General features: G+C 34.5%; 2 protein-coding genes across 2 annotated transcripts in view; both read right to left on the bottom strand.

The window, feature by feature from the left end:
- Positions 1 to 2,852, bottom strand: part of LOC148940733 (uncharacterized) — a 73,549-nt gene extending 70,697 nt beyond the window's left edge. Inside the window, exon 1 of the mRNA XM_089105057.1 lies at positions 2,735 to 2,852. Within this exon, the coding sequence (XP_088961183.1) occupies positions 2,735 to 2,852 (118 nt within the window). The remainder of the gene's footprint in view (positions 1 to 2,734) is intronic.
- Positions 2,853 to 67,902: 65,050 nt separating this feature from the next.
- On the bottom strand, positions 67,903 to 214,591 carry LOC148940732 (uncharacterized). Its single transcript, XM_089105056.1, is given in 11 exon segments — positions 67,903 to 67,942; positions 71,177 to 71,275; positions 74,484 to 74,702; positions 76,472 to 76,593; positions 78,185 to 78,205; positions 78,207 to 78,316; positions 79,112 to 79,264; positions 97,077 to 97,874; positions 106,733 to 106,774; positions 176,126 to 176,243; positions 214,517 to 214,591. Coding segments are annotated over 11 exon segments (1,725 nt in total). The 5' UTR covers positions 214,520 to 214,591.
- Between the last annotated feature and the right edge of the window lie 38,047 nt (positions 214,592 to 252,638).

Genomic DNA, 252,638 nt, shown 5'->3' with positions numbered 1-252,638 from the left:
TCCAAGATACAGACCAAAGAGATCTGTCCAAAGGCCTTCAAGCCCAACCGTTGGAGGAAACTGTTCTTCATATGTACCTGCAGGTTCTTGTATAGCAATCACTGCAAATGACCAGCATGCACTGTGTGGTGAACCAACCCTGCTTGACCAGCTTTCAATGCCCCATCAACTTATACTTGAGGATTCAGATCAAGCGAGGTCTGGACCAACGGTTGAAGAACCAACCCTGACTAGACAGTCGGTCCTTCCTTATTTATTGACTTATTCTGATCCTATGTCTATAGCAAAATCGATTTTTAATAAATGCATTTCGTAGAATAAGAAGAAAATATTTGAGAAAAATAAAGAAAAATTTCCCTTTATTTAGGTAGTTTGTGACATCCACAAATGCAAAAGATCTTGCAAGTCACTAAAACTCGAGCAGCGGCGTTTAGTATACAAAATTTACATAGCTCTTGGCTATGCCGAGCGCACAGCCTATATGAGATCGTTTATTACGACAATTCAACCAAACCGGAGAAAAGAAAAACTCTGAAGGGATGAAAAAACGAAAAGTAACACTTCTGTACAGGCTACCTACCAATGATGGACAAGATATGATCCCTGTGTGTCAAAAACATATGTAGCCACCTTTGGCTTTAAGCACACCCAGGTTCTCGAAGTTGTTGTTGAAGGAATTCTTCGAGACGGTGTGTCATAATTTCCAAAAGAAAGAAGGCGTTGTAACCAGCGCAAAGAAGTGGATAAAGAGTCTTTAAGGATACACATCGAGTCCTATAGGATAGCGAAGGCTCCGCAACAGATTTAGAAAAACAGGAGTATCAGTTTCATCGGCAGATGGCTGGAAAGGCACGATTTCAGCTCCAGAGAGACGTGAAGGATAGCTTTGCACCAAAAACTTTGGTTTTCACTGTCGATATGCAAAAAGTTCTAACACTCCCAATAATGCCTGCTGTTAAGGAGTCTTTTTTCATGAGCCGCCTGGTATGTTTCAACAAAACGTTTGTGCCTGCAAATAGTTGAAGTTGTGTTAAAAAAAGGTGAATCCTCTATGTTTTATCGTGAGGATTTTTATCATAAGTATGTCAGTTATGATTTCATTACAGTTGCCGCAAAAAGAAAGAACTTGGTAAAGGATTGCCAAAGTCTCTGTAACAACCGAGGGGAATAAATACCTCGAAAAAAGGTGAGATCATGACACAGCTGGTACCACACATAAGAGACCAGAGATCCAGATAATTCTGGAAAAAGATACCAACGGAAGACAAAGCATCAGTTGATCTCCCTTTTGAGAGATGTGAAGAACAAGATGGACTATAATGATGTTTGCTTTTGTGAGTTCCTAAAAGCTTAATTGAAGTCGAAAGTTGTTCCTGTTTTCTTGTCAGTTTCTAAATAACCGAACAATACTTTTATACGTTATTTTACATTAAAATCGTTGAAGTTATGTTTATGAGAATGCGATACATAGGAGAAGTTTCTGCACGATTTTGACCCTTGCTTTCTGCGTTTCACAGGTGTGGGTGAAATCAGAGAGGGTATTTTTCAACAAGATCTATTCAGTGAGTAAGAAAAAAATGTCGGAAAAAAGTTTAATAAATGAAAACATTGTTAAAATTTTAATTTTTTCACATTTAAATTTAAACGGCAAAATGGCACAAACCTCATTTTGGTCTGCCGAAAAACACGACACAAGAAGATAAGTGACAAAAGTGCCAAAAGTAAATGGAAAGTTGGATTTTTGAAAGCACCACGTGATTCAGCACAAAAAATTACGTCTGCTCATGTTCAGAAATGATAGCCAGCAGCTTATTTTCCTAGTTTTAATGTGGGTAAGTTCTTTAAAAGTTTTTATGTCTCCTGTCAAATATGCAAAATGTCACTTACCGCCATTTGGTTCGCCACAGCCCAGCCTTAGAAGTGTTTGTGCATCTGGCCTTCAGGGTGTAGTATCTCCAGAGGTATGGCTCTTAAGGCCTGTTGAATAGTTTGAACAAAATTGCTATTTCAAAATTATGATCTGTATCGAAGGTAGTGGCATCTAGAATTGCAAGGGGGCCATTTGCCATCTGATCTGTGTTGCCACTTATACCGCATTTTGCGGTATAATACCGTAGTTTTGGAGAGAAATAGCACACTTTTTTCTGATTATACCGCATACCGCAATTGTACCGCGAAATGACTTTGATCAGCGTATTTATACCGTGAAATAACTTTCATCACTTAATTTATTCTAAGTAATGTCACCTTACGGGAAAAGGGACAAATGTTTGCTCTCTTCTTCTAATGACATATGGCTGGATAGGTTACTGCGGAAATCGCGAGAATTCAAACTAGTAATTAACGTGCTTCCAAGAGTAAATATTTTACATATCAGTCAGATGCCTGAATGAAAGTAATTTTCAACCATTAATATGGTAAAGGTGTACAGACACTACAAAACAGAGTGACTACTATACTAGAATTAAGTAAATAGGTAGTCTCGGGCTGTACTATATTGCTTTTTTTGGGCATTATTTTTCCACTTGTAAAGCCGAATTGACTAAATAATCTGAAAAAGGTAAAAAACTTTATTATAAGTATGTGTGAAATTCAGAATGCAGAACTTTGATTAAGAAATAAAAATGCTATTTCATTTAGAACTTAATACTGTATTTAAATATAGGCTAACATTCATTTCCTGTAGAACATGCATTCCAAAATTTAGAAAAATTATATATTTTTTAATTTTTACCTGATTTCTTATTGCATATCATTGCAATTGGTGCCATATTGGTGTATTTTTTGTATTGGTGTATTTGGTGTATTGGTGCAATTGGTGCCATATTGGTGTATTGGTGTATTGGTGCCATATCCTTGCACTAAAATCTGCCACTGGAGCAGTATTGTTTCCAAACGTTTCAAAATTGATGCAATACTTTTTTTTATTGCCAATATCAAATGTCATTGCTGAGCGTCTTTTTTGTTTTTTAGAAGAAGTCAAAACTGACACGTAAAATCGATCTTAGTTGAATAAAACGTCAACAAAATCATCTTAGTTCAATAAAATGTCAACAAAATCATCTTAGTTCATTAAAACGTCAGCAGATTTATTTGCTAACTATTTCTATGACATTAAACGCGGAAGGGGGTCTAAAACGTCAGCAAAAAGGAAGGTCACGCCATGACAAGGGGGGGGGGCGGGAAACGAGAAGTGTTAAACCTGTAATTAAATTGAACAGGAAAGCACCGTCAAGTGACAGCACGCCTGTGAATAAAAATATGTTGCAGAGTACGACCAATCTAAGTCTTGACGAGTATTACCACATTGTCTGATACCGCGTGACTTGTTTATGCCTCTGCGAATGAGTCCTTTTCACATTTCAGTATCCTTAATATGATAATTGTCATTGATATTTAGTTGTGATCATAGTAGCGCTCTTCTGCTAGCCATTTTGTTTTCTATTTTTCTCTTTTTTCAGACAATGCCACATCTCTGGGTCATTATACATTATTTCTCACATAAAAGCTGCAAGAGTTACTTTTTGTATAAAAAAAAATGGCTTTAAGGTAACCACAAACCCCGTAAGGGCGCATGAAGCTAGATGCAATCTTTTCGAGCCTAGTTCTCATGTCTCCAAATATCTTCAATAATTGATTTCGATCAGTTATTTTAACTAGGGTTTGTCCCGGGGATGAAGTCAAGCTTGGTTAAAGAAAGGAGGGGGGTGTCAAGAAAGAGGTTGTGAACAATTATATCTTGGGCACTTATGTACACAAAGGTGTCACTACCTTTTTTGCTTTGGGGCGAGGGAAGGAATAGAAACATGCTGACCAATCAAAAACCAAACCATACTGAGGAATTTTTAAAGCAAGTAAATAATTTTTATCATTTTGTTATATAATAGTTAATATTAATCATAGTGAATATTAATAATAGTAAATAATAATTTTATTATGCTTTACACTAATTTTTTGAAATATATTTAAGGAAGTAAGTTGTGTAAAAACTGCTTCTGTTATGCAAAGCGTCTAGAATTAAAAAGGAGAAAAATAAGTATCCGGTTCGAGAATGTCGTCTTGCATATTTACAGAGCCAGTAAATATTTTTCAATCCAGTATTCTCGTCTTTTGGAATGCATCAAACAGTCTACTTTCTTAAAAAAAATTTGGTGTAAGACTGTATGTTTAGACTGCAACTTGTGTCTTTTTTTTGCTTTTACAAAAACATTATATAAAATAATCAAAAAATTGAAAAATGGTACAGAAAACGACAATATACACAGTTTTTCTGGAGAAAGCGCCGAAAATGAAATTTATATTGATAAATAAACTTTTAATCTAGTTAAAAACAGAAAAGAGTAGATTATCTAGTTCAGGACTGAACTAGCGCTTGTCAAGGCAAGACATCTCTTGTACCTTGTGATAGTTCTCTCCACTGCGAAATCCAGTTTTATTTCAATTATTGCACTGTTGAGTCTGGAGCCCCTCTTAGTTTGATTTTGTAAAGAATGGGGCCCATGCCCGTAAGTTTCTTTGAAATGTCATTTTGATGAGTTGAGGAAAGAAGCGTTCTGTATATTGAGCGATATATTAATTACCGATACAATATAATTAGCGATGTCTCTCACGAAAAAGTATTTCGATGAGCGTATGGAAAACTTAAAACAACTGGTTGAAAATCTTTGTACGGAGAATGTAGCGTTGAAACAAGAGAACACTGGCTTGAAATCTGCTCTTGTGGCAGTTAAAAACCAGGTTTTAAGAACTGAATTGTATGTTAAACGCAATAATCTTCTTATCCATGGAATTCCTAAAAAGGAAAATGAAAATATTGAAGAAACCGTTAATGATTTTTTATCAGAAATGTCGGTACGGAACTACAGGGATATTAAGTTCACTGCCATCTATAGACTTAGAAGCAAGGCTAAAAGTTCCAGGAAACAAAACTCGCGTCTGGCATCGGACCCTACTTTTGTATCGGTTCTAAATCTTCAACATAAGGAAAATATTATGGCTTGTGTTGGTAATCTAAGAAATACGGGGAAAAGTGTCAGTATTGACCTTCCATTCGAGCTGGCTAAACGTCGGAAAAAACTTTTGAGTACGGCTTATAATTTAAGAAATTGTAAAGTTGCCTCCGATAAAGTGTCTCATACCAAAGTGGTTCATTATGGCTAGAATCTAAAAAGACTTCTAGTTCTAACCGGATCAAAGTTGATGACGCATTCTACGACCCGCTTACCCTAGTTTTCCCCTCGGCCAATACTGATTTTGATTCTGACGCATGATTATTAGTGAGTGCTCGTTTCCGCTCAATATTTATATCTTCCAAAAATTTGCTATTCGTTAATGCTCTTTGTCATCTTGTATTTACTCCTTTTCTTTGTCTTTCTCTAACCTCAGTACTTACACCTTTCTGTGCTATTTTACTTGTCATTTTTTTTTGTTTCGGAGCAAAATAATCAAGTTCGTGTCATAGCCTTTTTTCTTCGGATTAAGAGGTTGACGTCACTGGCTCTCAGTCACATGCATAGGTAAGTAATTATAGTTGAGATTTATTCTCTGTTGGGTATTAACGCTAGCAAAACACTAGTAAAATTAAATGATTATGAATTTGGAAGAGTTAATTTTAGTGAAATTACACATAACCCGGTTTGTAAAGCTCCCAATATGAATTTCTATGAAAATTTTGAGAATTTTATTGATAGTGTTTTTGGAGGAACTAAGGTTTTGGGACTCCGGAGCTCGGTGGGGTGATGCATTCCCGGATGTGCATCTAAACGTTCAGGGCCTAAATTCCTCGTTTGATGATATCCAATGATTATGTAGGAATTCGTGCCCTGCAATTATCGGTCTCTATGAAACATTTTGAGCGAGAAAAATCAGGTACTTTTGGATATTCCCGGTTATATGTCGATATATCTTAACCGCAAGACGGCCCAAAAACGTGAACTCGGATTTTACATCTGAAATAATTTTCAGGCTATACTAAGACATGATTTATGTACAAATAATGAAAAAGTATTTGAGTCACTTTTTATAGAAGTCCCAATCAACGCTAACAAAAGGGTAATAATATATGAAGTACATCGTTCTCCTAGTTGATTTAAAACTCAGTATCTGGAAACATTTGAAGATATTCTTGGAAAATTTTTTGCTGAAAAATCCAAAGTTGTATTGATGGGTGACTTTAACCTTGACCTTGCAAAACCGTCATCTAGACAGGCTTCCAATCTTTTGTCTTTACTAATTTCGTATGGATTGGCTCGTTAAATAAACATACCAACAAGGATTTTCAATCAGACAGCAACATTAATTGACAATACTTTTTCATCACTACACTTCCTTAAGAACGAAGTACTGCTTTCTGATACTTCCGACCATTTGCCAGTTGCAGCCTTGTTTCCCATCCTCCGAAAATCCACAAAGATTAGTCCCCCAGGATACACCGAAATTCTGTTGCTCACCAGTGGAGCTGGAAAAACTGAAAAAAGATCTGAGCACATCTTAATGGGACTTTACTTTACCAGAAAATATTAATTTGGGCAATTATAACGATATATTTGGCCAGTTTTATGACACTATTAAGGAAAAATTCACGTCTTATTGTCTAAAAGCTTCTTTAAGGAATCCTCGATCAAAAAGATCAACACCCATAGCTCCTTGGTTAACATCGGGAGTCCTCAAGTCAATAAATAAGAAGCAGAACATTTGAAAAGAGCATAAAAACAGACCAAGTGAAGTTAAAGTAGAAGCATTTAAGTTGTACCGTAATATGCTGAAATCAATTATTCGGAGAGCTAAAACTGTATATTCTACTAAAGAGATTTGTTGATTGCGGTAAAATATAAAGAACACGTGGGACATGATTAAGGGAGTTAGTCGGCCATCCAGAAAACTAGAAGGTCTCCCTAAGTCTCTTATAGCAGACAATCAACTTATCACAGAAAAAAGCCAAGTACGTCAAATTTTTCGTGGAGTTAGGGAATAAAACTGCTAATAGTATTTCCTACTGCTCTGTGTCACAAACTTGGAAGCAGTTCCTAGGCCCCCGTGATTGAAATCAATTAAGATATTGCGTTGAGTTCTCAAAGTTCTTGAGGATATTACGGTGCAGAAAATTAAAAATATTGTTTTGTCTTTAAAGAATCCTTCGGCAGGTTTTGACAAAATTTCTGCTAAATTAATTAAACATATCCTTCCATCGATTATGACCCCACTTTGCCATTTGATTAATAGGTTATTTCAATTAGGAGTATTTCCCCAGTGTCTTAAATTGGCGCGTGTAATAGCTCTCTTTAAAGGAGGTCACAGTGAGGATCCTGGGAACTACTGGCCGATCTCTGTTTTGTCAGTGTTCTCTAAGATATTTGAAAGGTCAATGCCTTTTATGGCATTGTTTTATGGTTTCAAATTTTTTTTTTGGGGGGGGGGATAGTTGTTTTGCTTTGTTGGCCAGTTTGAACCGAGTCAAACTCAAAACGAGCAGAAATTAACATAAGTTGGGCTCAAAACCCCTATGCCTTCCCAAGGCTAGAACATGTTTTTACTTTTATCACTTTAATAAATCAAATAATATTAACATTTTGAATGCTAAACATCATTATATGTATATAAAACTGGCATTGAACATTCATTTGTATTTTTTTCAGTATAATGCACTTTATTTTCTGGCCTTGGAAAGGCATAGTAATTTTATGCCCAACTCATGTTATTTTCTGGTCGTTTTGAATTTTACTCTGTTATTTATAGTAACTTCTGTTTGTTTTGGGTTCCATTTATTTATCAATGCTGATTTGTGGTAGTTTCACGCTTGGTAGATTATTTGATTTTATTTTTTCTCATTTTTTGTTGAATGGAGTTTTTTCTTTTCTTTGAAAAACTTATTTTGTGGAAAGATTTTTTTCATTAATAGCTGTTCGTTTTATATTGACATAGTTTTTTTTCAGGGAAAAAGAAAATAAAGCTTAAAATCTTTTTTTTTCTTAAGAATTTATAGTTTGGCCTGCTAGTTGTATTCTGGAGAAAAATTTTCAGCAATTATTAACAGCAAACACACTCTTAAAAATCTGGACACAAATAGGAGTGTTTAATTTAGTTTTATATATCTTTTAGTTGACCTGAAATAGAAAACTTGATACCACTCGCAAAAAAAAATCTTTTAACTTTCTTTGATAGCTTGGCTACATTTACGCTATTTTAATTTGGTTAAATTTTAAGAGCAGAAGCAGCCCCGAAAGTTTGAACATAATACCATCTGTCGTTCTTGGGATAATGCTGAGATGCCTTATTGGGAATTAGAATTAACACAGTGAATTTTTATTTAATCTTATGGAAACATTTAGTTTTTAAAAATAATGTCAAATTGTGGTGGGCGTGGAAGGGGGATTAGTTTCCCTCCAATCAATTTCGACTATTAAAAAGGGCATCAGCCCTTTCTATTTTCAATCAAATGAGCCCCTTTAGAAGTTCCTACGACAACTGCTTCGATACAAAGTGCCCTGGTCGAAACAACAACAACAACAACAAAATAATAATACATTATACCCACATCGATCTTTACTATAAAAATGTCAAGCCTTCCAATCACTTTCGACTATTAAAATGGGCACTAGGCCTTTCAATTTCCAATTGAATGAGCCCATTTTGAGTTTCTACGACAACACTTCCTATAAACACCTTATATTCCCCAGGGCATAAATTACAACCCTTACCCTAAGGGCTGTGAGGGTGGTTGTCATCCTCTAAGACCTAATTTCGAGAACTTTCAACTACGTTAAACAAAATGGCTATCTCAAAATTTTGATTGGATGTGTCTGGGAAAATGGTGGGTTTGAGAGGGGTGTTAGTCTTTCTCCAATCACTTTCAACTATTAAAAAGGCAAAAGCCCTTCCAATTTCTAATCAAATTGGCCCGTTTGAAGTTTATACGACAACTCTTTCAATAAAAACATTACATACCCTTCGGGGAGAACTTACAACCCTCACCCTAAGGGCTGGGGGGGTTGTAAAACTCAAATACCAAATGCCCATAAATTTATAATGCGTTGAACAAAATGGCTAACTTAAAATTTTTATTGGGTGTGGATGGGGGACTGGTGGTTGTGACAGGGGGGTTAGTTACCCTCCAATTACTTTCAACTATTAAACAGGGCATTATCCCTCTCAATTTACGATTGAATGAGCCCCTCTTGAAGTTTTTATGACAACAACTCTATCATTAAAAATCTTATATGCCGCAATGGCACAACTTACAACCTTTGCCCTGGGGACTCAGGGGGGTTTGTCATCCTTAAATACATAATTTTCAGAACTTTCAAATATGTTGAACGAAATGGCTATCTCTAAACTTTGATTGAATGTGTTTGGGGAAATGGTGGGCGTGAGAGGGGGGTTAATTACTTTTCACTCACTTTTGACTATTAGACAATTTCAATTTCCAATCAAATGAGCCCCTTTTGAAATTTCTACAACAACCTTTCTATATAAACCCTATATCCCCCCAGGGCATAACTTAAAGCACTTGCACTAAGGGCTCTGATGGGGTTATCATCCTAAAAGACCTAATTTCCAAAACTTTTGACAACGTTTAACATAATTTATATCTCAAAATGTTGATTGGATGTGTTTGGGGAAATGGTGGGCGTGAGAGGGGGTTAGCTGCCCTTAAATCACTTTCGAAAATTAAAAGGGCACTAGCCCTTTCAATTTTCAATTGAATGAGCTCTTTTTGATTTTTTTATAACGTCGCTTTCTATAAAAAACCTTACATGCTCCCAGAGCATAAATTACAACCAATGCCCTGAGGGTTGTGTGGGGGATGGGTTGTCATCCTTAAAGACCTAATTTCCAAAACTTTCAACTACGCTGAAAAAAATGGCTATCTACAAATTTTTATTTTATGTGTTTGGGGGGGGGGAAGGGCGTGAGAGGGGGGTTAGTTGCCCTCAAATCACTTTTGACTATTAAAAAGGGCAGTAGCCCTTTGAATTTCCAAACAAATGAGCCTCTTTTCAAGTTTTGATGACAAAGATTTCAAGAACAACCTTATATAATCCCACGGCATAACTTATAACCCTTGCCCTAATGACTGTGGGGGGAGTGTCCTGCTCAAAAGTATAATTTCCTGAACTTTGAACTGCGTGGAACAAAATGGCTATCTAAAAATTTTGATTGGATATTTTTGGGGAAATGGTGGGGTTGGAAGAGGTGTTAGTTGCCTTCCAATCACTTTAGACTATTTAAAAGGTCACTAGCCATTTCAATTTCTAATCGAATGAGCCCCTTTTTGAGTTTCTACGACGACACGTTCTAAAAAAACCTTATATGCCCCAAGGGCATAACTTACAACCCTTGCCCTGAAGGCTGTGGGGGAGTGTTCTTCTCAAAAACATAATTTCTATCTGGAAATCCAAATCACTGAACAAAATGGCTATCTAAAAATTTTGATTGGATGTGTTTGGGGAAAAGGTTGCCGAGAGAGGGGGGCTAGTTGCCCTCAAATCACTTTCGACTATTAAAAAGTTGCACTAGACCTTTGAAGTTCCGATCGAATGAGACCTTTTTCAATTTTCTACGTCAAAGATTTCAACAAAAACTTATATGCCCCTAGGGCATAACTTATAAAACTTGCCCTGAAGAGCTTTAACTGACGTGGAACAAAATGGCTATCTCAAAATTTTGATTGGATGTGTTTGGGGGAATGGTGGGCGTGGAAGGGGTGTTAATTGCCTTCCAATTACTTTCGACTATTAAAAAGAGCACTAGCCATTTCAATTTCTAATCGAATGAACCCTTTTTGAAGTTTCTTCGACAACACGCTCTATAAAAACTTTATATGCCCCCAGGGCATAACTTACAACCCTTGTCCTGAGGGCTGTCAGGGGGTTGTCACCCCCAAAGAAAAAATTTACAGAATTTAAGATAACGTTGATTAAAATGACTATCTCCAAATTTTGATTGGATTTGTTTGGGGAAAAGGTGGGCGAGAGAGGGGGGCTAGTTGCCCTCTAATCGTTTTCAACTATCAAAAATGGCACTATCACTTTCAATTTCCAAACGAATGATCCTTTTTTTATGTTTCTACGACAATACCCTCTATAAAAACCTTATATGCCCCCAGGATATAACTTACAGCCTCTGCCCTGGAGGCTGTGGGGGAATATCCTCCTCAAACAGTAATTTTTATCTGGAAATTAACTAGGCTGAACAAAATGGATATCTCAAAATTCTGCTTGGATGTGTTTCGGGGAATGATGGGCGTGGGGGGGGGAGGGGTAGGCTCCAACCAATCACTTTCGACTGTTAAAAAGGGAACTAGCTCTTTTAATTTCAAATCGAATCAGCATTTTTTTAAGATTATACGACAAAGCCTACTATACAAGACTTATTTGTCCCCAGAGATTAACTTACAGCCCTTGCTCTGAAGGCTGTGGGGGAGTGTCATCGTCAGAAACATAATTTTTATCTGGAATTCAACTAGGCTGAGCAAAATGGCTATCTCAAAGTTTTGATTGCATGTGTTTCGCGAAATGATGGGCGTGGAAAGGGTGTTAGTTGCTTTCCATTTACCTTCGATGCCCGTCCAATTTCTGGTTGAATGAGCCCTTGTCGAAGTTTCCATGAAAGATTCCTCGATACGAAGGGCCTGCTCTCACGGAACATAATAATAACTGATATACTGTGTCAACATCGCTCTTATATTCCCTCAGGACCTAACTTAAAACCAGTGCCCTGACGATTGTGGGGGGTTGTCCTTCTCAAAAACATAATTTCTCTTTGAAAAAGAACTGTGAAAAACAACTTAGCTCTCTTAAAATATTGGGAGAATGATGGGCTTGGGGGGACTAGCTGCTCTCCAATCACTTTAACCATTTAAAAATGGCACTAGCCATTTCAATTTGAAATCGAAAGAGTGTTTTTTGAAGTTTCTACGACAACTTCTTATGTATAAAACATATCTGCCCTCAAGGCAGAGCTTAACACCCGTGCCTTGAGGATTCTTAGAGTCTATCCTCCTCAAAAATAAATTGTCTATATTGAAATTAGCGACGCTTAAATAAATGTCTATCTTTAATTTCTGTGTGGTTGGGTGTGGGAGTCTGACGGGTGTGGGGGATCTAATTGACATCCTCAAATTTTAAAAAGTACACAAGCTTATTGAGGTTTCACGTGAATGAGCCTTATTTGAAGTTTCTATGACAACCGCCTTCCATAAATACCTTATATGCCCTCAGGGAATAACTTAAAATCGGTGCCCCGAGGGTTGTGGGTGAGTGTCCTCCTCAAAAACCTGCTTTCTATCTGGAAATAATCTTTGCTGAACAAATTAGCTATCTCAAAATTTTGATGGGAGGCGGGGAGGGGAATGATGGGCGCGGGGGGCTATTTGCCCTCTAATTAATTTCGACTATCAAAAAGGGCACTAGCCAGTCCAATTTCCAATTGAATTAGCCCTTTTAGAAGCTTCCGCCATAATTCCTTCGATATGTCGTGCCTGTGTCGGGAGTAAAAATAAAAAAACAGTGGGCCCATGTCGTTGTTTACTTAAGTAGCTTTATCGTGCTGCCTATAATAAATAGAATTTTAGCTTCATATCGTGCGCACAACTTTCTAGAGAACGTATGGTCTGGACGAGCTACTAGTGATGAAGATCGGGTGAGAGTGCCAGAAAGTGGGGAAAAGATATGAGTTGATCATTGGGGATTATTTTTCCGTTTTTTATATGGGGTGGATATTTGGGGGATGTCTCTTTTCATTTTATTCTACCTTTCTTGTTTAAAGTCTATGGCGAAATCCACCATCAAAAAAAACTTATAAATAATAGTATCCATTTGCTAGAAAAGTAGCAAGGAAATAATTGCTTTTTAAAAATAAGTTTTTTAATTAAACTAGTAACGACGCATTTGCATTATGAGAATCAAAATATACCATAACTTATATCGTGTTTCGGTTCAGAGGATACCGCAAAAACATCGCTTTTTTCATCGACAAGCACCGCTCTTTGGTGTTGACCAAGTGGCAACACTGATTCATTTCACTGTTCAAGTTTAATATCCCGCTCGCGTCATACACGGTGGGACCAGTTGGGATTTTTTTCCACTCCGCCGGATTGTTTTAACCTTCAGGGGCGGGCATAATTCTGGAATGGGCGTGGGGCCGTGGGGCGAGAAAGTGGGCATTTTTTGTACAAAATGAGCTTATATTGGGTTTTTTTTGACTGAAAGTTTGGAACCAAACGAATATTTCCAAAATCACGGTGGCTCAGCCGTGGTTATTCACCAAAAAGACAAAAAGCCCTCCTTTTGGGCGTAGAATGCTGTCTATTCTGAAACGCTTCTCCATTATGAATTTATTTCTGCATGGCTGAGATGGTTCTGCGTTAGGAGTCTTAAAAGTTACAAGGAATTTTACTACTGCTCAGATTAAGGCAAGACTTGAATTTTATTAAAATCTATCCTTTTTTATATATTTGACAGATCTGACCCAATCTTTTTGTGGCCTTGTCTTATGCTAGAATTGGAGTTGCTGCTGAACAATCATGTCATGAAAAGAATGTATACTTTGTAATATGCATATGTCCCTAATTATAATAGTATATAACTTGAGAAGGACACATGTTAAGAAAAAAATTCATACTTGATAGTTAATATACAGAAATTATTGTTGCTGATATCTTTCTTGTAGCTCTGCTTTACATTATCCCCAGGTCATTCCCCTTCATTTGTAAAAATATTGCTCAAAGTCATCCCTTATACCAGTCAATTTAAGCAACTATGACAAAGCCAAACAAGTAAAACAAGTTGCTGATAGGAGGAAGAATGCATTAGTAATATCTAATTTGGGTTTTATATTTGCACATTAGGGGAAGGAGTTGGGGATAAATTATAGCTGAGATACATGCAATATGTGTTATCTACAATTATTCTGCATATTATGAATTTTTTTCTTAACATGTTTCCTTCTCTACATGTCTTTCTCTAGACTGTTGTAATTAACACTTTTTAACTGCAAGTTTATTATACTTTACCCCCCCCCCTTATTGTGCCTATATACCTGGTGACTCTGTGGCTGATGTATAGGGGGGGCTTACCTGACCGAATTATCACTTATAGTGAGTGATAAATAAAATATCAAGTCAGACTATCAGAGGCAGCACAATAGTGCTGGCTAAGTAAGAAGCACTGTGGGCACAATATATTGTTTTGTTTTTTAGGCCAGGGTACTTCTTAAAGAACGAAATGTTATAGGAACTTCAAAAAGATACTTATGGAGGGCAACCAGGTCTCCATCCGCCCAATCAATCACGTTTTCCTCCACCGCACAAAACGAGTTTGAGTTAGGCAGTTCGTTAATAGTAGTTTAAAGGTGCCTAAATTATTACTTTCAGAATGCCCCCCCCCCACCACCCTCAGAGCACTATTACAAAGAGCATGAAACAACATCCTCAGTAATCAAATACAAGAAATATTTAGGGAGACATTGAACTAAATCAAAACAATATGAGCATGTGGACTTTCAAAAAGGTGACAAAGCAATATCTCAAGAACAACTTATATTAATAAGTTAGATCTTTAAGAGTACATTGTGGGGGATTTTGAACTAGCCAGAAGGCACTATGTGTATACGTTTAGTACTACAACTATATCTACTTTAACTAACGATGCTACGAGTACTACGATGAAGGTGCCCCCCTCTTGTTCCCACGTTTGGGTACCAATGCAAATATGTAGTCTTAATTACATGTTGTAAAATTCTAAAAAAGTTATTATCTTGGGAAAGGGTTAGGTTACAAAATTAAGCTTTGTGGGATGTGTTCAAAGATTAAAGTGTATCCTTGAAAGATATTTTTAAGTAGCCAATCCTTCTCTACTCCTATTCCCAAGAGAGTGCACTGACCTTTGATTACATCTAAACACATTTATTTTGTGAATTCGAAGACATTCATAATAAGTAGTCTTATTTAAAAAAGTACAGAAAAAGTGTTTTAAGCTTTGAAAATCTTCTAAATACAAATTTTTGAATTTTACAAGATATGTAAATACACTTTATTAATGTAGGATAATGCCTTTGATGTGGATTAAAATTTTGCTCTAACAACAGGAATTGCATTTAAAAACTAAAACCAGAGAAAAAGAAACACAAAATTAAGACATAATGTTCTTTTGTCAAAATTCCATGAGTTAGAAATAAGAAGGAGTTTAACATAGTAGAATAGTACTACCTTCCCCAAGCATGTTTTTGGCCCTGTATTCATCACTGAAAGTTTTGTTTGACTAACTTAATTCTTCCGTGATATCACAAAGTAGCTTGTGTTGAATTATACCTTGCATATTTCAAGATCATTTTTACGATAGCTTTTGTCTTAATAATCTGCCCGAACATTTAATTAATAATGACAAAATCTAAAAACAGAAAACATACTGGAAATATAGATTTTAGGCTACGCGAGCCTATAGTTTGGCGCAGTGGGGGTGGGGAGAGGGAGTGCATATGAATTACAATCAAAATTTTCTATCTATAATTATTTAATTTGGATGATTTCAGAAGGATTGTTCAAGGTCATCAATCATCAGTACCTTCAAAAGAGAGGAGAAAGCGGAGGTATGTATTTAAAAATATTTTTATAAGAGATTATTTTTTATTATCTTGATGCATTTTTGTAAGAGTCATTCATCTGACTCGAATATTTTCCAAAACAGCAAAAAGCCACTAAACTAGAAATTTACCAAAACAGAAATCAAGGTTTATTAGTCTTATATTAGAGCTATTGAATTAGAAACATATAAAGAAAACAATTCTCACTTAAAAATATGGAGAAAAATTGTAGTTAAGGTATTTTGAAGGCACTTCCAATATAATTTACCCCTTCCCCTAATCTGCAAGTATATAGCCCTACTCATATATTTCTCATGTATTTTACCATGCATCACTCTTGTTTAAACACTTGTTTTCTTTAAATTAAATGAATATTGATGAAGTCAAGAAACAGAAAAACAGATGAAAAATATACAATTTTGGCAATACATTTGCACATTAGAGGGATGGGATAAAGTATAGTGGAAGCACCTTCAAAATTTTTAACTACTTTTTTGTTTCATATTGTAAAGGAACAATTGCTGTTTCCTTCTCAATAGCCCCAACTATAGGCTAATATCACATCAAGTAGTGTGTTCACCCATCCCTGTATCAACTATTGAATTGTATACATCTTTTACCTAAGTTTATTGACCTGCCAAAACCATTTGATCAATATCTGATTGTAGAAGACTTTCAGATATAGGGTGTATCAAACTTTATTTAAACAGATTTTTAATTCTAGATAACCATGAAAATGAACTTGATAATATGATTAATAAAAACATGTTGTATGTTGTAAAGAAATAATTATGTGGTTTAAGTGTTTTTGGTGTCCTGCAGAAACATATGTCCTAGGCCTATATATGGGACTATGAGAGTTAAAGGACACATTTTTTAGTGAAACAAGTATTACAATTAGAAAGAGTAAAAGGTATTTATTAGTGTTCCCCTTGTCCCTAGTTCTGATATAGAATCTTATATGTATTTACCAAATGTACCATTAAATTCTTTCCAGTGGTATTTCCAAGTATAGAAATTGCATCCCAACCTTCTAATTTTCTGTCAGGTAGTGGTTGCATTCTATGGTGCTCTCATAATTAATGATGATCAATTTTGGCTAGAATGTCTTCCATATTGCCTCAGCCCTTCCCATCACTAATTTCTGTTCTTCATTTGTAAAATAATTAGTTATTTTAGTTCTAGTCAAGAGTTGGATCATAAATGGGCTTAACACAATAAGCCATAACCAAATTACCAATATAGTCGATCTAGATAAAACCTTAGCCTCCTTTAAGTCTTAAATCTTTTAGTGCCTTAAGGATCTAAGTGCTTTTTTTTTTTTTTATTTGTACGTATTATTTCATCTTGGGATTACAATGGTTTCTGTATAAACCCCGTTCTCACGTTATTTTGTTTTTTTTTAAGCCTGACTTTAATAATAAAGTTATCTTTAAATATCTTCTTACAGCTCTACCAAATAACTTGTAACAAAAATTTGTATGCAATACTAGACAAAAGACATTGTATGTCTGTGGTTTATGACTGTTGCTAGTTCTTTCAGGGGGATAAGTCAAATCGAATTATGAAAGTTAATAAAAAGAGTTAACTGCTGTTTAATAAATCTGATGCATTATGCTGCAGCTAAAAACGGATGTATTTTTGCATATCACATAAATCGTTGTTCTTCCGTGAAAGTGGAGGAGGATAAACAAAAGGCAAGCAGCCAAAGTAAAAGTAGAGTTGGATCAGGAGTACAGCTTTTTCTGATTTTAGCACAAAAGAAATAATTTAGAACTATTTCATCATGTGTAGCTCTGCAGCATGTGCTGTAATTTCTAGCACTTCGTAATACAATTTTTTAATTTTGTAATTGACGAAACGATGAGGATTTTGAAAAATCTTAAGGAATTAAAAAAAGTTTGGACCGCATTTTTCCGTATTTGTTTTGAGATATTTGTGCAAAGTTTTATTTAATCAGGACCACCTTTTTGCCGTGTTTGTATCGATTGGTGCTAAGTTTGAAATAACCGGACAAAAAAACTGATCTAGAACTAATCTAACTACACTTATGGGGCCATGCGCGTGTCGCGGCGCAAGCCGCGACACGTGCAATATTTTTTTTTTACTTTAGCACCAAAAATTGTTGTGAAACACACAAATTTGGGCAATTTTAGATCTTTATAAACTGACCATGATGGCAGTCTTGGTTTTCAAAGGCTCGGGCGTATTTTGGCTTGTTTTTCAAAGGCTCGGGATTGTTTTTTGTTTGACTTTCTGGCAACACATCCCCCTATAGCTATGCATACATTACATAGCCTATCTTGTGAGTTTGAACATAATACCCTAAAGTATTCCTTAGATATTGTTGAGATGCTCCTTCTGACAACCAGCATCCACATTAAGTTTTTATTCAGTAAAATTCTACTTTTGGCTATTTTGGAAAGGGGTTAGGTTAGGAAAATGAAACTTTCAGCGATGGGTCTACAGGTTAAAGTATGTCCTGGGGGTATTTACTTAGCCTTGTGTCATCTCATAAGGAGACATTTTTAGAAAACAATTCTTACTTTAAAATATGTATAATTAGACCCCGGCGACACGCCAACGGAGTACACCAAAGCCCCCGCCACAGGGTCCGGGCAAAAGACACTGAAGAGTCGTACCGCCCTCGGCGCGCCACAGGCACGCCGCCACCCAACGCGTCGGCGGCGGGTGGTCGACTTTAAATTATTTTTACGGCAATTCTTTATTGCATCAACCGCAAAGTCGAGCTTTTCCTTCTCGTGTGGTTTAGTATTTCGATTTTCCTTATTAGAAATCAAGCAGAGCTTGCACTATCCCCGAATTTTCGGGTATTTCCCCGAAAATCTATGCGTCACCCCGAAAAATAATTTGGTTCCCCGAATCCCCGAAAATGACGCAATCACGGTGCCACCCCTAGTGATTTATCACCAGTGACTTTCCCTGCCAAATATTACTTTGTTTACCATAATTCTTCACTGCTCTCTTGTTCATTAATTTCCCTCTCTTTTGTTACTTTGCATAAAAACCAGACAGATGTAATATGTAATTACAAATATTGCAATATACATATTTATTCATTTGTTGACAAAAAAAAAGTATCGTCTCTGTGAAATGAGTTTATATCATTTTAAATGCAGTTTCCCATTCGCTATTTCTTACATCATTCAAAGCCAATAATTTTGTTTTCAAGTTAAATAGAATAATATAACGCATTCACTACTATACAGCTTCAGCCTTTTGTTGGATTTTGAAATTGACAGCCGACAGATTGTTTCTACAGCTGAATTGTAAGGGAGTTATTGAATTTAAGCAATAGTACCTTGATTTTTTTTTTTTTTTATTGAAACTAGGAAAGCCCAAAAGCAGAAAAGTTGACAAAATTTAAAAGACTTTTATTAGTTATACTTAAAACAGCACTTGAATAGTTTTATCGTCCAAAAGGAAACGGACACATGTGTCTCCGGTTTTTTCCTATTGATGAAACGGGTTTACTTTGAAAACATTCATTTATATGTACCAGGTAGATTCACACTAAAACGAATTGGTGTGACGAAAGCGATATTGACATCACCACCTAACATTGCACTCGAGTGACAATGGCGCCCTTGGTCCAGTGCCCAAGTTACATTAAAATGCCAGGTCATAATAAAAGCTTTCAATTTGGGAGGTTCAAGGAGGAGTCTTTAACAGTCTTATGACCTCAGGGTACTAGATCTTTGCAACGTTCTTACGTATCTACATTGGTTTAGAAAATTCAATCACCCCACAAATGATTACCAAAAATATGCACAAATTTAACATTTGAAATATTTTAACACTGTTTTCAAAGCTTTGAAGAAAAGCAAAAAAGTCTGAATACCCCTAACTACGCTTGAAAGCTATTTTAAAAAGAAACTCTTTGGAGATTTCCATGGAAATGACCATAGCAGAAGCTTTGAGCCTGGGTGGGGATCAAAAAGAAGTCTAAGTATTTTGACCACAGGTGACTTATTGTTGCGACTTTCTAAAATTTGGTAATTCTTTTGAGCATTTGGAAATCAAAGCTTAAACTCAATAACTGATACTAAGTGTCCTAACATTTTGCTTGGATTAAAAGTAACGAACTAGGATGAACATTTAAACATCTTCCTGGAGCTACTTCAGTCTGCATATTATTTCATTTATTTACACTTAAAACGGATGAGCTTTTCATTTTTTACCTAAGAAAATAGCTGGCACTTCATTTTTCTTCATAGCGAATAAACTATTAAGTGTTTTTTGTGTCATTGTAATTGAAGTGTTCTCATGTGAAGTGTTCATCATGTATTTTTCAATTTGATAAACTTACTCCTTTTAGATACAGTTAATAATTTGACTGATATTAGGTATTTATCAGTTTATAATTTGGAATGAATCCCCAAAAGAAAAAAATGAATAATATCCAAAAGAGCAGCCAAAAGCGATAAAAAACAGCAGTTCAGCCTTAGCATATATGACGTATATTCTATAAAGAAGCAAAAAAAAACACTTTAAAATGTATTTTTTTTTAATTGTAATTAAAACCAGTTTTTAATAAAAGAAGTCTTCTTAGGAATCCAAAAGAGCAAAAAAAAAAAAAAAACAATTAAACTGAAATTCGCCCAATTAAACTGTTTTAAATGTGACAAAACAGATATAGGCAAAGGGTATTATGAAAAATTATGCTTCTAAGTTCAAAGTTATATTCAAAATTTGTACCCAGATAATTGAGGAATTTTGTGATACGGTATTTGAAGTTTTATATGCAGTAATGCTCAATTAAAAAAACTTTTAATTTTGATAATTATTTATGTTAAGAATACATAGCTAATAGATACTTCAACTACTCGTATTATGCAAGGGTTCTGAAACGCCACAGCCATTTCGTTTCTACCAGATTTCTACTTCTCTTGATGAATAACGAAGACCAGTTTCCGCCAGCGACTAGTGAATTTTTGAACTCATGAATAGGCTCGAATCTGTTGTAAATTGGAGCTGTGATTTTAGAAAGACTGATGAAAACATTAATGTTTACGGTCAACATTGATCGCGCCGGCGGCGCGCCGCCGACATCTTACCGGCGACGTGCCGCCGACATCTTACTGGCGACGCACCGCCGGCGTCTTACCAGCGGCGCGGCACGGCGTGCTGTTTTTTGCCCCGCCGACGCCGGTCTTCCCTCATCGGCGCGGTGCCAGGGTCTATGTATAATGATCCTAGTTCTTATATTATCTAACGGGAGAACCTTTATCATCAAGTCTTTCCTCTAAAAATCCTCAAAAGAGAAAAAGTTTCCAAACATCACCACGTTGAAAATTCAATGCTTAAGTCTTTTGAAATTGCCGCTGTAAACTGCCGCCAAATAAGTTGTTTTATAGATAGCATTTAGCACGTGTTTAGCACGTGTGTCAAAAAAACGTATTTAAAGAAAAAGTAGTGGTATATAAAAAGGTTAGATTAGGTTGATTTTCCCCACTGCTATTAATATTTTGTATTTGCCCCACTGCTATTCGCCCTTCGCCACTGCTCTTTAAAAAAAAATATTAAAAAGACCGGCATGAAGGCTATCTATAAAAGAACTTATTAGGCTAATTTAAAGCCGCAATTTAAAAAGACTTAAGCATTGAATTTTCAACGTGGTGATTTTTGGAAACTTTTTCTCTTTTGAGGATTTTTAGAGGAAAGACTTGATGATAAAGGTTCTCCCGTTGGATAATATAAGAACTAGGATCATTATACATATTTTAAAGTAAGAATTGTTTTCTTAACATGTCTCCTTATGAGATGACACAAGGCTAAATATTAAAATTTTAATACCTAAAAATAGGTATCAAAACTTTAATAGCCTACCTAGCCTATTTAAATTTTGACAAAACAACATTTGGAAAATTTTAGGGAGGGGTGGGGTTAAACACAACATTAGGGAGGGGGGGGGGTAAAGTTTAAACTTACCTCCCATTTACCTTAAATTTACCTTAAATCGCATTGTCCAGTGAAATAAGGAAAGATCCTGTAGAGTCGCTGGTCAGTGATAATGGGGAGTCACTGGTTCGGCGGCGTCCCACTCTGTTTTCCATGGTTTGGTGAACCAATTCTTATCAATGGCAATCTTGAATGCATTGACAGAGGGAGCGGTGACAGCTGCACTGGGAAGACTGTTCCAGGGGCCCACCACTATTGCGGAGTCTGCTGTGAGCTCTCTTCCTGAGCAGCTTCTTACTATGCCCTCTTGTCCTGAATGATTCGTCAAGTTGTAAAGGACTCTGAGAAGAGGAATCAGCATGCAGTAGCTTGTAAGCCATAATGACATCGCCCCTCCGCCGTCTGTAGACGAGTGTTGGGAGCTGTAGTTTGTTCAGGTGGGATGGATAGTCGAGATTCTTGCATCCATCAATAGCTTTGGTTGCGCGCCTTTGAACAGACTCTATTTTCTGTTGGTCACTCTTATTCAGAGGCATGGCAACACGTATCCCAAACTCCAGCAATGGTCACACGAAACCCTTGTACAGCTTCGTCATGACTTTAGATGATCTGCTACATACTGTATGCTTAATTATTCCAAGGGCCTGAGATGTTTTGGCAACCGCTGTTTTGGTGTGTTTGTTGAATTTAAATTCTTCATTGACGACTATTCCCAAATCTCTATCAGCTACCGAGGAACCAATCGATTGTCTCGAGCCATCCCCCCCACTCATATGGTACTGCCACTTCTCATTCTTTTTCCCAAAATATACCGCCTTGCACTTCTGGATGTTAAACTCAAGCTTCCATTGGCGGGCCCAAAGGGAAAGTGCATCCAGGTCTTCCTGTATGGTGGCATAGAAGCTCATCTTATTTCTTACAGCCCGTGGAGCATCATTAATTTAAATATTGAAAAGTGTTGGGCCCAAGATCGTTCCCTGGGGCACGCCACTATCAGCTCCAGCAACTTCTGAGAAAAACTCTTGCCAGTTATCCCCAAACACTCTAACTCTCTGCTTTCTTCCTGAGAGGAACTGCATAACCCATTCAACACCCTCCACATGTATCCAGGTTGCTAGAAGTATAGCCTTAAAATGACGATGGCAAACTTTGTCAAAAGCTTTTGCAAAGTCTAATAGAATCATATCAACAGGGATACCCTGGTCTAGCAGTTCGGTGACACATTCATATGCGTCAATAAGATTTGTCTCGACCGAGCGTCCAGATCTGAATCCATGTTGGCTATCGGTAAGTAGTTTATTGTCAATCAGGTGTTTCATAACAGCGGTGTTTGCAATTCCTTCGAGGATTTTACTGACTGTCGAGGTGATGCTAATTGGTCGGTAATTGGCAGCACAGTTCCTGCTTCCACCCTTGTGAACAGGTGTAATATTCGCATTTCTCCAATCTTGAGGGACTTGTTTCGTGTCAAGAGACTTCCGGAACAGTTTTGCTAGGGGGAGGGTAAGCTCCGCATGAGCCTCTTTCAAAGTTCGAGGGTGTACCCCATCAGGGCCAACTGACTTATTTGGGTTCAATCTTTTGAGCTGAGATTCAACATCCAAAGTGCCAATAGTAATAATTTGCATCGGTTTCTGAATATCATATTCCAGAATTTTAGGCAAGAGGTCATTATCTGGAGGTGTAAAAACTGACTTGAACTGCTGGTTCAGAGCTTCAGCTATATTTCCAGGGTTGCTTATGGTATTCCCATTAACTGATAGTTCGGTTACTGAGTGTCTTCCGGGCTTTTGAGTTTGTTTTCGACGCTGAAGCTAAAGACTCCTCATACTTGCTAGTAACTTCTCTTGTAAGGTAGCGGACTTTGTTTCGTATTTGTTTGAATTTGTCATGATTAGCCTGTGTTGGGACGTCCTTGTACCATCTCTAGAACTTCTTCTTCTTCTAGACTGCTAGTTTGATTTCTTATGTGATGAAAGGGAGCATTCTTGGTCTTTGTTTGCAAGTGGCTGTTGGGTGTTTTGTAATTGTCTCACTGAGGACCCTTTTCATCTTAAGCCAAGTTCCCTGTACATTATTCTTTTAGACAAAAGACCAATCTTGGTTAGCCAAATCTTGCCTGACCTTGTTGTAATTTGTAAACACATGTTTTCTAAAATTATTTGTCTGCGGGTACAACTTTAGTCGACAAGTTATGGCTATATGGTCGCTTGCGCCAAAAGGTGGCTCTGAGTCTATACTTTGGATTGCTTCCTCATCTTTGACAAATAGGAGATCTAAGAGAGATGAGTTCTGACCCTCTCTCTACCTAGTCGGGAAATCGATTGTCTGGTACAATGAATGTTCTTGCAGGCATTTAAGGAGTGTGCTAATCTGGTCATTATTATCTCCTGTGGCGGCATAACCACTAATCCATTGGATCTGAGGCAGATTGAAATCTACAACAGTTACAATATTATGGCAAGGATAACTCATCACTGAACTTATAGAATTTGCAATCGCAAGGTGAGAACTTTTATGACAGGGAGAGCTTGGGCTTCTATAAATACAGCCTATAATTAAGGGGTGACCCTTTAGCTCAATTTTTATCCAGATCTGCTCCACCCACAGCTCACTGAGAACCAAGATTAAGGTCTCCTACCTTCAGTGATGATTTGACGTACAGGACAATTCCTCTTCCTTCTGGTTTCGACAGATTTGAAATTATTCTGAATCCGGTAATCTCGATTTGCACATCAGTCAGTGGCACTGAAGTATACTTTGGTTTAACTTCAGTGAAGGCAAACACACTCACTTCAGGTCTTGCCGAAACTACAGCTTTTATTTCGTCCATTTTTGTGGTGATGCAATCCACGTTACTGTAAAGCATTAATAGTCCATCTTCATTTTCAATATGGGTATCACCAGTATCACTAAATTCCGACTCACAAGATTCGAAAGTGGAACTGTCCAAAGGTTCTCCGCTATGAATACTTGATAATGCACTTGCAAACGATTCATCATTATTGATCTCAAATGTGGGGCTTGCATTTGAATCACTCACACTAAAGTTTCTATGTACAGTACTATTTACATTGTTTTGACAGGCATTATCTCCTAGATCTCCATCACCTGCAACCCCAGCGTAGCTGGAGGCTGCTGGAAGTTTTTTGGGACAATCTTGTTGCCTTTAATCACAATATTTGATTCACCACCTGCCCGCCTTCTGTATAGTTCTTCATATAACTTCTGCCTTTTGTCATGGTCTGTTTTTAATGCATCATTTCTGAACTGAACTGCCCCTTTTTTTCTCAAAAGATTTCTGGAGAATCAGCTTCTTGATCTTGAAGTTGGGGACAGCAAACATGATTGGGGGTGGACGTAGTGGATTTTGGGTTACGGAGACAGTGGGATTCACTAGGCGGCGGATGTTTGAAATAGGGACACCAGGTAAGCCGTATTCGTTAGCTAGGTGCTCGCGGACAAACTGGGCATCATCAGTTTGAGTAGCAACTCCAAAGGCCACTATATTCAATTTTCTCTTCTGTCCGTCGCGGTCTTCGAAGATTAGCGCCTTCAGCCTGTTTTCAAATTGTTCGTTTAGGGCTTCCTTTAGAGCAGTTGTTTCAGCAGTCACAAGGTCTTTTAACACTTTTTGGTCTGTAGCAGCTCCCGAGTGCTGCTCCAGGGAGCGTACTCTATCTTCAAGGCAGGTGAACTTATTGTCTACTTCAGCTTTCAGTTCATCTTTAAAGCTCTAAAAGGAGTCTTAAACTGCTTCTTTGATTTTCACATCCAGGTTCTTTATTGTTTCATCAAGATAACCTAGTGACCTTTTTGTGCTATTGTCCACAATTTTTACTATTTCTGAGGCATTAACACTGCCTTTTGGATTGCCTTTGCACATGGGACATTTCCACTCACAGCCCATGTGGCAAGTCATCTTCGTTAATAAAATATATTCTGGTTCCGAAAGATCAAGGAATTCTGCACACAGCCATCGCTCACAATCATCACAGTTCATAGCATTAGAACCTTCATTCAAATTGTCTTCACAGGCTGCACACTTGTCCGTACCCTTCACCGGGCTAACACGCATCCGTTTGCTTACCATTTCTGGTTCGGGATAAATAGTGGAAATTTATTAGTTCTCTTGGACAAATAACTCTCGGCAGATACCACTAGAGCACTTGCCACAGGTACTTTTGCCTCTTCTGCTAGCTTTTCCTCTCCTGGCGCTCAAATGAAAGTATTGTATCTTGTTGATGCTCAACACTAAATTTATTGCCTTGACAATTTTCGAGGTAGACAGAATGTGGGAAGTGCAATATTCAAATCACCTATTCCCAGCAGTTTAAGGATTAAAATCCCGCTGGTACCAATTCGGCCTCTAGTTTGTTTGCTATTGCTCCCTTCTTGACAAATTATCCACCAAAAATACGCAAAAACGGACAAGCCAACGTAATCAATGGTGTTTTTAATATTTAGCGTCGCAACTGCGCTTTATTGCTGTCTGCAAATTCGGAAGAAGGAGAAGGACAATGAATTCAGCTTGGCCTTATTTAAAATCAAACAAACAGCTGTTTATTAGCAGACAAAGGACAAGTCCCTTGGGAATAGAAAATAAAAATTTTCTAACATCAAAATTCTGGTAAATACAGTGAAACACCAGGGAAAACCTTTTAAAATGAAACTTAATATCAAATATAAGCAGATATGGTAAAATATGGGTAGAAATAAATGTTCTTTCTCACAAATTTGGTCAACAATCCTTTATTCACTTTCACACCTCCCAGTTGCTGTTGTAGTTTTTGAGTTTTTACATCAGAAATAAAGTTTGCCCCCACCCCCCTAATGTAGAAATATATAGCCTACCCTGAATTAGCATATAGGCTACCCTATAGGGGGAGGGGGCTAAAATTCATTTCCGATAGAAATGCTTATGATATTCGTAATCAGCATAAAAAAAGACGGTAAAATTCTACTTTAGTTACTTTTGGCTATCTTGGAAAAGGGTTGGGTTAGGAAAATGAAACTTTCAGGGATGGATGTACATGCTAAGGTATGTCCCGGGAAGGTCCTGTGAAGTACCTACCTCCACTCATCCCCCCTCTATATAATTGTAAATTACTGCACATTACTAGTTGTTTTTAACTCATATTTCATCCTATATTACTATCATAAATATAAATCACTGCTTACCTTACACAACTTCTGCTTTTAACCTTGTTCATTAAAATATATTAAAAAATAATATTTAAATCATAAGCCATTTAATTTTCAACCCATGCTGACTTTCTTTATGGTATATGAAACCAGGTTTGTTATGATGTCACGCTTTCCTTATCAGAAACCCTTACCTTTAAGGGTAGCAGGCACATGCCAAACAACTCTGTTGATAAGACCATTTAAACTGTATTAATTAGGGAAAGGATTTGAAAACACCAGAATCGACTTCAGAGGAAACGTTATATCACGGGAAGATGTTTTTGAAATCCCCCTTCCCCCCAAACTCCAAATTTTCCAAAATTCTACTTTAGAAGCTTTTTAAATATTTCTAAAGCACTAATAGATAGAGTGCTAAAAACATCAGAATCGACTTCAGAGGACACGTTATATCACGGGAAGAGGTTTTTGAAATCACCCTTCCCCCCAAACTCAAAAATTTCAAAAATTCTACTTTAGAAGATGTTTAAATATTTATAAAGCACTAATAGATAGAGTGCTAAAAACATCAGAATCAACTTCAGAGGACACGTTATATCACAGGAAGAGGTTTTTAAAAAATCCCCCTTCCCCCCAAACTCAAAATTTTCCAAAATTCTACTTTAGAAGCTCTTTAAATATTTCTAAAGCATTAATAGATAGAGTACTAAAAACATCAGAATCAACTTCAGAGGACACGTTATATCACGTGAAGAGGTTTTTAAAATCCCCCTTCCCCCCAAACTCAAAAATTTCCAAAATTTTACTTTAGAAGTTTTTTTTAAATATTTCTAAAGCATTAATAGATAGAGCGCTACAAGTTTCAGAATCAACTTCGGAGGACACGTTATATCATGGGAAGAGGGTTTTAAAATCCCCCTTTCCCCCTAACTCAAAATTTTCCAAAATTTTATTTTAAAAGCTTTTTAAATATTTCTAAAGCACTAATAGATAGTGCTAAAAACATCAGAATCGACTTCAGAGGACATGTTATATCACGGGAAGAGGTTATTGAAATCCTTCCCCCCAAACTCAAAATTGTCCAAAATTCAACTTTAGAAGCTTTTTAAATATTTCTAAAGTGCTAAGACATAGAACGCTACAAACAGCAGAATCAACTTTAGAGGACAATTTGTGTCATGGGAAGATGTTTTTGAAATCCCCCTTCCCCCCAAACTCAAAATTTTCCAAAATTCTACTTTAGAAGCTTTTCAAATATTTCTAAGGCTCTAAGAGATAGAGTGCAAAAAACATTAGAATCGACTTGAGAGGACAATTTTTCTTACGGGAAGATATTTATTAAACACCCCTTCCCCCCAAACTAAAAAATTTAAAAAGTTATACGTTATAAGACTTTTAAATATTTATAAAGCCCTAATAGATATATCTCGAATAATATCAAAATATACTTCAGAGGACAAATTTTGTTACAGGAAGATGTTTTTGGAATCCCCATTCCCCCCAAACTCAAAATTTTCCAAAATTCTACTTCAGAAGCTTTTTAAATATTTCTAAAGTGCTAAGACATAGAAAGCTACAAACAGCAGAATCAACTTTAGAGGACAATTTTTGTCATGGGAAGATGTTTTTGAAATCCCCCTTCCCCCCAAACTCAAAATTTTCCAAAATTCTACTTTAGAAGCTTTTTAAATGTTTCTAAAACACTAATAGATAGAGCACTACAAATATCAGAATCAACTTCAGAGGACAAATTTTGTTACAGGAAGATGTTTTTGGAATCCCCCCTCCCCCCCACCTCAAAATTTTCCAAAATTGTACTTTGGAAGCTTTTTAAATATTTCTAAAGCATTAATAGATAGAGTGCTAAAAACATCAGAATCGACTTCAGATGACACTTTATATCACGGGAAGATGTTTTTAAAATCCCCCGTCCCCCCAAACTCAAAATTATCCCAAATTGTACTTAATAATCTTTTTTAAAAATTTATAAAGCACTAACAGATAGAGCGCTAAAAGTTTCAGAATCGACTTCAGAGGACACGTTATATCACGGGAAGAGGGTTTTAAAATCCCCCTTCCCCCCTAACTCAAAATTTTATTTTAAAAGTTTTTTAAATATTTCTAAAGCACTAATAGATAGAGTGCTAAAAACATCAGAATCGACTTCAGAGGACACGTTATATCACGGGAAGAGGTTTTTAAAAAATCCCCCCAAACTCAAAATTTTCCAAAATTCTACTTTAGAAGCTTTTTAAATATTTCTAAAGCATTAATAGATAGAGTGCTAAAACCATGAGAATCAACTTCAGAGGACACATTATATCACGGGAAGAGGTTTTTAAAATCCCCCTTCCCCCCAAACTCAAAAATTTCCAAAATTTTAATTTAGAAGCTTATTTAATTATTTATAAAGCAATAATAGATAGAGAGCTACAAGTTTCAGAATCGACTTCAGAGGACACGTTATATCACGGGAAGAGGTTTTTAAAATCCTCCTTCCCCCCTAACTAAAAATTTTCCAAAATTTTATTTTAAAAGCTTTTTAAATATTTCTAAAGCAGTAATAGATAGTGCTAAAAACCTCAGAATCGACTTCAGAGGACACGTTATATCTCGGGAAGAGGTTTTTAAAACCACCCGTCCCCCCAAACTCAAAATTTTCAAAAATTTTACTTCAGAAGCTTTTTTAAATATTTCTAAAGCGCTAAGACATAGAACGCTACAAACAGCAGAATCAACTTAAGAGGACAAATAGTATTAGGTGAATAGGTTATTGTAATCCCCCTTCCCCCAACACTAAAGATATCCCAATATTATTATTGGGAAAATTTTCACACATTTGCAAGGCACTGTTTTATATAGTCAAAAGAAAATCAGATTAATCTTCTAAGTACACGGGTTGTCATAGGCCTAGATTTTTACAACCCCCCTTCCCCCCACAATAAAAAATTCCCAAAATTCTGCTTTAGAAGCTTTTTTAAATGTTTCTAAAGCAATAATAAATAGAGCGCTACAATTATAAGAATCGACTTCAGAGGACAAATTATGTTATGGGAAGATGTTTTTGGAATCCCTCGTCCCCCCTAATTAAAAATTTTACTAAATTCTACTTTATAAGCTTTTTGAACATTTCAAAAGCATTATTACATAGAGATATAAAAAAATCAGAATCAACTTGAGATGACACATTATATAATTGGACGAGGTATTTAAAATCCACCTTTCCCCCAAACTCAAAATTTTCCAAAATTTTAATTTATAAGCTTTTTTAAATATTTCTAAAGCAATAACAGATAGAGAGCTAAAAGTTTCAGAATCTACTTCAGAGGACACGTTATATCACGGGAAGAGGGTTTTAAAATCCCCCTTCCCCCCTAACTCAAAATTTTCCAAAATTTTATTTTAAAAGCTTTTTAAATATTTCTAAAGCACTAATAGATAGAGTGCTAAAAACATCAGAATCGACTTCAGAGGACACGTTATATCACGGGAAGAGGTTTTTAAAAAATCCCCCTTCCCCCCAAACTCAAATTTTCCAAAATTCTACTTTAGAAGCTTTTTAAATATTTCTAAAGCATTAATAGATAGAGTGCTAAAAACATCAGAATCAACTTCATAGGACACGTTATATCACGGGAAGACGTTTTTAAAATCCATCTTCCCCCCAAACTCAAAAATTTCCAAAATTTTACTTTAGAAGCTTTTTTAAATATTTCTAAAGCACTAATAGATAGAGCGCTACAAGTTTCAGAATCGACTTCAGAGGACACGTTATATCACGGGAAGAGGGTTTTAAAATCCCCCTTCCCCCTAACTCAAAATTTCCCAAAATTTTATTTTAAAAGCTTTTTAAATATTTCTAAAGCACTAATAGATAGTGCTAAAAATATCAGAATCGACTTCAGAGGACACGTTATATCACGGGAAGAGGTTTTTAAAACCCCCCTTCCCCCCAAACTCAAAGTTTTTCAAAATTCTATTTTAGAAACTTTTTAAATATTTCTAAAGCACGAATAGATAGAGTGCTAAAAAAATCAGAATTGACTCCAGAGGACACGTTATATTTTAGGAAGAGGTTCTTAAAATCCGCCTTTCCCCAAAACTCAAAATTTTCCAAAATCTTACTTTAGAAGCTTTTCAAATCTTTGTAAAACGCTACGACATAGAGCGTTACAAACATCAGAATCGACTTTAGAGGACAATTTATGTCATGGGAAGATCTTTTTTAAATCCCCCTTCCCCCCAAACTCAAATTTTCCAAAATTGTTACTTTAGAAACTTGTTTAAATATTTCTAAAGCGCTAAGACATAGAGCGTTACAAACATCAGAATCAACTTTAGAAGACAATTTATGTCATGGGAAGATGTTTTTGAAATCCCCCTTCCCCCCAAACTCAAAATTTTCCAAAATTGTTACTGTAGAAACTTTTTTAAATATTTCTAAAGCGCTAAGACATAGAGCGTTACAAACATCAGAATCAACTTGACAATTTATGTCATGGGAAGATGTTTTTGAAATCCCCCTTCCCCCCAAACACAAAATTGTACAAAATTTTAATTATATAAACTCTTTTAAATATTTCTAAAGAACTAAGACATAGAGAGTTACAAACAACAGACTCCCCTATAGAAGACACTTCTAGTCATGGGAAGATGTTTTTGAAATCCCCCTTCCCCCCAAACTCAGAATTTTCCAAAATTCTACTTCAGAAGCTTTTAAAATATTTAGAGTGCTAAAAACATTAGAATCGACTTCAGAGGACAAATTATGTTATGGGAAGATGGTTTTTAAATCCACCTTCCCCCCAAACTCAAAATTTTCAAAATTCTACTTTAGAAGCTTTTTAAATATTTCTAAATCACTAATAGAGATATAGCTACAAAAATCAGAATTGACTTCAGAGGACAAATTATGCTATGGGAAGATGTTTTTGAAATCCCCCTTCCCCCCAAACTCAAAATTTTCCAAAATTCTACTTTAGAAGCTTTTTAAATATTTCTAGAGCACTAATAGATAGAGCGCTACAAAAATCAGAATCGACTTCAGAGGAGAAATTATATTATGGGAAGATGTTTTTTAAATCCTCTTTTCCCCAAAACTCAAAATTTTCCAAAATTTTATTTTATAAGATTTTTAAATATTTACAAAGCAAAAATAGATAGAGAGCTAAAAATATCAGAATTGACTTTAGAGTACATTTTTTGTCGGGGTAAGATTTTTTTTAAATCCCCCTTCACCCCAAACTCATAATTTTCTAACATTCTACTTTAGTAGTTTTTAAATATTTATAAGTCACTAATAGATAGAGCACTACAAATATCAGAATCTACTTCAGAGGACAAATTATGTTACGGGAAGATGTTTTTGGAATCCCCCTTCCCCCCAAACTCAAAATTTTCCAAAATTTTACTTTAGAAGCTTCTTAAATATTTCTAAAGCATTAATAGATAGAGTGCTAAAAACATCAGAATCGACTTCAGAGGACACGTTATATCGCGGGAAGAGGCATTTAAAATCCCCCTTCCCCCCAAACTCAAAAATTTCCAAAATTTTTCTTTAGAAGCTTTTTTAAATATTTGTAAAGCACTAATAGATAGAGTGCTAAAAGGTTCAGAAGTGACTTCAGAGGACACGTTATATCACGGGAAGAGGTTTTTAAAATCCCCCTTCCCCCCAAACTCAAAATTTTCCAAAATTTTATTTAAGAAGAATTTTAAATATTTCTAAAGCACTAATAGTTAGAGTGCTAAAAACATCAGAATCGACTTCAGAGTACACGTTATATCACGGGAAGATGTTTTTAAAATTCCTCTGCCCCCCAAACTCAAAATTGTCCAAAATTCTACTTCAGAAGCTTTTTTAAATATTTCTAAACCGCTAAGACATAGAACGCTACAAACAGCAGAATCGACTTTAGAGGACAATTTGTGTCATGGGAAGATGTTTTTGAAATCCCCCTTCCCCCCAAACTCAAAATTTTCCAAAATTCTACTTTAGAAGCTTTTCAAATATTTCTAAGGCACTAATAGATAGAGTGCTAAAAACATTAGAATCGACTTCAGAGGACAAATTATGTAATGGGAAGATGTTTTTTAAATCCTCCTTCCCCCCAAACTCAAAATTTTCAAAAATTCTACTTTAGAAGCTTTTTAAATATTGCTAAAGCACTAATAGATAGAGAGCTACAAAAATCAGAATCGACTTCAGAGGACAAATTATTTCATGGTTAGATGTTTTTGAAATCCCCCTTCGCCCCAAACTCAAAATTTTCCAAAATTCTACTTTATAATTTTTTAAATATTTATAAAGCACTAATAGATAGAGCGCTACAAATATCAGAATCAACTTTAGATGACAAATTATGTTATGGGAAGATGTTTTTGGAATCCCCCTTCCCCCCAAACTCAAAATTTTCCAAAATTCTAATTTATAAGCTTTTTAAATATTTATAAAGCAGTAATAGATAGAGTGCTAAAAACATCAGAATCGACTTCAGAGGACACGTTATATCGCGGGAAGAGGCATTTAAAATCCCCCTTCCCCCTAAACTCAAAAATTTCCAAAATTTTAATTTAGAAGCTTTTTTAAATATTTCTAAAGCACTAATAGATAGAGCGCTACAAGTTTCAGAATCGACTTTAGAGGACACGTTATATCACGGGAAGATGTTTTTTAAATCCCCCTTCCCCCCTAACTCAAAATTTTCCAAAATTTTATTTTAGAAGCTTTTAAAATATTTCTAAAGAATAATTAGATAAAGCGATACAGCTCTAAGACTTAACGTCAGAGGACAATTTTCGTCAGTGGGAAATTTTTCTTAGATCCTCCTCCCCCCCAAACTCCAAAATTTCCAACATTCTACATTAGAAGCTATTTCAACATTTCTAGAGCAATAATATATAGAGCGCTAAAAATATCAGAATCGACTTTAGAGGACAAATTATGTTATGGGAAGATGTTTTTGAAATCCCCCTTCCCCCTAAACTAGAAATTTTCAAAAATTCTACTTTAGAAGCTTTTTTAAATCTTTATACAGCAATAAGACACAAAACGTGCAGAAACTATTTGAAAAAAAACTACGTTTTTAAAGAGTTTAACAGGCTGAGTCACACATTCAAACAATAAAATGGACAGGGGGTAGGAGGTACAGTTGGGGGGCCAGCCGCCCCCCAAACTCCCGCTTTTGCAGCCTTTAGATAAAAAAAACAAGTTTTTTAAACTGAAAGTAAGGAGCGACATTAAAAATTAAAACGAACAGAAATTATTTCGTATATGAAAGGGGCTGTCCCTTCTTCAACGCCTCGCTCTTTACGCTAAAGTTTTTTATTGTTTAACAAAAATTGAGTTGTGAGAAAGTTAAACGTTAGCGTAAAGAGCCAGGCGTGGAGGAGGGGAAAGACCCTTTCATATATGGAATAATTTCTGTTCGTTTTAAGTTTTATTGTCGCTCCTTACTTTCATTTTAAAAAAATTTTTTTTTGTTAAAGGCTGAAAATGGGGGGTTTGGGGGGGTGGCAGCCCCCCAACTGTACCTCATAACCCCTGTATGTTTTAAGGTTCGAACTTGTGACTCAACCTATTTAGTCCCCGCCCTCCCCCTCCCCCAGCTATCAAATACCCTTGCAGCTAACCTTTCCACCCTCGAAAGAAAATTTTTATACAAGTTCCAGCATTTTCTACATATTTTTAATCGCGAATGTAAAAAAGAAAAGCAAAATTTTTCAACATTATAGGATTAAGCTATTTGAATATGTTTTATGTGGTTACCCAACTCAAAATGTTAAGGGGTTTCCAAAAAAAATAATCAAAACGAATATAGATTATTCGGTACTTGTGCATTATAAATAACCCACCACTATAGACCGTACAAGGAAACCAGACAAATGGATCAAAAAGCGTGATTTCTTATTGTGTTTACAATATTTAAACTGTTGTTTTTTTTGGGTTTAGGGAGGGAAAAGGGAACCTAGGTTAGGTTACGTATTTAAAATATGCTATAATTTACCCCCACTCCCTAATGTGCAAATATATAGCCCAAATTTGTTTCTAAACTATTATATTCGTACTATTTTATTTTATTTCATTATCAGTAACCAAACTTAACTTCTTTTGTGTATGGTGGTGGGTTATTTATAATCCACAAGTACCGATTATTCTATAGTTAAATATTTACTTCCGCCCCCTCTCTCCCCCTCCCTATTTACACTTCAATAACGTCTCGTAGCTTCAAGAATGAAGATTTCTAAACTAAACTATTTGGAAAAAAACATTTTGATTGATTTAATAACAAATAGGGTTAGATATAGTAAATTTACATATTTTCTGTTACAACGTTTTAAAAATTAACTAGTAAATAATACCCATAAAAAACAAATTAGTTGGGGTTATAAAGCTCCTATATATGTTTCATGAAATGGTGCATTCTTGACGAGATGGAATATTTTTTTTTGAAATAGTGCTCTGCTAGATATCCTTCCATATGTTCTTCTCGTCTATAGTATTTGGGTGTATTTTCTCGAACTTCAAGCCAGTGTCTTTCGATGTTTTGTGTGTGAACACCTGTTGTAGCGTCAACAAAAATTATGCTGTGGTTGACGTGTAAAGCTAATAGCCCTGGCTAGCCAGGCAATTGTAGGCCCTCCAACAGTCACTGATAATTGTTGTCTCTGGCAGGATTTGGTTTTGGATAATTCCCAACAACTTGGCACTACTTCTATCTGGCACAGAAACCAAGAATGAATTACCAGTTCCTTGCTCTATTCCACCAAATACCCAAGCTATCTGCAACAATCCGACCACGGTTATATTTACGCTTTGACTCCTTCTCCTTCCAAAGGAGCAGAGTTTGAATGACTATGTACCTACAAACCTCTGTGTAGAACTGGCTCCAATCCACAAAGGTTTTTTTTACAACAAATAACATTTTTGATCATGAAATTCTCCCTTGGAGGCGGTATTTGAAGCCAAATCATCAAAAAACAGAAATTTTCTAGCAGAGAAAGGTGTGAACCAGCCATCCATGTTTTGTCATAGACCGATTTTGAAAAATTACACTTTACCTGAGAATATTCGCGGCCACCTCGGATAGGTATAAGCCTATACTTCTGGCAACAAAACGAATTTCTATATTTTACGCAAATCTGGCCACAGATATCACAATTCCTGCTTCTCAATAACATGCTATGGTTATAATACGCCTCTAAGACAGCCTCGACAGTAGAAAATTGAATCATTCGGCTTGTTTAGTCCCAGGTTGCGGAAATTTAACATTGGCAGAAACCGTAATGCTTTCGTGACGGCACTTATGTTTGTTAAAAAAAAAATAAAACTTAAATGAAAGATTGCATTTAATTTATGCAAGGATGTTCTTTTTTTCTTTTTTTTTTTTGAGTTAACAACATTTCCAGATACCACGCTATTCTTCTGTAATTTTTTAGTGGCCCTCTTACCTAGAAATAATTATTTTCTGACTTCAAACTGTCCAAATACTTTACCCCCGGGGGAAATACCCCCCCCCCCCATGGAAAAGAAGGCTAGACTTTTACAAAATTTTGAGTTTGGGGTGAAGGGGGATTTCAAAAACATCTTCCCATGACAAATTGTCCTCTAAAGTTGATTCTGATGTCTGTAGCGCACTATGTCGTAGCGCTTTAGAAATATTTAAACAAGTTTATAAAGTAACAATTTGGGAAAATTTTGAGTTTGGGGGGAAGGGGGATTTCAAAAACATCTTCCCATGACATTAATTGTCTTCTAAAGTAGATTCTGATGTTTGTAACGCTCTATGTCTTAGCGCTTTAGAAATATTTAAAAAATTTTATAAAGCAAAAATTTTGTAAAATTTTTAGTTTGGGGGATGGGGGATTCTAAAAATATCGTCCCTTGACATAATTTGTCCTCTGAAGTCAAGTCTGATTTGTGTAGTTCTAGATATATTAGTTATTTAGAAATATTTAAAAAGGTTCGTAAGTATAATTTTAGAAAGTTTTGAGTTTGGGTGGAAGAGGGATTTCAAGAAAATCTACCCATGACATAACGTGTCCTCTGAAGACGTTTCTGAAGTTTTGATCGCTCTATATATTATTTCTTTAGAAATATTTTAAAAGCTTCTAAAATATAATTTTGGAAAATTTTTAGTTTGGGGGGAAGGGGGATTTTAAAAACCTCTTCCCGTGATATAACGTGTACTCTGAAGACGAATCTGAAAATTGTAGCGCTCTATCTATTAGTGCTTTAGAAATATTTAAAAAAGCTTCTAAAGTAAAATTTAGGAAATTTTTGAGTTTGGAGGGAAGGGGGATTTTAAAAACCTCTTCCCGTGATATAACGTGTTCTCTGAAGTCGAATCTGATGTTTTTAGCACTCTATCTCTTAATGCTTTAGAAATATTTAAAAAGCTTCTAAAGTAGAATTTTGGAAAATTTTGAGTTTGGGGGGAAGGGGGATTCCAAAAACATCTTACCGTAACATAATTTGTCCTCTGAAGTCGATTCTGATATTTGTAGTGCTCTATCTATTCGTGCTTTAGAAATATTTAAAAAGCTTCTAAAGTAGAATTTTGGAAAATTTTGAGTTTGGGGGGAAAGGGGATTTCAAGAACATCTTCCCATGACAAAAATTGTCCTGTAAAGTCGTTTCTGCTGTTTGTAGCGGTCCATGTCTTATCTCTTTAGAAATAGTTAAAAAAGCTTCTGAAGTATAATTTTGGAAAATTTTGAGTTTTGGGGGAAGGGGGATTTTCAAAACCTCTTCCCGTGATATAACGTGTCCTCTGAAGTTGATTCTGATGTTTTTAGCACTATCTATTAGAGCTTTAGAAATATTTAAAAAAGCTTCTAAAGTAAAATTTTGGAAAATTTTGAGTTTCGGGGGAAGGGGAATTTTAAAAACCTCTTCCCGTGATATAACGTGTCCTCTGAAGTGGATTCTGATGTTTTTAGCACTCTATCTATTAATGCTTTTTAGATATTTAAAAAGCTTCTAAAGTAGAATTTTGGAAAATTTTGAGTTTGGGGGGAAGGGGGATTTTTTAAAAACCTCTTCCCGTGATATAACGTGTCCTCTGAAGTCGATTCTGATGTTTTTAGCACTCTTTCTATTAGTGCTTTAGAAATATTTAAAAAGCTTATAAAGTAGAATTTTGGAAAATTTTGAGTTTGGGGGGAAGGGGGATTTCAAAAACATCTTCCCATGACACAAATTGTCCTCTAAAGTCGATTCTGATGTTTGTATCGTTCTATGTCTTATCGCTTTATAAATATTTAAAAAAGCTTCTGAAGTAGAATTTTGTAAAATTTTGAGTTTGGGGGGAAGGGGGATTTTAAAAACCTCTTCCCGTGATATAACGTGTACTCTGAAGTCGATTATGATGTTTTTAGCAGTATCTATTAGTGCTTTAGAATTATTTAAAAAGCTTTTAAAATAAAATTTTGGAAAATTTTGAGTTAGGGGGAAAGGGGGATTTTAAAACACTCTTCCCGTGATATAACGTGTCCTCTGAAGTCGATTCTGAAACTTGTAGCGCTCTATCTATTAGTGCTTTAGAAATATTTAAAAAAGCTTCTAAAGTAAAATTTAGGAAATTTTTGAGTTTGGAGGGAAGGGGGATTTAAAAAACATCTTCCCGTGATATAACGTGTTCTCTGAAGTCGAATCTGATGTTTTTAGCACTCTATCTATTAATGCTTTAGAAATATTTAAAAAGCTTCTAAAGTAGAATTTGGGAAAATTTTGAGTTTGGGGGGAAGGGGATTCCAAAAACATCTTCCCGTAACATAATTTGTCCTCTGAAGTCGATTCTGATATTTGTAGTGCTCTATATATTAGTGCTTTAGAAATATTTAAAAATCTTCTAAAGTAGAATTTAGGAAAATTTTGAGTTTGGGGCGAAGGGAGATTTCAAAAACATCTTCCCATGACACAAATTGTCCTCTAAAGTCGATTCTGCTGGTTTTAGCGTTCTATGTCTTAGCGCTTTATAAATATTTAAAAAAGCTTCTGAAGTTGAATTTTGGACAATTTTGAGTTTGGGGGGACGGGGGATTTTAAAAACCTCTTCCCGTGATATAAGGTGTCCTCTGAAGTTGATTCTGATGTTTTTAGCACTATCTATTAGTTCTTTAGAAATATTTAAAAAAGCTTCTAAAGTAAAATTTTGGAAATTTTTGAGTTTCGGGGGAAGGGGGATTTTAAAAACCTCTTCCCGTGATATAACGTGTCCTCTGAAGTTGATTCTGTTGTTTTTAGCACTCTATCTATTAGTGCTTTTGATATAATTAAAAAGCTTCTATAGTATAATTTTGGAAAATTTTGAGTTTGTGGGGAAGGGGGATTTTTTAAAAAACTCATCCCGTGATATAAAGTCTCCTCTGAAGTGGAGTCTGATTTTTTTAGCACTCTTTCTATTAGTGCTTTAGAAATATTTAAAAAGCTTATAAAGTATAATTTTGGAAAATTTTGAGTTTGGGGGGAAGGGGGATTTCAAAAACATCTTCCCATGACACAAATTGTCCTCTAAAGTCGATTCTGCTGTTTGTAGCGTTATATGTCTAAGCGCTTTATAAATATTTAAAAAATATTCTGAACTATAATTTTTTAAAATTTTGAGTTTGGGGGGAAGGGGGATTTTAAAAACCTCTTCCCGTGATATAACGTGTCCTCTGAAGTAGATTCTGATGTTTTTAGCACTATCTATTAGTGCTTTATAAATATTTAAAAAGCTTTTAAAATAAAATTTTGGAAAATTTTGAGTTAGGGGGAAAGGGGGATTTTGAAACCCTCTTCCCGTGATATAACGTGTCCTCTGAAGTCGATTCTAAACTTGTAGCGCTCTATCTATTAGTGCTTTAGAAATATTTAAAAAAGCTTCTAAAGTAAAATTTTGGAAATTTTTGAGTTTGGGGGGAAGGGGGATATTAAAACCCTCTTCCCGTGATATAACGTGTTCTCTGAAGTTGATTCTGATGTTTTTAGCACTATATCTATTAATGCTTTATAAATATTTAAAAAGATTATAAATTATAATTTTTGAAAATTTTGAGTGTGGGGGGTAGGGGAATATTTTAAAAACCTCATCCAGTGATATAACGTGTACTCTGAAGTAGAGTCTGATGTTTATAGCTCTCTATCTATTAGTGCTTTTGAGATATTTAAAAAGCTTCTAAAGTATAATTTTGGAAAATTTTGAGTTTGGGGGGAAGGAGGATTTTAAAAACCTCTTCACGTGATATAACGTGTCCTCTGAAGTCGATTCTGATGTTTTCAGCACTCTATCTATTAGTGCTTTAGAAATATTTAAAAAGGTTTTAAAGTAGAATTTTGGAAAATTTTGAGTTTGGGGGGAAGGGGGATTTCAAAAACATCTTACCGTGATATAACGTGTCCTCTGAAGTCGATTCTGATGTTTTCAAATCCTTTCCCTAATTAATACAGTTTAAATGGTCTTATCAACAGAGTTGTTTGGCATGTGCCTGCTACCCTTAAAGGTAAGGGTTTCTGATAAGGAAAGTGTGACATCATAACAAATCTGGTTTCATATACCATAAAGAAAGTCAGCATGGGTTGAAAATTAAATGGATTAGGATTTAAATAGGATTTTGGAATATATTTTAATGAACAATGTTAAAAGCAGAAGTTGTGTAAGGTAATCAGTTATTTATATTTATGATAGCAATATAGTATGAAATATGATTTAAAAACAACTAGTAATGTGCATTAATTTACCATTATATAGAGGGGGGGATGAGTGGAGGGAGGTACTTCAAAGTACCTTCCCGGGGCAAACCTTAGCATGTACATCCATCCCTGAAAGTTTCATTTTCCTAACCCAACCCCTTTCCAAGATAGCCAAAGGTATTTTGAAGGTCCTACCTCTACTCAGTCTCTCTCGAGAGGGTCCTAAAATTTACATAAATAGAAGGTATATACATAATTAAAATTTTAAAAAAAAACATTTGTAAATTTTGAGGGTGGTGGGAGGTTACATTTTAAACGAACCTCCAATTCATTTAATAAAAAAAGTTTGCCCCCCCCTTAATTGTAAATATATAAAGTTAATTTGAATAGATAGGGGGGGGGGGGCTAAAATTAAATTACAACATAAAGTTATTTTTTATTGTTAATAAGAAAATAAAAAAACCAATCAAGTTTACATTTCACTTTATTTGAAACTAAATAATATGATTTGGTAAATAGGCCTATTGACCCAAATAGTTACCCTAAATTCTTCTCAAAGCAGAGAAGGTTGTGATTAAAGTGCATATCCAAAAAAATGATTATTATATTTGGACAGAGCATAAAAAAAGCATCAGGTGGTTCTGTTAATTTATATGTAGGTCAATAATATGAATAACAAAAAATTTACCCAAAATTTTACCTTAATGATCAGTTATCAGTTTCTTTTTCTCTGGCTCTTGTTCTGAAAAATTCACTTACTGTTATATGAGTAGATTTTTAAACCATATCAATGATTTTTTTAAAAATTAATTAAAGTTATTTGAATGTCTTTAAAATATTATAAACTAGGATTAAAAAAGTTAAAAATCTGATAATAATTTTTTTGTACTTCATTTAAGCAGATCTATTTTGCATAGTTTAAATTATATAACACACAGGTTTATGAAGGTCAGGATCCTCTAGAGAGAGAAGGAGTAGTTTTAAGTTATTCCAACTAGGCTTACCTTCACAGTACACACTTCAGTCTTTAATCCCACCCCTGAAAGTTTTAATCTCCTAAACTAGCCCCTTTCCCAGATAGCCAAAAGTAGAATTTTACCTTTTATTCTGTTTGACATCCCACTCAAAATTTCCTTGAAGTTTCACCTTAAAGCCTTAAGACTTTGTGGCAGCCTAGGTTCAAACATATCCCCTTTTCCCAGTAAAAAAAACACCTTAGTCTTTATGTAAAAATATGGCATCTTTCATAACTCACAGCCCTTATACTAGGGGATGTTCAAGTAGTTTGTAAGTGCTTCTAGGCAGTTTTTAAATACAAAGTTAATGTTTTATGTATTTACTGTAATTTTACAGACCCCCATAAAATTGGGATTTTATTGATATATTTTATGGTACCTTTTAGTTGATAGCACAAAACTACCCACAGACTTGGAGAAACAAGTTCCAACAAGATATTATAGTTGCAATTTTTACTGTATTCTCAGCAATGAAAATGAACGTATATATTTGTTAATAGCACTGAATAATTCTGTTATGAATGGATTATAATTGGTATTTGGCTTGGTTATTTTAAGCACTTCTGTGGCAATAATTTTTTGCCAAAAGGTTTTTAAACACTACATTGGTCCAAATGGACCAGCTAAATAAATGAAATGTTGTAAAACATGAAAAGTGTTGTAAGTAGTATGTTCTATCTACTACTATAAAATCAGTTCAAAAATTGTTATTTCCCTTTTACTTTGTTATTTGAAAGCTGGGAGCTTTTTCTAGAAAGTAAAGATTTTCATTATATTTGATTGGATAGACAAACAAAATACAATCTATTAACAACAAGACTATTATTATTGCAGCTGGTTGCTATAAGAATTGAAATGTCTATAAATTGTCCTTGAATGCTGGATTTTCCATGCTTTTTATGCTTGTATCTTCTAATTATTTTGTAGGTTTTCTTCTCCTTCATGTCCTTTTGAAGATGTGATATTGTAATTATTTATTATTTAGATTCTAGAGATTTCCGATTGTGTGAGAGAGCCAAGAGGGATAGACTTTGTTTTTGACTCAACTGGTTAAACATGGAAACATCCAAGCTTTTTGGCATCACTGCTGTTAAGCAAGGTAATTTGTAACATGGGTAGTTGAACTCATTTGCTGTTTAGTTGTGCTACTTTTTCTCCGAAATCGGATATTCATTGACTGCTTTAATTATTTTTTATATTTTAATTGAAAAATAGTTTAAAAAAATAATAAAGATTTTTTTTTATAATTTAAAAAAAAATAACTTTCAACAAACAAAAAATTAAACAAGAAAAATGGGTTTTAAATTCTATAAAGCAGTGAATACAAACACTTAATTAAACAAAAATACTCCGAATATTTTGGCCCCACATCCGGGAGCCTTTCTCAACGAAAAAAAAAAAAATGAAACAAAAAAAGTTCTTTTTTTAAAAAACCTTAACTTACATCAACATAAAAACATACTAAACAAACAAAAGAAAAAATGTAAATAAATAGGAAAACAAAACTCACATTAAATAAACACTTCCAGACACTGGAGTACAAACAAAATCAAATGTTTATATTGATTGGAACACGCCTTCTCACAGTATATAAATCGAAAGCAATAAAAAAATGAAAATATATTTATACTTAAACTAAAACAATAAAGGTCAGCTAACTCCCAGCCCATAACCCCTAATTATATCTCACAAGTTCATCATCCAATGTTTGAATTATAAATTGAACAGACTCGTTTGCTTGCAAGACTAGCTGTAGTTTTTTTACGTTTACCAGCATTTAAAACAGTCTGAACTTTGTCTGCAAGGTAATCTCTTGTGTCAGAACTATTATTAAAACCAGTACTGGTTGAAAATTTTACGTGCTTTTTAATTAAGCTCTTATAAATCAAATGGATCCTAAAATCCCCTTCATCTCTATTGATACTAATAGTAGAAGGGGAGGTTCTACTCCCATGACTCACCCCTGCTGCCACCTATAACTTTTTTTTAACACCAAATATGGGCATAGCCTCCCTAGGGAGAGCACGTGGTTAATGGGGTCAATGACCTAAATTTCCAAAGGTGATGATGTTGTTGTTGTTGTAAGTGCATGCTCTAGGCAAATGTTATGAGTTTCCCGGAAATAGAAAACAGCATTTGTTGTTGTTTTGGACATGTACATGCTCGAGTATGGTATTGCTTTTTCTATCTTCCACCGAAAAATTTTGAATTGAACTTTAAATTTCTTTATGTCATTGTGAAATAAAGAACTTAAGTGGAAGATTTTTATTTTCTCTGGTGAAATTAGAATTGAATTGTGTTCTTTAGTAAAATTCAGAATCGAAGTTGAACTTTTCTTCTTCCTGGAAAATATTTGGAACAGAACTTTAAATTTGACTCTGAGAAAGGTCGGAATTGAATTTAAGAAAATTTAGAATTAAAGTGAAACTTTTTATCTCCATGGAAAATAATCACAATCATAGCATAACTTTTTCTATCTTCTACAGCAAAATTTAGAATTGAACTTTAGATTTCTTTATGTCTTTGTGAAATAAAGAACTTAAGTGGAAGATTTTTGTTTTCTATGGAGAAATTAGAATTGAAGCGTGTTCTTTGGTAAAATTCAGAAGAGATCTTGAACTTTTCTATCTTCTATGAAACATTGAGCCTGCTAGTAGTATCTTTATCTCTAAAAATTCTTTTTCTTTCATCTCTGACCTTTTTAATAGATATTCTGAACGTTTGACGTTCTAGCATACCCTAAAATAATGAACACTTAACAAAATAACGCATAAAATATTTTTAATGAAATAATGAGATGTAGAATATTAATATAAAAATACGTTAAATGCATTATTACACATTATTAGTACACTTGCGCTTCACTTTCCGTCAATTCATCTTTATATTCATTGATGATATTGTCTGCTAATGTCCTTTTTATTCTGCCTGTGATTTCACTGTCTATTCTCACATTATTTTTACATAGATGGCAGTTCTGGCAGGTAGACATGATATGATTTCTTACACTCGTGCAACAGTAGGCCTTTCTTTTCTTCTTTCTTTCATTTGAATAGTAATACCAGAACGATGGGAATATGATCTATCAATAGGTATCGTGCTACCAGAACTGTAAGCAAGGAGTTGTCCCCAATCATCGACAATATTTTTTAAGTTGGCATTCTCCTTTAGCACTATCATCTCTGGTGCTCTCACTCTCGCATATCCACCTTGAGCAATTTTGAATGATTTCGATAGTCCAAAGAAATCTAACTTCTCGCTGTCATGACAACGCATGCATACATTTCCAATAGTGTTACCGCTTGTACTCGTTTCATAGTTCAGGTATTTCTCCTTGTCAGCATTCAATACGACAATGATTTTATCATGTGCACATTCGTTCGTCGAATAATTCATCCTCACTTTTGTAAAGATATGAATTGTGTGTTTATCCTTCCACTGCATACAAAATACTGATTTAATGCATGCAATAAACTAGGTAGTGTCGATAACCTGCCATAGAGTACCAGTGGGAAAGCCGCGTCGTGTCCATGAACAAGCACAGAGTACGATTGGTAGAGCCGTAAGCATATTTCATGTCATTTCAGGATTTAAGAAATTAGAATTAAAGTGAAACTTTTCATCTTCATGGAAAATAATTACAAATCATAGTATAACTTTTCCTATCTTCTACCGAAAAATTTAGAATTGAACTTTAAATTTCTTTATGTCTGTGAAATAAAGAACTGACGTGGAAGATTTTTGTTTTCTCTGGTGAAATTAGAATTGAATTGTGTTCTTTGGTAAAATTCTGAAGAGAACTTGAACTTTTTTAACTTCTATGAAAAATTTGGAACAGTATTTTAAATTTTTTCATCTGTTTGAGAAAAATCTGAACTGAAGTGGAAAATTCTTATATTTATTTTGGGAAAATAGAAATGATCAATAACTTATTTTATTTTCATTGAGAAAATTCAGAATTGAAGTTGAACTTTTCTTCTCCCAGAAAAATATTTAGAACAGAACTTTAAATTTGACTCTTTGAGAAAGGTCGGAACTGAATTGAAGATAATTTAGAATTAAAGTGAAAATTTTTATCTCCATGGAAAATAATCACAATCTTAGGATAACTTTTCCTCTCTTCTACGGAAAAATTTAGAATTGAACTTAAAATTTTTTATGTCTTGGTGAACTTAAAACTGACGTGGAAGCTTTTTATTTTCTCTGGTGAAATTAGAATTGAATTGTGTTCTTTAGTAAAATTCCGAAGAGAACTTGAACTTTTCTATCTTCTATGAAAAATTTGGAACAGTATTTTAAATTTTTTCATCTGTTTGAGAAAAATCTGAACTGAAGTGGAAAATTTTTATAGTATTTGGGAAAATGGAAATGATCAATAGCTTATTTCATTTTCATTGAGAAATTTCCGAATCGAAGTTGAACTTTTCGTCTTCCGGGAAAATATTTGGAACAGAACTTTAAATTTGACTCTTTGAGAAAGGTCGGAGTTGAATTTAAGAAAATTTAGAATTAAAGTGAAACTTTTTATCTCCAGGGAAAATATTCACAAGTATGGTATTGCTTTTTCTATCTTCTACAGAAAAATTTAGAAGTGAACTTTAAATTTCTTTATGTCATTGTGAACTTAAAACTGACGTGGAAGCTTTTTATTTTCTCTGGTGAAATTAGAATTGAAGCGTGTTCTTTGATAGAATTCAGAAGAGAACTTGAACTTTTCTATCTTCTATGAAAAATTTGGAACAGTATTTTAAATTTTTTCATCTGTTTGAGAAAAATCTGAACTGAAGTGGAAAATTTTTATATTATTTTGGGAAAATAGAAATGATCAATAGCTTATTTCATTTTCGTTGAGAAAATTTCAGAATCGAAGTTGAACTTTTCGTCTTCCGGGACAATATTTGGAACAGAACTTAAAATTTGACTCTTTGAGAAAGGTCGGAATTGAATTTAAGAAAATTTGGAATTAAATTGAAACTTTTTATCTCCATGGAAAATAATCACAATCATAGGATAACTTTTCCTATCTTCTACAGAAAAATTTAGAAGTGAACTTTAAATTTTTTATGTCTTGGTGAACTTAAAACTGGCGCGGAAGCTTTTTATTTTCTCTGGTGAAATTTGAATTGAATTGTGTTCTTTGGTAAAATTCAGAAGAGATCTTGAACTTTTCTATCTTCTATAAAAAATTGAGCCTGCTAGTAGTATCTTTATCTCTAAAAATTCTTTTTCTTTCATCTCAGACCTTTTTAATAGATATTCTGAAAGTTTGACGTTCTAGCATACCCTAAAATAATGAACACTTAACAAAATAACGCATAAAATATTTTTAATGAAATAATGACATGTAGAATATTAATATAAAAATACGTTAAAGACATTATTACACATTATTAGTACACTTGCGCTTCACTTTCCGTCAATTCATCTTTATATTCATTGATGATATTGTCTGCTAATGTCCTTTTTATTCTGCCTGTGATTTCACTGTCTACTGTCACATTATTTTTACATATATGCCAGTTTTGGCATATTGACAAGATATGGTTAATGACATTATTGCAGGAGTATGCTTGTCTTCTCCTTCTTGTTCTCTTTAAAATGCTAATACTGGAAAGATGACGATAGGATTTATCAACAGGTAATGTGTTACCAGAAACTCTAGCAAAGACTTGTCCCCGATCATCGACAATTATTTTTAAGTTTGCATTCTCTTTGAGCACTAATATCTCTGGTAATGTTACTCTAGCATATCCACCGTTTACACGATTGAAATTCTTGGGTACTCCAAAGAAATCTAACTTCTCGCTGTCATGACAACGCATGCATACATTTCCAATGGTGTTACCGCTTGCACTTGTTTCATAGTTCAGGTATTTCTCCTTGTCTGCCTTCAACACGACGATAATTTTTTCATGTGCACAGACTTTCGTCGAATAATTCATTTTCACTTGTTTACAGATATGAATTGTGTGTTTATCCTTCCACTGCGTAAAAAATACTGATTTAATGCATGCAATAAACTAGGTAGTGTCGATAACCTGCCATAGAGTACCAGTGGGAAAGCCACGTCGTGTCCATGAACAAGCACATAGTACGATTGGTAGAGCCGTAAGCATATTTCATGTCATTTTAAGATACGTAAAAAAGTTAAAAAAAATATCATGTTAAAAAATTCAAGAAAGTATTTACGAATTGGGGAGGGGACTCTTTGAGGTTGGAAAATGGGTTTAGGAATGACATTACGAATGGAACTTGTTCAGAAAAGATATAATAAAGCCATAAAAAAGTATAAAAAAAAATGGAGAGAGGGCCCTTGGGAGGGCCCGGGGAGGGGGGTGGGGGGACCCTTGGGGGCCGGTTGGCCCTTTGGGAGCCCGGGGGACCTTTGAGGACCAGGGGAGGGCCTTTGGGGGTCTGAGGCGGGCGTTTGGGGGATAACATTTCGAAATTTTTACTTTTTAGTTTACTTTTTGCGGCGCATCCCTGCGGCGCCTCCCTGCGGCGCATCCCCTGCGGCGCTTCCCCCGACCCGCGACGAATCCCCCTTGCGGTGCATCCTGCGGCACTTTCCTGGCCCGCGGCGCATCCCTGCGGCGCTTTCCCCGACCCGCGGCGAATCCCCCTTGCTGCGCATCCCCTTGCGGTGCTTTCCTGACTCGCGGCGCTTCTCGGGCCCGGGGGACCTTTGGGGACCGGGGGGGGCCTTTGAGGCACGGGGAGGGCCTCTAGGGGTCTGGGGGGCACTTGAGGGCCGATTGGTCCTTTGGGAGCCCGGTGGACCTTTGGGGGCCGGGTGAGGGCCTCTGGGGTCCGGGGGGCCCTTTGGGGGTCCGGGGGTCCTTTGAGGACCAGGGGAGGGCCTTTGGGGGTCTGAGGAGGGCGTTTGGGGGACTGGGGCTCTTTGGGAGCTTGGGGGGACCTTTGAGTACCGGGGGCTTCCTTCGAGGTTGGGTAGGGGGATTGGAACCCTTTGGGCTTGGTAGAGGACCTCACAACACTGTTCAAATGGAACTTGTGTATTATAACGACCACAGAGTTTCACCCTCAAATTCTCTTCTAAAATCATCTTTTAAATCATCTTTTAAAATGTCTCTAACTGTTTCGCCGAAATAATCCCATAAAATGGCTAAAACGGTTTCGCCCAAATAATACCTAAACGTAATTTCAGCGTGTTCCTTTTGTTTGGCATCTCTGCGCTGAGGCATTTCAAATTAATAAGAAACCTGATTCCCGCGCTAAAACAATTCATCGCTAAGATGTTTCTTGGAGAATTGTTTCCATGGCAATGTTTATTAATATCTTTTGGAGTTCGACCAATAGAACTGTTTCCAAGGCAAAGACATTAATGACTTGGATCTATTCCTGGAGAATCGTTTCTAGGCGAAAATTTTTAAAGTCTGACAGATGATGTCATTGGTTGATTGATCTGTCAAGAAAGGGGAATTAATTTGTTGTTTCTATTGAAAAGGGGAATTATTGATTCACAATAGGGGAATTGAGGTCGACAGCACAGGTGTTCCAAATTTCTGGAAACTCATAACATTTGGCTCGAGCAACAACAACAAATACTATTTCTGGATCATAACATTTGCATCGAGCATGTACATGTCCAAAACAACAACAAATGCTGTTTCCTATTTCCGGGAAACTCATACCATTTGCCTAGAGCATGCACTTACAACAACAACAACATCATCACCTTTGGAAATTTAGGTCATTGACCCCATTAACCACGTGCTCTCCCTAGGGAGGCTATGCCCATATTTGGTGTTAAAAAAAAGTTATAGGTGGCAGCAGGGGTGAGTCCTGGGAGTAGAACCTCCCCTTCTACTACTAATACCCCCATATATTATCTTTTTTATTTCTATAATTTCCCTGAAGCTTTGTAAAAGTCCTACAGACGTATCTACTATTTTTGTTTGATCAAATAAAATACTGTGATGAGGAAAATTATAAAGATGTTCTGCAACAGCTGACTCAAACTTTTCTGGTGTTTTGTTTTGTTTTAGAGAGCAATCTATGGCATTCTATCCACGAAGATATTTTTTAAACTAATGTTGTACTAACCATGTGTTTTAGCACCTGTTTGCAATTTGATAAATTAAATAGTTATCATCAAATTAATTACTGAACTGTTTTATTAAGAATCAAAAGTTTTAAACAGCTTTTTTACTCTAACATGAAGAGGGGATATTGAAAAGAGGCATAAATTACACAAGTGATGAAACAAAGAACACGTGTTTGGGAATGTATTGGTCACATCTGCTTTGGTCAAATATTATATGTCTCTTTTTTATCAAATTTGGGTCTGAAATGTCGCTAGTTCCACAAGCGTCCCTACTGTTTGTTCTTAAGTATGAAGGTGTTGTAGATACTTTTTGCTGAAAAGATTATCTTTTACAAAAAAGGTCTGGATGATTTTTGATGATGGTACTCCCAATAGTATGCTTTTTATTTAAATTTGACATCAAAGAGTTCTCTTAAAATGAAAAAAAAAAAAATTTGAATAATTCTATCGTTAAATTCCATTCAGCATCAGCATAAAGGGGAATATGTTTTTAACCATCCATTTTTTTATACATTTAGCTTTCCATGTTTTAGTGTTTAAATTATCATCTAGTCTCAGATTTTCATTGGTAAAAATAAAAAAATAACGAAAAAAGGACTTTCAGTTTGTGGTAAGGAACTGTCATTAAGAAGCACCCTTGCTCAATAGTAAACAAACCTCTAAAAAAATTAAAGTTAGATACAATATATAGTTTAGAAGAATTAGATTTTTATGCTTATTTCAAATATATTAGTTACATTAAGTTTAGTTTTGCCCATCAACAGGATTTTTATGCTGATTTCAAATATATAAGTTTCATCAAGTTTAGTCTTACCTTCCAAATTTTACAAGCCTGAGAAGATTTTCCTCATTTTTGAAAAAGGGGGCAACGCCCTTTAAAAAGTCATAGAATCTTAATGAGAGTCATACCATAAGAATTAGTTAATTATGGAACTCAATTGTAGAGGTTTTAAGCTCGCATCTTTAAAAATGATGACTTTTGAATTTTTTTATCGAAGAAAGGTCACAGATGTCGGTTCATTTTTTTTTTCCATTGGTGATCGTATCAACCCAGTAGTCCTAGAATATTGCGAGAGGGCTCATTCGAACAGAAAGTAAAAGTTCTAATTCCCTTTTTAAGTGACCCAGAAAATTGGAGGGCACCTAGCCCCCCTTCAACGCTCATTTTTTCCCAAAGTCACCCAATCAACACTCTGAGAGAGGCATTTTGTTCAGGAGAGTCAAAATATCTCATAAATATATCTTTGAGGATTGCTTAATCCCCCCTAGTCGCCCCGGGCAAGGCTGTAAGCTGGGAACTTTGACCATTGTCATATCTGCAGCAGCAGCTGCAACCTAGAAAACAGGAAACCACAGCCCATAGTAATCAAAAGTTGAAAGATTTGTTTTTAAAAAAACTGTCTTGTGAGAAAAAAATGTCCTCAGACCCTAAATCTGGGGTGGTAACTACTATCTTTGGGAAGCCTGAAAGTTAATTTTAAGCGTGAATAGGAATTTATAACGGTTTCGAAAAAGAGCCTGAAATTGATTGAAAATGGAGTCAGATCACAATTAAAAGTACATCTATGCAATAATTATGGTTCAAAATTTTTTATAGGATAATTAAAGTCCCCCACCTGTGAACACCAAGAAAAATGACTTTTTTGTTTGGGTATCACTGATGTGTCTCCCTTTTTTTTTCTTTTTTTTTTTCCAGGGCTAGCGGTTTACCAGAACATAATATTGAGATGCTTAATTGCTCATTAGAAAGCTGTTTGTCACATCTACGTGCTTTTTATAAATTCCACTATGTAAGTGCCATATGGCACAAAAATGGCACATTTTGTGTCATTTCTCACGGGGGTGGGGGCTAACGGGCTACAAAAATATCGTATACAGAAGTAGTACCCTATCAGGAGGTCCGGGACGAACACATGTGCTGCCATCTACAATTTAGTTTAATGCTGACGGGACATAATTTATTCAAGGATTATTGATCGAGTCTAATGGGGGTGTCAAGGTCAATCGATCTGGTGTTGTTGTTGTTTGGCCACGTGTAATGGCATGAGGGGGTGATTTACATAATCGATGGTGGAATTATTGATTCACGTCTGGGTGGAATTATGAAACAATATGGTCATAGAGTCCCTAGGGAGAAAGATTACGTAATCGCTCAATGACCTCTTTTTCCAAGGTCGATTTATTTGATGTTTTTCTCGGATGTCAACATCAAATTATGGATGTTTTAAGGTTTTTGTCAGTGAGAATTTGAAAAACAGGAACATTTTCACATTTATGGATGTCAACAGCAATTCATGTCTGTTATATGGTTTTCTCAGTGAGAATGAAAAACAGGAATTTTCTCACTTGGATTTACATACTCGCTCGGGGAAATTATTGATTCCCGAAGGGGGGATGGGGGAGGGGTGGAGAGCTTTCTCTATTATAGAACAGAATCGAAAGAAACTTTCGAGGCTTTTCCTTATGTAACAAATAAAAGCAGTTGACTTCCATTTTGCAACCGCTTTCCCCTCCCCCACGCATCTTGCAAACCATAAGACACTATTATCATCGGAGGAATCCATAGGCTAGTTTTGAAATTTTATGTAGGTTAAAGATTTTTTTTTGCCTTAAATTTGGATGTAAAGAGAAAAAAATATCTTTTCCAATACCCCTTCGAATCCCGATCCGGACACTTTTTTTAAAAACTCCCACGAGAACCACGTGGTTAATGGTCCTAATATGGGCATAGCCTCCCTAGGGAGAAAGATTACGTAATCGCTCAATGACCTCTTTTTCCAAGGTCGATTTATTTGATGTTTTTCTCGGATGTCAACATCAAATTATGGATGTTTTATGGTTTTTGTCAGTGAGAATTTTAAAAAAAGGAACTTTGTCACATTTATGGATTTCAACAGCAATTCATGTCTGTTATATGGTTTTCTCAGTGAGAATGAAAAAACAGGAATTTTCTCACTTTGATTTACATAATCGCTAGGGGAAATTATTGATTCACGAAGGGGGGAATTAAGAAACAAACATGGCTTCATTGTTGTTTGGTTAGCTTAACCTGAGAAATTGATTTACATAATCGCTATGGTCATGTCACGAGTAGCACCAGTGAACTTGATTTACATAATCGCTAGGGGAAATTATTGATTCACGAAGGGGAGAATTAAGAAACATTAAGGCTTCTTTAATCTTAGGTCTGAGGGATAAACGTTCTTTAGGTCAGAGAGAAAAATTAATATTCTATTTTTAAATAGGGCTTCATTGATCTTTAGTGTCAGGAATTATAATTGACATCACTTGTTATCTTGGAATTATGCGGGAGTCTAAAGAGATAGAAATTCTATTTTTAAATACGGCTTCACGGAGCTTTAAGTCGGAGAGATAAATTGATATTCTAACGAAACCCTAATAGTTTAGCTAGGAAAATTTATGAGATGAAGAGATTAACGTAGGAAAGGGTTTCCTAGAAATTTGAAAATGCGTTAGCGCAGAGATGCCAAACAAAAGGAACACGCTGAAATTACGTTTAGGGGTTATTTGGGCGAAACGGTTTTAGATATTTTATGGGATTATTTCGGCGAAACAGTTAAAGACATTTTGAAAGAAGATTTTAGGAAAGGTTTTAGAGGAGAATTTGAGGGTGAAACTCTGTGGTCGTTATAATACACAAGTTCCATTTGATCAGTGTTGTGAGGTCTCCTACCACAACCCCAAAGGGTTCCGATCCCCCCACCCCAACCCCGAAGGAAGCCCCCGGTACTCAAAGGTCCCCCAAGCTCCCATAGAGCCCCAGCCCCCCAAACGCCCTCCTCAGACCCACCACTGGTCCTCAAAGGGCCACCGGACCCCCAAAGGGCACCCCGGACCCCAAAGGCCCTCCCCCCGGGCCGCAAAGGTCCCCCGGGCGCCCAAAGGCCAAACGAGCTCACAAGGGACCAACGGGGGTCCAAAGGCCCTACACCGGTCCCCAAATGTCCTCCAGGCCCCCAACTGTCCCCCCGGACCCCAAAGGCCCTCCCCCGGCCCCCCAAAGGGCCAACCGGCTCCCAAAGGACCAATCGGTCCTCAAGTGTCCCCCAGACTCCCAAGGGCCCCCCTGTGCCCCAAAGGCCCTCCCCCGGTCCTCAAAGGTCCCCCCGGGCTCCCAAAGAGCCACCGGCGCCCCCAAAGTTCTAGTTCAATTTAAAATTTTCTCAACGAAGTGAAGAAAAATTCAAGTTCTCTTCTGAACTTTACCAAAGAACACAATTCAATTCTAATTTCTCCAGAGAAAATAAAAATCTTCCACTTAAGTTCTTTATTTCACAATGACATAAAGAAATTTAAAGTTCAATTCTAATTTTTAGATGGAAGATAGAAAAAGTAATATCATACTTGTGAATATTTTCACGGAAGGTAAAAAGTTCTAGTTCAATTTAAAATTTTCTCAACGAAGTCAAGGAAAGTTAAAGTTCTCTTCTGAACTTTACCAAAGAACACACTTCAATTCTAATTTCTCCAGAGAAAACAAAAATCTTCCACTTCAGTTCTTTATTTCACAAAGACATAAAGAAATTTAAAGTTCAATTTTAAATTTTTCGGTGGGAGATAGAAAAATTAATACCATACTTGTGATTATTTTCACGGAAGATAAAAAGTTCTAGTTCAATTTTAAATTGTCTCAATGAAGTGAAGAAAAGTTCATGTTCTTTACTGAATTTTACTAAAGACCACAATTCATTTCTAATTTCTACAGAGAAAATAAAAATCTTCCACTTCAGCTCTTTATTTCACAAGGACAAAAAGAAATTTAAAGTTCAATTCTAAATTTTTTCGGTGGAAGATAGAAAAAGTAATACCATACTTGTGAATATTGTCCCGGAAGATAAAAAGTTCTAGTTCAACTTAAAATTTTCTCAACAAAGGGAAGAAAAGTTCAAGTTCTCTTCTGAATATTACTACAGAACACAAATCAATTCTAATTTCTCCAGAGAAAATAAAAATCTTCCGCTTCATTTATTTATTTCACAAAAGACATAAAGAAATTTAAAGTTCAATTCTAAATTTTTCGGTGGAAGATAGAAAAAGAAATATCATACTTGTGAATATTTTCCCGGAAGATAAAAAGTTCTAGTTCAATTTAAAATTTTATCAACGAAGTGAAGAAAAGTTCAAGTTCTCTTCTGAACTTTACCAAAGAACACACTTCAATTCTAATTTCTCCAGAACAAATAAAAATTTTCCACTACAGCTTTAAGGTCCCCAATGAAATAAAGACATTTAAAGTTATATTAGGAATTTTTAGGCTGAAGATAGAAAAAAGTAATGCTTTGACAATGATTTTTTTCCATTAAGATCAAAAGTTTCACATTATCTCTAATTTTTCTTAAATTCAGTTCTGATTTTCATCAAAGAGATGAAAAATTTTAAGTTCATTTCTAAATTTTTCTCTAGAAGATAAGAAAAGTTATACTACGATTGTGATTATTTTTCTGTGAAGATAAAAAGTTTCACTTTAATTCTAATTTTCTTAAGTTCCCTCTCCTATTTTTTGCAAAGAGATGAAAAATTTAAAGTTCTGTTCTATGATGATACAAAGTTTCACTTTAATTCTAAATTTTCTTAAATTCAGTTCCGACCTTTCTCAAAGAGATGAAAAAATTTAAATTTATGTTCAATATATTTTCTCGGAAGAAGAAAAGTTCAACTTCGATTCTGAATTTTCTCATTGAAAATGAAATAAGTTATTGATCAATTCTATTTTCCCTAAATAATATAAAAATTTTCCACTTCACTTCATATTTTTCTCGAAGAGATGAAAAATTTAAAATACTATTCCAAATTTTTCATAGAAGATACAAAAGTTCAAGTTCTCTTCTGAATTTTACCAACAAACACAATTCAATTCTAATTTCTCCAGACAAAATAAAAAGCTTCCACTTCAGTTTTATGTACACCAAGACATAAAAAATTTAAAGTTCTGTTCTAAATTTTTCTATATAAAATAGGAAAAGTTATACTATGTTAGTGATTATTTTCAATGAAGATAAAAAGTTTCACTTTAATTGTAAATTTTCTTAAATTCAGTTCCGACTTTTCACATAGAGATTAAAAAAATTTAAATTTATGTTACAAATTTTTCATAGAATATTGGAAAAGTTATACTTTGATCGTGAATATTCAAGTTCTCTTCTGAATTTTATCAAAGAACACACTTCAATTCTAATTTCTCCAGAGAAAACAAAAATATTCCACTTCACTTCATTATTTCACAAAGAAATAAATAAATTTAAAGTTCAATTCGAATTTTTCGGTGGAAGATGGAAAAAGTAATACCATACTTGTGAATATTTTCACGGAAGATAAAAAGTTCTAGTTCAATTTGAAACTTTCACAACGAAGTCAAGGAAAGTTCAAGTTCTCTTCTGAATTTTCTCAATGAAAAAGAAATTAGTCATTGATCATTTCTATTTTTTTACAAATAATATAAAAATTTCCCACTTTAGTTCAGATCTGTCTCGAAGAGATGAAAAATTTAAATACTGTTCCAAATTTTTCACAGAAGATAAAAAAGTTCAAATTCTCTTCGGAATTTTAACAAAGAACACACTTCAATTCGAATTTCTCCAGAGAAAATAAAAATCTTCCACTTCTGTTCTTTATTTCACAAAGACATAAAGAAATTTAAAGTTCAATTCTAATTTTTCAGTGGAAGATAGAAAAAGTAATAGCATACTTGTGAATATTTTCCTGGAAGATAAAAAGTTCTAGTTCAAATTTTAAATTTTCTCAACGAAGTGAAGAACAGCTCAAGTTCCCTTCTGAACTTTACCAAAGAACACACTTCAATTCGAATTTCTCCAGAGAAAACAAAAATCTTTCACTTCAGTTCTTTATTTCACCAAGACATAAAAAAATTTAAAGTTCAATTCTAATTTTTCGGTGGAAGATAGAAAAAGTAATATCATACCTGTGAATATTTTCACGGAAGATAAAAAGTTTCACTTTATTTGTAATTTTTCTTAAATTTGGTTCTGATTTTTCTCAAAGAAATAAAAAATTTAAAGTTCTGTTCCAAATTTTTCATAGAAGATAGAAAAAGTTATACATTGATTGTGAATATTCAACATGAAGATAAGGAACTCCACTTTAATTCAGAGTTTTCTAGAAGAAGTGCAAAATGTTCAAGTTCTCCTATCTATGGCTAAGTTTGCAAAGACAAGATGTTTTCTGGTGAAAACACAAAATCAGAAAAAATTATCAATGTTCCTCTAGTACCTACGCAATTAGACAATAAATGAAGATATTTATGCAGAGTTTCAACTAGCTATGGCTAAGTTTGCTAAAGACAAGATATTTTCTTGCGAAAACACGCAAAATAAGAAAAAATGTTCAATGTTCATTTAGTACCTACACAATTAGACTAAAAATGAAGATATTTATGCAGAGTTTCAACTATCTATGGCTAAGTTTGCTAAAGACAAGCTATTTTCTTGTGAAAACCCACAAACTCAGATAAAATGTTCAATGTTACATTAGCACCTACGCAATTAGACTAAAAATGAAGATATTTATGCAGAGTTTCAACTAGCTATGGCTAAATTTGCTAAAGACAAGCTATTTTCGTGCTAAAACCCATAAAATCAAAAAATTGTTCAATATTGCTTTAGTACCTACGGAATTATGCTTAAATGAAGATATTTATGCAGAGTTTCATCTAGCTATGGATAAGTTTGCTAAAGACAAGCTATTTTCTTACAAAAACACACAAAATCAGAAGTCAAATGTTCAATGTTGCTCTAGTACCTACACAATTAGACTAAAAATGAAGATATTTATGCAGAGTTTTAACTAGCTATGGCTAAGTTTACTATAGACAAGCTATTTTCTCGCGAAAACACACAAAATCAGAAAAAATGTTCAATGTTGATCTATTAACTACACAATTAGACTAAAAATGAAGGTATTTATGCAGAGTTTCAACTAGCTAGGGCTAAGTTTACTAAAGACAAGCTATTTTCTTGCGAAAACACACAAAATCAGAAAAAATGTTCAATATTGCTCTAGTACCTACACAATAAGACTAAAAATGAAGATATTTATGCAGAGTTTCAACTAGCTATGACTAAGTTTGCTAGAGACAAGCTATTTTCTTGCGAAAACACAAACAAAATCAGAAAAAATGTTCAATTTTCATTTAGTACCTACACAGTTAGACTAAAAATTAAGGTATTTATGCAGAGTTTCAACTAGCTATGGCTAAGTTTGCTAAAGACATGCTATTTTCTCACGAAAACACAAAAAATCAGAAAAAAATTTTCAATGTTCCTCTAGTACCTACGCAATTAGGCTGAAATGAAGATATTTATTATGAATTTCAACTATCTATGGCTAAGTTTGCTAAAGACAAGCTATTTTCTTGCGAAAACACACAAAATCACAAAAAATTTTCAATGTTCCTTTAGTACCTACGCAATTAGACAAAAAATGAAGATATTTATGCAGAATTTCAAGTAGCTATGGCTAAGTTTGCTAAAGACAAGATATTTTACTGAGAAAACACACAAAATAATAAAAAATGATAAATGTTCCTTTTGTACCAATGCAATTAGACTAAAATGAAGATATTTATGCAGAGTTTCAACTATCTATGGGTAAGTTTGATAAAGACAAAATATTTTCTTGCTAAAACACACAAAATCAGAAAAAATGTTCAATGTTCCTTTAGTACCTACACAATTAGACTAAAAATTAAGATATTTATGCAGAGTTTCAACTAGCTATGGCTAAGTTTGTTAAAGACAAGCTATTTTCTTGCGAAAACACACAAAATCAGAAAAAATGTTCAATGTTCCTTTAGTACCTACGCAATTAGGCTTAAATGAAGATATTTATGTAGAGTTTCAACTAGCTATGGCTAAGTTTGCTAAAGACAAGCTATTTTCTTGTGAAAACACACAAAATCAGAAAAAATGTTCAATGTTCCTTTAGTATCTACACAATTAGAGTAAAAATGAAGATATTTATGCACAGTTTCAACTAACTATTGTTAAGTTTTCTCAAGACAAGATATTTTCTTGCGAAAACATTCAAAATCAGAAAAAATGCTCAATGTTCCTTTAGTACCTACGCAATTAGACTTAAATGAAGATATTTATGCAGAGTTTCAACTAGCTATGGCTAAGTTTGCTAAAGACAAGCTGTTTTCTTGTGAAAACACACAAAATCAGAAAAAATGTTAAATTTTCCTTGAGTAACAACGCAATTATACTAAAAATGAAGATATTTATGCAGAGTTTCAACTAGCTATGGCTAAGTTTGCTAAAGACAAGCTATTTTCTTGTGAAAACACACAAAATCAGAAAAAATGATCAATGTTCCTTTAGTACCTACGCAATTAGACTAAAAATTAAGATATTTATCCAGAGTTTCAACTGGCTATGGCTAAGTTTGCTATAGACAATCTTTTTTTTTGTAAAAACACACAAAATCAGAAAAAAAATGATCAATGTTCCTTGAGAACTTACTCAATTAGACTAAAAATGAAGATATATATGCAGAGTTTCAACTAGCTATGGCTAAATTTGCTAAAGACAAGCTATTTTCTTGCGAAAACACACAAAATCAGAGAAAATGATCAATGTTCCTTTAGTACCTACGCATTAGACTAAAAATGAAGATATTTATGTAGAGTTTCAACTAGCTATGGCTAAGTTTGCTAAAGACAAGATATTTTCTTGCGAAAACACACAAAATCAGAAAAAATGTTCAATTTTCCTTTAGTATCTATTTCTTGCGAAAACACACAAAATCAGAAAAAATGTTCAATGTTCCTTTAGTACCTACACAATTAGGCTTAAATGAAGATATTTATGCAGAGTTTCAACTAGCTATGGCTAAGTTTGCTAAAGACAAGCTATTTTCTTGCGAAAACACACAAAATCAGAAAAAAAAATGTTCAATGTTCCTCTAGTACCTACGCAATTAGGCTGAAATGATGATATATATGCAGAGTTTCAACTAGCTATGGCTAATTTTGCTAAAGACGAGCTATTTTCTTGCAAAAACACACAAAATCAGAAAAAATATTGTTAGGTTAGGTTAAGTTAGATTAGGTTAGGTTAGCCTACGTACGCGCGCATATAGGTTAGGTTAGGTTGGATTAAGTTAGGTTAGGTTAAGTTAGGTTAGATTAAGTTAGGTTAGGTTAGGTTAGGCTAGGTTAGATTAAGTTAGGTTAGGCTAAGTTAGGTTAGGCTAGGTTAGCCTACGTACGCGCGCGGACGTAGGCTAACCTAGCCTACCCAACTTAGCCTAACCTAACTTAATCTAACCTATCCTAACCTAACTTAACCTAACCTAACTTAACCTAACCTAACCTAACTTAACCTTACTTAATCCAACCTAACCTATATGCGCGCGTACGTAGGCTAACCTAGCCTAATCTAACTTAATCTAACCTAACGATATTTTTTCTGATTTTGTGTGTTTTTGCAAGAAAATAGCTTGTCTTTAACAAACTTAACCATAGCTAGTTGAAACTCTGCATATACAGGGTATTCCAAAATGGTTGACTCCATTTTGTAGTACCATAACTTTGGCAATCTATGCTGGAATGACCTCAAATTCTCACAGCTTGTATAGAAACGTTTCACGTTTTTGTGTTTAATGTTTGGTATTTCTATCTCCTCAGATTAAGATATGCCGTTCAATTCAAAATAAAAAGCGTATTGCGTCTTAGAGTACGCTCGGACTGAGTCACCTAAGACACTGCAGCGTGCCTTCTTCACAAAATTTGAAAAGAAGACACCAACTAAAAAACAAATTAGGACTTGGCACCAAAAATTTCAAGAAAACGGCTGCTTATGCATACTTAAATCGCCAGGACAGCCATCAACATCAGCAGAGACAGTGGAGCACGTTCGTGAAGCCTTCCTGCGTAGTCCTCGGAAGAGTGTTAGAAGGGTAATTGTGGAAACCCACATTCCACAAACAGCAGTTTGGCGAATTCTGAGAAAACGATTGCGATTTAAACCTTAAAAGCTTCAGCTCGTTCAGGCCTTGAGGGAAAGTGATAAGCGAAAACGTAAAGAATTTTGTATTGAAATGCTAGATAAACTCAAACAAGACGATTTCGATGATCGGCTAGTCTTTAGTGATGAATCCACGTTTCACTCGAGTGGCAAAGTTAATAAACATAATGTTCGCATTTGGGGCGAAGAAAATCCTCAAGACACAGTTGAACACGAGAGGTACTCACCAAAAGTTAATGTGTTTTGTGCAATATCCAAGAAAAAAGTTTATAGGCCATTTTTCTTCGAAGAAATGTGAACGGAGATGTTTATCTTCAAATGCTTCAGAATTGGCTAATTGATCAACTCATAGAAAATGAAGACGAAAGTTTCATTTTTCAGCAGGATGGGGCTCCACCTCACTGGAAGCTCACTGTACGAGCCTACCTCAATGAGGTTCTGCCAGAGAGATGGATCGGTCGAGGTAGTGAAGAAGACGATTTGCTTCTGAAATGGCCACCACGATCACCCGACCTTTCGCCGTGTGATTTTTTCCTCTGGGGTTATGTGAAAGGACTAGTCTTCGTACCTCCTCTTCCAGCTAACATTGAAGAACTGAAACAGAGAATTAAAGCTGCACTAGAGACTGTTACCAAAGACATGCTAAAGCGAGTTTGGCAAGAGCTTGAATACCGACTCGACGTTTGCAGAGTCACAGGCGGCGCTCATATTGAACATTTATAAAAATCTGTCATAGAACCAACAAATATTTGTACTTTTCTTTGTAAATTTAACCAATAAAACATATGACCTTCAACATAAAGTGTATTTAGTTTCATTAAGATCCATCGAGTAGTTTCCGAGATATGGGCATTTAGAATAGGGTCAACCATTTTGGAACACCCTAAATATCATCCTTTAAGAATTAGTGTGTATTTACTAGATTAACATTGTACATTTTTTTTCTGTTTTTGTGTTTTTTCACAAGAAAATAGCTGGTCTTTAGTCAACATAACCATAGCAGTTAAAACTATACATAAATAACTTAATATATTGTATAATCGTGTAGGTACTAAAGGAACATTGATTATTTTTTATGATTTTTTGTGTTTTCGCAAGAAATAGGTACTAAGGGAACATTGAACATTTTTTCTGATTTTGCGTGTTTTCACAAGAAAATACATTGTCTTTAGCAAACTTAGCCATAGCCAGTTGAAACTCTGCATAAATATCTTCATTTTTAGTCTAATTGTGTAGGTACTAAAGGAAGATTGATCATTTTTTCTGATTTTGTGTGTTTTCACAAGAAAATAGCTTGTCTTTAGCAAACTTAGCCATAGCTAGTTGAAACTCTGCAAGGATATCTTCATTTTTAGTCTAATTGCGTAGGTACTAAAGGAACATTGAACATTTTTTCTGATTTTGTGTGTTTTCAAAAGAAAATAGCTTGTCTTTAGAAAACTTAGCCAAAGATAGTTGAAACTCTGCATAAATATATACATTATTAGTGCAATTGCGTAGGTACTAAAGGAACATTGATCATTTTTTCTGATTTTGTGTGTTTTCATAATAAAATAGTTTGTCTTTAGCAAACTTAGCCATAGCTAGTTGAAACTCTGCATAAATTTCTTCATTTAAGTCTAAGTGCGTAGGTACTAAAGGAACATTGAGCATTTTTTCTGATTTTGAATGTTTTCGCAAGAAAATATCTTGTCTTTAGTAAACTTAATAATAGGTAGTTTAAACTGTGCATAAATATCTTCCTTTTTAGTCTAATTGTGTAGATACTAAATGAACATTGAAAATTGTTTCTGATTTTGTGTTTTTTCACAAGAAAATAGATTGTCTTTAGAAAACATAGCCATAGCTAGTTGAAACTCTAAATAAATATCTTAATTTAAGCCTAATTGCGTAGGTACTAAAGGAACATTGAAAATTTTTTCTGATTTTGTGTGTTTTCGCAAGTAAATAGCTTGTCTTTAACAAACTTAGCCATGTTTAGTTGAAACTCGTCATAAATATAGTAATTTTTAGTATAATGACGTATGTACTCAATGAACATTGAACATTTCTTCTGATTTTGTGTGTTTTCTCAAGAAAATATTTTGTATTTATAAAACGTAGACAGAGATCGTTGAAACTCTGCAAAAATATCTTCATTTTAGACTAATTGAGTAGTTACAAAAGCAACATTGATCATTTTTTCTTATTTTGTGTGTTTTAACAGAAAAATATCTTGTCTTTAGCAAAGTTACCCATAGCTACTTGAAATTCTGCATAAATATCTTCATTTTTTGCATAAGTGCATAGGTACTAAAGGAACATTGAACATTTTTTCTGATGTTGTGTGTTTTCTCAAGAAAATATCTTGTCTTTAGCAAACTTAGCCATAGATAGTTGAAACTCTGCATAAATATCTTCATTTCAGACTAATTGCGTATGTACTAGATGAAAATTGAAAATTTTTTTCTGAGTTTGTGTGTTTTCGTGAGAAAATAGCTTGTCTTTAGAAAACTTAGCCATAGCTAGTTGAAACTCTGCATAAATAACTTCATTTTTAGTCTAAGTGCGTATGTACTAAATGAACATTGAACATTTTTTCTGATTTTTTTTGTGTTTTCTCAAGAAAATAGCATGTCTTTAGCAAACTCAGACATAGCTAGTTGAAACTGTGCATAAATATCTTTATTTTTAGTCTAATTGTTTAGGTACTAGAGCAATATTGAACATTTTTCTGATTTTGTGTGTTTTAGCAAGAAAATAGCTTGTCTTTAGTAAACTTAGACATAGCTAGTTGAAACTCTGCATAAATATCTTAATATTTAGTCTAATTGTGTAGGTACTAGAGGACCATTGAACATTTTTTCTGAGTTTGTGTGTTTTCGCAAGAAAATAGCTTGTCTTTAGTAAACTTAGCCATAGCTAGTTGAAACTCTGCATAAATATCTTCATTTTTAGTCTAATTGTGTAGGTAATAGAGGAACATTGAACATTTTACTTCTGATTTTGTGTGTTTTTGTAAGAAAATGGCTTGTCTTTAGCAAACTTAGCCATAGCTAGATGTAACTCTGCATAAATATCTTCATTTAAGCCTAAGTGCGTAGGTACTAAAGCAATATTGAACATTTTTTTGATTTTATGGGTTTTCGCACGAAAATATCTTGTCTTTAGCAAACTTAGCCATAGATAGTTGAAACTCTGCATAAATATCTTCATTTTTAGTCTAATTACGTAGGTACTAATGGAACATTGAACATTTTTTCTGAGTTTGTGGGTTTTCACAAGAAAATAGCTTGTCTTTAGCAAATTTAGCCATAGCTAGTTGAAACTCTGCATAAATATCTTCATTTTTAGTCTAATTGTGTAGGTACTAAAGGAACATTGAACGTATTTTCTTATTTTGCGTGTTTTCGCAAGAAAATAGCTTGGCTTTAGCAAACTTAGCCATAGCTTGTTGAAACTCTGCATAAATATCTTCATTTTTAGTCTAATTGCGTAGGTACTAGAGGAACATTGATCATTTTTTCGGATTTTGTGTGTTTTCACAAGAAAATAGCTTGTCTTTAGCAAACTTAGTCATAGATAGAAGAACTTGAACATTTTGCACTTCTTCGAGAAAACTCTGAATTAAAGTGGAGTTCCTTATCTTCATGTTGAATATTCACAATCAATGTATAACTTTTTCTATTTTCTATGAAAAATTTGAAACAGAACTTTAAATCTTATATTTCTTTCAGAAAAATCAGAACCAAATTTAAGAAAAATTATAAATAAAGTGAAAATTTTTATCTTCCGTGAAAATATTTACAAGTATGATATTACGTTTTCTATCTTTCACCGAAAAATTAGAATCGAACTTTAAATTTCTTTATTTCTTTGTGAAATAAAGAAATGAAGTGGAAGATTTTTGTTTTTTCGGGAGAAATTAGAATTGAAGTGTGTTCTTTGGTAAAGTTCAGAAGGGAACTTGAGCTTTTCTTCACTTCGTTGAGAAAATTTAAAATTTGAACTATAACTTTTTATCTTCCAGGAAAATATTCACAAGTATTCTATTACTTTTTCTATCTTCCACCGAAAAATTAGAATTGAACTTTAAATTTCTTTATGTCTTTGTGAAATAAAGAACTGAAGTGGAAGATTTCTATTTTCTCTGGAGAAATTAGAATTAAAGTGTGTTCTTTGCTAAAATTCCGAAGAGAACTTGAACTTTTTTATCTTCTGTGAAAAATTTGGAACAGTATTTAAATTTTTCATCTCTTCGAGACAGATCTGAACTAAAGTTGAAAATTTTTATATTATTTGGAAAAAAATAGAAATGATCAATGACTAATTTCTTTTTCATTGAGAAAATTCAGAAGAGAACTTGAACTTTCCTTGACTTCGTTGTGAAAATTTAAAATTGAACTAGAACTTTTTATCTTCCGTGAAAATATTCACAAGTATGATATTACTTTTTCCATCATCCACCGAAAAATTAGAATTGAACTTTAAATTTCTTTATGTCTTTGTGAAATAATGAAGTGAAGTGGAGGATTTTTGTTTTCTCTGGAGAAATTATAATTGAAGTGTGTTCTTTGATAAAATTCAGAAGAGAACTTGAATATTCACGATCAAAGTATAACTTTTCCAATATTCTATGAAAAATTTGGAACAGAACTTTAAATTTTTTTCATCTCTATGTGAAAAGTCGGAACTGAATTTAAGAAAATTTACAATTAAAGTGAAACTTTTTATCTTCATGGAAAATAATCACTAACATAGTATAACTTTTCCTATTTTCTACAGAAAAATTTAGAACAGAACTTTAAATTTTCTATGTCTTGGTGTACATAAAACTGAAGTGGAAGCTTTTTATTTTGTCTGGAGAAATTAGAATTGAATTGTGTTTGTTGGTAAAATTCAGAAGAGAACTTGAACTTTTCTATTTTCTATGAAAAATTTGGAATAGTATTTTAAATTTTTCATTTCTTCGAGAAAAATCTGAAGTGAAGTGGAAAATTTTTATATTATTTTGGGAAAATAGAATTGATCAATAACTTATTTCATTTTCAATGAGAAAATTCAGAATCGAAGTTGAACTTTTCTTCTTCCTAGAAAATATATTGAACATAACTTTAAATTTTTTCATCTCTTTGAGAAATGTCTGAACTTAGTTTAAGAAAATATATAAATAAATATAAAATTTTCATCATAATATAACAGAAATTTAAATTGTTCATCTCTGCAGAAATTCATAGAAGTAACTTGATAAAATTATAATTAAATTGAAACTTTTTATCTTCACAGAAACATAATAACACTAGAAGTATAGATTTTACTATCTTATAGAGAAAAATGTAGAAATAAACTTTAAATTTTTAATTTCTTTGATAAAAATCAGAACTTAATTTAAGAAAAATTATAAATAAAGTGAAACTTTTGATCTTCATGGAAAACAATCATTGTCATAGTATTACTTTTTCTATCTTCAATCTAAAAATTTAGAATAGAACTTTAAATTTCTTTATTTCATCGGGGAACTTAAAACTGAAGTGGAAGATTTTTATTTGCTCGGGAGAAATTAGAATTGAAGTGTGTTCTTTGGTAAAGTTCAGAAGAGAACTTGAACTTTTCTTCACTTCGTTGACAAAATTTAAAATTAAACTAGAACTTTTTATCTTCCGGGAAAATATTCACAAGTATGGTATTACTTTTTCTATCTTCCCCCGAAAAATTTAGACTTGAACTTTAAATTTCTTTATGTCTTTTTTGAAATAAAGAAATGAAGTGGAAGATTTTTATTTTCTCTGGAGAAATTAGAAATGAATTGTGTTCTTTAGTAAAATTCAGAAGAGAACTTGAACTTTTCTTCACTTCGTTGAGAAAATTTTAAGTTGAACTAGAACTTTTTATCTTCAGGGAAAATATTCACAAGTATGGTATTACTTTTTCTATCTTCCACCGAAAAAATTTAGAATTGAACTTTAAATTTCATTTTGTCTTTGTGAAATAAAGAACTTAAGTGGAAGATTTTTATTTTCTCTGTAGAAATTAGAAATGAATTGTGGTCTTTGGTAAAATTCAGTAAAGAACATGAACTTTTCTTCACTTCATTGAAAAAATTTAAAATTGGACTAGAACTTTTTATCTTCCGTGAAAATAATCACAAGTATGATATTACTTTTTCTATCTCCCACCGAAAAATTTAGAATTGATCTTTAAATTCCTTTATTTATTTTTGAAATATTTAAATTAATTTTGATATTTCTGTTTTATCTGTAGAAATTAGAATTGAAGTGTGTTCTATGTTAAAGTTCAGAAGAGAACTTGAACTTTTCTTAACTTCGTTGAGAAAATTTTAAATTGAACTAGAACTTTTTATCTTCCGTGAAAATATTCACAAGTATGATATTACTTTTTCTATCTTCCATCGAAAAATTAGAATTGAACTTTAAATTTCTTTATGTCTTTGTGAAATAAAGAACTGAAGTGGAAGATTTTTGTTTTCTCTGGAGAAATTAGAATTGAAGTGTGTTCTTTGGTAAACTTCAGAAGAGAACTTAAACTTTTCTTCACTTCGTTGAGAAAATTTTAAATTGAACTAGAACTTTGGGGGCGCCGGTGGCTCTTTGGGAGCCCGGGGGGACCTTTGAGGACCGGGGGAGGGCCTTTGGGGCACAGGGGGGCCTTTGAGAGTCTGGGGGACACTTGAGGACCGATTGGTTCTTTGGGAGCCGGTTGGCCCTTTGGGGGGCCGGGGGAGGGCCTGTGGGGTCCGGGGGACCGTTGGTGGCCGAGAGGACAGTTGGGGACCGGTGTATGGCCTTTGGAACCCCGTTGGTCCCTTGTGAGCTCGTTGGGCCTTTGGGCGCCCGGGGGACCTTTGAGGACCGGGGGGAGGGCCTTTGGGGTCCGGGGTGCCCTTTGGGGGTCCGGTGGCCCTTTGAGGACCAGAGGAGGGCCTTTGAGGGTCTGAGGAGGGCGTTTGGGGAGGGACATAGTTCCGAATCTTGTTTTCGGAAGAGTTTTTACTTGCACTTTCACTAATATATAATGCAAAAAAGAAAATCCACGAAACAGTCAAGCAAAAAGAAAAAAAAAACAAAATCCTTCCAGTTCTCAGCCAAGGTTCCTGTTTTAGCCCCACCTGCTGCCCCCTATACACATACACACACACACACACATATATATATATATATATATATATATATATATATATATATATATATATATATATATATATATATATATATATATATATATATATATATATATTGATTGAAAACGATTGATTGGCTAATCAGGTTAATTTCTGGTTTTAAGCTTTAAAAAAAATAGTAATAGGTTTATGCCCATTTGTAAAATAACAGTCTTGCTAAAAACATCAAACAGAAAACAGAGGGCACAAAACATACCAATAAGCAAAGCGAAAATAAATGAATAGCGACAAATAAGAAACTATTAGTAGAATGAGTAAATGCAAAAGAAATTGCATAAAAGGTAAAAACATGCTAAAATTTTAACTATTTTACCTCGCTAAGCCCCTTCATCGAGGTCTTTATTCACAACGTCAAACCTTTAAAATAATCATCATATGTATTATCATTAAGAGCAAATATCTAAAATAATTGCGTTGATTTTTAAATCACTAAATAAAAATTTCAAACAGAGTGTGTTCGAGTTTGTTTTTTTTGTATATTAGTATTTTAATGGCTTTTCTAATCAAGCAAAATGAGGATTTTTTTGGCAGTGTCAAATGCTTGTTTTTAAGATAGAGCTTAGGTGTATCCTGGGATTTGGAAAACGAGGGTGTACCTTTTCATTGGTATTGGAAATGAATTTAGCTATGGGGTTCTATTTTTAACTACATTATGTCAGGTCGACTACTTAAATCATTTTTTAAGTGGAACAATTCCAGAAATATATGGAAATTATTTTCAACCAGCTTTGAATTAAAAGCACATTTTATTTCAACGATTGGAATATATAACAAATGTATGAGAGCATCGGCCAGGTTAAAATTTGAAACTACAGTAAAATAAATTATTTTATGTCTTTTTTAGTTAAGTTTTTTTATGTCTTGTGTCAGTAACATTTTTTTACTTTACATTACTTATTACTTTTCCAGGCAAGCAGAATCTGAAAAATTTTGGGATTAGGGGGAGGGGGTATTTGGGACACAGGAAAGAGGGTGTTTATTAGGTTTATTACCCCCTTGTCTTCACCCATTGGTGATACACAACTGTGAGGAAGGCAAACATTCATCATTTTTGCAATTCTTAAGCGCTGAAAAATGCAATATTTTTTTTGGCTTTCTTGTCTAAGGACAAGAGCATCTAATTATGGACCGTTATGGTTTTAATAGTTTCGTAGGACATTAACCTGGCTATAGTAAGTTTTATTTTAATTGAAGATAACCCTTTCTCCAATCCTTCTTTTAAGACCCTAAAGAAGCGTTTCGAAAAAATTGACCTTTGAAACATGGAACGTAGTGTTACGTGTTTTTTTACAATTTACGTGGATTTTTTTTTTTTTAACCACTGAGCAAGAATTAGGAGGTTTTACTTTAGAAAGGTTTGATTTTGCTATTGCCTAAAGATCACTTCTCTCCACTTCTTCCTAAAAGAACTCCTCTTTTGCCTAAGCTGCATAGAAGGCAATATAGTCCAATCATCGCTTGTACCCACAATATTTGAACAGAATGTCGTTTATTCAAGTAGTTCGCAAAAAGAGAATCCTTGAAACATGCTTTGTCAGCCGAAAAATTTGTCGCAGTTTAAAATTCATCATATTTAGATCAATATTTGAGTAATGAAAGGTTTTTTGAAAGGACCTATGTAAATGACCTTACCATGTTACGTGTCAGTATATAAGGCAAAAACCCGGGTTACATATCCGAATTCAGCGCCATAGGGAGTAAAAAGACACTGTCTTGAACAAAAAATAAAAGCTCGCAAAATAATGGCTTCTAGAGCTGCTAAAAACACATCCACTAGTGAAAGTGGCTTAAAAACATTTCCCAATGAATTCAGAAGTTTCATAAGTTGTGTCATTACGAATCGCTTCATCAGTTTTTCTATAATATTCTATAAATTGCACAAGTTTCTAATTCGTCTTTCTATCCATTAAATAAAAAGAAAGTTTTTTTTCAAATGAAAACAAAAGTAACACTAAACTTTAAAGAGATAAAAATTATGCTTTAGCCTATGCGAGGAAGGCTGCCCTGTCCTCAATCCCCCGCTTTGTTTGCTAAAGTTTTTGTATGCTTTAAAATTATTTCTTATTCCAATTTGACGGCCCTTGTGTTTAATTTGTCGTCCTTAAGGAATCGGGCTCACAGTCCGGCTTCAACATAAACATCAGGTTGAGGAGGGTGTCGCCCCCCTCTCATACGGAATAATTTTTGTTCGTTTTAAGGTTTAATGTCCTTAACGTTAATTTCGTTAAAAAAAATATTTGATGACTGGTCGTTTTTAATAGAATCAAATGGGAGAGGGGTTACCGCCTCTCAAACCCAGCTCTTCGAATCAAAATTCAACATTTGCACAGCAATGCTTCGAGAAAATTAATTCTGTGACCACTTGAATATTCATTCAGTTCGTAAAAAAAATGCGGAATTTTATTTTTTATGGGTAGCGGCTTTAGGACTCAATCAAGTTAAATTTCTTTGCTCAATTTCGATGAAAATCCCACCCCTTTTTGGGAGAGTCTGCTTCTTGCTTTTAAAATAATAACAATTTTTGTGTGCTAATAATTCCTGCTTTTGAAATCAGAGCAATTTTTATATGCTAATATGAATGATGATAAAGTTTAAAATTAACACGTTTTGTATATTTAGAATCAGCTTACATTGTAGATTTTGCCGTTGCAGGAATTATAATCAAAACTTTGGTTTTGGAGTTTTGGTTTCCATTGACAAGGATGACTCTTCGCTTATAGTTTGCTACTACGAGGTGTTTGGTTCAAGGTTCTTTAAAATTGAAGGAGGCTACTACTCCCTCTTTTAGCCCTCTGTTTTACATACAAGTTTAATATTCATGTAACCATACATTACTCCATTATAGGTCATGGAGCCTTTGTGGGAATTTGTGGTAGTACTATTAGATAATCTTTGTTATCTTTTGCTTGAAATAAGTTTTATCTATCTTATCTATCCCTTAAAAAATCTACCCCTCCAAATATTCATTAGAAGGGGGGATCTGAAATTTCAAATTCTTCAGGTTCCCCCCCTTTCTGGAAATTTCCTGGTGGTGCTCATGATGCCCCGGGCTTTCCACATTTTGACCAATGAAACTTGCGAATGTAATCTTTTATGTTACACCGAAAAAGTAAGTTTGCAATATGAATGGGAACCATCATCCCCAGCACCCATTTTACATGTACAGCCGAAAAGTATTCCGGGAATCCGAATTGTAAAGCTTTTACTATAAGTGGTATTTCCTTTGAATTCAAGATTTTCGTCTTTAAACTATCATTATGTGCTGGCATTAAAATAGCAAATTTTAAATATAATGAAGCTTTTGCACTTATTGTTTTGATTATTTATATATATTCCCCACAAATTTAAATAATCCAAATTAATTTAAATAAAAATTCTTGGAGATTTTTCCAATGCAGTGTTAGCCCTTGGCCGTACCGCGACTGTGAACTAGGTTACTCATGACCCTATATTTGGATGTAAGCTGTTTTGGTGGCTTTTCTTATAGATTTTTTTTTCGTCCCCTTGTTGATTCACAATTATGATATGTTTCAAGTTTTCTTGTTAATCCCTCTTTCTTAAATTGACTATTCCAAAAAAAATGTGGCTTACTGCTTGACTTTGTCTGGTATACTTAGTGGGTCAATTGGTAGATATTTTTCCAATTCCACAAGATCTGTGATGAAAGTCAACTTCTTACTGAATTTTGAACTATAAGAAAAAAAAATTATTAAAATAAAACTAAGTTTGTATTAAAACATAAAGTAAGGTGTTTCACTTTCTAAAGCTCTCTCTCTCTCTCTCTCTCTCTCTCTCTCTCTCTCTCTCTCTCTCTCTCTCTCTCTCTCTCTCTCTCTCTCTCTCTCTCTCTCTCTCTCTCTCTCTCTCTCTCTTTCTCTCACGCAATGATCACAATGTGATGACCACAAGTGACCCAAATTCAAATAAATAGTTTATAACGGTTTTCTGCCAAATTTGGGTCAGGATCCTAAGTCTATGAATTAGTCGTATGATCCTAAGTCGTTGAAATACTTCTGTGAAGCTACAAGTGGAAGCTTCTTGAATGCTGCAAATGACTATTTCTATGGATAAAGGACTTGTCCTACAAAGAGCGACAATGTTTGCAAGGCTATACTGACGGTCGGGTAGTTTTGAAAGACTTTTATTACCACAATTTAAATGTGGAGCTGTTGTGATTGGTGGGGCTGGAACTACAAAAATGTGTTGCGGTGTTATTTTCAACCAACTAATTTAATGAGGCATGAGTAAACCGCGTTTGAATATCCGCCACGCTGAAAAGAATGGATCAATAAGGCCATGGAGGAAATAAGAGGCCCGTTCTTTTGCACTAAGATCTTACATCTAAAATCTCACATCTTTCTGCTAAGATTTCCATTCTTTTAACTCATCTTTGTTCTAAGATCTTACAGCTTACTGATGTTAGCAAAAAGTGTGAAACACACCATCTTTCTGCCATATAGAACAATTATGAAAAAAGTTTGATGATATACTTATAATTGTTCTTAGACTGCTGATCCGAGCAGAATGATGAAAGACGTTTGCTAAAAAACGCCATAAGATGTAAGATCTTAGTGCTAAGATTTCACTTTTAACCGTTCTTTGTCAAAAGATGTAAGATCTTAGCACATAGATGAGTAAAAGAACGGCCCTAATGACGCGTGGAGCAAGAATGTTAATAGTCAAGTTCTTTGCCTTTGATATGTAGTACTTACATTCTGAATAAGTTCATCCACAAAAATCTCTTGGATTATTACATTATGCCAAAGAAAGGTACAGCTGATTGAGCAGATACATTTTAGATCGTTACCACACATAATAAGTGCAAATAAGAAGCTTATCAAACTTTCATTGGAGAATTTCTTACGAAAAAACATTTACAGGAATTTTGGGAAAGGTCTGAAACCTATCAAAAATGACATCATATCGAAATGAAAAGTTTACCTTTGTAATTGCCATTGTCGAAAACCCTATGTAGGAAAATTTCAGCACCCCACCTTTAAGAACAAGAAAAATTTTCTTTTTTTCTCTTTTTTTTTTTTCTTACTTTATATATAATCGCTTTTTATTAATTCAACTTGATAACCTATCAGGAAGTGCAATATGACACCCAAAAACGGCATTTTGTACGCCATTTCTGTAATGGAAAAGCTGAGAAGAATGAAAAGGGTACTATCATAATCTTTATGGTCGAAAGCCTCAAGCCTGAGATGTATAATCCCCCCCCCGCCTTTGTATATTCCCCTCCAAGCCCCCTTAATATTTCCTGTAAAGTATCTACTCACTAACAAAACTAACTGGTTACTGCAACATCATAGAGAGCTGCTTAATGTTTCATTTAAAAGTTAATTTTTATATTTGCGGGTTTTTTATAAATCCCTCTTAATCACAACGTCATAAAGTGTCATATAGCACCAAAAATGACACCTCGCCTATTTTATTACCACACTAAATGTTAGACCCAAATATATAGAAGAGGTTGATCAGGGTTGATCAATTTTGAAGACTTCCTCAACGGAAGTCTTCATTTGTGCTCATCGTGTTTTTCCTGGGTCGGTTGTTTCTTTGAGGTTATCCCACAAAGTCTCAGCATTGATCATGGGAATCCCTCAGCAATGCCTCCTCCTCTGTCATCTCTGGCAGGTCCTTAACAGAGGAGGTATTGGATATAATGCTTTATTGATAAATGACTTTCACAAGCTAAACAAGCCGAATTCACATTTCAGGTCAAATAAGGTTAAAATAAAAACATGAATTACAGGCATAACGCAAATAAAAAATTAGTAAAAATAAAAAGAAATACTGGAAATAACTAGAATAAGAATCTTGGGCAAAAAACAACACTGAAAACTAGAACCAAAAGAACTAGAGTTCCAACTACGTCACAAAAGAATAAGTTAAGGAACAAGTAAAAAAAGGTGATAATGTAAAAACTCACAACAAATAAAACTAAAACGAAAAAACAGTGAACAGTGAACTTTCAAAGTGCTTTTTGACAGTGAAGACTTAATTATTTCTTCTTGTTTTATTTAAGTACCTTTGGACGGGATCGACGGGCTGGTCCTTTATGCCTCAGCATCGAGCTTCAGTGAATAGCATTAGACAATACGTCGTCCACATAGAACTGGCATATTTCTTGGGAAGGGCTAGACTTGGGTAATTACTTAATTTTACAGAGGAGATTTGAAAAGTTAAGATTTAATCCACAAGAAAAGATTAACGAATTAGGCTTACAAAGAAAAGAAAAGCAACTTTTTTCATGAGTTTGGGTGCTCAACATCCCAGAAACATGGCACCAGAATGAGGAACAAGAGAAGAGTGTCTGGGCTTGTGAGAATTCACGGTTCCGAAGAATTTTGAACAGTTACTGGTCACAGAAGATGAGAAACCCCTCCATCTGTGGAATGATGCAACAATCTTTAGTGATTGACGCGATAAGGTTTTCGACTGCAGAGATGTTTGGGACATGTTCTGCGCATGAACAACCATGTGCTCCCAAAAGCCACTTTGAGTTGGGAGCCACTACGAAGCTGCAGCCGAGAAGACCCATAAATACACTGCTCCGTACTCACCAAAGTGATCAACACAGCCTGCATATTTCTGTTGAACCATAATGGAAGGACATCATTACAGCAAGAAATCCAAATTATAGTTGGCGACTCATTCGTGAAGCCCTGGGTGCCTCTGGAGGCACAGGCGGTCCTAAAGTCAGAGTGGTTAATGTCTTTGGTTAATGTTTAAACCTTTTTGATCCAACCTAGAGCAAAACAAAGGATTTTTCTTACTTTGAGCGCAGAAATACCCTTAATTCGTAACATTTGTATATGTTACCTGATAATCAAAACACCCACCCTTGCAACTACTTGTCAAAACTTTTCATAAGCTCTACTCTCAAACTTACCTCACGAACGGTCTAGCCAGAGTCACTAAGGTCTTCAACCATATTGTGGGATGCACTATGTACAGTGTTCTTAAATTTTTTCGAAGTCTTCTGTCAACTAGCTGATAGCAACGTCTAATCCACCCCATTGTAGGCATGCAAGACCTTGGTGTAGCACCATGAAGATAGACCAAGATATAGTCTTCTGCCACTAAGGCATCAAGAGTGATAAGTACATATCTAAAAATTAGCTTAAGGTTATTACATATATACGATTTTTGCAAATCCCAAAGTTTGGGCTGGAACTGCTTAAAGGGACCCAGATTAGAATTGTCCAAATAACACTGCATTATCTAGAAAAAGATAATAACGGGACAGAATCTAATTGAACGCTCGATTTGTATACAAAACAGAACTTGTGAAAATTACAGAGCAACAGGTTGTTTACCCAAATTTACGCATGTTCTGTTATACAACTGATAGAAGCTACAGATGTTTAATATATTTACGGCTTATGTTGTAATGTTTTGAGGTCAAGAACCGTGATTACACATCTTTATTATGTAATATATTACTTATATGACAAGCGTTAGTTTCACGGGTTGTAGAAGATATATGAATTGAAAGCCAAAAACACTGTCAGGGACGTACTAATCAAACTTTTGGCTCAAGCAGACTCATTAAACGGCAAAAATCTTTCTTGTGCTTAAAACCTGTTTCACGCAGGACTCGCGGAAAGAAGTTTAACACTGTGAAATTTGCGTTTTTCAAAATTGTTCAGGCAGATTCACAACAGTAAATTTAACCGCCGGATTAAACGGTTTTGTAAGATGTTTTGACTAAACAATTGCCAAAATTGTTTGAAGCAATCATGATAAAGACATGATTTTAGCCGCATTTGGTGACTGGTAGGAGGCTGTTATGCCCCTTTGATGTTGCAGGAAACTTGAAATATATATTATACTTTCTTTTAGATCTAAACATTTATATTATGGCAGTTTTGTTAGTTCAACTATAAAAAGAAAAGTGCAACAAAATTAAATTGAATCATTTTAGCTGATCAATTTAAAAATCCTAGGCCCTATCTGTTGTTTCTTTTTTTTGACGTTACTTTAAAGCAGCTATCTAACAAAAATTGGTCCAACCTATAGCGAAAAGGCGGATGAGAAATTAATTTATTTTAATTGGGAAAAACAAAACATTGCTTTAGCCGATTTTTGTCCATTGGCTACATTGCAATTTCTATAATGTTTTAATATATAAACCCACGATCCAAAACTGGATTCATGGGTTACTACTTCCTGGATTAATTTCGAAAATCATTTACAGTATACTGTTTTTGAGGATGTTAAAAAAAAAAAAATACTTCGAAATTAGGAGTTGTTTGTCGAAATTAGTTTGGTCAGGCAAAGTTCACAACAGTAAATTTAACCGCCGGATTAAACGGTTTTGTAAGATGTTTTGACCTAAAAATTGCCAAAATTATTTGAAGCAATCATGATAAAGACATGATTATAGCCACATTTGATGAATGGTAGGAGGCTGTTATGCCCCTTTGATGTTGCAGGAAACTTGAATTATATATTATACTTTCTTTCAGATCTTAACATTTAGATTGTGGCAATTTTGTTAATTAAACTATAAAATGGAAAGTGCAACAAAATTGAATTGAATTATTTTAGCTGATCAATTAAAACTCATATGTCATTTCTTTTTTTTTGACGTTATTTTAAACCAGCTATCTAAACAAAAATTGATCAAACCTATAGCAAAAAGGCGGATGAGAAATTAATTTGTTTTAATTGGGAAAAACAAAATATTGCTTTAGCCGATCTTTGTCCATTGGCTACATTGTAATTTCCACAATGTTTTGATATATAAACCCACGATCCAAAACTGGATTCATGGGTTACTACTTCCTGGATTAATTTCGAAAATCATTTACAGTATACTGTTTTTGAGAATGTTTAAAAAAAATACTTCGAAATTAGGGGTATGAATCAACTTACAGAAATAAATTGTCCATTACGTATTCATAGTCTCTCCTGCTTTTGTCTGGTAGGTGGCATGCGCTAAACACAATTATTGCTGTTTGTCTGTTATCTCTTGCGTATCCTCCATGCGATAGTACCTAAATGAAGACATTTTGATTAAAGAAAAAGTAAATTCTTCTCTTATTATGTATTTAAATTGTCTTTGTTTTGTTTTTTATAGCTAGAATAGGGTTGAGAGTGCAACAGAAAGTCAAAGTGTTAAGATACCTGCCTCAGAAATAAAAACAAACATCATAAGGTTCATCATCTAGGTCACTATAACATTTAACTAACCGTCAAATTTTTACACATCAAACTTTAACTTACGTGTCTCCCTATAAATTCTTGCTCAAAATTAAATACAAATACTTCTAGATCCTTCTGTTTATTAAAGCAAAGTAACAGACAATTTTAAGTCATGTTAGTAGAGTTTCGAATCAAATTGACAAATATTAAAAAAAAGACGTTGACCACAAGCCAGTGAAGCAAATAGAACAGGCAAACAGAATCTAGGGAACACCAACAAAGGAGACTTTGAGAACTAAGATTTTAATCTGCAAGAAAAGATTAACAGATTGGCTTACAAAGAAAAGAAAAGCAACTATCGAAAGAGTTGACAATTAGTATTCTCAAGAGCAAGGAGATGCCAGAATGACTTCCAATTTACATAGACATTGTTGTGGATATTTATTACCTACGGTATTGGATTGGAGGAATGCTGCTTTTAATCGTAATCCTGAATTTTTAAGCACCATCTAATATTGAAAATTATGCTCTGAAACATGGACGCTCGGAAAAGCCAATGAATACTTGTTAGATGTTATCCAGAGAAATTGACTGCGGATAGTTCTGGGTGGCTGACTGACCGTATTTCAAACAGTAGGCTGTACGAACAATGTGGTAGAATCCCTCTTTTCAGGGCAATAATGAAAGAAAGATTGAGATGGCTAGGGCACGTTGTGCGGATGAAGGATGACAGATTGCAGAAGATTGTCCTTTTCGGCCAACCGTCTAGGGCTAAACGGAATACAGGTCTTCCTCATCTGGGGTGGGAAGACGCCATAAAGAAAGATTTAAAGGAAATGGGAACTTCCTGGGAGGGTGTAAAAAGGGAAGCTTTGAATAGATTGGGATGGAGGAGGAGTGTGCATAACTGTGTTGGCCTCAGGCTGCATGATGCTGGGGTGAGTTGTTAGTAGTAGTAGTAGTAGTAGTAGTAGAGGTATTCGCAGTATCTACTTCCGCTTCAACTTGAAAGAAGTTAATTGTCCAGTATTTCTTTGTGACAAAGAGAAACACTCAACAGGTTTCAGCACTGCATATTTGGCAATTCTAAGTGAGTGTACAACATTTTCCCTTTATTCTAAAAATAAATAAAAAAAAAACAAAGGAAAAAATAGTTCTTTCAATTCGTAAATTGTTTGGGTCTCAAATTGTTTGAACTTGTCATCATATCTAATGGCAGGGCCTGGTACGGAAGAGGGTATGGATTCGTGACACATGGCGAGAAGATTCGTAGCTACTGTCTATTATTGTATATTCTTACTCCTACTACTCGGTCGTGTTTAGAAAGAACTTCCAATAAGAGACTCAAAAGCATCAACCTAAATGCTCAGCCATATATTGGATTAATATTTCAACGCTAGTTTAACTGAGATAGGAATTGCCAATCTATTAGCAAATGTGTACCTTTTTATATGGGTCGATTACGTTTACATTCGAGTCGCTTTTCCAGACCAGAAATAACAACACTGCGCCATTTTCTTTCTTCCTCTCTCTCCTCGTAAGGGGCTTCAGGTATAACATCAGGCCGTATTGACCCTAGAGAATATGGCAAAATAAAATAGTTTGTATGAAAAAATAACACTATCTTTTGAACGTCATAACGTAACCAAATCTTTACCCTTTTGCGATGTGTATTACTTTTGCTTCAATTTTATTGAAAACTTAAAATGATTTATATGCTTTAGCTGCTGCATATCTATTCAAAATTAACCTCAAAAGAAAGGCTGTATAGAATTGAACATCAAAGGAAAACTGATTAGGACTAAGGCTTTTTAAAGGAGAGCCAGTGGGTCTTTGTGTACATGGAGGGAGTCTGCTTGAACCCTCAAAAATTCTGCCCCTATGCTCAAATTACCTAACTCTCCGGGAGCCTTCAGATAAATATATGAAGAGGTTTAGGGGGGGGGGGCCGGGGCGGTGGAAGTTACTATATAATCCTTTTTGATCTGATTATATAATCTTTTTTGATCTGATTGTTGCTGATGGGTAATAGAACACCTCTTATTACAGAATATACATATATATATATATATATATATATATATATATATATATATATATATATATATATATATATATATATATATATATATATATATATATATATATATATATATATATATATATATATATAAGGAATCATACAGGAAAGATTTAGGAGTTTGGTCTTGATCTTACTCGAGATTGTTAGGTGAAGTTTAAGGGGGAATATTTGTTTGGCGGTCCATCCCTTTGAAAAAAATCCTAGGTGATACCCCCGTGAAACATTCCGTCAATAACAAAGACCCAATAAAATAAAGAAAATTAGGACAAGGAAATAAAATAATTTACTTTCTAATACTGAACCATTTATGCTGGGTGATATAATAACATCATTCTGGTTTGAAGTTCGACTCGGCAGGCCTAAATTGTAGTCACGCTGTTCCGTGTAGTCTGCACTACGAAGTGGGTCTCTCTGAGTCAGTAATGTTTTTGGCCTAGAAACTAGAAAAAGGCAATCAATAAATATAACGGAGTATCTTTACCAGTTAATGTTATAACAATGTGAAATAACAATGTAGGCTAACCAAGATTGATCTTATGAACAATTTTTAAGGTTTCTTATATAGAATCATGCTATCTCAAATTCTATCTCAAAAATTTTGATTGGATGTGTTCGGGGAAATGGTGGGTGTCAGAGGGAGGTTAGTTGCCCTCCCATCACTATTGATAATTAAAAAAGGCACTAGCCCTTTGCCATCCTCAACGACCTAATTTCCAGAACTTTCAACTACGTTGAACAAGATGGCTATATCAAAATTTTGATTGGATGTATTTGGGGAAGGTGGGCGTGACAGCAAGTTTAGTTACCCTCAAATCACTTTCGACTATTAAAAAGGGCACTCGCCCTTTCAATTTCCAATCCAATGAGCCCTTTTTGAAGTTTCTACAACAATACTTTCTGTAAAAACCGTATATGCCCCCAGGGCATAACTTACAACCCTTACTCTGAGGGCTGTGGGGGGGGGGTTGTCATCCTCACAGATCGAATTTCCAGAACTTTCAACTACGTTGAACAAAATGACTATCTCAAAATTTTGATTGGATGTGTTTGGGGAAATGGTGGGCGTGAGAGGGGGCTCAGTTGCCCTTCAATCACTTTCAAATATTTAAAAGGGCACTAGCCCTTTCAATTTCCAATCGAATGAGCGCTTTTTGAAGTTTCCAAGACAACGCTTTCAATAAAAACCTTATATGTGCCAGGGCATAACATACAACTCTCGCCCTGAGGGCTTTTGGGGGGTGGGGGGGGTTGTCATCCTCAAAGGATGAAAGGATTTCAACTATGTTAAACAAAATGGCTATCTCAAAATTTTGATTGGATGTGTTTGGGGAAATGGTGGGCGTCAGAGGGGGATTAGTTGCTTTCCAAGTTGAGTATTAAGAAGGACGCTAGCCGTTTCAATTTCCAATTGAATGAGCCCTTTTTGAAGTTTTTCCGACACAACTTTCTATAAAAACCTTATATACCCCCAGGGAATAACTCACAACCCTTTCTCTGAGGGCTGTGGGCGGGTTATCATCCTCAAAGATCGAATTTCCAGAACTTTCAACTACGTTGAACATCTCAAAATTTTGATTGTATGTGTTTGGGGAAATGGTGGGTGTGAGAGGGAGGTCAGTTGCCCTACAATAACTTTCGACTGTTTAAAAGGGCATTAGCCCTTTCAATTTCCAATCGAATGAGCGCTTTTTGAAGTTTCTACGACAACACTTACTATAAAAAAAACTTATATACCCCAGGGCATAACTTACAGCTCTTGCCCTGAGGGCTTTGTTGGGGGGGGGGTAGTCATCCTCAAAGACCTAATATCCAGAACTTTCAAATACGTTGAACAAAATGGATATCTCAAAATTTTGATTGGATGTGTTTGGGGAAATAGTGGGTGTCAGAGGGGGGTAGTTGCCCTCCAATCGCTTTTGACTATTAAGAGGGGCACTAACCCTTTTAATTTCCAATCGAATGAACCCTTTTTGAAGGTTTTACGACAATGCTTTCCATAAAAAACCCTATATGCCCCCAGGTCATAACTTACAACCCTTGACCTGGGGGCTTTGGGAGGGTTGTCATACCTAATTTCCAGAACTTTCAACTACATTGAACAAAATGGCTATCTCATAATTTTGATTTCAATCCTTGACCTGGGGGGGGGGGTGTCATCCCTTGACCTTGGGAGGGTTGTCATCCTCAAAGACCTAATTTCTAGACTTTCAACCACGTTGAACAAAATGGCTATCCCAAAATGTTGATTAGATGTGTTTGGGGAAATGGTGGGCGTCAGAGGGGGGTTAGTTGCCCTCCAATCACTTTTGAACATTAAAAAGGACTCTAGCCCTTTCAATTTCCAATCGAATGAGCCCTTTTTGAAGTTTTTACAACATCGCTTTCTATAAAAACCTTATATGCCCCCAGGGCATAACTTACAACCCTTGCCCTGAGAGCTGTGAGGGAGTTGTCATCGTAAAATACCTAATTTCCAGAATTCAACTACGTTGAGCAAAATGGGTATCTCAAAATGTTGATTAGATGTTTTGGGGAAATGGTGGGCGTGAGAGGGGGGTTAGTTATCCTCCAATTACTTTAGACATTTAAAAAGGGCACTAGCCCTTTCAATTTACAATCGAATGAGCCCCTTTTGAAGTTTCTACGACAGCGCTTTCTATAAGAACCTTATATGCTCCCAGGGCATAACTTAAAACCGTTGCCCTGAGCGCTGTGGGGGGAGTGTCATCCTCAAAGACATAATTTCTGGACCTTTCAACTACATTGAACAAAATGACTGTCTCAAAATTCTGGTTGGATGTGTTTGGAGCAATGATGGGCGTGAGAGGGGTTTTCTTTGCCCTCCAATCACTTTCGACTATTAAAAACGGCACAAGCGCTTCCAATTTCCAATCGAATGAGCCCTTTTTGAAGTTTCTACGACAGCTCTTTCGATACGAAGTGCCGTGGTCTAAAAGATAAAACGAAAAATAATACATTGTGCCAACATCGTTCTTTACTTAGACAGCGCTATGGCACTGCCTCTGATCATCACAAGGAAAAAACTCAAGGTGAGCTGAAGGATATACCCCCTCGCCCAATAAAAAATGATAACACTAATAATAGTAAATTAATGTAACTATCAATGATCAAGATTTCCAAACCATTGCACCTTCAATAGCAAAGAAACTGTTGACGAAAATTTCACTGAAGCAAATTTTAATTGAAGCCTGATTGTAAGTCTTAACTTTACGAGGGAAGAATAGTTAAAGCACGGAAATAATTTTTCCGACCAGGCTCTTGTGCCTAAATTTTCCATTATTTCCTTAGAGGTTGAAACATTAAAACCCAAGTAAATTATCAGCAAATTCCTGCTTGATGCTGTCAGTTCTTTCTTCTTCTTTTTTGCTGTTCTTGATCACTTTTTTCTGCTGCTCTTGAGCGATTATGTACAGGATTTTGGTAAAACTGTAAAAGTCGAACTTTTACAGTTTTACAGGATTTTGGTAATACTGCGTCATTGGCACTTTACTCAAAACTGGTATGGCTCGAACAGTCTTGAAAAAAAACTAATTAAATTAATTTGAATATTTGATATTTAATAATTTTAAGTGCTGAAAGCTATTCAATTTAAAATTTCGTCTCACTGTCTCACATCAATGTTGTAATAAGTACAAAAAAATATTTGTAATATAATTCGTTTCCAGTAAAGAGCCAATGACAAGGCTTAAGAATTTTACAGTTAGGAAGGGGACAGTAGCCAAACACTTGTTTTTAGTAATTTTTGTTCTTTTTAAGCTTGGTTTGCATAGTCATTTTATGTTTTACTCCTTTTAAGATCTATTACTCGCTTTCAGAAATTAATATCAGTAGGGTTCTATACCCCAAGCTTTCTAAAAGCCAGAATATAATTTGCACTTTATTGAACAAATTCAAATGAATCTACTGAAAAAAAAAATCTGCATTGTCAGTTTAATGTACACAAGCTGATATTTATTCCTTGAAATCTTAATTGATTTTTAATTTCTTAAAGTTAGAAAGGTTAAAACATTTAAAAGAATTTTTTTCAGTAAAGTACTAATTATATTCTGGCTTTTAGAAAACTTGGGGTTTTAGGACTCATATTAATTTCTGCTCGTTTTGAGTTTTACTCTTATTTATTTCAATTTCTGTTTGTATTGGGTTTCATTTATTTATTGATACTGATTCGTGGTAGTTGTATTCTTGGCAGATTATTTGATTCTGTTTTTGTTCATTTTGGTTTAATGGAGTTCTTTTGATGGAGGGCTCATTTGCCCTTTGATCACTTTCTACTAATAAAAAGGTTAGTATTCTTTTCAATTTCCAATTAAATGAGCCCTTTTTGAAGCTTCTACGACAAAAATCTCTATAAAAAACCTTATATGCCCCAAGGGCATAACTTACGACCCTTGTCCTTAGGGCTATGGGGAGAGGGTTCTCATCCTCAAAGACATAATTTCCAGATCTTTCAACTACGTTGAACAAACTGGCGATAACAAAATATTGATGGGGAATGTTTGGGGAAATGATGGGCATGGGGGGGGGGGGTTCCCTCCGAATATTTTTGACTATTAAAAACGACAATAGCCCTTTCAATTTCCAATCGAATGAGCCCTTTTGGAAATTTTTACGACAACACTATCTATAAAAACATTTTATGGCCCCAGGGCACAACTTAAAAACTTAGCCCTGAGGGCTGTGGGGGGGGGGGGGGTTGTCATTCTTAAAGACCTAATTTCCAGAACTTTCAACTACGATCAAAAAAATGGCTATCTCAAAATTTTGATTGGATGTGTTTGGGGAAATGGTGGGTGTGAGAGGAGGTTAGTTACCCTCCAATCACTTTCGACTATTAAAAAGGGCACTAGCCCTCTCAATTTCCAATTGAATGGGCCGCTTTTGAAGTTTCTAAGACAACGCTATCTATAAAAACCTTATATGCCCCCAGGACACAACTTACAGCCTTTGCCCTGGGGGGGTCTGTCATACTTAAATACATAATTTCCGTAACTTTCAACTACGTTGAACAAATGGCTCTCAAAGCTGATTGAATGTGTTTAGGGAAAGGGTGGGCATGAGGGAGGGGGGGGGTTGTTGCTCTCCATTCACTTTCGACTATTAAAAAGTCACTAGCCCTTCCAACTTCCAATCAAATGAGCCCTTTTTGAAGTTTCTAAGACAACGCTTCCTATAAAAACCTTATATATCCCTAGGGCATAACCCTTGACCTGAGGGCTCTCAGGGGGCTATTATCCTCAAAGACCTGATTTCCAGAGCTTTCAGCTACATAAAGAAAGGAAAACGAGCAAAAATGGGGTTTTTAAAGGCCAAATGAAAATACTGAAAAAACACAACAAAGCGAATATTTCAAGGGGACAAACGAATCTCTTTTTCAGCGCGAAATGAAAACATATAATCAATGCGAGTGCCGAAGAACAAACCAACAAATAAAACGCGGAAAGTCAATGTGAATGTGAAAAAAAAAAACAATCAAAAAAAACCAAAACATTAAAAGATGAATAAAAATCAATAAAAGCCAAAAAATTTTAAGAATTAAAACGAAATACCTAACAACAATAAAAGTGAGTCTTTCACCAATATCCGTGATTTGCAAAGAAATTCAAAATTGAACCGCCATCGACGGATACTAGCGAATAACTGAGAAATAAAAGACAAACATTCATTCACTCAAACCAAAACGAAACAGCATTGAATGAGTTTGAGAGCTATGTCATCTGACTCCTGATTTTAATAAATGCATTCCTCGCACACATTCTTTGAGAGTTAAGGGGTTGTTGACGTATCTGATTAAGTGATTGGGAAAGTGTTACAAGGTTTATATCTGGGACTATTAAAGTATCGGCTTCTCTTTTGAGAAAACCGATTTATTCTTAAATCACCTGAACCCCTGTTCAAAGCTAGAGCTAAATGTTGGTATTTCTAAATTTTAACAGCGTCTCTGTAATGCTGGACAATACCTTTGTCATGCAAAATTAGGCTAGCTTGATTATACAAAATAGTATGGTCTGGGTTTTCAAAAATGTCCTCTGCAACGGCAGGGTCCAAATTTTCTGTTTTTTCCGCTTTTTAAATGTATTATTAATTGAACTAGAGTGCTGAGTTAATCTATCCGTAAGTCGCTGATCAGTTCTTCCGATATAACAAAGACCACACGAACAAGAAATTCTGTAGACATCGGAGTTTTCACCTATCGGGATAGGTTCTTTACCTTGATAAGTTTGGGAACTGATAAGTTTTTCTGGGTCTATAGTAAGTGTAAATGTTATTTTTTCTTAGATTTTTTGAAATGTGGTCTGAAACCCCTTTAACGTACGGGAGACCAAGATAAACTAAATTTTCCATTTGATTTGCGTTTTCTGTGTAACTATCTGATAATCTTTTAATGCGTTTTGCAATTACAGAATTTAGTAAACTAATTGGATAACCATTCCCAAATAAAGTACCTCTAAGGTGGTAAAGCTCTGAATCCAAGAAGCGTGTAAGTAACGGTCACTATGTGGGGGTTTCCTATACACACCACACTCGAAACACGTATCATTTCGGTGCACCAGAACATCTAAGAAAGGAAGACGCCTTTCTACCTCTGATTCCTGAGTAAATTTAAGTTTTGGATCCAAGGAGTTGAGCAAGTGAAGAAAAAACCCAGAGACTCGTCACCATGCTCCCACAAATAAAAAATATCATCTTTAAAACGAACCCAAAATTTGGGTTTAAAAAAACTTTGCAAAATAGCCGTTTCTTCAAGGTCTTCCCTGAAGATATCAGCCTGTATTGGTGAAAGGGTGGTGCCCATGGAAAGCCCATATTTCTGTCTATAGAAATGCCTCTATAATGGAAGTAAAAAGAAGTTCTGTTACAAAGGGCTGTAAGTGAAAGAAGTGTCTGATTCGAAAGAGTAGATTTATCTGATATAGATGGGCTAGAATTAAATTTATGCTCCCAAATCAGTTCAGCCTTTTGAGGATCACAATTGGTATACATTGAATATGCATCAAAACTGCCAATTCTTGTATTTGGTTTAACCGAAACTTGCTTTACCTTGGGAACAAAATCAGCGGAATTTTTAATATAGGATTTTTGAGCCTGAATTAGTGGACGAAATACTTCTGATAAGAATTTCCCTATTTTTGCTGTAGGAGAATTAAAAAAAGAAACAATGGGTCGAAGTGGATTACCGGGCTTATGAACTTTAGGAAGACCATAGAAGCGAGGGGATGTGCACCACGTGGGTAAAACCTTTTGTACAATTGATCTGTGATTTCACCTTTTCTTTTTAGATCAATAAAAAAAAACTTTCCGAAAAATAAGTTTTTCAAAGAAAAGTAAAGGCCATTTAAACTTTGGCTCAGCAGATACTAATACCTGTTAAAATTCAAACTCAAAACAACCAGAAATTACTATTAAATAATAGAGGAAACCCAAAACAAACAGATATGAAATAAACAATCATAGCAAAAAACATCCAACAAGTAATAATATAAATGAATAAATACATCTTAAAGGGAGTAATGCTTGGATTGAATATGAAAATCAAGCTTGAAACGAAAACAAATATTTTGCTATTAAAGTATAAATGAAACTTAAAACGAACAGAAATTAAATAAACAATCAATACGAACAATTATAAAATATATATTAATGTAAATGAATAAATAAATCTTAAAACGAGTGAAACTTAAATTGAATATGCAAATCAAGTTTGAATCGAATAAAAATAACTACAAGCAAGAGTTTGGGTATCGTATCACTGCAGAAGCCTAAAACCTACTGCGTCATTGGCGCTTTACTGAAAACAATTCTCTGAAATATTTTCACTTTTGTAACTTTAAGAAATCAAAAATTAATTAAGATTTGGGGAATAAATATCAGCATATGTATATTAAATTGACAATGCACATTTTTTTTCAGTAAACTCATTTGAATTTTTTTTCAGTAAAGTACAAATTATATTCTGTCTTTTAGAAAGCATAGGGGTTCTGAACCCTAATCACATTAATTTATGCTCGTTTTGAGTTTGACTCTAATATTTATTTAAATTTTTGTCCGTTTTGGGTTTTATTCATTTATTGATGCTGATTTGGGGTAGTTGTATTCTTGGTAGATTATATGATAGTCCGGACGCCAGGTGTTGAAAATGTGAACCATACCACGACGGAATGGGGCTGCTACAAGAATTAGCCTACCCTCCACCCCCTAAATTGACCATGCGGATTCAAAAATTCCAATGGCACTTGCTTGCGAGTGGTAGAACACTCCAAAACTTGACATTGTATCATATTTTGGTGTTTCATGCAAGAAAATGCATGTTCCTCAAAATTTGAGGTGCGGTTTTCCGCTCAATTAGAAATGCCTAGAAGCCGCAGAATGTTCTCATAACAAACTAATCCGATTAGTTACAAAAAATAGCAGTGTTAAAAAAAATGGCAAAACTATATCTTGAATAGTTTTGGAAAGTATAAACAAAATCAAATTGAATATTAGATATATAATCATATTAATTGTTGAAAGATCCATCAATTCAAGATTTTTTTTCACTGTAATTTTTATCTTTATTTTCAAAACTGTAAGAACTGGAAAATAATAAATTTTTAATATACGAGTAATTCGTTTTCAGTGGAGCACCAATGACGCAGAAGGCTTTAGGTTTTTACAGTTAAAGAAGGGGGCAGTATCCAAATTTTGCTTGTAGTGAAACTATATTTGACCAATCTTGAAAAGAACTGATAAATTAAACTGAATATTTGATGCATAATAATATTAATTGCTAAAAGCTCTCAGTTCAAAATTATACTGTAATTTTAACATTTATTTTGAAAATTAAGTACAAAAGAAAACATTTGTATTATAATTCGTTTTCAGTAAAGCGCCAATGACGCAGTAGGTTGTAGGCTTCTGCAGTGATACGATACCCAAACTCTTTTTTGTAGTTATTTTTATTCGATTCAAACTTGATTTGCATATTCAATTTAAGTTTCACTCGTTTTAAGATTTATTTATTCATTTACATTTATGTATATTGTATGTTTGTTCGCATTGATTGTTTATTTAATTTCTGTTCGTTTCAAGTTTCATTTATACTTTAATAGCAAAATATTTGTTTTCGTTTTAAGCTTGATTTTCATATTCAATCTAAGCAATTACTCGCTTTAAGATCTATTTATTCATTTATATTATTATGGTTTTTGCTATGACTGTTTATTTAATTTCTGTTCGTTTTGGGTTTCATTTATTCTTTAATAGTAATTTCTGGTCGTTTTGAGTTTGAATTTTAACAGGTATTTGTATCTGCTGAGCTTAATTTTAAAATGGCCTTTACTTTTTTTGAAAAACTTATTTTTCTCAAAGTTTTTTGTAATTAATTTTCGTTCGATTGCGATTGCAAAAAGTTTAAAGTTTTTTTTCGCATGGGGAGGGGGTGGGTGCTTACTGTCCGATTATTCTTGACTTTAAAAAACGGATCTAGAACTTTCAATTTAATTCGAATGAGGCTTTTTTCAAAGTCTATCCGATTACCTCTTTGATAAAAACCTTATATATGAACAATAGACAGCTTGCATAACTTGTGGACAGCGATTGACAACAATGAATGGATTGAAAAAATAGCTCCAATTAGGGGGTTTAGACTATTTCACTTGCTGACACAAAGGGATCACGACTATTTGGAATTGACCTTAATAGGAATTTGTGTGCCAAAGCAATTTTGCATCTATGACAGAGTATGTATTTTAACCTTATAATGGGATAATTATAATAGATTTCCTATGTGTTCTTCCCATACAAAACCCCTTCCCATAAGTTATAAACCCCCCTTAATAAGTTATCCCCCACGGCATAACTTACAACCCCTACCCCCGGGCCCTGGAGGGATGTGTCAACACCGGAGTTTTTTGTTACCAGAAATCTGAACTATTTTAAGAAAATATCCATCTAAAAATTCTTATCTTTTTAATTTAAGGCGTGGAGAAAGGAGAGGGGCTAGTTGCCCTTCAATCTCTTTTGACTCTTAAAAAGCGAACAGAAACTTTCAATTTTCAATCAAATGAGCCCTCTCTAAAGTTTATACGAGCATCCCTTCCATAAGAAATAATATGAAGAATTCGGAGAATCCTTAAATTACAACTCTTGCCCTGAGGGCTTTGGGGGAGTTGTAATCCTCAAAGACCTAATTTCCAGAACTTAAAACTACGTTTAATAAAATGGCTGTCTTAAAAGTTTGATTGGATGTGTTTGGGGAAATTGTGGGCGTGAGAAGGGGGGTTAGTTCCCTCAAATCATTTTTGACTATTACAAAGGGCACTAGCCCTCGGAGCTTCCAATCGAATGAGCCTTTTTTGAAGTTTCTACGACACAGCCTTCTATAAAAACCTTATATGCCCCAGGGCATAACTTAAAACCCTTGCCCTTAGGGTTGTGGGGGATTGTCCTCCTCAAAAACATATTTTCTATCTGGAAATCAACTACTCTGAACAAAATGGCAATCAAAATTTTGATTGGATGCGTTTGGGGGAATGATGGGCGTGGGGGGGGCTAGTTGCTGTCCAATCACTTTCGACAATTACAAAGGGCACTAGCACTTTGAATATCCAATCGAATATGCCTGTTTTGAAGTTTCTACGACAACACCTTCTATAAAAACCTTATATGCCCCCAGGGCATAACTTAAAACTCTTGCCCTGAGGGTTGTGGGGGAGTGTCCTCCTCAAAACATATTTTCTATTTGGAAATCAACTACACTGAAAAAATGCCTATCTAAAAAGTTTGATTGGATGTGTTTGGGGAGATGATGGGTATGGGGGGGGGCTAGTTGCCCTCCAATCACTCTCAACTATTAAAAAGGGCACTAGCCCTTTGAAAGTCCAATCGAATAAGCTTTTTTTGAAGTTTTTACGACAACGCCTTCTATAAAAAACTTATATGGCCCCAAGGCATAACTTAAAACCCTTGCCTTGAGCGTTGTGGGGGAGTTACCTCCTTAAAAATATATTTTCTATCTGGAAATCAACTACGCTGAACAAAATGGCTATCTCAAAATTTTGATTGGATGTGTTTGGGGGAATGATGGGCGTAAGGGGGGGAGAGTTGCCCTCCAATCACTTTTGACTATTAAAAAGGGCACTAGCCCTTTGAATTTCCAACCGAATGAGCATTTTTTGAAGTTTCTATGACAACACCTTGTATAAAAACCTTATATGCCCCCAGGACATAAATTAAAACCCTTGCCCTTAGGGTTTTGGGGCAGTGTCCTCCTCAAAAAAATGGTTTCTATCTGAAAATGAGCTAATCGGAAAAAAATTGCTATCTAAAATATTTGTTTGGATGTGTTTGGGAGAATTATGGGCGTGGGGGGGGGGGCTAGTTGCCCTCCAATCTATTTCGACTATTAAAAAGGGCACTATTCCTTTGAATTTCCAATCGAATGAGCCTTTTTTGAAGTTTCTACGACAAGACCTTCTATAAAAACCTTATATGCACCCAGGGCATATCTTAAAACCGTTCTGGGGGAGTGTCCTCCTAAAAAACATGTTTTCTATCTGGAAATCAACTACGCTGAACAAAATGGCTATCTCAAAGTTTTGATTGGATGTGTTTAGGGAAATGATGGGCGTGGGGGGGGGGCTAGCTGCATTCCAATCACTTTTGACTATTAAAAAGGGCACTAGCTCTTTAATTTCCAATCGAATGAGCCTGTTTTGAAGTTTCTACGACAACGCCTTCTATAAAAACCTTAATTGCCCCCAGGGCATAACTTAAAACCCTTGCCCTGAGGGTTGTGGGGGAGTATCCCCCTCAAAAATTTATTTTCAATCTGGAAATCAACTACACTGAACAAAATGGCTATCTTAAAAGTTTGATTGGATGTGTTTGGGGGAATGATGGGCGTAACGGGGGGGGGGGGCTAGTTGCCCTCCAATCACTTTTAACTATTAAAAAGGGCACTATCACTTTGAATTTCCAACCGAATGAGCATTTTTTGAAGTTTCTATGACAACGCCTTCTATAAAAACCTTATATGCCCCCAGGGCATAACTTAAGACCCTTGCCCTGTGGGTTGTGGTGGATTATCCTCTTCAAAAAAATTTTTTCTATCTGGAAATCAACTACGCTGAACAAAATCGCTATCTCAAAATTTTGATTGGATGTGTTCGGGGGAATGATGGGCGTGGGGGGGGGGGGCTAGTGACCCACCAATCTATTTTGACTATTAAAAAGGGCTCTAGTACTTTGAATTTCCAATAGAATGAGCCTTTTTTGAAGTTTCTACGACAAGGCCTCTTATAAAAACCTTATATGCCCCCAGGGCATATCTTAAAACCCTTGCCCTGAATGTTCCTGGGGGAGTGTCCTCCTAAAAAACATGTTTTCTATCTGGAAATCAACTGCGCTGAAAAAAATGGCTATCTCAAAGTTTTGATTGGATGTGTTTAGGGAAATGATGGGCGTGGGGGGGGGGGGCTAGCTGCACTCCAATCACTTTTGACTATTAAAAAGGGCACTAGCCCTTTAATTTTCAATCGAATGAGCCTGTTTTGAAGTTTCTACGACAACGCCTTCTATAAAAACCTTATATGCCCCCATGGCATAACTTAAGACCTTTGCCCTGAGGGTTGTGGGGGAGTATCCTCCTCAAAAATATATTTTCTATCTGGAAATCAACTACGCTGAACTAAATGGCTATCTCAAAATTTTGATTGGATGTTTTTGGGGGAATGATGGGCCGGGGGGGGCTAGTTGCCCTCCAATCATTTTGGACTATTAAAAAGGGCACTAGCCCTTTAATTTCCAATCGAAGTAGCCTGTTTTGAATTTTCTACGACAACGCCTTCTATAAAAACCTTATATGGCCCCAGGGCATAACTTAAAACCCTTGCCCTGAGGGTTGTGGGGGAGTTTCCTCCTCAAAAATATGTTTTCTGACGGAAATTAACTACGCTAAACAAAATGGCTATCTGAAAATGTGTAATTGATGTGTTTTGTGGAATTGATGGGCGTGGGGGGGCAGGGGGCTAGTTACACTCTAATCACTTTTGACTATTAAGAAGGGCACTAGCCTTTTAATTTCCAATCGAATGAGCCTGTTTTGAAGTTTCTACGACAACGCCTTCTATAAAAACCTTATATGCCCCCAGGGCATATCTTAAAACTCTTGCCATGTGGGTTGTGGGGTAGTATCCTCCTCAAAAATATAATTTCTATCTGGAAATCAACTACGCTTAACAAAATGGCTATTTCAAAATTTTGATTGGATGTGTTTGGAGGAATGATGGGTGTGGGGGGGGGGGGGGGCTAGTTGCCCTCCAATCATTTTCGACTATTAAAAAGGGCACTAAAACTCTCAATTTCAAATCGAATGAGCCCCCTATGAAGTTTCTACGATGACCCCTTCCATATGAAGTACCGCTGAGGAAAAAAAAAATAATAATAAAACATTGGAGCCGTATGGACTTTACTATAGGCAACGCTACAGCGTTGCCTCTGATAAGAAAGCTCTTTTCGGACTTCCTGGACAAATTTTTTTTTGTGGGATCTGTAGCTAATTGTTCGTATGTGTTATAATCATTTAAAATTTCTCCTACTTTTTTGTCGTAATCATCTAAATATAATACACTAATACTGAATATAATACTTTTAACCCTTACCCTGAAGACTGTGGGGGGAGTGTCCTGCTCAACATATAGATGGTGCTATATGCTAAAAACATATAGATGGTGCTGCTAGCGCTATTACAGCTGCTTTTGCGCCTTCTAGTTTAGCTTGTTTGTGTGGAGTTCTCAACTGTTTTTGATGGTGCTTTCTCTCAAAGAATTGGCCTCCCTAGCTTTGCTAAGTGCAATCTTAATGACTTTTACCTATCAAAAAGAATGTTTAAGAAGACTTAATTCATTTCAACTGACTACAACGCCATTTACATTTGTCAGTCTGTGGCTTTTTGGATTACTCAAACGGCCACCAGAGGACTCCCTGCTTGTGATGCTTAGAAAAAGCGTAAACGGCGTGGAAAGAGAGGCGGGCGGCGAAACAGACAGACGGCCATACCCATTCATGTTTCTGAGGAACGTCGTTCTGACCGGAGGACGGCTGTATGTGAACCAAGGAACCAAGTGAAAATAAGATGTTTGCAAAGGTATGAAATTCCTCCCATTCTTTCTCCATCACAGCTGCAGCCGATCTTACCGTGTTCCTCTGATGAATTTCCCTCGCTATTACGTCCTGAACAGTTATCAGCTCAGGCAAAGCTTCCGAATTTCATTCTGTGTAATGCCCGATCCTTAACAAATAAAGTTGACGAGATGGAGATACTGCTGAGAGAAGTGAGTGTTCTTATTGCCGCAGTTACCGAATGCTGGTATATCACTGATGAAATGGGTAGAATAAAAGGCTACACTAGCTATTTCAACACTCGCCGTGATAGAGGCTTGAATAGAAAAGTTGGTGGGGTTGGTATCTATATTCGTAATTACATTTCGTCTAAGCTGTTAAATATACCAATCGATTCGTGTCGCGAAGTTGTCTGGGTAGAGTGCAAGCCATCCAAACTATCAAAAAAGTTCTCATGTTTGATAATTGCATCTGTGTATTACCCAGAGAGTGCAAAAAATAGGAAAAAGCTTATCAGCTATTTACAGACCTACATCCATAAACTTCGTCGTGCCCATGCCTATCCTGGCTTCATAATAGCTGGCGATTTTAACCAGACGAACAGACAATGGGTATCTAGTGTCCTTGATCTGAAGCAGGTAGTTACCATTGCTACGCACCAGAGTGGCAGTACTCTAGACCTAATTTTTACAAACATGAGTGACAATTATTACTCCCCTCGGTCGTTAGGTCCTCTCCAGAGTTCAGATCATTATGTAATTCTCTGGCAAGCCAAAAATAGCCAACCGAAGCCAAAGAGAACCAAAGTGACTATTCGTCCGCTTAACTCTCAATTAATCTGTGATTTCGGTCGGTGGATTGGGACTTACTGCTTCGACGACCTGTGTTCTATAGTAAACCTGAATAGCAAAGTTCAGCAGTTTAACTCTCTTCTGTTAGAGATGTTTCACAAGTTTTTTCCCACTAAAGTTGTGGTGGTAAGTGAGTCCGATAAGCCATGGATCACAAGCGATCTCAAACAAATGATCAAGATGAGGTGCAAGCTGCACAGTTCCGGACAAATAGCCGCTGCGGTGAAACTTAGAAATCGACTCGTGGCAGTTAATCGTTTCAAGCGAAGAAATTATGTTCGGGAAAAGGTAGTACCCCTTCTCCAAAGTAGCAGTCGGAAGTGGCATTCCACAGTGAAACAAATGACTGGCAAGTCAGTTAACAGTGAGCTAAAAATACCGAAGCCTGACGGATCTCAAATGAGCGCTTCACACGTAAACGAGTTCTTTGCTGGCATTTGTACCACCTACCCCTCAATTACAGAGGCCGAACTGGTTGATCTCTTAGTCGATTGTGAAACTGACGAAATAAAACAGTTTACCGAATTTGCTGTTTTTAAAGAACTTAAAAAACTAAAACCAAATTGCTCTTCCTACCCTGGTGAGTTACCGGTCAAACTTATTCGCGAATATGCCTTGTTTTTAGCCAAACCATTGGCATCGATCATCAATCAGTGCTTCAGTGAACAAACTTTTCCTGATTCTTGGAAGCGATCCTATGTTCGCGTAATACCCAAAGTTAAAGGACCTAAGACATCTGATCAGTTAAGACCTATTTCGATCACGCCGAACTTTGCTAAAGTTGCAGAATCTTTCATATATCGTGAACTTCTCACGGACATTTTACAGTCACTTGACCCCTTCCAGTATGGTTCCTTGAAGGGATGCAGCACGTCTGTTTATTTAGTACGGCTTTATCACCTAGTAGTTGAATGGTTGGAGTTTTGAAGCTCGTTTGTATATTTACTTCTGGTAGACTACCGAAAGGCATTTGATTTGATTAAGAACCCTCTTGCCGCCCAGAATCTCAAGTCAATGGGTGCCCGTAAGCACATCCTCCAATTAGTAGTTGATTTCTTACGTCACAGGTATCAAAAAGTGTACGCCGTTTTTCCCGGGGATATTGAATCGGAATGGGTGGAAATTACATGTGGCGCCCCACAAGGTACCAAATTAGCAGCTCTTCTTTTCCTGGCTGTTATCAACTATGTACTTTCTGACTTTGACGATCGTTTTAAATTCGTCGATGATTTGTCTGCGCTTCTTAAATACCACGTAAAGGATTTGCAAGCTGTAGCCCAGTTCGACCCAAATTTTTTCGATCAGTTTAAATCACAGTGTACTGCGAACAGTCTTCAAATTGATGAGAATAAATCAAAGGTTTTGAGGTTCAACCCACTTAAACGCGATTTTACCTGCCCCGTGACTTTGTTCCCTTCTGCTTCGTGTGCGACTATCTTGGGCGTCACCTTTAATGTGCACTGTTCGTTCTCTATTCATGTACAAGAGCTGGTTAAGAAGAGACATTATGCTATGCGGACACTGGTGGCGATGCGCCGCCTAGGTTTTCCAGTGTATCAGCTGAAAACAGCGTACCTCACTTTTATTCGACCCATCCTTGAATATGCGTGTCCCGTCTGGGGCCCACACAAGTTCATCACATAGATTATTTAAGTGATGATTTGGAGGGGATCCAGAAACGAGCTGTAAAGATCATTCTTTGCGACAAATATGTAGATTACAGCTCCGCTCTGAAGTCACTTGATATACCAAGCCTTCATGATAGCCGTTTTCAGCTGATGATTCGTTTTGGCCAGTTTTTATTGTCTAGTCCTGTACTTAGGACAATTTTACCACCTAAAATGCCTGTCCGCGTAAATACCAGAAGCAAAAGCAAACTTATGCCCGTCTCGTGCCGTAAAAACAGACTTAGTAACTCCTTTGTTCCTTTTTTTACAAGTGCTTTTAATAAAATGTAGAGAAGTGTTTTCATGTAAAAAAGTTTTCATGTAAAAAACAGCGCCTTTTAGTTTTAATGTGTCTATGACAGCTGTTTTCATTAAAATGATTCTGATTCTGATTCAAAGATATAATTTCCATAAAAGTCATTTTGTTCAACTGCGTTGAATAAAATGGCTATCTCAAAATTTTGATTGGATGTGGTTCGATAAATGGTAGGTGTGGAAGGGGTGTTAGTTGTCTTCCAATCACTTTCAACTATTAAAAAGGGCACTAGCCATTTCAGGTTCCAATCGAATGAGCCCTTTTTGAAGTTTCTACAACAATTTTTTCTATAAGAAGCTTGTATGCCCCCTGGGCATAACTTACAACCCTTGGCCTGAGGGCTGTGGGGGGGGGGGGGGGGGTTGCCATCCACAAAGACCTAATTTCCAGAGCTTTCAACCAAGTTGAAAAAAATGGCTATCTCAAATTTTGATTGGATGTGTTTGAGGAAAAGATGGGCGTGAGAGGGGGTTAGTTGCCCTCCAATCACTTCCGACTATTACAAATGGCACTAGCCCTTTCAATTTCCAATCGAATGAGCCCTTTTGAAGTTTCTACGATAAAGGTTTCTGTAAAAAAAAATTATATGTCCCCAGGGTATAACTTACAACCTTTGCCCTGAGGGCTGTGGGGGGAGTGTCCTCCTCAAAAACATAATTTCCATTCGGAAATCAACTGCGTTGAACAAAATAGCTATCTCAAAATTTTGATTGGATGTGTTTGGGGAAATGGTGGACGTGGAAGGGGTGTTAGTTGCCTTCCAATCACTTTCGACTATTAAAAAGGGCGCTAGCCATTCCAATTTCCAATCGAACAAGCCCTTTTCGAAGTTTCTACGACAACTCCTTCGATGCGAAGTACCCTGGTCTAGAAAAAAAGTAAATAATACGTTATGCCAATATCGTTCTTTACTTAGGCAGCGCTACTGCACTGCCTATGATTTCTGGTTGTTTTGAGTTTGAATTATTATAGATTTTTATTTCTGCTCTTATTAAATTTAATATGGCTCTTTACTTTTCTTTGAAAAACTTCTTTTTCTGAAAGTCTTTTTAATTAATACGAATAAAGGACGAATAGTTAAGATTATACTTTAAGGTGTTTGTATTCAGTAAAAGCAAATATTCTTTTACAGTTTTTCAAAGAAAATTCAAAACCCTTGCATATATCGAGCTTTGGAACAATAAAATTTTAAAAGCAAAACGCTAATTGACACAAATCTTTGAAGTATCAATTGAAATGTTGAAGCAGGTATAATCAAAACAGTAAAATAAATTAATACTGAAATAGCAACTATACATACGCAGTATTTTGTTTGTTGGCATTCCTGACTGTACATGACTAGAAGCAAAACTTGGGGAATTGAAATCCGAAGGATTTCTATAGATTAGATCTGGTATTACATGCTTTTCCGAGTCGTCTTCATTTTTGTCGTTGATAGGAGGTAAGACTGAACCTTTTTCACTAAGTGTATCAGAAGGATTTAATTTCTTCTTTGGTTTGTCTTTAGTTGACTCGTGGAATTTTCCAACAGATTCGGTGAGAATTTTGACGATCTCTGGATCAATTACACTACAAAATTTGTCTTCATTATTGACAATATCTTCAATTTCAGAGGCTGTCAAGAGATCTTGAAGTCTTGAGCCTAGTTGATAAAGATCTTTAAATCGTTCAATATTTAGGCATTCTCTAATACGTGTCACTGTTTCGGCTTCAAGGGGGGTAAAGATGTGTTCACTTCCTTCAAACTTTAGGGAGTCAGGTCTTTCATTTAACATATCTTCAAGACGATTTATTTCAACAGTTAAACTTTCACTATTACCCTCTTCTCCAGACTCCTGTAATTGCAACAACCTAGAACGCATTTCTACATCCATAACATCTTCAGGCAGAGGAACGATTTTTCTTCGGATGGAATTATGTCGTTGCAGGTCACCTGATTTCACAACAAGTTCAATTCTATCTGCATCTGGATCATACGGAGCGGGCTCATCTTGTATCTTTCTCCTAAAACTTCGGCGGCTTGACATAACGTTCTGGTGAGTCGTTGGCAAAGTGTAGTCCTCGTAGTACTCTTCATCTTCATCAATTTCTTCATCCCCTGAAAGACATTATATTCTTAAAAAAGCAAAGATAAGTCGTAATTCCACAAACGGCTAATTTCCGTATCTCATCTTCCCAAATCTCAATTTTGACATTGTATAAAATGTTGTCAAAGTAGACAGCAAAACTAATGAGATTTGTGTCGAAATTATAAAGTTAATATGAATTCATTTTTTAAAAGGACGAGAGTCGGAATTGCTGAAAATTGGTAGTTGCGTTCCCCATTTGGGAGCACACTTAATGTCTGCGTTAGAAAGAGCGTCAATAGAAAGAGCTCAAATGCTTGAAAGCTCCCTTTAAACATATATGCAGTGCAAAAGAGTTTTGGGATCCTCCATTCCTCGAAATCAAAAATCATTTTATGATTTCTCCCGTATTGTTCTATATTCTTATAATTTTTGCTTGTTATTTGTACTACTTCTGACCCTATCCCTTTTTGCTCCCAATCCCCCATAAATCAAGCTTTTATTAAATACGTATCTCTCTTACGCTAAATAAACATGAAAAACCTTACTAGAAATAAAATGGTCAATAATGATAGAGTCCTAAAGAGATTATAAGAGATTAATTCACATTTAGAGTTATTTAGATTTAAAGTTATTAGGGGGGAGTTTTTTTATTTCAATCTTCTTGGGCTAGATTGACTCGTTGTTTTAACGATCTTTGAATTATAACAACTTTCAACTATTGGTACTTGACAACTTTGACTGTCAAGAAGTAAAGATAGATATATGCGTAACTTGTTAATTGGCTAAGTAGCATAAGAAGTTTCGGCTACGTAAATTTGAGGTCTTAAGGGGTTTGTGCCGAAATTTTGCGTAATTCACTAGATGTAGTAAGGTAAAAATTGATCTCCAAAGTATTTTTGGAGAAAATTTAAATTTTAGGCTTTTTTCGCAAAATTCGGCATCTACGTATTTATTAAGCGAAACTGAAGTCTAAAGAAATTTTAAAGCTTATTTTTCTATTCTGCTGGTCAGAATATAGGCTATAGTAAAATACCCTTAAAAACCGTTCGAAGAAAAAGAATCTATTTTTATTTCTTGGCTAAAATTTGGCCTCAAATGTGTTAAACTATGGCTTTTCTGGCAAAGTCGGCAGTCACCTCATTTCTGGCTGGGTAGGCTACTGTTACAATGCCGACAGGCGATATTAAGCCGCCTTCGATTTGCTACAATGCCGACTGGTGATATGAAGCCGCATTCGATTTGCTTTAGTCACGCTTCACGTTTCGCCATTTGGTCCAAAATTATGAATCTGTTTAGCGGTCACATTATCAGTAGTTCTTCAAGTTCAATGGGGGAACTTCGCAGAAAGAACGCAAATAAGCCTACAAGGGAGCAGGACGTAACTGAAACTACAGCAAATCGAACACGCCTTTAGCTTATTTGTGATCTGTCATGACACCCAAATCATTCATTCAAGGACTACTGCAACCTCTTTTTTGCGATTTGGGCTGCTATTGCATTAAGCCCAAAGTTTCAATTATTGTCTTTAATGGTAGATAAGGATAAAATTGTCACACCATGGAGGAGTTCTAGCACCATTTTTCCCGAACTGCTGTGCCGAAAGCGGAAACTGCAACTAGTCCAGGCGCCTGGAGTTGAAAATGTGAAACATACCACTACGGAATGGGGCTGGGACGAAAATTAGCCTACTCCCCCCCCCCAAAAAAATCGACCATGCTGATTCGAAAAATACCAACGGCACTTGCTTGTGAGGGGTGGAACACTCCAAAACGTGACATTTTGTTATATTTGGTGTTATATGCAAGATAATGCATCTTCCACAAAGTTTGAGGTGCAGTTTTCCGCTCAAATACGAGATAGAAAAAAGCCTAGAGGCCATAGCAAGTCTTCATAACAATTTAACACAATTAGTAAGAAAAAACGGCAGCAATCACGCAGGTAAACAAACTAAACAAAGTCAGAATTAACACTATTTATTTAATACTCACATTCCCAAATTCATTACGTTTTTTTCCTAGTATCTCTTCATCTATCCGTTTTTCAAGTGACTAAAAGTCAATGTCAGTATGCCACGAAGCAGCAGAATTTTTTAATTTGGCACTACGAAGTATCTTTTTCCCTTGGAGTTTTCTTTGTCATACTTTTTTTGTGATTACAAAAGCTTAAATTAGCCTGATTTTGCAAAATGATTAGCCAAATAAACATGTTAAATCACAACCAAAGTTGGCCTTTAATAGAAACCAAATCAACACACTAAATCACCAAATTTGGAAAAAAATAAATAAATAAATAAGAATTTGGCAACAAAATCACAAAATGGTCAAAAACTACTAATGGTCACTGTGGGAATGAAATTTCATTAGGGTAAAGGAAAGCCCTTGCAGGATTATATGCTGTATTTGTGGAATATCATCACATATAGCAATTTAGTTGTCAGATAGATTTTGGCCAAGAGAATGGGAAACTAGTGAGACTGTAAACTCTAAGCTGCATGAAAAAAAAATCTAGAAAGACATCTAACAACATCTAGATTAAACAGTGCCTTTGTATAGCTCTAAATAATTACTACCTGTGTTACCTGTGTTATCAAAGCTTAGATAAAAGATATTTGCAACATTGGGCATTATCACCAAATTACCCACAATTGCATTGTCTAATAGTATGTCTGCTCACAATTTGGTTAATTTGGAATATAGGACCATGTTGAGATAGCTAAGAAAAAAACATACCATTCAACTTCGAACTCAATACTGTATCTAAATATAACAATCATTTCCTTTGAAAATTCCTTTAAGAAATTGAGGATAAAGCTGCAGATTAGCTTCCCCTATATATTAGTGTATATTCTATTTCGTTTCGGGAGGGGTAATCTCGACTTGACTCTAGAAACCTAAGTATGATAAGCAGTGATGTAACTAGCTGATTTCCAGGGAGGTTAAAGGTCTATAACGTGCCGATAGAACGTACATGCCTTTCTCATTCAGGCAGACATAGTATTTTCTGCCGCGAAGCCCCGAAAATTTTAGAAATTTATCAATAAACAGTGTATTATTCCTTATATTTGCCTCTTAATACCGTTTTCTGAGAAGCAAACACCCTTAAAAATTTTATATTGTGTTTCAAAGGGCTATTACAAAAACGAGAGTTATTTGCTTAGATATTGTTTAGATATAATTATTTTATTTTTGTTCGTTTGCAGACACAAGAATTAAGTAAAGGTCTGAGACAGTAGTTTCTGACACGAAGCAGCGGGAAATTACGGGATCTGCCACTAGAACATACTAATGCTTTAGTTTTAATGCTTTCTTTAAAATTAATATATATAATATGAAATTAACCTCTGAAACATCCTTGCAAAGAAGGAAATAATCTTATAATCTTAGGATTTAGAATATTTCATCTCTCGCATTTTTTTTTTCTTTATTCCTTTCTTAGATATGATACCTCCTTTAGGGGTAAAAAAAGTCATTTTGTTTTTTTTTAGTTGTAGACAGAAGAACTGAGTGAATGTCCGAGACAGCATTTTTTGGCGCAAAGTGCCGAAAATTTAGGTATTTACCACTGGGACATCCATTTTCTTAAATTAGCCCCCAAAACATCCTTGCAAGGAAGTAAATAATCTTAAAATATTATTTGGCTCCTTAATGCTCAATTAAAAATAAGAACTGTAAATCTGTGTCGCTTACGTGACTACTTTCAAATGCGAGTATGCCGCGAAGCGGCAAACATTTTTGAGTTTAGAACTAAGAGGTTTCTCTTTCCCTTGCAATTTTTTTTTCTTTCTTACCGTCATTTCGGTGATTAAGACGAATTTGGTGACTAAGAAAATTTTCGATTTTATGTTTTTGGGGTTCCATCCCTGTTTCTTTTCCTTTCAGATAAATGACCTCTTTTCGTTCTAGTTAGATTTGTTTAGATTTGCATATATTAAAATTTGCAATGAAAACTTAAAAGTCTCGTTGCTAAGCTATAGTTGTGTTGCAGTAAGTAAGCTTTGAAGTAAATTCTATTTTTGTTCTTCCTGGTTTGAGTCATTGAATAATAGGCTGGGAAGGTAGAATTGGGTTTGAATGGGGATTGAGATGATTGGCTGGGCCAAGCGAAGATCCACCCGTATGAACAGTTGCTGTACCTATTATTATTATTTTTTTAGTCTGCGTTTCGACCCCGTTCGGGGAAACATATTTTTGTGTTATTATTGTGACCCTTTGGAAGAATACAAGTAAGGTATTTTCTACAAACTGTGTACTAGTTTCCGTAACCCAGGCAGGGTAGGAATAGAACTACGAGGTACCGTCATTATTATATTGAGAGGGAGGTTTGTTACTTCCAAGGAGAGAGTTAGAGATTTTCTAGCCGTAACCCAAGGCGGGTACACTTGGCTTTAGTTAGTCTGCGTTTAGACCCCGTTCGGGGAAACATATTTTTGTGTGATTATTGTGACCCTTATGAAGAAAACAAGTAAGGTATTTTCTACAAACTGTGTACTAGTTTCCGTAACCCAGGCAGTGTAGAAACAGAGCTACGTGATACTGTCATTACTATATTGACAAGGGGGTTTGTCACCGACAAGAAGAGAGCTAGGGCTTTCCTTGCCGCAACCCAAGGTAGGTACACCTGACTTTAGAAATTGGCCACTTGACCACTCGATCGCGTTATCATACCCTGGGACAGGGTATACTGTAAATCGAGTAGTACCAAACCCGATATTTATAGAACCGGTGTGGTAGACACGGGAATCGCATTATAATTTGGGGCCGGGGCTTTCCCCTCCAATAAGTGGTGACACCCGTATATTACCACGCCAGTGGCGTTATGGCCTACCGGTATAACACTGGTGGCTAAATACCACGAACATATGGCATTTCCCACAAACGATTTTATGGCCTTCTTGAAATAAGCGAGATAGCCAAGCGTGGCACCCTGACTATACGCAGTTTGGACTTAACATACTAAAGAGAAGCAACTGTTTAAATGTTAAAAATTAGTTCAATAGTGCCTCAAAGTACAAGGGTGGCTTTAACCTTTGGGTATATCTTTCAGGTGCCTGACTCAGCACCCGAACAATCCATTGCCATCACTTTGGACCTTTCTAAGGACGTGGTGGTTGGTCAGACCGATCTAGTAGAAAACGAGACAACTCAAGAGACACTGCGGCCTTTCATCGAGACCGGCGTTAGAAGATGGAAGGACATCTCAAGCGTTCTAGAAGAGCATATAAAAAGTGACCGCCACAGGGACAGTGCACTTTCGTGGACGAAGTTCAAAGCTATATAAGCCAAGGAGATGCAACCCATCGCATCTGTTTTGTCAACGGACATAAATAAGGAGATGAATGAAAACAGGGAACACGTAAAGGCTTTGCTGAAAGTAACGGCCCTACTGGGGCGATTAGGCACAGCCTTTTGCGGCCATGATGACACCTAATCTTCGGCAAACAAAGGGCATTTTGTCGAAACTTGCAATCGTCTCGCCGAGTATTCTCCCACGCTTTTTAACAAGCTAAAAAGACGATACGGCCACTATACGTCCCAAGGTCCCAACGATATAATTTCAGTTATCGGATCTAGGCTTCGGTCTACAATAGTACAAGAAGTTAAGCGTGCCAAATACTTTGCTGTTCTTGTCGACGAGACATAAGATAATTCTAAGAAAGAACAGCTCGCCATTCTTCTGAGGTACTTCGACGAGGGAAAAGACCAATAGGATGCTACCATATGAAAAGCCTGGATGCTGAGAGTTTAGCCAGCTTCATTCACGACACAGTGGCGAAACTTGGTCTCAACTGGAAAAATTGTGTTGCTCAGTGCTACGACGGAGCAAGCGTGATGAGTGGGCCCTTCTCTGGTGTTCAAGCGTGACTGAGAGTGAAAGCACCACAAGCAATAGACATTCATTGCCATGCGCATAGACTAAATTTGGTCATTGGAAACTGCGTTGAAGGTGTTGGAACTATTGGCTCATTTTTTTCGTTAGTCCAAAATCTGTGCACGTTCATTTCCAACAGCAACACCAGTTTTTTGTAGAGATCCAAAAGGCTACTCAACTGCCAGTCCTGGAATTATAAAGGAGTGCTGTGACAAGATGGTCATACTGGTATCGATCAATATCAAAGATAAGACTCCGATATGAATGTATTCTGGCTGTACTGTCTGCAGTCAGCGAGGGAGCAGAAGCAGCTGGGCTCCAGAGAAAAATGGAATCTTTCACAGTGATATTCCAGTTGCTCTATATGGAATCGATTCTGAGGACGACAAACTCCCTTTCTGAGCAGCTTTAGGCAGTTTATCTGGTAATATCTAGGTCCCGCACCTTGATTCAAGCAACAAGGAAGGAATAGCTGAACTGAGCTCTGACACTTCATTTGCATCGCTTATGGAGAAGGCAAAAGAGTTTGCTGAAGGTCTTGAAATTGAAGTACCTGATGTTAATGGACCCGCGACCGGGTCCTTCTCTGAGGGTCAGAAGGGGCGACCTAGAAGAGCCCAAAAGATTACCAAACACATGAAAGAATTCATGAACACTTCGACGTTAGGAAAAAACTCTCAGCTCTAGCGGAAGAAATAAAAAGAGAATACCTGGAGACTGTAGATCGTCTGATTGCGGAATTCGACAGACGGCTTACAGATAACCTTCCAGTGCTCAGTACGCTCGAAGCTCTGGACCCCAGCTCTACCAAGCTCATGGATGCAGGGCTCCTCAAGCAATTCTCTGAACTTCATTCTGAAATAGACATTGACCAGATTCTTCTTGAGGCCCAAGCTGGTATTACCAAGTGATTTTTGCTCGAGGAGGAGGCAAATTCGAAGAACTTCATGGACGTCATCGATAATATCCAGACACCTCCTGTGGTCTATTCAGAAATTATCAAAGTTCTTGCTATTACTGTCACACTTCCTGTCACGACAGCCAGCAATGAACGTTTGTTTTCTGGGCTGGAAATAGTCAAGAACTATCTGCGCTCGACCACAGGAGATAATCGTCTTAGTGACCTGCTTTTGATCTTTGCAGAGAAGGATTTAGTCTAAAACTTGGATTTCGACCAGCTTGTTGACAACTTTGCGAAGATGAAACCACGACGGGGCCCCTTGTTTCCTTGAGTGTTCACTGATCTGTTTCAAAATTTTGTTGTAGTTTTTGATTTTGTTAATATACTTGATTGAGCAAAGTTTTGAATCATCATAGCCGGAGCGTGACTCCGACTTAGACTAAAGTATTTACTGTAAGCAGCGAGTTGAAGAATTCGGCTACAGAATATGCTTTAGTTGAAGCTTGAGTTTTTACAGAGAGGCTTTCGTCAAGTTATAGATTTGGAAAAGTGGAAGAATCCCAAACGGCTGTTTTTTAACATCGCACATACCGTTACCGTTTTTTCAGATATCTGGCCTTTTCCGAACCTATGACAAAAGAGCGAAAGAAGGAAAGGCAAAGAAATTGAGACAATTTCCTTAATTTTTACGGTAACTCCCACGGAAGGCAGGTTTTTTTCGGATAAAAGCTAGAGGAATTTTTTTTATATACAAGCCTGCTCTGGGGCCCATGTCGATTGCTTTCCCACCCTAAGGTTTGGCTGAAATGGCGCCTCTGCACGGAAAGCGTCTAAATTATGAACTGTGGGGTATGTCCTAGCTACGTTCTCAAAAAAGTAAATAAAGAGGCAACTTTCCAAGACTTGATAAGATTGATATTTGTTATAGCTTTAGCTTCCCCACCCTGTATAAAAAAAAGTGGTTGGCTTTTTAGCCTAAAAAAAGAAGCAAATCTGATAAGTAGGCTACATAAAGATGTAGTTTCCAGCATGAATAATAACTTCAAGTCCAATAACTAATGATTTTCTATATATAGAAGGAGTTAACTGCCTCCTGTTCACTTCCTTCAGCTATACTGTAGGATTAGGCACAGCTTCTAAAATAATAGTACAAAAAAATTAACAGCATCCAAAGATATAAAGTCAGGGTAAACCTTTGACATAAGTCAAAGGTTTTTTCTACTCTGTGTGTGCTTGAGTCACCAGATGTTAGAAAGCATATACGTCGTGGCCGTCCCAAATTAATTCATTACTAGAAAGAGTGGGAATGCCTTACTTATGGAATAATGGTCTTGGTTTCCGTGATATTCCAACAGATTTAGCAATTCAGGTGCGATTGATCTTAGAGGATCAAGAAATTCAGTATTGGAAAGGGCTGATTTTAACTTCTACAACATTAAATCATTATAATCAGGCTAAACCTAGTTTTGGAGAGGAAGTTTATTTTAAATTTAATTTACTGGCTATGATTTTATGTCGATGGATTCACCTTGGGGCGAATTGCCTTCCAATCCAGAGCAGGCAAAAGGTGTTCGACAAAAAGATAGTTGATCCTGAAGGGCGGTATGTGTGTCCTCTTTGTAAAGATGAGGACGAAGATTTGGACCATTTTCTCTGGAAGTGCCCGGTGCTCTCCGATTTAAGGGGAGAATATTTACATGTGATCGTTTTGCTGCTTCCTGGTATTTTACAAAGTAGTAAGGCAACCACAATATCTCGTTTGTGTGTGTAGATAGATAAAAGCTTAGAAAGAAGGAAAAATTTATACAATTAACTATTATTTATTATATAGAATTACAATTACTTTCTCGCTAAATTACCATTAGGTATTTTTTTCGCTATGTATCATGTTTCTGTATGTTTTGTAATTTGTTCTGTTGTGATTTCTTTATTTTTCGTAAAATTTTGTGTGTATATGGCTCTTGGGCTTTTGAAATACACGATCTATCCATCTATCCATCTATACTTATTCAAAGCACCAAAGACTAAAGTGGAGCGTGCAATAGAAATTAGCCATTGACGTTGTAAGTTATGCAAACTCTGTATGCATGGCATGCAGCGTAAGCAGTTAAGGCTTACCTTTGGGCTCATCGTCTTCCGGACGTAAAGTTGGCACGATATCTAAAATCAAAAGAAAGGATGAGGATAAATATGCTGAGTAAAAATCAAATTAGGGATTATTTCATCCCAACACATTCGTCTCATAACGAATTCTCTTAGTTTTTTACGCTTTTAAAATAATAACATTATCATCACTCTCACTAAATTTATTGGTGAAGCTCCCTGATACAGATGGATACCCCCTCCCTCCTTTTGATTTGCCCTAATCTCAAATGCATTGTATACAGACAATCTTCCTTCTAATCTAGGGGGTATTTTTAAACATTTTATTCTATAAACCATGCAATGAAAATGCTTGTAGAAGTTCACAAGATCACAACATGCCTTTATTGGTTTTTTCTGTGCAAAAAAGCCTAATGGTCGTTTATATCGAAATCATTATTTTGCAGGGTATGCGCTATGAAACGCAAGTCCAAGATATGACAATGTCGTCATTCGACATATCCTGGAGCTAACAACAACCAGGTGAGCTTATATGAACGCAACGTAAGATGACTAGCTTAAACCATACATGTCCCGTTTGAAGGTCCTTGAAGCGGTTCTCACTAAAATCAGGTCTGCAGTACCCGGGCTAGTGCCCTTTGTGATTTAAAGTTTGAGCAATATTTGTTAATTTTGGGACCCGAACGCATCCAAAGTAGGTAGATCAGCTTGCTAGCTCTAGTACCCTAGTAAATCTCAAAAAGGAAGTTTCGTTTTCTGAATTTTTTTTTCTATTTCATTTTAAGTACTGTACTAATATCAAGGAGGGAGACTTCTTTTTAATGAAGATACAAAAACAGATATTTTCTCGAAATTTAGGACGGGCACATTTGAGATTTTTTCGAAAAAAAGAAAAAAATCTGTGAGGGAGGAGAAGTTTTAAGTCAACACTCTTCGTCCCAATTGGCATGGCTGAACCGAGGGCTGAGGTCTAGGGGAAATTTAGCTTGCAATTTTAGTGGTTCGAACAACCTCAGATACTTTCTAGCATACATAAATATTTCATTACTGATACTTTCTAGCAGAATAAATATTTCATTTTTGACTTGATTTAGATCCTAGGGGTAGGTGGTAGAGGCTTTAAATCAACGAATATTTGTTTCCTATTTTCTTCGATTCACATTATTGACTGTGTTTTCGCAGAAAAACGTTTTTGGAAAATGAGGATCCCGTCGATACCAATCATATACACTATCACTTACAGATCCAGGGGGGCTGGTAGGGCCTGGGCCCCCAAAGATTTTTCGGTGCCGTCATTCTTTGTTTTGTTCTGTTTTCCCCTTTTTTTTTAAAGTAAATTAGTCAATTTGGTCAATTATTGGCGCCCTTGTCACATTCGACCCCCCAAGATTTTGCTTATTGGCGTCCTTGTCACATTGAGCCTCCCAAGAGTAGATTGTATCTATTGAATTTGCTTAATGCCCTAGGAATTCCCATACTATTTGCTTGATGCTCTAAACCTTTTCAAAGAGAGTCAGTACTCCCTCACACCTGTTCCATTACTTTGAAGTATGTGCTATCAGGCTGGTTTTTATGATTTTTTGGACCATTGCCTTAACTCGAGAGTATTTTTTTATTAATGCGTCGTTGCTAATTAAAAAATTGGATGCTACAATCAGAATTAGTTGATTGACATTTGCAAAAAGGGATAAGGGATTCGCGAATTGGACTGTACGAACGATCTTATTTGGAACAATATCAACCTATTGAAATGGTTAACGATGATAAAATGGTCTTATGACTTGACTTAGTTTTACTTCTTCGATTTGTTCTGTATAATAAACAAGTGATGTTTGAACAGTGTTGTCAATTTAAAATAGAGTTTAACGTTATATTATACTAAAAAGTTGATACTAAGAGAGATATAGATGACAAGAAAAGAATCTTTATAATGGATAACTTTACTTCTTCGATTTGTTCTGTATAATACACAAGTGGCGTTTGAACAGTGTTGTCAGTTTAAAATAGAATCTAACGTTATAGTATACTAAAAAGTTGATACTAAGAGAGATGTAGATGGCAAGAAAAGAATTTTAGTAATGAAATTCAGAACAAACCTTAGAAATCCTTGCAAATCAAGTACTAAGGTGTATGTGAGTACGAACCATCAAGGATCATAAGCACCAACGAGCCTAAACAGCAGAGACATCAACCCCCCAAAGGTCCCCTATCCCCAAACTCGAAGGTCATCCCCCTCCCCTCCAACTTTTTAGCCCCCTCCCCCCATTTTTTTTATTTTTTTATTTTTTTTTTTAAATATTTTTTATTATTATTATTTTTTTTAACATGATATATTTTTTCAACTTTTTTTTTACATGTCTTCGAATGAGATGAAACATACTTAACCAAAAAAATCACATTTAATATTTTCCGAACTCAAAATGAGAATGGTATAGACTTGTTAGTCATGACCTTTACTATTAGAAAAATAATGTTTGTAGTAGCACTTTTTTTTATTGGACAAAAAAAATTTTTGGGACTTCGAAATTATTCAACTGTTTTTTTACGTATCTTAAAATGACATAAAATATACTTACGGCTCTAACAGTTGTACTCTATGCTTTCTCAGAGACACGATGCGGCTTTCCCACTGATACTTTATGGCGGGTTATCGACACTACCTAGTTTATTGCATGTATTAAATCATTATTTTTCTACGTGATGGAATAAAAACATAAGTCATATCTTTAAAAAAAAGTGAAGATAGAGCATTTTAATAAAGTGTGTTCACAAGACAATGTTATTGTAGCATTGAATGCCGACAAGAAGAAGTATTTAAACTATGAAACAAGGTAGCACTATTGGAAATGTATGCATGCATTGTCTTGACAGTAAGGAATTAAATTTCTTTGGAGTACCGAAAAAATTCAACTCTTATGTTGGTGGATTGGATTTCTTTCATTGACATGCAAGAGTTGGAATATTTCAGTAGTGTTTTGTCATGGTTTACCTTGTCACAGTTACATTCTCTTGATTTTTCAAAATTCATTTTGGATTTCTTTCGTTGAAATGCAAGAGTTTGAATATTTCAATTGTCTTTTGTTATGGTTTAACTTGTAACAGTTACATTCTATTGAATTTTCAAAGTTCATTTTTGGATTTCTTTCGTTGAGATGCATGAGTTGGAATATTTCAGTAGTGTTTTGTTATGGTTTACCTTGTCACAGTTACATTCTCTTGGTTTTTAAAAGTTCATTTAGGATTTCTTTCATTGTAATGCAAGAGTTGGAATATTCCAGTAGTGTTTTGGCGTGGTTTACCTTGTCACACTTACTTTCTCTTGATTTTTCAAAGTTCAATTTGGATTTCTTTCGTTGAAATGCAAGAGGTGGAATATTTCAGTATTGTTTTGTTGTGGTTTACCTTGTCACAGTTACATTCTCTTGATTTTTCAAAATTCATTTTGGATTTCTTTCATTGAAATGCAAGAGTTGGAATATTTCAGTAGTGTTTAGTTGTGCTTTACCTTGTCACACTTACATTCTCTGGATTATTCAAAGGTCATTTTGGATTTCTTTTGTTGAAATGCAAGAGCTGGAATATTTCAGTAGTTTTATGTTTTGGTTTACCTTGGAAAACTTACATTCTCTTGATTTTTAAAACTTCATTTTGGAATTTCTTTCGTTGAAATGCAAGAGCTGGAATATTTCAGTAGTGTTTTGGCATAGATTACCTTGTCACACTTACATTCTCTTGATTTTTCAAAGTTCATTTTGGATTTCTTTCGTTGAAATGCAAGAGTTGGAATATTTCAGTAGTGTTTTGTTGTTCTTTACCTTGTCACAGTTACATTCTCTTGATTTTTCAAAGTTCATTTTAGAATATCTTTCGTTGAAATGCAAGAGTTAGAATATTTCAGTAGTATTTTGTCGTGGTTTACCTTGTCACAGTTACATTCTCTTGATTTTTCAAAGTTCATTTTGGATTTCTTTCGTTGACATGCATGAGTTGGAATATTTCAGTAGTGGTTTGTCGTGGTTTACCTGGTCACAGTTACATTCTATTGATTTTTCAAAGTTCATTTTTGTATTTCTTTCGTTGAAATTCAAGAGTTGGAATATTTCAGTATTGTTTTGTAGTGGTTTACCTTGTCACAGTTACATTCTATTGATTTTTCAAAGTTTATTTTGGATTTCTTTCATTGAAATGCATGAGTTGGAAACATCATTTGTCGGATATGTCGCACAATTTTTTTTTATCAAGGAAATATCTGAATGCGTTTACGGTATAGTACGAATGGCTTGCAAATAACACGAAAATACTATCAGAATGAATAAATTCTTTATCAATATCCGTTGTTGGATATGTCATTATGAAAAAAAAATTGTAAGTAAGTAAGTATGTAAGTAACAAACTGTTTCTTGAATTCACCTCTTGGATACACAATACAGAAATTTAATTCAGGAAATTATGAAAAAAAAATTGAACAAATTCCTTATTAACATTCATTATCGATTGATGTCGCTTGCTAGACAGACAATACAGCAATTTCACAAAATCTAAGTATAGGAGTGATTAAATTCTATATCAACATTCATTTCTCGGATACATAGGAAAAAGTTGTCAAAATCTAAGCGTTAGAGTGAATAAATTTTTTTTATCAACATCTTTTGTCAGATACATAGGATAAAATTGCCAGAATCTAAGTTTCAGAGTGAACAATTTTTTTTTATCAACATCCTTTGTCAGATACATCAAATAAAATTGACAAAATCTAAATTTCAGAATAAATAAATGCTTTAACAACATCCTTTATCGGATATGTCGAATAAAATTGACAAAATGTAAGTATCAGAGTGATTAAATTCGATATAGACAACCCTTTCTCGAATACATGGAATAAAATTGAAAAACTCTAAGCGTCAGAGTGAATAAATTTTTTTATACCAACATCTATTGTCACATACATCGAATATAGTTGAAAAAATATAAGTATCAGAGTGAATAAATGCTTTATCAGCATCCTTTGTCGAATATATCGGATAAAAGTGACAAAATCTAAGTATCAGAGTGAATTTTTTTTTAACAACATCCTTTGCCAGATACATCGAATACAATTGAAAAAATTTAAGTGTCAGAGTGAATAAATTTTTTTATCAACATCCTTTGTCAAATACATCAAATAAAATCGATAAAATCTAAATTTCAGATGAATAAATGCTTTAATGACATCCTTTATCGGATATGTCGGATAAAATTGACAAAATCTAAGTATCAGAGAGACTGAATATCGACATCCTTTTCTTGGATACATAGGATCAAATTGACAGAATCTAAGTGTCAGAGTGAATAATTTTTTTTTATCAACATCCTTTGTCAGATACATCAAATAAAATGGACAAAATCTAAATTTAAGAATGTATAAATTAATTATCAACATCCCTTGTCGGATATGTCGGATAAAATTGATAAAATATAAGCATCAGAGTGATTAAATTCCATATCAACATCATTTTCTCGAATACATGGGATAAAATTGACAAAATCTAAGTATCAGAGTGAATAAATTCTTCATCAACATCCTTTAAATGCATTATCAACATCATTTGTCGGCTATATCGGATAAAATTGACAAAATCTAAGTATCAGCTTGATTAAATTCTACATCAACATCCCTTTCTCTGGTAAATGGGATAAAATTGACAAAATCTAAGTATCAGATTGATTAAATTTTATATCAACATCTCTTTCTCGGGTATATGGGATAAAATTGACAAAATATAAGTATCAGAGTGAATAAATTCTTTATCAACATTCTTTAAATGCAATATCAACATCATTTGTCTGCTATATCGGATAAAATTGACAAAATCTAAGTATCAGATTGATTAAATTCTATATCAACATCCCTTTCTTGGGTATATGGGATAAAATTGACAAAATCTAAATATCAGATTGATTAAATTCCATATCAACATCCCTTTCTCGGATACATGGGATAAAACTGTCAAAATCTAAGTATCAGAGTGAATAATTTATTTTTTATCAACATCTTTTATCAGTTACAACAATTATAATTAACAAAATCTAAATATTAGAGTGAATAAATGCTTTTTCAGCATGCTTTGTTGGATATGTTGAATAAAATTGACAAAATCTAAATTCATTATCAACATCCTTTGTCCGATATGTCGGATAAAACTGACAGAATCTAAGTATCAGAGTAATTAAATTCCATATCAACATCCCTTTCTCGGATACATGGGATAAAATTGACAAAATACAAGTATCAGAGTGAATAAATGCTTTATCAACATCCTTGAAATGCATTATCAACATCATTTGTCGGCTATATCGGATAAGATTGACAAAGTCTAAGTCTCAGATTGTTTAAATTCTAAATTAACATCCCTTTCTCGAATACTTGGGATAAACTTGACAAAATCTATGTATGAGAGTTATTAAATTCTATATCAACATCCCTTTCTCAGATACATGGGATAAAATCGATACATATGATACATGGGAATAAATGCTTTATCAACATCCTTGAAATGCATTATCAACATCATTTGTCGGCTATATCGGATAAAATTGACAAAATCTAAGTCTCAGATTGTTTAAATTCTATATCAACATCCCTTTCTCGAATACTTGGGATAAACTTGACAAAATTTATGTATCAGAGTTATTAAATTCTATATCAACATCCCTTTCTCAGATACATGGGATAAAATCGACAAAATCTAAGTGTCAGAGTGAATAAATGCTTGATCAATACCCCTTAAGTGCATTATTAACATCGCATGTCAGATACATCGGATTAAATTTACAAAATATAAGTACCAGAAAGGATAATTTCGTTTTTAAAGTTTTTGTTGGATACATCACATAAAAGTCATAAAATCCTAGTTCTATTCGTTTTGACTTCATGCGTCGTTACGTTGAAGTTAGGTTAGACCTCTTATAGATGGCAGCAGTGCCACTGGGAAAGCACCTCGGAAATAACAAAACCATAGGTTAGGTTAGGTTAGCTTATTTGCGCGCACGTAAGCTAACCTAACCTAACCCATCGTTTTGATATTTCAGAGGTGCTTTCCCAGTGGCACTGCTGCCATCTATAACCGGTCTAACCTAAATTCAACGTAACGACGCATGAAGTCAAAATGAATAGAACTTGGATTTTACGACTGTTATCTGATGTATCCGATAAAAACTTTGAAAACGAATTTATTCTTTCTGGTACTTAGATTTTGTCAATTTTATCCGATGTATCTGACATGTGATAACGATAATGCATTTAAGGGATATTGACAAAACATTTATTCACCTTGATACTTAGATTTTGTTGATTTTATCCCATGTATCTGAGAGAGGGATGTTGATATAGAATTGAATAAATCTGATACATAGATTTTGTCAAGTTTATCCCAAGTATTCGAGAAAGGGATGTTGATATAGAATTTAAACAATCTGAGACTTAGATTTTGTCAATTTTATCCGATATAGCCGACAAATGATGTTGATAATGCATTTCAAGGATGTTGATAAAGCATTTATTCACTCTGATACTTAGATTTTGTCAATTTTATCCCATGTATCCGAGAAAGGGATGTGGATATGGAATTTAATCACTCTGATACTTAGATTCTGTCGGTTTTATCCGACATATCCGACAAAGGATGTTGATAATGAATTTAGATTTTGTCAATTTTATTCAACATATCCATTAAAGGATGCTGAAAAAGCATTTATTCACTCTGATATTTAGATTTTTTAATTATAATTGTTGTAACTGATAAAAGATGTTGATAAAAATAAATTAATCACTCTGATACTTATATTTTGTCAATTTTATCTCAAGAAACCGTAAAAGGGATGTTGATGTATAATTTAATCAATATGATGCTTAAATTTTGTCAATTTTATCTAATATATCTGACAAATGACATTGATATTGCATTTAAAAGATGTTGATAAAGCATTTGTTCACTCTGATACTTAAAGTTTGGCAATTTTATCCCATGTAAACGAGAAAGAGATGTTGATATAGAATTTAATCAAACTGATACTTAGATTTTGTCAATTTTATCCCATGTACCCGAGAAAGGGATGTTGATATAGAATTTAATCAATCTGATACTTAGATTTTGTCAATTTCATCCGATATAGCCGACAAATGATGTTGATAATGCATTTAAAGGATGTTGATCAAGAATTTATTCACTCTGATACTTAGATTTTGTCAATTTTATCCCATGTATCCGAGAAAATGATTTTGGTATGGAATTTAATCACTCTGATACTTAGATTTTATAAATTTTATCCGACATATCCGACAAGGGATGTTGATAATTAATTTGTTCATTCTGAAATTTAGATTTTGTCAACTTTATTTGAGGTATCTGACAAAGGATGTTGATAAAAAAAATTATTCACTCTGACACTTAGATTCTGTCAATTTTATCCTATATATCCGAGAAAAGGATGTTGATATCGAATTTAGTCACTCTGATACTTAGATTCTGTCAATTTTATCCGACATATCCAATAAAGGATGTTTTTAAATCATTTATTCCTCGGAAATTTAGATTTTGTCAATTTTATTTGATGTATCTGACAAAAGATGTTGATAAAAAAAATTTATTCACTCTTACACTTATTTTTATCAATTTTATTCGATATATCTGGCAAAGGATGTTGATAAAAAAAAAAATTCACTCTGATATTTAGATTTTGTCACTTTTATCCGATATACTTGATAAAGGATGCTGATAAAGCATTTATTCACTCTGATACTTCGATTTTGTCAATTATATTCGATGTATCTGACAATAGATGTTGGTATAAAAAAATATATTCACTCTGATGCTTAGATTTTTTCAATTTTATCCCATGTATTCGAGAAAGAGTTGTTGATATAGAATTTAATCACTCTGATACTTAGATATTGTCAATTTTATCCGACATATCCGATAAAAGATGTTGTTAAAGCATTTATTCATTCTGAAATTTAATCACTATGATACTTAGATTCTGTCAGTTTTATCCGACATATCCGACAAAGGATGTTGATAATAAATTTAGATTTTGTCAATTATTCAACATATCCAACAAAGGATGCTGAAAAAGTATTTATTCACTCTGATATTTAGATTTTTTTAATTATAATTGTTGTAACTGATAAAAGATGTAGATAAAAAACAAATTATTCACATAAATAATAATTATTATAATTAATTATAATATAATTATAATATGATTATTCACATAAATTAGATTTTGTCAATTTTATCCCATGTATCCGAGAAAGGGATGTTGATATGGAATTTAATCAATCTGATACTTAGATTTTGTCAATTTTATCCCATGTACCCTAGAAAGGGATGTTGATATAGAATTTAATCAATCTAATACTTAGATTTTGTTAATTTTATCCGATATAGCCGACAAATGACGTTGATAATGCATTTAAAGGATGTTGATAAAGAATTTATTCACTCTGATACTTAGAGTTTTTCAATTTTATCCCATGTACCCGAGAAAGGGATGTTGATATAGAATTTAATCAAACTGATACTTAAATTTTGACAATTTTATCCCATGTACCCGAGAAAGGGATGTTGATATAGAATTTAATCAATCTGATACTTAGATTTTGTCAATTTCATCCGATATTGCCAACAAATGATGTCGATAATGCATTTAAAGGATGTTGATGAAGAATTTATTCACTTTGATACTTAGATTTTGTCAATTTTATCCCATGTATCCGAGAAAATGATGTTGGTATGGAATTTAATCACTCTGATACTTAGATTTTATCAATTTTATCCGACATATCTGACAAGGGATGTTGATAATTAATGTATTCATTCTGAAATTTAGATTTTGTCAATTTTATTTGATGTATCTGACAAAGGATGTTGATAAAAAAAAATTATTTACTCTGACACTTAGATTTGGTCAATTTTATCCTATGTATCCGAGATAAGGATGTCGATATAGAATTTAGACACTCTGATACTTAGATTTTGTGAATTTTATCCGACATATCCGATAAAGGATGTCATTAAAGCATTTATTCATTCTGATATTTAGATTTTGTCAATTTTATCCCATGTAGCCGAGAAAGGGATGTTGATATAGAATTTAATCAATCTGATAGTTAGATTTTGTCAATTTTATCCCATTTACCCTAGAAAGGGATGTTGATATAGAATTTAATCAATCTAATACTTAGATTTTGTTAATTTTATCCGATATAGCCGACAAATGACGTTGATAATGCATTTAAAGGATGTTGATAAAGAATTTATTCACTCTGATACTTAGAGTTTTTCAATTTTATCCCATGTACCCGAGAAAGGGATGTTGATATAGAATTTAATCAAACTGATACTTAAATTTTGACAATTTTATCCCATGTACCCGAGAAAGGGATGTTGATATAGAATTTAATCAATCTGATACTTAGATTTTGTCAATTTCATCCGATATTGCCAACAAATGATGTCGATAATGCATTTAAAGGATGTTGATGAAGAATTTATTCACTTTGATACTTAGATTTTGTCAATTTTATCCCATGTATCCGAGAAAATGATGTTGGTATGGAATTTAATCACTCTGATACTTAGATTTTATCAATTTTATCCGACATATCCGACAAGGGATGTTGATAATTAATTTGTTCATTCTGAAATTTAGATTTAGTCAATTTTATTTGATGTATCTGACAAAGGATGTTGATAAAAAAAATTATTTACTCTGACACTTAGATTTGGTCAATTTTATCCTATGTATCCGAGATAAGGATGTCGATATAGAATTTAGACGCTCTGATACTTAGATTTTGTCAATTTTATCCGACATATCCGATAAAGGATGTCATTAAAGCATTTATTCATCTGAAATTTAGATTTTGTCAATTTTATTTGATGTATTTGACAAAGGATGTTGATAAAAAAATTTATTAACTCTGACACTTATATTTTATCAATTGTATTCGATGTATCCGGCAAAGGATGTTGTTAAAAAGAAAAATTCGTTCTGATACTTAGATTTTGTCACTTTTATCCGATATGGATGCCGACAAAGGATGCTGATAAAGCATTTATTCACTCTGATACTTAGATTTTGTCAATTATATTCGATGTATCTGACAATAGATGTTGGTATAAGAAAATTTATTCACTCTGACACTTAGATTTTTCAATTTTATCCCATGTGTTCGAGAAAGGGTTGTTGATATAGAATTTAATCACTCTGATACTTAGATTTTGTCAATTTTATCTGACATATCCGACAAAGGATGTTGATAATGTATTTATTCATTCTGAAATTTATATTTTGTCAATTTTATTTGATGTATCTGACAAAGGGTGTTGATAAAACAAAATTATTCACTCTGACACTTAGATTCTGTCAATTTTATCCTATGTATCTGACAAAAGATATTGATAAAAAAAAATTTATTCATTCTAACACTTAGATTTTGTCAACTTTTTCCTAAATATCCGAGAAATGGATGTTGATATAGAATTTAATCACTCCTATACTTAGATTTTGTGAAATTGCTGTATTGTCTGTCTAGGAAGCGACATCAATCGATAATGAATGTTAATAAAGAATTTGTTTAATTTTTTTCATAATTTCCTGAATTAAATTTCTGTATTGTGTATCCAAGAAGTGAATTCAAGAAAGAGTTTGTTACTTACATACTTTTTCACATACTTACAATTTTTTTTTCATAATGACATATCCAACAACGGATGTTGATAAAAAAATTATTCATTCTGATAGTATTTTTGTGTTTTTTGCAAGCCATTCGTACTATACCTTAAACGCATTCAGACATTTCCTTGATAAAAAAAAATTGTCCGAAATATCCGACAAATGATGTTTCCAACTCATGCATTTCAACGAAAGAAATCCAAAATGAACTGTCAAAAATCAATAGAATGTAACTGTGACAAGGTAAACCACGACAAAACTCTACTGAAATATTCCAACTCTTGCATTTCAACGAAAGAAATTCAAAAATGAACTTTGAAAAATCAATATAATGTAAGTTTTACTTGGTAAAGCACAACATAACTCTACTGAAATATTCCAACTCTTTCTTTTCAAATATATAAATCCAAAATTAACAATTAAAATTTAATAGATTGTAATAGAATCTAGGAAAACCACAACAAAACACTACTGAAATATTCCAACTCTTGCATTTCAACGAAAGAAATTCCAAAATGGACTATGAAAAATCAAGAGAATGTAACTGTGACAAGGTAAAGCACAACAAAACACTACTGAAATATTCCAACTCATGGTTTTCAACAAAAGAAATCCAAAATGAACTTTGAAAAATCAAGAAAATGTAACTGTGACAAGGTAAACCACGACAAAACTCTACTTAAATATTCCAACTCTTGCATTTCAACGAAAGAAATCCAAAATGAACTTTGAAAAATCAAGAGAATGTAACTGACAAGGTAAACCCTGACAAAACACTACTGAAATATTCCAACTCTTGCATTTCAACGAAACAAATCCAAAATGAGCTTTGAAAAATCAAGAGAATGTAAGTGTGACAAGGTAAACCACGCCAAAACACAACTGAATTATTCCAATTCTTGCATTTCAACGAAAGAATTTGCAAAATGAACTTTGAAAAATCAAGAGAATGTAAGTGTGCCAAGGTAAACCACAACAAAACACTACTGAAATATTCCAACTCTTGCATTTCAACAAAAGAAATCCAAAATTAACTTTGGAAAATAAGGAGAATTTAATTGTGACAATGTAAAGCACAACAAAACACTACTGAAATATTCCAACTCTTGCATTTCAACTAAAGAAATCAAAAATCAACTTTGAAAAATCAAGAGAATGTATCTGTGACAAGGTAAACCACAACAAGACACTACTGAAATATATCAACTCTTGCATTTCAACGAAAGAAATCCAAAATGAACTTTGAAAAATCAAGAGAAAGTAAGTGTGACAAGGTAAACCACGCCAAAACACTACTGAAATATTCCAACTCTTGCATTTCAATGAAAGAAATCCAAAATGAACTTTGAAAAATCAAGAGAATGTAACTATGACAAGGTAAACCACAGCAAAGCACTACTGAAATATTCCAACTCTTCCGTTTCAACGAAAGAAATCCAAAAATGAACTTTGAAAAATCAAGAGAATGTAACTGTGACAAGGTAAACCATAACACAACACAACTGAAATATTCCAACTCATACATCTCAACGAAAGAAATTCAAAAGTGAACTTTGAAAATTCGAGAGAATGTACTTTTGACAAGGTAAACCACAACAAAACACTTCTGAAATATTCCAACTCTTGCATTTCAAGGAATGAAATACCAAATGAACTTTGAAAAATCAGGGGAATGTAAGTTTGACAATGTAAACCCCGACAAAACACTACTGAAATATTCCAACTCTTGCATTTCAACGAAAGAAATCCTAAAAATTAACTTTGAAAAATCAAGAGAATGTAACTGTGACAAGGTAAACCATAACAAAACACTACTGAAATATTCCAACTCATGCATTTCAACAAAAGAAATCCAAAAATGAACTTTGAAAAATCAATAGAATGTAACTGTGACAAGGTAAACCATAACAAAACACTTCTGAAATATTCCAACTCTTAAATTTCAACGGAAGAAATCCAAAATGAACTTTGAAAAATCAAGAGAATGTAAGTGTGACAATGTAAACCACGAAAAAACACTACTGAAATATTCCAACTCTTGCATTTCAACGAAAGAAATCCAAAATGAACTTTGAAAAATCAAGAGAATGTAAATGTGACAAGGTAAACCACGACAAAACTCTACTGAAATATTCCAACTCTTGCATTTCAACGAAAGAAATCCAAAATGAACTTTGAAAAATCAAGAGAATGTAACTGTGACAAGGTAAAGCACAACAAAACACTACTGGAATATTCCAACTCTTGCATTTCAACGAAACAAATCCAAAATGAGCTTTGAAAAATCAAGAGAATGTAAGTGTGACAAGGTAAACCGCGCCAAAACACTACTGAAATATTCAAATTCTTGCATTTCAACGAAAGAAATTCCAAAATGAACTTTGAAAAATCAAGAGAATGTAAGTGTGCGAAGGTAAACCACAACAAAACACTACTGAAATATTCCAACTCTTGCATTTCAACAAAAGAATTCCAAAATGAACTTTGAAATATCAAGAGAATGTAAGTGTGACAAGGTAAAGCACAACAAAACACTACTGAAATATTCCAACTCTTGCATTTCAATGAAAGAAATCCAAAATGAACTTTGAAAAATCAAGAGAATGTATCTGTGACAAGGTAAACCACAACAAAACACTACTGAAATATATCAACTCTTGCATTTCAACGAAAGAAATCCAAAATGAACTTTGAAAAATCAAGAGAAAGTAAGTGTGACAAGGTAAACCACGCCAAAACACTACTGAAATATTCCAACTCTTGCATTTCAATGAAAGAAATCCAAAATGAACTTTGAAAAATCAAGAGAATGTAACTATGACAACGTAAACCACAGCAAAACACTACTGAGATATTCCAACTCTTCCATATGAACGAAAGAAATCCAAAAATGAACTTTGAAAAATCAAGAGAGTGTAACTGTGACAAGGTAAACCATAACACAACACAACTGAAATATTCCAATTCATGCATTTCAACGAAAGAAATCCAAAAATTAACTTTGAAAAATCAATAGAATGTAACTGTGAGAAGGTAAACCATAACAAAACACTACTGAAATATTCCAACTCTTGCATTTCAACGAAAGAAATCCAAAATGAACTTTGAAAAATCAAGAGAGTGTAAGTGTGACAATGTAAACACGAAAAAACACTACTGAAATATTCCAACTCTTGCATTTCAACGAAAGAAATCCAAAATGAACTTTGAACTCATAACTCTTGCATTTCAACGAAATAAATCCAAAATAAACTTTGAAAAATCAAGAGAATGTAACTGTGACAAGTCAAACCACGACAAAACACTATTGAAGTATTCCAACTCTTGCATTTCAACGAAAGAAATCAAAAATGAACTTTGAAAAATCAAGAGAATGTAACTGTGACAAGGTAAACCATGACAAAACACTACTGAAATATTCTAACTCTTGCATTTCAATGAAAGAAATCCAATCCACCAACACAAGAGTTGAATTTTTTCGGTACTCCAAAGAAATTTAATTCCTTACTGTCATGACAATGCATGCATACATTTCCAATAGTGCTACCACTTGTACTTGTTTCATAGTTTAAATACTTCTCCTTGTCGGCACTCAATACTACGATAATATTGTCATGTGAACACTTTTTATTAAAATACTATATTTTCACTTTTTTTTAAAGATATGACTTATGTGTTTATCGTTCCATCGCGTAGAAAAATAATGATTTAATACATGCAATAAACTAGGTAGTGTCGATAACCCGCCATAAAGTATCAGTGGGAAAGCCGCTTCGTGTCTCTGAGCAAGCATAGAGTACAACTGTTAGAGCCGTAAGTATATTTTATGTCATTTTAAGATACGTAAAAAAAGTTGAATAATTTCGAAGTCCAAAAAAATTATAGTCCAATAAAAAAAAAGTGCTACTACAAACACTATTTTTCTAATAGTAAAGGTCATGACTAACATGTCTATACCGTTCTTATTTTGAGTTTGGAGAATATTAAATGTGATTTTTTTTTGTTTCAAGTATGTTTCATCTCATTCGAAGACATGTAAAAAAAATTGAAAAAATATATCATGTTAAAAAAATAATAATAAAAAAAAATTTTAATTCAAAAAAAAATTCAAAAAAATGGGGGGAGGGGGCCAAAAAGTTGGAGGGGAGGGGGACTCCCTTCAAGTTTGGGTTAGGGGACCTTTGGGGGGGGGGGGTTATGTCTCTGCTGTTTATGGTCGTTGGTGCTTATGATCCTTGATGGTTCGTATTCACATTCACCTTACTACTTGATTTGCAAGGATTTCTAAGGTTTGTTCTGAATTTCATTATTAAAATTCTTTTTTTGCCATCTACATCTCTCTTAGTATCAACTTTTTAGTATACTATAACGTTAGACTATTTTAAACTGACAACACTGTTCAAACACCATTTTTGTATTAAACAGAACACATCGAAGAAGTAAGGCTATCCATTATTAAAATTCTTTTCTTGCCATCTACATCTCTCTTAGTATCAACTTTTTAGTATACTATAACGTTAAACTCTATTTTAAATTGACAACACTGTTCAAACACCACTTGTGTATTATACAGAACACACCAAAGAAGTAAAGCTAGGTCAAGTCATAAGACCATTTTATCATCGTTAACCATTTCCATAGATTGATATTGTTCCAAATAAGATCGTTCGTACAGTCCAATTCGCGAATCCCTTATCCCTTTTTGCAAATGTTAATCAAACAATTCTGATTGTAGCATCCAATTTTTTAATTAGCAACGACGCATTAATAACAAACTACTCTCGAGTTAAGGCAATTGTCCACAAAATCAGAAAAACCAGTCGGATAGCACATACTTCAAAGAAATGGAACAGGTGTGAGGGAGTACTGACTCTCTTTGAAATGGTGTAGTTCATCAAGCAAATAGTATAGGAATTCCTAGGGCATCAAGCAAATTCAATAGATACAATATAATCCCAAGATTTTGTTCAAGATCCGCCCCTGTAAACTATCATGTGATCTACATTACTGTATTGATTTTCCTCAGCACCAAAATTAGCAATCGGCATACTCAATTTAAGATAGCTTCAAATTTCTTGGATACCAAAACTAATAAACTCGTACCTCAACCATAGGATCATAGACGGCCGACACAGGTCATATACATCATAGATGGCCGACACAGGTACTGAAGCCCCGACTTTAGTTTTCCAATCATCACTAAAATTGGATCTCCAATACTTGGGCCATTGCCTTGTTTTACCCAAAATCTGGGCAGCAGTTTGCTAATTTTGGAACCTAAATAAGCCTAAAGTCGAGGTAGTAGCTTTTTTAGTCCTGGTTTTCTAGGAAATAAAAAAACATAAAAACAGATGGCGTCTCCCTTTACGCGTGACAGAAGTTGAACCGTTGTAAGTTCCGGGACCTCAAGAGAATCACAGTTGGGGTAGTAGCTTGCTATTTCAAGTACTCTAAAAGAAGTACATCCCTCTTTGTGCAATGTAGCAGTTTGATTATTACTAACTTCATAAGCTAAAGGCGTTTGAAGTCCAAATAGTAATTTTCTAATTATAGTGCTTTACAAAAATAAACTAAAAAAAAAACTAAAATTCATTTGTATGCATTTTTGTTCCGTGTTTACGAGTCAGGCATAGATTTCGGGGAGAGGGAGGAGTGTTAAAACAGGGAACCCCCACTCCGTGGATACTGGATACAATATCATGCCCCTTACATTACCTTATTGTATTTCCTAAGCGCCAAAATTAGCGATCCGCATCCCAAATTTTAGAAACTTGGAAATTTGTTAGGTACCGAAATTAACAAGTACTGCCCTCATATTAAATAAAACCAGAACCGAATAAAACCAGGCACCGAAGACTCGACTTTATTTACACTACTGTTGATTTTGGAAATCTCTGCAATTCAAGATTAAGGGTTTTATTTAACAAAAATGTTTAATTTTTCAATATTAGAATTAGAGAGAAAAATGTTTAAAATGTGTTTAGTTATTATTATAGTGCAAATGATTGAAGAGCCTTTAGAAGGTTCACGGTAAAGAGTGGGTAGGGCAATAGCCAAGCTCTTGTTTGTAATGATTTTTGTTTTTTTAAAGTTTAACTTGAGTAATCATTTTCATTTCTACGCCTTTTATGACTTATTTATTCATCTAAATCACTATATGTTATTTTTATATTTGATGTGATTATTTATCTTACTTTCTATTCATTTTGGGTTTTATTTATTCTTCGAGAGTAATTTCTGGTCGTTTTAAGCTTGAATTAGATAATAAAAAAAACAAGATTTTTGAACTGAAAGTAATGAGTAACATTGGAACTTAAAACCTCGCTCTTTACGCTTAAGCTTAACTCTTTGTCACAACTCTGCGTCTTAAAGCAATAAAAAAATTTAGAGCAAAGAGTGAGGTATTGAGGAGAGGGCAGTTCCTTTCATATACAGAATGATTTGTGTTCGTTTTAAGTTTCAAAGTTGCTGCTAGCTTTAAGTTGTAAATGTTTTTTTTTTCAATTTCTGATTGTTTTTCAAATAATGCCGGGAAATCCTTGATACGCCACATGGTAGCAATACTGTATAATTTTATTCAACTTTTTTATGAGGGGATGGCAGCCTCCCTCATATGTGGAATAATTTCTATTCGTTTTGAAGTTTTAATGCTGCTCCTTACTTACAGTTGAATTTATGTAGTTTGGGATGGGTTTTCAAATAATGTCAGGAAATCCCTCCCCCCTCTCTAGTATAAAATTTCTCATGGAAAGCTCCTCCACATACTGTTCTTCCCACGTAAAGCTTTTCTCGTATAAAATCCCCTCCCCTGCAAAATCCCACCCTAAAAACCATAAAAAAAATCCACATCAATATCACAAAAATTTTGGCGGTTAATCATGATTTCCTGGCATAGTAGGAAAGCAGCATTGATTAAGAATTGCCATACCATAGTATTAGTTCGTTCTTTACTATAACTATACCAATCCTTTGTGTAATACGTAATCAAAGATAATTACAAACAGGAAAAAGCCTACGGCTTTTTCTTAGTTGGAATAGTTTCTTAGTTACGGCCAAGGTGATTCTAACGGTGTAGTTTGTGTTTCAATTTGACACCATTGCTAGGGGTTGGGGGCAATTTGTTTTTACTATGGGGCGTGTTCGTCTCTTATTAGCTATCATAACAGCTACCATTACATACATAATTTGTTCTTTACTAGATATTTTAGTTCTCATGTTACTATTGACTATAGTCCGTTCGTTAATATAATTCTTCTTTAATAGGGATTTCAAACAGGGGCGGTTCTAATGGTGTACTGTTTTAGGATCTGACGGCATTTTCAGGAGATATGGGCCATTGTTTTTGTTACAGTGGAAGGTGTTGGTCTCTTACTAAACCAATGATCCCCCTCCAAAGTTTATACGGCCACCCTTTCTATAAAAATCTTATGTGCCCCTGGGCATAACTTAAAAACCTTGCCCTGAGGGCAGGGAGGTATCATCCTCCAAGATATAATTTCTGGACTTTTCAACTACGTTGAACAAAATTGCTATCTAAAATTTTGGTTGGATGTGTTTGAGTTAATAATGGGCGTGGGAGGGGGGCTTTTCGCCCTCCCATCACTTTCGACTATTAAAAAGGGTGCTAGCCCTCTCAGTTTCCTATTGAATGAGCTCTTTTAGAAGTTTCTATGAAAAATCCTTCTATACCAAGTGCCCTGGTCTAAAAAAAAAAAAAAATAAATAATTCATTGTGCCAATATTGTTCTTTACTTAGGCAGTGCTATTGCGCTGCCTATGAAACATGTCCTTAATTATTATTAAAAAAGATATATTACAAATAGGAACAATCCTACGGATTTTTCTTAGTTCGAATAGAAAGAGACGAGCCTCAGAGAATCAAGCAGCTAAGTTTGGCAAATTTGCCACCATACCTACCCCCACCATAGCTAACATCATGATATTGCACACATTTTTTACGTCATGTGTGTTTAAAACCTATGATTATGACATCATTCATCAATTTTGTACATGAAAATGTACAAGACATCTTGTACATGAAAATATAATAACTCTCTATTATCTTCAAAAAAAATAAAAGAAAGAAAAAAAACAACGATACTATCCGTGCGAAAATATCAAACAGTTCGTGGTAACGAACTGTAAGTAAGGAGCGACCCAGCTCAATGGTAACCGAAACTCTAAAAAACGGAATTTTGGTACCAATAGATACATCAAAAGAATCAGATTTTAATTTTGATTTCAAATATATAAGTTTCATCAAGTTTAATCTTACCCATCAAAAGTTACGCGCCTGAGAAAATTTGGCTGATTTTCGTAAAAAGGGGGAAAGACCCCCTAAAAGTTATTGAACCTTAATGAAATTCACACCATCATATTCAGCATATCAGAGAACCCTACTGTAGAGGTTTCAAGCTCCTATCTACAAAAATGTGGAATTTTGTATTTTTTGCCAGAAGAAAGATCACGGGTGCGTGTTTATTGTTTTTTTTTCCCCAGGGGTAATCGTATTGACTCAGTGGTCCTAGAATATCGTAAGAGGGCTCATTGGAACGGAAATTAAAAGTTCTAGTGCCCTTTTTAAGTGACCAAAAAAAATGGAGGGCAACTAGGCCCCCTCCCATGTTCATTTTTTTCTCAAAGTCACCCAATTAAAATTTTGAGATAGCCATTTTGTTCAGCATAGTCGAAAATCTAATAAATATGTCTTTTACGATGACTTAATCCCCCACAGTTCCCAGGGGAAGGGCTGCAAATTATGAACTTTGCCCATTGCTTACATATTGTATTGGTTATTGGGAAGTATACAGACATTTTCAGGAAGAATTTGTTCTGGTGGGGGGGGCTGGAGGAGGGGGTTACGCGGGAGAATATGGCCGTGGAGCATTGTTCTTTGGGGCAAGGGACATTTCTATGAAGGGGACGCCAGATTTCCAAGCATTATTTAAAAAACGATCAGAAATTAAATTAAAAAAAAACAGTTTTTTCAACTGAAAGTAAGAAGCAACATTAGAACTTAAAACGAACAGAAATTATTATGTATATGAGGGGGTTCTCCCCCAAGTCAATACCTCGCTCTTTACGCCACAGTTTTTTTTAGTGCTTTCAAAAGAGCTATCTATTCTAGTTAAACGGCCTTTGTGATTCAGGGGTTTGTGAATTAAAAAATTTTTAACTTTTAACGTAAAGAGCGTGGTATTGACTAAGGGGAGAACCCCCTCATATACGTAATAACATACACGTAATAAAAAAAACAATAAAAAAAACAAGCGATACGGATCAATAGTAATCGAAACTTTTAAAAACGAAACTTTGATGTCAATAAATGTATCAAAAGAATGGGCTTATAATGCTGATTCTAAATATATGAATTTTATTAAGTTTAGTATTACTCATCAAAGGCTACGAGTCTGAGAAAATTTACCTGATTTTTTGAAGAGGGAGGAAACATCCCCTAAAAGTGAAAAAATTTTAATGAAAATCACACCGTCAGATCCAGCGTATCAGAAAACTCTATAACATAGGTTTCAAGCTCATATCTGCAAAAATCTGCAACTGTGTATTTTTTGCCAGAAGAAAAATATACGAATATAGAAGTTCGTTACGTAAGTTAATTTGTAAATTACGTCAGAACCAAATTTAGAGACAGCCATTTAGCAAAAGAAAAGTAAATTTTTTATGCAAATTTTGCTTACTTATTCAATGCCGGCGAGCCAAAATAAAAGCTGCATTAACTAAAAAACGATCAGAAATTAAATGAAAAAAAAAGTTTTTTAAACTGAAAGTATGGAGCGACATTAAAACTTAAAACGAACAGAAATTATTCCGTATATGAAAGGGGCTGTGCCCTCCTCAACGCCTCGCTCTTTACGCTAAAGTTTTTATTGTTTAAAAAAAGAGTTGTGAGAAAGTCAAACTTTAGCGTGAAGAGCGAGGCGTTGAGGAGGGCACAGCCCCTTTCATATACGGAATAATTTCTGTTCGTTTTAAGTTTTAATGTCGCTCCTTACTTTCAGTTTAAAAAACTTGTTTTTTTATTTAATCATGATAAAGAACAATTTCCTTGTTTTTCAAGTCGATGGAATTTCGTGGTTGTTCAAGCCAAGGGGCTGTAGGTTCTCTTTGTAGGGATTTTAGACAAAACAGTTCTAATATTGTTCTTGTAGTTCAATCTGACACTATTTTTAGGAGCTATGGGCTGTTTTGTTTCTTAATATGGGAGGTGGTCGTCTCTTAATAGGTTGCCGCTACCGCTGCAAACCCTGATGGGACGTGATCTCTTGCAAGGTTGCCGCTACCTCTTCAACCCGGACATAACAAAAAAGAAAAAAAAGATACTGTCGATGCAAAATATGGTGGTTCCAGTCACTTTCCTTGTTTTTCAATTCAGCAAATTTTCCTTGCTGTTAAACATCCTTGCCATTAAGCATCTCTCTATGATATTCTGATAGCCCACTAGCCCTGGTAGAAAAGAAAAAAAGAGACACACATCAGTGCTACAAATGCCAAAAGGGATTTTCTTTGTTTTTCAAGGTAGGGACTGTAATTCTCTTGTACATGGTTTTTGACTATGGTGATTCCAATGGTGCAGTTTTCGTTTCGATTAAACACCAATTATGAGTTTTTTTTTCAAAATCACCATAGTTTTCTTTTCGCTACAGATTTGTATTTTTAATCTGAACGGAAAAAATAGTTACCACTCCTGAATCCTTGTCAGATGGTTATTTTCTCTCATTATGCAGTTTTTCTTTCAAAATGCGTTTTTCAACTTTTTCTTACTATGGGCTGTGGTTCAACTCAATTGCTGCAACCATGACACAAAAAAACCTATAGCTTTTTCTTAGTCGGAATAGTAAAAGCCGAAACACAGGGAATCAGGCAGCGAGGTCAGTCAAAAAAGGCACCATATCTCAGAGAAGCAACTTTTCAAAAGATATTTACGTTACATTTGTCAAAAGATAAGTGTGTTGCACCGCCATGCGTAAGATTATTTATTTTGATATTCAGTTACTATTGGCTAGACTTTGTTTTTTTACTATAAAAATTAAAATAAATGCCTGTATTGTATTAAGTTTTAGTTACTATTAATACTATGTGGTTTGTTCTTTATTAGGTTTCACACATCTTTATAACCATGATACCGATGTCCACATTTACATTGAACTATATAGATGCTTGATATAATTTTATGATCATTTTAGAATAACTCTAGAGATTTTGAGCTGAGAACTAAAATAAAAGGAATTTTTAAACTTTTCAGGTGTTTTTCTAGTTTCAACTCAAAAGATAGAATTGTTGTTCAAACCATAAAATTTCATTGCATTTTATATAATGTCCTTTATACTTCGATCTGACACCATTTTTAGGGGTTTTGGGATATTTTGTTTGGTTACCGTTGACCGTTTTTGTCTTTTCTTTTTTATAATTCATAGACTTGCTAGAACCTGGGTCAATCCTATCTTTAAACTCCATAATTGTATGGGATGATGTTTCACATATTAATATCACACCATAGACATCATAAATTGAATGAGATATTTATTACAACAAGTTGCCACGGTACGGTGGAACAGGGATTCTCCTTTAGCTTTGAATGATTTGAGTTCAACGCACTCTGTGGTAACGATTGATCACCAGCTTTAACTTTAACAAATGTCCTAGCTCTTTTTTAGTTCACCATATAGTATTTTTACATAACTGTACATATTATTGTAAATATAACTACATACATACCTTAGTATGAAGTAAATTCTAGGTAATTTGAACAGAGAGAATGGCAAAATAAGGAATGGTGTTTCAATAGGTTAGGGCTTTCAAGACCTTTTTATCATTTTTCGAATTTAATTATTATTGATAAAAATCTTATATTTTAATAGAGTTTTTATGTGTAACTTCAAAGGAACACTTTATAAAAAGACGTTTTTATGACGTCATAAAAAAATCGTCGCTATTACGATTTTGATCATTTATTCTCAAGCTTTAGATATGTTGTTTTCATCAAAAATGTACTACGAGTAATATAAAGAAGTATTTGATAGGTTGTAATCAACAAATTAATTGATTATCAATTGTTTATATGTAACCTAAGTATGTCTTGGTAACACAATAAAAGCTATCACAGAGTTAAAAAGCCATATGCATTACACTGTCCCAAGAGAAGAAGAATGAGCTAATTTATCAAAACCATGGGGGAGCTGGCATTTGGATGTTCAAAATTTCCTCTGCTTCAAAGAAGGAAATTATGGAGTTTTCTTTTTATTTTTAATAAAATAAACATTTTTTTTTAGTACAAGGTGACATCAAATAGAGCATTATTAAAACTTATAGAATTTAGTGTTCTTCACTAAATTCGTGATTTTTCTTCTTTTTTCTTCAAAGAGAATTTCAAACAGGGAAAAGCCTATGGCTTTTTCTTAGAAGAAATAGTAAGATACGAACCTCAGAGAATCAGGCAGCTAATTAGGTCAAACATGCCAGTCATGGCACCATACTCCAGAAAAGCAACTTTTCAGAGATGCTTGTACTATCTTTACTTTTAGTTATTATATGCAGTGGTTTCTTCTCTACTAGGTTTCCAGCTATCTCTACAACTATGATACCGATGAAACTTAAATATTCCCCATTTATAACGAACTATGCTGATTTCTTATGTAAACTACACCGATCCTTTATGTAATGTAGACTAGAACTCTTTTTTTTACTTTTAGGAGTGTTTTCAGTTTCACTTTAAAAAGTTAAATTGTTACTAAGACACCCCAAATATTTTTTTGTAGTTTATATAATAACACAATATCTTATAGTTACAAAATTTTTGCAGTTTTTTACCTTCATAATCTAGTATAAATTCACAAGAGTTCGTTATTTCCTATGAATAAAGATATTCGTGTTCTATTATCTTGTCAAAAGACAAGTGTTTGTCGCATCATCATGTATGTAACCATTTATTTTAAGGTTAAAAAATGAAATCCTATTTTGATCTTCATGTGCAAGATGAAGTTAATAACATTCGTCACCCCACTTTTATACGAAAGTGCAGTTTTCATAAGAAAAAAATTATTTGATTTTATAAATAATCCTTGTTAGTTGCAAATGATTTCTAGATACAGCAATTTCCTTTAAAATGAGCCATTAAACAATTCTCCATGATGTTCCTGCGGCCCGGTAACTGCTAAGGAAAAAAACAGAAAAAAATGCCTTCGATGCAGAATATCGTGGTTGCAGCAACTTTTCTTGTTTTTCAAGTAAATAGGTTTTACTTGTTGACTAAGCCAAAGGACTAAGCCAAAAAAATACAAAATATTACAGATACACCCTCTGGCAGCCTAGATGCACATATTGTCCTATACATTTAGTCTTTTCTTATGGTCTACAATGTTTACATTAAATCTGTTCTTATGATGTTGTCCCATCTCATTTGGAGATGATGTCATTCTTGTATCATCCCGATGTCATTATTATTATAATCCGGATGTTATTATTATATCATTATTATAAATCCGGAAAGTCGCAGTCACTGGTATGAGCAGTCAACGAATTAGAAGTGATTTGGATTAATGATTTGATTTGTATGATACATTTTTTGAATTAATTTGTAGGTTATGTTTTGATTCTAAATACGGTAAATAATTTAAAACACTGGCGAACAAATGTAATCTTCAGGAAGAAATGAACAAATATGTAAACTTCAGGACGGGTTCGCTTCCTTTTATTCAAAATATTAAAATTCTACATTTTCTTCTTTTTCTAAAATCAAATGTTCCTCCTCAGAAATCACACCATATTTGTGTTTTGTGAATTAGATTTGATGTCTTAAAGCGGGATTCGCTTATAGGCAAAAGATAAATAATAATCAATCTTAACGAAGCATACTTCTTCCTAAACATTTTCATTAATCAGCGAAAGTTTTAACAGGAAAAAATCCGTTAATTTATTATCTTTTATTATAGTTCCAGGTGGCTGCCTCAACACTTTTTAATGCAATTATTATACCACAACAGGTTTCAAATAACGGAAAAATCAACAATAACGATTGGCGGACCTGCAATGATACCTTAATCTCCGCAGGACCTAGCGTATTTAAAAAACTTAAAACAATGAGGAAATAAAATGAATCATCAAATCAAACTATGTACCAACAAAAATTACTGTGTATGCCGATACGAACATGGTTATGAATCGCTCGTCAAAGAACAATAAATCATCTACTCAGACTTAAAACGAACTAACATTATCACCAAAATGGTGGGTCTTCAACCCCTTCAACCTCCATAGAGGCTAGAGCGCTATTTGCATTTTAATAAAACCAATATGTATTTTGCATTGTGCGTTTTCGCCATTATATAAAAAAAAAAAAAAAATTAAAAAAAAACTCCAGCAAAGAGCCATATTTCTTCAGTGTATTTTTTTTTCTTTTTTTCCCCACCACTTTGTATAGAAGAATCGGGAGCGTAGGAGCTTTGGATAGGACTCATAAAATCATAAACTGAAATTTGTAGAGAATTAATTAAGGTTCAAAAGTACCTGGGGGCAACCCACACCCATACCATGCACTGTTTTGTTACCAGGTCCCCAAGATATCTGCCATTTTATTCAGGGTGATCAAAAGATTAAAAAATATGCCTATGAAGGTGAAATAACCCCCAGAGCTCCTGGGCCCGGGTCGAAAAATATTTCAAATTATTAATTTCTTACACACAGGTTTATAATATAAAAATGTTTGATCTTGGGTGTTTGATTGACTCAGAACTTTCAGGGATCGTTCTCTGGGTCAAAAAGGTCAAAATTTTACTGTGGGGGATCAGGCCTGAAAAGGGCGAACAGCTTTTTGCGAATGATCAGCTTGAAACTTTTATCATTAAGTGCTTGGGCCAAGAAGAAACTAGTGCGTGAAAAACTTTCGGGGCGTTACCTTCCTATCCCCCTGCAGACGAATTGTATTTAAAAAGTGTCACACTATTTTCCCGATCAATTTGAACCCTAAACTAAGGGCTTAGGCTGAGAAGATCTTGCTGCAGAAGGGAAAAAATGTTGGTTCCCCTGAAAAAAGAGGTCCATCCTCTACCGTGTGGGTGGAAGATCAAAGATTCAATCGGTTAAAACCATGTTATCCGGTCAAAGGCGCAGCTAAGGGGGAGAGGGGTTGTTTTAAGGTGTGGAGGGGGAGTTCCAAGATGTCGCCGCCGCCTGTCAACACCATGGAAAATTTGCCTTGTGAATTCAGCTTGTGTGTCTGCCTTTGTCAGCATAATGGACGATTTTGTCAATACATTCTTGAAATCCCTCCTCCAAACTTAAAACACTAGCTAAACCCTTGTATCCAGTGTGCCTAGCATGGATTTGTTCGTAAGAGACCATAGACCATATCATATGAATGTAAAGTTTTCAGGTTTATATATGAATGATTAAAATTAAAAGTCGAGCTATTGAAACTTGGGTTTTGAATAATCAATTTCAATGAATATCTTATACTTTTTTCAATCAAATTTTCACGTATTTGTGTTTATTTAACTAAACCGGCTTCTTTTATTAATTTAAATTAAAAAAAAAACAAGTTTTTTTTAACTGAAAGCAAGGAGCGACATTAAAACTTAAAACAAACAGAAATTATTCCGTATATGAAAGGGACTGTCCCCTCCTCAACGTCTCGCTTTTTACACTAAAGTTTTTTATTGTAAAAAAAAAACAGAGTTGTCAGAAAGAGTCAAACTTTAGCGTAAAGAGCGAGACGTTGAGGAGGGGACAGCTCCTTTCATATACGGAATAATTTCTGTTTATTTTAAGTTTTAATGTCGCTCCTTACTTTCAGTTTAAAAAACTTGTTTTTTTATTTAATTTTTGAACGTTTTTGAATTATACAGGTTTTGATTTTGGCTCACCGTAGATAAATAATAAAACAAAATTCGCATATTAATTTTACTTTTATCTGGTTAAATGGCTTTCTCGAAATTTGTTTAATTTTATTTACGAACGTTTTTATTAGTAATAAATATACGTAACTTACGAAATAACATACGTAACGAACTTCTATATTCATGTATTTTTAATACGTATATTAGGGGGCTCGCCCCCTAGTCAATACCTCGCTTTTTACGCTAAAGTTCGAATTTTGTTCCAAATCTTTAAAAATAAACCCTTAATCACAGAGGTCCTTAATTAGAATATATAGATCTAATTAAAGTACTAAAAAAAAAATCTTTAGCTTAAAGAGCGAGGTATTGACTAGGAGGAGAACTCAATCATTTACGTAATAATTTCTGTTCGTTTTAAGTTTTGATGTTGCTCCTTACTTTCAGTTGAAAAACTGTTTTTTTTATTTAATTTCTGATCGTTTTTTAAATAATGCTGGAAAATCCGGCGGCGCAGTCTTAGCCATGTCCCTGCCCCCATGAAAACTTCTTCTATGGAAAGATCCTCCCACATAACCCCCGACCCCCCAATAACAGAAAAAATCCCCCCTGAAAACGTCTGTATATTTCCCAAAAACCTTTCAAAACTTTAAGCCCTCCCCCCGGGGACTTTGGGGGATTAAGTTATCCTAACAGACATAGTTATTATATTTTCGACCATGCTGGAAAAAATGGCTATTTCAAAATTTTGATTGGGTGACTTTGGGAAAAAATGAGGGTGGGAGGTGGCCTAGTTGCCCTCCATTTTTTGGTCACTTAAAAAGGGCACTAGAACTTTTAATTTTCGTTCGAATCTGCCCTCCCACGATATTCTGGGACCACTGGGTTGATACGATCACCCTTTGGGAAAAAAAAACAAAAAAAAAACAAATAAAGACGCACCCGTGATCTTTCTTCTGGCAAAAAAATGCAAAATTCCACATTTTGCAGATAGGAGCTTGAAACCTCTACAGTAGGGTTCTCTGATACGGTGAATCTGATGGTGTGATGATCATTAAGGTTATATAACTTTTAGGGGGCGTTTCACCCTTTTTTCGAAATCAGGTAAATTTTCTCAGGTGCTTAACTTTTGATGGATAGGACTAAAATTGATGAAACTTATATATTTGAAATCAGCATTGAAATCTGATTCTTTTGATGTATCTATTGGTATCAAAATTCTGGTTTTTAGAGTTTCGGTCACTATTGAGCTGGGTCGGTCCTTACTTACAGTTCGTTACCACGAACTGTTTGATTTTTTTCTTATTTGTCACTTCCACAAATATCCGCCATTTCGTTTTTGCTTTAGAAGCTGCTATCAGAAAAGGTAAAGAAAAACAAACAATTCTTGTAAATAGCCTAATTTTTGGAATCCATATTGAATTATTGAGGTTTTTTTTTGTATGTGTGTGTAATAGACCAGGGAGAAACATGTGAGTATTAATACAGGCAGATAATGAGGATTTTGAATTTAGGTAAGGTTTTTTTCCAAGCGAATTTATCGCCAAATTATATCAGTACGCTACCGATATATCGGTATCGGAACCAAAAAATCCATATCAGTCGGGCCCTAATAGGAAGTTGGAAGGGGGATCATTTGATTTGAAACTTGAAAGGTTCTAGTATCCTTCTTAAGGGTCAAAGTTGATAAGAAGGTGAAGAGCCTCCTTTCTTTCCGTTTCGGCAACCCGGCCACCAAGTCATCCCCATGATGTCAGATTAAAATTCTGGAGCAGCCATTTTCCTCCAATACATCAAAAGGTTTAATACGTATGCCAAGGTGTCTAGACCAAGATTTGTAGACTTTACCAACGGTATAGTCTAGATACAACACATATACCTGAGTAAATCAAAAGACTCTACGTGCACCCAAGCTATAAAATTATCAGCAATATCAGAGGCAACGCTGTAGCGTTGCCTATAGTAAAGGCCATACGGCTCCAATGTTTTATTATTGTTATTATTATTATATTTTTTCCCAGAGGCACTTCATATGGAAGGGGTCGTCGTAGATACCTCAAAATGGGCTCAATCAATTGGAAATCGAGAGTTCTAGTGCCTTTTAATAGTCGAAAGTGATTGGAGGGCAACTAGCCCCCCACGCCCATCATTTCCCCAAACACATCCAATCAAAATTTTGAGATAGCCATTTTGTTCAGCGCAGTTGATTTCCAGATAGAAAATATATTTTTGAGGAGGACACTCCCCCAGAACCCTCAGGGCAAGGGTTTTAAGTGATTCCCGGGGGGCATATAAGGTTTTTATAGAAGGCGTTGTCGTAGAAACTTCAAAACAGGCTCATTCGATTGGTAATTAAAGGGCTAGTGCCCTTTTTAATAGTCGAAAGTGATTGGAGTTCAACTAGCCCCACACGCCCATCATTTCCCCAAACACATCCAATCAAAATTTGGAGGGCAACTAGCCCCCCCCCGCCCATCATTCCCCCAATCACATCTTCTCGAAATTTTCAGATACCCCTTTTGTTGAGCATAGTTTATTTCCTCATACAAAATATATTTTTAACGAGGACACTCCCCAAAAACCCTCAGGGGCTAGGTTTTAAAGTTATGCACTGGGCGTATAAGAGGTTTTTGTATAAGGTGTTGTCGTAGAAACTTCAAAAGAGGCTAATTCCATTTGAAATTCAAAGGGATAGTGCCCTTTTTAATAGTCGAAAGTAATTGGAGGGCAACAAGCCCCCCCCCACCCATCATTTCCTCAAACACATCCAATCAAAATTATGAGATAGCCATTTTGTTCAGCGTAGTTGATTTCCAGATAGAAAATATGTTTTTGAGGTGGACAATCCCCCACAACCCTCAGTGCAAGCGTCTTAAGTTGTACCGTGGGTGCATGTTAGGCTTTTATAGAAGGCCTTGTCGTAGCAACGTCAAAAAAGGCTGATTCGATCAGAAACTTAAAGGGATAGTTGTCGTAGAAACTTCAAGAAAGGCTGATTCGATTGGAAATTCAAAGGGATAGTTGTCGTAGAAACTTCAAAAAAGGCTCATTCGATTGAAAATTCAAAGGGATAGTGCCCTTTTTAATAGTCGAAAGTGATTGGAGGGCAACTAGCCCCCCCACGCCCATCATTCCCCCAAACAGATCCAATCAAAATTTTGAGATAGCCATAATGTTCAGCGTAGTTGATTTCCTGATAGAAAATATTTTTTTGAGGAGGACAATCCTCCACAACCCTCAGGGCAAGGGTTTTAAGTTATGCCCTGGGGGGATATAAAGTTTTTGTAGAAGGTGTTGTCGTAGAAACTTCAAAAAAGGCTCATTGGATTTGAAATTCAAAAAGCTAGTGCCCTTTTTAATAGTCTACACTGATTGGGGGGCAACTACCCCCTCCACGCCCATCATTCCGTCAAACGCATCCAATCAAAATTTTGAGATAGCCATTTTGTTCAGCGTAGTTGATTTTCAGATAGAAAATAGGTTTTTGAGGAGGACAATCCCCCGTAACCCTTAGGGGAAGGGTTTTCAGTTATGCCCTGGGGGCAACGCTTTTGTAGAAAGCGTTGTCGTAGAGACTTCAAAAAAGGCTCATTCGATTGGAAATTCAAAGGGCTAGTACCCTTTTTTAAAGTTGAAAGTCATTGGAGGGAAACTAACCCCCCTCCCCACGCCTATCATTCCCCCAAACACATCCAATTGAAATTTTGAGATAGCCATTTTTTCAGTGTATTTGATTTTCAGATAGAAAATATGTTTTTGAGGAGGACACTCCCCCACAACCCTCAAGGCAAGGGTTTTAAGTTATACCCTGGGGGCATATAAGGTTTTTATAGAAGGCGGTGTCGTAGAAACTTCACAAAAAGGCTCATTCGATTCGAAATTCAAAGGGCTAGTGCTCTTTTTAATAGTCGAAAGTGATTTGAGGGCAACTAACCCCCCTCTCACGCCCACCTTTTCCCCAAACACATTCAATCAAAATTTTGACAAAGCTATTTTATTAAACGTAGTTTTAAGGTCTGGAAATTAGGTCTTTGAGGATGACAACTCTCCCACAGTCCTCAGGACAAGGGTTGTAATTTAAGGTTTCTCCGAATCCTTCATATTATTTTTTTATGGAAAAGATACTCGTATAAACTTTAGAGAGGGCTCATTTGATTGGAAGTTGAAAGTTCTTGTTCACTTTTTAAGAGTCAAAAGAGATTGGAGGGCAACTAGCCCCCCCCCTCCTCTACGCCCTTAATGCATCAGATAAAAATTTTGTTAAAAATAGTTGAAAGGTTAAGTAACAAAACTCGGGCGTCGACAAAACCCCAGGGCCCGGGGGCAGGAACTGATTCTCGTATAAACTTCAGAGAGGGCTCATTTGATTGGAAATTGGAAGTTCTAGTCCAGCTCTTACGAGTCAAAATCGATCGAAGGGCAGATACCCCCCACGCCCTTTTTCCCCACCCCATCCTTTGAACTAATTCTGTTTATACCTGAAGGCCCAATGAGAGTTAGAATATTTTGGTATTAACACACACCTATTAGGCATCTGCTCTCCTCCCTAACAAGGAAAGAAACAGAGAGTGTAAGGCAGTGGCGGATCCAGGGGAGGGGCGAGGAGGGCGCCTCCCCCTAACGTAATCTAGAGTAATGTAATTTACTTAATTAACGCAAGATTGCGTTAATTAAATGTGCTCCTAACTCAATTTTATCGGATAAACCTATTTCCCCCCCCTAAAAAATCCCGGATCTGCCCTTGGTGTAAGGGCAGTATAACTTTTATTTTGTAATTCAATGAACCCCGTTCCAAAGTTTATGCGACCACCTCTTCCGCATAAAGTACCCCTGGAAAAATAAATAAGTATTAATTCATTGAACCCTTATGGGTCTTTACTTAGGTAACGCTATAGCATTGCTTCTGACCTAAAAAGTTGAGTAGAAATTTCAGCTTCCATTTTTGTGAATATCCGAAATTATCTGAATGGACTAAGTTTGGGGGGTCATATTCCACGGCTGGGAAATTTCTGCTGGGTGGAATTTAGCGCGGGGGATTTATCAGCAGGAAAAGAAAATGTTCTTTGAAATGTGAATTATTCAGGGAGGGGACGACTAAATCCATTCGATAATATTCTAAATTTTACATCTGAAAGTAACGGGAATAAAGAATCAATGGAAATGTCAGAGATAGCACTTCAGGTTCCTTTAGACGATTTTGTTCGTGTCTTTTGAAAAAAGACATTTTCAAAAGACAGATTAATTTCATTTGTATTACTTTCTCTGTGGCTGCTCAATAATGCATATGAGGGGGAGACTTTCCTCCACCACTGTCTCCGTTAAGGTTTCAGTTTTTATCTCAAGCCTTAAAAATGAACGCAATGCGATAAAAGTATAAATCAAAATAACATATATAGAAAAATATATACACATAACACGGAACAATTAATCAAAATTGCATATTATGAGTTGAGCTTCACCCAAATTATGTGTCAGGGGGCTCACCATTCCACAATCTATGAAATCAATCCTGCAATAACTGAAAATATAAAGTATTTTTGAGTATTTTAACGTCTTACACAACTCAAACGGTCCAGCATTCTACAGCCCAATGAGTCTGTCTGATCTCCTAAATCAGGAACGGAGGAGATAAGTGAAGTTTCGGTTCATATTGGAGGAGTCTCCAACCTCACCCGCCCCCTCGCCGACTGTCTACGCTAAAGTTTTGCTCCATCTGCCAGCGACGCTCCCCCCCCCCCAAAGACTTTAATAAGGTAAAGTTTTGTATGGGAAGAACATATAGTAAATCTATTATAGTTATCCAATTATAAGGGTAAAATACATACTTTGTGATAGATGCAAAATTGCTTTGGCACACAAAATCCTATTAAAGTCAATTCCAAACAGTCATGATAGTAGAGAGGGGGGCGCTACTCCGAACGGGACTCCTTATATGGGCATAGAATACTGACGGGACTCCATATATGGGCATAGCCTCCCTAGGGAGAACACGTGGTTAATGGGGTCAATGACCTCTTTCTCCAGGTGTGTTTTTGGCACGCTCTCAGCGAATGTCATGGTGTCCAGAAATAGTATTTGTTGTTGTTTCTGAGGCAATTGTCAAGGTCAATGTTGTTGTAAGTGCACGCTCTCAGCGAATGTTATGCCGTCCAGGAATTTGGAACACCTGTGCTGTCGACCTCAATTCACCTATCGTGAGTCAATAATTCCCCTTAGAAACAACAAATTAATTCCCCTTTCTTGACAGATCAATCAACCAATGACATCAACTGTCAGACTTTAAAATTTTCGCCTAGAAACGATTCTCCAGGAATAGATCCAAGTCATTAATGTCATTGCCTCGGAAACAACTCTTTTGGTCGAACTCCAAAGGATATTAATAACCAAACGCCATGGAAACAATCCTCCAAGAAACATCTTAGCGAAGAATTGTTTTAGCGCGGGAATCAGGTTTCTTATTAATTTGAAATGCATTAGCGCAGAGATGCCAAAACAAAAGGAACACGCTGAATTACGTTTAGGGATTATTTGGGCGAAACTGTTTTAGACAGGTTATGGAATTATTTCGGCGAAACAGTTAGAGACATTTTAAAAGATGATTTTTGAAGATATTTTGGAAGAGGATTTGAGGATGAAACTCTGCTCTGTGGTCGTTATAATACACAAGTTTCATTTGAACAGTGTTGTGAGGTCCTCTACCCCAACCCCAAAGGGTTCCGATCCCCCTACCCCAACCCCGAAGGAAGCCCCCGGTCCTCAAAGGTCCCCCGGGCTCCCAAAGGACCACCCGGCCCTCAAGGGTCCCCCAGACCCCCCCCGGGGCCCAAAGGGCCCCTCCCCCCTTTGGCTCCCCAAAGGGGACCCTCTCCCTCCATCTCCTCCCTCCTCCTCCACTCCCCCTCCCATCCTCCCCACCCCTCCTCCTCCCCCTCCTCCTCCTCCTCCCTCCTCCTCCTCCTCCTCCTCCCACCTCCTCCTCCCCTCCCCTCCTCCCCTCCCCTTCCCTCCCCCATTTTTTATACTTTTTTTGTGCATTGAGACACAGAACGACCCCCTCCCCCGGCCCCTCCCCCCTCCAAAGGTCTGATTTTTCAAAGTTCATTTTGAATTTCCTTCGTTGAAATGCAAGAGTTGGAATGTTTCAGTAGTGTTTGGTTGTGGTTTACCTTGTCACAGTTATATTTTCTTGATTGTTCAAAGTTCATTTTGAGTTTCTTTCGTTTAAATGCAAGAGTTGGAATATTTCAGTAGTGTTTGGTTGTGGCTTACCTTGTCACAGTTACATTTTCTTGATTTTTCAAAGTTCATTTTGAATTTCTTTCGTTGAAATGCAAGAGTTGGAATATTTTAGTAGTGTTTGGTTTACCTTGTCACAGTTACATTTTCTTGATTTTTCAAAGTTCATTTTGAATTTCTTTCATTGAAATGCAAGAGTTGGAATATTTCAATAGTGTTTGGTTGTGGTTTACCTTGTCACTGTTACATTTTCTTGATTTTTCAAAGTTCATTTTGAATTTCCTTTGTTGAAAGGCAAGAGTCGGAATATTTCAGTAGTGTGTTGTTGTAGTTTACCTTGTCACAGTTACATTCTCTTGATTTTTCAAAGTTCATTTTGAATTTCTTTCGTTGAAATGCAAGAGTTGGAATATTTCAGTAGTGTTTGGTTGTGGTCTACCTTGTCACAGTTACATTTTCTTGATTTTTCAAAGTTCATTTTGAATTTCATTCGTTGAAATGCAAGAGTTGGAATATTTCAGTAGTGTTTGGTTGTGGTTTACCTTGTCATAGATACATTTTCTTGATTTTTCAAAGTTCATTTTGAATTTCTTTCGTTGAAATGCAAGAGTTGGAATATTTCAGTAGTGTTTGGTTGTGGTTTACCTTTTCACAGTTACATTTTCCTGATTTTTCAAAGTTCATTTCAAATTTCTTTCGTTGAAATGCAAGAGTTGGAATATTTCAGTAGTGTTTGGTTGTGGTTTACCATGTCACAGTTACATTTTCCTGATTTTTCAAAGTTCATTTCGAATTTCTTACATTGAAATGCAAGAGTTGGAATATTTCAGTTGTGTTTCGATATGGTTTACCTTGTCACTGTTACATTTTCTTGATTTTTCAAAGTTCATTTCGAATTTCTTTCGTTGAAATGCAAGAGTTGGAATATTTCAGTAGTGTTTGGTTGTGGTTTACCTTGTCACAGTTACATTTTCTTGATTTTTCAAAGTATATATTGAAGGTCTGACGTTGCAATGCAAGAGTTTGAATCTCAGAATAGTGATTGGTTATGGTTGACCGTGTCACAGTTCGATTTTCTTGAATTTTCAAAGTTCATTTTGAATTTCTTTTATTGAAATGCAAGAGTTGGAATATTTCAGTAGTGTGTTGTTGTAGTTTACCCTGTCACAGTGACATCTTCTTGATTTTTCAAAGTTCAATTTGAATTTCCTTCGTTGAAATGCAAGAGTTGGAATATTTCAGTAGTGTTTGGTTGTGGTTTACCGTGTCACAGTTACATTTTCTTGATTTTTCAAAGTTCATTTAGAATATCTTTATTTGAAATGCAAGAGTAGGAATATTTCAGTAGTGTTTTGTTGTGTTTTACCTTGTCACAGTTACATCTTCTTGATTTTTCAAAGTTCATTTTGAATTTCTTTCATTGAAATGCAAGAGTTGGAATATTTCAGTAGTGTTTGGTTGTGGTTTACCTTGTCACAGTTACATTTTCTTGATTTTTCAAAGTTGATTTTGAATTTCTTTCGTTGAAATGCAAGAGTTGGGATATTTCAGTAGTGTGTTGTTGTAGTTTACCTTGTCACAGTTACAGTCACTTAATTTTTCATTGTTCATTTTAAATTTCCTTCGTTGAAATGCAAGAGTTGGAATATTTCAGTTGTGTTTGTTTATGGTTTACCTTGTCACAGTTACATTTTCTTGATTTTTCAAATTTTATTTCGAATTTCTTTCATTGAAATACAAGAGTCGGAATATTTCAGTTGTGTTTCGATATGGTTTACCTTATCACAGTTAAATTTTCTTGATTTTTCAAAGTTCATTTTGATTTTCTTTCATTGAAATGCAAGAGTTGGAATATTTCAGTAGTGTTTGGTTGTGGTTTACCTTGTCACAGTTACATTTTCTTGATTTTTCAAAGTTCATTTTGAATTTCTTCCGTTGAAATGTAAGAGTTGGAATATTTCAGTTTTGTTTCGTTGTGGTTTACCTTGTCACAGTTACATTTTCTTGATTTTTCAAAGTTCATTTTGAATTTCTTTCGTTGAAATGAAAGAGTTGGAATATTTCAGTAGTGTTTGGTTGTGGTTTACCTTGTCACAGTTACATTTCCTTGATTTTTCAAAGTCCATTTTGAATTTCTTTCGTTGAAATGCAAGAGTTGGACTATTTCAGTAGTGTTTGGTTGTGGTTTACAGTGTCAGAGTTACATTTTCCAGATTTTTCAAAGTTCATTTTGAATTTCTTACATTGAAATGCAAGAGTTGGAATATTTCAGTAGTGTTTGGTTGTGGTTTACCATGTCACAGTTACATTTTCCTGATTTTTCAAAGTTCATTTTGAATTTCTTTCATTGAAATGCAAGAGTTGGAATATTTCAGTAATGTTTGGATGTGGTTTACATTGTCAAAGTTACATTTTCCTGATTTTTCAAAGTTTATTTTGAATTTTTTTCGTTGAAATTCAACAGTTGGAATATTTCAGTAGTGTTTGGTTGTGGTTTACAGTGTCACAGTTAAAATTTCTTGATTTTTAAAATTTAATATTGAATTTCTTTAGTTGAAATGCAAGAGTTGGAATATTTCAGTAGTGTTTGGTTGTGGTTCACCTTGTCACAGTTACATTTTCTTTATTTTTCAAAGTTTATTTTGAACTTCTTTCGTTGAAATTCAAGAGTTGGAGTAGTGTTTGGTTGTGGTTTACCTTGTCATGGATACATTTTCATAATTTTTCAAAGTTCATTTTGAATTTCTTTCGTTGAAATGCAAGAGTTGGAATATTTCAGTTGTGTTTCGTTGTGGTTTACCTTGTCACCGTTACATTTTCTTGATTTTTCAAAGTTCATTTTGGATTTCTTTCATTGAAATGCAAGAGTTGGAATATTTCAGTAGTGTTTTGTAGTGGTTTACCTTGTCGCAGTTACATTTTTTTGATTTTTCAAAGTTCATTTTGAATTTCTTTTATTGAAATGCATGAGTTGGAATATTTCAGTAGTGTTTGGTTGTGGTTTACCTTGTCACAGTTACATTTTCATGATTTTTCAAAGTTCATTTTGAATTTTTTTCATTGAAATGCAAGAGTTGGAATATATCAGTACTGTTTGGTCGTGTTTTACCTTGTCACAGTTACATTGTTTTGATTTTTCAAAGTTCATTTTGAATTTTTTTCGCTGAAATGCATGAGTTATAATATTTCAGTAGTTTTTGGTAGTGGTTCACTTGTAAAAGCTAATTTTTCTTGAGTTTTCAAAGTTGATTTTTATTTCTTTCGTTTAAATGAAAGAGTTGGTAAAGTTAAGTAGTGGTTGGTTGTGGTTTTCCGTGTCAGTGTTAAATTATCTTGATTTTTCATAGTTCTTTTTGAATTTCTTTCGTTGAAATGCAAGAGTTGGAATATTTCAGTAGTGTTTGGTTGTGGTTTACCTTGTCACAGTTACATTTTCCTGATTTTTCAAAGTTCATTTTGAATTTCTTTCGTTGAAATGCAAGAGTTGGAATATTTCAGTAGTGTTTGGGTGTGGTTTACCGTGTCACAGTTACATTTTCTTGATTTTTCAAAGCTCATTTCGAATTTCTTTCATTGAAATGCAAGAGTTGGAATATTTCAGTTGTGTTTCTATATGGTTTACCTTGTCACAGTTACATTTTACTGATTTTTCAAAGTTCAATTTGAATTTCTTTCTTTGAAATGCAAGAGTTGGAATATTTAAGTAGTGTTTGTTTGTGATTTGCCTTGTCACATTTATATTTTCTTGATTTTTCAAAGTTAATTTTGAATTTCTTTCGTTTAAATGCAAGAGTTGGTATATTTCAGTTGTGTTTGGTTGTGGTTTAACTTGTCAGAGTTACATTCTCTTGATTTTTCAAAGTTCATTTTGAATTTCTTTCGTTGAAATGCAAGAGTTGGAATATTTCAGTAGTGGTTGTTTGTGGTTTACCTTGTCACAGTTACATTTTCTTGATTTTTCAAAGCTCATCTTGAATTTTTTTCGTTGAAATGCAAGAGTTGGAATATTTCAGTAGGGTTTGGTTGTGGTTTACCTTGTCACAGTTACTTTTTCTTGATTTTTCAAATTTCATTTTGAATTTCTTTAGTTGAAATGCAAGAGTTGGAATATTTCAGTAGGGTCTGGATTGTGGTTACCGTGTCACAGTTACATTTTCTTGATTTTTCAAAGTTCATTTCGAATTTCTTTCGTTGAAATGCAAGAGTTGGAATATTTCAGTAGTATTTGGTTGTGGTTTACCTTGTCACAGTTACATTTTCTTGATTTTTCAAAGTTCATTTTGAATTTCTTTCATTGAAATGCAAGAGTTGTAATATTTTAATAGTGTTTGGTTGTGGTTTACCTTGTCACAGTTACATTTTCTTGATTTTTCAAAGTTCATTTTGAATTTCTTTCATTGAAATGCAAGAGTTGGAATATTTCAGTAGTGTTTAGTTGTGGTTTACCTTGTCAAAGTTACATTTTCTTGATTTTTCAAAGTCCATTTTGAATTTCATTCGATGAAATGCAAGAGTTGGAATATTTCAGTAGTGTGTTGTTGGAGTTGACCCTTTCACAGTTACATTACCTTAATTTTTCAATGTTCATTTGAATTTCTTTAGTTGAAATGCTAGAGTTGGAATATTTCAGTAGCGTTTGGTTGTGGTTTACCTTGTCACAGTTACATTTTCTTAATTTTTCAAAATTCTTTTTGAATTTCTTTCGTTGCAATGCAAGATTTGGAATATTTCAGTAGTGTTTGGTTGTGGTTTACCTTGTCACAGTTACACTTTCTTGATTTTTCAAAGTTAATTTCGAATTTCTTTCGTTTAAATGCAAGAGTTTGAATATTTCAGTAGTATTTGTTTGTAGTTTACCTTTTCACAGTTACATTTTCTTGATTTTTCAAAGTTCATTTTGAATTTCTTTCGTTGAAATGCAAGAGTTGGAATATTTCACTAGTGTTTGGTTGTCGTTTACCTTGTCACAGTTACATTTTCTTGATTTTCAATGTTCATTTTGAATTTCTTTCGTTGAAATGCAAGAGTTGGAATATTTCAGTAGTGTTTGGTTGTGGTTTACCTTGTCACAGTTACATTTTCTTGATTTTTCAAAGTTCATTTTGAATTTCTTTCGATGAAATGCAAGAGTTGGAATATTTCAGTAGTGTGTTGTTGTAGTTTACCTTGTCACAGTTACATTCCCTTAATTTTTCAAAGTTCATTTGAATTTCTTTCGTTGAAATGCAAGAGTTGGAATATTTCAGTAGTGTTTGGTTGTGGTTTACCTTGTCACAGTTACATTTTCTTAATTTTTCAAAATTCATTTTGGATTTCTTTCGTTGCAATGCAAGATTTGGAAATATTTCAATACTGTTTTGTCGTGGTTTTTCTTTTCACTTTTACTTTGTTTTGATTTTTCAAAGTTCATTTTGAATTTCCTTCCTTTAAATGCAAGAGTTGGAATATTTCAGTAGTGTTTGGTTATGGTTTACCTTGTCACACTTACATTTTCTTGATTTTTCATAGTTCATTTTGAATTTCTTTCGTTGAAATGCAAGAGTTGGAATATTTCAGAAGTGTTTGGTTGTGGTTTACCATGTCACACTTACATTTTCTTGATTATTCCAATATCATTTTGAATTTCTGTCTTTGAAATGCAAGAGTTGGAATATTTCAGTAGTGTTTGGGTGTGGTTTACCTTGTCAAAGTTAAATTTTCTTGATTTTTCAAAGTTCATTTTAATTTATTTTTTTGTAATTCAATATTTTGAATATTTAAGAAGTGTTTCGTTGTGGTTTAACTTGTAAAAGTTACATTTTCTTTATTTTTCAAAGTTCATTTTGAATTTCTTTCATTGAAATGCAAGAGTTGGAATATTTCAGAAGTGTTTGGTTGTGGTTTACCTTGTCACAGTTATATTTTCTTGATTTTTCAAAGATCTTTTCGAATTTCTTTAGTTGAAAAGCAAGAGTTGGAATAGTTCAGTAGTGTTTGATTGTGGTTTACCTTGTCACAGTTACATTTTCTTGATTTTTCAAAGTTCATTTTGAATTTCTTTCGTTGAAAAGCAAGAGTTGGAATATTTCAGTAGTGTTTGGTTGTGGTTTACCTTGTCGAAGTTACACTTTCATGTTTTTTAAAAGTTCATTTTGAATTTCCTTGGTTGAAATGCAAGAGTTTGAATATTTCAGTAGTGTTGGCTTGTGGTTGACCTTGTCAAAGTTAAATTTTCTTGTTTTTTCAAAGTTAATATGCATTTCCTTACTTGAAATTCAAGAGTTGGAATATTTCAGTAGTGTTGGGTTGTGGTTTACCTTGTCACAGTTACTTTTTCTTGATTTTTCAAAGTTCATTTGAATTTCTTTCGTTGAAATGCAAGAGTTGGAATACTTCAGTAGTGTTTGGTTGTGATTTACCTTGTTACAGTTACATTTTCTTTATTTTTCAAAGTTCATTTTGAATTTATTTCATTGAAATGCAAGAGTTGGAATATTTCAGAAGTTTGGTTGTGGTTTACCTTGTCACAGTTACATTTTCCTGATTTTTCAAAGATCTTTTTGAATTTATGTCGTTGAAATGCAAGAGTTGGACTATTTCAGTAGTGTTTGGTTGTGTTTTACCTTGTCACAGTTACATTTTCATGATTTTTAAAAGTTCATTTTGAATTTCTTTTGTTGAAATGCAAGAGTTGGAATATTTCAGTAGTGTTTGGTTTTGGTTTACCTTGTCACAGTTACTTTTTCTTGATTTTTCAAAGTTCATTTTGAATTTCTTTCGTTGAAATGCAAGAGTTGGAATATTTCAGTAGTGTTTGGTTGTGGTTTACCTAGTCTAAGTTACATTTTCTTGATTTTTCAAAGTTCATTTTGAATTTCTTTTGTTGAAATGCAAGAGTTGGAATATTTCAGTAGTGTTTGCTTGTGGTTTACCTTGTCACAGTTACATTTTCTTGATTTTTCAAAGTTCCTCTGAATTTCTTTCCTTGAAATGCGAGAGTTGGAATATTTCAGTAGTGTTTGGCTGTGGTTTACCTTGTCACAGTTACATTTTCTTGATTTTTCAAAGTTCATTTTGAATTTCTTTCGTTGAAATGCAAGAGTTGGAATATTTCAGTAGTGTTTCGTTGTTTTTTACTTTGTCAGAGTTACATTCTCTTGATTTTTCAAAGTTCATTATGGATTTCTTTAGTTGAAATATGTTTTGTCGTGCTTTACCTTGACACAGTTAAATTTCCTGATTTTTGTTAGGTTAGGTTAGGCTAGATCAAGTTAGATTAAGGTTAAGTTAGGTTATGTTAGGTTAGCCTACGCGCGCGCGTACGTAGGCTAACCTAACCTAACCTAACTTAACCTTAATCTAACTTGATCTAGCCTAACCTAACCTAACAAAAATCAGGAAATTTAACTGTGTCAAGGTAAAGCACGACAAAACATATTTCAACTAAAGAAATCCATAATGAACTTTGAAAAATCAAGAGAATGTAACTCTGACAAAGTAAACAACAACGAAACAATACTAAAATATTCCAACTCTTGCATTTCAACGATAGAAATTCAAAATAAAATTTGAAAAATCAAGAAAATGTAACTGTGACAAGGTAAACCACATCCAAACACTACTGAAATATTCCAACTCTTGCATTTCAACGAAAGAAATTCAGATGAACTTTGAAAAATAAAGAAAATGTAACGGTGACAAGGTAAACCACAAGCAAACACTACTGAAATATTCCAACTCTAGCATTTCAACAAAAGAAATTCAAAATGAACTTTGAAAAATCAACAAATTGTAACTGTGACAAGGTAAACCACAACCAAACACTACTGAAATAATCAAACTCTTGCATTTCAACTAAATAAAATAAAAATTAACTTAGAAAAATAAATAAAATGTAACTGTGACAAGATAAACCACAATCAAACACTACTGAAATATTCCAACTCTTGCATTTCAACGAAAGAAATTCAAAATGAACTTTGAAAAATCATGAAAATGTATCTGTGAAAAGGTAAACCACAACCAAACACTACTGAAATATTCCAACTCTTGCATTTCAACGAAGAAATTCAAAATGATCTTTGAAAAATCAAGAAAATGTAACTGTGACAAGGTAAACCACAACCAAACACTTCTGAAATATTCCAACTCTTGCATTTCAATGAAAGAAATTCAAAATGAGCTTTGAAAAATCAAGAAAATGTAACTGTGACAAGGTAAACCACAACGAAACACTACTGAAATATTCCAACTCTTGCATTTCAACGAAAGAAATTCAAAATGAAATTTGAAAAATAAAGAAAAAGTAACTGTGTCAATGTAAACCAAAACCAAACACTACTGAAATATTCCAACTTTTGAATTTCAACGACAGAAATTCAAAATGAACTTTGAAAAATCACGAAAATGTAACTGTGACAAGGTAAACCACAAACAAACACTACTGAAATATTCCAACTCTTGCATTTCAACGAAAGAAATTCAAAATGATCTTTGAAAAATCAAGAACATGTAACTGTGACAAGGTAAACCAAAACCAAACACTTCTGAAATATTCCAACTCTTGCATTTCAACGAAAGAATTCAAAATGAACTTTGAAAAATCAAGAGAATGTAACAGTGACAAGGTAAACCACAACCAAACACTACTGAAATATTCCAACTCTTGCATTTCAATGAAAGAAATTCAAAATGAACTTTGAAAAATCAAGAAAATGTAACTGTGACAAGTTAAACCACAACCAAACACTACTGAAATATACCAACTATTGCATTTCAACAAAAGAAATTCAAAATGAACTTTGAAAAATTAAGAAAATTTAACTGTGACAAGGTAAACCACAACCAAAAACTACTGAAATATTCCAACTCTTGCATTTCAACGAATGAAATTCAAAATGAACTTTGAAAAATCAAGAAAATGTAACTGTGACAAGGTAAACCACAACCAAACACTACTGAAATATTCCAACTCTTGCATTTCAATGAAAGAAATTCAAAATGATCTTTGAAAAATCAAGAAAATGTAACTGTGACAAGGTAAACCACAACCAAACACTATTGAAATATTCCAACTCTTGCATTTCAATTAAAGAAATTAAAAATGAACTTTGAAAAATCAGGAAAATGTAACTGTGACAAGGTAAACCACAACCAAATACTACTGAAATATTCCAACTCTTGCATTTCAACGAAAGAAATTCGAAATGAACTTTGAAAAATCAAGAAAATGTAACTTTGACAAGGTAAACCACAACCAAACACTACTTAAATATTCCAACTCGTGCATGTCAACGAAAGAAATTCAAAATGAACTTTGAAAAATCAAGAAAATGTAACTGTGACAAGGTAAACCACAACCAAACACTACTGAAATATTCCAACTCTTGCATTTCAACGGAAAAAATTCAAGATGAACTTTGAAAAATCAAGAAAATGTAACAGTGACAAGGTAAACCACTATCAAACACTACTGAAATATTCCAACTCTTGCATTTCAACGAAAGAAATTCAAAATGAACTTTGAAAAATTAAGAAAATGTAACTGTGACAAGGTAAACCACAACGAAACACAACTGAAATATTCTAACTCTTGCATTTCAACGAGAGAAATTCAAAATGAACTTTGAAAAATTAAGAAAATGTAACCGTGACAAGTTAAACCACAACAAAACAATACTGAAATATTCCAACTCTTGCATTTCAATGAAAGAAGTTCAAAATAAACTTTGAAAAATCAAGAAAATGTAACTGTGACAAGGTGAACCACAACCAAACACTACTGAAATATTCCAACTCTTGCATTTCAACGAAAGAAATTCAAAATGAACTTTGAAAAATCAAGAGAATGTAACTCTGACAAGGTAAACCACAACCAAACACTACTGAAATATTCTAACTCTTGCATTTAAACGAAAGAAATTCAAAATAAACTTTGAAAAATCAAGAAAATGTAACTGTGACAAGGTAAACCACAACCAAACACTACTGAAATATTCCAACTCTTGCATTTCAATGAAAGAAATTCAAAATGAACTTTGAAAAATCATGAAAATGTAACTGTGACAAGGTAAACCATATTGAAACACAACTGAAATATTCCAACTCTTACATTTCAATGAAAGAAATTCTAAATGAACTTTGAAAAATCAAGAAAATGTAACTTAGACACGGTAAACCACAACCAAACACTACTGAAATATTCCAACTCTTGCATTTCAACGAAAGAAATTCAAAAAGAACTTTGAAAAATAAAGAAAATGTAACTGTGAAAAGGTAAACCACAACCAAAAACTACTGAAATATTCAAACTCTTGCATTTCAACGAAAGAAATTCAAAATGAACTTTGAAAAATCAAGAAAATGTAACTGTGACAAGGTAAACCACAACCAAACACAACTGAAATATTCCAACTCTTGCATTACATCGAAAGAAATTGTAAATGAACTTTGAAAAATCAAGAGAATGTAACTCTGACAGGGTAAACCACAACCAAACACTACTGAAATATTCCAACTCTTGCATTTCAACGAAATAAACTCAAATCAACTTTGAAAAATCAAGAAAATGTAACTGTGACAAGGTGAACCACAACCAAACACTACTGAAATATTCCAACTCTTGCATTTCAACGAAAGAAATTCGAAATGAACTTTGAAAAATCAAGAAAATGTAACTGTGACACGGTAAACCACAACCAAACACTACTGATATATTCCAACTCTTGCATTTCAACGAAAAAAATTCAAAATGAACTTTGAAAAATCAAGAAAATGTAACTGTGACAAGGTAAACCACAACCAAACACTACTGAAATATTCCAACTCTTGCATTTCAATGAAAGAAATTCAAAATGAACTTTGAAAAATCAAGAAAATGTAACTGCGACAAGGTAAACCACTACCAAACACTACTGAAATATTCCAACTCTTGCATTTCAACGAAAGAAATTCAAAATGAACTTAGAAAAATCAAGAAAATGTAACTGTGACAAGGTAAACCACAACGAAACACAACTGAAATATTCCAACTCTTGCATTTCAACGAAAGAAATTCAAAATGAACTTTGAAAAATTATGAAAATTAAACCATGACAAGGTAAACCACAACCAAACACTACTGAAATATTCCAACTCTTGCATTTCAACGAAAGAAGTTCAAAATGAACTTTGAAAAATCAAGAAACTGTAACTGTGACAAGGTTAACCACAACCAAACACTACTGAAATATTCCAACTCTTGCATTTCAACGAAAGAAATTCAAAATGAACTTTGAAAAATCAATAAATTGTAACTGTGACACGGTAAACCACAACCAATCACTACTGAAATATTCCAACTCTTGCATTTCAAAGAAAAAAATTCAAAATAAACTTTGAAAAATCAAGAAAATGTAACTGTGACATCGTAAACCACATCCAAACATTACTTAAATATTCCAACTCTTGCATTTCAACTAAGGAAATTCAAAATAAACTATTTAAAATCAGGAAAATGTAACTGTGACATGGTAAGCCACAACCAAACACTACTGAAATATTCCAACTCTTGCATTTCAATGTAAGAAATTCAAAGCGAACTTTGAAAAATTAAGAAAATGTAACTGTGACACTGTAGACCACAACCAAACACTACTGAAATATTCCAACTCTTGCATTTCAACGAAAGAAATTCAAAATGAACTTTGAAAAATCAAGGAAATGTAACTGTGACAAGGTAAACCATAACCAAACACTACTGAAATATTTCAACTCTTGCATTTCAACGAAAGAAATTCAAATGAACTTTGAAAAATCAAGAAAATGTAACTGTGACAAGGTAAACCACAACGAAACATAACTGAAATATTCCAACTCTTACATTTCAAAGAAAGAAATTCAAATGAACTTTTCAAAATCAAAAAAATGTAACTGTGACAAGGTAAACCACAACCAAACACTACTGAAATATTCCAACTCTTGCATTACAACGAAATAAATTAAAAATGAACGATGAAAATACAAGACGATGTAACTGTGACAAAGTAAACCATATCGAAACACAACTGAAATATTCCAACTCTTGCATTTCAACGGAAGAAATCCAAAATGAACTTTGAAAAATCAAGAAAAGGTAACTGTGACAAGGTAAACTACAACAAAACACTACTGAAATATTCCAACTCTTGCATTTCAATGAAAGAAAATCAAAATGAACTTTGAAATATCAAGAAGATGTAACTGTGACAAGGTAAACCATATCGAAACACAACTGAAATATTCCAACTCTTTCATTTCAATGTAAGAAATTCAAAATGAACTTTGAAAAATCAGGAAGATGTAACTGTGACAAGGTAAACCACAACCAAACACTACTGAAATATTCCAACTCTTTCATTTCAACGAAATAAATTCAAAATGAACTTTGAAAAATCAAGATAATTTAAGTTTTACAATGTAAACCACAACCATACACTACTGAAATATTCCAACTCTTGCATTTCAAAGAAAGAAATTCAAAATGAACTTTGAAAGATCAAGAAAATGTAACTGTGACAAGGTAAACAACAACTAAACACTACTGAAATATTCCAACTCTTGCATTTCAACGAAAGAAATTCAAAATGAACTTTGAAAAATAAAGAAAATTTAACTGTGACAAGGTAAACCACAACCAAACACTACTTAAATATTCCAAATATTGAATTTCATTGAAATAAATTAAAAATGAACTTTGAATAATTATGGTACTGTAACTGTGACATGGTAAACTACAACCAGACACAACTGAAATATTCCAACTCTTGCATTTCAACGAAAGAAATTCAAAATGAACTTCGAAAAATCAAGACAATGTAACTATGACAAGGTAAACCACAACAAAACACTACTGAAATATTCCAACTCTTCCATTTCAATGAAAGAAATACAAAATGAAAATTGAAAAATCAAGAAAATGTAACCGTAACATGGTAAACCACAACCAAACACTATTGAAATATTCCAACTCTTGCATTTCAATGAGAGAAATTCAAAATGAACATTGAAAAATAAAGAAAATGTAACTGTGACAAGGTAAACCACAACAAAATACTCATGACATAGTAAAACACGTTCATTTCACATAAAGAAATTAGACATTAAATATTAAAAATATATAAAATGTATCTTTGACAAGGTAAACAAAAACCACACACTACTGAAATATTAAAACTCTTGCATTTAAATGAAGGAAATTCAAAATGAACTTTGAAAAATTAGGAAAATATAACTGTGACAAGGTAAACCACAACGAAGCACTACTGAAATATTCCAACTCTTGCATTTCAACGATATAACTTCAATATGAACTTTGAAAAATTAAGAAAATATAACAATGACAAGGTAAACCACAACAAAACACTACTGAAATATTCCAACTCTTGAATTTAAACGAAAGAAATTCAAAATGAACTTTGAAAAATCAAGAAAATGTAACTGTGACAAGGTGAACCACAACCAAACACTACTGAAATATTCCAACTCTTGCATTTCAACGAAAGAAATTCAAAATGAACTTTGAAAAATCAAGAGAATGTAACTCTGACAAGGTAAACCACAACCAAACACTACTGAAATATTCTAACTCTTGCATTTAAACGAAAGAAATTCAAAATAAACTTTGAAAAATCAAGAAAATGTAACTGTGACAAGGTAAACCACAACCAAACACTACTGAAATATTCCAACTCTTGCATTTCAATGAAAGAAATTCAAAATGAACTTTGAAAAATCAGGAAAATGTAACTGTGACAAGGTAAACCATATTGAAACACAACTGAAATATTCAAACTCTTGCATTTCAATGAAAGAAATTAGAAATGAACTTTGAAAAATCAAGAAAATGTAACTTAGACACGGTAAACCACAACCAAACACTACTGAAATATTCCAACTCTTGCATTTCAACGAAAGAAATTCAAAATGAACTTTGAAAAATCAGGAAAATGTAACTGTGACAAGGTAAACCACAACAAAAACACTACTGAAATATTCCAACTCATGCATTTCAACGAAAGAAATTCTAAACAAACTTTGAAAAATCAAGAAAATCTAACTGTGACAAGGTAAACCACAACAAAACACAACTGAAATATTCCAACTCTTGCATTTCAACAAAAGAAATTCAAAATGAACTTTGAAAAATCAAGAGAATGTTACTCTGACAGGGTAAACCACAACCAAACACTACTTAAATATTCCAACTCTTGCATTTCAACGAAAGAAATTCAAATTAACTTTGAAAAATCAAGAAAATGTAACTGTGACAAGGTAAACCAAAACCAAACACTACTGAAAAATTCCAACTCTTGCATTTCAATGAAAAAAATTCGAAATGAACTTTGAAAAATCAAGAAAATGTAACTGTGACACGGTAAACCACAACCAAACACTACTGATATATTCCAACTCTTGCATTTCAACGAAAAAAATTCAAAATGAACTTTGAAAAATCAAGAAAATGTAACTGTGACAAGGTAAACCACAACCAAACACTACTGAAATATTCCAACTCTTACATTTCAATAAAAGAAATTCAAAATGAACTTTGAAAAATCAAAAAAATGTAACTGCGACAAGGTAAACCACTACAAAACACTACTGAAATATTCCAACTCTTGCATTTCAATGAAAGAAATCCAAAATGAACTTTGAAAAATCAAGAAAATGTAACGGTGACAAGGTAAACCACAACGAAACACAACTGAAATATTCCAACTCTTGCATTTCAACGAAAGAAATTCAAAATGAACTTTGAAAAATTAAGAAAATGTAACCATGACAAGGTAAACCACAACCAAACACTACTGAAATATTCCAACTTTTGCATTTCAATGAAAGAAGTTCAAAATGAACTTTGAAAAATAAATAAAATGTAACGGTGACAATGTGAACAACAACCAAACACAAATGAAATACTCCAGCTCTTGCATTTAAACAAGAGAAATTCAAAACGAACTTTGAAAATATCATTAAAGATTAACTTTGACATGGTAAACCACAAAGAAGACCAACTGAAATATTCCGACTGTTGCGTTTCAACGAAAAAAATTCTAAATAAACTTTGAAAAATCAGGAAAATGTAACTGTGACAAGGTGAACCACAAACAAACACTACTGAAATATTCCAACTCTTGCATTTCAAGGAAAGAAATTCAAAATGAACTTTGAAAAATCAGGAAAATGTAACTGTGACATGGTAAACCACAACCAAACACTACTGAAATATTCCAACTCTTGCATTTCAAAGTAAGAAATTCAAAATGAACATGGAAAAATAAGGAAAATGTAACCCTGACACGGTGAACCATAACCAAACACTACTGAAATATTCCAACTCTTGAATTTCAATGAAAGAAATTCAAAATGAACTTTGAAAAATCAAGAAAATGTAACTGTGACAAGGTGAACCACAACCAAACACTACTGAAATATTCCAACTCTTGCATTTCAACGAAAGAAATTCAAAATGAACTTTGAAAAATCAAGAGAATGTAACTCTGACAAGGTAAACCACAACCAAACACTACTGAAATATTCTAACTCTTGCATTTAAACGAAAGAAATTCAAAATAAACATTTAAAAATCAAGAAAATGTAACTGTGACAAGGTAAACCACAACCAAACACTACTGAAATATTCCAACTCTTGCATTTCAATGAAAGAAATTCAAAATGAACTTTGAAAAATCAGGAAAATGTAACTGTGACAAGGTAAACCATATTGAAACACAACTGAAATATTCCAACTCTTACATTTCAATGAAAGAAATTCGAAATGAACTTTGAAAAATCAAGAAAATGTAACTTAGACACGGTAAACCACAACCAAACACTACTGAAATATTCCAACTCTTGCATTTCAACGAAAGAAATTCAAAATGAACTTTGAAAAATCATGAAAATGTAACCGTGACAAGGTAAACCACAACCAAACACTACTGAAATATTCCAACTCTTGCATTTCAACGAAATAAATTCGAAATGAACTTTGAAAAATCAAGAAAATGTAACTGTGACAAGGTAAACCACAACCAAACACAACTGAAATATTCCAACTCTTTCATTTCAACGAAATAAATTAAAAATGAACTTTTAAAAATAAAGATAATGTAACACTGACAGGGTAAACCACACCCAAACACACCTTAAATATTCCAACTCTCGCATTTCAACGAATGAAATTCCAATCAACTTTGAAAAATAAAGAAAATGTAACTGTGACAAGGTAAACCACAACCAAACACTACTGAAATATTCCAACTCTTGCATTTCAACGAAAAAAATTCGAAATGAACTTTGAAAAATCAAGAAAATTTAAGTGTGACAATGTAAACCACAACCAAACACTACTGATATATTCCAACTCTTGCATTTCAAAGAAAAAAATTCAAAATGAACTTTGAAAAATCAAGAAAATGTAACTGTGACAAGGTAAACCACAACCAAACACTACTGAAATATTCCAACTCTTTCATTTCAATAAAATAAATTCAAAATGAACTTTGAAAAATCAAGAAAATGTAACTGCGACAAGGTAAACCACTACAAAACACTACTGAAATATTCCAACTCTTGCATTTCAATTAAAGAAATCCAAAATGAACTTTGAAAAATTAAGAAAATGTAACGGTGACAAGGTAAACCACAACGAAACACAACTGAAATATTCCAACTCTTGCATTTCAACGAAATAAATTCAAAATGAACTTTGAAAAATTATGAAAATGTAACCATGACAAGGTAAACCACAACCAAACACTACTGAAATATTCCAACTCTTGCATTTCAAAGAAATAAATTCAAAATGAACTTTGAAAAATCAAGAAAATGTAACTGTGACAAGGTTAACCACAACCAAACACTACTGAAATATTCCAACTCTTGCATTTCAACGAAAGAAATTCAAAATGAACTTTGAAAAATCAAGAAATTGTAACTGTGACACGTTAAACCACAACCAAACACTACTGAAATATTCCAACTCTTGCATTTCAACGAAAAAAAATCAAAATAAACTTTGAAAAATCAAGAAAATGTAACTGTGACAAGGTAAACCACAACCAAACACTACTGAAATATTCCAACTCTTGCATTTCAATGAAAGAAATTCAAAATAAACTTTGAAAAATCAGGAAAATGTAACTGTGACATGGTAAACCACAACCAAACACTACTGAAATATACCAACTCTTGCATTTCAATGAAAGAAATTCAAAATTAACATTTAAAAATAATTAAAATGTAACTCTTTCACTGTAAACCACAACCAAACACTAATTAAATATTCCAACTCTTGCATTTCAACGAAAGAAATTCAAAATGAACTTTGAAAAATCAAGAAAATGTAACTGTGACAAGGTAAACCACAACCAAACACTACTGAATTATTCCAACTCTTGCATTTCAACGAAAGAAATTCAAAATGAACTTTGAAAAATCAAGAAAATGTAACTGTGACAAGGTAAACCACAACGAAACATAACTGAAATATTCCAACTCTTTCATTTCAACGAAAGAAATCCAAAATGAACTTTGAAAAATCAAGAAAATGTAACTGTGACAAGGTAAACTACAACAAAACACTACTGAAATATTCCAACTCTTGCATTTCAATGAAAGAAAATCAAAATGAACTTTGAAAAATCAAGAAAATGTAACTCTGATAAGGTAAACCATATCGAAACACAACTGAAATATTCCAACTCTTGCATTTCAACGTAAGAAATTCAAAATGAACTTTGAAAAATCAGGAAAATGTAACTGTGACAAGGTAAACCACAACCAAACACTACTGAAATATTCCAACTCTTGCATTTCAACGAAAGAAATTCAAAATGAACTTTGAAAAATTAAGGGAATGTAACTGTGACAAGGTAAATTACAACAACACACTACTGAAATATTCCAACTCTTGCATTTCAACGAAAGAAATTCAAAATGAACTTTGAAAAATCAAGAAAATGTAACTGTGACAAGGTAAACCACAAACAAACACTACTGAAATATTACAACTCTTGCATTTCAACGAAATAAATTCAAAATGAACTTTTAAAAATCAAGAATATGTAACTGTGACAAGGTAAACCACAACCAAACACTACTGAAATATTCCAACTCTTGCATTTCAACGAAAGAAATTCGAAATGAACTTTGAAAAATCAAGAAAATGTAAATGTGACACGGTAAACCACAACCAATCACTACTGAAATATTCCAACTCTTGCATTTCAACGAAAGAAATTCAAACTGAACTTTGAAAAATCCAGAAAATGTAACTGTGACAGGGTAAACTACAACAACACACTACTGAAATATTCCAACTCTTGCATTTCAACGAAAGAAATTCAAAATGAACTTTGAAAAATCAAGAAAATGTAACTATGACACGGTAAACCACAACCAAACACTACTGAAATATTCCAACTCTTGCATTTCAACGAAGAAAATCCAAATGAACTTTGAAAAATCAAGAAAATGTAACTGTGACAAGGTAAACCATATCGAAACACAACTGAAATATTCCAACTCTTGCATTTCAAGGTAAGAAATTCAAAATGAACTTTGAAAAATCAGGAAAATGTAACTGTGACATGGTAAACCACAACCAAACACTACTGAAATATTCCAACTCTTGCATTTCAAAGAAAGAAATTCGAAATGAACTTTGAAAAATCAGGAAAATGTAACTGTGACAAGGTAAACCACAACCAAACACTGCTGAAATATTCCAACTCTTCCATTTCAACGAAGGAAATTCAAAATGAACTTTGAAAAATCAAGAAAATGTAACTATGACAAGGTAAACCACATCCAAACACTACTGAAATATTCCAACTCTTGCATTTCAACGAATGAAATTCAAAATGAACTTTGAAAAATCAAGAAAATGTAACTGTGACAAGGTAGACCACAACCAAACACTACTGAAGTATTCCAACTCTTGCATTTCAACGAAAGAAATCCAAATTGAACTTTGAAAAATCAAGAGAATGTAACTGTGACAAGGTAAACTACAACAACACACTACTGAAATATTCCGACTCTTGCCTTTCAACAAAAGAAATTCAAAATGAACTTTGAAAAATCAAGAAAATGTAACATTGACAAGGTAAACCACAACCAAACACTATTGAAATATTCCAACTCTTGCATTTCAATGAAAGAAATTCAAAATGAACTTTGAAAAATCAAGAAAATGTAACTGTGACAAGGTAAACCAAACACTACTAAAATATTCCAACTCTTGTATTTCAATGAAAGAAATTCAAAATGAACTTTGAAAAATCAAGAAAATGTAACTGTGACAAGGTAAGCCATAACCAAACACTACTGAAATATTCCAACTCTTGCATTTCAACGAAAGAAATTCAAAATGAACTTTGAAAAATTACTAATATGTAACTGTGACAAGGTAAACCACAACCAAACACTACTGAAACATTCCAACTCTTGCATTTCAACGAAGGAAATTCAAAATGAACTTTGAAAAATCAGACCTTTGGAGGGGGAGGGGCCGGGGGAGGGGGTCGTTCTGTGTCTCAATGCACAAAAAAAGTATAAAAAATGGGGGAGGGTAGGGGAGGGGAGGAGGGGAGGAGGATGTGGGAGGAGGAGGAGGAGGGAGGAGGAGGTTGGGGGAGGAGGAGGGGAGGGGAGGAGGGGAGGGGAGTGGAGGAGGAGGGAGGAGATGGAGGGAGAGGGGCCCCTTTGGGGGGCCAAAGGGGGAGGGGCCCTTTGGGCCCCGGGGGGGGGGGGGTCTGGGGGACCCTTGAGGGCCGGGTGGTCCTTTGGGAGCCCGGGGGACCTTTGAGGACCGGGAGCTTCCTTCGGGGTTTGGGTAGGGGGATCGGAACCCTTCGGGGTTGGGGTAGAGGACCTCACAACACTGTTCAAATGGAACTTGTGTAGTATAACGACCACAGAGTTTCACCCTCAAATCCTCTTCTAAAATCTCTTCAAAAATCATCTTTTAAAATGTCTCTATCTGTTTCGCCGAAATAGTTCCATAACCTGTCTAAAACAATTTCGCCCAAATAATCCCTAAACGTAATTTCAGCGTGTTCCTTTTGTTTTGGCATCTCTGCGCTAATGCATTTCAAATTAATAAGAAACCTGATTCCCGTGCTAAAACAATTCATCGCTAAGATGTTTCTTGTAGGATTGTTTCCATGGCCTTTGGTTATTAATATCCTTTGGAGTTCGACCAAAAGAGTTGTTTCCGAGGCAAAGACATTAATGACTTGGATATATTCCTGGAGAATCGTTTCTATGCGAAAATTTTAAAGTCTGACAGATGATGTCATTGGTTGATTGATCTGTCAAGAAAGGGGAATTAATTTGTTGTTTCTAAGGGGAATTATTGACTCACGATAGGTGAATTGAGGTCGACAGCACAGGTGTTCCAAATTCCTGGACGGCATAACATTCGCTGAGAGCGTGCACTTACAACAACCTTGACCTTGACAATTGCCTCAGAAACAACAACAAATACTATTTCTGGACACCATGACATTCGCTGAGAGCGTGCCCAAAACACACCTGGAAAAAGAGGTCATTGACCCCATTAACCACGTGCTCTCCCTAGGGAGGCTATGCCCATATATGGAGTCCCGTCAGTATTCTATGCCCATATAAGGAGTCCCGTTCGGAGTAGCGCCCCCCTCTCTACTCATGATCCCTTTGTGTCAGCAAGTGAAATGGTCAAAACACCCTTATTGGAGCTATTTTTTCAATCCATTCATTGTTGCCAATCACTGTCCACAAGTTATGCAAGCTATCTATTGTTCATATATAAGGTTTTTATCAAAGAGGTAATCGTCTAAACTTTGAAAAAAGCCTCATTCGATTTATAAATTGAAAGTTCTAGATCCGTTTTTTAAAGTCAAGAATAATCAGACAGTAAGCAGCCCCCCCCCCATGCAATAAAAACTTGAAACTTTTTGCAATCAAAAACTAACAAAAATTAATTAAAAAAAACTTTCCGAAAAATAAGTTTTTCAAAAAAAAGTGAAGGCCATTTTAAACTAAAGCTCAGGAGATATGAATACCTGTTAAAATTCAAACTAAAAACGACCAGAAATTACTATTAAAGAATAAATGAAACCCAAAACAAACAGAAATTAAATAAACAATCATAGCAAAAAACAAACAACAACTATTAATATAAATGAATAAATATATTTTAAAGCGAGTAATGCTTAGATTGAATATGAAAATCAAGCTTAAAACGAAAAATAATAGTTTGCTATTAAAGTATAAATGAAACTTAAGCGAACAGAAATTAAATAAACAATCAATGCGAACAAACATACAATATATATTAATGTAAATGAATAAATAAATCTTACAGCGAGTGAAACTTAAATTGAATGTGCAAATCAAGTTTGAATCGAATAAAAATAACTACAAACAAGAGTTTGGGTATCGCCTCACTGCAGAAGCCTAAAACTTACTGCGCCATTGGCGCTTTACTGAATACGAATTATATTACAAATATTTTCTTTTGCACTTTATATTGAAAACAAATATTAAAACTACGGTAAAAATTTTGAACTGATGAGCTTTCAGCAATTAATATCATTATACATCATTCAGTTTAAATAATTAGTTCTTTCCAAGGTTGGTCAAGGCAAATATAGTTTCACTACAAACAAAATTTGGATAATGCCCCCTTCTTTAACTGCAAAAACCTAAAGCCTTCTGCGTCATTGGCGCTTCACTGAAAACGAATTTCTCTTATATTACAAATTTATTCTTTTCCAGTTCTTACAGCATTGAAAATGAAAATAAAAATTACAGCGAAAAAAAAAAATTTGAACTGATGGATCTTTCAACAATTAATATCATTATATATCTAATATTCAATTTGATTTTGTTTATACCCAAGACTGTTCAAGACTCATATAGTTTTCAGTAAGGCGCCAATGACGCAGTAGGTTTTAGGCTCCTGCAGTGAGGCGATACCCAAACTCTTGTTTGTAGTATTTTTTATTCGATTCAAACTTGATTTGCATATTCAATTTAAGTTTCACTCGTTTTAAGATTCATTTATTCATTTACATTAATATATATTGTATGTTTGTTAGCATTGATTGTTTATTTAATTTCTGTACGAAATGGCGGATATTTGTGGAAGTGACAAATAAGAAAAAAATCAAACAGTTCATAGTAAACAATTGTAAGTAAGAACCGACCCGGCTCAATACTAACCGAAACTCTAAAAAACAGAATTTTGATGCCAACAAACATGTATAAAAAATAACTTATTTTTCGGAAATTTTGTTTTAATTAATTTTGGGAAAGGCTTAATGGATCGATTTTTAAACTTCTGGGGAGTAGGCCTACTGGTGGTCAAGCGAAACTCAAATTTTGTTTTGGGAGAGAGCGTAGAGGTAGATTAGAAGACACTACGTGTACCAAGGTCATCGAAAAAGTATACATGCAATACATTAGGAACACCTTGGGGGATGGAGTTGAAACCTTCAGGTGCTTTTGCGGGGAAAAGGTGGTGGAGTAGCGGGGACCTCAAGTTTTCTTTTAGATGGAGGGGAAAGGGCTAAACAAACTTTGTCTCCGATTCACAGAATCGTTTTCAAACAATAAGCTTCTATAAAACTTGCAATTTATGCACCGTTAAGTACCCAGGTAAATTAAATATATTACTTGTTGTAAGTTTATCGAAATGTAGTTTCTTCAATATCTAAGGAACGGGTTGGGGTATCAAATTTGTAATTTCAGAGAGTGGTGGGGGAGGTAGAAGGTTGATACTATTAGAGGGAGACATTAGAGGTAAATCTAGAGAGAGACACTACAAGCAATCGGATTATCAAAATATCATACGCATAATACCTCAGGAACGACTTAGAAGATGGAACTGAAACTTTCAGGTGGTGTTAGAGAAAGATGGGCGCAAGGCAAGAGGATTTCAACTTTGCGTTGAGGGTAGGGTATACATGTTTTTTGTCCAGTCAACCTAAACGTTATTGTGCTATAAGCCGCTATGGATTCTAATTCAAGTATACTGGTTGTTTACTATATAACGGTGTTAAATCCTCGAAACCCAGCATTTTTGTGATTTTATAATGTCAAAATATATTTTGTTTTAAGTAAAGTGGAAATAAGGCTTAGGCCTTTAGAAAGTTTAAGGGATGGTAGCAGCAATCCTGCCTTCATAAATAAATAAGTCTTCGTAGTAATTTTTGCAGGTATAAAGTTTGATTGGATGATTCATTTTATCTAATTGTTTTAGGATTTTTTTCAAATATGTAAGGTCCTGCAGTTGTATTGATTTATGAAACCCAGAATAAGCCTAAATTTATTTTGTTCCAAATTGGCTAGTCCCGTACTAGGCAGGTATACAGGGCAAGACTGAGAAAAAATTGGAAAAAGTGGGCTGTATAGATTCATGAAACTCTAGGATGAACCAAACTGAGTTTTTCTTGAGTTTTTCAATAGACCGAGGAGTTCTTAACTAGAACAACAAGTTTGGAAGAAAAATGAGACTAAATATTGTTAGCCTGAAAATTTGAATTGTGTTTACACGGACCTTCTTTACAATTGCAGGTCATGTTGACAACTAAATTAAATTTCTTTCTCTTGTTACAAAGATTTCTCATGTTATTTCTCTTCTCTTATTTGTCATGACTGAAACAATAAAAATACGCACAAAAAAAGTGTGACAACACAACAAAATAATATGACACACAGCATATATAAAAACAACAAAAACAATATGACATGCCAAATTTACAAAAAAAGAGTTTGTGCACCTTCCCCTCCCTCTCGAATCTTCCAGACGGCTTGAATGTTATTTGTGTTTTAGTGAAACCGGTATTTATTTTGGACAGTCAAATATCGACAAAAAAGAGAAAAAAAATATCAAAATGAAGTTATCATAATAATAAGGATTTTTGAAAGAACCAATGAGAGTAGACAGATTGTTTAAAATTTGATAATATTAAAGGCTCAGTAATTTTTAACTTTTCCATGTCATGATTTTAAATGAGAAAATTTTTTATTCATTTTAATTTCTGTTTTTTATATTTCATATATTCATCTATAGCAGTATACTATATTGTAATATCTGATACGATTATTTATTTCAATTTCAGCTAGTTTTGGGTTTCATTTATTTATTGGTAGTTTTTTTTTGTTTTAAGTTTAAACTATTATAAGACTTTATATTTGCTTGTCTTAGTTTATGGTGCTTTACTTTTCTTTGAAAAAATTCTTTGTGGAAAACCTTGAAGAAGCAACTTCCGTAAGTTATCTTAAAACCCACACTTTAACTTTTGCGTTTGACTAGTTAAGCATTGAAATCTAATTAGGTAATTACTGATAAAAACAGACTAGCGTGTATCAAATAAAGCGAATTAAACCATTAAGATTACTATCAATCAAATAAAATTGGCCTACTCATAATGTCTATCTGAAATTAATGTCAAATTACCTAGTGGATGTTTTTTGTGGTCTGGTTCTATGTATGACTTTTGAAATTCAGCTTTCTTTGTAATTGGTCAAAATAAAGTACTTGAAACAGTAACTTGGAGATTGTTCCATATCATGATGTAGATTAGACCTACGATTGTCCGAACGAATAGGTGGCCTGGAAATCGTGGACAGGCATATTTTTCGAATAATCAAGAATTAACAAAATAGCCAAAAATTAGCAGAAAAATATTTTTATCACGTTTTGATGTTAAAAAATAGAATTACTTTTGCCACTATTACCTTATTATTATTTACATTATTTACAGTTGAATTATCTTTTTTATCTTTTTTTTCAAATCACGTTGTCATGATACCACAATTTAACTAGACCATGTGACACAAAGTATTGTTATCGATATTATGTCTACACATAACTTGTATTTCTCAAAATTATTCAATACCTCGGAGGACAAAGATCGGATTATCGAGTCTAGTGTGTTAAGATTACAGCAATAAAAACCCTAGTAAAAAGCAAACCACGGCCGATAGTGAATGAAGGTTCAAAAACACGTTGCTGAAAAATCTGCCTAGTGACAAAAACTGATTCATAGCTAAATAAGAAATGGCAACAATTTATTAAGTTTATGTTAAAATTAAAAGATTATTGTGAATACAAATCTATGAGAATTCCAAAAAATACCTTAAAATCTTCCAAAAAGGGCACCATTGGAATTACCATGGTTAAAACTAGAGACATCTCTTTGGTTTTTCTCCGGAGCTAGTGTGGCACTCGAAGATTATAAAGAGCTGTTTAAGAGATCATTTACAAGGCCAATGCATATACGTTTATATTGTAAAGAGAGCCCCGCGGCATTGCTACTGGGTCCCGGCACTCGGCACGCGGCAGGCTTCTATATATAGATTGTCCCTTGTCTTCTAAACGCAGAAAATTTAAGCCTTTTCTTGATGTCATGACGTCCAAATGGACCTTAAATTAGAATTGGTGTCTTTGTAAAATTAAATTTTTTTTTTATTGGACCTTTAACTTTTGCCTTGGCTTATCTTTTGTCATTATGAAAGACATATTACTGAGCCTTAGTTTCATTCAATTGTTCAGGTGGTGGGACAAAAACTTCTTTTTCTTCCAACGATTTATCTAGTTCAGGTTTTTGATTTTCAAAGGTATGGAAGGCATTGACGACCACCTTTGTGTCTTTCAATTGTTCAGGTGGTGGGACAAAAACTTCTTTTTTTGCCTTGGCTTGTCTTTAGTCGTTATGAAAAACGTATCGCCGAACCTTTTGTTCCTTTTAATTGTTCAGGTGGTTGGACAAAAACTTCTTTTTCTTCCAACGATTTATCCAGTACATATTTTTGATTTTCAAAAAAATGCTAGGTATTGATGACTTTATCCATGTCAAAATAAAAACCCAATCATTATCGCTATCATTTTCAAATTCTTTGGTTCGTTACACCTCGGCTTATCTTTCGTCATTGTGAAATACATATCGTCGAACCTTTGATATTTAACAAAGGTATGGGGTACGCGGCAGGCTTCTATATATAGATTCTCACTGTCGCTTGTCTTCTAAATGACTTCTGACTCATCTAGATCGTTTTTTTTATGCGAGAATATCCCAATACACCAATTTTCCGAAAAAATATGGAGCTTTTTTCGAGAATATATATATATATTAACCTTTTAATAAAGTAAGGTTTCCACCTTTACGATTCCCTACAGATATTTTTAATCAGCTTATTTTATTTAATTGATATTGACGTTTTTGCCTGCTTGAATTTAAATTCCCTTGGGATTTAGTGACTTAACAAGTATTGGACTCAGACAGAAAGATTTAATTACCTTACAGTGCAGTGTTGCCACCTACTGTACCGTCCAAAAATAAGCCAAAATTAAAAAGTAGTTTCCGGAACAGAATATATTAGGATATATTATATAACATATATTAGGCAATAAGCAGAAGAGGGGAGGGCTCCTGCCGCAAGCGCCGTATGTACCTGCCGGTATTTAGTTACCCTTAAATTGCCGGGAATTGGTGAGCGGGTCCCGTCACTTCCTTTGTTCCTAGCATTGTGTGATTCAGTAGACTTTGGCTGTTTTCTAGTGAAGACACTGGCTGGTTTTGAGTGAAGACACCCCAAAAACTTTTGATATTTCGTTCATTATGGGCGAAAAAATTGATACAGGTCACGGTGGAAAGATTATTATCAATCCTGTGCTAAACTAGATTTCACGCTCGAGGAGAACGGGGGAAAAAGCGGAAGTGATTATTGTAAAAGCCGTGAGTTTCTTCTCGTTTGATGATATTATTGACGCAAATACTTTACTCCACCAGGAGTATATATATATATATATATATATATATATATATATATATATATATATATATATATATATATATATATATATATATATATATATATATATATATATATATATATATATATATATATATATATATATATATATATATATATATATATATATATATATATATATATATATATATATATTAACCATTTTAATAAAGTAAGGTTTCCACCTTTACGATTCCCCACAGACATTTTAATCGGCTTATTTTATTTAATTGATATTGACTTTTTTGCTGCTTGAATTTAAATTCTTGGGATTTAGTGACTTAACAAGTATTGGACTAAGACAGAAAGATTTAATTACCTTACAGTGCAGTGTTGCCACCTAGTGTACTGTCCGAAAATAAGCCAAAATTAAAAAGTAGTTTCCGGAACAGAATATATGAGGATATATTATATAACATATATTAGGCAATAAGCAGAAGAGGGGAGGGCTCCTGCCGCAAGCGCCGTATGTACCTGCCGGTATTTAGTTACCCTTAAAATGCCGGGAATTGGTGAGCGGGTCCCGTCACTTCCTTTGTTCCTAGTATTGTGTGATTCAGTAGACTTTGGCTGTTTTCTAGTGAAGACACTGGCTGGTTTTGAGTGAAGACACCCCAAATACTTTTGATATTTCGTTCATTATGGGCGAAAAAATTGATACAGGTCACGGTGGAAAGATTATTATCAATCCTGTGCTAAACTAGATTTCACGCTCGAGGAGAACGGGGGAAAAAGCGGAAGTGATTATTGTAAAAGCCGTGAGTTTCTTCTCGTTTGATGATATTATTGACGCAAATACTTTACTCCACCAGTAGTATATATATATATATATATATATATATATATATATATATATATATATATATATATATATATTAACTCATTTTAATAAAAGTAAGGTTTCCACCTTTACGATTCCCCACAGACATTTTTAATCGGCTTATTTTATTTAATTGATATTGACTTTTTTGCTGCTTGAATTTAAATTCTTGGGATTTAGTGACTTAACAAGTATTGGACTAAGACAGAAAGATTTAATTACCTTACAGTGCAGGGTTGCCACCTAGTGTACTGTCCGAAAATAAGCCAAAATTAAAAAGTAGTTTCCGGAACAGAATATATTAGGATATATTATATAACATATATTAGGCAATAAGCAGAAGAGGGGAGGGCTCCTGCCGCAAGCGCCGTATGTACCTGCCGGTATTTAGTTACCCTTAAAATGCCGGGAATTGGTGAGCGGGTCCCGTCACTTCCTTTGTTCCTAGTATTGTGTGATTCAGTAGACTTTGGCTGTTTTCTAGTGAAGACACTGGCTGGTTTTGAGTGAAGACACCCCAAATACTTTTGATATTTCGTTCATTATGGGCGAAAAAATTGATACAGGTCACGGTGGAAAGATTATTATCAATCCTGTGCTAAACTAGATTTCACGCTCGAGGAGAACGGGGGAAAAAGCGGAAGTGATTATTGTAAAAGCCGTGAGTTTCTTCTCGTTTGATGATATTATTGACGCAAAGACTTTACTCCACCAGGAGTTAAAAATCGAAACTCGCCTAATCAGGCATAGTAAGAAGGAGGAAGAAAATGTTATAGACATTTGCAAATGGTTCGCTCAAACGGCTAATCGTGACAAAAATCTAATTCCAACGTTTGCCATATTGACGCCTTGCTTCGTTCCTGCAGTGGATGAAAGCACATCTGCTACGGCTATCTGTCACTTAACCGAAATTAAGCGAAAATTAAGCAAACTCTTGCACTGAAGGCTCTGAGGGGGTTATCATCCTAAAAGACCTAATTTCAATAACTTTCAACTGTGTTGAACAAAATGGATATCTCAAAATTTTGATTGGATGTGTTTGGGAAAATGGTGGGCGTGAGAGGGGCGTTAGTCGCTCTCCAATCACTTTCAACTATGAAAAAAGGCACTTGCCCTTTCAATTTCCAATTGAATGAGCCCTTTTGAAATTTCTACGTTTTCAATAAAAACCTTATACACCCCCGGGGCATAACTTACAACTCTTGCCCTGAAGGCTGTGGGGGGGGGGAGGGAGTTTCATCCTTAAAGACCTAATTTCCAAAACTTTCAACTATGTTGAATAAAATGGCTATCTAAAATAGTGATTGGATGTGTTTGGAGAAAAGATGGGCGTGAGAGGGGAGTTATATGCCCTCATTCTTATATGCCCTCAGGGAATAACTTAAAACCCTTGCCCCGAGGTTTGTTGGGGTGTTTCCTCCTCAAAAACATATTTTCTATCTGGCAATCAACTAAGCTGAACAAAATGGCTATCTCAAAATTTTGATTGAATGTGTTTGGGGGAATGATGGGCGTAGGGGGGGCTAGTTGCTCTGCAATCACTTTCGACTATTAAAAAGGGCCCAAGCTACTCCAAATTCCAATCAAATGAACCCTTTCCGAATTCTCTACGACAACTCCTTTGATACGAAGTGCCCGGGTAAGGAGGAAAAAAATAATACATTTTGCCCAAATCGTTCTTTACTTAGGCAGCGCTATCGCGCTGCCTATGATTGTTCATGTAGGAAGACAAAAGCTTCTTTTTCTGCGTATTAAATTGCGTATTTGCAATTTATTAAATTGCGTTTTAATTAAATTGCGTATTTGCATATATTTAACAAGGGTTAATATTTGTATATATTTTAACACGTGGTATAAAACCACGTCAAACAGGTTTTTTTTATATCTTGTTCGACGTTCATTGGTCATTAGCCGCCATTCCTTGTTCGAGTCGGAGAAAATCTGTCATTAGCTAGTTTAGACCAAAAGCCAGCCAACTTAGGAAAATTCGAATCCTAATCTGTCAATTTCTGTTGCCGTGAAATTAGAGGCGGATTCGAGTTGCTTTAGTCACCACACACGTTATGCCACTTGGGCCAATATTCTGAATCTATTCAGTGGTCAGATTATCAATCCACCACTTAGACACATCCAAAAAGGGTTGCTTCCGCAACATCATCAGTTTCTGATTATTAATGTCAAGCAATCAGCGTCGAGAAACCTAAATCTTAAGTCTTCAAGCCTCATAGTGGAACGCCACTGCAAGAACGCAAATAAGCCTATAACGTGACCAGGACGTGACTGAATCTACAGCAAATCCACCACGTTTTAGCCACATGTTAACCCCCGTAAGCCTGGGCTTATACAGACGCAAAGAAACACGAAAATCCGCCACATGTTTCTCACTTTCAGCCTTTTTAATCAGACAATAGCAGCATAAAACTAAGAAATAACGATTATCCTACTTACATTTTGTACGTTATGTTTTATTTCTTTTCGAAAACATAATCACTTATAGACCAGATCTAAGGGTCATTTCAGACGCTAAGGATTCCTGCCCGGAATCCTGGTCTGGAGTCATGAGAGTCACCGTTTATTACCCATATTACTCATAGACCTCAGAGAAATCAAGAAAATGGATCTGAAAAAGAGTAGGCTAAACTAACAGGGGTGTTACACTGGTTAGAAGTCGGACTAATGTGTATACTTTCTTTCAGGTGCGTAATTCAGTATCTCAACAAACCATCACCTACGTTTCGTCTTCTTCAAATGAAGTGACGGTTCCTCAGATCGAGTAAGCACGAAATGACGAAATAATAGCACGAAATGATACCCCGAGGAACCACTACTTCTGTCGCAGGTCTCCTGGAGCCTCTGTTTCTGCAAGATACGCCTCAAAATGAAGAACATAGGGGTTCCAGCAGCCCTATGGATATTTCTTCGTCTTCTTTCGTTCAACCATCCCAACCGTAGCTAGTACAATACCCTGCGCATGTGACCTCTAACGGAAAGCCGAAACGGTCATTCAGCACTTCATGATATGAAAAGCACTCGTTGCTGGAGTACTCCGTCCAGGATGATTCTGTTTACTGCTTCTGCTGCAGACACTTTGGTGGCACCTCTACTCTCCCCGGGCAGAGGTACGGATCTAGACCTTTCATAGACGTTGGCGTGAGAACACAGAAAGACATCTCTAATGTTCTCGAACAGCATACTAGAAGTGACCGCCACAAAGACAGTGTAGCTTCATGGACGAAGTCTAAAGCCTTACAAACCAAAGAGATGCAACCAATCAGGTCTGCTTTAATGACAGACAGAAACAAAGAAATCAAGGAGAACAGACAGCACGTAAAGGCCTTATTAAAAGTAACAGCTCTATTGAGGTCTTTAGGGGGCCCGACTAAACAGAATCCTCGACAAACAAGGGAAATCCTCATTGAGACGTGCAATCTTCTCACAGAGCACTCTCCTACGCTCTTCAACAAGGTCCAGAGACGGTACAGTCACTTCACATCCCATGAATACCAGAACGATCTTATTTCGGTGGTCGGTTCCAGGCTTCAGTGAATGATAGTGCAAGAAGTTCAAAGCGCCAAATACTTCTCCGTTCTGGTTGACGAAACGAAGGAGGACTCAAAGAAAGAGCAGCTCACCATTCTTCTTAGGTACTTCGACGAAGGATAAGTAAAAGAAAGACTGATTGGATGTTATCCCATGAAGACCCGGGATACTGAAAGTCAAGCAAATTTCATTCACGAGACAGTGACAAGAATTGGACTCGATTGGAACCACTGTGTCGCACAGTACTACGACGGTGCAAGCCTAATGAGCGGACCATTCCTTAGTATTCAAGCTCATTTGACAGTGAAATCACCACAGGCAATCTACATTCATTACCATGCACATAAACTAAATTTGGTCATTTAGAGCTGCGTTGAATCTGTCAGCACTGTTGTTTTTTTTTTTTTTTTTTTGGCTCACTGGTCCACTCTATACATTTTCATTTCCAATAGCAACACTCGGCATCAGCTTTTTGTCGAGGCCCAAAAAGCTGTTCAACAACCAGTTCTGGATCTGAAAAGAAATGCTGCCACATGATGGTCTTACTGGTATCGATCTGTATCACAGGCTAGATTCCAATATGAATGCATTTTAGGTGTACTGTTTGCTGTAAGTGACGTAGCCGACGGCGAAGTACGGGAAGAGGAAGATGGGCTCCAGAAGAAAATGGAGTCGTTACCTATTATATTCCAATTGTACTACATGGAAGCAATTATGCAAGCGAAAAACTTACTGTCTCAGCAGCTCTAGGCCGTTGGCTTGGTTATTTCCCGATCGTGCAGCCTGATTGAGGGCACAAGAAGCAAAATCGCCTACATGCCTTAAGACCCTTCATTCGTGTCGCTTTTCGAGAAGGAAAAAGAGTTCACGACAAAACTCGAAATTGAAATTCCTGCTGCGAATGAAAAAGCGATTAGACCCTCCTCTGTTGGTCAGAAAGGACGACCTCAAAGAAATCAAAAGATCACCAAGCTTTCGAAACAATTTGTGACAACTTCGACGCTAGGACAGAACTTCATTGAAGCTGGCAATCGGACTGCAACTTTAGCGGATGAAATGAAGCGAGAGAACCTCGAGACTTTCGATTGTCTACTAGCCAAATTTGACAGAAGGTTCACAGATAACCTGGCAGTGCTGAGCACAATCGAAGACTTGGATCCAAGATCGACCAAGTTTATGGACACAAGGCTGCTCAAACGTTTCTCTTCTCTTTACGGCGAGCTTGATATCGATGACATCCTTTTCGAATCTCAGGCTTGTATTGCCAAGCCTTTCGTGCTCGACGAGGAGAAAAAGCCCGAAAACTTCCTACACATTATCTACCTTTTTCAGGCATTACTAGTGGCTTACTCAGAAGGAATTACATTACTTCGCATTGCTGCCACACTTCCTGTGACAACAGTCACCTCCTTTTGATATTTGCACAGAAATATTAGTAAAAAAAAAATATGACCACTTGTTGACGATTTTGCAAAGATGAAACCTCGGCGGTTACCCTTGTTACCTTGAGTGTTGTAATATTTTTTGCTCTTGTTATGTTTTTCCTTTTGTAAATATGTTTGATCTGGAACATTTCTCCTTAAGGAAAACCGAGATTTTGGTTACAACCCTCAGCATAATAAAGAAGATTAGTTTCACCGACGTATTGTTTACTTAAATAATAAAGTTTCTCGCTGAGGACGGCCAGCCTGTAATCTGGTTGAATTTTACACTTTCAGTTTGAGTTTCAATTAACCTCGTTGATTGTAATATTCGTTGTTATAATTGATATTAGAGTTCAGTGTGGCTGAGTTCCACATTCGGCTACAGTACATTTCCAAGCAACACACGGGTGCTGAAAATGCGTTTTTACTTAGAACATTCGATCGATGTGTTGCCAATACCCGCATTCTTACGATCACGAAGTGAATCGCCGGTGGGGGGGGTGGATTTCTTTCCTACCCAAAGGTTTGGCCCACATGGCACCTTTGGCTACTATAACTAGTCCTATTTACTTGAATGTTCTTCAAAAGTCTGTCATGCCAAGTGTTATAGACGACTTTGAACAAGAAGATTTTTATTTCCAGCAAGATGAGGTGCCCTTAGACTTGATTCGTGATGTTAGATCCTTTCTTGATGGAATCTTACCAAAGAGGTAAATTGGTCGGTGGTATGGCATGTCATGTACGGCGTTATGGACGGTGCCATATCCATGTCATATCACGGAAGTATGTTATGGACGGTGCCATGGTGTGTGCCATTCCATCACTTCGCGTTGTCAGCAGTTTCTGGAGCAGAACGGACAAAAGTTTGAATATTAAGTTTTTGGGGAAATAATTGAAAAATAATTGAAATAATTGAACAAGAAGATTTTTATTTCCAGCAAGATGAGGTGCCCTTAGACTTGATTCGTGATGTTAGATCCTTTCTTGATGGAATCTTACCAAAGAGGTAAATTGGTCGGTGGTATGGCATGTCATGTACGGCGTTATGGACGGTGCCATATCCATATCATATCACGGAAGCATGTTACGGGTACCATCTTCCGTCCATGTTGTTTTTCCTTGCTGCAATCTCCCTTGAGTGTCGTTGTTTTCTTTTTGCAATTTGCTGTGTACTTCATTCCTCAGTAGAATATTCCGGTTAGTATTTTTAGTGGGGATACCTTTTAAAATCCAAATCTTCACCGGTACCATTTTTTTACGGGTACCATCTTCCGTCCATGTTGTTTTTCCTTGCTGCAATCTCCCTTGAGTGTCGTTGTTTTCTTTTTGCAATTTGCTGTGTACTTCATTTCTCAGTGGAATATTCCGGTTAGTATTTTTAGTGGGGTTAGTATTTTAAGTTTCCCATTGATTAAAATAGCTTAATGTTAAACGAATATTCCTTGGGCACGGGCTAGGAACTAAATTTGACCTGAACAGACGAAAAATCTACATATAAAACAATTACCGTTTTGACACAACTTACACAGTTTGCAGCAAATAAATACCATGTGGCAAATTATCTAGACACAATGCTACACAATTGTGACAATCCAAAATATTCTACATTGAAAAGCACAAGTTTTACTTCATAGCAAAAAAATGATTCTGATTGTTAGCTCATTAATTTTTTAGTTGTTAGTAGTTTAACAATTGTGTATTCAAGGCAAGCTTTTCGGAGATCTGTAGTAGCTTATGGATACAAATTGGTATTTTTACACATAATGTGTGATAATACACTTCTTACATTATTGTACACGTTATGAAAGAAACAGAAACTTCCAAGCACTTTGAGAACCTAATAAAACACAGGAAAACTGGGGTAATCGGTCAAACATTCTCAGCTAAAGAGGACAGGTTTAAATATTAGCAGTATAAAAAAATGTACAGCACGCATACTGAATCAATGCCACCGAAATTGCTTCAATGTCCTTCTAGAGATTTAGTAATTTTTCTAATAAGGAAAAATTTATATAGAAATTACCTGTTATCTTCTTATGCATAGCTAATTTTCCCTCGAAATCGACACATTTATAGGTTGTGAGATACAAAGATGAATTTGCGGTGCTCTGCCTTCTTGGTTTTAATTGTGCAGTTCTCTCCTAGAAGAATAAAATACGTGAACCTTCCAAGACATCAAAGCTTAAACTAATAAAAAGTGAACTCGACATTCTATTGATTCTTAATATAAGAAAAAACGTCATTTACTGATTTTGTTGCTTCTTTCCCTCTTCAAGAAGGAATCTTATCTCATTGCAAGTGTTGTATTTGACGATTGACAATTTATGGGTAAAAAATTATTGATCCCGATCTAAATATTCTCCGACTTCTTCTTTAGGCTAAACCTATGGACTATATCGATTCATTAAAATACAATAAAGCTCAGTATAAAGTGGTACCTTTGTCAATGACGGCAATTTGTCCTGCCAGGTGGTTTTTTGTTATTATTAATCAAAACTGTGGTTCAATGGGTTTTGCTTTTCCGGTGCCTTCAATGGGAAAAAAGTGTATTGAATTCCCAGCAATCAAAATTAAAAAAAAAATAAATAAATAAAAAAAAAAATTGCTTGAAGTAAGACTACAAAATAGCACTATAAATGGAGGAGAGTTACAGAAGATAAATCACCAAGCTTACATATCTAATTAATCGCAATGTGTAGATCAATGGCCAATGAAAATGACAGTGTTCGACAATTCCTAACCATCGTCTGATGCGCCCTATGAATTCTTGACCAAGTCTTACTTTTGCAGCTTATTTGCAAATTTTGAATGAAACAACATCTAATACAGCTCATTAGTAGTAAAATTTTAAATTCTAAACACAGTTACTACTATGGAAACAGATTGTCATTATAAACTCTAAAGAGCAGGTCATGCCAATAAATTAAAAAGGTTATTTGAAAACAATTTCTATGCACTTTGCGCAAAAAAAACCAATTTTTGCCAGATCATAGGCAGCACATCAGCGCTGCCTAAGTAAAGAACGATGTTGGCACATTTTTTTATTATTATATTTTTTTTTTATTTTTTTTTTTATTTTTTTTTTTTCTTTAACCTTCGCACTTCGTATCGAAGGAGTTGTCGTAGAAACTTCAAAAAGGACTCATTCGATTGGAAAATGGCAGGGTTTGTGCCCTTTTTAATAGCCGACAGTGATTCGAGGGCAACTAACACCCTTTCCACGCCTATCATTTCCCCAAACACGTCAAATCCAAATTTTGAGATAGCCGTTTTGTTGAACGTAGTATGAAGATCTGGAAACTATGTAATTGAGGAGAACACTCCCCCCACAGCCCTCAGGGCAAGGGTTGTAAGTTATGCCCTGAGGGTATAAAAGGTTTTTCATAGAAATCAGTGTCGTAGAAACTTCAGAAAGGACCCATTCGATTGGAAATTCAAAGGGCTAGTGCTCTTTTTAATAGTCGAAAGTGATTGGAGGGCATCTAACCCCCCTCTCACGCCCACCATTTCCGAAGGCACATGCAATCAAAATTTTGATACAGCCATTTTTTCAACGTAGTTAAAAGTTCTGGAAATTAGATCTTTGAAGATTACAACCCCCCCCCCCCCCACACACACACACAGACCTCAGGGCAAGGGTTGTAAGGTATGCCCTGGGGGCATATAAGGTTTTTATAGAAAGTGTTGTCGTATTAACTTCAAAAAGGGCTCATTCCATTGGAAACTGAAAAAGCTCGTGCCGTTTTGAATAGTCAAAAGTGATTCGAGAGCAACTAACGCCCACCATTTCCCCAAACACACCCAATTAAAATTTTGAGATAGTCATTTTGTTCAACATAGTTAAAATTCTGGAAATTATGTCTTTGAGGATGACAAACCCCCCACACCCCTCAGGGCAAGGTTTGTAAGTTATGCCCTTGGAGCATATGAGGGTTTTATAGATAGCGTTGTCGTAGAAACTTTAAAAAGGGCTCATTCAATTAGAAATTGAAAGGGCTAGTGCCTTTTTTAATATTCAAAAGTAATTGGAGGAAAATTAAACCCCCTCTCACGCCCACTATTTCCTCAAACACATCCAATCAAAATTTTGAGATAGACATTTTCTTCAACGTAGTTTAAAGTTCTGGAAATTAAGTCTTTGAGGATGATAACTCCTCCCCCCACAACCCTCAGGGCAAGGGTTGTAAGTTATGTCCTGGGGGCATATAAGGTTTTACAGAAAGTGTTGTCGTAAAAACTTCAAAAAGGGCTCATTCGATTGGAAATTGAAAGGGCTAGTGCTCTTTTTAATAGTCGAAAGTAATTGGAGGAAAATTAACCTTCCTCTCACGCCCACCATTTCCCCAAACACATACAATCAAAATTTTGAGATACCCATTTGGTTCAAGGTAGTTAAAAGTTCTGGAAATTATGTCATTGACGATGACAAACCCCCAACACCCCTCAGGGCAAGGGTTGTAAGTTATGCCCTAGAGCCATATAGGGTTTTTATAGTTAGCGTTGTCACAGAAACTTCAAAAAGGGCTCACTTAATTGGAAATTGAAAGGGCTAGTGCCCTTTTTAAAGGTTGAAAGTGATTGGAGGGCAACTAACCACCCTCCAACACCCACCATTTCCCCAAACACATTCAATCAAAATTTTGAGATAGCCATTTGTTTCAACGTAGTTGAAAGTTCTGGAAATTTGGTCTTATTATGCCCTGGGGGCATATAAGGTTTTTCTAGAAAGCGTTGTTGTAGAAACCTCAAAAAGGGCTCATTCAATTGTAAATTGAAAGGGCTAGTACCCTTTTTAATAGTCGAAGGTGATTGAAGGGCAACTAACCCCCCTCTCACGCCCACCATTTACCCAAACCCATCTAATCAAAATCTCGAGATAGCTATTTTGATCAATATAGTTTAAAGTTCTGGAAATTAGATCTTTGAGAATGACACCCCTCCCCACCACCCACAGGTCAAGGGTTGCAAGTTATGCCCTGGATGCATGTAAGGTTTTTTTTTATAGAAAATATTGTCGTAGAAACTTAAAAAGGGCTCAATCGATTGGAAATTGAAAGGGCTAGTGCTCTTTCTAATATTCGAAAATAATTGGAGGGCTACTAACCCCCATCTCACGCCCACCATTTTCCATAACACATTGAATCGAAATTTTGAGATAGCTATTTTGTTCAACATAGTTGAAAGGTTCTTAAATTATATTTTTGAGGATGACAAACCCCCAACAGCCCCCAGGGCAAAGGTTGTAAGTTATGTCTTTGGGGCATATAAGGTTCTTATAGAAAGCGTTTACGTAGAAACTTCAAAAAGGTCTCATTCTATTGGGAAATGAGAGGGCTAGGGCCTTTATTAACAATCAAAAGTAATTGGAGGGTGAATGCCCCTCCCCTGCCCATCATTTTCCCAAACACTTCCGATCAACAGTTTGATATAGCAATTTTGTTGAACGTAGTTGAAGGGTCTGTAAATTGTGTCCTTGACTATGACAAACCCCCTAAAGCCTCCAGGGCTAAGGTTGTAAGTTATGCCCTGGGGACATATAAGGTTTTTATAGAAAGCGTTGTCATAAAAACTTCAAAAGGGACTCATTCGGTTGGAAATTGAGAGCGCTATTGCCTCTTTTAATAGTCAAAAGTAATCGGGAGAATCACCCCTCCCCCCTCTGCCCACGCCCACCATTTCACCAAACATTTCCTATCAACATTTTGATATAGCCATTTCGTTCAACGTAGTTGAAAGGTCTAGAAATTTTGTCTCTGCGGATGACAACCCTCCCCCCATAGCCCTCAGAACAAGGGCCGTAAGTTATGCCCTTGGAAATCAGTATAAAGTTTTTATAGAAAGTTCTGTCGTAGAAGCTTCAAAAAGGGCTCAATCTATTGAAAATTGTATCATGTAACTTTTTAGTATCATGTCCTTGGTACCAAAAACTACCAAATATAAAGAAAAATGTTGATTCGACCTACGGTATATGGATCCAAGAGACGAAAAAACATTCTAAATTCATGTCCTTGGTACCAAAACTTCCAAATATAATGGTGAAATCTTAGAAAACCACAGTTTTTGGGTATGGTTGAACCTATGACACATGGGTCCAAGAGACGAAAAACTTTTTAATTTCATAGCCTTGGTACTAAAACTTCCAAATATAAAGAAAAAATCCTGATTGAACCTCAGACACATGGATCCAAGAGACTAAAAACTTTTTAATTTCACGTCCTAGGTACCGAAACTTCCAAATATAAAGAAAAATCTTAATTCGACCCAAGGTACATGGATCCAAGAGACGAAAAACATTTTAATTTCATATCCCCGGTAGCAAAACTTCCAAGTATAAAGAAAAACTTTATTTGACCTAAGGTACATAGATCTGAGAGCAGAAAAAACATTTTTAATTTCATGTCCTTGGTAGCAAAACTTCCAAATATACGGAAAAATCTTAATTGGACCTAAGGTACATGGTTCCAAAAGACGAAAAACATTTTAAGTTCATGCCCTTGATAACGAAACTTCCCATGTACTACCATCTTTGTCACTAAAGTTATTGATGGGACCACAACTGATTTTTTCACTTAGATTACATTATGCCAACTGCTTTTGAATTAGGTTTGTTTGGGCTTAGTAAGCGTTAGCACATACTTACTAAAAAAAAAATTCACAAACCAAAATTTTCAAAGAAAAGTAAAGAGCTCCATTAAACCAAAAATTAGCAGAAATAAAGTCAAATAATTTTCCAAGCGTAAAACTATCACAAATAATGAAACCCAAAACAAACAGAAATTGCAATAAATAATCGAGTCAAGCTCAAAACGAGCAAAAATTAGCATGAGTTGGGTTGACTACCCCCATGTATTCTCAATACCAGAACATAATTTGAACTTTACGAAAAACAAAATATTTTAAAATGTTTTCGCTTTTTTGACTGTAATAAATACAAAATTATTAAGAGTTTAAGGAATAAATATCTGTATATGTATATTAAACTGACAATCCACAGTCATTTGATTGTTTTTTTTTAGACTTTTTGCCCTAGGACTTTGGTGGGTTGTCTTAGCCCTGTTAGAAAATAAAACTTTTAATTTCCAATTAGATGAGTCCCCTCTAAAGTCTACACGACCAGTTCTTCCATAAAAACCGTATTTGCCTCCAGGGCATAACTTACAACCCTTGCCCCCAAGGTCTGACGGATATTTTCAACTCTGAAGGCCTTGTTAATTATCTTTCGACTATTTTGAACAAAATGTCTGTCTCCAAATTTCTATTGGATGCCTTTAGGGAAATGACGACTTAGGGAAATTAAACTTCTTATTTCCAATCCAATGAGCCTCTTCTAAAGTTTATACTACCACCCCGTCCACAAAAACTTTATGTTAATAATGGACAACTAATATAGCTTATAGACCTTGCCCTGAGGACTGTGGGGGTTGTCATCCTTAAAGATGTTATTATTAGACGTTTCAATTACGCTCAACAAAATGGCTATCTCAAAATCTTTATTTGATTCGTTTGGGGAAAAGATGGGCATGGAGGGATGGTTACCCTCTGATCACTTTATACTATTAAAAAGGGCACTAGAACTTTCAATTTCCAACTGAATGAGTTTCTTTCGAAGTTTCTACGAAAACTCCTTCTAAACAAAGTGCCCTAATCTGAAAAAAAACACATTGTGCCCTCATCGCTCTTTACTTAGGCAGCGCTATTGTGCTGTCAAGGCATTACAGCCTACATGTTTCTTGGAGCTTGTTTACCACCCGATCAAGGCTATATCTAAAGGGGGGCTACTGGGATCAATCCCCAAATGAAATTTTTGTCTGAATTGTAAAAAAAAACATCAAAAATACATGTAAAGAAGTTTTTGACTGTTTTTTAAAGTTTTTTTAACCCCCTTCCCCCCAACAAAAATCCTCGATACGTCCTTGCTCCTAGTCCCCCCAAGGATAGTTTCTACATACGAGTCTGCAAGTAGTCTATCCTCAACTGTAAATATCCTTAAGAAACTCCTTGATATCCACTGCTCAAAACATCAGCAAAGTACTACAAATATTATTTTAAATTACAGCGGAAGTTTTTGACCGCAGCAGAAGTGGGAGTGGTCTAATAGAACAAAACAAAAAAGTCCTATTTTTATGCATACATTCTGCAATGCGTGGGTGAACCGCCGACAACTTCCTTTTTATTCGTGCTGGAGCAGAAGTTTAACTTAAGGCATAAAAATACGTGATTTGACTTAATATTGTTTACCACTGGAAGCAATTCAATCGGAAGTTAACATTTTACGCGCCAATTGCTCATTTGCTAGAACGCCCAAACAGTCTATTTTGATAGACTTAGAAATTAAGCGTACTATATTTCACGGGCTTAAGCAGGGAACTAGTGCTCTTGCCCTGCATCCCAGACCTATAAATAAAACAATTATGCCAAATGGCTTGTAAAGGATGGAGTATATTTATAAACCAACTTACATCATTCACAAAAATAAAAAAAGGCTCTTCCTTCCAAATTCAACCTTTCAATTTTTCATATTTAGACACTGGAAAAAAGGGAATAATATAATTAACTTTTCAAATTGCTATGATGTGGTCGTAATTTTTTCTTTCTCTAACCACCATAAATTAACGAAAATGTTTTATTTAGTGTTTAAATAATAATCTATAAAATTTGGATAACTAGGAAGCACAAGGGTGGCACTATTCCAAGGACAGAGCCTATCAAAGGCTAGTGATGAACTTACTTCAAAAGCTGCATGCGCTTTTCAAAAATTTGAATAGATATTTAGAGAAACAATTTTCCCCAGAAGAGTCCTTATTTTTCTAAATAATTCATGGCTCTGCGCTTATTAATATTTTCGGCCTTTCAGGGGGAGATGGTCTCTGGTCGCCCTCCTGTTGCCACTACCTTTAGTATCTACGTAAGACGTCTGAGAAAAGCTCTGCACTGTTTGGGACTGGTGAGCCTTGACCTTGCATGGAACTGAACATTACCACAGACCCCTTTACCTGGAAGGCAAACTATCCTCCAGGAAACTCTATAGTAGGTATGATTAGTTGAATGTATTTTATGATAAGATTGGGGAAAACTGATGAAAATTAAATGAATACTAGTGAATTCATACTAATGAAGAGAAAATAATTCCTCCAAGTGAGATCCTAAGCCATCCTTGCATATACAAGAAGGATGAGGATTTTCTTATTGGATAATTTATCGGGAAAATGCTAAAAGCTAAAGGACCAGGTTATGTTTAGCCACTAGTGGGTCCGAACGCAGGGCGTCGTTGTGAACTCCAGCACAGATTCTACCTCCAGAGGCTTTCAGGTACAATCACACGGACGTAGCCTCGCACCATTGTCCGTTCGACCAAGTGCAAAACCAAATGTCAATCTACGCCAGTGGCGTAATTTTGTCAAAATCCTGGGGAAGCAATGTTGGACCCAATTTTCCAAAATCAAGAGAAATATAAAGTAAGAACTGAAAAATGAATCATATAGTACCATAAAGGTAAAGATGTACTAAAGAAAACTGACCCATTTATGTGGAATTATGAAGGTTTATCTTAGTTTTGACAAGATTTTTAAGAAATTAAATTTCACCTGGGTGGGGGCAAGCCTGGTTCAGGGAGGGGTGGAGCAAACCAAGGTCTGGGTTGGCAGCTAACCCCCCTATACCCCGTAGTAAATTATTTCCCTCTGGTGTACGTTCGATTCTCCAAATCTTGTATACCCAATTTCCATCCCCAAAGATTTTTGCTCGAAATTATGGATCAAAATTTGCTAAAGTGGGAAGTACCGCAAATGAGCTTATTTCGAAATGTGAAATCCCAACCAGCCGTTCATTTAATGTTGAAGAAAACAAAATATGAGAAACTGTCGTTTGGATGGGGTGGGTTCTATTTGGCATTGCAAATATGTCCAAACAATCACTCACAAAATACTTCCATGTTGTTCTTTGAGTCGCGGATTCCTCTTCTATGGTCATTGACACTACAAATAGTCTCACTGTTTTTTTTTTTTTTTTTTTTTTTTTTTTTTTTTTTTCGAAGAAGCGCAACGGTAAAATCGTCTTTAGTTTCTTTTTTCTGTTATTGAAAAAAATTTTGTCAGTTTCTTCTTTTATTAAATAAGAAAATGCAGTTATTCCATAAGAAGTAAAGAGCGAAGCTCCAACTTAAATGAGCAGGAACAAGTTTATGCAACATTTCAAACATGAGTATAGTCCATCTATTGAATTCCAAGGGGCCCCCGTACAAACTGGTTTTTCTGGTAGGTAAACAGGTCATTACACTCGGTCATTACACTCTTTGTCAAGAGGATTTACGCAATACATCTTTCAAAGAGGAACGAGTACGCAATACCGGGTCCTAGCGTGATTGATTTTTTGGACAATTGCCTTTAGTCAAGACTAGTTTTTTGGGAATGTGTCGTTGCTAAAGCTAACTCTCATTTGAAAAATGGGTATAACGCTTTGTGTTTTTGATAAGAATTGCACAATGAATGTATCGTTTGACGTGGGCATTTTTTATGAGACAATCAGAGGTTGTTCAATATATGATAACTTGAGTTGTGGCTGGGATTTGAATAAAAGAAATGGTTATGTTATTTGCTTGCATATATAGGAATTCCCCAGTTATGTGCTGGCGTGTATAGGAATTCCCTTGTTATTCGCTTGCATGTATAGGAACTCCCATGTTATTTGCTTGCATGTATAGGAATTACCACGCTTTTTTGATTGCGTTTATAGTAATACCCAGGTTATTTTATTGCTTTTATAGTAATTCCATTGTTATGTGCTTGCTTCTATAGAAATACCCATGTTATTTGCCTGCGTGTATAGTAATTCCCATGTTATTTGCTTGCATGTATAGAAATTCACATGTTATTTGCTTGCTTGTATATGAATTCCCATGTTATTTGCTTGCTTGTATAGGAATTCCCATGTTATTTGCTTGCATGTATAGGAATTCCAATGTTATGTGCTTGCGTGTATATGAATTACCATGTTATTTGCTTGCTTGTATAGTAATTCCCGTGTTATTTGAATGCGTGTATAGGAATTCCCATCTTATTTGCTTGCATGTATAGGAATTCCTATGTTATTTGCTTGCGTGTATATAGGAACTCCCATGTTATTTGCTTGCATGTATAGGAATTCCCACGTTATTTTGCTTGCTTGTATAGGAATTCCCATGTTATTTGCTTGCTTGTATATGAATTCCCATGGTATTGGCTTGCGTGTATAGGAATTCCCATGTTATTTGCTTGCATGTATATGCAATCCCATGGCATTTGCTTGGATTTATATGTATTCCCACGGTTTTTTGCTTGCGTGTATAGGAATTCCCATGTTATTTGCTTGCATGTATAGGAATTCCCATGTTATTTGCTTGCGTGTATAGGAATTCCCATGCTATTTTAAGGGCTTATGTCCCCCCAACAGGTTATTATAAGAGTTTATGTCCCCTTCCTATGCTATTCCAGGAGCTTATGTTCCTTCCTATGCTATTATAAGGGGCTTTTCCGTGTGGTTTTTCTTTACTTGGTACCCATTAAGAACAAAATTTTTGTGTTAAATAAGTAGTTCTTATATCTTTTAAAAGAGCTTTACGGGGTTTGAGACACTCTGTTGCCTGATTCCGTTTTGAGACACTCTGTTGCCTGATTCCGTTTGGTTTTTCTTTACTTAGTGCTCATTAAAAACGAAATTTTTGTGTTAAATAAGTAGTTCTTGTATCTTTTATAAGAGCTTTACGGGGTTTGAGAGACTCGGTTGTCTGATTCCGTGTGATTTTTCTTTACTTGGTGCCCATTAAAAAAGTTGCTAGCGAAAACCCCGGGTGGATGAGTTGAAATAACAATTTTTAACAAGAAATGGCTGAAAAGTGTTTTAGGGGAGATGGGTTGATTGGCAGAAGGATGTATTAGTGAATGTCAAGTGGAGGGCGAGTTCCTAGCGAAAAATCTAAGATAATAGGGGTATTTGACCGTAAACTCTAGTTTTTTGTAAGACAATTATGGAAAATACAATTCATTGGTTCATAGATGAAACTTAAGTCCAGGTATGGATCGAAAAATAAACTATTTCTGTAGAATCTGAGCTAATAAGGGTTTTTGACCATAAACTCTAGTTTCCTGTAAGAAAATTATGCAAAATACAATTCTCTCGTTCAAATGTGAAACTTAGGTCCATTCTCTTGTTCAAATGTGGAAAAACCCGTGTGAATGAGTTAAAATAGAAATTGTTTAACAAGAAATGACTGAAAAGTGTTTTGGAGGAGATGGGTTAATTGGCAGAAGGATGTATTTGTGTAGTTATAGTGGAGGCCGAGTTGCTAGCGAAAAAACCGTGGTGACGAGTTGAAATAAAAAAATTTAACAAGAAATTGCTGAAAAGTGTTTTGAGGAAGATGGGTTCATTGGCAGAAGTATGTATTAGTGAAGTTATAGTGGAGGGTAAGTTGCTAGTGAAAAATCTAAGCTAATAAGGGTTTTTGACGGTAAACTGTAGTTTTTTGTAAGGAAATTATGTAAAATACAATTTGTTGGTTCATAGGTGAAACTTAAGTCCAGGTATGTATTGAAAAATAAACTATTTCTGTAGAATCTGAGCTAATAAGGGTTTTTGACCATAAACTCTAGTTTCCTGTAAGAAAATTATGGAAAATACAATTCCCTGATTCAAATGTGAAACTTAAGTCCAATTTCGGATACTCATAATAATGAGGACTGATGGTTCTAATTCAATATTTTTTTTTTCATAAAAGCAAACTATTTTTTGAAACTTTGAAATTATTCACCTTTTTTTTTGTACGTATCTTAAAATGACAAAATATGCTTACGGCTTCAACAATTGTACTCTGTGATTGGCCAGAGACACAATGTGGCTTTCCCACTGAAATTCTATGTCCGGATATTGACACTACCTAGTCTATTGCATGTATTAAATCAGTATTATTTACACAGTAGCACAATAAACACATAAGTCATATCTTTTAAAAAAGTGAAGATGGATCATTTTAATAAAGTGTGTTCACATGTCAATGTTATTGTAGCATTGAATGCTGACAAGGAGAAGTATTTAAACTATGAAACAAGTAAAAATGATATCACTATTGGAAATGTATGTGTGCATTGTCATGACAGTAAGGAATTTAATTTCTTTGGAGTACCAAAAAATTCAACTCTTTTTATGGTGGATATGCAAGAGTGATATATCCAGAGATGATAGCGCTAAAAGAAAATGCCAACATAAAAACAATAGTTGATGAAGAGGGACCTCTTCCTGCCTGTGCTTGTGGTAACATTCTACCTATTGTTACACACCTTTGTCAACTTTCGGTTATTAGCATTCAACGGATGATCAAAAGAAGACATGCATACTCTTCTACTAATATCATAAACCATATCTTGGTGACGTGCCGAAACTGTTACCTTTGTAAAAATAATGTTGTAATAGACAGTGAAATTGCCTTAAAAATAAACAGGGCATTGGCAGAAAATATCACTAAGGAATATAAATATGAATCGATGAAAAAAAAAAGTAACTGCAAACTTCACTGCCATTAATCAAAAAATTTATTAACAAAAAAAGAGAAGAGATGAAGTGCGTAGTTAAAATGTGGATGACCCCCTATTAGAAATGTGTTCACATGCTAGTGTTATTGTAGCATTGAATGCTGACAAGGAGAAGTATTTGAACTATGAAACAAGTACAAGTGGTAGCACTATCGGAAACGTATGCGTGCGTTTTCATGACACTATGGAATTAAATTTCTTCGGAGTACCAAAAAATTCAATTATACAAATGGTGGATATGGGAAAGTATCATTTCCAGAGATGTTAGTGCTCAAAGAGAATGCCAACATAAAAATAATAGTTGATGAAGAGGGGTATCTTCATGCTAGTGCTATAGGTAACATGCTACCTATTGATAGAACCTTTCGTCGGCTCTTAGGTATTAGCATTCAAATGAAAGCAAAGAGGAAAAGAAAGGCCTACTCTGCTACTAATATCATAAACCATATCTTGTCTACGTGCCTAAACTGTTACCTGTGTAAAAATAATGTGATAATAGACATTGAAATTGCCATAAAAATAAAATGGGTATTGTCAGAAAATATCACTATGGAATATAAAGATGAAACGATGAAAAAAAAAGCACCAGCAAACGTTATTGGCATTGATCCAACAGTCAATGAATCAAATAATACAAAAGACGAAAAGTATATTGAACCTGTTTATGAGACACCAGTAAAGATTGTGTATGATTCAAAATGGAATAATGATTATTCCACTGATTATGAACTAAGAGAGGACAATAACTACAATATAAAGAGAGAACATGGTGAACCATTTTATGGAACAGATTCAAAATTTCCAAAGTTAATCATTGATATTAATAATGTATCATAATATATTTTTGTATTAATATTCTACATAGCACTATTTCATTAAAAACATTATATTGTTATGTGTTCATTATTTTTTAGAGTAAGCTAGCACATCAAGCGTTTAGAATGTCTATTAAAACATCGACGATGTAAAAAAAGGAATTTGCGTACATCTATTGTCAAACACATGGGATAACATTGTTGAAATCTAGGTATCAGAATGAAGAATTGTAGGTAAGTAAGTAAACAAGTAAGTAAGTAAGTAAGGAAGTAAGTAAGTAACAAACTCTTTTTTGAATTCACCTCATGGATACAAAATTCAGAAATTTCATTTAATAAATTATGAAAAAATTGTAAGCAAGTAACACAAAATTTTAAGCAAGTAACAAACCCTTTCCTGAAGTCACCTCTCGGATCAAACTCTTTATAGATTCAACCTCTTGTATTTATAGTACAGATACTTCATTAGATAAATTATGAAAAAAAATCTTAAGTAAGTTAATTTTTTTCTCTTTATCACAACAAATTTTGACTGAGCTCCATGATGCAGAAATTTAATTCAAGAAATTATGAAAAATTTCTCACTAAGTAAAAATTTCTGTCTTGAAGTCAACTCTTAGATACACACTACGGAAATTTCAGTCTAGAACTTATGAAATTATTTGTAGGTAAGTAAAAATATCTTTATTTATTTCACCTCTTGACTTTACAGTACAGATACTTCATTCAAGAAACTTGATTAAACACGTTTTTTGAAACTACATGCTATTTGCATGCCTTTCCTTGGCACCTTTCCAAATGAGCGGGGACTCCCACTGCTTCCTACACAGTGCAAAAAGTGATCATTACGAAAGCTACACGTTTTCAACCAGCCTGGTTTTTTGGTTTTTTAGACAGAACGAGAGACATGCAAAGTCGACAGATACCTATATCATTTTTTTAAAAGTATAGAAATTATGAAAAAAATTATAAGATCGTCACATTGTATGCATTTAAATAAAATCAGGTTTTGACATTAGTAAAATCTTCTAAGTAATATACAAGGTTTTCATGGAAGTCAACTAGTTGATAAGGACTATGGGACCGTAATTCACTAACTAATTAAAAAATTTTAAGGCAGTATAAATTTTTTTCTTGAATTCACTTGTTTAATAAACAAAAAGAAATTCCATTCAAGAAATTATGACAAAATTCTAAGTAAGTAACAAACTCTTTATTGTTTTCACGAGTTAGATATACGATGTAGAAATTAAATTCAAGAAATTATGAAAAAATTGTAACTAAGTAGTAAATTTTTTCTTGAATTCACCTGTTGGATAAACAAAAAGACATTTCGTTCAAGAAATTACAAAAAAATTCTAAGTAAGTAACAAACTCTTTATTTTTTTCACGAGTTAGACAAACGATGTATAAATTAATTTCAAGAAATTATGAAAAAATTCTCAGTAAGTAACCATTTCTTTCTTGAAGTCAACTCTTGGATACACAGTACGGAAATTTCATTCAAGAAATTATGAAAATATTTGTAAGTAAGTAAAAAACTCTGTATTGATTCAACCTCTTGGATATAAAGTACAGATACTTCATTCAAGAAATTATGAAAAAAATCGCAAGTAAGTAAGTAACATTTTTTTTTTCTCTGTCAACTCTTAGATACACAATACGGAAATTAAATTCAAGAAATTATGAAAGTATTTGTAAGTAAGTAACAGTCTCTTTATTGATTTCTTCTCTTGAATATATAGTACAGATACTTCATTCAAGAAACGTGATTAAACACGTTTTGAAACTACATACTATTTGCATGCCTTTGCTTGGCACCTTTCCAAATGACCGGGGATTCCCCACTGCTTCCTACACATTGCAAAAAGTGAGCAGTACGAAAACTCCACGTATTCAACCGGACTGTTTTTTTAAACAACACCCCCACAGAGATGACACACACAATACGGAAATTTCAGTCAAGAAATTATAAAAAAAATATTTGTAAGTAAGTAACAAGCTCTTTATTGATTTCACCTCTTGAATATACAGTACAGATACTTCATTCAAGAAAACGTGATTAAACACGTTTTTGAAACTACATGCTATTTGTATGCCTTTCCTTGGCACCTTTCCAAACGAGCGGGGATTCCCCACTGGTTCCTACACATTGCAAAAAAGTGAGCAGTACGAAAACTCCACGTTTTCAACCAGACTGGTATTTAGGGACCAATCAGGAGAGATATGCAAAGTCGACATAGCTTTATTTCATTTTTTTAAGGTTCATTTAGACGGGGTTACGTGCGCACACGTAACCCCGTCTAAATGAACCTTAAAAAAATGAAATAAAGCTATGGGTCTTTTAGATGTTTTTTTGAAAAAAGTGCTTAGCTTTCGATCGGTAATTTGGGATTAGAATAAAATGTTGATTTTTTAATATATTGATTGTTACAAAAGCTTCCTTTTTATCAAGATCAATGACCCTTTTTTAGGTGTTTTTGAAGTTTTTTAGACAACACACCCACAGAGATGACACACACACATAGAAACGAGACACGCACAGACACGACACACAAACAGAGTCATAGTGAGAGAGATATCCAAAAGTTGGGTTGACCTAGGTTCACTTAGAGTGGCGCGCCACTCTAAGTGAACCTAGGTCAACCCAACTTTTGGATATCTCTCTCACTATGACTCTGTTTGTGTGTCGTGTCTGTGCGTGTCTCGTTTCTATGTGTGTGTGTCATCTCTGTGGGTGTGTTGTCTAAAAAACTTCAAAAACACCCTAAAAAGGGTCATTGATCTTGATAAAAAGGAAGCTTTTGTAACAATCAATACATTAAAAATCAACATTTTATTCTAATCCCAAATTACCGATCGAAAGCTAAGCACTTTTTTCAAAAAAACATCTAAAAGACCCATAGCTTTATTTCATTTTTTTAAGGTTCATTTAGACGGGGTCTCGTGCGCGCACGTAACCCCGTCTAAATGAACCTTAAAAAAATGAAATAAAGCTATGTCGACTTTGCCTATCTCTCCTGATTGGTCCCTAAAAAACCAGTCTGGTTGAAAACGTGGAGTTTTCGTACTGCTCACTTTTTTTGCAATGTTTAGGAACCAGTGGGGACTCCCCGCTCGTTTGTAAAGGTGCCAAGGAAAGGCATACAAATAGCATGTAGTTTCAAAAACGTGTTTAATCACGTTTTCTTGAATGAAGTATATGTACTGTATATTCAAGAGGTGAAATCAATAAAGAGCTTGTTACTTACTTACAAATATTTTTTTATAATTTCTTTACTGAAATTTCCGTTTTGTGTGTGTCATCTCTGTGGGTGTGTTGTTTAAAAAAACAGTCCGGCTGAAAACGTGGGGCTTTCGTAGTGCTCACTTTTTGCAATGTGTAGGAACCAGTGGGGAATCCCCACTCATTTGGAAAGGTGGCAAGCAGAGGCATGCAAATAGCATGTAGTTTCAAAACGTGTTTAATCACGTTTCTTGAATGAAGTATCTGTACTGTATATTCAAGAGAATAAATCAATAAAGAGACTGTTACTTACATACAAATAATTTCATAATTTCTTGAATTTAATTTCCGTATTGTGTATCTAAGAGTTGACAGAGAAAAAAAAATGTTACTTACTTACTTGCGATTTTTTTCATAATTTCTTGAATGAAGTATCTGTACTGTATATCCAAGAGGTGGAATCAATAAAGAGTTTGTTACTTACTTACAAATATTTTCATAATTTCTTGAATGAAATTTCCGTACTGTGTATCCAAGAGTTGACTTCAAGAAAGAAATGGTTACTTACTGAGAATTTTTTCATAATTTCTTGAAATTAATTTCTACATCGTTTATCTAACTCGTGAAAACAATAAAGAGTTTATTACTTACTTAGAATTTTGTCATAATTTCTTGAACGAAATGTCTTTTTGTTTATCCAACAGGTGAATTCAAGAAAGAATTTACTACTTAGTTACAATTTTTTCATAATTTCTTGAATTTAATTTCTACATCGTATATCTAACTCGTGAAAACAATAAAGAGTTTGTTACTTACTTAGAATTTTGTCATAATTTCTTGAATGAATTGTCTTTTTGTTTATTCAACAAGTGAATTCAAGAAAGAATTTGCTACTTACTTACATTTTTTTCATAATTTATTGAATGAAATTCCCGTATTGTGTATCCAAGAGTTGACTTCAAGAAATAAATTATTACTTACTGAGAATTTTTTCATAATAGAAATTGTTACTTGATGAGAATTTTTTCATAATTTCTTGAATTTTAAAAAATGAAATAAGGCTATGTTGACTTTGCCTGTCTCTCGTGCTGTCTAAAAAACCAAAAAACCAGTCTGGTTGAAAACGTGGAGTTTTTGTACTGCTCACTTTTTGAAATGTGTAGGAAGCAGTGGGTAGTTCCCCGCTCATTTGGAAAGGTGCCAAGGACAGGCATACAAATAGTATGTAGTTTTAAAAAACGTTTTTAATCACGTTTCTTGAATAAAGTATCTGCACTGTATATTCAAGAGGTGAAATCAATAAAGAGATTGTTACTTACCTACAAATAATTTCATAATTTCTAGAATGAAATTTCCATATTGTGTATCTAAGAGTTGACTTCAAGAAAGAAATTGTTACTTACTGAGAATTTTTTCATAATTTCTTGAATTAAATTTCTACATCATGGAGCTAAGTGAAAATTGTTTGTGATAAAGAGAAAAAAAGTTACTTACTTGCGATTTTTTTCATAATTTCTTTAATGAAGTATCTGTACTGTATATCCAAGAGGTGGAATCAATAAAGCGTTTGATCCGAGAGGTGACTTCAGGAAAGTGTTTGTTACTTTCTTACAATTTTTGTTACTTGATTACAATTTTTTCATAATTTCTTAAATGAAATTTCTGCATTGTGTATCCATGAGGGGACTTCAAGAAAGAGTTTGTTACTTACTTGCTTCCTTAGTTCCTTACTTACTTTCTTACTTACTTACCTATAATTTTTCATTCTGATACCTAGATTTTGACAATGTTATCCCATGTGTTTGACAATAGATGTACGCAAATTCCTTTTCTTATATCGTCGATGTTTTTAATAGACATTCTAAACGCTTGATGTGCTAGCTTACTCTAAAAAATAATGAACACATAACAATGTAATGTTTCTTAATGAAATAGTGTTATGTAGAATATTAATACAAAAATATATTATGATACATTATTAATGTTAATGATTAACTGTGAACATTTTGAATCTGTTCCATAAAATGGTTCACCATATTCTCTATTGATATTGTAGTTATTGTCTTCTCTTAGTTCAAAATCAGTAGAATAATCATTATTACATTTTGAATCATACACAATTTTTACTGGTGTCTCATGAACAGGTTCAATATACTTTTCGTCTTTTGTATTATTTTATTCATTGACTGGTTGATCAATGACAGTAACGTTTGCTGGTGCTTTGTTTTTCATCGTTTCATCTTTATATCCCATAGTGATATTTTCTGACAATACACATTTTATTTTTCTGGCAATTTCAACGTCTATTATCACATTATTTTTACACAGTTAACAGTTTAGGCACGTACACACGATATGGTTTATAATATTAGTAGCAGAGTAGGCCTTTCTTTTCTTCTTTGATTTCATTTGAATGCTAATACCTCAGAGCCTACGAAAGGTTCTATCAATAGGTAGTATGTTACCTATAGCACTAGCATGAAGATACCCCTCTTCATCAACTATTATTTTTATGTTGGCATTCTCTTTGAGTACTAACATCTCTGGAAATGATACTTTCCCATATCCACCATTTGTATAATTGAATTTTTTGGTACTCCGAAGAAATTTAATTCCATAGTGTCATGACGACGCACGCAGAGGTTTCCGATAGGGCTACCACTTTTACTTGTTTCATAGTTCAAATACTTCTCCTTGTCAGCATTCAATACTACAATAACCCTAACATTTGAACACATTTATAATGGGGGGTTTTCCACAAGTTCAATATGCACTTCATCTCTGCTATTATTTGGTTCATTAATTGTTTGATTAATGGTAGTGAAGTTTGCTGTTACTTTTTTTTCATCTATTCATCTTTATATTCCTTAGTGATATTTTTTGCCAATGCCCTTTTTATTTTTCCGGCAATTTCACTGTGTATTACAACATTATTTTTACAAAGGTAACAATTTCGGCACATAGACAAGATATGGTTTATGATATTAGTAGAAGAGTATGCAGGTCTTCTTTTGATCTTCCGTTGAATGCTAATACCCGAAAGTTGACGATGGGGTGTAACAATAGGTAGCATGTTACCACAAGCACTGGCAGGAAGATGTCCCTCTTCATCAACTGTTATTTTTATGTTTGCATTTTCTTTGAGTACTACCATCTCTGGATATCTCACTCTTGCATATCAACCATAAAAAGAGTTGAATTTTTTGGTACTCCAAAGAAATTAAATTCCTTACTGTCAAGACAATGCACACATACATTTCCAATAGTGCTACCATTTTTACTTGTTTCATAGTTTAAATACTTCTACTTGTCCGCATTCAATGCTACAATAACATTGACATGTGAACACACTTTATTAAAATGCTTCATCTTCACTTTTGTAAAATATATGACTTATGTGTTTATCTTACTACTGCGTAAAAAATACTGATTTAATACATGCAATAGATTAGGTAGTGTCGATATCCGGACATAGAATATCAGTGGGAAAGCCACATTGTGTCTCTGACCAATCACAGAGTAAAATTGTTAGAGTCGTTAGCATATTTTGTCATTTTAAGATACGTACAAAAAAAAAAGTGAATAATTTCGAAGTTTAAAAAAAAATAGTTTGCTTTTATGAAAAAAAAAATATTGAATTAGAACCATCAGTCCTCATTATTATGAGTATCCGAAATTGGACTTAAGTTTCATATTTGAATCAGAGAATTCTATTTTCCATAATATTCTTACAGGAAACTATAGTTTATCGTCAAAAACCCTTATTAACTCAGATTCTACAGAAATAGTTTATTTTTCAATCCATACCTGGACTTAAGTTTCACCTATGAACCAACAAATTGTATTTTCCATAATTTTCTTACCAAAAACTAGAGTTTACGGTCAAAAACCCTTATTAGCTTAGAGTTTTCACTAGCAACTTGCCCTCCACTATAACTTTGCTAATACATCCTTCTGCCAATCAACCCATCTCCCCAAAACACTTTTCAGACATTTCTTGTTAAAAATTTTTATTTCAACTCATCCACACGGGTTTTTCGCTAGCAACTCGGCCTCCACTATAACTACGCTAATACATCCTTCTGCCAATTAACCCATCTCCTCCAAAACACTTTTCAGTCATTTCTTGTTAAACAATTTCTATTTTAACTCATTCACACGGGTTTTTCCACATTTGAACCAGAGAATGGACCTAAGTTTCACATTTGAACGAGAGAATTGTATTTTGCATAATTTTCTTACAGGAAACTAGAGTTTATGGTCAAAAACTCTTATTAGCTCAGATTCTACAGAAATAGTTTATTTTTCGATCCATACCTGGACTTAAGTTTCACCTATGAACCAATGAATTGTATTTTCCATAATTTTCTTACAAAAAACTAGAGTTTACGGTCAAAAACCCCTATTAGCTTAGATTTTTCGCTAGGACCTCGCCCTCCACTTGACATTCACTAATACATCCTTCTGCCAATCAACTCATCTCCCCCAAAACACTTTTCAGCCATTTCTTTTTAAAAATTGTTATTTCAACTCATCCACACGGGGTTTTCACTAGCAACTTTTTTAATGGGCACCAATTAAAGAAAAATGACACGGAATCAGACAACCGAGTCTCTCAAACCCCGTAAAGGTCTTTTAAAAGATACAAGAACTACTTATTTAACACAAAAATTTCGTTTTTAATGAGCACTAAGTAAAGAAAAATCAAACGGAATCAGGCAACAGAGTGTCTCAAAACGGAATCAGGCAACAGAGTGTCTCAAACTCTGTAAAGCTTTTTTAAAAGATCTAAAAACTACTTATTTAACACGAAATTTTTTTTTTTAATGGGTACCAAGCAAAAAAAAACCCCATGGAAAAGCCCCTTATAATAGCATAGGAAGGAACATAAGCTCCTGGAATAGCATAGGAAGGGGACATAAACTCTTATAATAGCATGGGGGGACATAAGCCCTTAAAATAGCACGAGAATTCCTATATATGCAAGCAAATAACATGGGAATTCCTATACATGCACGCAAATAACATGGGAATTCCTATACACACAAGCAAATAACGTGGGAAGTCCTATACATGATTTAAATGAAAATTTGGGTTTCATTGCAATATCTAATATGACAGGGGTTGTCCTGTTAACACTTTAAGGTAACATGGTACTACCTATGCAATCAATAACAGACGACGATACGAAAACGTCAAGAACGCACATGCAAATGGTCTACATCTGAACGCCCGCCAATAACATGGGACTTCCTCTACACGCAAGCAAATAACATAGGAATTCCTATACATGCAAGCAAATAACATGTTAATTCCTATACACGCAAGAAAATAACCTGGGAAGTCCTGAACCTTCAAGCATATAACAAGGTAAGTCCAAAACATGCAATCTAAGAACCTTCGCATTCCTTTACATTCAAGCAAATAACATGTGTCTGCCTATACACGCAAGCAAATAACAAGGGAATTCCTATACACGCAAGGAAATAACAAGGGAATATCTATACCTGCAAGCAAAAAACATGAGAATTCCTATACAAGAGAGCAAATAACATGGGGATTCCTATACATGCAAGCAAATAACAAGGGAATTCCAATACATGCAAGCAAATAACATGGGAATTCCTATACACGCAAGCAAAATAACGTGGGAATTCCTATACATGCAAGCAAATAACATGGGAGTTCCTATACATGCAAGCAAATAACATGGGAATTCCTATACACGCAAGCAAATAACTGGGGAATTCCTATACATGCAAGCAAATAACATAACCATTTCTTCTATTCAAATCCCAACCACAAATCAAGTTATCATATATTGAACAATCTCTGATTGGCTCATAAAAAATGCCCACGTCAAACGATACATTCATTGTGCAATTCTTATCAAAAACAAAAAGCTTTATACCCCTTTTTCCAATGAGAGTTAGCTTTAGCAACGACATATTCCCAAAAAAACTAGTCGTGACTAAAGATAATTGTCAAAAAAATCACTCACGCTCGGACCCGGTCGTGCACACTCGGTCCTCTTTGAACGATGTATTGTATTCAGTCCTCTTGACACAGTATGTAATGACCTGTTCAACTACCAGAAACACCTTTTTGGTCCTGGGGCGTCTTGGAATTCAATTGATGGACTATACTAACATGAAAGTTTGTTATTGTTATTATTGTTTCTGCTGTGGGGTGGAACCAAAATGGGGTAGGGCTTAGGCCTAAAAAATGCATTGCCTCAAAATCCCTAAGAAAACACTAAATGATGGCTGGCAGAACGCAAGCAGAATTGTATTCTCCCTCCCTTACCACTTACTTCCTCGGCTTTCCAACCCTGCCTTTCCCCACAATATCCTCCAGAGCGATGTTCAAAACATGGAAGATCTCGAGCCGCTGTCTTGCAAATCATAAAAATTTGGCTTACAGGCGAATAAACTATCAATTTCGTCAAGCTGCTTCCGGAAATTCACAAATCCCAAATTTACAATTCTCATCTCCGACACCTGTAGTCATAGTTTCTGTTTAGTCAGCGTGGGATTAAAATTTTGGAGTACTTCCTTTATTTCATTGTACCCCACCTTCCTATTCGAGTTTTTTCTCAATTTTTATATTGCTCCATCTTACCACTACCGCTTTACAGGAGTCTTGAGAAAACACTGAGAAACCTTGAGGAAACTCCGGTGACCAAACCTTCGAATATTCTATGGAAAACTTTTTCTCAAAAAGCGTCTCCCAGGGTAAGAGAAAAAATCCCTGCTCGAGTCCAATTACTATATCATTGATGCATAGTGCCGATTGTTCGTCATACGGCCTCTACTATAGAAGGGCAAGATGTTCGCCCTTGAAGTTTCGCTAGTCCTCTTAATTGACTTTTACGGTGACCGATTTTACAACCTCAGTAAAATCTTTCTTTCTATTTGGTGTCCCAGGAGCCCCTTTTTTCTTCTCTGTACTGTGGAGTATTATTTTGCTGGAACAACTTCCAGAGTTATATTTTGTTATAAGTTAGACCTATCTTTTTCTTTTTTGCCATCTAGTTGACTCGGTTTGCCAGTTGGTGCCCTTGCCCTTGGCCTTCTCCGGACCCAATGTGAGAGATTACTGTGAATGAAACAATTAATTGACTTTAATTAAGCCAGGCACAAGGGTGACCAGAATATTTTTCGTAAAATAGAATAATATAAAAAGTTTGTTTTAGGCCCAAAAGTCTACATTTTTGTTCGGTTTTGAGTGCTGACAACCTAATTCTGGGTTTCCCGAGCAAAACTAAAGCACAAAATATGTTAAAAAATACAAAAAAAATACAAATGTACGAAACATGTTAAAAAATAAAAATGTACGAAATATGTTAAAATTCTATTTAATTTTGCAAAGGTTCTATTTATTTTTGATAGATAATACACTGATATGTTCCTTCGATATAAAATGCGAAAGAAAATAAAGAAAAGTATAAGACTGGAGCTATAGACAACAGTAAAGCACTAAGACTTGAGTAGCGAATTGTAAAGACAGAAACCGCAAGAAAAGATAATACATCAAATCTCAAGAGTACGAAAAGAACTTTCAAGGTCATCTATAAAAGGTCATAGATTTTCCTATATAAATAGCCTAAATTTATTGCTAATTTACCGATTGATGGACATAGCCACAAAAGCGGTTAACCACATCTTGTGAACGGATTAAACATAGGAAAAGCTCTAAAAGTAGGTTAAATATTGGTGAGGATATGATTGGGAAATAGAAACTATCACGTTTCCCAATACCCCTAGAATTTCTGTTTGTTTTAATTTTTATGTTCCTCTTTGCTTTCAGTTGGAATAACTCATGTTTTTTATATTGAATTTTTAATCGTTTTTCAAATCCTGGCCAGAAATAACCAAGTTGCAACGTGGGCTTGCGGCCCCATAAGAACCCTGATTTCTTTTTAATAAATTGTGTATATACTGTAAAAAAAAAAAAACAGATATCAAGCAAATTTTGTAGCTGGAAATTAAACAAATAAAAACAAATCCAATTTTTTTTGAAATTTTGATTCATGTTTAAAGTCCAACAAACTGTTGAAGTTATCAAGATTTACATGCTTTTCAGTAGAAAAAAAAATGTTATTTTCAACGCAAATAGATTTTATTAATCAAAATGGTTTGGATTTCAATTGCAGATTGAAATTGCAACAATAATTTATTAAATTTGTCTATGGTGTATTTTTAGTAAATGTATGAACAAATATTTTTATGCAAACACATATATTTATGTACAAACATTTAAAAAAGACAAGATAGGAACAGTCTAAAAGGCCATACTATAAAGAATCATTCTGTAGTATGATTGCTGATATTGCCCTTCTCTGAGCGGTAGAAGGGTTGGTTGTGGCTTACGACGGAATTTAGATCTCGAGGACAGCTCCTAGCTGCTATAATGGTCAGTTGGTATGATATAGAGGTAATTTGATTTGCTTTTGAAGTGTTGATCGTTGTGATGTTCTTGATTGTCATGGGTGTAAAATATGGCTTATATTCACTATTTGTTAATCAGGATTGCCGCCATTAATGAATCATCGCTAATTATGATTATTTTACAGGTAATTTAATAAACAAACTGAAAGGTCAATTTGGGTTTGTAAATCAAATATTTTTGTTTCTCAACAAGGTCGAGATTCAATAATGATAAGGAATTCCAATAAGGTCCCAAATATTGAATTTCAATGATTTTCAGCTGTTGAAAATCCATTTTTTTTTTAATTTCAAATTTTTTTTTTACAACGTAACAGTCATTGTAAATTGGTTGGCAGCGTATCGCTTTTTCAGTTCTTCTGCTTAAGAGTTCTGTGCAATTGGAATTATGCACAAAACCGGAAATTTAATTAAAATTTTCGATGAACGGTATTTTTGTTTAATTTATTAATGTTCCTACGACATAACTAGGAGTGGACAGAGAGGGGTATTATTGTTCATATGAATGGAAATTATGCATGACTTTTGATTTTCTCTGTGGCTGAGGCTATTGCAACCTGTACAATAAGGTTTTCTGATATTTAAATACTGAGTAAACACATGTTTAAATGCATTGAAACTTTTATTATAAATACAAAAAGATAAACATTACCGTTAGAAATTACTGAAAACAAAGCTCCTGGTAGCTCTTGCCAACCTTCCTCATCACCACCCCCCCCCCCCCCAAGAAATTTCCTGGTGAGGTTCCTAGCGCAATTCAACTTTTTCATCCCGATGCCGGTAGAAATATGAGTGTAATATTTAGACTACATAGAAAAAGATTGTTGTAATAGGAGGGGCACTATTACCCCCTTTCAGCCACAAAAATAAAGGGGTAGCCCAAAAATAGTCTCGGGAATTAAGAGCCTACAAATTCCGGCATACAAAATGAACTACCACCCTCCTTCATAATAGTGGATGGGTACTTAAACATTATTTAATACATTTTGGGGAATATGATGCGTATCACTCCAGGTAGCTTTGAGATAATTGTTAGGAACATTTTTCTGGAATAAGGAAGGCATCACCCGTATTCAGGCTGAGTCTAAATAAAGAGAGTTGATAGATTAATCCCTACACCCACCCTACACCCACCCTTCATACCCCATCATATATTTTTCTGGATATTAATGGAGATTTAGACAATTTGGGAATCGAAATGTGGGTTTTAGGCGTCTGCCTTCGTCCTCACCTATGCAAAGATCCACCGCTCCCACTTCAATTACGAAGTAAACGTAACCTTATGAAAAATAAAGTGAATCAAGTTAGTTAAATTCATGCATTAAGATAAATGTCCGCATTAAATATTTCTCTTTGCACCTTTTCAATTAGAAATAAATACGAGTTGAGGAAATTGTAGCAGGTTGTGCGCAAATCTTTCACATATGCTGCTAAGAGTGCTTTCATTTGTATTTAAATGAAAATTATACTTGAAATAAAGATAAAATTAGGTTCTTAAGATGATATAAGATAAAGAAGAGGGGATTAGGTAGGATTCGTTTTCATTAAAGTTTAAATGAAAATCAGACATGAAAGAACAATAAAGTTATGCTTGAAAGAAAATATACAATAAATAAGAGGAGATCCGATTCTAACAGGGATATCCGCAGATCTTAGACAGATGTTGCTAGCTCTAGCATCCATTGCAAGTTAAATAAAACCAGAATGGAAAGAAAGATAAAAATTATCCTCGGATGTTAATATAAATATAATATTAATCAAAAAAAGAGATATAGATTATAGTGAAGGGGGCACGGGGAAGAGCTTGGAGGGGAAACCTTTGGTAAAATCCTTATGTTCTTATTATTGAAACATTAAATGGAGGATCTTTCTATTGACGGAGGGCGCTGGAACCTTTATGCAGCCCCCCCCCCGTACGAGCTTTTTATGCGGTACAATTAAACTTCATTTTTTGAAGAGTTTATACATGAGTAAAAAGGGGTAAGAAGGTACGGATTGCACATAATTTATTCATGGATTATTGATCCACGAAGGGGAATAGATTTCTAAGAAACTGATTTACATAATCAAAGGGGACTAGATTTCTCAGAAATTCATTATATAATCGACGGGGAATTCTATATTGATCTACGAAGGGGAATTCAGAAACAATATGGCTTCTCTGATCTTTACATCTGAGACATAAATTAATATTCTATTTTTAAATTTGGCTTCTCTGGTTTTTAGGTCTGAGAGATAAATATTAATATTCTATCGAAGCCATAATAGTGTAACTAGGAGCACCTTAGATTTTTTCAGAAATTCACACGAGATCAAGACAGATGAAATGTATTTTACGCGGGAAATGATTTCCTGGGAATTTCAAATGTGACAGCGCAGGAATGCCGAAACAAAGGAACACGCAGGAATTAATTTTAGGGGATTATTTGGGCGAAACAAATTAATCGACATTTTAGGGATTTTTTGGGCAAAACAGTTTGAGACGTTTTAGAACATGATTTGTTGTGAAACTCTGTGGTCGTTATAATACACAAGTTCCATTTGAACAGTGTTGTAAGGTCCCCTACCCAAACCCCAAAGGTCCCTCCTCCCCCCTGGGCCCCAAAGGGCCCCCCCAAGGGCCCCTATCCCCCCGGCCCTTACTGTTTTATCTATCCCCCCGGGCCCCTATCCCCATTAGTGTTTTATCATGGTTTACCTTGTCACTGTTACATTCTCTTGATGTTTTAAAGTTCATTTGGTTTTTTTTTCGGTGAAATGTAAGTTGGAATATTTCAGTAGTGTTTTGTCGTGGTTTACCTTGTCACTGTTACATTCTCTTGATGCTTCAAACTTCATTTTGTATTTTTTTTTTCGTTTAATTATAAGAGATTGAATATTTCAGTAGTGTTTTGTCGTGGTTTACCTTGTCATTGTTACATTCTCTTGATGTTTCAAAGTTCATTTTGATTTTTTTTTTTTCGTTGAAATGTAAGAGTTGGAATATTTCAGTAGTGTTTGTCGTGGTTTACCTTGTCACTGTTGCATTCTCTTGATGTTTCAAAGTTCATTTTGGATTTTTTTTTTCGTTGAAATGTAAGAGCTGGAATATTTCAGTAGTGTTTCTCGTGGTTTACCTTGTGACTGTTATATTCTCTTGATGTTTCAAAGTTCATTTTCGATTTCGTTGAAATTTAAGAGTTGGAATTGTCACTGTTACATTTTCTTGATGTTTCAAAGTTCATTTTGGATTTTTTTTTTCGTTGAAATGAAAGAGTTGGAATATTTCAGTAGTGTTTGTCGTGGTTTACCTTGTCACTGTTTCATTCTCTTGATGTTTCAAAGTTCATTTTGGATTTTTTTTTTCGTTGAAATGTAAGAGTTGGAATATTTCAGTAGCGTTTGAATGGTTTACCTTGTCACTGGTGCATTCTCTTGATGTTTCAAAGTTCATTTTGGATTTTTTTTTTTTCGTTGAAATGTAAGAGTTGGAATATTTCAGTAGTGTTTGTCGTGGTTTACCTTGTCACTGTTGCATTCTCTTGATGTTTCAAAGTTCATTTTGGATTTTTTTTTTCGTTGAAATGTAAGAGCTGGAATATTTCAGTAGTGTTTCTCGTGGTTCACATTGTCACTGTTAAATTCTCTTGATGTTTCAAAGTTCATTTTTGATTTTTTTTGTTGAAATTTAAGAGTTGGAATTGTCACTGTTACATTCTCTTGATGTTCCAAAGTTCATTTTGTATTTATTTTTCGTTGAAATTCAATAGTTGAAATATTTCAGTAGTGTTTTGTCGTGGTTTACCTTGTCATTGTTACATTCTCTTGATGTTTCAAAGTTCATTTTAGATTGGTTTTTTCCTTGAAATGTAAGAGTTGGAATATTTCAGTACTGTTTTGTCGTGGTTTACCTTGTCACTGTTACATTTTCTTGATTTTTCAAAGTTCATTTTGGATTTCTTTCCTTGAAATGTAAGAGTTGGAATATTTCAGTAGTGTTTGTCGTAGTTTACCTTGTCACTGTTACATTCTGAAGATTTTTCAAAGTTCATTTTGGATTTTTTCGTTAAAATTTAAGAAATATAATATTTCAGTAGTGTTTTCACGGGGTTTACCTTGTCACTGTTACATTCTCTTGATGTTTCAAAGTTCATTTTGGATTTTTTCGTTGAAATGCAAGAGTTGGATTATTTCAGTAGTGTTTTGTCGTGGTTTACCATTTCACAGTTACATTCTAAAGATGTTTCAAAGTTAAATTTGGATTTTTTTTCCTTGAAATGTAAGAGTTAGAATATTTCAGTAGTGTTTTGTCGTGGTTTACCTTGTCACTGTTGCATTCTCTTGATGTTTCAAAGTTCATTTTAAATTTCTTTCGCTGAAATGTAAGAGTTGGAATATTTCAGTAGTGTTTGTCGCGGTTTACCTTGTCACTGTTACATTCTCTTGATGTTTCAAAGTTCATTTTAGATTTTTTTTTTCCTTGAAATGTAAGAGTTGGAATATTTCAGTACTGTTTTATCGTGGTTTACCTTGTCACTGTTGCATTCTCTTGATGTTTCAAAGTTCATTTTGAATTTCTTTTTTTACATTGAAATGTAAGAGTTGGAATATTTCAATAGTGTTTTTTCGTGGTTTACCTTGTCACTGTTACATTCCTAAGATGTTTCAAAGTTCATTTTAGATTTTTTTGTTGTAATGTTGGAGTTTGAATATTTGAGTAGTGTTTTCTCGTGGTTTACCTTCTCACTATTACATTCTCTTGATGTTTCAAAGTTCATTTTAAATTTCTTTTGTTGTAATGTAAGAGTTGGATTATTTCAGTAATGTTTTATCGTGTTTTACATATTCACTGTTACATTCTCTTCATGTTTAAAAGTTCATTTTAGATTTTTTTTTTCCCTTGAAATGTAAGAGTTGGAATATTTCAGTAGTGTTTTGTAGTGGTTTACATTGTCACTGTTACCTTCTCTTGATTTTTCAAAGATCATTTTGGATTTTTTTTTTCGTTGAAATGTAAGAGTTGGAATACTTCTGTAGTGTTTTCTCTTTGTTTGCCTTGGGACTGTTAAATTCTGAAGATGTTTCAAAGTTCATTTTGGTTTTTTTCGTTGAAATGTAAGAGTTGGAATATTTCAGTAGTGTTTTCTCATGGTTTACCATGTCACTGTTACATTTTCTTGATGATTCAAAGTTCATTTTGGATTTTTTTCGTTGAAATGTAAGAGTTGGATTATTTCAGTAGTGTTTTGTCGTGCTTTACCGCGTCACTGTTACATTCTGAAGATGTTTCTATGTTCATTTTGGATTTTATTTTATTGAAATGTAAGAGTTGTAATATTTCAATAATGTTTTGTTGTGGTTTACCTTATCACTGTTACCTTCTCTTGATGTTTAAAACTTCATTTTGGATTTTTTTTTTACATTGAAATGTAAGAGCTGGAATATTTCAATAGTGTTTGCCGTGGTTTACCTTGTCACTGTTACATTCTCTTGATGTTTGAAAGTTCATTTTGGAATTTTTCATTGAAATGCAAGAGTTGGAATATTTCAGTAGTTTTTTATCATGGTTTACCTTGTCACTGTTACATTCTCTTGATGTTTCAAATGATTTACCTTGTCACTGTTACATTCTGAAGATGTTTCAGAGTTCATTTTTGATTTTTTTTTTATTGAACTGTAAGAGTTGGAATATTTCAGTTGTGTTTTCTCGTGGTTTAGCTTGTCACTGTTACATTCTCTTGATGCTTCTTTTTTTAATTCTTTTTGGATTTTTTTCGTTGAAATGCAAGAGTTGGAATATTTCACTATTGTTATGTCATGGTTTACCTTTTCACTATTACATTCTCTTGATGTTTCAAAGTTCATTTTGGATTACATTCGTTGAAATGTAAGAGTTGGCATAAAATTTCAGTAGTGTTCTGTCGTGGTTTACCTTGTCACTGTTACTTTCTCTTGATGTTTTAAAGTTCATTTTATATTTTTTTCCCTTGAAATTTAAGAGTTGAAATATTTCAGTAGTTGTTTTTCATGGTTTACCTTGTCACTGTTACATTCTTTTGATGTTTCAAAGTTCATTTTGGATTTCTTTCCTTGAAATGTAAGAGTAGGAATATTTCAGTAGATTTCGTCGTGGTTTACCTTGTCACTGTTGCATTCTCTTGATGTTTCAAAGTTCATTTTAGATTTTATTTGTTGAAATGTAAGAGTTGTCATATTTCAGTACTGTTTTCACGTGGTTTACCTTGTCACTGTTACATTCTCTTGATGCTTCAAAGTTCATTTGGATTTTTTTTTTTCGTTGAAATGTAAGTTGGATTATTTCAGTAGCGTTTTTTCGTGGTTTACCTTGTCACTGTTACATTCTCTTGATGTTTCAAAGTTCAATTTGGATTTTTCCCTTGAAATGTAAGAGTTGGAATATTTCAGTAGTGTTTTTTCGTGGTTTACCATGTCAGTGTTACATTCTCTTGATGTTTCAAAGTTCGTTTTGGATTTTTTTTCCCTTGAAATACAAGTTGGAAATATTTCAGTAGTGTTTGGTCGTGGTTTACCTTGTCACTGTTACATTCTCTTTATGTTTCTAAGTTCATTTTAGATTATTTTTTTTTATTTTTTTTGTTGAAATGTAAGAGTTGGGATATTTCAGTAGTGTTTTATTGTGGTTTACCTTGCCACTGTTACATTCTCTTGATGTTTCAAAGTTCATTTTGGATTTTTTTTTGGTTGAAATGTAAGTTTTGGAATATTTCAGTAGTGTTTGCCGTGGTTTACCTTGTCAATGTTACATTCTCCTTATGTTTTAAAGTTCATTTTGGATTTTTTCATCGAAATTCAAGAGTTGGAATATTTCGGTAGTATTTTATCATGGTTTACCTTGTCACTGTTACATTCTCTTGAGGTTTCAAATGGTTTAAATTGTCACTGTTACATGCTTTTGATGTTTCAAAGTTCATTTTGAATTTGTTTCCTTGAAATGTAAGAGTAGGAATATTTCAGTAGTGTTTGTCGTGGTTTACCTTGTCACTGTTACATTCTCTTGATGTTTCAAAGTTCATTTTAGATTTTATTCGTTGAAATGTAAGAGTTGTCATATTTCAGAACTGTTTTCAAGTGGTTTACCTTGTCACTGTTACATTCTCTTGATCCTTCAAAGTTCATTTTGAATTTTTTTTTTTCGTTGAAATGTAAGTTGGATTATTTCAGTAGCGTTTTTTCGTGGTTTACCATGTCACTGTTACATTCTCTTGATGTTTCAAAGTTCATTTTGGATTTATTTTTCCTTGAAATGCAAGTTGGAATATTTCAGTAGTGTTTTGTCGTGGTTTACCTTGTCACTGTTACGTTCTCTTTATGTTTCAAAGTTCATTTCAGATTTTTTTTTCCTTTTTTTGTTGAAATGTAAGAGTTGGGTATTTCAGTAGTTTTTTATTGTGGTTTACCTTGCCACTGTTACATTCTCTTGATGTTTCAAAGTTCATTTTGGATTTTTTTTTTTTTGGTTGTAATGTAAGAGTTGGAATATTTCAGTAGTGTTTACCGTGGTTTACCTTGTCACTGTTACATTCTCTTGATGTTTCAAATGGTTTACCTTGTCACTGTAACATTCTGAAGATGTTTCAGAGTTCATTTTTGATTTTTTTTTTTATTGAACTGTAAGAGTTGGAATATTTCAATAGTGTTTTCTCGTGGTTTACCTTGTCACTGTTACATTCTCTTGATACTTCAAAGTTCATTTTGGAGTTTTTTTCGTTGAAATATAAGAGTTGGATTATGTCAGTTGTGTTTTGTCGTGCTTTACCATGTCACTGTTACATTCTGAAGATGTTTCAAAGTTCATTTTAGATTTTTCCGTTGTAATGTAAGAGTTGGAATATTTCAGTAGTGTTTTGTCATGGTTTACCTATTCACTGTTACATCTTCTTGATGTTTCAAAGTTCATATTAGATTTTTTTTTCCTTTAAATTTAAGGGTTGGAATATTTCAGTAGTGTTTTGTAGTGGTTTACATTGTCACTATTACATTCTCTTGATTTTTAAAGTTCATTTTGATTTTTTTTTTCTTTGAAATGTAAGAGTTGGAATATTTCAGTAGTGTTTTCTCGTGGTTTACCTTGTAACTGTTACATTCTGAAGATCTTTCAAAGTTCATTTTGGATTTTTTCGTTGAAATGTAAGAGTTGGAATATTTCAGTAGTGTTTTCTCATGGTTTACCATGTCACTGTTACTGTTTCTTGATGCTTCAGAGTTCCTTTTGGATTTTTTTTCGTTGAAATGTAAGAGTTGGATTATTTCAGGAGTGTTTTGTCGTGCTTTACCGTGTGACTGTTATATTCTGAAGATGTTTCTAAGTTCATTTTGGATTTTTTTTTTTATTGAAATGTAAGAGTTGGAATATTTCAGTAATGTTTTGTTGTGGTTTACCTTATCACTGTTACATTCTCTTGATGTTTAAAAGTTCATTTTGGATTTTTTTTTTTACATTGAAATGTAAGAGTTGGAATATTTCAATAGTATTTTGTCGTGGTTTACCTTGTCACTGTTACATTCTCTTTATTTTTCAAATTTCATTTTGGATTTTTTTTTTTTCGTTGCAATGTAAGTGTTGGAATATGTCAGTAGTGTTTTGTCGTGGTTTACCATGTCACTGTTACATTCTCTTGATGTTTCAAATTTTATTTTGGATTTTTTTTTTGTTGTTGAAATGTAAGAGTTGGAATATTTCAGTAGTGTTTTGTCGTTGTTTACCTTGCCACTGTTACATTCTGAAGATGTTTCAAAGTTCATTTTGAATTTTTTATCGTTGAAACGTAAGAGTTGGAATATTTCAGTATTATTTTGTCGTGGTTTACCTTGTCACTTTTATATTCTCTTGATGTTTCAAAGTTCATATTTGTATTTTTTTTCCCTTGAAATGTAAGAGTTGGAATATTTCCGTAGTATTTTGTCGTGGTTTACCTTGTCACTGTTAAATTCTCTTGATGTTTCAAAGTTCATTTTGGATTTTTTTTTGAAATGTAAGCGTTTGAATATTTCAGTAGTGTTTTGTCGTGGTTTACCTTGTCACTGTTACATTCTGAAGATGTTTCAAAGTTCATTTTAGATTTTTTTTTTCGTTGAAATGTATGATTCCAACGAAAAAATCCAAAATGAACTTTGAAGCATCAAGAGAATGTAACAGTGACATGGTAAACCATGAGAAAACACTACTGAAATATTCCAACTCTTACATTTCAACGAAAAAATCCAAAATTAACTTTGAAATATCTTCAGAATGTAACAATGACAAGGTAAACCACGAGACAATACTACTGAAATATTCCAAATCTTACATTTCAACGAAAATAAAAATCCAAAATGAACTTTGAAAAATCAAGAGAATTTAACAGTAACAATGTAAACCACTACAAAACCCAACTGAAATATTCCAACTCTTAAATTTCAAGGAAAAAAATCTAAAATGAACTTTGAAGCATCAAGAGAATGAATAGGTAAACCACGACGAAACACTACTGAAATATTCCAACTCTTACATTTCAACGAATGAAATCCAAAATGAACTTTGAAACATCAAGAGAATGTAATAGTGAGAAGGTAAACCACGACAAAACACTATTCAAATATTCAAACTCCTACATTACAATGAAAAAAATCTAAATTGATTTTTGAAACATCAAGAGAATGTAACAGTGACAAGGTAAACCACGAGAAAAAACTACTGAAATATTCCAACTCTTACAGTTCAATGAAAAAAATCAAAAATGAATTTTGAAACATCTTCAGAATGTAACAATGACAAGGCAAACCATTTGAAACATCAAGAGAATGTAATAGTGACAAGGTAAACCATGATAAAACACTACTGATTTGTTCCAACTCTTCCATTTCAATGAAAAAATCCAAAATGAACTTTGAAACATCAAGAGAATGTAACAGTGACAAGGTAAACCACGACAAAACACTACTGAAATATTCCAACTCTTGCATTTCAAGGAAAAAAAATCCAAAATGAACTTTGAACCATCAAGAGAATGTAACAGTGACATGGTAAACCACGACAAAACACTACTGAAGTATTCCAGCTCTTACATTTCAAGGGAAAAAATCCAAACTGAACATAGAAACATCAAGAGAATGTAACAGTGACAAGGTAAACCACTACAAAACACTACTGAAATAATCAAACTTACATTTCAACAAAAAAAATCCAAAATGAACTTTGAAGCTTCAAGAGAATGTAACAGTGACAAGGTAAACCTCGTGAAAACAGTAATGATATATTACAAGTCTTACTTTTCAACGAATGAAATCCAAAATTGACTTTGAAAAATCAAAAGAAAGTAGCAATGACAAGGTAAACCACGACAAAACTCTACTGAAATATTCCAACTCTTACATTTCAAGTAAAAAAAACTAAAATGAGCTTTGAAACATCAAGAGAATGTAACAGTGACAAGGTAAACCACGACAAAACACTACTGAAATATTACAACTCTTACATTTCAACGAATGTAATCCAAAATGAACTTTGAAACATCCAGAGAATGTAACAGTGACAATTCCAACTCTTACATTTCAACGAAAAAAATCCAAAATGAACTTTGAAACATCAAGAGAATGTAACAGTGACAAGGTAAACCACGAAAAAGCAGCACTGAAATATGCCGACTCTTACACTTCAACGAATGAAATCCAAAATGAACTTTGAAACATCAAGAGAATTTAACAGTGACAAGTTAAACCACGTCAAACACTACTGATATATTTCAACTCTTACATTTCAACGAAAAAAATCCAAAATGAACTTTGAAACATCAAGATAATGCAACAGTGACAAGGTAAACCACGACAAACCACTACTAAAATATTCCAACTCTTTCATTTCAACGAAAAAAAAATATAAAATGAGCCTTGAAACTTCAAGAGAATGTAACAGTGGTATGGTAAACCACGACAAAACACTACTGAAATATGCCAACTCTTACATTTCAATGAATGTGATCCAAAACGAACTTTGAAACATCAAGAGAATGTAACAATAACAAGGCAAACCACGAGAAAACACTACTGAAATATTCCAACTCTTGCATTTTAACGAAAAAAAAAATCCAAAATAAACTTTGAAACATTTTCAGAATGTAACAGTGACATGGTAAAACACGACAAAACACTACTGAAACAATCCAACTCTTACATTTCAACGAAAGAATCCAAAATGAATTTTGAAATATCAAGAGAATGTAACAGTGATAAGGTAAACCACGACAAAACACTACTGAAATATTCCTACGCTTACATTTCAACGAACAAATATTCAAAATGAACTTTGAAGCATCAAGAGATTGTAACAGTGACAAGGTAAACAACGACAAAACACTGTTGAAATATTCCAACTTACATTTCACCAAAAAAAATCCTAAATCAACTTTAAAACATCAAGAGAATGAAAGAGTGATAAGATAAACCATGAAAAAACACTAATGGTGGGAGGGGGTAAAAAATTTGGGGGGTGGGATGGGGGCCCTTCTGTGTCTCAAGTGCGCAAGAAAAATATTAAAAATGGGGGGCAAAAAAGTTGGGGACCCGGGGGGAGGGGCCCAAAGAGGGGGCGGGGAGGGAGGCCCTTTGGGGGGGCGGGGGAGGGGTGCTTTGGTGAGCCCTGGGGAGGGGACCCTTTGGGGAGCCCGGGGGAGGGGCCCTTTGGGGGCCCGTGGGGAGGCGGCCCTTTGGGGTTTGGGTAGGGGACCTTACAACGCTGTTCAAATGGAACTTGTGTATTATAACGATCACAGAGTTTCACCGCAAATTATCTTCTAAAATGTCTCAAACTGTTTCGCGCAAAAAAATCTCTAAAATGCCGATTAATTTGTTTCGCCCCAATAATCCCCTAAAAGTAATTCCTGCGTGTTCCTTTGTTTCGGCATCCTTGCGCTGTCACATTTGAAATTCCCTGGAAACCATTTCCCGCGTAAAATACATTCAATCTGTCTTGATCTCGTGTGAATTTCTGAAAAAATCTAAGGTGTTCCTAGTTACACTATTATGGCTTCGAAAGAATATTAATATTAATCTCTCAGACCTAAGGACCAGAGAAGCCATATTTAAAATAGAATATTAATTTATATCGCAGATGTAAAGATTAGAGAAGCCATATTGTTTCTGAATTCCCTTTCGTAGATCAATATAGAATTCCCCGTCGATTATGTAATCGATTTCTCAGAAATCTAGTCCCCTTTGATTATGTAAATCAGTTTCTCAGAAATCTAGTCCCCTTTGTGGATCAATAATCCATGAATAAATTATGTGCAATCCGTACCTTCTTACCCCTTTCTACTTACATGATATCTTACATCCCAAAACAAAATCCTTACAGAGGAGGCATCAGGTGTTTTCTTTTTGTGTAGATGTCAGTTGGGCCATTACAGGTTTCAGATGGGTTTAGCGCGCGTGGACGGAAACCAATAACCTTAGTGCAGGTGGCTAAGGAACCAAAGATACAGAAAAGGCCTGTTACTGATGGAGCCCTATTGTCGATTTGGTCTGACTTAATCCTTACCAATAACCGATTCGCTCAGAAATGATAGAAGTTAGAGTATATTCTCGTCAGAACTGATGTTTTTTTAAGGCATTCCATTGCTATCTAATCACACTTTACTAATGACGCTGATGAAAAATGTTTAACAATTACTTGATTTTCTTCAATTTCGAAAACTAAATGTAAAAATATAAATTATAATAATGCAACTCCCTTAATATCAAGCATTACAGGTTTCTGAGGAAGATCCCATCAATAGTATTTGAAAGGGAAAATCAGTTATTTCAGGCTACACTTTTTCACAGGATCATTGATTGACTTGACTAAATTCCACCAAGTGTTTGTTTTGGGGAATTGTTTCTGTTTTCCTCCTCCTAGGTGCAATTTGCAATTTCAGGCTCATTTGGACCTTCAGTTTCAGCCCCTGATGGTAAATTATTAAAATCTGCGCGGAAATGGCCATATTCATGGAAGGTGAATGAAAACCTTTTCATCATGATATATGCCAGATATTTTTCACTTATATTTACTTATATATTTAGATCGAAAATCTTACCTGATTTATTTCAATAAGATATAATAGGTCCCATGCTTTGATATGATTCTATATGAGGGGCTTTTGTCTATCTTGGAAAGCAGTTCAGGAAGTTGAATGAAACTCTCAAGAATGAATCCAAAGCCTCAATGACTTTGAGAAAGTATTTTGAAGTAACTATCTCTACCCCTTCCTCTGCCCAAGGGCACTGATAATAGATAACCTTTACAATCTTTGTGTTATAAAAGTGAAACCTTGAGAAATAGATGAGCTGCTCAAATGAGGCACAAGGAAACTGTTTTGAGTTATATACCTTTGCTCAATCCTGATTTATAATGTTTTAACAATTTGAAAACCTATTTTCTTTTTATTGGGCAAAAAATCTTAATATGGCTTATAATCCTGCTGAAGCAATAGGAATTACGTTACCAAGAACTAGAGCAAGTAAAAAAAAGACTGAAAGCCCTAAATTAACATAATACTTTTTTTCCAAGTCTAGATAGGTATAGACCCGTAATCTAGGCAATCTCCTAAGCCTTAGAAATATAGAAGCCTAGAATCCAAATTTGTATTTTAGGCCCTTGATGCCTTCCTCAGAATTTCATTCACCTAACTCAGCTGCTTTCTACGATATCAGAAAGTCACTTAACTAGAATTTTACCTCTGGCTCCAGGGTTCAGTGTGTTGCTTGGATAAAACTAAATACACTTGAATTATCCACTTGAATAACTTGAATTATCCAGTAGTGTATGGTTGTGGTTTACCTTGTCACAGTTACATTTTCTTGATTTTTCAAAGTTCATTTTGAATTTCTTTCATTGAAATGCAAGAGTTGGACCACAATGCATTGAAATGCAAGATGTTACCACAGAACATAAAAGTTTTTGGACTCTTCAATTGTTTTGATTGAAATGTGTATCTCAAACCTTGATCCGATACCATACAAGACAATGGGAGGCACCAGGAGGCTCTTGTGGCAATGATGGGGTTTTGGGCTGCCAAACAATTTTTTTTTTTCAAGAGACGGATTTTTTTTTTTCTAATCGAGTGGACTCTCCCAAGTTTCTGTTTTACAAGTTTCTGAAGTTTCTGTATTATCATATCTTACTATGATGGGACAAAGAAGAAAAAAATGAAATCCTTTTAGAGCTAATTAAAAATAAAAACAAGTAAACGCTATTGTTTTGAATTGACAAGTCTATAATACTTATCAAGTTTTCAATCATTAATGACTTTATTTTTATGTTCGTCGGAATTTCAAAGACACGTTTACAAAGCTTCTATATCCAACTACAGTTCATTAATAATTTACGCTTACCATAATTGATAAATATTCCAATACACAGATGTGCAAAATCTTGATCAGAACTAAGGATTTACAAGATATCTTGGCTAAAATTATGGACTAAATTTCTTATTTTTGCGGTTTGAAACGAACTGTTGGCCAGCGAATCACGCAAGTCTTTTATTTCACCGGAGAGAAGCAATTCAATCAATACGTCTTGACCAAAAATTCAGAAGTTCCTTAGTAAAAAGTATAGATAGCCAAGCTAGGCAGAAGTAAAGTTTAGTTTTTTCAGTCAAATTAAGAAATGCAAGGTAATCAACAAGAACAGTAAATGCCTGAAACTAAATTTTAAGCTTACCCACCTTCAGGAAAGGTATCCGAGGGAAAGTTTTCAATGAGGTTAAAACTGTATTAAATTTGCACCAAAAAATTAAACTGTCAGGGGCAAAAAATCGAAGTGTTTTTAATTTTAACCCATGGGCGCCCATATGGGGGGGCAGGGGGGGGCTCCCGCCTCCCCCTGGCTGAATTATGCTGCCTTATTTTTATATTTTTGTTCTGAGATTTCTATTATATAGCATTAGAAGTACCAATTAGACGAGGTTTACCCCCCCTGGAATTCAGCTTATGGGCACCCATGTTTTAACCCCCTAGAATAGGGAGCTGAAAAAAAACAAATGAACTTGGATTGTCAGTTAGTATACATATACTGATATATATATTCCTTAAAGTTTTAATACTTTTTTATTTGTTATAGTAAAAAGTGAAACATTTAAAATGTTTTGTTTTCAGTAAAGGACAAATTATGTTCTAGTTTTGAGAAAGCATATGGGTTGTCCGCCCTACTCGTGTAGTTTTGAGTTTCACTCTGTTATTTGTTGTGATTTCTGTTCGTTTTGTGTTTTATTTCTTTATTGATGGTGATTTCTGGTAGTTTTACGATTGGGAGATTATTTGACTGTATTTTTGCTCATCTTGACTTAATGGAGCTTTTTACTTTTCTTTGAAAAACTTATTTTGTGAAATAAGTCTTTTAAATTAATTTCTGATTGTTTTTTTATTGACATGGTCTTTTTCATGGAAAAAATAATATTCTTATATCTGTTCGGTTTTTTTTTCTGTAAGAATCTATAGTTTGACTTGCTATTTGTATGTTGGATAAACTTGTTTCAATGATTCTTAATCCTGACATAAAAAGTATTGTTGAATTTCATTTTATAGTTCCTCAAGTTCATTTGAATATAAAACATAATATCAATCCTAATTTATTCTATACATGCTCTTTGACAACCTGAATAAACTTATACTCCTTTGATTTATTTAAATTGTACAGAAGTTGTAGTAGTAGTAGCCCCTAAAGTTTAAACTTAATATCCCCGGTCGTTCTCTATATATTAGTGAGGTTTCTTATTGGTGACCATACAAAGTGCCTTATGACTTAGTTCAAAAACGGCATTTATTTTTAAAGCATAATGGGCCACTTGCATAATTGTAGGGAGGTTAACATATCTAATATCCCTAGAGACATAGTTGCTGGATCGTTCTACTATGCTGAACAAAATGGCTGTTTAAAAATTTTGACTGAATATGTTTGGAAAAATAATGGGCTTGGGAGGAGAGATGTTTGCCCTCCAATCCCTTTTTAATCTTAAGAAGGGCACTAGAACTTTTAATTTTGAATTGAAGTAGCTCCTCTAAAAGTTTCAAGGTACTTGCCTAAAATAAAAAACACGATTGAGAACATGTATTTCGTATATCCGGTTTTTCATGCTGTCTATACCAGATAATAACCTTCGGCTCGTTGACAAACCACATTTTAGTTGTTTTTTTTAATTAACCGTTTAGTTGGTATTTTGGTTAGGCTAGGTTATTTTTGGTTACGCGCTCTGGGCGGCCCCCTTTCCATAATTCTTTGTGGTAGTTTTCATAATTTTGTTACTAAAGCATTGTATTTTCATCATATTTTGTTTTATTTCATCAGCATTTACCAAACTTCACTTCTCGAGCGTGTTTCATATAATAGACAATTACCAGTGTCAATGATATTTCTAGCTATTATAAAGCGGCGCTGCCTATGATATTGCTTATATGCCCTTTCGAAAACCTGTATGCAAATAGTTTTTCGCTTAATTGAAACTCTTTCCTAAACATGCCCTAAAGGTTTCACCTTAATTCCCTTAGCGTAATTAGTTACAGTAACTGTAGTGGTAGTATTGATAGTATACACATAGTGCCTTCTGGCTAGTTCAAAATCCGCCTCAACGTACAATTAAAGCTTTAACTTAATAATGCACCTGTTTTTGAGATATTACTTTGATACCTTTTTGAAAATCCACATGCTCATAGTGTGTTTTTATTTAGTTCAACATCCGCCTAAATACTCCTTAAAGCTTCACCTTCCCTCTGAAAATTCCTTGAAAATTTCACCTTCCTACCAATGGGCATAGTTGTAACAATAGTCACAGTAGTAGCATTAATAGTAATAGCGGTAGTACTTGTAACAGAAGAAGTATTAACGTATTGCCTTTTGGTCAGTAAAATATCCTTCTCATTTCACCTTAATACAATTAGCCATTGCTATGACGTTGCTGATAGGTCCTTTTGATAACCTGTTTGTTTATATGCTTCTTGAAATTTTCAATTCAATACACTTAACCTTACAAGTAGTTGCAATAGTTGTAGTAGTAGCAGCAGTAGTAGTAAATGTAGCAGTGATAGGATGCCCGCCCTTCATTTTCTTTTGACTGTTAAAGATAACACTAAAACTTCCGACTTCCATCAAATAAGCCCCCTCCCATCCGAAGTTTATACGACCACCCGTTCCATAAAAACCTTCTAAGCCCCAGGGCTTTACTTACAAACCTTGCCCCTGGGCACTGGGGGTTTGTGTCCACCCTGAAGACATGGCTTTTTGCTCTTTAGACTATTGTGAACAAAATGGCTATCCCACAATTTCTATTGGATGCATCTCGAGGAAAGAGGGTGTCAAGGAGGGGGGGAGGGCTAGTTGCACTCCATCACTTTTGACTTTTAAAAAAGAACTAGAACTAGCCTATACATTTCCAATCAAATTAGCCTCCTCTAAAGTTCAGACAACCACTCCGTCCATCAAAACTTTATATACTCCCGAGGCAAAACTTATAACCCTTGCTTCCCAGACTCTAGGGGCTGTGTCAACCCCAAAAGCCTAGTTGTGTCATCTTTGGACTGTTTTTAAACAGATGACAATCCCAAATTTCTATCAGATGCATTTAGAGAAAATATGACGTAGGGGGGGGGGTAGCTGCTGTATTATCATTTTGACTCTTAAAATGGGAACGAGCAAGCGTTCGATTTTGTTGATAGAAGAGCTTTAGTAAAGGTTTTATGCTTGTATGGTATACAAGATAAATACATCAAAGTGATTAGTGCTATGTACGAAAATAACATTACTGTGGTTAAGGTAGGAAATTAGGTCAGCAGCTGGTTTCGTGTTAAATCAGGAGTTAAGCAGGGCTGCGTTATATCCCCATTTGTATGGATTATTTTGATGGATTTTGTTTTAAGGAGCACATGAAAGGCAATGGGAGACCACGGAATCAAATGGGGAGGAAAAAGTCTCCAGGACTTGGATTATGCTGATGATTTAAGCAAGATGAAAGTGTGAGCAAAATGAATGAAGTTTTAGAGGTTTTGAGAGTTCAGGGTGCTAGAATTGGTTTGAAAATTAATGTTAGGAAGACTAAGTCACTAAGGCTAGGAATAAGTGAAGATGAAAAGGTGACTTTGGGGAATGAAAAGATTGATCAGGTGGGCAGCTTCACTTACGTTGGTAGTATTATTAGTAAAGATGGTGGGAGCATTGAAGTTGTTAAAAATAGAATAGCTAAGGCTCAGGGTGTTCTTTCACAGTTAAAAAAAGTTTGGAAGAATAGGAAGATAAGCCTGCAAACCAAGATTAGAATAATAGAAGCTACAGTGATTACAGTGATCAAATATGGCTCTGAAGTATGGACGCTCCGAAAAGCGGATGAAGATTTGCGAGATGTTTTCCAGCAAAATTGCTTAAGGATTGTTCTGTGTACCCAGCTGACTGACCGTATTTCAAACAACAGGCTATACGAAAAATGTGGCTCAATACCGCTCTCTAGGGCTATAATGAAAGAAAGGTTGAGGTGGTTAGGGCACGTTGTACGGATGAAGGATGACAGATTGCCGAAGATTGTTCCTTTCGGCCAACCATCTAGGGCTAAACGGAAAGCAGGTCGTCCCCGTCTGGGATGGGAGGACGTCATAAAGAAAGATTTAAACTAAATGGGAACTTCGTGGGCGGGTGTAAAAAGGGAGGCTTTGAATAGATTGGAGTGGAGGAGGATCGTGCGTATCTGTGTTGGCCTCAGTCGGCTTGGTGCTGCGGTGAGTTGTTAGTAGTAGTAGTAGTAGTAATATGCGTATGCTTAGGAACGGATATCCCAGTCCATTACTATCTTGGGAATATGGGAGGGGTCACTATTTTTTGATAAATTTAAATCGATTGATAATATCAAAATTTTTACTCGAAAATTTTCAAACAAAATTTATTTTTCATCTTTTGGGCTAAAATTTTCGTTTAAACACCCCGAAATGGCGGAAATGCTACGGTACTTTGTTTTGGAATATTTCTTTGTTAATTAAAAAGGTCATTAGGATGTTTAGTGTTTTTTTTCTAATGAGCTTTCTCCCAATTTCTAGAACCTTCGTTTAACATGATCAACCCTAAGGAGAAAGCAAAAAAATAAATACCCAACTAGACTACGCAAACAAAAAGTTTGACATTTCGTCCCAAGTCTCTAAGACAACTGCTGAAACAAAAAGGCCGGTGAATAGGGATTAGACGATTTTTTACAGCATTGAAATATTTTAGTGCAACGATCAAGGAGCAAAAGATGGGACAACTCTTCTCATATGCGGAATAATTTTTGTTCATTTCATGTTTCAATGTTTCTCCTAACTACCAGTTAAAACAAAAAGTTTATTAAATTTAATTTTCGACTGTTTCTGCGAATGAAGCCTTGTAATCCTCCTTCCTGAAAAAATTGCCTTTATCAATAAACATTCCTCCCATGAAAAATCCCTCCTTAAGAAATCTCCCTCCCCGGTTAAGCCCATCTTTGATGAACTCTCCTGATCCTGTTTTTGCAAAAAAAATGCAAAATTTCATGGATAATCAAGCAAATCAACTTACTTAAGTGAAACTTCGAAATACATGTATATAACTAACCACTTATGTTGAATGAACAACGTATGTCGCAATCTAGGAACGAATGTGCGACCGTATGGCATTACTTCGTCTGAAACTGGGATGCCCAAGACATAAAATTTTGATACTTTTAAATTGATTGGTTACCTCAGAATTTTTAATCTATAGCAACTTGGTCCTCTTTGGGTAAAAATTGTAGTTGATGCCACCATTTGGCTACTTAAAAGGGCATGAGCCCTTGGCAGCACTCACAATTCCTTCCATAATGAGCCCATTTTTCCAGGACTACAAGTTTGATTCGATCATCCCTTGGAAAAAAGAACAGCCAATAGTCGTGATCTCTTATACATTTTATACGAACTCTTATTATTTTTTTAAAATCCTAAAAAGGGATTATTCCAAATTGGCTTCTCACTCCCTTGGACTATCTGACTTGGCTTTTTCTACAACTAATTTAGTTTAATTTAATGACGTGACACGTGACAAGTAATGATAAGGAAACAACGCTTTACAAACAAAGAAAAACGAAAGAAACTTTTTTTTGCATAGAGTTAGTGTTTTAGCTATAATTTTCAAGCCAACTGGGTTGAAAAAATTTTGTATAGACTATTTTGTCTTCTTCTGCTGGACCTAAGGACCTTAATGTAAGCTTAAACCAATCGGATAAAACATAAAATTTGACCTAGCTTCAGGTCCCACATATCAATACAACCAAACTCCAAATTTGCTTGTATTCATTGAAGTCTACTTGACTCTATGTGCATAACCTCTGATTTCCAAGTCAATTGGTGACAAAACAAGAGAAATTGGAGGCAAAAAGGGCAAATAGGCTCTTTCGCGGGCCTTACAAATGAATGGTATGCAAATCTAGTATTACCCAAACCGAAAAAACTTTACCAAAATTCTTCGTATAAACCAGAACCTCCATTGAAGAACGAACAAAAATCAATTCTAAAAATTTTTTTTTCAAAATGTATAGTTTTCAAAGAAAAGTAAAGAAGCATATTAAACCAGTGAGGAGGAGATATAACCCCAAGTCTAAACTCAAACTTAAAATGAACGGAAATCATTATGAATGATTAAAGGACACCCAAAATGAACACAAATTGCAATGAATAGTCAAGTCGAACTTAATACGAACATATTTTAAAGATTAATACAAACAGGAGTAGGGCTAGCAGTCTTAACCTTGTAAAGGCTATAGCGTCATTTGCGCTTTGTTCGACAAATTAATTAAAAAAACTTTTTTCAAAATGTACAATTTTCAAAGAAAAGTAAAGAACCATATTAAACCAGTGAGGAGCAGATATAAACCCAAGTCTAAACTCAAACTTAAAATGAACGGAAATCATTATGAATGATTAAAGGACACCCAAAATGAACACAAATTGCAATGAATAGTCAAGTCGAACTTAAAACGAACATATTTTAAAGATTAATACAAACAGGAGTAGGGCTAGCAGTCTTAACCTTGTAAAGGCTATACCAGTAGGAATGACAGTACCAGCACGAAATGGACATAATTTATGCATGTTTTTATGATTTTTTTCACTGAGAATAAAAAAACAGGATTTTTCTCACTTTGGTATATTTTCAATGTTTATTGATTCTAACGGGTCAATGATTCTAACGTCTAGGTGTAATGACACTGGGGTGAAGTTTGCACATGCGCATTAACAGGGGAAGAGATGTATTTATCTAGGACTCGAGGGGGAAGTGCTTTTCCGAGAACTTGATTTGCATAATCGGTGGGGGAATGTATTCATCCGATAACGGGAAACAGGATCACGTGTCTCCATCTAAGCCAATCAGGGAAGTTATGTAAGGTTTCCCATTACATCACAATTCAACCTTGAGATTTTGTATATAACGGACATGCGTTGTGATTAAACTTTCATAAAGTCCTAAGACACCATGGATAAAGCATCTGATATTATTGACTCTGAAGCTTTGGCTACAGCGATTTATAATATGAGTTCAGTTTAGTAAATTTTCCTAGTTTATTTCCAAATAAAATCATTTTACATAGTCACCCCTCCAGTAAATTCAGGGTATATACCCCCCCCCCACAATACAAACTCCACTATATGATGTTTATACTCGACAGAAAGCGTAAAATACGCTTTTTTGACCATGTAAACCTCCCCCCTTCCCCTGTTTATGACTTTAATTCTTACAAAGGAAATAACTATGTTTTTTGTTAAATTCAGTATCTTACCTAAAAGTAACTGTCAACTTTCTGTCAACTCTTAATATAATGACCCTCTTATGACTTAAGCATTTCCGCAAGGATTTAAAACCTATTGATATCTGTGAAGTACATCCTGCTTTGCTAAATCCTAACCATAGCGGCTTAACCAAAAGTTTCTCTGAGAAGATACTTTTTCCAATCAAATTAAAAACATAGATTTATAATGCGAGTTATACTTATTAAGTTTTCCTAGCATATTTCCAAATAAAATCATTTTACATAGCCCCCAAAATATATTCAAATTCAGGTAACCCCCCCCCCACAATACAAACTCCACTATATGATGTATATACTCGCTAGAAAGCGTAAAATACGCTCTTTTTTACAATGTAAACCCCATCCTCCCTTCCCCCCTTTTTACGACTTTAATTCATTCATTAGAAATAATTCTTTTACTCAAAAAATGCCATTTTCCCATCATGCATTTAAAATCATCAAAATAGAATATGCTCTCTTTACGGTCAAGACAAAACCGTGTGTGATTAAGTCTTTAATCCTCTTATAAGAGGGAAGCTTCATAGACAACCTTCGCGTGGAAAGATTGCTGTTAATTAAGCTTGTGTTGTTTCAAAGCTTTGCGTAATTCTATGTTGTCTGAAAGAACAGAGATTAAATTGTCTGCAAAATTAATATAGACATTTAGGACTTTATGTAAAGATATTCAGGACTTTTTTAATTAGAAACTATGTAAAAGGAAGAGTGAAACGAGTTATTTCCAAAATTAAGATCTAACAAATATTTTTAGGACATTATGTAAAAGGGGGGAGGGGCAATGCCTCACTTCTAACAGCTTTCGTTGTAAGGTGAAAACAAACTGTTTCTTCGCATGAAAAGTAAGGGGGGTTAAGAAAAAGATACATAGCTTTATTATGCGTAAATTGAATAGCATTTTTACCTATGATAACAAATTTTAGGTCTATAAGCTGTGTGTTAACAATCTTTTTTATCTTATTTAAAGCCTTGATTTCTATCCTAAGACTGCAGACTACTGATTGTCAAGGTTTATTTTTTCACAAGTTGTGCAATAAAAACGTTTGATTTCTAAGCCTAGTATATTTCCTGCAAATTTTTACTGTTTCCTTTACTGAAAAGGGGAGGAGGAGGCTTCTTTGCGATAAATGCTTTCTAGACAAAATTCTGGTTATGGGGCGGGGGGTACTAATGTTTCTTCTGTAAAAAAAGGGAATCATTTTTTAATACTAAATTTTTTCTTCTTTTTAAGGACAATCATGAAGAATGTGTGCCCCCTCCATCGAAGAGAGCAAGAGAGGGTGAGGCAGCCCCTATGCAGTCTGGTCAAAAACGAAAAGACAATGGGCCACAAGGATGGAGAACCCCGCATTACAAGCCAGCGACTTCGATACCGCATCTGTGCAAACCCCTATTCATCGAGCCTCAATAGAGCCTCGGCTGCACGAGCCCAGTATATCGCTGGCCCGGCTGCGAAAGATCATGATGGACATGATATGTTCCATTTGAATCCCAATCATACAGCAGGGCTTTCAGGACAAGATACAATGCCTGGGCCGTCCAGGCAAGTCATAGACCAACCAATGGCTCCCTATCATGTAATGGCAAAGCCTCCAGCTCCCTGTCAAGTGGTTGAAGACGTGAGTAAATTTTTACCATCAAATAAGCTATTTTTTTAGCTGTTAGAGAGCCATTTACTCTCTACTTTTGTCTTTTCACTTTTTTTCTATTATTTAGGACCAGGTTATAGAAATATCTAAACAGAATATTTTTTAAAAGAAATATTCTAAAATGAATTCTCATAGTGAAGCCAAAAAAAGGCACTATATCCCAGACATAATTTCCTCATAGTAAAATCTTTGAGATATAAACTGTATTATTTAAAAACAATTTTCTATCGGAAAGAGTTGTATATAGCCTGAAGGAGTTAGGCTATCAAGTAAAGACCCCAGTTTTTTTCAATGCAGATATAGAGTATTAATATGAAATTTTTTTTTAGGGGTAGTTCGAACAAAATTAAAACCTTCTATGTTATCTTTTAGATTGTATTACGCTAGAACTTTCAGAATATATAGAGTAGGGAACCAAATGCTACTAAGCGCATTTTAAATATTAATTCAAGTTTAAAAACAGGGATGATTTAGACACTTTGAAAATAATCTATTTTTCTTTTATAGGTTGTATTAGTGCCTTATTCACCATCATCCTCCTCATCGATTGGAGAAGGAGAAGATGCATATTTGGATCTCTCAAACAATTCAACATGGAATATGAATTCACTACCAGATAACATTAACAATTTTTTAGCCGATTATTTTAATGTTGATTATAGCGCAGTTGAGCAGGGGGACTTGAGTCCAAACACCTTACAACTTTTAGAGGATTTTAGCCGGGAATTAATTGGGAACCCTCCCCCCACTGATTAAATTTTCCCACTTCAAACAACTGAAGTGGCTTCCTATAGCCCTATTATTGACCAAAGTGGGGGATGGGTGGTGATAATATATAAGAAGTGGAGGGTAAAATGTCTTCGAAAAATCATATTGATGAATAATGGGGGGAGGGGTGGTGATAATATACAAGATGGGGAGGAGGATAGTGACAATATCCAATTTACATCATTTCCTGACTTTCAGCTCTCAAACTCAATTTTAAATACGATAGTTGTTTACACTGCAACTTTTGGTGATCCTTTTAATTCGCTTTTAGTGGGTAATTTTGCGTTTGACCCTGTAGAAATTGTCCATGAATATGTAGATAGAATTCGTGCGCTGCTAGAAAACCAAATTCAGATGTGGGAAGGTAGGGATTCAATTAAGGTTTCAATTGTTTTAAAGGTGTTTTATTAAATGAGGGAAAAAGTGAGGTTTATCATCATTTTGTAAACACCGAGATGTTGGTGGTCTATTCGCATTTAGAGAGTTTTGAGGGTGTTTATATGGATCGCATAGGCCACATTATTACCCATATCGAGAATTATAACGAAAATGGAAGTGGGTCTGTAGTTTTATTTGCTGAAAATTTAAGCGTTAATATCTGTAAATTTAAAAAATATTTTATTTTAAGAGGGGGTGGGGAAAGGGATATAGTTTTAAAATATAATCCTGATTTAGAGGGTTATCAAGGTGTTCAGCGAATCTGTTTGAAACAGGTCAAAAATGTTTCAAGTATGCTTTCCTCATGTCAGTATTCGAGCCTCTAGCCCGTGACACTACAAAGAAAAATTTAGAATATTGGGCTGTGCATGGGAAGGAGGGGTCCGATTTTCCCACTGTAGATTTTTCTTGTTTAGAGGGGAAATACCCAGTAATGCTCAGGTCTGTTGATATTTTTTAAAGGGTCAATGCTCATTTAAATATCGGCGTTACTGTGGTCCAAAATCAAACTGAATTTGAGGATGGGGTTCGTTCTAAAAAGAAGGGGGTGGTGTTCCCAGTAAGAGGCCCGTCGATTAAATTGGTGAAGCACTGGGTATGGTTGTTGTACACACCACCTAGAAAATCCAATGCACTTGACCATTTCAACCCAATTATAGACATCAGTAGATTTCTGGGAGGGGGTAGGGATCTAGGGGTACGTTTCTACTGTCCAACATGCCTGTCACAATTCCGTAGCGATTTAAAACTACGGAATCACATGAAGCATTGTAGACGGCATTGCTACCAGTCAGTGAAAACTGTTTCGGGGGATAGGGCTGATTTACGCTTTAAAAATTTTCAAAATACCCTCCTCCAGAGCAATAAAATCTCTTTGTATTGGGAAGCGAAGCTAGTGGAAGTGAACGATCATCGATTTCCAAATCGAATCAAAGAACATCGAGCTATTGCAGTCTCCTACGCTCACGCGCAAAAAGACAGTTCTAACACTATGTAGCAGTTAGAAATAGTTGAAATGTTGGATGAGGGAGAGTGCATGGTCAAAGCACTGACTAGATTAATTGGCACCGCTAATGGCGCTATTTCTTGTTTGAGAAGTACCCATTATCCTCTGTTGTTGTCTGCAGAGGATCGTCTCGCGATTAAAAATCAAAAAAATATGCTGGGTTTGTAAGGAGGAGTTTGAAGAGGGGGATAAGGGGAAAGGGACTAGTGGGAAAAGAGGAGGGAAGGGGAAAGTCAGAGACCACAATCACTTGTGGCAGGAAATATCCTCTGGGGTAGTAATTTTAGAGGGGTAGCACATCAATCATGCAATATAAACGTTAGCCAGCAGTTTTTTATTCCAGTTTTTATTCATAATTCAAATTATGATTTAAAATTTATTTTACCGGCTTTGGCACGTATGCACAGGGAGGGAGGGGAAGTAGATAGTCCATGGGTAAATAATTAATTTACCTATAACATCATTCCCAAATCAGCAGAGAAGCTAGTGCTTCTTGAGTAGAAATGGCAGGTAGTAAATAATGGGCATACGTGCTGGAATAAAATCAGGTTTTTAGATTCATTTAGTTTTTTTCCCAATGCATTGAGTCAATTGATTCAAGTGCAAAAAAGTGACAATTTTGATAGTTTTCCTTTGCTTAAACAGCACTTTCCAGACAGTGAAATGTAGGACCTATTGACATGTAAAGATGTATATGCTTACGACTATTACTGTTGTGGCGCTCGCTTAAGCGGGGTGAAACTGCCTCCAATTGAAGCTTTTTATAATTCAATCACCAACAGTGAATGCACAGCCGAGGAATATGAATTTGCCAAGAAGTTGTGGGCTAAGGGGAATTTTAAAAATGGGTGGGATTATTGTAGACTGTACTTGGCCAGTGACGTTATAAGTCTGTTGGATATTGTCTGCAAGAACACAGACCAAATCTATTCAGAGTTTGGACTAGATATAGGATATTATTTTTCCACGCCAAATTTGGTGATGGACTTGATTTTAAAAATTAGTAGGGAGTTTTGATCCAAGCGGACAAAACAGCACCGGTGCAAAGTCAAATGCAGTTTTCTTAGACATGAACTCATTGTACCCCTCGGCAATGTCTCACTACTCTTTTCCGTGTGGGAACTATAAACGGCTTGAGAATTCTTGTGAGTTCCCCGACATTAACATCGTCGAGGACAATGGGACACAAGGATGGTTCTTTGAAATTGATGGTCACATTCCATTGGCGTTTCATGATTCAGTCAGAGATTTTGTTTTCCCCTGTATTAATCGACCAATGACCAGGGACTCACTGAGTCCCTACAATCGATCATTGGTTGAGGATATGGGGATGCACTGGACCCCCTTAACCAAAAACTGATTGCAGATCTGGACCCTAAAGAGAATATCGTTGTTCATCATGTGCTTTTGCACTCGATGGTGAAACAATGGTTTCAAAATCACCAAAATACATAGGGTCCTGCAATTCAGTCAAAAGCCCTACTTAAAGACGTTTATCGACACCTTTGTTGATAAACGCTCTCAGGCAAACATTAAAGTAGAGAAGGAAATGTACAAACTCATTCTAAATTCAGCGTTTGGCAAAATGCGCGAAAGCGTACGGAACAGAGCTCGTTGCGACGTCGTGACTGACCCTCAAGAGTGTGCACGAATAATTGCTGACCCCAATTTTACATCGTTCACGAGCATAGAGGCGAGCATGGTTTTTCTACACAGGAAAAAGAGAAATGTGGTACTGAACAAGAATACAGCAGGAGGTAGTTCAGTACTTGAAATTTCCAAGAAGCTCATGTTGTCGTTTTTTACAATGTGTGCAAGGTGCAATCGCCAAGGGAGGGGAGGTTCAAGTTTACTATGGGGATACAGATTCTCTGCTGTTAAAGGTAAAAACCGGGGATTTATTGGAAGATTTAGAAAATGGGGAACACATCAGCTCGCGGATGGATTTCACTAACTGGAATCCGTCCCTCTACCCCGAGTTGGTGAAACGTCAGGCCCCCAACCAACTACTCATGTTCAAATCAGAGACGGGGAGTGATTAATATCCAGGGGGGTGTTCCCGGGTCCTAAGGTTTATTGCGTGGAATCTCATAACAGGGATGTTAAGCAAGCTTGTAAAGGGGTGCCTACACATTTTGTAAAGAACAATTTCAACATGAGTGTGTACAGAGACTGTTTAGAGAGTAGCCTAGTTCCGAGAGCACAAGTGCTTGCAATTCGCTCTCTACAGTATAAAAATTATAGTGTAAGAGTGGAAAAGAATGCAATGTCATGTATATCCGACAAAGTCTTTGTACTCGAGAATGGTGTAAGTGGCCACTACCCCATGGCTACTACAGTATTTCAGACCGGGTTGAATGCATAGATTATCGCAATCAACTTGGTCTGGATAAATTAACCTGAATGCTCTAACCTAGCCCTAACCCAACCAAACCTAACCTTTCATAAATTAAATGCTCTAACCTGTAACAGTGACGGCAATTATTGTATACATTTTTTCCACAGCGCCCCTGGGGGGGGGGGGGGTTCCGCCCTCGGCTGGCTTTCGCCCTGTCACTCCCGAGGGGGGGGGTTCCAGCCCGCGGCCGGCTTTCGGCCCAGAGGTGTATCTTATAAATTCACAGTGTTCAACTGTGCTATTTTAAGTTCATGTTCGTGTTTTTTCCAAGCGCTGTTGTACAAATAGTTTGTTCTTGTTGGACAAAAATGTGTGTGAACAAATAATGTTCTTGCTGAACAAAAAGTGTTTTTTAAGACAATAAGTGTTGTACATATAGTGTTGTTCTTGTTGAACAAAAGGTGTTTTTGATAATAAATATAGTTCTTCATGTTGGAACAGAAGTTTTTTTTTATAATAAATGTTGTTCATGTTTGAACAAGTGTTTTTATTTCAATAAATGTTGTTCTTGTTGACAAGTGTTTTTATATCAATAAATGAATGAAATATTGTTTTTGTTGTTCTTGTACTAGATACATCTAAGGAAAAATTACTACTTATTCATTGGACAAGTATGTCTTACAGTTAGTTGTAGTCTGACTGTTGTCAACAGCAGCAGCAGCAGTATGTATCAATTTAAAACACCATTCAGATCGTTTCTGTGTGGTCCATCAATGTCAGGGAACACGACACTTCTAACTAAAATAATTCGAAATTGTAATAAAATGTTTTTGGAAAAACCAAAGAAAATTTATTATTGCTATAGTGTTTGGCAGGAGTCCTACGATCAAATAAAAGCCATTGCCACATCCATACCAATACAAGTCATACGGGGACTTGATGTTTTCAATAGTATTGAACCAAACTCGTGGCTGATTATTGATGATTTGGCTGAATCAATTGAACAGTTCTCACAGGAAAAGCTATAGCTTTTCACCGTTCGCTCTCATCGTGAACAGATATCCATAAACCTAGTTCTAGACAACCTCTTTCATCAGAGCAAATGTATGAGAACCCTTGCTTTGAATTGCACCATCTATATTATCTACCGAGTTGTTCGTGATTCTAGATCGCTAATAACTCTCAGTAAGCAAATATATCCCGGCTCCCCCAAATTTCTGCTGTCATTGTACACTAAGGCGACAAATAAGCCCTACGGCTACATTTTGCTAGATATTAATCAGAGCACAACCGAGGATCTACGTGTAGTCACAGGTATTTTCGACAAAGAAATTACTGTATATCTTTCAGTGAAAAGTAAAAAAAGCTATTAGTTGCCATTATGAGACTGAAAAAACTACACAAACAATGGTATTAATTTTCTGTTTTAGACACTTCAAAACCACCGCTCAGGAAGGCTATGCTCAAACATGGTGTTGACAGTGATTTCATTAATCTAATATCTGAACTTTGTTTAAATTTAACTGAGGGCAATGTACACTTGCCACAATGTGTTAGACAACAGACAAAGCGACATCATTCCACTGTACGCGCCTTGGCTTGCAAAAACAAGGGAAAAATTTTTAAAAGAAAACTTCTCCTTCAAGCGGGCGGTACCTTTTTTATACTTTTACTGCCAATAATTGCAGGACTTGTAAACAGTTTTCTCTAGAGAATGGCTAAACCCTATAAATTGACGCTATTTGAACTTTTCCTCTCGCCCGTCGAACATTTTGAAGACATTCTAAGCAAATTCATTAATGATGAGAATATTGCTGATGATAGAAAACTGCTTTTACTTCAATATGCATTTCGACGTGTGAACAAACATAGACCTTATCGTGAGAGACCAGCTGTTATCACAGATCCCTCTAAACGGGAAACATCTGCTCAAGATTCTGTGCAATCAAAGGAGAATGAATTGAATTCTATAGTGTCAACAATTGGAAACCTATTGCCAGTGACCTATCGAGGACAGAGTAAAAGAGTATTAACATATCTCATGTTGGAAACTGATGATCAAGTTCAAGGCGATAGCGCAGGGATGATAAACGAATTATAATTCAGGGAAAAAGTTATAATCTAGTTGATTTAATTTGTGATATGGTGACGAATCGTAAAGGACTTTTATCATTTGACAGTAATCTATACACCTTTCTAAATTCATCAAACTTTCCCAAAAGTCATAGTGGCAAGAAACAAATTCTAAAGAAACTAAGAGAATATAGTCCTCCAACAACGCCAACGCCATCATTTAAAAAGGAAGAAGATTTTAATTCAATATTGGAAAATACTAGCAGCAGCAGCAGCAATGATTTTATAACACCTATGGCTAATCAAAAGCGAAGACGGATTGATTCAACCTCCAGTATGCAAAAGGGGAGTGGACATTACACTACGTGTTTGCGTTCAAAATGGATGAAGTTCTGAAGCATGAATATGAAAATAATGGTAAAGCGGGAAGTCTAAGTTACCCCAGAACGCTTTCTAAAGTTGCCTCTGACAGCACATTAAAAAAAGCAAAAGTGTATCTAGAAAATGAACCGAGTTACACACTGCATCGGAATCGCAGGCTTCGTGGCAAACAATATCGACAAACTAAAGCCGCTTTCCCTCTGCATATAATGCAAACTGATCTTTTAACTTTAGACGCGATTCAAAGGCATGACAATGAACCCTACAAATACATTCTAGTGGCAATCAGTGTCTTTAGTCGCTACGCCTATTCCATTCCATTGCAATCAAAGAGAGGTGTTGAAGTTGCTCGTGGCTTAGAAAGTATTCTTGAACAGGATTGCTATCGCGGTAGTGAATTTGTTAATCCTCATGTAAAGAAGGTTCTATTGAAATATAATACAACACTTTATCATAGTCACAGCCCGATAAAGGCTGCATTGGCTGAACCATTGATAAGAACGATTCGTCTATTAATTTCAAGATATTGTACACTGAAAAACACACCTGCTTTTATTCATGATTTAGATAAAATCATGTAAATATACAACCAACGACCTCATCGATCATTGTCCAACTCCAGCCCTCGGGAAGTTCATTGCAGTGAGAATACATTTAATGCTTTTCTAAAGCAATATTCCAATGGCAATGAGAAGAAGAAGAAAAAGAAGAAATTCAATGTTGATGATACTGTTAGAATTAATCGAACCACTAGTATTTTTGAAAAAGGGAATTATTTATATGGAGCACTGAACTTTTTAAAGTGTCTAAAATCCTAGATTCTACACCCACAGCATATCGACTGCGAGACACTAAAGATGATGAGATTCTCGGTGGTTCTTATGAATATGAACTGCAAAAAGTTAGAAACACTAGTGAAATCTATCAGATTGAAAAGATATTAAAGAGTCGTACTCATAGGGGCAAGAGACAGTTGCTTGTTCGTTGACTAGGATACAACTCCGATTTTGATTCTTGGGTCAGTGCTGAAGATATTAACAATGCCCAATGATTTCTATGTGACTTTCATGTCCAATGTTTCTGACCCTCTTTACAATGACTTGAATAGAACAAGTGATTTTTGGACGAAACTCTCCCCCACCATCAAATTCGACGATGGAAAGTATGAAGTGGCTCTTGTTGACTGTATTCTCAAATATACATATGACATCCTAAAAAAAGATCGTAAATATGAGATAAAAGTTATATCAAACAAAAGTTATACCATTCGATTGGTCACTCTTTGCAGAGTATGAATGGGTTGAAGCACTTAAATCTGGTGAACTTCCCCATGTCACATTGAAATATAAAGAATATGGTAATATGATGGAATTGTGTGCAAAAATCAATAGAAAAATCTCACATTTCAAGAATGGTTTATTCAATTTTAATTATGCAATGGAATATGATAGGATTTACATTACCTTACCTATCGACACTGAAATGATTCATCTCAATGATAATCTGAGAAATATTCTTGGTTTTAACCAGAATATGGTCAATGGTAGAAATGCTGCAACTATTATCGGGATAGATAATGTTATTTTTGCCGATTATCGACCTGGTTTCGCCTCAAACACTTATATTTCTTTAAGCTTCATTTGTGGAAACATCTCGGGTTGGCAATAGCAATGTTCCTCTCCTACGATTTCTTGAACGAAAAACCAATCAAGAACATATTCACCACTAAAATATAAAGCATCTTCAGTATATTCCTGTAAACACTTCCTATTTGGAACTCTGTCAGTTAACACTAAGAACTGAAATAGGTGACCCTCTAGCAATATAAAAAGGTTTGGCTGTGATTACATGTAATTTTCGACCCATTGTTCAACAAAATGTCTAATAGAAAAGTGGTATTCATTTGTCCTGATATTGACTGCTATGTTAATACTCTTGCCCCAAAACAACAGGGCAACGGAATGGACTATTACAAAGGTCGCTCGTCAATGTCTGGCTACGGTCTTGGCAGTTCGTTTGCTAAGCTGTTTTGCTCTGCGCTACCTCTGGCTAGAAAATATATTGTACCGGCTGCGACAGATTTTGCATCCTCTACACTATACGTTTGGGGCTCTGGCAAGGATTTTAGAAAAAAGTGCTTCGGAAAATCTTAGGTCCAATGCGCGAAACCTTGGCGAGAGATTAAAACAAAATGGAAAAGGTTTAAAAAGGTCGAGAAACAATGCACCACTCATCAGTCTCTACTCAGGTCAGAAACGAAAGACCTCATCCCTGTCAAAGAAAAGAAGGAAAAAGACAACACGTACTGTAAACAGTAGTAGAAGAAGAAGCCCCAGGAAGAGAATTGTTAGATCGAAACTAGATGTCTTTTCCTAAGATGTCATATCTAACGCATAAGGATTCCCAACCTTCAATCACTTCATCATTGATTTCTATTCAATGCAGAAAATGTTCATGTGAGTGTAAAACATGGATACTATAAACAATTTTATCCACAACAACTCCTCTCCGATAATATCCACTTTCAAATTTATTCCAATGAAGACTAATTTATGGACATGTCTTGGACATTTATAGATTTACAAATGAAAGTCCGGAAATCCAATAATACATTGCCAATTCTTGCCGATGGAATATCCTATGAAAATTGTATATTACATAATCTATTTCGTCAAATCAGTGTCTACATCAATGGCAACCTGGTGAGCACAAGCAACAATCTCTCAAATTATACAAGCTATATGCAATTCATGCTGATGACACCCAAGTCATACAAGGAATTGAGAGGCACCTCCAATGGATATGAATATATTACTAATACTGATAGTACAGATGCACTTAAAAATGCTACAACTAGTGAATTACATCTAGTTGGTAAAATATATCATGAAATATTTAATATACCCCAATGGCTACCACCCAATATTAAGGTGGATATTAAATTAACGCTTGCTCCATCCAATTTCATATTGAGAAAAGAACTTGATGCCCATCCTGATGTGAATTTCTCCTTCACCTTAGCAATACTAAATGCACGCAAAGAACAAGTCATGAGTTCTGGTGCTTAGGAAGAGGAAAAACTGAGAGCCAGTGGAAATAAAATTAAACTACTTGTTTCTCAAACAATCTCCAATCAACGTCATATTACCGTGGGGTCACGTACCTTCACCGACTCATCATTTATCAATGGCGAAATTCCGTCAAAACTCGCTTTGGCATTTGTAAAAAGTGCCAGTGCAATAGGATTGTGGACTGGATGTCCACATAAATTCGAAATATTTGGGCTTTCATCTCTTGTCCGCAAAGTAAACGGCATCCCACTCTACAATCTATCTTTTGATAAATCCTATAGAACATTGTATGAGTTGACCATGCAAACCCTATATCATGATTCCCAACTACTTGGAAATGGTATAACCGAAGAAATGTTCACTAAAACACATGGTATCATTGCATTGGATTTGTCTGGCACGCAGGATATGAGTATAGTACGAACGGGGTGTGTGCGTTTGGAGTGTACATTTGCCGACCCATTGGCTGAGAGTATTGCACTAATCTCACTAAATCAATATGAAACCTATTGGGAAATCACTCCCGAAGGCAGTATTCTACTAGACTTGGCGCCATGAACACCAGTCAAATAATCAATGTATTTAATATGGATCCCTACATGTCCCAGTACAAATCCTATTGTCTTCCCTCGGACTTTCTTGGAAAAATTCTAAGTGCCAACAATACCTTAATTATTGTTAACAGCAGTCCGTCGACTGTGCTGACGGGTCATTGGCTGTGCATCTTTCAAACAATGAAGACGATTGAATTTTTGATCCTCTTGGCCTTTCCCCACATCAGCAACTATATTCAGAGCAGTGGGAAAACTATTATTCAAAATCGGAGGAGAGTGCAGGATCTGACGACTAAAAGCTGTGGCTTCCATGCACTACTATATTTTGTGTTCCGATGTCGTGGTTATACTTACAAGCAGTTTCTCAACATTTATGTAGACAATCCATGTCTGAACGACTTTCTAGTCGAAAATATCCTCTCAGACCTGTATAATATTGATTTCGGTGCCCTAAGAGTAAAGTGCTTAAAAAATTTATGTGAATTTGTTTATTATTAAAATGTATATATACAACAATTTCTTTAAATCTTCACTTTAGATTTCTTCTTCTTCGGTGTATAGGCAACTGTCGTGAACCACTAATGCCGGTAAATCATTTGGATTCACTGTATATTGATCTTGATTGGCTGCAAAGTCAGGGTCACATTTTCTACAGTATAATGTAACTTCACTCTTGTCATATCTCTTTGTATAGTCAAAGGTACTATTTGCATTCATATTATGAAATTCACGAGTTTCAATCTGTCTATTTGAAGCAATATCACATACAGTGTTTTCAAATGGTGAATCATATTCGGTAACTGCCAAATAAAAATCACCTGATTTATAGTCACAATAGGCAGTGTCGTCACAACGATGACGTAGAAACCAAATTGTCTTGTTACCCCAACAGTTGAATTGTAGACCAGATTCTTCCTCCCAGAATAATTTAAATCCACGACGATACCAATCTCGTAGAAATAAACTAAAATCACGTTTGGGATTCTTCCCAATCATACAGGGGTAAGTATTCTCCCACTGATCACATTTTTCATAGTGACAATTGGAGCACAGATGTCCTCTAAGGTGAGAGTCACAAATCTCTTCAAGACAGGAATTACATCCTTTAATTTGTACAGCATATCCTCTATGTAATTTACAAGGATTACATAATTTGCACTTTTCACTATAGTTATCAGTAATTGTAAAATTCTCACATTGTGTCCAACTGCCAAGAGTGTACATGCATAGTGGACATGTATAGAACATTTTTCGGTTTCTGATGTCAACTCTCTCACAGCTAAAAAGAAACTGATCGTCCTCGTTTGATAAATTCAGGGTGGAGGTAAGGTGAGAGGAGTAACTCTGTGACGTCACCTCTTTCGAATGGGGGGACCATCTACATTAAATCTATGGCAATGTCTTCAAAAGTATATCCACGATATTATTCTGCTTTGTTCCAATTAATATATCAATAAATTGAGTATAAGCATTTGAGTCACATCGACAAAGTTTCATACAATAGTCCAATGGGGGAGAATCAGTTTTCATTATATTGTCAAGTGTTCCCCGAGAGAATATCTTTTGTTGAAGAGATAACTCGAGAAAATCATCATCTAAAATCAAATGTTTTTCCATAATCACAAGATTCGATCTAATTCTCTCTTTCTCGAATTTATTCATTTTTCAATCCTGTCACTCTGACTGCTGACTCTAGACTGACCATGATTCGTTAGCCTAACATTCTAACAAAAAGAAAGGGAACATTTTCGATTTCGAAACAATTTTATCGGATAATTACAACAATAATACTAGACATGTACAATTAGCGTTACAGTTTATTGTCTTCGATATGTTTCACTAATGCACTTAAAGCACATTGAAGCCTATTCACATGCGCTATATCAAATTTTGCAGCGAAGCATAATTGATCCTCCATTTTAAATTTGCTCTAGGATATTACATATATTGCAAATACTTCATCCCATTCCAGACAAAGCCGTGATCCTCTCGTTATTTCCACCGCAATGTTTGGTGCTCTTGTATTATTGCTACCAACTCCACTAACAACTTCTAATAGGGTATACGTTCCACTCATCATCAACACAAGTATATCCAAATGAGTAAAGTCAAACTGTTCTCGCTCCTTTGAATTCTATTCACGCACTAATAAAAACTATAGCAAAAATACTTTCCTTAAATTCTCTGCAATCCTCTCCTGCTAATATTTCCGACCCCCTGATTGGCTTAGAAGGAGACAAGTGATCCTGTTCCCGTTATCGCATCAATACATTCCCCCACCTATTATGTAAATCAAGTTCTCGGAAATCCACTTCCCCCTCGAGTCCTAGATCAATACATCTCTTCCCCTGTTAATGCGCATGTGCAAAATTCACCCCAGTGTCATTACACCTAGACAAACAACAATAAATCGACCTTGAAAGAGGTGTCAGTAGTTACCTTGTATACAATATGAACAGTACATGAAACGGTACAAAATAATAGTGTATACAATATGAACAGTACATGAATTGCGCAAGAAAAACCCATGGTTGTGTCATTAAACTTACACGTGAATATTTTAAAAGTTGGCACACTATAATGCATGTTATGAAACTAAAGTCAAGGTTTTTTAAACTTGGCAAGGTATAATGTGGTCAAACATGTTTTGAGAGTATGGTCGTAATAATATAATTTAAGCAGACAGTTTTTTTTCTGTTATTAATAAGAATTCCATAAGAATGTACATCGTGAGTTCACGTGCACAATTTTTTTCTTAAAAAACTGGTATGTTATAAAGTAGTCAAACATGTTTTGGGAGCATGCACGAAATTATGTAACTCAACCATAGTGGTTTTTCGAGGTAACATCCGTTTTTATTCGTCCATGAGATTTTGTATAAAATGTTCATACATTACAATTTAATTTTCATAATGATTTAACATACCATACATAATACATTGAATTTTATTAACTTTGAAACAACGGATTCTTCAATTGTCAATGTGAGTACAGTTTACTAAATTTCTTAATCTATTTCCAGATAAAAAAAATTGTTTTACCAGTAAATTCAAATTTCAGGGGGACTTAACCCCCCTCCTCTCCATCTATAAAAACCATCAAATATTATGTGTATAGACGCTAGAAAACGCTAAGTACGCTTTTTTTCTATTATGTAAAACAAAAACTCCCTCCTCCACTGCTTTGTTACGACCATAATTCCTTACTTTTAGCTATTTAGTTCAAAAAAATGTCCCTTTTTCCCAATTATCAAAAAAAATCTTTTTTTCCTGGTCTAAATGGAAGCAGCTGTGTTACATAGGAAGGGACAGTTTTAAGATCAAATTTCACACACTCATGTTATCACGTGCTCGTGTTATCACCGTGATTAGTAACACATGTCTTTGTCTGTTTCAAGATACGTTGACTAGCGAAAAACCTGTGTGAATGAGTTGAAATGAAAAAATTTAACAAGAAATCCCTGAATAATTATTTTTTGGGAGGGTGGGTTGATGGATGCAGGATCTCTTAGAGAACTTATAGTGTGATAGTGGGAATGCGTTATTTAATACCACGGTAAGCATGTAACTAGAAAAGACTGAAGTTGATTTTTTTTTCCAGGACATGGATATTCAGATGACAAATCAAAAACGAACAAAGATTATTCATGAGACATGCAACACCAACATGAATTCAATGAGAGAAAGTGTTATTCACTATGCACCACGGGCACTTTGTAGCGAGCTAATTGCAACTTCTATGGTAAGCGTTATTTCTCAGATAGCTAAGGAGGGGTCAGTTAAAAAGGGTTGAGTTGCATGGAGGGGTTCTGAAGCTTGGGGTTCGGTTAAATAATACCTCCTTGATTGATTTTTTTTTTAATTTATTTTAAAGCTATTGACAAAACGTTGCAATGTCTTTCTCACACCAACTAGTAAATATAGCTCAAGCATTTTATTTTTTCTGTTCAATTATTTTCAGTGTAAGCCAATATAATGTAGGATAATGTGGGGGTGTCACCTCATCGAGAGTTATTTATTTAATATATTTTATAGTGATTACCAAAACGTTAATTCACATGGAAAATAAAGACATTTTTACCATTTCAACCCTGAGAAGAAAAAATTCAGTTAAAGAATACCTCCTAGATAGATTTTTTTTTTTAATGTATTTTATAGCTATTACCAAAACATTGCGATGTCTTTCTCACACCAACTAGTAAATATTTATCAGGCATTTATTTTTTCTGTTCAATTATTTTCAGTGTAAACCAATATAATGTTGGGTAGAGGGATGTCACCTCATCGAGAGTTATTTGTTTAATATATTTTATAGTGATTACCAAAACGTTAATTCACATGGAAAATAATGACATTTTTACCATTTCAAGCCTGAGAAGAAAAAATTCAGTTAAAGAATACCTCCTTGTCAGATATTTTTTTTAATGTATTTTATAGCTATTACCAAAACATTACGATGTCTTTCTCACACCAACTAGTAAATATTTATCTGGCCTTTATTTTTTCTGTTCAATTATTTTCAGTGTAAGCCAATATAATGCTGGATAGAGGGAATGTCACCAGATCGAGAGTTATTTATTTAATGTATTTTATAGCAATTACCAAAACGTTAATTCACATGGAAAATAAAGTTATTTTTACCATTTCAAGCCTGAGAAGAAAAAACGACAGAAGAAAATAGGAATAGTGAAATTAAAAACACCGACTGACATCTGGGATAGTATACCACTAAGCATGGAGGAGGAGATGCATCTCATAGAGCAAACTGCTTCAGTTGAAAGATGGTATAGTTTCATGAAGAGCTGGGACCATCAAGCACAGTGCTATGAGTTAGACCCCTATTATGCATTTTCATTTTAAATGTTATTACTGATCCGAGTAAAACCATTATCAATATACCTCATTCTTTCATTCTAACATAACTTGTAGGAATAGGACTTCATTCAAACAACTAAATCAGTTTATTCATGTATAATAGTGAACAAGAAAAAAGAATACTATTAATTTTCCCCATTATTCTTCTTTTGATCTGGCGCCAATGTCTCTATCTCACTCGGGCTCAGTTTCCGTCTGAATATGCGGTAGTAATTAAGTCCGCGTGTTCGCCATACCTCATAATAACCATCATGCGTCAAACGGTGATCGTCATCGATCCTAGGTTCCCGATCTATACATAAAAATTAAAAGGCTTAAAATATATGGAATTTGTATAAGATGTGATGAACAAAAATTATTACTTCACGATCGATCTAATATAAATAAAGATAATGTATTAAAAAGACCGTCAAAAAAATTTTTTTTTTAAGGATTGTATTGATGAGAATGTAGATAACGTATGGTTATCATTCCCATTGAGTGAAGAAGAAGAACTGGCGCTCTGCAATCTAATTGTGGAACCTAACATTATAAAACCAGTGATATACCAACAAATTCAACCACTAAGGTGTCATCGGAAAATACACGACAAAAATACCCCTTTACACATTTACAACGACTCGAGTGACACAAGAAAAACGATAAGAAAACTCGTAAAAAGACAGAAAAAGGACAGACATAGCCTTCTGTTTAATGCTAGAGACGTGAGACACTTTAGTCAATTCAATCACGCAATGAAATATCGCGTGATATCGTTATACTAAGAATTCCAATACAAAAAAATAATTCTTATGCTACTTGTCTCTTATAGTGACCATACTCAAGTTCTTGATCTGAGTAAAACCGATTTCTATGTCTGCATTCAGAGATAATTAGCTTAGTGTCAGTGAGATAAAATACTATGCAGATATGTTTCAATTAATTATCTAATGTATAGAGTTGTTTAAGTTAGTTATTTAATATAATGCATTCTGGACGACCTGCTTTCTATAATTCTTTTTGTAGTTCCATAATTTTGTTACTAAAGTATTATATTCTCATCATATTTTTGTATATTTACTTATTATTAAAATAAATTCATTTGCATAACTTCCGACCCATGCACAATGGGCGTGTGGAGTTTATGTTATCCCCACATACATAGTTGATGGAACTTTCAATTATTTCGAATGAAATATTCTTCTTGGTTGAAATATTCTTACAGGTTGAAATTACGTTTCTAACCCCTATATATTTTCCATTAGCCTAAAAGTAATTTTGTTTCTGAAGTCAGATAGAAACGCGTTGCGGAAACAAATTTATGCGACGTCAGAATTTCTACTTCAAAAATTCTTAATTTACTCATAATTTTTGACGGATTAAGTTAAACGAAATAATTTAAAGATATTCAAAATGAGCATTAAAATACAATTAAGTTGATATGTATATTGAAAAAATTACAGCACCGAGATCAAACATTAGAAATAATGATATGGAAATAAATATACGCCATTCATATCTGATTTATTGAGAAAGCCGGGTTTATTTTTGACTAATAAGAATAGACAGGATTAAGATACATTTGATTTATTAAAATATTTGATCATTTATAAAACTTGTTTTATTTTTTGACTAGTAAGAATACATTTGGTTAAGATACAACTGATCTAATAAAAATATTTCGTTACTAAGAAACTCGTGTTTTATTTATTTTTTTTTTTTTTAATAAGAATACGTATGGTTAAGATACATCTGATTTATTAAAAGAAAATGATCATTTAAGAACGTTTAGTTTGAATTTTGAGAAATAAGAATGCACTCGGTTAGGATATATTAGATAATTTAAGAAAGTTGGTTTTTATTTCTAATTAACAAGAATACATATTTATTTTTGGTTATTAAAAAAAATATTTGATCATTTAAGAAACTAGGGTTTTATTTCTGATTAATGAGAATACACACGGTTAAAATACATCTGAGTTATTATAAATATCTGATCATTTAAGAAGCTTGAGTTTTATTTTTGACTAATATGAATACACTCGGTGAAGATAAATTTGATTCTATTAAAGAATATTTGATCATTTAAGAAACTTGAGTTTTATTTTTGATTAATAAGAATACACATTGTTAAGACACATCTGATTTATTAAAAATACTTGATCATTCAAGAAAATTGAGTTTTATTTTCGAAAAAATTCTTTCCTTAAAAAAAAAATTAAATTTAGCCACACACTTAAGAAAGTATCTCCAGGTGAGAAGCTTCGACACAAAAAGGTTAACTGAGCAGATGGGTTTATATATCGATATACTTGCGGAAATTTTGATAGCTCAACAGAACCAAAACTACTATATTCCTTTGTCTTTTCAGTAAAGCACTAGTTCTTATAATGGTACATCGACTATGCTGAACAAAATGGTTATCTCAAAAATTTATTAGATGACTTTGGGGAAAAAATGAGCGTAGGAGGGGGCCAAGTTGCCCTCCAATTTTTTTGTCACTTAAAAAGGGCACTAGAACTTTTAATTTCCGTTCAAATAAGCCCTCTTACGATATTCTAGTACTAATGGATCAATACAATCATCCCTGCGAAAAAAAAAAAAAACAAACAAACAAATAAACACGCATCCATGATCTTTCTTCTGACAAAAAAATACAAAATTCCACATTTTTGCAGATAGGAGCTTGAAACTTCCGCAGTAGAGTTTTCTGATACGCTGAATCCGATGGTGTGATTTTCACTAAAGTTCTATGAATTTTTGATGATGTTTCTTTCCATTTTTCGAAAATAAGGCAAATTTTCTCAGGCGCGTAGCTTTTGATGATTAAAATTAAACTTAATAAAACTTATATATTTGAAATCAGCATAAAAAATATGATTCTATTGATGTACCTATGGGTATCAAAATTCCGTTTTTTAGAGTTTCGGTTACTATTGAGCCGTGTCGCTCCTTACTTACAGTTCGTTACTACGAACTGTTTGAAAAACTGGTTGCTTTACAATACAAACATCCTTCCAGTTAATGCCTTTCTAATTTCAATGCTAATATTTCTGCTAATATTCCAACGGACCGAATCAAAGTCTATTAAGTCTCATTGTCTTAGACAGAATTTACTTATTTGTAAGCATAGTTTGTGTACATTATTAAATAAAAATAAAAACAAGTTTTTTTCAACTGAAAGTAAGGAGCATCATTAAAACTCAAAACGAACAGAAACTATTCCATATATGAAGGGTTTGCTCTCTCCTCAACACCTTTGCTCTTCCCGGTAAAGTTTTAATCGCTTTCAAAAAAAACTTCCTATTCTAATTAAACGACCCTTTTGTTTCAAGAGTCGTTCTAAAAAAAAAATAGGGCAAACAGTCAAACTTTAATATTTTTTTTTTACTGGCTTAAACTTTCACACAGAGGAGAAAGTCAAATGGAGCTTCCAGCATTACATACGCTTAAGGAATAATGTCATCGGCTTACGAAAATACGCCATATACATAAGCCAATGAAATTCAAGAACACTTTTTGCCACAGAACTGTGTGAAAGTAATCTCTCCTTTTCTCTTGGGTAAAACCTTATTTTGGAGACCTTTTTAATGCATAAAAAGCATTTTAGAAAAGCGCAAAATATTTTTTTTATTGCGTTTAGCACACGTGGCACAATTGGCTATGACACGAAAAGAGCGGAAACTACCCCTTAAAAATAAATTTGCTCACCAAGTTTAGCGAAATAAATTCGTCTATTCATGCTCCACTTCATGCTCCAAATTGTAAGAAGGAACTGAACATACATCACCCATTTTTAAAGTGTTTTATATGATATATCTTGGAAATTAAGGCTCTTCTTATCATTATTCTGCAGTTCAAATGCTTAATACCCCAAGCATATGCGAGTCAAATTTCACTTTAAACAGCTGTAACAATAGTATATTATCGCAAACATTTTTTATCACAATTTTCTAATTATTTTAGCTAAGAGTAATGTTTCACGCACACAGGATACACAATACAGAAATTTAATTCAGGAAATTATGAAAAAAAAAATTTAGATGGGGTTACGTGAAATATACTTCGATGTTTTGTCAATTTAAAATAATTAAGAAATAAAAAAATTTAACGAGAAATGGCTGAAAAGTGTTTGGGGGGATGGGTTGATTGTGTACTGTATAATACACAAGTGATGTATGGACAGTGTTGTCAATTTAAAATATACTTCGATGTGTTGTCAATTTAAAATAGTTAAGAAATAAAAAAATTTAACAAGAAATGGCTGAAAAGTGTTTTTGGGGGAGATGGGTTGATTGTTTACTGTATAATACACAAGTGATGTTTGGACAGTGTTGTCAATTTAAAATATGCTTCGATGTGTTGTCAATTTAAAATAGTTAAGAAATAAAAAAATTTAACGAGAAATGGCTGAAAAGTATTTTGGAAGGAGATGGGTTGATAGTGTACTGTATAATACACAAGTGATGTTTGGACAGTGTTGTCAATTTAAAATATACTTCGATGTGTTGTCAATTTAAAATAGTTTATAAATAAAAAAATTTAACAATAAATGGCTTAAAAGTATTTTGAAGGAGATGGGTTGATTGTATACTGTATAATACACAAGTGATGTTTGGACAGTGTTGTCAATTTAAAATAGTTTAATGTTATACTATACGAAGAACTTGATACTAAAGGGGTGTAGATGACAAGAAAAGAATTGTAATAACGGATAGCTCTACTTCTTCAATGTGTTCCATATAATACATAAGTGGTGGAGTGATGGGAGCGGGACCAAGTCACATGATAGTTGCGCTATTGTAGAAAATAATTTCAAAGTACCAAGTCACATGATAGTTACGCTATTGTAGAAAATAATTTCAAACTACCAAGAAATTTAATTCAGGAAATCACGAAAAAAAAATTAGACGGGGTTACGTGCACGCACGTAACCCCGTCTAAACTTTTTTTACTTTTCAGCCATTTCTTGTTAATTTTTTTTATTTCTAAACTACTTTAAATTGACAACACATCGAAGTATATTTTAAATTGGCAACACTGTCCAAACATCACTTGTGTATTATACAGTACACAATCAACCCATCTCCCCCCAAAACACTTCAGAAATTTTTTGTTAATTTTTTTTATTTCTTAACTATTTTAAATTGACAACACATCGAAGTATATTTTAAATTTACAACACTGTCCAAACATCACTTGTGTATTATACAGTACACAATCAACCCATCCCCCCCCAAAAAAAAAACACTTTTCAGCCATTTCTTGTTAAATTGTTTTATTTCTTAACTATTTTAAATTGACAACACATCGAAGTATATTTCACGTAACCCCGTCTAAATTTTTTTTTCATAATTTCCTGAATTAAATTTCTGTATTGTGTATCCTGTGTGCGTGAAACATTACTCTTAGCTAAAATAATTAGAAAATTGCGATAAAAAATGTTTGCGATAATATACTATTGTTACAGCTGTTTAAAGTGAAATTTGACTCGCATATGCCTGGGGTATTAAGCATTTGAACTGCAGAATAATGATAAGAAGAGCCTTAATTTCCAAGATATATCATATAAAACACTTTAAAAATGGGTGATGTATGTTCAGTTCCTTCTTACAATTTGGAGCATGAAGTGGAGCATGAATAGACGAATTTATTTCGCTAAACTTGGTGAGCAAATTTATTTTTAAGGGGTAGTTTCCGCTCTTTTCGTGTCATAGCCAATTGTACCACGTGTGCTGAACGCAATAAAAAAAATATTTTGCGCTTTTCTAAAATGCTTTTTATGCATTAAAAAGGTCTTCAAAATAAGGTTTTACCCAAGAGAAAAGGAGAGATTACTTTCACACAGTTCTGTGGCAAAAAGTGTTCTTGAATTTCATTGGCTTATGTATATGGCGTATTTTCGTAAGCCGATGACATTATTCCTTAAGCGTATGTAATACTGGAAGCTCCATTTGACTTACTCCTCTGTGTGAAAAATTAAGCCAGTAAAAAAAAACATTAAAGTTTGACTGTTTGCCCTATTTTTTTTTTAGAACGACTCTTGAAACAAAAGGGCCGTTTAATTAGAATAGGAAGTTTTTATTGAAAGTGATTAAAACTTTACCGGGAAGAGCAAAGGTGTTGAGGAGAGAGCAAACCCTTCATATATGGAATAGTTTCTGTTCGTTTTGAGTTTTAATGATGCTCCTTACTTTCAGTTGAAAAAAACTTTTTTTTTAATAATGTACACAAACTATGCCCACAAATAAGTAAATTCTGTCTAAGAAAATGAGACTTAATAGACTTTGATTCGGTCCGTTGGAATATTTGCATTGAAATTAGAAAGGCATTAACTGGAAGGATGTTTGTATTGTAAAGCAACCAGTTTTTCAAACAGTTCGTAGTAACGAACTGTAAGTAAGGAGCGACACGGCTCAATAGTAACCGAAACTCTAAAAACCGGAATTTTGATATCCCATAGATACATCAATAGAATCATATTTTTTATGCTGATTTCAAATATATAAGTTTTATTAAGTTTAGTTTTACTCATCAAAAGTTACGCACCTGAGAAAATTTGCCTTATTTTCGAAAAACGGAAAGAAACACCCCCAAAAAGTCACATAGAACTTTAATGAAAATCACACCATCGGATTCAGCGTGTTAGGAAACTCTACTGCGGAAGTTTCAAGCTCCTATCTGCAAAAATGTGGAATTTTGTATTTTTTGTCGGAAGAAAGATCATGGATGAGTGTTTATTTGTTTGTTTGTTTTTTTTTTTTCGCAGGGATGATTGTATTGATCCATTAGTCCTAGAATATCGTAAGAGGGCTTATTTGAACGGAAATTAAAAGTTCTAGTGCCCTTTTTAAGTGACAAAAAAAATTGGAGGGCAACTTGGTCCCCTCCTACGCTCATTTTTTCCCCAAAGTCATCTAATAAATTTTTGAGATAACCATGTTGTTCAGCATAGTCGATGTACCATTATAAGAACTAGTGCTTTACTGAAAAGACAAAGGAATATAGTAGTTTTGGTTCTGTTGAGCTATCAAAATTTCCGAGAGTATATCGATATATAAACCCATCTGCTCAGTTAACCTTTTTGTGTCGAAGCTTCTCACCTGGAGATACTTTCTTAAGTGTGTGGCTAAATTTAATTTTTTTTAAAGGAAAGAATTTTTTCGAAAATAAAACTCAATTTTCTTGAATGATCAAGTATTTTTAATAAATCAGATGTGTCTTAACAATGTGTATTCTTATTAATCAAAAATAAAACTCAAGTTTCTTAAATGATCAAATATTCTTTAATAGATCAAATTTATCTTAACCGAGTGTATTCATATTAGTCAAAAATAAAACTCAAGCTTCTTAAATGATCAGATATTTATAATAACTCAGATGTATTTTAACCGTGTGTATTCTCATTAATCAGAAATAAAACCCTAGTTTCTTAAATGATCATTTTTTTTAAATAAATCAGATGTATCTTAACCATACGTATTCTTATTAAAATAAAAATAAAACACGAGTTTCTTAGTAACGAAATATTTTTATTAGATCAGTTATATCTTAACCAAATGTATTCTTACTAGTCAAAAATAAAACAAGTTTTATAAATGATCAAATATTTTAATAAATCAAATGTATCTTAATTCTGTCTATTCTTATTAGTCAAAAATAAACCCGGCTTTCTCAATAAATCAGATATGAATGGCATATATTTATTTCCACATCATTATTTCTTATGTTTGATGTGGGTGCTGTAATTTTTTCAATATACATATCAACTGAATTGTATTTTAATGCTGATTTTGAATATCTTTAAATTATTTCGTTTAACTTAATCCATCAAAAGTTATGAGTAAATTAAGAATTTTTGAAGTAGAAATTCTGACGTCGCATAATTTGTTTCCGCAACGCGTTTCTATCTGACTTCAGAGACATAATTACTTATAGGCTAATGGAAAATATATAGGGGTTAGAAACGTAATTTCAACCTGTAAGAATATTTCAACCAAGAAGAATATTTCATTCGAAATAATTGAAAGTTCCATCAACTATGTTTGTGGGGATAACATAAACTCCACACGCCCATTGTGCATGGGTCGGAAGTTATGCAAATGAAGTTATGTTAATCATAATGAAATATACCAAAATATGATGAGAATATAATACTTTAGTAACAAAATTATGGAACTACAAAAAGAATTATAGAAAGCAGGTCGTCCAGAATGCATTATATTAAATAACTAACTTAAACAACTCTATACATTAGATAATTAATTGAACTTATCTGCATAGTATCTTTGAACTTATCTGCATAGTATATCTGCATAGTATTTTATCTCACTGACACTAAGCTAATTATCTCTGAATGCAGACATAGAAATTGGTTTTACTCAGATCAAGAACTTGAGTATGGTCACTATAAGAGACAAGTAGCATAAGAATTATTTTCTTGTTTTGGAATGCTTAGTATAACGATATCACGCGATATTTCATTGCGTGATTGAATTGACTAAAGCGTCTCACGTCTCTAGCATTATACAGAAGGCTATGTCTGTCCTTTTCAGTGTTTTTACAAATTTTCTTATCCTTTTTCTTGTGTCTCTCGAGTCGTTGTAAATGTGTAAAGGGGTATTTTTGTCGTGTATTTTCCTATGACACCTTAATGGTTGAATTTGTTGGTATATCACTGGTTTTATAATGTTAGGTTCCACAATTAGATTGCAGAGCGCCAGTTCTTCTTCTTCACTCAATGGGTATGAGAACCATTTGTTATCCACATTCTCATCAATACAATCCTGAAAAAAAAAATTTTTGACGGTCTTTTTAATATATTATCTTTATGTATATAAGATCGATCGTGAAGTAATAATTTTTGTTCATTACATCTTATACAAATTCCATATATTTTAAGCCTTTTAATTTTAATGTTTAGATCGGGAACCTAGGATCGATGACGATCACCGTATGACGCATGATGGTTATTATGAGGTATGGCGAACACGCGGACTTAATTACTACCGCATATTAAGACGGAAACTGACCCCGAGTGAGATAGAGACATTGGCGCCAGATCAAAAGAAGAATAATGGGGAAAATTAATAGTCTTCTTTTTCTTGTTCACTATTATGCATAACAAAACTGATTTAGTTGTTTGAATGAAATCCTATTCCTACAAGTTAAGTTAGAATGAAAGAATGAGGTATATTGATAATGGTTTTACTCGGATCAGTAATAACATTTAAAATGAAAATGCATAATAGGAGTCTAACTCATAGCACTGTGCTTGATGGTCCCAGCTCTTCATGAAACTATACCATCTTTGAACTGTAGCAGTTTGCTCTCTGAGATGCATCTCCTCCTCCATGCTTAGTGGTACACTATCCCAGATGTCAGTCGGTGTTCTTAATTCCACTATTCTTATTTTCTTCTGTCGTTTTTTCTTCTCAGGCTTGAAATGGTAAAAATGACTTTATTTTCCATGTGAATTAACGTTTTGGTAATTGCTATAAAATATATTAAATAAATAACTCTCGATGAGGTGACATTCCCTCTATCCAACATTATATTGGCTTACACTGAAAATAATTGAACAGAAAAAATAAAGGCCTGATAAATATTTACTAGTTGGTGTCGAGAAAGACATCGTAACGTTTTGGTAATAACTATAAAAAACATTTAAAAAAAAAGAAAAAAATATCTATCGAGGAGGTATTCTTTAACTGATTTTTTTCTTTTCAGGCTTGAAATGGTGAAAATGACTTAATTTTCCATGTGAATTAACACTTTGGTAATCACTATAAAATATATTAAATAAATAACTCTCGATGAGGTGACACCCCTCTATCCTACATTATATTGGCTTACATTGAAAATAATTGAACAGAAAAATAAATGCCTGATAAATATTTACTAGTTGGTGTGAGAAAGACATCGCAACGTTTTGTTAATAGCTATAAAATACATTAAAAAAAAATATCTATCGAGGAGGTATTCTTTAACCGAACCCCAAGCTTCTGAACCCCTCCATGCAACTGAACCCTTTTTAACTGACCCCTCCTTAGCTATCTGAGAAATTGCGCTTACCATAGAAGTTGCAATTCGCTCGCTACAAAGTGCCCGTGGTGCATAGTGAATAACACTTTCTCTCATTGAATTCATGTTGGTGTTGCATGTCTCATGAATAATCTTTGTTCGTTTTTGATTTGTCATCTGAATATCCATGTCCTGGAAAAAAAAATCAACTTCAGTCTTTTCTAGTTACATGCTTACCGTGGTATTAAATAACGCGTCCCACTATCACACTATAAGTACTCTAAGGGTTCCTGCATCCATCAACCCACCCTCCCAAAAAATAATTATTCAGGGATTTCTTGTTAAAATTTTTTATTTCAACTCATTCACACAGGTTTTTCGCTAGTCAACGTATCTTGAATCAGACAAAGACATGTGTTACTAATCTCGGTGATAACACGAGCACGTGATAACATGAGTGTGTGAAATTTGGTCTTAAAACTGTCCCTTCCTATGTAACACAGCTGCTTCCATTTAGACCAGGAAAAAAGATTTTTTGATAATTGGGAAAAAGGGACATTTTTTTGAACTAAATAGCTAAAAGTAAGAAATTATGGTCATAACAAAGCACTGGAGGAGGGAGTTTTGTTTTACATAATAGAAAAAAGCATACTTAGTGTTTTCTAACGAGTATACACATCATATTTTAGGGTTTGTATTGTTGGAGAGGAGGGAGGCTAAGTCCCCCTGAAATTTGAATTTACCGGTAAAATGATTTTTTTTTATCTGGAAATAAATTAAGAAATTTAGTAAGCTGTACTCACATTGACAATTGACGGATCCATTGTTTCAAAGTTAATAAAATTCAGTGTACTATGTATAGTATGTTAAATCATTATGAAAATTAAATTGCAATATATGAACATTTTATACGGAATTTCAAGGACGAATAAAAACGGATGTTACCTCGAAAAACCACTATGGTTGAGTTACATAATTTCGTGCATGCTTCCAAAACATGTTTGACTACTTTATATCATACTAGTTTTTTAAGAAAAAAATTGTGCACGTGAATTTACGATGTACATTCTTATGGAATTCTTATTAATAACAGAAAAAAAACCTGTCTGCTTAAATTGTATTATTACGACCATACTCTCAAAACATGTTTGACCACATTATACCTTGCCAAGTTTAAAAAACCTTGACTTTAGTTTCATAACATGCATTATAGTGTGCCAACTTTTAAAATATTCATGTGTAAATTTAATAACATAGCCATGGGTTTTTCTTGCGCAATTCATGTACTGTTCATATTGTATACACTATTATTTTGTACCGTTTCATGTACTGTTCATATTGTATACAAGGTAACTACTGGTGTCATTGACCCGTTAGAATCAATAAACCATGAAAATACATCAAAGTGAAAAAAATCCTGTTTTTTTATTCTCAGTGACAAAAACCATAAAAACATGCATAAATTATGTCCTGTTCGTGCTGGTACTGTCATTCCTACTTATAGCGTCATTTGCGCTTTGTTCGAAAAATTAATTTAAAAAAAAACTTTCCGAAAAATAAGTTTTTCAAAGAAAAGTGAAGGCCATTTTCAACTTAAGCTCAGAAGATACAAATACCTTTTAAAATTAAAACTCAAAACGACCAGAAATTAATATTAAAGAATAAATGAAACCCAAAATGAACAGAAATTAAATAAACGATCATAGCAAAAACATACAACAAGTAATAATATAAATGAATAAATAGATCTTAAAGCGAGTAATGCTTAGATTGAATATGAAAATCAAGCTTAAGACGAAAAGAATATTTTCCAAACAAACACACAATAGATATTATTGTAAATTAAAAAATATATCTTAAAACGAGTGAAACTTATATTGAATGTGCAAATCAAGCTTGAAACGAACAAAAATCCCCACAAACAAGAGTTTGGGTATGACTTCCTTCTCTCACTGTAAAAGTCTAAAATCTACTGCGTCATTGGCGCTTTACTGAAAACCAATTTTATGACAAATATTTTCTTTTGTACGTAATATTGAAAATTAAAATTAAAATTATAGTAACTTTTTAAACTGAAGAGCTTCAGCAATTAATATCATTATACATCAAATATTCAGTTTAATTTATTAGCTCTTTTTAAAGCTGTTAAAGACGAATATAGTTTCACTACAAACCAGTGTTTGGATACTGCCTCCTTTCCTAACTGTAAATAAAAATTAAAGCCTACTGCGTCATTGGCGCTTAACTGAATTAACTAAAAAAAACAAGTCTTTTTAACTGAAAATAAGGAGCGACATTAAAAATTAAAACGAACAGAAATTATTCCGTATATGAAAGGGGCTGTCCCCTCCACAACGCCTCGCTCTTTACGCTAAAGTTGTTTATTGTTTTAAAAAAATTAAGTTGTGAGACAAATGTCGCTCCTTACTTTCAGTTTAAAAAAAACTTGTTTTTTTAGTTAATTTCCGAACGTTTTTGAATTAATGCAGATTTATTTTGGATCACCGTGCATGAATAATTAAAGCGAAATTCGCGTATTAATTTTCCTTTTTTTGGCTAATTGGCTTTCTGGATATTTTGTTATGACGTAACTTACGAATTAACTTACGTAACAAATTTCTATATTCATATATTTTTATTACGTAAATAGGGAGTTCGTTCCCTAGTCAATACCTCGATCTTTACGCTAAAGTTCGAATTTTGTTCAAATCACAAACCCCTGAATCACAAAGGTCGGTTAATTAAAATAGATAGCTCTTTTGAAAGTACAAAAAAAAAACTTTAGCATAAAGAGCTAGCTAGTGACTAGGGGGTGAATCCCCCCATATATGTAAAAATTTCTGTTCGTTTTAAGTTTTAATGTTGCTTCTTACTTTCAGTTGAAAAAAACTTGTTTTTTTTATTTAATTTCTGATCGTTTTTTAAACAATACTGGGAAATCTGTCGCCCCCTTCATAGAAAGGTCCCTTCCCCCAAGCTAATATTCTCCATGGAAATATCATCCCCCCTATACCCTATACTGACCCCCCCCCACCACTAGAAAAAAATTCCTCTTTAAAATCCATGTATGGTTCCCGATAACCAATACTATATTTAAACCAAGAGCAAAGTTTATAACTTGCAGACCGTCCCCCGGTGACTGTGGGGGATTAAGTCATCATCAAAGACATATTAATTACATTTTCGACTATTCTGAACAAAATACCTATCTCAAAATTTTCTTGGGTGACTTCGGGAAAAAAATTAGCGTGGGAGGGGGCCAAGTTGCCCTGCAATTTTTAGGTCACCCAAAAAGGGCACTAGAACTTTTAATTACTGCTGGAATGAGCCCTCTCACGATATTCTAGGACTACTGGATCGATACGATCACCCCTGAGAATATATAAAAAAAAAACAAAAAAAAAAACAAGTAAAGACGCATCCGTGATATTTCTTCTGGCCAAAAATACAAAATTCCAAATTTATGCAGATAGGAGCTTGAAACCTCTATAGTATGGTTCTCTGGTACGTTGAATCTGATGGTTTGATTTGAATTAAA

The sequence above is a fragment of the Artemia sp. Qi Xiang Cuo genome, chromosome 19 (genome assembly GCF_049724085.1).
Source record: "Artemia sp. Qi Xiang Cuo chromosome 19, ASM4972408v1, whole genome shotgun sequence".
Taxonomy (NCBI): Eukaryota; Metazoa; Arthropoda; class Branchiopoda; order Anostraca; family Artemiidae; genus Artemia; species Artemia sp. Qi Xiang Cuo.
This window is presented reverse-complemented; position numbering and strand designations above follow the sequence as displayed.